The sequence below is a fragment of the Astatotilapia calliptera genome, chromosome 7, assembly GCF_964374335.1.
Source record: "Astatotilapia calliptera chromosome 7, fAstCal68.1, whole genome shotgun sequence".
Lineage (NCBI taxonomy): Eukaryota > Metazoa > Chordata > Actinopteri > Cichliformes > Cichlidae > Astatotilapia > Astatotilapia calliptera.
In genome coordinates this window covers 5,503,619-5,791,976 of record NC_137428.1, presented here as the reverse complement: position 1 = coordinate 5,791,976, position 288,358 = coordinate 5,503,619, and the positions used below count along the sequence as shown (strand labels likewise).

The window sequence follows — 288,358 nt, the reverse complement described above, 5'->3', positions numbered from 1 at the left end:
GCAGAAAAGCCACCACAGGAAGTGAGTCTGGATTCTGGGGGAGTGGCTGTTTTGATTGACAGGTGTCCTAGTGAAGGTTGCTGTAGCCAATCGGTGTCTGTGAGGTCTCAGTTGGAGTCACTAAACTAGACCTATCCTGCACTTCAGAGTGCGGTTCATTGTGTTGCACGCTTACAGCTGATGGGAAACAAGATAACTGTTTGGCAGCCAGATCTCACATTAAAGCCTCAAATTGCAGTGTCCATCACTTATATACAGTCTATTATTTCACCTGGTATTTCATTGAAAAACTGTATTATTTTAACGTCAGTTCACTCCACATTTAAACTTGCTTCAATGGCTACCAGTTCAGCTGCTTTCATTGGTTAACATCTTCAGCACCACTCCCACTCCTCTCTTCATTCACTGTGTGTTTTTACTGATTTCTGATCTAATCTTTTAATTTGTATACTTTCAATGACATTCTTTCTTTCAGGACTTCAACTTTAATGATGCTTCTGTTAATCAAAATCACTCTTTTATGCCCATTGACTTCAGCTGAATGGTTCTACTGAAAGCTTCACTCAAGGCTAAATTCCTATAAAATTGAAACTTAGTGTTATCACCCAGCTTTAGCCTCAGCTTCTTTCAGTGCCTTCAGATCAAATGATCAGTAGAAGTAAGCACAAATTTGTAGTTCCTGGTTCTTTCCACATCTCCCTGGGGAACAATTGTCCACATTTTCCATCTCACACACTTTTCTGGAATTCCCACAAAGATGCTAATACTCTGTGCCTGTTTGGTAAACACGTTTTCTCTCTACACTTAAGACCATTTCCCCCGTTGCAGGTTAGGTTGTAGAAACAAGGCTTATTCTGTAGACACAGGCTCTGCAGATAATACTAATCATGCCAACGGCAGGGAGGGGAAAACTGATCAGAGTGACACATCACCAAACAAGGAAAACTTGTACCAAATTACAACCTATGTTCGAGGAAATATCTCGAATTCTTTTGGTTAAGCTGACAGGAGCACTGACTTGTCCGCGAGGCCTGAAGAAAGGAGCGCGAGCTAGTGCATTAAGGAAAAGTACACACTATATGATATTGAGACTACAGCTAGTCTACCCTTAGATATGAATCATTTTCTCTACTCGGTTCTGAAAACTCATTCTTGACTTTGGAAACAGGAGTTGGAAAAATAGTTTTTGGAGCTTTTGACTTAATTAAGTTTGCCTTGTTCTTGGATTTGTAGAACCAGCACAGCAGACGTGAATGGAGCACTCCTGTTTCATCTAAGAAAACTCTTCTATCCAAAACTATCCACACTAAGGTCTGTGGATGATCCAGACACACAGGACAGAGTTTCTAAAATAGCATTGTACTTATGAATATTTTAAAAAAGCAATTTATCATCAGTGTGAGCGCCACAAAAAGTGAGATGATACGGAGTAAGATGATAGGACTAAGTGAGAATGTACACTTTTAATAAAGTGGTTAATTGACCCTTTAAGACACCCCCTGAGGACCATGTGAAGGGAAGTGTTACTAACCAGTAACCTGAGCTGTACAGCTGTGCTCTGTATGTTCAGATCTCCGTTTCATCCTGTCATAATTAATGTAGGAGTTCATGCAAGAGTGATCAAGAGGCAGCGATTAAACACAACTATGCATGACGAGTACGAAAGGATAACAGGAGAGGTAGTCCACAATCTACCAACACACACACACATGCACACACACATGCACACACACACACATCTTCCACTGTCAAGCTCTGTGGCCTAGAGGTATGCAAAGTATCTTCCTATCCCTAACCCCTGCATGCAGGCTAAACCCAAACTTGTGCGTGGAAAAGATGTTTAGCAGCGGGAGGAAGTCATCTTTTAATCGAGGTGTGAAAACAATGACGTGCTTGAGATCAAAATACATTCAGCCCTGTCAGTCATACCGAATAAAGCCACACACTGATCCAGGTTTTTTTTCCCCCATTTATTTCAACACTAACAGTCATGTGTAATATTGTGCTGACTGGCGTCATGTGACTTCTGTTGCTGTAGCCTCACAGTTGCTAATCTAGAGCCGTCTATCTAGAAAAAGCAGGCTGAATGTCCCAAACTAAGAAACCCAAACTGTTCCTGATCAAGCGACATAAATGAGCTACACGCTGGTCATTTTGGTGTGAGGAGACACATCACAGCTAACTCCACAGACACAGTATTATCAGCTATCTGTCATAAACATGTTACTTTTCACCATTTACAGGTAGACAGAGTCAAGATCTGAAATCACACAGTGCTGACATAACACAGGGTAAATGATTTATTTGAAGGACGATCTTAAAATAATAATGATATATATATATATATTAGCTTCTGTTTCTGACCCCTCCCCTTGCAGCAGGGGCGCCACCAAGGGGGCCTCCGCAGTGGCACCCCTGGCAAGACTGTCCTATTTTGGTAATAATTCTAATAAATGTGAGCACAAGTGAGAGGAAGACAACCCCAAAACAACTTTAAACATTAAATTGTTATTTATTCCAGCTTTAAACAGATTATTATGGATGTCAAAATCTGATGTGGTTTTCATGTATCTATTTTCAGTGATGTCAACTTTAATAGCAGGAAATTATCTAGGCATATCATTGTTTTCTGTCTCTCTTTTTTGGAAATATTTTTGAAGTAACATGTATTTAACAACAGCATAATGAAACTGGAAATTCAGTTTTTGGTGTGCCACCCCAATATTTTTAGTGGCCCCCATTTGGCCACCCCTATGCAAAAATTCTGGAGGCACCCCTGCCTTGCAGATGTTAGAGTAGCATACCAGGCAGCACAGCTAACACTGCTTTGGAGCAAATATTTCCAGAAAAAAGATGAAGAGAGTCTTAAAATAGTCCAGTGGTCGGCTACGGAGGGACTGCTAAATTTTGGGGTGCTGAATCTCCCAAAAAGCATCTTAAAGCCTCACAGGTGTTATTCAAAGAGGTCCGCCAGCATGTAAAGGTTTAGATTAGACAGTTTTCTAATCTGTTTCTGTAAATAAGTGGGATGTTGTCATGCCTATTTAAACTGGAAATAAAAACAAGTTCAAGATTAAATCTCATTTATGGAAATGTGTGGAATGTGGCCTACGTTTCTCTTGTGGGGTTTTTTTTGTTTTGTTTTGGTTTTTTTTGGGGGGGGGGGGGGTATTTTGCTGATTGGGCAAAAAACATATCCACCATAATGTAAATAACTAACGTGCAGGTTCACACATGTAAACCTGCTGTTTCAGTTTGTTACACAAATGCATGTGGCGTCTGATAGGGGAAGTAATTCCTCGACTTAAACTTTGATATAAACATCTGGCTTTTCTTGTCTGTTCACATTGATTATGCTTGAGTAAGAAGCTTTTCATGTTAACAACACTGCTCAGAGCAGCAAACCGATGTTCCATTACAATAATCCAGACCCAGATTTAAAGGAGCACTCTGTCAGTTTCGCTAACCAAATTCAAAGTACTCATCAGGAGGCGCAATCCCCAGCTGATGTAAATAAATTGCTGATGTTTTCTGTTTCTGTCACTCCTCATGACAACACCTAGCTTATCTCATGTTTATCTAACATATGGTCTGGTCTAAGATTTAAAAGCTGTGGGCATCGAGGGGGCAGGAGGGTCTAATTAGAGATCATATCCAGTTGTATTTTAGGAAATCCTGAAGATTCAGAGGTTTGGGATCTGTTTGAGAAACAGGAGCCTCTGCTGTTTCTGTTTGTTTTTCAGTCCGTTTCCTGTGATTCCCCTAATCTGTTACTACATTGCTGGAGTTCCCCCTTTTTCCATAGCTGTTTCGTTAGAAAGATGGCACTTTTTTTCTTGCTGTTAACTCAACCTAATAATCAAATAGATAAATCAACTTAAAAAAAAAAATGTTTGGAAACCTGGTGCTTGTTCAGGGCTATTCATGACATAACACTTGGCCTTCTCTGGCTTTGCTTACTTGAAACGCTAAGAGCTCATGGAAATATATAATGCATGATGTTGACTTTGCATCGGTTTAAAGGGTCACAAGCTCACAGCAATCAAAAACCACAAGAATCAAATAGTTCATTTTTTTCTTTTTAAGTCTAGAATGTGAGAGTTCAGCAGTATGGTTAAATACGTATGACTTCTTGTGCTTAAGAGACACGCTATACTGTATGACAGGACAATATCGAGCAATCTATCAGCTCTGCTTAGCCGACTAGATCAGGGATCAGTATACGTTCATAAACTTTACGGTATAATTGCTCCAAACCCTGATATCATTCAGAATATTAGGCAGTTCTGGGTAATAATAGTCAGCGCTTATAGTTTCCAGTCTTATTTTGAAAAGGAAGCAATGAACTGATTCCACATTTACTTTTTTGGAGACTGAAAGAGCTGTAACATGTTCTTAGCTGACTCATCTATCTGTATAGTAGTGGATAGCTGACTAGTCTTTACTGTGCATTAAGATACATTTCATGTTGGCCTTTTAAAGGAAACTTTGCATGGCCATTAGACCTACTTTCAGCATAACAACACTTAGCCGTGTCTTTCAGTCGCTTCAGCGAGTTGTTGGACTCCCTGACAAAAGCGAGCTGTTACCTCTGAGCCATCCTTCCATCAATGACGCCTTAAAGTTAATTTGAGGACTACAGATTTTAAGAGGCTTGTTATAATACTCTTCTAGGTTATTTCGCCTAACAAGTGGTGCTTTGTTGACCTTCCTCTTACAGGTCAAAGGTCAGCTATAGAGCAGCATGGCATCTCTCTCTATAAGCATGCTGTCCTTTCTAGCTTATTGTGCATGACTACATGTCAGAATTATTGCTATAGAACTACATCATCCATACAGAGGTGCATTTTGGGTAGGGGAGAACATCTCCCAGTATTGCCAACACTGATTTCTCTGCCCCTGAGTTTATGGCATTGCATAAAAGTCCAACATGCTTCCAAGCAAAGTGAGTCTATACGAGTGACTCGCACACAGGTGTGTTGTCAGAGTCCTGGCTGTGCATGGAGCTCAGCCCCGTGTCCGAGTCCTCATCGTTTGTGTTGCAGGCTTTGGAAAGACCTCGGGCCTGTTCCACCCAACCGCCGCTCTTCTCCCCTGATGCTGGTTCTGCATCAGCGCTCACTGCACCCAGCTCCCCCTTTCCATCATCGGTCAGTGTGTTGTTTGCTTGCTCTATCTCCATGGTTTCCACTTTGGCCAGCAGGTCCAGTAGTTCACTCTCCTTGGTTTCCCAGAGTGCCAGACTTAGGTCCAAGTCCCCCCTGATGGCGTCCAGATCTGTCTTCAGTCTCAGGCCGATGTAAAGGCTGGTGTCCAGCTGCGTTTTGATCCTTTCCTCTTCCAGTACGAGCTCATTTTCAGACAAACTCTCAACATCTGGTTCCACAGCTGGAGGGGCGGACACAGTGAGACACATCTCCTCCGAAACACTGTCCGTGTCCTGTGCTGCTTCTGCGCCTCTCTCCTCCCGCCGACGCTTCATCCACCGCCGATTCAGCTCCTCCTGGATCTCCCCGGTGATGCTCTCCACGAGCGCCTCGCGTTCCGTCAGCTCCTCCTGCAGCCTCACCACCTCCTCGCACCGGCGCGCGTATTCCTCAAACTGCGCAAGCGTCTCCGACGTGCACCGCGCGTCCTGACGCTCCGCTTTGCGCTTACAATCCGAAAGGGCAGGAGCCCCTGAAGTGGAATCTACGAGGTAAGTGTCCTGCACGTAGTTCACCCCGTGTCTCTTAATGCGGTCGAAGTGCACTTTGGCCTCGTAGCGCTCGATCTCCCGGTCCAGGTCCTTGATCCTCTGGATCTGCTGGCGGATGGTGTGGTCCTGAGAAATCACCAAGTGGACCAACGTCTCCATCTTTTCCACCGAGCTTTTATCTTTAGAAACAGTCTGCTCCTTCTTTTTGTTCATTTTGTCCAACTTTCTGAAGGCCTTCCTGACGATGCGCCGCTGTTTCTCCTGGGACAGGTTGGCCGCGGCGGCCGCTGCGGTCCAGCAGGTCCGGGCGGTACCCTTGAGCAAGCCGCCCGGACCACCACTCTCCCGGCTCTGGACGACTCGGGCCTCGGCGCTGCGGGGCCCGTTGTTGGGCAGCGAAGCCTCGTTTTTCACCAGGACAAAGCGAACATTCTCTTGCTCGTCTCCCCAGGCGCTCCACAGCCGAAGGATTTTGGTCTTGTTGGGTAAAATCCTCTCGAAGCCTCTCCATTTCTCCACCACGCAGTAGGACTGAGGAGAGCCAGACAGCATCGCTGCCGAGGCGCCCTGCTGCAGGTTCTGATCTTCAAGCAGGACTTTGACCACGTCGGCGCAGGTGGTTCGCTTAGTCAGCCCCGAGACCAGCTTCTCCTCCCGGCAGACCCATACCGAGATCTTTCCCTCCTCCGGCTCCATCTCCGGCTGAACTCCAAGAAAGAAAGAAAGAAAAGTTCCCTCACTGAATCCTCTCTGCTGCCTTCGTCTGCTGCAACTAAAAAAAATAAAGGAGACAAAAATATTTTTATTAATGATGCAAAACATTCATCAGGAATTCTCTGCGCAGTCGTCTGTGTCAGCTCTCACTTTAAATGCGCTCAGAAGTCCGGACATGTAACCTCATTACGCTTAAAAATATCTGCCTTATTTCTAAAAAGAAAAAAATCACATATATTTATTTACCTCCGTGGTCTGTTTTGGGGCAGTCTGCTGGGACCTCATGGCTCTCTCCCCGGCATATCGATCTGAGCCCTGCGCACTGCTCCGGAGAGGAGATGAGGAGTGCGTCCTTGCGTCAGGGCAAGCTGCTCTGGTGTGTAGGACAAAACAGGAGGGTGCTGTAACGCTGGGACACGCCTCCTGCCTCCTCTCTCGCTCTCTCGCCCCCTCTCTCTCACTTACACACACACACACACACACACACACACACACACACACACACACACACACACTTTCTCACTCTTGATAACAAAGGTAATCTGGACTGATATGCCAGCCTTTGTTAAGTAGAAAGTCGGTACTGAGGGTTAAGACAAAGTTGCCTTCAGATAACTGTCTGAAACACACTTATCAAACTAATTCCGTGCGTGACTTAATAATCTATGGGCCGGTGTGTTTACACGGTTAAAAGTCAGCGCTGTTATCCACGTTTGCTTAGAGCTCTGTAGTATTTTTATTAATGTCACAGGTTTTATTCTTGAGATCAGTCTGGTCTACATGAGAACTGCAGTGAAGTCAAACTTGATATCTGGGATGTCAAATAATCAACAGTTATTAAGTTCGGTTGGAAATAGAACCGTCATCTCTCAGGTCAGCAAAAAGGGGTGAAAAAAGTGCGGTTGCCAAAATGCGCTATAATATTTCAAAGTCTTAACTACAGCTGACGAGAAACACGTCAGATTAGTTCCTGATCATCTCCATCTTTAACGCGACTTTCTGGCCTTTCATGATTTCTGCAGTCTTCTTCACTTTTCACTGTGAATCTGTTCACAGACTCTGAAGTGTTTGGAAGGGGATGTCAGGTCAGGCACATGCAAAATATTTTAACATAATTCCATATTGTCCAGTTTCTTCACAATGTAAATAGACGGATGTGTTCACAGATGTCTCACAGGAGTGGGAGGGCGACACAGAGTGGGCCTCTTGTCTTCTCTTTCTTCGTGGTGGGTGGGTGGAGCTGACCTGCTCAGCCATGCAGCACACCTGTGCAGGTTGAGCTCAGGAGATTATCCAGCAGCCCCACCAGCTCCTCTCACTTTCTCTTCCTCTGGCTGACTGAGCGAGATACCAGTTTGCAGTTTGTGCATTTGCTCAGAAATGCAAACTGGCTCGTGACCGTCCACACGTTTAATGTTTGGTTTATTTATTTTAACTCAAATACTTCTCATCTAAAGACTATGAGGGTAACTGCAAGACTTGTCATTATAATTTCTGACGAGGTGGAATTTCATGTTTTTACTTTTTTTCTTTTTTGCTTGCAACTATGAGATTTTTTTGTGTGTGTTTTTGTCTGCCTCATTAGGTTAGTACAATCTCAAGGTAAGCACAGAGCAGAACCTTCAGTCTTTTGGCTTTGCTTACTGTGTCCCGCACAAGACAGAGAGAGCTAGAGTTGGAGCAGAGAGGCACTCGGACTGAGCTAAACCGCTGATGAAGCTCTTACTCAGCAGTGTTAAGACTGCAGTATGTATTGTTACTCAGTTTCATCTTCATAATCTCCACAGAGCCGAATGTTTTAGAGCTCAGCTGGATTGGGTAAAAAGCGGAAGGAAATCCATCTATTACACCCCGCAGGGTCCTCATATAGCGTCTGATCCCATAATCGGCTCTTTCAACTATTTCAGGACAGAATATGGTCGACCAAACTCGTAAAAGGATTTATGTGCATTAAGAGTGTTTTGGTGTGTGTGGTAGTGAACATATTGCATTGATGGCAAGCGTTGATCCCCAGCAGGCACCATTAGTCTGTTTGAGTACTGTCAGGAGTGATACATCAGGCCGGGTTTGTTGGTAAAATAACTGCTTAGGAAACCATCTGGGAATATGAACACACGCACACGCGTTAAGGCATGTGAGTGTGCGCACTTACTGGATACAGAACCATGTTCACATACGTTCTGGGCATGCGTTGCAAACAGTAGATTTGGATTAAGAGGACTGTGGGCTCTGCGTCTGGGATGCACGATAACGCGGAATGTTTTTCTTATCTTGGATCTTGTTTCCTGTGAGGTCACTGTGTCTGTCTGTGTGTGACCTGCAGACTTGTTATTGGCTGTCAGACGTTTGGAGTTTCCAGTCTCACCACAACAAATATGCCCACAAAGCCAGCTGTAGCATGAAAAACATTTTACTTCACAAAACGTCACGTTCACTGTTGATGAAAAATAAAATGTTGTAGTTGAGCTCAGTTATGGATAAAGCCTCAGTTAAATACAAACTTTTTAGTTTTAAAACAAATGAATCATTGTCTTAATAACGTGAACAATCAAAGATTTTTATGCATTTTTTTCTAACAAATTCTTAAAAGTGAAGTGACAGAGCAAATGCAGTTTCAATGACGCTTTGGATGCATTTCTTTGAGTAGAGCTCCCTCTGGTGTTTTTAAGGGAAACTGCTTGGCTGACGTTCACTCTGTCTCAGCTACATCTGGAATTGTGGGTCCAGATGTTGTTTTATGTTTTGTTATGCGATTCTGATTGGCTGCGTCATTGACTGTTAATCATATACAGCTAGAGAAAATGTACTGACCATTAGCAAGGGGCACAGAAATTAAGAGGTCATCCTGATAGATCTCTAAGATGTAGCATCTTATAACCTCAACACTATGTGAATAAAAATTGTCAGTGCCAAAGACTTCCATTGTTTCCTGTAAGATCCTAAAGTCTTAAACATTGTTGGAGGTAATGCGTTGCTACAATCATATCACACTTGCTACCATGTGCGGTCACTTAATCCATATGTTCTCCATTGATCTGTACAACAGGAACAAAAACCCAATAAAATCTTTTCAGCAACAATCATTTGAAGCACATTACTTGAAATTCATTGTGTGTATCTGTTCTTTTAATGAGCGCAGGGATTAGTGCTGATATTTGAATATAAGGAAGTTCTAACTTTAATGTGAAGTAAAATTCATGTAAAGAACAACAAAAAGGTTTCAGCATATATTAGTTGTTCTTCAGTTTTGTTTTGAGCTGACTTGGCAGCTAAAAAATAATGGCAATAATTAAACAGGGTACAAGTACTTGAAAACACTGCTCCAGTATAATAAGCATACTATATGGTTACTTTCTTAGCCTATTTAAACTCCAGATGGTTCAGGTTTGATTTGCATGTTTTGTGCATTTGCGTGTGAGCTATGCATCGATACAGTTTGAGCTTCATAAGACATATGTGTGAACAATTCTTGAGTTCATAGTTCATTCAGTCGGTGTGGCAAACACAAAACTGGAATAAAAATCTTCCTGAATGGATTCTTGATGCAATTAACCAAAAAGGCTCTACATGGTCAAGATGTCTAGTTCATTGGCTCGAACTGCTAAAGTTTGTTATTGAGAACAGTTTTCTGCACCGGGCTGTAAACATACAGCATATTTTACAGTAGAGTTTCACATTTTTATATGGAAGTCTTGTATGGGAGGGTGTAGTTGGTTTCTTTTAATATATCAAAGCTTCTTTGAAAGCAAATTCCTAAAAAAACAGTGTGTGTCTCTTAATGCTGTGGGAGGTCTCATGACAGAGTCAACTTATAACAACGACTTGATTAACCTCAATCCTGAATTTTATCAAAAGGTTACAAAAAGGGGTTAAGCTTTAAATATTGCTGTCACCACTGAGCTGTAGCTCAGGAGGTAGCGCAGGGCACCTACTGATCGGAAGGTCGGTGGTTCGATCCCTGGCTCCTCCAGTCTGCATTTCAAGTATCCTTGGGCAAGATACTAACCCCAGCTTGTTCTCCATCGGAGTATGAATGTGTATGAATGTCGTTAGAAAGCACTAAGTGTAGATTAAGTGCTTGTGAGAATGGGTGTGATTGGGTGAATGAGGCATGTTGTATAGAGCGCTTTGAGTACTCCATGAGAGTAGAAAAGCGCTATATAAGAATCAGTCCATTTACCATTACCATAAATACTTGAAATGTAATGACAATAAAACTAATTGGAAAATACGAATCTATAACAGCTCTGCTGAAACCTCCCGTTGCTATTCTGTATGCAAAGAAGAATTCTGCATGTATCATGTGAATGCATTCAAGCTAAATTAATTAATGACAACAATAACAGCAAGTTCAGAGATGAGACTAATGAGAAAAGACAAAACCCACGAGCACAGTTTAGAACTGACCATTTATTTAAACTGAATAGCATATGCGTACAAAGTCTCTACAAAGCTAGAAAATATCTAACATACCTTTAGCCATGAGGGGGGAGAAAGTTACAAAGCAAAGATCAGACCCTGTGCAGTACCAATAGACACACATCACTAGCTTTTGGATTTCTCCTAAATGTACTCTCTTCACAAAATAGGATAAACATTAGAATATCAAAGATATACACAACATCTGTAATAAACGTTATTGTCACTTTTATACAAAGCACCTTATCAAAAACCCCTCGGTGCACGACACACGCGTGCTGCACCGGAGCGAAAAAGATTCAAGGCCATTTTGGAATTGATTACAGACAGGATTTCTGCGCCTCACGTGATCCGTAATAGAAGATAATATCCAACTTGCACATACAAGACGACATTAACAACACAGACGACGATGACTGAAAAACTCAGTGCTTCACTGGACTTTGTGACCTTTTGAACGACCTTTTAGACTTCACTGCTTTAGTGTTATTTCATTGTCACCACATATTCTCCAGCTGATTACAGCAAATGGACAGTTAACAGTTAAGCTGTGCAGCTGAGTCCTTGTAATGTTTAACGGACAGTTAGAGCATTTTAATGAGTCACAGTTTAAAGAAGCCTTTTCCTGACAGCCAAGATGGTAAGGGGCGTCCATTTTTGATTTTGTTTTTTTTATGTTCATTAAGCGAGCTTTAATAAATCACTTTCCTCTTTACTTTGTGTCACATGACTGTCTTTGGTAAGCAGGTGCTAGATACTGTTTGGACAGAGGGTCATAGCTGCAGCTTTTGTTGGGCTATCACTTGCACGTTACGTGTCCATCCTCCTGCAGAAGGCCTAGTGTTCGGTCTACAAACAACAAATACTGGAGTGTGAGCCACAAGTCTGGGAAAGTCAAGAGCAGGGGAATTTCCTAGCGGGATGATTCACGAGTGTGAGGGGGGAAAGCGTGGTTTGTAATCCCGACAGACACCCACAGGGGTCTTTAGTTTAACAGAGTCAAAACCTAGTGGTTTTGGATAAACACTAATCCATTTCAGCACAAAGGCAGGAGACGTGAATCACGTGTGAGTCATAACTTGTTGAGGCTAAATTTTGAACAGCTGGCCATTTCTGAGCAAAGATGTGTCATTTGAGGTTTGAAGTTCCTACAAGTTACTGGATCTTCTGTACCGCAAAGCATTTTCGGCCAACATCATTGTATCAAGGTTTTCTTATTAAAACATAAAAATCTCTGGGCCTCATTTATTCACATTGCTTCATTTTTCCGACCTTCTAGTGTTTAAACAGATTCCCACATGTAAACAAAAAAAAAAAAAAAGAAATCTTTAAGAGCTGCAATGAGTTACAAATCATGGATTTTAATTCCAAGAGAAAGAAGCTTATCCAGATAAATCGGTAAACCTAGTCAGTGTAGCTTATTATAGCTGCCTTTTCAGTCTAACTTGAAAGAATCAGTTTGGCACTCTAACAAATACATTTCTTGTTCGGTTTGTTGTGTGAAAGCTGCTAATGCCATGAGTTTATCACACCATGAAAACATGTGGAAACAGCAAAGCTAAAAGTGAAACTGCCTACTTCTCAAAAGTATGCTTGGACTGCTGGAACAAGTCTGAGAGCAGGCAGTCTGACTCAGTTTTAATTCATTAATCTATTACTTTTTAAAACTAGCCTTCCAAACACCGGTGGTTGGGAATACGGGCCAAACTTGCAGAAAATCTGCAAAAGCTAATTATGAGTACGCTAAGCTAAGCTAACCAGCTATAGGTATGCGAATATATAACAAGACAAGATGATTTGAGAGCTGGTTGACTTTTAGCATTTCTTCTTATTTTTTAAACTGCCTAACTTGACTATATGCTTTTTTTTTTAAAACATACCAAACAAACACAATATAATATGTGAATTTGCTAGCTTTAGAAGGGATTATGAGCACTGTTTCCACTTGCTTTCATTGCTATGCTAAGCTAAGCTAACCTGCTAGCTGTAGCTGTATCAGACAGAGATATTAAAGTTGTAAAAAGTTAATTGATGGCATCCACTACTTTTAACAGCGTCTATATAAAACAGATAATCAAAATGATTCTACAGCAGGTTTGTAAGAGCAGGTCGTTCAAACAGTGACAAGTCCAAACAATTGCATTTTATGAACGAGGCGCCAGGTAATATCTAGTGCACAAGCTCTGTCTACATGAATCCGTCATACATGTAATAAACAAATGCAAATACATGGAATAAATACTGCCAATAGATACCACATGAACAAGAATTTATCCCAAAGACATCAGAAAAAATTGAAAAATTAATCAGGACTGTCCACAAATTAAATTAAAGAACCACTTTTACATGGAATTTGGATAAACTGATCCCAGGACACAGAAAACAGGGGCATGTGGGACCAAAATGTTCCTGTACAATAAAATGTTTTTGTTTTTTTGTACCCATGCACCACCTACAACATCAAATTATCAGGACTTTTGGGAAACACAATAGAAATGTCTAATGCTGTTTCCAGCCAAAGGCACTTCATGCTGCTGGGCATGACACAGACAAACCACCAGACGACACCTGCTACAGTACACTCCATCGAGAGTTTTTGGTTTTTTAAAATTCATAAATTACTTTTTAAATATTATATAACCAGAAAAACCTGTGTTGTAGTGGTTGAGGGGAACTGTGTCATCTAGAGTTAAAATAACCCTGACACTGAGGTGAGAATGCTTCTGGTCAGGGCTGTCCCATCTAAATATGGATGTAATATTCAGGCTTGCTTGTATGGGCATGGTCATCACACTTACCTAAGATAACATTAAAGGGGACATATTATACTTTTCCTTGTTTTCCATCATATATAAAGTTAAAATGGTGGACACTTGGAATAAACTAGGCCAACATTTTAAATAATATGTCCGGGTATGTATAAGTAATCCCTGTGAACCAAAAGCTCAGGTTTCTGCTTCAGATAGCAAAAAAACAAAACAAAACAAAAAAAAAACAAACCTCTGTGTACAAAAGCCCCGCCCACCTGCTGAGCCTTCTGTTTGCAGGAAGTGGCCAATTAGAAGAAGTTGGGTTTAATAATGGGAGGCTGACTCAGACATTGAATGAACTGGAGGGCTACATCAAGGACCAAAATAAGATAAAGGAGGATTATTTTGAACTGTGACGCATGCAAAGCTACTCTAGGAGACTAAAAGAATGAAAATTTGGAAATGAACACAATAGGTCCCCTTTAAGTTGCAAAAGTAATTTACACAATAAAAACAGCAGTAAAACTTTTTTCCCTACGTGTACACCATGAATGGCAATGTATAAGGTTTAAAATTCACAGTGCTTTTCAGTAGACCAGAGTATGCTTCAGATTATAATCCTTAAGATCTGCAAACTCATATTAATAGTTGATCATAGTTTGTAATCACATTTCTATCTGTTAATCACCCCTCTGGTTGACAGCTGTCACGGTTTGGGATGAAGCCTGCAATTCCACGTTGAATCCATTTATGGAATCCAGTTTTAGCATTTCTAATGACGTCTCAGTGACGTCAGTTTCACCGTTTGCCGTTCTCCCACAGAGCTGGCATTTCCTACAGCTGCTGCTTCACAATAAAAGCCCACAAAACAGGATTCTGAAATCTTGAGGATTATAATTTCGTTAGTCTTTTAAGCAAAATAAAGAGTCACCTGTTGCACAAAAAAAGCTACCTGAATTGTTCAATTTCACTTATAGTTTCTTATTATTAACATAAGGTTTAGATAGTGATTGTGGAATTAAAATAGAATCTCTATGCTATTATCAATAAACAACTCCCCAAAGTTTAGAAGATTTTTTTCTTTTCTTTTTTTTGTAAAGAAAACATACAAAAAGGTAAAAATTTGATTTCTTTTTCTTTGGGACAAACCTCTTGTATAAGAATTCAGCTCACACAATTTGCAGTGTCCATCTGTACAAATCCACCTCTATATTCTACTATATGATAATGCAGTAGTGTTATTTCCTCCAGCTTTCTCTGCTTATTGATGATACACAGGGTCTGACCTTCAGCGCCTGTCAGTTTCCTGACAGATAACACACGGGGGGGGGGAAATTATGAGATCTCACTCTCTCTGTTTTTTGTTGTTTTTTTGTTTTGTTTTTCTCCCCCTCTCTTTCTTTCTTCTCCCTGGGTCGACTTTCACCAAAACTCATGACAGAAACACCACTTTCATTTCCATCATCAAGATAGGAAAGAGAAAAAAAAGACAGAAAAGAGAAAAAACTGGGAGAAAGAGAAGAAGGAACCAATTAGTGGAGACGTGACATCCCCTGGTGATATCAGAGTCAGGATGTTCTTGGGGAAATGCACCAGGTCGATTCTGATGTGTTTTTATGGCTGCACTGCCACTGTGCTTTTTTTATTATCATTATAGCTAATGAGCTACCGATCACCAGGTTTGGAGTTAGTGTGGATATGCTCCTGTTGAGGAGGTTTCTGCGGTGTCACATCTGGTGTTAATTAAAAAAAATATTTTTACCCCCGTTATTTTCAGTGAAAATGCAGCCTTTTTCTTTTTTTCACGAATTTGTTTGGCTGAAACTAATTTTTAGAGACATTTTTAGCTCTGATGTCACAAAAAAGGAAAAAAAAAAACACCAAGCAAAGGCCATACATGTGTTTCAACGTGAGTGTGTATATGTGTGTGTGTTATTCCTTGATGAGTCGATAGATGTGGTGCTGTGCTCCGTGCTCGTTGTTGGACACCTCGAACACACACGCCATACACAGCAACGTTTCCTGAGTGTCTCTGTTGCTCACCACCTGGAAACACACACACGGGAATGAAGAACACACAAGAGGTCAAGGTTAAGCACACTCGTATACATATATCATTCGAGATCAAGAACTGCACAAGTATACTTCTAAACTCTTATCCTCCTTAAGGCAACAACTAATATTTCAACATGTATTCACAGCTGTAGGATATAGAAGACAATATGCTTATACAAAGCACATGAAACAATTACAGCACCTGAACAAAAGCACTTTAAAAGGTCTACCAATGCAGAAAGGTGCCACTGAGAAATTCACATGCACAGTTTTAGTAGCACACTGAAGGTGCTGGTTTATGGAGAAAACCAGAGTTTGGTTAATCCCATTTGTTTTGGGGTTGTGTGATTTTTGCAAAAAAAGTGGATAAAGTAGCAGCGAGAGCTCTGCACAGACGCTGAAGAAGATTCTCATTATCTATTCCCAGTGAATGTAGTGTCACAGAGACCTGGCACCGGCTGGTGTTAAAGGGGACCTACGCTGCTCATTTCCAGTTTCATGTTTTTATTCTTGGACTCCACTAAGGTGGCTTTGCATTAGTTTAAAATCACTCTTGTTTATTTTGTACTGGATCTTGGTGCTGCCCCCAAGTTCATTCCATAGACTGTATATAAAAGTAGGTCAACACAGATGCTGACTAGTGAAATCCTGTTGTGAAGTCTTGAGCTAAGCTTTTTCACTGCTGTCATCTTCCCATTTTAAAGCCAGACATGATGAGGGAGGGGTTGGTCTGCCTGGGAAACTGAGACACACTGAAGCTCATGTTGTAAGAACTGCTCCATCACCTTCCCTGCCTTATCTTCCCGTGTGTTTGATGGGAAGTAGGATCTTAATATACTCCTCTTTGCAACCAGCTTGATGAATCAACCACTTTGATGTTCCATTCCTTTTCCAGACCTAGAATCTGTGTGTGGCGGGGCGTGGTCTGTGGTGCCGTTGCAGGGGAGATGGATGCACGTGCACGACATCGGCAGTCACGCGTCGTCGGCTGGAAGATCTGCACTGGGTCCTGGGTTATTGTTGTTGGTGATGCGTGCGGCTGGCAGCGGGAGAGCTGAGGCCATTCGTGTGTGTTTAACAGCAACCGAGTTAATAAAGAGATGCTGAAAAGCACAAGCCTGTGGTCGGGTCCGTCATTAATGCCACACTGTACATCTTTGATATACAGTCTTTACCTTATCCACTCTCTAAAGCAAGCGGTTTTAGCTCTTCTCCCTTTAAAATCTCCCTCTCTGTAATCCAGCTTTCTACTGATTGGCTGTCAGTGTGAGATGATCATATTAAGGATATTAATAATTAGCTTCTATGACTCTGACATCACAGAGGTCTAAGAGTTTAAAAACTCAGTTTTTAGACAGGATGAAACTGGAGCTTTTATCTCATGGGGATTACCTGTACATATGTTGACCTCATTATTTGAAGCTTCATGTTTAATATAAGCAATCGCCATGATAACAGTAACGATATAACAGAGAATGAGGAAAAGCGGAAGAGACGTCCCAGACTTGGATTAACTGCATTAGTGTAACATTTTCACCCATCGAGAGAAGGAAGGTGGTAAATATATATTTGCATAACATAAACAGTACAGCACACAGAGAGACGCACCAGCAAAATAGTGAAGTTCTCCAGCACGCTGTTCATCATGTATTTCTCCGGCAGGTGTTTGAGCTTGTGGACGAAGTTGATCATGTATTCGCACATCGGCGAACGACTGATTCTGTAGACAAAACGCCCGTTTTCAAACCTCGCGTACTCCGTCTGTGAGAGAGGGGGAAGCAAAGGAAGATGCTTTAGCCAAATAATATTACACAACGCACCAATGAAAGGCACCTCCATCAGTTTTACACATCAAAAGCAGCTTTCTAGCGAAAAGCTCAGCCTTTGAAAATGGTTGTGTAACATTATGTGCAGCTGTGGAAAACTGTCAGGCCTGACATAATCATTTTTGCTAGTGTCATAAGGGATTATTTGATGCCATCGAGGGCTTAAGGTGAAGAAAATGAAGGATGTGGTGGTTTTAAAGCCCACATAGGGAGTTACAGGACATTTTGCAAGTATCAATATTTTTTCAGTCTGAATGCAGAAATCACCTGCTGTGTGAATAAACCCCACATGTTTCTATTTAGCAGTTATCCTCAGTCCTCACCTCAACCTTCTCAACCACCTGCTTGCCAAAGGAGCAGACCTTGGTGGAGCAGGTGATTGTCATGTTCTCCGAGCTCTCGTACTGGCTGGTCACACCGTAGAAGGCTGCGGGGTCGTCCTGCACGTTATAATTCAGGTCCGCCTGGAAACCACAGAGCAAAGACGACAACGCAAACATCAGGTCACAGAAAACAAGCACGTTTAGTCCTGTTGCTTTTCTGAAGCTAAAGTTTTCCGACAGTGCCCTCTGCTGGTACTGCACCATAAAAGGTCTCCAGAGGACGAGCAGATCCATGATTATGATGCTGAAACTGACATGAAAATGCAATGTGCAACCTTATTTTTCAGTACATGAAGTAAAAGAATCATCTCCGAGACTCTTCCTCCATCCATCAGTGCAGAGTGCTGTTTTAATTGGGCACTAAAATGTTCTGAAACCTTGCATATGCATGTTTATCTCCTTAATCACCTCATGAAACAGTTAAAATGCAATTTGTTGTGTAATCTTTAGAAGAAGAAAAAATGTATTGTTGTAAAATGTGGGGATTGACCTTTATAACATCCACATTTGTTTGTTTGTTTTTTTTATTTGAACCAAACCTTTATGCAGGTGTTTTATGAGACAGGAAAGAGGCAGGTACAGGGGGGAAACAGAAGAAAGAAACATTTTCTTATACAACTTTGTGCGACTGAAGTTGAAGCAGAAAAATGTTTAATCAGAGCAGAGAGAACACGCTGCACCTGGACTGCAGGCAGGGAGGAGCGAGGAAGGGTTTGTACTGTTTGTAATGAGTCCTCTGAGGAGCACCGTGCGTCTCGGGGCTCAGAGAACACACAAACACAAACACCATATGCTTACTCACTTACATTTACATCCATTCACGTGCACACAAACATCAAACCGTGCTCTATTAAAGCTGCAGATTATCAGAAACACACTCCATTGTGGTAGATCTGAGAGCTTTTTAATTAAATTCTAGGGAAGGCTCTCTACATGACACACACACTCTCTCTTTATTTGTTCGCATGCTGCAAGCACACCTCACCACTTCACAAGCCTGCAGGCTCCTGTCCTCTCCTGGATTATTTCTACTGTCCAACAACCTCCTCACCTCACAGTGATTTTGTCGGTTGACCAGCCCCACCCCAGAACAGGAGTTCTCCAGTCATGGAGCTTAGCAGCTGCAACTAACAGGAAGCCTTGGATTTCTGCTCATGTTGAAGCAGTGCAAGTGTAACACATGCAAAGAGGATGGTGTCGTTTTAGAATTACATTTATGACAATGACGGAAAGAGGAAAAGATCGTCTGCTGTAACATGAGCTCATCTAGCTAGCAAATCAGTGTGACTCCTACTAAGCTAACTTGCTTACGAATTAGGGCTGTGACAACATCTGATATCCAACTCGAAATGCTTGTGGTTAAAAAGAATTACACAATATCCACTTTATTTTACTTCTCCAGGCAAGGATTTTAGCTACTCTGATTAGCGACTAACAATACAATGTAGCCACACGGTCACAGAACATCAACTCAAAGGCCACCACAATGCTACAGCATAATAACTATGACATAGCATCATCAGACTGAAGTACTGTCTGAAAACATGAAGATAAAAGCCAGTATGTTTTTCCACCGTGAGCACTGAAAGCATCCAACAGCTCAGTTTGTCAATCACCAAATCCAATTACTTTAATTGACCCATTCATCTGAGATGATTCTAAGAAAAACTACTTACTACACCTTTACACACATTTAATTCATATTGCAAATGACAATGACGTTTTTATCTATAGATCACATTTCATTACATGTAAACTCAATCCACCTGACGCAGAAGATAGAGACATAAAAACCTGTGTATGTTTGCAATGCCTTAAGGCAGTCAAAGCTGCACAACAAAACAACGCCAACGCCTATTAAGCGAAGATCTGTGTAAATAAAAAGGTTTGGGGTCTGTTGTTGAATGTATGCACACATGTAACTGAGAAGAGAGTAGCTTGTTCCAAAAAACAGCAACACAATAGCTGAAAGCGTCCGCCTATGGCGTTATTTTTGTGCCACTATTCTGAGCGCACGTAAAAAAAGTTTGCAGGTGTAAGTGTTGCATTTTGAGGAGAAATTTATTTTGAGCGAAGAAAAGCTGAATTTGAGTGAACAAAATTCATTCCTGCAACGCCTGTTACCCACCAGCTGACCGGGTGGTCACTCAGGTTAAACATAATATATGAGGCTGAACTGACAAAAAATCACCGACTACACCACCAGGTATTATAGGAAAAACAATAAAGCCTTTGAACTAAAACAAACGCTGTTGTGACAGTGACGTACACTGTCTTGTTGGTATATATGTATGATTTATTTCACCTTCATGTTTCCAAACCGATATGATGAGCAGCAGCTTTTACAGCTGTGGCTCCAGCAAACATCAGCTGATACTAGAAATTAATTTTAAATAAATTCTAACAACAGCTGATCAAGCTTGAACGTGCTGCTGTTGTTGTTTAGCGCAACATCTGCTGGTTTCCTGTTTCTGGCACAAAGTGGGAGATAAATAAACAAGAGAGACGATCAGCTGATCATTGATCAGTTTCATGATTGAAGTAGCAACAGGAGAGGGAGGGGAGAAGATGAGAGAAGAAGAGGCAGCTCACAGCGTAAAGACAGAATAACTCCAGCTTTGTGTCTTTTTCATTGTAGCTGAAGTCCGGGACTAATCGCGTTCCTTTTCCCCTCAATACGGATGTATTGTAATTGGTCCAGCCCAGAGTTGATCATGACGAATTGGCTAATCCACCACCTTTCATTGTTTATACAGTTACAAAAACAAACAAACATAAAAATGAAAAATCATCATCGGCTCACCGGGGCCGGTTCCAGTCCAGCTATGCGGTCAGCTGGTGGGTAACAGGCATCTCCGAAAACGTTAGAGCACTTATGCAAAAATGTGATGTCTTGATGAATCGAGCAGATATTTGAAGTTTACACAGCTACATTCTCGCATGAAAATATCTTAAAAGTTTATTTTCAGACCCAGAAAGAGCAATATTTCAAACTCCGCCACTCTGTGTTCCTCCGCCACTGCCTCGATTGAGTTTTGGACGAAATGGATTCTGGGATATTGCATTTTGTCATTTCGAGCTGATTGGAGACCAAAACAGCCAATCAGATTTTTTTGCATCCAAGTCTGTGATTGGCTGGTTTTGTGGCACAACTATAACGGTGTAGAGAAAGAGTTGAGCGCGCACGGGCAGAAATGTTTAGAGTGCGAGCAACACATTGCGAGCGAGTGCAAATGCAAAAACTGACCAAACTGAGGGGCTGCTATTGTGCGTTTGTATGGATAATAGCAAACACTGAAATACATTTTTTGCACGCAGCAATGAATTTTGTTCACTCAAATTCAGCTTTTCTTCACTCAAAATAAATTTCTCCTCAAAATACAACACTTGAACCTGCAAACTTTTTTTTACGTGCACTCAGAATAGTGGCACAAAAATAACGCCACAGGCGCCCACTTAGATCCAATTATTGTCATCTTACTGGGTTTTTTGTTACTGACTTTTTTTCGTAGAGGCTATAAATTATTAGTTTGAGAGTCGGATTTTTGGAAGTCCTATGGTACAGAGGAGTTCTGAGAAAGGACAGTAAAGTCAGCACACACACACACACACACACACAGGTGAAAACAGCTACCTGTGAGTCTGGAGGTGAGCAGGTGTTCAAACAAAGCATCTGCGCTTTCATCAACCCACCACCTCCATATTCCAGGTGGACAGATGGAACTCACACAAGCACACACACACAGATGGAACTCACACAAGCACACACACACACACACAGTGCTGCGTAGAAAAATAAGGGAACTTTCCCTGGGTGGGGGCAGAGGTGCATGGAATGCGGTTCTTGCTGACCCTACTTGGTGACGTCCAAAGCATTTTCAGGAGGAAAAAACATTAACCTTAGTCCAGAAATATTTTTAAGATATTTGACAGGTACTGGAAAAAAAAACTCAAGTAAACAGGAAACTGATTAAAAGTTTGTCTGCTTACCCAGAATTTGATCAGGTAGAAGGCGTTTTGTGGGCCCTTATCAAACAGCTCCTTCAGACCTCCCTTCTTCTCGGGGAACTTGTCGTAGATTTGCCGGATGTCCACACACTCCAGCAGCGGATCGCTGTAGCTCAGGCTGCTCTGGCTGATGTGCACAAAAAGGTGCTTGTTGTACTGAGAAGAGAGAAACATTTGAATCAGACGGACGCCAGAAATGTGGAGATAAACACACTGGGTACACCTAAAGTTACTTCAAGGATCCTGCTATAACTTTTCACTGTAATTTTGAACCTAACAGAGAAACAGAAAAATATAAAGTTAGATCAGCAATCTGGTGGATTGTTAAAAGAAAGACTGCACGTCATCACAGCACAACCAAAAGCCAACAAGACCACAGAAGTCATTGAAAGTGCAACGAGTTATCTCCATGGTTTAGAAAAACAACTTATCGACATGAAACACAGTCAAGAACACTCTAAGCATGAATTGAGACGCTACCGTTCATCGAGGTTGTCAAGTTCTGCAACCAAGAGACAAGCTACTCTCTCCCCCCGAGGACCCAAAAAACCCTCAGAAATGTTTCTATCACTAGCTGTGATCTCAACCCAGCAGATCATGTTGTTCATTACTGAACTAATGGCAGAGAAAACACCCAAACAAGCCGCCACTGAAGGAAGCTGCAGTAAAGGTCTAGCAGAGCATCTCAAGGGAGGAAACACTCGATGGTGTCCATGGGTTCTCCACTTCAGGCAGACTGCAAATGGCTTTCATCCAAGCAGTGAAAAAATCCTCATAATACCTTTGAGCCTCTGAAAACAGGATTGTGTATAAATGGCTGTAATTCCTCAACAGTTAATGCAAATTTAGTGTTAATTCCCCTGAATTAAAGCTGAAAGCACTTCAGTCAGATCTTCGTTGTTTGATTTAAAGTCAAACGCTGCAGTCGCTGCACAGGCAAAGCTGCAAAAACTGTCTTTGTCCAAAAGATTAGGAACCTAAATGTGTGGTTATCATTTAATCGTTAAATTTAAGTCAGGTTTTATCAATTATAACAAACTGAATGCAAGCATAGCTGCTAGAAGTTATGGCTAAAACTACAAAATTAAACCGAGGGATAAACTGCTAATAATTCAACTGTAATCTCAGTATCCATGTAAGCTGCTGATTAATACGCTTATGTTGAAAGCAAACTTCAAATTTCTATTTCTGAGCTCAAATAGAGGCTTTACTGACTTACTCCCACTGACCAGTTTCAGAACAGGACCACGGCAACTTTACTGGGCTGTTCTCTGACCTGCTTTTCTTAGACAGGGTGTGAGTTTGTTTGGCTTTGCAGCACAATAAATCATACAGTTTAATGCAATATTGGCCAGCTATACAGATCACAGAGGGCAAAAAACTTAATAGAAAGATCTGCTAGTCTGGTTGGTTAAAAAAAATACATAATTTTCTGCATTTTTACCCAACTTTGTCTTTGCCTACTGATAAATCTGCATGTTAAATGTGACTTCAGTGGGATGGATCTACATTTAAGGACTCCATTTATTCCCACTAATGTAAATGATGCCGTTTGACAACAGAATCTATTTCACTGTACAACAAAGTCACTGTACAACAGTTTTTTTCCCACTAAGCAAACAAAAAGCAACAAGATGAATGCCAGCTGTCTATGAGCCCAAGGTAGAAAAATGGCAGTGAGTACGCAGCGTGGCAGGATGACAGATAGACTGAGCAGACAGAGAGATAGAGCTTTACAAAGGTTATTCATACTAGGCGACACACAAAGGGCTTTAACGCTGTTCTCTGCTGTGGGGTTATCTGTCATCTCTGTTTATGGGACAATAGGGAGTGCTTATTGTAGTCTGGTGCTGGATATGTGTGCATGTGTGCAGAGTAACTCACTGCCTCCTGGTCCCTCTGTGTCTCCAGGAAAGATGAAAACTCCACCAGTCGTAGTTTGGTGGTGCCGATGGAGCGACCCTGCCATGCCGGCTCTCGGTGCGTTTGGGCTGCACTGGGAGGTTCATAGCCTTGAACACACACACACACACACACACACACACACACACACACACACACACACACACACACACACACACACCATTTAATCCCACTTCACCACTGCAACATGTTCAATCGTGCTTTTTAACGGGCTTAGCAGTAATGTAAACGTGTAAAACTTTAAGCCATTACTGGAGGCCTGAGGACAAAAGCCGGCTGAGGTAAAGGCGAGGCACTAAAAAGCGGTTAACAACAGTATATGTAAAGGGGTAACAATGCAGGGGCCACAGCGAGACCCCCGGTTGCTGCCTCAAAACTCACTCGCTCCATTTTCAAAAACCTCGCCACTCTCGTCACTTAGTTTCATGCTATTGTAACTAGCACACCCCATCATCCAATCTGAAGAGAGGAAGCTCAACAGTGCCGGGTGAGCCAAGTGACGCGGCGCCTTCTTAAATTCATGAAACGTAACTTTTGTTGACCTCATCTGTGGTCAGTCATGTGGCTGGCTCAGTTCTGGCTCAGTCTTTTTCTGATTTGTCATGAGTGGATAAAAGATTAGAGATGTTTTGGGGCATTTCCAGTGGCCGTGGTTACCTAATTTTCTGACAAACTGTCAAATTTTAACTTTTTCAAGTCAAGCACGCACTAAGGAACTCGTTAGTTTGGGTGCCCTGTTCCACATTTGAGAGGACAGGCCACGCAGCTGAGGTTGTTTTCCACTCTGAAACAGCAAAGCTAACAAGGTGTGTGCAATCAACAGGTCAGCCAATAAAACTAACTTTTGTCATTTCATTAGTTTTTCATTGTTTGACAGGATCGTAATATAAAAATTAGTTAATATATTTAATAAAAATATTAAAAATGAGACCACCTCCAACTTTCTCAGTTGGTACCATCATGTAGCGATGGTGAACAGAGGCCACGCTAAACCTAAACTTGCTGAAGAAACTGGCTGTGCGCTGCTTGTCTGTCATCTTAACCTCAGTGACGTTCCTCGCCACATACAGTGGGGCAAAAAAGTATTTAGTCAGCCACCGATTGTGCAAGTTCCCCCACTTAAAATGATGACAGAGGTCAGTAATTTGCACCAGAGGTACACTTCAACTGTGAGAGACAGAATGTGAAAAAAAAATCCATGAATTCACATGGTAGGATTTGTAAAGAATTTATTCGTAAATCAGGGTGGAAAATAAGTATTTGGTCACCTCAAACAAGGAAGATCTCTGGCTCTCACAGACCTGTAACGTCTTCTGTAAGAAGCTTTTCTGTCCCCCACTCGTTACCTGTATGAATGGCACCTGTTTGAACTCATCATCTGTATAAAAGACACCTGTCCACAGCATCAAACAGTCAGACTCCAAACTCCGCCATGGCCAAGACCAAAGAGCTTTCGAAGGACACCAGGAAAAGTATTGTAGACCTGCACCAGACTGGGAAGAGTGAATCTACAATAGGCAAGCAGCTTGGTGTGAAAAAATCAACTGTGGGAGCAATCATCAGAAAATGGAAGACATACAAGACCACTGATAATCTCCCTCGATCTGGGGCTCCACGCAAGATCTCATCCCGTGGGGTCAAATTGATCATGAGAACGGTGAGCAAAGATCCCAGAACCACACGGGGGGACCTGGTGAATGACCTGCAGAGAGCTGGGACCAAAGTAACAAAGGTCACCATCAGTAACACACTACAACGGCAGGGAATCACATCCCGCAGTGCCAGACGTGTTGCGCTGCTGAAGCCAGTGCATGTCCAGGCCCGTCTGAAGTTTGCCAGAGAGCACATGGATGATACAGCAGAGGATTGGGAGAATGTCATGTGGTCAGATGAAACCAAAGTAGAACTTTTTGGTATAAACTCAACTCGTCGTGTTTGGAGGAAGAAGAATACTGAGTTGCATCCCAAGAACACCATACCTACTGTGAAGCATGGGGGTGGAAACATCATGCTATGGGGCTGTTTTTCTGCCAAGGGGACAGGACGACTGATCCGTGTTAAGGACAGAATGAATGGGGCCATGTATCGTGAGATTTTGAGCCAAAACCTCCTTCCATCAGTGAGAACTTTGAAGATGAAACGAGGCTGGGTCTCCCAACATGACAATGATCCAAAACACACCGCCCGGGCAACAAAGGAGTGGCTCCGTAAGAAGCATTTGAAAGTCCTGGAGTGGCCTAGCCAGTCTCCAGACCTCAACCCCATAGAAAATCTGTGGCGGGAGTTGAAAGTCCGTGTTGCTCGGCGACAGCCCCAAAACATCACTGCTCTCGAGAAGATCTGCATGGAGGAATGGGCCAAAATACCAGCTACTGTGTGTGCAAACCTGGTAAAGACCTATAGTAGACGTTTGACCTCTGTTATTGCCAACAAAGGTTATGTTACAAAGTATTGAGTTGTATTTTTGTTATTGACCAAATACTTATTTTCCACCCTGATTTATGAATAAATTCTTTACAAATCCTACCATGTGGATTCATGGATTTTTTTTTCACATTCTGTCTCTCACAGTTGAAGTGTACCTCTGGTGCAAATTATTGACCTCTGTCATCATTTTAGGTGGGGGAACTTGCACAATCGGTGGCTGACTAAATACTTTTTTGCCCCACTGTATCTCTTGTGGTCGCGTGTGGCCTCCAGCTTCACCCTTACGTGGACTCTCACTCTCCTCTGGGAGTTCACTTCTTCCCTGTCACCTTAAAGTGTTTCTTCTTTATACTAAGCAGTTTTTGTGGATGGCTGCGGCTCAGGAGGTAGAGTGGTTTGTCTACTAATTGGAAAAGTGGTTCGATCCCTGGCTCCTCTGACACCTGTATGTCAAGTATCCTCGGGCGAGATACTGAACCCCGAGTTCTCCTGATGCATCATTTTTTTCAGTTAGGCAAAGAAAAAGCACTTTTGTGAATGTGTGTGTGAATGAGGCTTGGAGTAGAAAAACACCAAGAGCTTAAATTGAATAGAAAACAAGTACAGTCCATTTACCATTTCTTTTAGGTCACTAGGTATCCCAGGCTTGGTCTCAAAGTAGCATACAGGCCTGGCTCGTATCATCACAAAATTGGATCTATTCTTTGATGCAGCCAGTCGAACTAATAATGTCGTCTGATGTAGATTCCAGACTGTAGACTCAAAGCAGCTCCTCTGGATAAAGGTTGTAACAAGAGGAACCAACTTCGGTGTGAGCAGCACTACATTATGGACACGTCACTGGGTATAGTTGTCTTTCTTGCTAACATTATCGGCAGCAAAATCATATCCGAGGGATATTTCTATCTGGATAGCTTGCCAGCTGTTTAATGGCAGATGTATAAGTTGACTTTTTGCAGTAATAGTCAATGTGTGAGCACGAGCTGCACACTAATGTCCTCAACACTGGAGTTCACTCAGCGGCAATGGAGGTCATTATTGATAATGGTTTTCTGAGGTTACACAGAGTTTTTAAGTTGACAGGACCAAATGAACGCTGCTTGCTATCCTGCTACTCCTTGTATTAAAGGGTATATGGCTCCAAGATTAAAATTACTAGCATTTTCAGGCAGTAAACAGACAGGCTCAGCAGCTGCACGCAAGCTGCAAAAGCTATGCCAAGCAATCAAAGTGCAATTTTCCCAGAAATTGCACTTTCCACCTGATATTTTCAAAGCTGCTTCTAGAAAAAGCAACACAAACTTTTAGTACAGATGACGTAAGAAAAGTCAGATCGACACCTTTTCCCTCTCACGACCTCTTCACGATACAAAAGCGGGAGTGCTGGAGACCCAGGTGTTCAGACAGATTCAAAAACCATCCTGTAGTGAGGCAGCGGTCTAAATGGCAGGAGACAGGACTGCGAGTCCGCTTTAAAAAAAAGAAGATAATTGCGCTGTGGTCCGTCTCACCTGAGATCGTGGTGGTCCCTGCTGTCTGCACAGAGTAGGCTTGCTGAGAGAAAGGCTTGATGCTGAGAGAAACAGAGACAGAAGCAGAAAGGAAGCATTGTCACTGTACTTACATTATACAGCGAGGAAGTCTGCTGTGCGTCTTGTATGAACAGTAGTAGAAGCACAGAGATCAAGAGCAGCTCCAAGTTCAGTAAAAGCTATACCAGCCCTATTTCCAACCATTATCATCATCTCACGGGCACGTAAGAGCAGCAGGTGATGAAATGAAAAAGGGGTTTGAACTTGGTGCAGCTAGCCATGTGAACAGAAACTAGGCCAAGAAACCAGCTTAACCATGTTGGAAATCAAATGTACCGTTATTTTCTAAGGAATTGGAAGATTCCACGTGTCACTCCTGCAAACTAATCAGATTTATGACTTCTGAATTGCCACCTTGTTTAAACATCCATTCATTTATTCTGATTGCATGCATCTGGATGTGTCTGCGAGACTCTTGTTATGATTCTGTGTGCTGCAAAAAATGCATCAATAACTTTAAGCCAAATCCAGACTGACAACACTGAGAAATCTTTGTGTGTTTGAGTTCTGGCTTGTCATATTTCAAAAAGCACTTAGTAGTAAATGGGATGAACCCTCTCTGACATTTCAAAAACATAGCGAGTACTCAGTAATAATGTCTACAGCCAGAGGAGTGAAAAACTCCTGATGTGAGGGTTTACAAGTTCACTTAAATGAAACAAAGTGCATGTTTCACTGTGTTTAGTACAGTTAGTGGTTAGTATGGCCACTGTCGGTGAAAATGGAAATTACAGAGCAGTTTAAGATTTAAAAACTTACAAATTTAGAAGACATCTCATAGATTTTGGGGGGGAAAAATAGGTATTTTTTTCTCTTGGTCAACGAACTATATTGTGTTACTTTGCAAAGGTGTAACAACCTCTTCACACCAGTGCTGCTGCCGGTGCTTGACATGTGTTATGCCTCCAGTGGATGAACTAATCAAATTTTAGCCTTCTTGGCAATCGGATTAAGCCATAAAAAATTACCCGTGATTTTAGAATGACCTGTAACCACATTGAGCATACTATCAGAAGCATCCCGGCTTCACGGTGCTGTAAATTGGGCCTATTTAGAAGAAAACAATACACTGATTTGGGAGAACTGACAGCTTATCAAGTTCCTTGACTTAAAAACGAAAATCTCCCAAGTGTTTGCTTGTGAATTCTTAACTTTATCGACAGATTTTACTTTCAAATCATCGCAATCTTTCCATAAAGTCGTGAATTGATCTCAAGTTATTTCTCAAATCCTATCCCACACCTGCAGACCAGTCGCTGTTATTTCATTTTACTACAAAAGGGCATAATATGCATGATAGTTTGCAGTTGTGCAAGCATGGACAAAAGAGAAAACATGTAAAGTTGGATGAGAACGTGTAAGGTGACTGCGACTCACTCTTCTGCGGTGGAGCTGGACTGTCCTCCAGGAATCATCCCCTGCCACAGCTGGAAAGACACACATGCACATTAATACACTGGACTGAGAATGCAAACCATGCATGCAATGCAATCTCTGCATGTTTTTTGTGCACTGCCACTTCAGATTGCTTTATTTCTATTCATCCCCTACTCCCTGTATTTATTCACAGAGAATAAATACAGCACATCTGTGTATGTATGCATGTATGTATGCACGTGTGTGCGCAAGTATTACCTGTGCATTAGCAGGGAAGCTGGCACGGACTATCCCAGGCAGCAGCTTGCTGTGTATGGCCGTGGCTGAGACGATCTGAGCAGAGGACATGGAGGAGATGCTCTGCAGAGCTTTCTCCTTGGCATTCTGGTCCTGCATGTAAACAAACACCACACACTCATTAACATCGTCATTCCTCTGAACATTGTCATTACCGTGCAGCTTGTGCAGATCAGCAGTGAGTCATAAAAAGCCGGAAAATTCATGAAATTGAGAAGAAGAATCTGAATTGTCTTGAATAATGGAATCTTAAATATTAAAGCTTGAGGGGAAAACACTGTCCCTGTGTGACTGGATGTGATCAGGCTGCCACTTTCCTGCTACTTTTTGATTGCACAAATTAACGTACAGCAATTTAAGTAAACTGCCCAACATGGAGCAGCTCATTTGCCAACAAAACACCGTGTAGCTCCAAGCGAACAATTACAGGAGCTTCTTTTACACCCTTATCAGGGTCAGACTACATTCTTTCGTATCTAAATCTCTTGCTTTGTAAAAAACTGTCCCTGTGACGTTTCAGAGCGATTCAGGGGACAGGGCTTTGTCTTTTTGTGCGTGTCATTTGGGTGTGGTGATGTTGCTTGTGGCCTCGAGGGAAAATCATGGCGACATGAGTGGTGAGCGGCGAGGACAAAGTGTACAGCAGAGCTGAATGTGCTTCAGACGGCGCGGTGAACATTGCTGATCAGAGCTGCTGCCTCGGGGCAAACGATAACATATAGCAGATTTATAAGCTTGATGGTGTGGGCTTATTTATAACGTGAACAAAAAGGCAGCATGAAACTCATGAAACAGCTGAAAGAAATGGAATTAGAGCCACTGCCATAGCTGGAGAATCACTAATTGGCTGCTTCACTCAAGTTAATTGGCACTGAGAGAAATCTCTCCTCCTAGGGGAGGTAATAACATTATAGGAGGCACTGAAATGGGAATCATGCTGGATTTTCATATTAAATACCAGGAGCCATATGGGTATGATAACCACCTTGACCTCAACTCATTCCTTCAAAATCACCAATGATCCTGTTCCTGTTGAATGAGGAAGTATTGTGAAATCCACACAAAGAGTCGCATACGTAGTTTGATTTTTAATAGATGATCAGAAAATGTATTAAATCTGCGAAGCAGCAAATGTTACTCGGACAGCAGACACACTATCTGATGATCTTGTATCTTGAATGGTCTCATGGTCTGGGATGTGATCTACACTGAGCTCACACTTTCCCCATTCTTCCCACTTTTCTACAATATTTCGGTTTTCTAAATGGTCAAGTGTTACGCACAGAGGGTGGCAAAGAGGACAAACTCCACCGAAACTCACCGGAGCATTGGTTTTGGCAGAACAAAAGATCAAGCTCAGCCAGCAGTACCGGTAGCTCAGTCGATCTCAATCCCTGCCCACGTACGCTGACGCCTAAGCTGATAACCATCTTCACAACCAATTGGGAAATCTTGCATGTGTAATGATACCTGCATACAGTTGCTGCCTGCCCTACAAACTACTTTGCAACCCATTTCCTGCCATTTCTGTCCTAATCAATCTCACAGGTGGCTTCTAGGTGCTGTTAAAACCTTCAGGGGCTACAGGTCAATTCATTTTAATGGATTAGTGACGGGCTCTGTGACCTAATCATCTGATCAAGCCTTCATTTTACTCCAAAGACTGTCATACAACCTTTTGGCCATAAGAGCCATCCATATACACAGTTAATCACGTCACACGTTACAGTCACGTAAGAGATGCGTGCAGCTCTTCAAGAAAGCCACGTGGTGACGAAATTAGCACTCACACATACACGTTTGTCTGTTATAAAACGTGTACGGCCCAAGAACTCGCGAGCATCATCAGTGGCGTGATCTCATGTAAGATTGTCTACGGTTAAAGAGGTCTTTCCACCTCCTTTGTTGACAATTACCAACTTATTTGTGGGTTAAAAGGTATAATATTCAAGAACTGAAATGAATGTATAGACACATAAAGAAGTACTTGCTCTCAATCGTCACTTATACCCCACTAGAAGCTTTTTGTCATTAGATGTGTAACCAATTAGAAAATTGTTAAGGGGGGTAAAAAATAAATAAATAAATCAGAAAGCAACACTAGAGACATGCACAATTTTTCCTAAACATATAGTGTATCATCAACAAAAGGATCTATATGAATTTGAATAACCTTTATTATAAACTTCAATTAACCATCTGTTGTTTCTTTTATGAAAGCAAACAATTGTTCTCATTCCGACTGCTCTTCTCGGAAAACAAGCGCTCCCTTGTTGCTTTACATAAAGTTAATTACAACCAACTGTGAGGAAGAAAAGGAAAGAGGGGTGAAGAAGGACAAGATACTAAGGACACGAGATTAGCAGACTCAAAGAGAGAGAGAGTAAGAGGACAAGGACAAAATAATGTATGGATACAAGAGAATGACAGGAAGAGGAGGAAACATGAGAGAGTGAAAAACCTAAACAGACCTAATTATACACCTAGGAAACTGGTGTCAACGTGACAGGCGTCCTCCCAGCTATAGCGTCACATTAACAAGCAAAGAGCAAAGCAGCCAGCTACAGATTCCCACTGCTTCTTCAGGACAGCTTCAGAGACTCCAAATTTTAAAAAGTGATTTTTCTTTCATTCCATTTCTTAATGTTAACGTAGAAAAATCTGTGTGGATGATGCTGTTTTCACTCTGTTCATCCACTGTAGTCATCACAGCAAATCCTCACTAATCATCTGTGTTTATAGCAAACAAACTGGAAAAGAAAAAACAGCAACACTTCCTGAGCAGCAGAGGATTTTTCTGGAAACGTTTCTGTGCGGTCTCTTACCTTTAGCTTGGACTGAAATTCCCTGGATTTTCTTCGGGCCAATACTTGGATGTGACTGGATACCTGGGGGAGAGGAGACGAGAGGAGAGGACGAAGTGAAGGAGGGGTTGAAGGGTAGGAAGGAGAGGAGGAAGAACCAAACAGTGAGTTGCCATGGTTATGAAAGGACTGTTGCTACACTGGAAGGGTGCACACACACACACGCACACACAGACACACACCTACCTCCCCTGACAACAGTGAATAGACCCATCTATGCACATCTTTTGAGCAAGCAAAATGACACCTGGGAACACGGGCCAAGAGCTCAGATACTAAGATTACACTTCACTGACATGCAATAATTAAAAAATAAATAAAAATCCAGACACCCAGTTAGTGTTTCTCAACAGACGGGTGGTATAATCTATCATTCTCCTGTATTTATATCATTGCTCAACTTGTAACAGTAGCGCAGCTGCTAGGCAGTTAGTCGGACAATACGTTCCTGGTTTCCTTTCTAGTAGCACAGAGAAGATGTCACATTTGGTTGTTGTGACAACAAACACAACACTTTCCAACACAGTTTATTTGACTGGACGACCGTTATGTTAAAATGAAATGAAACTGCAGAATAAACACATTATATATGGCACACAATATGACATAATACACATATACTCCAATTAAAATCCATCAATGGAACATAACCATAGTCAACAATATGAGGTCCAAAATGCACGTGTATATAATAAAAAAGGATGGTTGGTCGTCAGTAAAACTACAGTTATACTGTAGTTACATCAGAGGTTAGCTTGCGCATGTTGGCTTACAGCTCCAGCTGCACTATCACACTTACTAAGCACACGCATCTTTACCTCGAGGTAACAATGATACAAGTAAAATCAGGATCAGTAATCAGCGTGGCCAGTGTTGGGAAGGTTACTTTTAAAATGTATTCCACTACAGATTACAGAGCACATGCCCCAAAATGTATTTTATAACGTATTCCGTTACGTTACCCAATGAGATTAACGTATTCTGAATACTTTGGATTACTTAATATATTATCATGCTTCTTACAACTACATGAATGTGATTTATTACTATTACTGAAGGTTATTCGCCATACCAACACCAACTAGATGTTTAAATCTTAATATAAATGAGTAACAGTAGGTGGACATTAGGTAAGGCTGCACTTTTTGCAGCGATCTCGTATAGAAAACTATTCCTCCCCAACACTGAGTATAGCTGACTGTAGCTGCACCTGAATGGGCTTTTTTTGCACTGCTGAATCAACAGCTAATCGGGGAAACAATATTCTTTAAATCTCTGTGCTTTTTTCCGACAGTTGGAGATCTTTTTTTTTTTCCAAGCTACTCTTTGTATAATGGGATACGTGGCGATCCATACTGTAGGCGGCATGACTAGATTTAAAGCGCACTCCCATTATTACCTGTTTCCTTGTTCGCGTCTTCCCCGTTCGGAGTTTGATGTATCTGGCTATCAGCTCGTTTCGACCTGGAGGCACAAGACACAGAACATAGTAATGAAACATTATGCATGCCCACATGCATGTTAAACCCCATTTGACCGGTCTTTCGTTTACGCGGACAATCGCACGCAGAAATCATATGACCCTGACAAACAACTTAGTGGCTGATTTAGAGCTGTTGACCCAGCGGCCTGGTTGACGTGCAGTTTCACATAGAAACGCTGTAATCACCGATACCCCTGTTGAGCCGTCCACACATACACACATGCACATAAAATCACACACGCCACGGCCCTGAATACACATGACCCAACAATACAGGCATTCATGCGGACCGGCCGTCCCCTGATTAAAGGAGCCAGCAGGCCAGCTGTACCCGTGTTTACGCGTGCACACATACACGCACACATAAAGACACACACGCACGCACGCACGCTTACGATGCTGAATAATTCAACCCATTCAATGGGGAGCACAGCAGACTCAGCATGACCTGGCTAGTATAGATTAGCCAGGGAGAGGGAGGCAGTGAGAAACAAAGCAGAAAAACACAACTTTTACATCCAGAGAAACTGCGAAGGGGAGGGGAGGGGTCGTTTGCACATATTAACTTAGGCCTGCTCCGCCTGGCTATATTACAGCTTTACAGTCCTTAGGAATTAAGGACGACAGACCATTTTACAGATTTCAGGAAATTATGTAATTTGACTGTAATTTTATTTGCTAACAAGCAAATGCGGTTCAGTTTGGTTTGGTTTGGTTTGGCTCCCGATCTGTTCTCTGTTGCAACCAAGTGGAAAACCAAAGTCGGGCCAGCTGGCCAACTGATGGTCAAGATCAGCACAAAGCCAAACCTCTACACACTACCCAAATGGCTTGCAACAATAGCCCTAACTAACTAGCAGATGGTGTGTGTGCATGCGTGTGTGTGTCTGTGTGTGTGTGTACCTTCTGAGCAGTCCCACTCTCACTGAGATATGGAGCTTAGACTGATAAAATCTACAGCTCACCATGCAGGTGTTTTCCTTCGAGCAGTCAAAAGCTGTGACTGACGACAGCACGCAGACGCACACACACACACAGTACACATAGATGTATACGCAAACATGAGTGCGTGCTGTGAACGCGTGCACAGAAACACACACACACTGAGTAGTCCTGGCTGTGGAGGCTGACATCTGACTCCAGAGGGGCCAGCTGGTCTTTCTAGGAGGCTTAACGGTGAATTATCATCCTTCACTAACCCTGCGGCACACATCCCTCACTCTCACCCTCCCTCTCTTTCAAAAACTCTCCAGCACACACACACGCACGCACACACAAACACACTTTCTTCCCTCCCTTCATTCGGCCATCCATCCATCCTGTGTTCTGGCTGTTCCTTTTCCCCCCTCCTCTGTCCCTCTTGTAGTGAATGGGCTTCCCGTCTGCTCCCTCCCTCCCTCTTCCACTCTCTGTCTCCATCTCTCTCTACTCGCCCAGTGAAAGACTTCAAGGCCAAAGTCAGATGGTCATTAACCGTGACGAACAGAAGCAACCCCCGTGCTCCCCCCAGCTCCCTATCTCTAGGCTGAGGCCACTGCGTGCAAGCCGATATTAATGGAGACGACAAACTGGGAAGAAAGAAAAGTAATGAAATTACATGTTTGTTATGTGATTCTGAACCATTTAGAGCTGATTTGAGAACACGAAAAAAGTTCCAGAAAACACAGGAAACAAGAGCCGGGTTGGTGACGTAATGCTACGACGACACAGGGTTACAATACAAAAGTGAATACGAGGTGGTACGAGGCAGAACGAGTGAGAAGGAGAAGCTAAATCAGACGCTTCCTGCAGTTTGTGTGGTTAGAAATGCGCCTTTTCTTTCCTGTCCGCTAGCCGCAGTACATTACTGTTACGCCGTCGCTCTCTTAGTGGGGTGATTAAGAGCTTCAGCTGCTTCATAGAATAGCTCAAAACCCCTTTCAGAATAAGGTCAAGGCCTCGCTGACCGCGCTCGCTAACAAGGCTGGAGTTGAGTGGTGTGTATTGTTGTGTACCCTGGACAGACCTCAGAGACCACAGGGGCCAAACACTGGCCTAGAGCCTGGATTCGCAGCAGCTTTGTGGGAGTTTCTGTTCGTTACATCCAAAAAGCAGTTTTTAAAGTGCTAAACCTTTAGGATTTGCATTTGCACTCATTTGAGGCTCTTCCCTTTGTCCTCCAAGGCACAATCCCTGAAATCCTGGTTGGTGCAGACTGAAGTTAATCTTTCATTTATTACAAACAAGCTGCCAGTTCTTTTAAAGAGTAACCAAATCCTGTTAATCTTTTACTGCCAGGTGATGCCACCTGCAGAGATTTGGTAACATCGACTTACTCTAATGTTGGACGACCGTAATATGTAGCGCATCACGGTATCCGACTTGTTTCAAAGGAACCAAGAAGTGTTGACTGAGTGTTCCCAGCACCGTGTAAATATTGTTTTTCAAAGTGCTGATAATAGTATGATATTTGTTGCCGGTGTCAGGGAACGGAATAATGTGATGATTAAAACATGCAACAAGAAGAAGCTGTGAGGATAGAACCAGTAAAAGACTTAAACCCTCAACTCTGACAACAAATAAAGCCTTTAATATTCATTTTCTCCTTTCATTCTGAAACCACTCCAAAATTTCAGTATTAATACCAGTTTATTCCAATTTAGTTACAGTGCACACTGAAATTAAACGTGGACTAAAAATGTTTTTTCCGTATTACAGTGGTCTAAGATGACTCGTTATTTGTGGGGGAATGATCGCAGGACTCGGCGGTTCCTCTTTGCTTTGTTTTTGCGTCTCTTTCTTTTCCTTCGGTCTCATAAATCCTGTTACTCGCAGCAGCACACGTCAGCTTTGACGGCTGAAGTCACGGACTAGCTGGAGAGCATTTAGCAGCTTAAAAAAACAGATATTTCCTTTTAAAAGTGTTTGTGGAGACAGCTAAAAGGAGAGCGAAGGCTACCAGATTTCCATTTGCCAAACAGGGCTTAAATAAATGCTAATGCAGACGCGTGCTCACGCACATGTTCACCATAAGGTGATAAGATCTGGGTGTTGTGCTTAAAGCTTGTCAGCACTGCTGATCACATAGTGAAAACCACACTAATCTGACCAGACACTGGCTTAAGAGTAAATTTGTTTTCTACTGAATTATCCTTTAAAAAGAAATTTCTTTACTTTTATGTGATTTATTAGAAATAAAGACAAATGTAGCTGAAAAAAGCGGCGATTTGAGGAACTTTTCTCTTAATAACGTCACATAAAGTAGGCGGCAGTGAGCCTGAAATTTAGTGAGTCTTATGATTAGTATTTTATTATTACTGGAAAACAAACTTGGGTAGGTTACAGCCCCTAAGAAGGTAAAAAACAATATAGATACATCGGCGGGGTACAGTAACGCACACACAGGAAGAAACATTTAAAAAATACAGTCACGCATCGGGCACGTGAGGAGTCAATTCCTCGCCATCTAAAGGATTTCGAAATGAACAGACAAAGGCAGAAGGGTAGCTAGCCCTTTGTCTTAGGGGAAGATGAAGAGTATCTTCAAAATGAGTCATATAAGTCGAGTAACTGGTTTCGCTGAAGTTGATTTTGCAACGTTGTTGGTATGTCGACTGGAAAGAACCAAAACCATTCAGCCCCAATGAAGGATGCAACCTCCAGTTTAAGACGATTACATTTTTACAATGAAGAAAATGTAGGTGTGTATGACACCATGTGACTGGAAAACTTTTGCCAACATGTGTCACAGTCTATACTTCTTCCACTGTTATTCTCGATAAGTAAAGCCCCCTGTGACATAGCTGGTTTGAGCATGCTCGCCGCTGAAGAGACAGATGCCGTTCTGTGTATTAGTCAGTAGATCTATAGGATATGTAGGAGACAAAGACACTGGTCATTATATTGTACTTTTGATGCATCTTTCCCAAGGATAATAGAGCCATTATTCGCCTTTTCATTCCCTGTTATATGCACCCACATTATGATGTTTCTAAACTTCTCATCCACTAAGTTTATCCCGGCACTTTTTGTACCCGTTTCTTCTTCTTTTACGTTTCACTCCATTTTCCTCCACCCTGTGGGGGGTGTTTCTAGAACCGCAGTAGTCCCCTGCCTATCAGGTATTACTCGTTTCTCCTCTGTACTGTAAGACAACTTACCAGCCACTCAGTGTGCCTTAATGTAATGTCAAAGAAAGCGAATCTACCCTTAAAGATGTTTAAGTTTGCCTTTAATAACTAAGCTTGTATTTTGCTTCTGTGCAAGCAGGAAAAAAAGCAGAAAAATCATTAAAAAACAAAACAAACTCAACAAAGCCTCAAGAGCCCGATTACACACCAGGCATGAAATAAAATAAGAGCCTATTCAATCCTGCAAGCTCCATTAGCTAAAAATTACAATAAACGAGATACTGTTTTATAATTCCGCTTTGCACAGATGTTGTAGGCAATGATTAAAACCCCTGGTCTCTGTGGCCAAATGCTGCTCATCCCTTCTTGCCATTTCGCCTTTCCTGCTCTGCCTCTGAAAACAGACACCATCTAACTCGATTAGGTCACCATGATAAACGTGTCAACAACCTGCACACAGAGTCAACAAGGTAAACAACCGAACATGCCACCAAGGCAGAGAACAGAATGAGTCTGATTGATCGGCAACTGATCGGGAACACAAAGGAGGTCGATCGCGAGGTTTAGCATCAACGCGACAGGAGAGCGCTGCTGCTTCCAATCTGTGCATGTCCGTAGCGTTTAGGGTTTTTTGGGTACACCTCTCTCTGTTTCTGCTCTATTCAGAGAACAGCAGCAGTGCATCCATGAATGACCAGGGGATGTGAAAGAACATTTAGCTCATTTCTGTTGAAAGCTGGCTGGCTTTTTTTGCATCACAACTCAGCCAAATAATGCAGCGAGATTATTTTTGTTCCATAGCCCTCCATAACAACACACGTGGCCGGATCTACACATCAGAAAATGTATTAATTTTATTTTCACCTTTATTTTGGACAGCACAGTAGAACAGCAGAGAGAGAGCAAGGGGAACAACACACAGGAAATGGCCCAGGGCGGACTCGAACCCAGAAGCCTTTTAGCAAATAAGTCACCTGCTCAACCACTGAGTTATACCAGCACACAGAACATTAGTACTGTTGGTTTAAGACATCTAATTATAGTAGATCATGTTCCTCATAGATTATCATAGCATTAATGTTACATAAGTTTGCTTTACAGGCTTAGAAACTCTTCTTATTGTGTGTCTGGGGTTCAAAGAAAAGGACAGCTGAAGCAAAACAACAACATGAAGCTAAAAAAAGAAGACGATTCGCTAAAATTGCAAAAATTCCGAAGGAAACTGTGACGTTGGGACAATTCACAAGTTTTTAAAAGTATAACTTTAAGGTGCTTTAAAGAGTCCTGACCTTAACCTAACCAAACACCCTAGAGACGCACTGGTACACAGACTGTAAGCCAGATCACCCATGAACAGGACCTGACCTCACTAATGGGACAAACAAATATGGCCGCCCTCTTTCAGGGCTCATATTTAGCGTTCTAGTCTGTGTGGGACCTTTAACCTAGATGATAGAGGAAATAACTATCTCATATTTAGGATACTGATTTTGATTTTCTCTCGATTCCCAAAACTCAAGAAGTATTCACTAGAGAGCGATACGACGAAAGAGAGGAAAAAAGAAAAACAACAAAGGTGAAAGGGAGGGGGGACGCAGCTGGTGGCAGCCAGAGAACCATCTGTTCCTCACTCTATTAGTTCACACACACACACACACACACACACATATAAGTACTCTCTCTTAGTCCCACGCTCACACACACTGCGCACCTATAGCCTGCTTCTATTTCCTCTCTTTTACGGCTCTTTCCTCCCCCTGCATCTCTGACACTTTGCCCTGCGCGACAAGCCTCCGCCACAGCCGTCTATGTCGTTATTCGCACCGTCTGACACAACAGCGAACATTTCAACAGCTCGGCCAGTCGCTCGGTGCGTTTATATCACATTCTACCACATATACCGTGTGAATTAGTGACGAACTATCAAATTTATTCACACTTATTACATATGGCCCACGGTTGTAGAACAACACAAAGAAGTGACCTCTGCTTGTTTGCGCCTTCGTGAAGAAACCAAAACAAAGCACACGGGGTGCATCGCACTTTCACAACAGCTCCTGTAATTCGCAGTCCAAAGCAATAGGAACATTTATTAAGCGAGGAGTAAAACTGTTTTTCATTGTTTATCTACACTGATATGAGAAAAAGACCTTTTTCAGTTTTTCAAGTGTCAGTAACTTGTACTGATTTATACCCAGCCCTGATTTCCCATCACTCACCGTACATCTTCCCTTCATCCGACAGTATAATCTTCCTCCTTCCACAGGGCGGATAGATGGCCAGGGCCTCCTGGAAGCTCTGCTCGATGTCCGGGCTCCAAACTCCCTCGGGATCCCCATCCATGGTCTTGTCCCCTCCAGAATCACTCAGTCTGTCCATGTCCTCCCCTGGACTCTCACTGCCACTCCAGCTACTGCGCTCCATACTGGCAGCTAACGGTAACTAGCTGATGTGTACTCAGTGCAAATGCCTTGATGCCAAGTTGATAAAGTAATTAAAAGTCTAGTGATAAACTGAAGCTAAAATGAACTATAATGGTAATAATTAACTCCCAGTAACAACGGCCAGCTGTGGCCAACTAGAAACTGACGGTAGCTCCAAATGGTAACTACCAGTAATAAAAATTTAAGGACTAGTGAACTGTAGAAAAGTGAGTGAGCCGCTCCAAAATCCAACCTCAGAGCTCTACAAGAAAAGAGGAATAACAAAGAAAAGTATCGTATTAGTCATTAATATTCAAACTTGATTCTTCCCATATATGCAAATTAAATTTTACTGCAGCAACACAAGCTCACGTATAAGACAAGACAAAGTGGCACGCTATTGAAAAACCTTTTAATATTGAAACTGCGAATAATTTTACTGTTTGGTACAGTAGGGGTCTGCTTATAACCACTGACTGTAAACGACGGATGCAGCTTTAGGGTCTGGAAACTGAAGCCAACACTGACCAGCAGGGGCCGATTCCTCTGGTTCCAAAAAGACTCCCGATTGTATAGAAGTCTCTGGAAAAACGTCCCTCTGATCCCTTATTCTGTGAAAGCGATCAGGAGAGTGTTCACTGCGATCAAACTCTTGAATAAAACATTGAGTTCTGTTCCACAGACAGATGCGCCTCTCGCTTGTCATGTCCGATTCCAAAGCACCAAGACGGCGACAGCAAAAACAAAATCAGCTCGAGGCTTCATAAGGGTGCCTCGCTTTTCCAGCGAGCAGTCTTACTGTGGCTGTGCCTATGTTTTATCAAAAAACTAACACAAAAAAGAGCAAGAAAAGGACAAAAGAAACTAGAGTCAAAGTTTTGATACAATTACACCCCCAAGCCCAGAGGAAAGGATCAACTGATCACCCAGCGACTTGCATCCAATGAGCTTCTCGGTCATGTTCAGGAGACAAATACGGATTTCACTGCTAAATTTTGCTTTTCAGCTTGCATTGTGCAGGTGTGATCACCACATCCCAGAATTTCATTTCAGAAAATGGGACAAACATAATGGAGGGGTGCCATTCTTCTCTCTCTGCAGCCTGCTTTGTGATTCACACTGATATTAAGTCAGATTTTTTTTTTTTAAACCAGGAAAATATTTTTTAATGTAGCTTTAAGTTCCGATCAACATGTAGCAAGCCTGTATTCCAGCTGCAAGAGGTAAAGTATTGCTTCCTTTCATGAAGGAAATTGCCTATTTTGTTAAAACCGTTGTGGTACATCAAATCCATGCACGTAAGGAGTGCAAGCGTGTGAGGGGCAGGCTACTACTACACACAGCGACAGACTCAGGGAGGGGAAAAAAGACAAACTGAAGGGGCTTGCCAGCTGCCTACAATTCTTCTAAAATCCCCCATGGTAAACAGCAGGGTTGGCGCAGTACACACCACACTCAAACACCACCACCATATGCACACACACACACACACACACGCACACACACGCACACACACACAATTACTGTGCCAGCCCCTTGGGCGAACACATGTCATTTTGTCTGGTCTTCTACTGTTCACACTTCCCATGCACTGTCCCCTTGCCACAGCCCGAACAAGCCTGCAGTGTGAAGTAGATATGTGTGTGTGTGTGTGTGTGTCTATACTTAACACAATTATATTTGACAATAAGCACACATGCAACTGAAGCATGTAAAGCAGCAGGCAACATTTTGGACACATTTTAACCCCGTCTGCACACCAGCGTTCAGCTTGAGGCTTTTTAACACCTGGAGGAAAACGCTGCGAATCCACAAGAAAACATCCGCTGGCAGAGAATTACAGACATGTGTAATGAAAGGGATCTGCTGGGTTTTACTAGAGTTTGTCCCCAGGTTCTCTCTTCATGCTCATTCTGTTCACCCTCGTTTCCGTTTCCTCTCCAACTTCCCATCGTGGCTTTCTTCCCCGCCTCTTCCCGCCCATCCCTCTCCAGCAGTTTTCCCCATTCAAACAAAGATTCATTCATCCAGCAGCCCGCACCAATGAGCAGCAGCAGCTGGATTTCTTACAAGTTTCGGTGTCTCTGTGAGACTTTTCGTGCTGAAGTCAGAATACAGACGCTGTGATCGTCTAGTTTCACGTTACAGTCATTTCACTGATACGTCAATGGCAACATTCTTTAAATAAGTCAGTTCTTGTTAATTTGTTGTCAACCTTCAACCTTTACGCTTAAATATGTTGCTTCTATATGGTAGCTAACAGAAGGTGATAGCACAATATTACACTAGACTCATTTTTGTTTGTAAAGTGCTTTTTAAAGCCCATCAGAGTCAGTCACTGACATTGGCAGCCTATTAAAATCAAGGTCTAAAGCATCACTGAGCAATATTTTATAATAAATAGAAGATAAAATGACTAGTTTTGATTTCTACTACTGATTAAGGTCAATTCCAGCTGCATCTCACAGCTGTTTAGAGACAATGAACCCACAGCACAGCACAAAACCAGCATGAACTTTGTTGACTTTTCTTACTTTTCGTCATAATTTTCATCAGTGACTCTTTGTTTCCTCACAAAAACAACATAATAGCCAAGTTAAAAAACGATGATGACTTTTTGTCGATAAATAAAAACGAGATGGAAATATTCTGGAGAGACGAGATCCAATCAGAACTGATTACGCTACAAAATGTCAACGATTTGAAGGAAGAGAAGAGAGTAAACATGTGGACACATTCTGCATTTAAAGTCAAGGGAAGTAAGACATTTTATAAACTCTCACCATTAAAAACATTTTGTATTTTAATCAATTGAAAGACTTCAAATTTTTAAACTTCATAAGTTTAGACAACTTAAATTTGACTGAAACTAAAGAGCATTTTAGTCAAAAGACTACAAAAACGCAAATCAAAATGTACTGTCAAAATGAACACAGCGGAAATATACAGTCCGAAAAATACTTCTTAGAAGAGTAACCAGTGGACGTGCATTTTAAATTTTAATGCTACATTTTCAGCTAAAATTACTTTATCTTTAAAACTAAAGAACTAATAAAAACATGTATAAATCAACTGACCTTTGAGGAGCTGTTAGCATTTTCCATCCATCTTGCTCATCTTACCCAATTCAGGACAAGACGAGAGGATTTTCTTAACAAGAATTCTGTTCTGTGCAGGATTTAAGTAATGAAGCACATTTGGCTGAGTCTCTTATATGGATTCATTTAGTAGATTTTATAAGTTTAAAAAGCGTTATTTGTGCCATTGCAAAGAAAAAGGAAACACAAAATTAAAGACAAAAGACAAAATTAACTTTCTTATTTAAGATGAAACCTGGATTCTCTTATTTGTGTTCTTTTATAGTTCTTACAAGAAAGGACCGTAAAGGGGCTTAGAAAAAGGAAGAGACAAGCAGCAACGTGGTGACCAGAGATTGTGGAATCTCAGTGAAGTTTAGCACAGTCGAAATAACCATTAGCGATGCAAAATGAGTATCAGGTGAAATTTACAAACACCAACAGGAGGTGAAGACAACAGCTGATGTATGACACGGCGCCTTAGTGGGTCGCCTAAGCACTCATACACTCAACAAAAATATAATAATAATAATAATAATAATAAACGCAACACCTTTGTTACTGCTCCCATTCCCCATGGGATGGACGTAGAGACCTAAAATTCATTCCAGATACACAATATAACCATCCCTCCCAAACAGTGGTCACAAAGCAGTCCAAATGTGTGGTAGTGGGCACATCTGCTATATTGAGATAATCCATCCCACCTCACAGGTGTGCCACATCAGGATGCTGATCTGACATCATGAGTAGTGCACAGGTGTACCTCAGACTGCCCACAACAAAAGGCCACCCTGGAATGTGCAGTTTTTTGCGCTATTGGGGGTCTGGGGACCCAGAACCGGTCAGTATCTGGTGTGACCACCATTTGCCTCATGCAGTGCAACACATCGTCGCATGGAGTCTATCAGATTGTCAATTGTGGCCTGTGGAATGTTGGTCCACTCCACTTCAATGGCTGTGCGAGGTTGTTGGATATTCGTGGGAACTGGTACACGCTGTCATATACGCCGGTCAAGCACATCCCGAACATGCTCAATGGGTGACGTGTCCGGTGAGTATGCTGGCCATGCAAGAACTGGGACATTCTCAGCTGCCATCTGCCCTGAACAATGTGAACAATGATTCATCCGTGAAGCGCACACCTCTCCAACGTGCCAGATGCCATCGAATGTGAGCATTTGCCCACACAAGTCTGTTACGGCGACGAGCTGGAGTCAGGTCAAGACCCCGATGAGGACGACGGGCATGCAGTTGAGCGTCCCTGAGACGGTTTCTGACAGTTTGTGCAGAAATTGTTTGGTTGTGCAAACCAATTGTTCCAGCAGCTGTCTGGGTGGCTGGTCTCAGACGATCTTGGAGGTGAACCTGCTGGATGTGGAGGTCCTGGGCTGGTGTGGTTACACGAGGTCTGCGGTTGTGAGGCCGGTTGGATGTGCTGCCATATTCTCTGAAACGCCTGTGGAGACGGCTTATGGTTGAGAAATGAACATTCAATGCACGGGCGACAGATCTGGTTGACATTCCTGCTGTCAGCATGCCAATTGCACGCTCCCTCATTGCTTGTGGCATCTGTGGCATTTTGCTGTGAGACAAAACTGCACATTCCAGGGTGGCCTTTTGTTGTGGGCAGTCTGAGGTACACCTGTGCACTACTCATGATGTCAGATCAGCATCCTGATGTGGCACACCTGTGAGGTGGGATGGATTATCTCAATATAGCAGATGTGCCCACTACCACACATTTGGACTGATTTGTGACCACTGTTTGGGAGTGATGGTTATATTGTGTATCTGGAATGAATTTTAGGTCTCTACGTCCATCCCATGGGGAATGGGAGCAGTAACAAAGGTGTTGCGTTTATATTTTTGTTGAGTGTACGTCCACTAGTGAACCGACCGTGAGCTATGGGGTGTTCACGTGTCTGCCTTTAGTCACACACATAGAAAACTGAACTTTCTGAGATTTGCGGCATGAACAGAGACCTGAAGGACTCCACAGGTGAACTGTTAGCAGAGGATTAACTTCCAATGGTCAAACTGAAATATCTTCTTTACAAAAATAAATAATCAGAAGACCGACCCATTGCTTAGGACAGGAGATCAAAAATAAAATAAAATAAAGGTGCTTCAGAGCTGTCAGTAATCAAATATCATTACAATCTCTAAGCAGCGTATTCAAACTGTTTCGCCCCATTCTGACACCCTAATAAAATGTATCAGCGTCTGCTACCTCCGTGTAGTCACTGAGCTCTTTGTTCCCCATAACCTTGGTTAAAAAGGAAAGTTTAAATAATATTTCAGCATAAAAGCATTCCTGCATTCAAAGATTCACCCAGGAAAAAAAAGACTGGAGATGAAGCTCTCAAACCAGTAGGTTTAAGACGTGTTACAGAAATGTGGAATTTCTTCTTCATCTGAAAATATTTCTGCATTTTTCTGGAGAGCTCTTCAGAAAACATTTGACCTCTTTAAAGACCCTATGCTGAAGTGATGACAATAGACCACCTACGCTTAAATTCAAAGGCGTTTTAATTCTCACAGCTACATTTATAACCTCTATTGCATCTAAACACTCAACACTACCACTTTTATCACTGTGCAACAGGCTTTAAATACCAAGCTCAGCCTGAATAAATACTTGCTATATTTCACTTCTCTGCACATGAGGTCTGTGAACCTCATTCTTGGGGTTCATAGTGTAAATACCCATTCAAGTAAAAATGTACTTAAATTATTGCTAAAAGCTTGTACTCGTCAGCATTACAGGAAGACAGACTGTGGTTCCGATCTCACACGAATTACTCCATTACGGTACACTCATCAGCATAAAGAAACCATGCAAATGTTCTAATGAGAGGAATTTTTGCATAAGGCAAAAAAACCCAAACTGACAAGATCACGTTTGCATAAACTGGAGCTTCATCCACCAGCTGTTAACTGGTTAAAATGGCATAAAGGCTGAAACGATATGAGATTCTCCAAATTTTTCCATCTTCGCGAGTCCTCGCAAGCCGTTTTTGTACACGGGGCTCAACTGTAGTTTAACAAACCACAATCATAAACAAATGCTTCAGATCATGAGCCACTCCAAGCCTTTTCTAGACTTGTGTCCTCCTGCCATCTTGGTTTCACTGAATCTAATCTGGCCTTCCAGTTCAGGAGACACGTTTGCACTTTGTGATGAATCCTCAGTTTGTGAAGTTTCCTCTTTTTGGTAAACCTGGGTGATGATATGATGTCCTGGATGGATGCATGTTTTACTTTGGTTGATGTTGGGGGGGGGAAAAAACACTAGTGTGCACTTCAACCACATCATGAGATTGCATCATCTACTGTGGTGGAATACATGAGAAAATTATGCAAAGTATATCCCGGTGTGTAGGGATTACGTGGTATTAAACACGAATACGTAATAGCCGCCAGGTAGAACAACAAAGCTAACATTATACTGCCAACATGCCCAACAGATGCAGCACTGTTCATATCATTTGCAGAATGAAGCAACTGTGTCAAAGTCAGTAAAAATAACTTTATATTTATTTACCGAGATGTGAGATTTACATGATTTTGCACCAGAGAGATCTGCAAATCAGAAAGTCTATTTTCAAAGTTCGTTGTGGGCTTTATGGGTAAGAAGGAGAAGAATGTGCTGTAGGTCAGTAAGTAGACCAAGAATAGCCTCTAAATAAGAATATAAGAAATGTGAGTCTACAGAAGGACAAAGCCAGCCATTAAAAGCCAAACATAGACCGTGCAGTGGTGAATAAGGCCTGTGAGATTTGTAAGTTCCATGTAAGACGGCACAGTGTGTAAGTAACAATGGCACACCCCAACTTTAAGTCTTTTAAAAGTAAAATTCTAAGTATTTGTATTTAGAGGATAATTTAATCTCTACATGAAAGGTTCTCTGGGTTTGGTTCTCGGCTGCAAACTGACCTCGAACTTGGTGTAAAGCTCCGTGAAGAACTTCTGGTTTCATCACTGTGCATCCATTATCTCGGACTAAAATATAAACTTGCTCAGAAATTGCAGAAAGGGAAAAAAATCTTTTTCACTGTAAAAACTTTGTTATATTTGTCACAATAAATAACCCATTTGAGATTCTTAATCTTCCTAAATACAGCCACTGTATCTCAGGGAATCCAGTAGTTTGATATTAACATTGATGTTTGTGTGGACGAAGGTTTTGATGAAGAGGAGAGGTTAAAGAATAAGAACTACAGTTAGGCTCATGTGAGCCATGAAAGGGGCCCAGTAGCAGATGGACGCTGGAGAGAGACATTAGTCACACAACAATCAACTCTGACTACTGGGCGACTCTTCTGCACCCCGGGCACCCCCCCCTCCCTGCGTGTCTCTCTGTCACCAGGCAGGCCCGGGCCACTCGAGCCAGGACAGCAGGCTTCATAGTGTCAGTGCCAGCCCTCAGGAGAACACACACGGGGCATACAGCCACAATCCTGCAGCTGCCTCGGACTCTCATGTTTTCCCCGTGTGTCGCCTTTCTTCCACTTTCACTTGATTCTCACAGCTCTTCCACAGGCCTGCTACATGCGTGTGTTTGCAAATATGCAACGTTTATGGAGGTTATAATGAAGATGGAAGCTTTTACTGGCGTGCGATTGTCTGCATTATCAGACGAAACCTGTTTGTGTGTGTAATTGTGCTTGTATGTGTGCATCAGCAGGAGGTCTAGTTGCTATACAAGTTGAATGTTTTATCCCAGCCTAGGCAGTTCCTTTCACTCATTCTTCTGTTGGACCACTCAACGGCATCTGTTTCAACTGCTTCCAACATTTGCACACACACACACACACACACACACACACACACACACATACACACACACACACACACACACACACACACACACCGGTTTTTATAAAAGGAGGATTTTCCCATAATCCTCAAAGCAAACATTGTTCCACTTTATAATGTTTAGCCATGTTTTAATGTTGTAGCCCATATGGCCCAAAGAGAATTATTCACCATCAGGGATGACATTTCTTGTACTCTGCTTATTTTAATATTGCTATTTTACTTCAAGGACCATATGGCACAATATTCATTCTTTACAAGTATGCAAGTGTGACTAAAGCATTCAATATCTAAGCAGACTCGGGGGTGCTTCATTCATCTTCCTATGTTAATAGCCTCCACTACAGAGGTCCCAAGGTAAAAATCATTCAAGTACACCTCATGTTATTCAAGCAGTCAGAATGTATTTAAATGTGTGATTCTGGGCCGAGCTGATGTGCCGTCCGTCCCTGACTTCCACCCTGGTCATCACTATAGGAACAATTCTGAAAAAGAGAAAAATGTAGTTCTATTTTCTCTTACTAATGCATGCACATATCTACTACTCTAGTAAATTAAACCTTTGAATATAAGGACTTTGCAACATCTGAGGTGGGATTTGCTACAACATGGATGTTACAAAGACCGGGGGCTGCAGTACTGAACTTTCCTAGCACTTATCCAACAGATGTGCAAATGCCAATGAATATTTCACAATCTGTTCAGACTTTAGGCATTCCTTTACCTGCCTGTCCTCTAATCTGTGTGATGGGGAATTATTGTCCTTGTGTAAAAATCCAGAGCATTGCCTGCTAAAGTAGGCTTCATAGACTGTATATAAAGGATGGATGTTACCATTGATACACCCTTTTATTAGTGGACGCTAACGGTTATATATTGGCTGCTACCATGTGATCAGAAGTGACCATAGTTGAGGGTGCATTAGCATTTTGGTGAACGCACATATCCCAAACAACAGGCTAATGGAGGGGTTGTCCCACATGCCAAGCACTTCTGGTCAACAAAAACAAATAACTCCAGTTCAGTGACGTCAGGTCAGGTCGCAGTGGCTACTACTGTTACACGTGAGGAAAATATTTGGAAATGATTCTTCTAAAACTGTTTGTGCGTCAAAGAGGATTTACACAAAGTTTTGTAACTGTTTGTGGTCATGTATGTGCTTAGGTCCATTTAAAACATACCCCATGCTCTGTAAAAATAAACATAAATACTATGTAAAGCACTGCTACAAATAGTTAAATATGTAAATGAGTCCAAAGAATGTTTGGGGGGGGGGGGTCTGCTTGATTGTTTGTTTTTGTTTGTCTCAGAATCAAGTATTTGAAAAATGTAAGTCATTTGGAGATTTCTTATAAATAAAAGTTAACAGATAGGAACATTGCACCACAGCGCTATAAGTCTTCTTTTTCTAATTATTAAAAAAGAATACTACAATTAAAAATAATCTCAAAATTTAAGTGTTTACTGTGAAAAAAAAAACATCTACATTGTGTGTGCTGCACTACTTTCAAAGCTTGAACTTTAATTTACAGACTCAGTCCCCTAGGAGCAAGCACTGGGTGACAGAGTGGGAAGGAAAAACTATATTTTAACAGGAAGTTCGGGTAGAACCAGGATCAGGGAGGGTCGGCCATCTGCCACAACTGGCTGGGGTGGGGGCGGGTGGGGGCAAGAGGCAAGAGAACAGAAAAAAACAAAGATTTTTTTTTTTTTTTTTAAAGGACAAAACACAGAGAGACAAGCATAAAACCATAACTATAGAAGAGAGGGAAGACAGTCACATATTCAAAGGTTTGGTCCAGAACCTTCCAGAATAACAGACTGTGACTGTGTTACAACCGTTAATATATGGCATCTCAAATGTACTGGGAATAGTTCACTATGAGTTTTTTGGTTCCCCCTTCTTTCCTTAACACTGAGCACATGCCATTCATGCAATGAGCACAGAACATTGTGCATTTTATACTTCTAATCAACCAGATTTACTTTGCTTTTCACACATTAGAGTGAAGGTCATCCTAATCTCTACAAGCAGATATCTGCTGCGAACATGCAGACATATGGACATCCAAGGAACGAAAGCAGGCAATGAATAGGAGGCATTGTTTCCACGCAGATAAACAGCCCATGTTAAGAGTTAAAGAACTGAAACCAAGGGTTGAAACCTTTAAAATGTTAAAAAAGAATCGACATTCAAACACAAATACACAGAACAGAAAGTCTTAACTCATACATCTATTATCCAGGGCATCGAAGGTTTAGAGACTGGATGTCTTTAAGGGTCAAAAAGGATAAACTACACATAAAACCTTTCAAGGATGCAAGCCTTTGTCTACTTCTGGCTTGAGCAGCACCTGCTTAAGCAGGTACATTCCTACCTTAATGTACTGATGGCATAAAATAATATTAAATGTTACTGCGATATATTGTACACTAGTGCCAAACACTAACAAATCGAGTGAAATAACGTGATCAGCAGTCAACTAACTAAACAGCATGTCTTCGTCTCATCTTCCACCACTCATTCCCAACTAGTTGCATGAGATGGCCATCCCCACTTGAGCCTGGTTCTGCTGGAGGTTTCTTCCTGTTGAATGGGAGTTTTTCCTTCCCACTGTCACCAAAGCGCTTGCTCATAGGGAGTGATCTGATTGTTGTGTCAGCCAACAATTCTCTGTTTTCTCTGTATTATTGCGGCGTCTTTACCTTACAATACAAAGCCCTTAAGCAACTGGGCAACTGTAGTTGTAATTTGGAGCTATATGAATAAAACTGAATTCAACTGAAAAACTTACAGGGAGAAAGGATTTTTTCCAGCACTGATGGACGTCACCGGAACTCCAATCCAAGAACTTGATAATTAAACTGAGTGGATTTGAACTGAATACACATACTGACCACATGAATACAAAACTCTGCTTTTTTCCCTTTTTACACCAACTCTCTTGCAGTTTAGAAAGTATGACCAGCCCACTCTCATTCCAGAGGTTACAATTAACACTGCTGGTGTGCCTTTGTCTACAAAGGCATCCTTTTAGGAGGGGGTTATCCTACCCAAACTAGGATCATTCCATTACTTTGACTAACCCCAACCACGGAGTGTTAGTCAAAGTAAAAAGTGATAAAAAAAAATAAACTGAAAAAATAATCAGCGAGTGGGGGAAAAAAAGTGCAAAAACACAAGAGTCAGATAAGGACACAAACCGCAAACTCATGGTTGATGAACTCCCATCTGCACAGCCTCTTAGTACAGCCTCTGTAGGTCACAAAAGCAGCACCTTTATACATCTATAGAAATACATACACACACAGCTGTAGCTGGTGCATCAAGGAACCGACACCAAAAGAGAGGTGTAATGACATTACTTGCCAGAACTGTATTTTGTAGCACCCAAGGGTGAGAATGCGTTGGTATGACAATATCACAGTATGACTGCTTTGATAGGGATCTTGTCCTTTGTGCTCGTCCACTCCCATAAGACACAAATAAGAAAGTTGTAGTGAACGAAACCCTAATATCAAACGGCTGAAATGACCACGGCGCAGAAGACAGGATATAAAATTTCATCTAAGATATTTGTAAGAACGGCAGCATTAGATACCCTGCATTGAACAGCAATCAACAGAAATCAGTATCGTACTAATTAAATTCATTATACTAACAATATTCAGCAGCGTTTCTCACGTGATCTGAAGCTGGAAAGGTGTTTTGTTTGGTTTCACTAGTGGCTACCTACTTTTATGGATAATCCATATGAGACCCTACAAATGCCTTCCATTCAGACCAAGCCGATTATTCTTGGTTCCATTTCTAATGTAGACTTTAATCAGTTTTCTACTCCGTCACATGTGATTTTTGACTTGGCATTGATGCACGTGTCCGAGTTCAGACTTTTTGATAAAATTTGGTCACGATTTCAATTAATCCATTACTGATAAGTTCATTCTGCTGAAGACAGACTGAAAAAAAAAACCTTTATCCACGTCTCCAGTTCTTCTGATTAGTTCTGACCCGATTTCATTTTGTAAAAAAAACAAAACAAAGACATATTCATCAGGCTGAATAATAAAGCTGCATCAGTGAAAAGAAACCTGCAAAGCATCTTTTATTCTTTCTCGGCACTAATACGCACTTGAGTAAGACAGAGAAAGTTGCTTTATGAGTGGTGAAGAGGCTGTGATTCACAGCATGCGCTCCTCATTATTTCACCATCTCTTCTCACGGAGGCATTACCATTTATGCACACACGCAGTAATTGGTCACAGATTGCACACTGATACAGTGAAGTGCTTATTTCCTCCTGAAATATGACGGTAAAAGGTTCAGCTAGCAGCTCTCCTCTCTGCTCGCCGTCCTTACCGTTATTCCTCATCCACCAGCTTTAGGTTGGTTTTTTTGCTGAGTCAGACAGAGTCATTATCCAGTCTCTTCCTTGGGAGGGTGGAGGGAAATTGGAGGATGAGGGGGGTGGGGTCACACGTCACACAGACACACACGCAGGAGACAATATCCTCCACCAGAGGAAAGGGAGGCCTGGGGAGGTTACAGCAATACAACACCGTTTAATAAGTGTGAACACAGGAGCGTTGTGCCGAGGCAGACACCACGTGTGCTGCATGTGCGTGCATCTGTGAGTCTTAACCCACACCTAGTAAAGGAACAGCGTACGGCTGCATGGATGCGAAAAAGAGTACAGTGACCTCCATCTACCCATCTCGTTGCCACGATTACATCCTCTAAAGCCAACACGAGCTCCGCTCTCCTCAAAACACACGTACAAAACGAATTAGCCCCTGAACTGTGTTTTCCATCTGTGGTCCATTAAAACTTGGGTACTGCTTTATTTAGACAGTAGCAGGTAAAGAGGCAGAGATTGTGGCGGCTGCGCACCCCTTATTTAAATATAGTGCTTTGTCAGCACTGTTTCATTTGTTTGTTTGTTTTGGATTCCTCTCTCCTAAGCTGAAACTCCAGCTGGACTTTATCACAGACCACAAAGGATCAGAACAAATGGTCTTTAAGGTGATCCGGGGGACAAATCAACAGCGGAATAATTACATTTTTAAAAAATGCTGCTTTATGTTGAATCAGCTCAATTGTTTACTCACTGAAAATCTACTATAATGTGCCATTAACTCATATCTCTGAAAGTAAGTATAATCATCAATCATTTTTTAGGGTAACTTTTATTTGAATGATTTTTGTCATTTTATTGTGCTCTCAGAGGGTCGTCTGTCCCTCCCAGAGTTTAACTTTGTAAACAAAAAAACTAGTTAAGGACAACTTGAACGATCTAAAAAATAATTTGTAAAATTTGAGATTCTAGCATTTCAATAGTCTCTGTTGCTCGAACTGAGTTTTAAACTAGTTTTGGTTTTGTGTCGTCTCCCTACGCTTTCCTTTTTCCACCCCACACCAGTCATGGCAGGTGTTTGCCCTTCACTGAGGTTGGGTGTGCCAGAAGTTTCTTTTCTCTTGCCAAGTTCTGCTTACAGGAAATCATCTGATTGTCGTTTCCCCTCTAATACTCCAAGTGTCTTTACTATACAGTATAATGCGCCTTGAGGCAACTGTTATTATGACTTGCTGCTACACTTAATTTCACTATATACAAATATGGGAACATAGCAGCAGCTAAATCTCTAATGTTGAGGCTTCAAAATACAGCCTGGAGAGCTGACATTGTGCGATCAACATTAAGTAAGGCAGAACAAAGCACTGGTTTGAAAGTCTTCATTTGTGACATTTCTGAGCTACTGTAACAAGCTCAGAGCCCATGGTAGGTAAGCTAGCCTTGCGCTGGTAGCTTTATTTATGGATGTTTGTTGTATGTCATTCCCTATCTCTCCTTCCACTTCTATGTAATGCTATACTGAAACTTACATAATAACATAAACTGCACAAAAAGATTAAATTTACATGTAGTCATACTATGACTTCTAAGTGTCCCTTGGAAGTCAGAACTGGGAAATTACTTTATTCCCGAGTTAGCGCGTTCCAGCAGAAATGTCATAAAAGTAAAAAATGGAGTTCGCACCACTCAGGTCTCGCTAACAATACACCGTGAAACTTGTTGTTTTGCACAGAAAAACACAGCTACAGCACGTCAGATAAAGCCTGCGTCACGGAGTATTTAGCGAGTCACAATACATGACAGTGGCTGTACAAACTAAAAGTTTTATAGCTTTACTGAAGTCTAATTCAATGCCGCCATCTTGGACTCTTAACTTGGAGATTCTCCAACTTTCCAAGTAAGGAATTCAAGTCGATGATCATTCCAAATTCAATTTATGATTTGAACGTTAGCATTATCTAGCTTGAGGTTGCGAGCATTAGCTAGGCTAATTGGCTAGGTGCTACATGTCAAGGCTAAAAATAAAAAAAATATTGAGACAGTAAAATTAAAAGCCAGGTTTTAATTATAAATTGCTTAGCTTTAAATGTGCAAGAGGAGAAAATATAATTTCATCTTTTAAAAATGAAAAGGCCACAGGATTCTTTTTTGTGCTATTTTCTGCTGCTGTTCACTAATGCTAATAGCAAATCTAAAACACAAACCAGTGTTAGCTGAATTACCATAAAAAGGATATAAGTTCAAAGAAAAAGAGAAATAGACTTCGTACTCTGTGAAAACTTACTTGTTTCCAATTAGGTAATTATATATCATTTTTTAATAATTTATCACACTCTGCACAGAGTGAAAAGAAATTATCAGAACAAACAACAGTGAGTAATCACCATCAGGCCTGCTGAACACAAAAACCGAGGTCGTGAGCACAACAGCAGGGAAACATTTTTCCACTGTGGGAGTTTTCAGAGAGCAGAGCGAGCAGTTGGCCCACTCTGTGGAGTGTTTATCGTGTCAATTCTTCCAGCCGGGAAAATACATAAGTAGTAGTTGAAATCTAGACTTCCTTTTCACTTCCTGCTGAGGTCAGGAAATGTGAGGGTTGATTCAGACTTCCCACAGTGGGATGGTTGGACTCATCCATTCCTCTGCTTGGTGCTCAAAACCCCCGAAAGGCTGAGATCCTGCTTACAGTATTTATTTCTGTTCTTACTTTCGAAATAAAATATGTGAACTTACTGTTCTCGGTGGTATTTTCAGTATAGGTTAAATGTAGCTTTAAAAGTAATGTGCAAAAATTCTATTTTTATCTAGTTATTTATTTCCGTTTTTGCAGAAGAAAAACAAAAACATAAAAGCTTTACAAATAAAATAAGATCACGTGACTCAAAGGGAATATCAAAGACATCAGCGTCTTTATACACGAGCTCCATTCTGCAGTTTATTCACACAATGGCTCAGCTCCCGCGACAAGGATTAAGCCAAGTCACTTTTTTCAGTGGAGATCTTCATTGAGTTTTTTAAGTTAGGGATTAGGGTTAATCCATGCCTGCCTTTGTATGTTCAGTAAAAAAAAATGTACATGGATTATGATCAGTGTACACTGATCAGCCACAGCAATTATGCCCATGACCGGTGAAGTGATTGCACTGCAGAAAATTGCAATGCCAGCAAATCTTGATGTTTTGCTGATGACCACCTAAACAATGTTAGAGAGAAAACACAGGACCCCATAGCAACAACCCTCCCCGGTGACTCTTCCCTCCTCTGGAAGGACAGTGTGCCTCATATCGCTTAAAAAACTGCTCAGCTACAAACTCAAGGAAAACAGCACAGAGCCCAAAGGTGTTAATTGACCTCCATGTTTTCAGGATCCACTCAAGCATACACCAGAATGCACAGGACCCAAAATCACGTATCTGTGTCCCGATGTATCACACGATATCGTTGACTAATATCAGCTAATGACATACCATTTACTGATATTGCTGGGAAATATTTAGCTGTTGTGGCACATCAGGTTTGGGATGTGAAATGTTTAGGAATCAAAACAGTGAAATAGTTTTTTTGTTTCATTTAAATGGGGCTATATTAGTTTAGATAGAAAAAATTGATAATTACAAATAATAAAAACTAAATTTAAGTAAAAAGAAAAAAACTGTTATTAGCATCAGAATGTCACAATGAGTGCATCACTAGCTTATTATACTGCAAAAAGTAAAGCCATGTAAAGCTGGTTTCACGTCTTGTGGGTATGAATGTGCTTTTATGGGCTATTTTGTTTTATTTTTGCTTGTTTGCTTCTAATAGAGACATGTTGCCGTATCTTACAACATGTTGCAGAATCACACGTTCGGTAACAGCATTCTTATCATCTTCAAAGTGCAACAACAGTGTTGTTGTGTGACTCAAGTGATTATTGGCACAGATACAAACAACGAAAGAGACACATTTTCAGATACAGTCACATCTGTGTGGATGTGAGAGACACACTGAAAGACGAGGAGCTCGGGCAGTCAGGCAAGCCAGCACAGGCTCCGCCAGCCTCCTGCAGCCACAATCCAGCCACCACCACCACCCCCCATCCGGCTCCCTTGCACACCAGCATCCCCTATTCCACCCTACTCCCCCACCCCACCCAGGAGGATGCCTATTGTTCCCCCATCTCCTAAACAAAGCCTGCACCCTCACAACCTCACCCCCAAAACCACCCTCTCTTTCCCCATCTAACCCCTTTGCCCTCCCTCAGCACACACACTCACACACACACACAGCTTTGCTGCTCTAATAAACCGGCTCAGCTCCCTAAATTTCATTACATACAAGCCCGGACCCCCACCCACCCAGCCACCCCCCCCTTCCCTTCTTTCTTTTACAGTTTTTCCCCTCTTGGCAGAGTTTATCTTTGCGTATCGTGCTGCATGCTAAATATTGGGACATCAGAACAGAATGCACTACAACAACAACAGAAACTGCTCGATGAAAAACCAGGAAGCTGAAAAACTGGACTGCAGTGACACTGGAGGAATTAATTTATCGTGAGAATTAAAAGGAAGATTGTGTCTTTTTTTTTTTTTAAAAAAAGAGAAATTTAAAAAAAAAAGAAAAAAGAGCAGAGCAAACATCTTGCAAGCCAGCAGCATCCGTTCATTTGCAGGATTTACTGTATCACCTGTTGATTCAGCCAAAATGACAACTTGCACTGGCAAAAAAAAAAAGAACTACAACTACATTTGAAATTATAAACGAAACAAGTGGGACGTCACAAGACATCATTTCATTTGCCACGAAGATTACTCCTCCTAATCCCAGTTCCACAAAAATCTGTGTGCCGGATTTTGTCCTCCTGTTTAGAAATGAGTCGACAGATGAAACAACAAGGAGGACGGCAGCGAGCAGCGCCACTCCAAACTCCACCATATTGCAGCAGCATTGGTGAAGTAGATGAAAACACACACACACACACACACACACACACACACAAACATGCACACATACACAGCGGTTGTGACTAAAGCACACAGAGGCCATATGGTGCGTCCTCATCCACCAACGCCTGTTGCTGCTTCAACAATGGGGCTGCCTGGCCTGGACAGCAAGAGGCAAACACACACATCCACAAATGCGTGTGTACACACACACACACACACACACACCAAATGGTCGTTAGTCAGTCAGTCTGCGTTGCTTAGGCCCCGAACAAACGCCTGGATTTGCATTCTGCACCTCCCTTTATTCTCCTCCTCCCCTCCCTCTCCCCCTCACTCACACACACACACACACACACACCCCTGGTCTCTACAGGTGCACGGAGCACTCAAAACAGATGTCAACGGACTGGAGAAGGAGAGGCACGGGTGAGTGAGGGGGAGAGGGGAGGAAAGTGGAGGCTGTTTGCCCAGAGCGACTGACAAAGCTTTGTACACTTGCGGGCCTAGACACGGCAAAGACAATGACACACACACACACACACACCTTACTCTGTTACACATTCAGGCCGGCCTGATTTGTCACTGTTGGAAACTTTAAAGGGGGGATGAGCGTGAATAGAAAACGCAATTTGCATCCACATTCAGATTCGCCCTCTTAAAGACAGGTTTTAAAAGTAACCTGCTCCACTTGGAGAAATCCACATTTCATTAATGATTCCAATGTTATAATTTGCACATCTGCCAAAACAGAGCCTGAACAAAGTAATTGTTCACACACTTTTAAAAAGGTGGAATGAAATATTTGGAATACCTCTGCAGAAAAACTCTTTTGTTTTCCGGATCATTTTAAAAAACACTTAAATGCATCCCACACTTTTTTTGGCACTGGCTGTTCTGAAACTGGGGCAGTGATGAAATTCACCGCTTGATCGACAATGTCAGGTGTTACTTCATCATTTGGACCATTTTAAAAGGCAGAATATGCAGAATAGTCTTTCCCTCCTTGTTTTTTATATATTTCATGAACAAAACGATACATTCAGTGACGTGGGGAAATAGAGCACCAGACATCTTTAAAAAAAACAAAAACAAAAGAGACAAGAATTAGAAAATTACACTGATAATGGAAACAGCTACAAGTTACATTCCTCACTGATTCCATTGCAATTACTGGACTTGTTGCACAACTTCACATTAACAAAACATTCATCTCCAATATCCCCAATTTCATTTAGCCGCATCAACTCTATTCAAAAAGAAGCCCAAACTAATATTCTCTGAAATATAATCCTTTTATCCAACATCGCCCTCCCGACATCTAACAGAAGGATTACTGTAACAGAATTAATGCATCTACTATGTTTCATCCTACAGGCTGTAATTTTCTCCAATAATTACATTGTGGTTTGGCCCTGCTTTGCCACACATCTCCAGCCATAGAGGACAGGAGCAGTCCTTTGATCAATATTAAAAAGGAAGTACAGAACACAACTACATAGGCTCATGTGAGGAGCTGCTGGAGAACAAGGACACTTGTGATTTGTGATGTGTTTAATTTTTGCAGGCAGCTTTTACTCCAAACTGACAGACGCATGGAGTGGAAGGAGTGTCAGCATCACAGATCTCCATTTAGACATACATATATATATATATATATATATATATATATATATATATATATATATATATATATATATATATATATATATATATATATAAAGAAGAGCTTTAAAGCTCTTCATAAAAGTCATTTTCTATAAAGGTGGAATAAGAAGTAAATGCGTTAACAGATCTCCCAAACGGGCTGTGTGATGGTGCTGAGAGTGAGCGTGTAATGTGTTCTGTCCACTGGGTAAACACTGGCTGTGTGCATGTTATCAGCCTATGGCCTGTTTCTGTGACTGGGGCCTGCCTGCCTGCCTGCCTGCCTGCCTGTGTAGGAAAAGAGAAAACCCCGCCGATGCAACAAGTCCCCCATTCACTCCCAGCTTTGTTAAGCTGCCTCCCAGCGCTGCTGCGAAAAGCTTTTCATCCACAATCTCTCAATCTCCCGTGGACACATTCCCGTTTTTAAAAACAGAAAACACGTGATTTTTAGCTTACGACAGAAAGAAGTGTTAGGAAACAAGGTTTGTTTTCTGGTGTCGGAAGGAAGGGGAATAAAACTGTAGTGAAAGCGACATCCCTCGCTTTGAAGCTCAACACGGCGCAGTATTAATAAGCTTGTTAGACTTGTTCAGCGTGTAGAATAGGTGTATTTGTGGCGATTTGTATTCCAGTGTCGCCGAAACTGTTTTAATTTGAGCTTCAGTGACCACTTCAGGATTTTAGAAACAAGCGAAACGTCCGGGGGCTTTCAGGCTACAGGCTGAAGAGAGCGAAGGGAGGGAGGGGGGGACTCCTCCTAGGGAACTTACCTCGATTCATACGCCTCTTTATGGATTAATTCCCACACTTTTCACCGGATCGGAGTCGCTACAGCAGCGGGAAGCCCTCCGCCAACTCCAGAGTCTCCTCTCGGTTTTGGTTTGAGGAAGGATCGGGCGCGCTGAGTGCGTAAAATACGCAGCGTCTCTCCAAGGATGCGAAATATGCGCGGAATGGGAGCAGGAATGAAATGAACGCAGCGGACTGAGTTGAACGGGGCGGGGTGAGAGGGACTGGCGTCACCCTGGATGGATGAAATAGAGTGAGTGAGAGATGGGAGGATGGGTGGAGAGAGAGAAAAAAAAAGAAAGAGAAAGAGAGCGAGGGGGAAGGGGAAGGGGCCGGACTGTACAGGCTGCGTTCAACAACAAAAGAGTGGAGCGCCCAAACTCTATTCAGGAAGAGGAGGAGGAGGGTCGAGATAAAACACAGTCTGCTGTGCGGGGCTGACAACTAATCAGATAAGGTGACGCTAAAAGAAAGAGAAAAACACTTTGGATGGGAGCTTTGTGGCAGGAATTCAGAGACTCAAAAAGTTAGTCAACCACAACCTAGAAATATTTTTTAAATCTGATTTATAATCAATAAAAACGTGACGTGTGTAACTTTCGTCTGCTGTTATGCAAGCCTAGGTTTGAGTATTCGTGTTTAATGGTCTGCAGTTAAGTTTAAACGCAATATTTCACCTAACAGACTGAGTACTCACACAACTACAAAAGTCTGCGTCCACAGTAAATAAAAGATGGATGTAGCCATCACGCAAGTAGTGTTTTTGGACATGTTTGAACCAAAGAATTTTGAAAAGTTATAACTTAGGGCCATCCTTAAAATCCACGTACAGCTATAATGCACAAATACCCATAATTGCTAATCAATGCTAAGTAAAATTCTAATAAAAACACTATAAATCAAGACGCACAGCTCTTGCACCACAGAGCAGAGACTGACACATATATTTGTAAGATGATTAACAACCTTTTCCCACTTAGTCATTTACAAATGAGGTGTCCACATATAATAAAACATAATATGTAGTTGCACGGGTTGTGTTTTTTAAAAACCCCAAAAGAACAACCTGTTACACATTTTTAGTAATGCTACGTCTGTGCCATTAATGCTAGCGAACTGAAGGGGAAATGCTTGACAGATTGATGGACTCCATGCAGGAACAGCAACAGCTGGGGCAAACCACTAAAAAGACAAGCAAGCACAGGCTTGACATTAAGGCTAATTTAACATTATCAGAGGCTTGAAGTTAATGCTGCTTTGTGTTGGTTTAACGTTACAGACCGAATGGAGCAGGATTTATGAAGGCTAGTCACTCTAAATCTTCATAACTTTAAAAGAACAAGTATTGGGATTAAACTTCTTTGGCTTTCTATTATGCACAAAGCCCCAGAGGGCTTATCCTGACCTCACTTTTAGGAGCCACTGCCCTAACCAGAAAAAAAAAATCTTTGTGTCTCTATGAGATCTTCGAATGCGGCAGACAGCCGCCTCTGCCTCATAAAGGAGTTGTTGTTTACTACTAAGCTCTGCCTATCTCAGGTTTCATCCCCTCGGGCTCTGCTGGACTGTCATCTCCCTAGAGGGAGGGGCTGTGACATAAAACAAACACAGATATGCCAGGGTCGCAGCCTCCGGAACACCTACTGCAACCCGACACCACGGCCAAGCCAGGCAAGCCAGCAGACAAGCATTCCACATGGCAGCATGTCTGTGTTTGTGTGCACAGGAACAAATTCTCCCATACACACCCAGCCACACAGCTGATTCACATGTGGACCGTACACAGTGTGTTTCTGAGACATCTTAGAGGAGGCGTGCGTGGCTCGTTCCCAGACTCAGAACAATGCAAACACAGGAGCAGCTAGTAAAACCATTCAGCTCGGTGACCTAAAGGTCAACCGTCTGACCTCTGATCTGACCTCACCTGGTTTCCTGATGTTTTATTAACGCTCTGTGTGCCCGGAGTCCTGCATCTTCTTCACGCCTGCGTACAGAAGTGACGGTCTGCTGCACATTTGTTATTTAAAGAACACATAATAATATGCACGGAGCTGCTTCTTCTCTCATCAAAAGATTAAAATCACAGCTCAGATCTTGTCAACCAGAAAATCCGAATAGATCATGGTGCCACTCCCTAGAAACTTGCTTTGAGGTGCTAAAAATAATTTTGTGGAGAGGCAAATTGGTCCCGCTCGCTGTACTTTGAGCAGCACAGATCGAACTGGAGCTCTCTCTGTGCTTGTCCTTTAGGCTTCGGTGCAACACTGGATACTCTTCATCATAACATTTACCTTTTTTTTTATTAAAGTAAATGCTCTGTAATGGTTTGAATCTGTACACAGAAAAGTTAGACACAGAGTTCCACAGGGTTCTGTGCTTGGACCAACACGATATACATTATACCAGCTTCCCTTAGGCAGTATTATTAGAAAATAATACCCAGTTATATATATCTATAAAGCCAAATGACAGAATGGCACGTCTGAAAGACATAAAGGCCTGGATAGCCCACAATTTGCTTCTAAATTCACGACATTGTTATACTTGGGCCTAAAAATCTTAGAAACATTGTGTCTAACCAGATATGTGCTCTGGATGGCTTTACTGTAGCTTCCAGCAACACTGTGAAGAACCTGGGAGTCATTTTAAAATATGTCCTCCAACGCACACATGAAACTAACATGTCGGACTGCTTTTTTTTTACATTCTCACAGTATCAATAAATCTGGAAACATTGTGTCTCAGAGTGATGCTAAAAACTAGTTCATGTATTAATTGCTTGTAATCTTGACTACTGTAATTCATTTTTTATCAGCTTGTTCTAAAAGCTCCCTCAAAAGCCTCGAGTTAATCCAGAATCCTGCTGTGAGAGCGCTAACAGTGACAAGAAAGACAGAGCGTGTCTTTCTTTCTCCATGTTAGATTCTCTTCACTGGCTCACTGTTGAATCCAGAATTGAAACTCAAATCCTTCGTCTCACATAAAAATTCTTGAATAAGTCCCATCATATTTTAGAGACCTCATCAGTACCATGTTATGCTAACAGAGCACCAGACTCTCAGACTGCAGGCTTACAGGTGATGACCCTGAACCATCCCTTAGTTACGCAGCTATAGGCTCAGACTGCTGCCAGGCTTCACGTTGTGTACTAAACACTTCTCCACTCGGCTTTTTTCAGTCCACGCAGGTTTATTCACCACAGCAACATGTCATTACATTCTTGTCTTCTCTCTCCCTTAGTCTGCCTTCATATGCTCTGTGTTTTTACCTCTTAACCTCTCCAACCAGTCGCAGCAGATGGCTGCGCCTCCCTGAGCCTGGTCCTGCCAGAGGTTTCTTCCTGTTAAAAGAGTTTTTTCTTCCCACAATTGCAAAGTGATTGCTTATAGGGAGTTACTTGATTGTAGTTTTTTCCCCCTGAATACTGCAGGGTTTTTACCTCACACTTTAAAGCATCTCGAGGTGTCTGTTAATCCTGAACTGAGCATCCATGTGAATAAACCTGTCTCTATTTTTGGTTTTCTCTCCACTCGAAATGACAGCAAGAAAATAAAGACTGATTGCAGCCACAGCTCTAAAAGATGCAAGAGCCCCATTTGTGGTCTGTGGGTAGCAGCGTAAACAATAAAGGTGTGGAGTCTCAGGTATATGTAAGGTGGGTTCCACCTCATCTACATCCATGAAACTTCCACTAATCCATTTTTAACGGCTTTCATGACCCCTGTCTCTGCCTCACAGTTTATTCTTGACCTTATTTTGAAGGTTAGATCCACGTGTAGCTTCCTGTTTTTTCCCTTTACAATTATTGTGTCGATTGAGTTTATTATCTATTTGGTGTGTATTTAATCTTCTCTCTCAGTCTTTGTTAGTTGTTTCTACGCCTTGTTCCTGAGTCTCCTCTGCTGTTTCCTAACGCAGCAGCTTGTTCCAGAAAGCAGGTTAAAGAAATTCAAGGTGTAACCTTAAACTCTGAGGTTGGCAATTCCTTTTTAATCAAGTTGACTGGAATCCAGTTCACATTTAAAAGAGAAAAGAGAAGAAAAAGCTTATCAAAAGGTATAGGCTTGCACAAAATTTAGTGTTTTGTATTTAAATCAAATCTTAAGCTGGCAGGGACAAAACTTATGCGATGATAAAAATGTGGATCAGACAGATAAGCGACTGTTTACCTGGGCGATTTTAGGCCTAGTGAGACTTATTTGGGGGATTTGCAGTGTGACAGATGCTGAGGTTAAAACAGGGTAATTGTTTCAATGCAGGGGAGCTGGCAGACAACCTGGCAGGTGCCTTCATGTCTACAGAGTCGCGCTGTCCAGTGATTCCTGTCTCTCTATGAGTATAAAAACTAATGAACTGACATGTAAATGGTATTTCATTGTTTTAAAAGACGTAAACTTTTGCAAATGCATGCGCCTCGATATTTACTACGCTATTAACTATATGAATGAGGAAATGAAACAGAGTATCAGACAGCTGGTTCAGGTGTTCAAGAGGGGAGGAGTCAGAGTTTATTGAAGAAGCTTGAAGACCTGCCAGGATAGCAAGTTAGGTTCAGAGTCTGTTATCACGGTAACCGGCTCTGGGTTCAAGTTAACCTTCCTATTGGAACAGAAAAGCCAAAGTCTCTTTCATCTGAGAAACATAACAATACATTTTCTGCTCTGGGAAAAAGAAAACAATCCTTACAATTTGTTCATATTATACCCACCAAAAGTACAGTAGATTGAAAAAACCAAAACTTGTCCTAAAAGAGATACGATAAGCTTTGTATGCTTTGATCACAAAATAAGTTATTTAACAGAACAAATCGAATCTTTTTAAAAAAAGGCAGATTGAACTTTTATTAATCTTTAAACCGATGCATTGTATCCACCAGTGTGTGAATGCCAGAGTGAATGAATAGTGGCATTGTAAAGCGCTTTGGGTGCCTTGAAAAGCGCTATATAAATCCAATCCATTATTATTATTATTTTTATTATTATTAATGGTTCTATTTTTCACTCAAATCCTTAAATCTGCACAAAAATATAGAAAATCTAAAGAGTAAAGATAAAAACATCCATCTGTAAATTCAATGGAGCCCAACATAATTCCATCATTCTGTAAAAGCCTTCAAATCACTCGCTGCTTTGAAACACCTTTGGACACTTATTTGTGCAGCTGTTTTCGTGGAGTACCTAAATTAACTGATTTCAATGGTCACCAGGACATAACACCAAACACCGAAATACAAAATCAGCACCACCAGCGGTTTAACCAGCAAAAGATTAAATCTTATTTTCTTTCCTTGTTTTTATGGAAATTCATATATGACTCTTTTAGAAGGAAATCGGGCTACTGTCTGAAGCAAATTTACATTTCCACTGGTCAGCACTAACAGCCGCATAAAACTGTGTGATTTTTACGGTCATTGGTCACAGCTAAGACCTTTGGACTTTATCTGTTGAAAAATGCTATATATATATATATATATATATATATATATATATATATATACACACACACACACACAGTGGGGCAAAAAAGTATTTAGTCAGCCACCGATTGTGCAAGTTCCCCCACTTAAAATGATGACAGAGGTCAGTAATTTGCACCAGAGGTACACTTCAACTGTGAGAGACAGAATGTGAAAAAAAAATCCATGAATCCACATGGTAGGATTTGTAAAGAATTTATTCGTAAATCAGGGTGGAAAATAAGTATTTGGTCACCTCAAACAAGGGAAATCTCTGGCTCTCACAGACCTGTAACGTCTTCTGTAAGAAGCTTTTCTGTCCCCCACTCGTTACCTGTATGAATGGCACCTGTTTGAACTCATCATCTGTATAAAAGACACCTGTCCACAGCCTCAAACAGTCAGGCTCCAAACTCCGCCATGGCCAAGACCAAAGAGCTTTCGAAGGACACCAGGAAAAGTATTGTAGACCTGCACCAGACTGGGAAGAGTGAATCTACAATAGGCAAGCAGCTTGGTGTGAAAAAATCAACTGTGGGAGCAATCATCAGAAAATGGAAGACATACAAGACCACTGATAATCTCCCTCGATCTGGGGCTCCACGCAAGATCTCATCCCGTGGGGTCAAAATGATCATGAGAACGGTGAGCAAAGATCCCAGAACCACACGGGGGGACCTGGTGAATGACCTGCAGAGAGCTGGGACCAAAGTAACAAAGGTCACCATCAGTAACACACTACAACGGCAGGGAATCAAATCCCGCAGTGCCAGACGTGTTCCGCTGCTGAAGCCAGTGCATGTCCAGGCCCGTCTGAAGTTTGCCAGAGAGCACATGGATGATACAGCAGAGGATTGGGAGAATGTCATGTGGTCAGATGAAACCAAAGTAGAACTTTTTGGTATAAACTCAACTCGTCGTGTTTGGAGGAAGAAGAATACTGAGTTGCATCCCAAGAACACCATACCTACTGTGAAGCATGGGGGTGGAAACATCATGCTATGGGGCTGTTTTTCTGCCGAGGGGACAGGACGACTGATCCGTGTTAAGGACAGAATGAATGGGGCCATGTATCGTGAGATTTTGAGCCAAAACCTCCTTCCATCAGTGAGAACTTTGAAGATGAAACGAGGCTGGGTCTTCCAACATGACAATGATCCAAAACACACCGCCCGGGCAACAAAGGAGTGGCTCCGTAAGAAGCATTTGAAAGTCCTGGAGTGGCCTAGCCAGTCTCCAGACCTCAACCCCATAGAAAATCTGTGGCGGGAGTTGAAAGTCCGTGTTGCTCGGCGACAGCCCCAAAACATCACTGCTCTCGAGAAGATCTGCATGGAGGAATGGGCCAAAATACCAGCTACTGTGTGTGCAAACCTGGTAAAGACCTATAGTAAACGTTTGACCTCTGTTATTGCCAACAAAGGTTATGTTACAAAGTATTGAGTTGTATTTTTGTTATTGACCAAATACTTATTTTCCACCCTGATTTATGAATAAATTCTTTACAAATCCTACCATGTGGATTCATGGATTTTTTTTTTCACATTCTGTCTCTCACAGTTGAAGTGTACCTCTGGTGCAAATTACTGACCTCTGTCATCATTTTAGGTGGGGGAACTTGCACAATCGGTGGCTGACTAAATACTTTTTTGCCCCACTGTATACACAGTGTTTTTACATATAAACAAATAAGATGTTCTTATGTAAAGAAGAAAAGTGTGGCACACCACTGGTCAGTGTCTACAGTCAGTGTTACATTTTATTATGATGTTTTTGCAGATGTGTTAGAATATCCAGAATCACAGTGCAATTTTTTCTATAGAGAGCCTCAGATGCAAAGCAGAATATGCATGTATCTGTGCAGGTATAAGAGCACAAGCATGTATATGATCAAAGGGAGAAGGAAGTTGATAATCCTCTTTGCATGTTTTGTGCAGATCTGGAACCGAACCATAAAAACATGTTCACCGATCCTGGTGCACGAGTTGTTGGCTTATTGAATACTAAACCCTATAGCCGTGTTTTCACATCAAAAGCTGTGCTTGCCTGACATTGCACTTATTAGAAGAGGACTTAATCAAGGAGTTTTCTGCTGTTTGTGTTTCCATATGAATCAGGTTGCAAATATTTTTGGAACTTAAATGTGATTAAAGCCCTAACTTTGGCCTTGACATGTTCCCATTATTGAAGCATGCCAATCTGAATGGAGAAGAAATAAAAGTAACACTTGAGTGCAAAAATTAATCAAATGTTCAACTGATGGAATTTATTCTATTGCACTAGATGAGCCTCAAACATAAAAAGAAGCATAAAGTGCAGTAGCATTCATTACTATACAGCGACTTTTTCCTGCACTGAACTGCAGCCTTGAGCCTTCAGACTGTCACTCACCTGCACATTAGCAGCTATGATCCAAGGGGAGGGGTGTAGGTTTGGATTCAACCTTCACTAAAGTGTGTGTGCGTGCACTTTACAAGCCTTCTCAGACAAAGACCACGGTGAATACATCCACAGGCTCCAAGGCTTTATAGGATGAGAATTTCTATATGGAATGTCACTACTTTTTACATTTCTTCTGGCAGCATAAAAATTCCACAAATGTCTGAAAAGCAGTTCATTTAAGCTTTTCTTTTGCTTTTTTATGTATGTATTGCTTTTTAAAACGAGTTATTTCATCAGTAACAGCCTTGAAGCAGTCTGACAAGCTAAGACCACAAAGTTATCGCCAATAAATAATAGCGTTTTAAAGCTGCCTCACCGCACATTGGCTATCAGAGCTGTTCTCAGTCCACGTATAGATCTGAAGCATATAGATAATGCAATCCTATAAGCCTGCTGTCTACACTTTGAATTTTTAAAAAGTTTTTGTTTAATATGTATAAAAGTCGCTACTAGTCCGTGTAGTGAGTGTGTTGTGTTGATCACACATTTTTCATTTGGTTTACATTAAAATTGTAAACTGCACCTTTCAATCATTTTATATTAATAGCTGTATAACAATGTATAATATGAAAACAGGTGCTCACGTTGTTCTGTCATTTATGAAACTTCAGAAATATTAAACTTCTTAAACATCTTAAACCAACGCAAATAAAGCACATTTTTGTGTTTTTAGCACAACTAATCAGTCCAAATGACTCACAGAAAAACTGTAATGACATGCACTGCATGCCACCCACAACATGCTGATATCCTTCATTTTCCTTTCATTTCCTTCATCCGCCCCTCCCTGAGCCTGGTTCTGCTGGAGGTGTCTTCCTGTTAAAAGGGAGTTTTTCCTTCCCACTGTCGCCACAGTGGTTGCTCATAGGGGGTCATATGATTGTTGGGTTTTTCTCTGTATGTATTATTGTAGGGTCTACCTTACAATATAAAGCACCTTGAGGCGACTGTTGTTGGGATTTGGCGCTGTATAAATAAAATTGAATTGAATCTCAATCTAAATGCTTCTTTTAGTCTGCAGACGGAGACTCTTGTGGTTTAACAATAAAAGTTGAACTGTACAAAACGACCCTACATCTTACTTTGTTCTGTGACCTCAATAAACACTTTTCTAATGATTTTATGGGCTAAATCACTAGTTTAGTGATTATTGATTGATTACTGATTTGATTATTGATTTCAACATGATGGTCATTTAATAAATTATGGTCCACATTAGCTTCACAAAGGAGAATAAACGGGTTTACTCATTAAGTCCTGCTGCAAAATGCAAAAAGCACAGCTTAGGTTCCATCTGAACAAAACAAAAGACTTCTAGAACAATGTCCTTTGTACAGGAAGTCTGTATGACATGAGGTGAAGCTTTCTGTTTTCTCCGCAGGGCTCAGTTTTAATCGGATCTACTTTCTGAGGGCCAAGGTGACTCTTCCTTATGGGAAGCTGGCCAGGCTCCACTTTTTTTTTTTACTTGAACACAATAAATTCACAATGAACCCTCAACAGAGTATCCTGCAGTAAAAAAAGAGAAAATGGCAGATGGATTGTGCCAGTGGAACATTGGGATTCAGGTAGACCGAGCCTCCTCTCCTTTTGTGTTTTTAAACGCTCCTTTTTATACAAAGGGGGTGCAGAGCAGCCTCCTTTTGAATTTTTGACATTTATTTGATGCGTGGATAGTGAGAGCCATGCAGACATGAAAGATAGCAGTTACAGGATCGAGGTTTATGGGGCTCAATTTCCATGATCGGCATTGATCAGGCTGCTCGGAGAGGGACAGAGGATGAATGAACGAGTCAGAGGAGGTCCCAAGCGCCTTTGCTCTTCTGCTGATCTAATCAGTTTACCTTTTGTGTCATTATGTGCATGATAAGTGGTCAGGGACAACATTTCAAATAGAAACCAGCCTGTACTTTCCTGTCCTGGTGGGTTACAGCTGCAGGAGAGATGTTCCAGGGATGAACAACTGATTATTCACGAGATACTAGAAGGTTAACTATGATACAGCATATCTTACTTAGGATTTAATCTTTTAAGATAACAGACTGTCCAGCACGCTCATATCATGGTTATTGCTATCCCAGTCATACAGTGTATATATAGCTTGTTTAAACATCACAATATTGCATTGTTGCTGAAACCTGGACAACCTTATCTTTGCACTGAGGGAGCGAAATATGCTAGTAGGAGTACTTTGTTAGAAACATGGGTACTGTGGCATGTTAATAACGTATCTAGGCTTTTTTTAATTTGCTATTAGTGCGGCTCCATGGCAACACTAGCCTCTCGGCCCACTGTTTCAGAGCAAACTGAAATAGCTCAACAACTACTGGAAGCGTTGCCTTTAAATTTTATAGAGACATTCCTGGTCCTGAGAGGATGAATCCAGCTAGTGCTAGTTTTCAATATGAAGTCTCAACAGTGGGTCCAGAAAGCAGCAGTCAGTCGAGGGGCTTCTTCAGGAAAAATCAACTATGCTGACCAGTCAAGCCAAGAGAAGCTTGCAGTAACGTGTATCAAGAAGGCCATAATACAGATATTATACACTTTATGATGTCATCCATTGGTTTGAGGACCTCTTCTGAAGACATGAGTTTGACAGTTTGGTTGTTTGATCTGTTTTGTTTGGTGCTGGATGTGAATGTATTTGAGTAAAAAGCTTGAGAGGGGAAGTTATCAGTGATATTAAATAGGATGATAATTCTAGTTAGCAAACAACACTTTCCAATACAACCAAATGCTGAACGTGACAAAATTGCCCTGACCTAATGGTGATTTTCTAAAAGCCATAGATCATTGACTGGGGCATTGTTTGATTCTCCTTAACATCAACTATACCAGTCCACACAGTCCACACACACCAAAAACTAAAGAAGCTTTTTTGATGGGAGGTGAGACGCTCTGAAGAACCTAAAAAAAAGTTCAGTTGCTATCAACTCGAGTGTATAAGATTAATGACCTGGTTCTCTTGGCAGCCATTAATTCTCTTCTGGTTTTCTTTTTTAGATGTTTTCTGACAAAGTCTAAATTGGAACTTCCTGCTTTTAATTGTAATCACTGGTTTGGTCATTTTTATTGTCGAGGTCCTTTTAGACCTCGACAATAAAAAGCCGACCTCGCCAAGAGTGTTCTTGTCTTGGTTAGATATTGTGTTGTTTTTCAAGGAAATAACTCTTCGATCATCCACTCATAATGTGGATCATAATAATCCACTTTATTCAGTTTACTTGTCTTCTTTTTAAAAATGTATCAGATTCTTGATTTGGCCATTTCTTAATTTGTTGTTATCTTTATAATAAGCTGATGTTGGGTGTTGATTTACTTGCTTAACATCTCCTTGGAGCTCATTATGAGATTTTCACTGAACAGGTTTTAAATCAAGTACAAATCTTTAAGTGGCTTCGTTTGATATGAAATAATGAGGGAATGCCTAGTCAGGTTACTGTCCAGTTACTTTTGACCCTCTGAAAAGGAGAGATTGTGTATAAAAATGGCTTTAATGCATAAATAGTTAATGCAGTTATTTTGTTAAAGTCCCTAAATAAAAGCTGCAAGTCTGCACTTTAATCACATCTTGATTGCATGATTTAAAATCCAGATTTAAAAATTTACAGAGGCAAAATTACCCCCCAAAAAAGTATAATTATTCAAATACTTATGGACCTAGTTGTACAATCCCACCTCTCCAGTGCTGCAGTGCTTCATAGGTACTCTGTGTTTTATAACTCTTTGGAAATATAGATAATTTAGAGTGACCTACTTGCATTACATGTTAGTTCCCCATGTATAATAAGCAGCCTTTGTCTGCTGGCCTTTATCATGATATCCAAGAGCTCTTTCTGCGAGAGTACTTCACACTAGTACCAGGGACTGCATATACACACAAACACATAATGGGATATACTGTACTATAGGAGTGTCATCTGATAATCTCTGATCATCTCCTGTTTCTCTGCCTCTTCACTGTGATATTGTCAGACAGCTGCAGCCGACATTCGTCCAGAGGACTGGACGTGAGCCTCGAGGAAATAAGAAGGGAAGCCAAGTCAGGGCATGAACATATAACATCAATACATTTATTACTGATGAGGCAATCCTGCTCTGCTTTGTAACATTACCTAAGCGGTAATGTTTAGTGCCAGCAAAACATCATTGGACTATATGGCTGACCCTTTCATCTAATGTCACATAATATAATAATGTGATACTTTATTGATCCTCGCTAGCAAAATAGGCTCATGTCTTGACCCAGTTCATAAAAAGGTCAGACGTCAATGGCAGCTGCAGAGGATTGTGGTGCCTCACTTGATGACAAAAATATGTCATGGAAAATGTCAAAAACTGATAAGAAAACTGTTTTAAAAGATTTATGACAAGCTTCAATATGAATCATGCCGCTGTGCAGCACCTTGCATTGTGCATTATCAACATTACATGTTATACTCCAGCCAATGCAGAAGAAAAACACTTAACTGATGATATGAAAACGTAACTATGACAGATGTTCACGTATTACTAAAATATGACAACTTAACACCTGAAAAACGAATAAATTGTGACTGAAAGGTGTGGGGTGACTGACAAAGTACAAAAGAACTACAGGACTACAGCAATTCATGTTTGCAGCATTCAAACGTTTGTCAGAGAAACATTTTAAAACATTTGGATCCTTTTCATGGTCACTGTATCCAGACTCCAACATGTCTCAGAGAGAAGATCAAAAAAGGCAAGAAATTGACCTCAGCTCGCTTCCCTGGGATGAACCACAAGACCCTTTCCTCAGGTCTCTTCCTTGGGATGGACAAGTAGAACTAGAGGAGAAACGCTTGAAAGAAATGCAGAATGAGAGCAGAGAGAAGATTATGTTCTTGATGCAAGAAAATGAGAGAAAGAGCGCTGAATTTAAAAAAAATTGTCTGACCAGGTTCAAGAAAAGGAAGGTATTATTGAGGAGAAACAAAGGAATCTCCAAGGCATGGACAAAAAGAACCAGGAGCTCCAAGGAAAGCTTGATGAAGCTCTGGAAAAATCAAGAAATCCAAGAGAAGAAACAACAGGACATAAAACTGAGAGATTCAGGTGTGTCAGTACAAGGATGCATCTAAAAGCTGCAGGACAGTCGCTCACCTTGCTCCAGATCTTACTGTGTGACAGCAAAAAAAAAAAAAAAACAGGTCAAAAAATTAATTCAGGATCACAGAGCAGAATAGTTTAGAAATGTAAAATAAATGAATTAACAAGTTATACAAAGTTAAACTAAAAATGAGCATGTGCCTTTTTTTCCTTCACTTGTCTCTTTGGATATTAAAAATCGAAAATAATTCAGGGTAAATTCATCCAACCTCAAAAAGCAAAGTGAAAACTACACACACACAAAGAAAAAGAATAAAACACAAGTCGGTGTAGCCATAGCCTGATATTAAATAAGCTTGCTAGCGAGCAGCCTCCTGATCAAACTGTGTAATAACACAGTTTAATTACATTCATGCTCCAACTCTCGTAACAAATTAAACTTTTTAAACCAACATTCTCATTTCAAGGACTCCCCTATTTCTCCATTACTGCGGTGCCTTCAATCAAAGGAATGCGTCCGTTGTCCCCATGTGACCCCCGCACAGAGCGACAATGTAACGATAATACAATAACAATAATGTAACTAGGTAATAACTAGAGCAGCTGAATTGTTCCCTGGGCGAGGCAGCGGGGAGGAAATGATTCTAACATGCTTTCAGATCCCTCAGGATCTGTTGCAGACAACATGAGAGCATCTGAGAGGGAAAGCATCACCGGATAATGTTACTTGTACCGAACGTCACGTCATGCTCGACGCACAATTACTTTATATGAGTCTGTAGCTTATTTTTCACGTCAATTACCAAAATGCAGAGGTTTTAAAAGCTTTTTGAAGGTGAAATACTATGCGCCATATAAAACAACAAAAACAACACACACATACAAAAAACAACAACATGCTGCTCAGGCTCTGTGTCAGAAGCCTTTTCTTACAAACTCTCAGCTGAGGATTAAATTAGAGCCAGCACAGGGCTCCCTCTAACAGTGTGCAAAAGGATTACTTGCGCAATGTTTTAGGGACTACACACAATCACACAGGAGCTCACAAAATACAGTTTGTGGTCCAAAGTCTACGTACAGTATTCATAATAGACACGAATGTCATGGTAATTTTGGGCTTCGAATGATTTCTTTAAGAACAAGATTGGGATGTAGAGTTTGAACTTTCTCTAACCCACTCATACACACAAGCTCAAATATATAAATACACCTCTTAAATCTTTTAATAAGTATGCTGAAGGTTCTACGCTGTCTTTTAACTTGACAAGGCCAAGGCCTATTAACTTCCCGTTAGTGATCATGACTGACTATAACTGTTGCCACCATAAAAAGGATTTGTTATACAGTACACACTGGACAGACCAATACTTACAATGGGATAGTCCAGGGAACTCAGCGAAGGTCTAAAAAGAATTATAGAAGTTGTATATAGAAGTAGCAGTTGTGTAGAATTGGCTCCTGGAGCCATTTCTAAACAACTGCAGATCCCAAGATCATCAGTTCAAGCAGTTGTGCGTGAGTACACATTATTCAGGTGTGTCAACACTTTGCTAAAGTCTGGAAGAAGACCTTGGTAAAAAACTTTCCCCCCTCGGAGGAGAGGAAATTGGTCAGGATGTTCGGGAACAATAAACGAAACACCAAGGCTCAAGCTTGCCATGAACTGGAAATGTCACTGTCGAAATTGAAGCAACATCACCATGAGTCGCAACCAGTGTTCCAGCACTGACACCTTTAAATTCGGCTGAAATTTGCAGCTGAAAAGTTTTATGGTCAGACGAGAAAAGGATTGAGCTTTTTCGCCACAAAGACACGAGCTATGTTTGGTGCAATAAAGGTGAGGCTTTAAAACCTAAGAACTCTGTACCAAGTTTCAAGCATGGTAGTGGTAGCATCATTGCTATAGGGCTGTTTTGCTACCAGTGGTACTGATATGCTGCACAAAGTTAATGTAATAGTAAAAAAGGGTTAGATTAATTACAATTGGGTGTTCCCAGTGATCCCAAGTACATTAGAGGGTGTTGGAATGGATAAAACAGGCTAACTTTAAGCATTAACGAATGAACTGCCCACAGACCCAACCTCGTCTATGCTGCAGCGTCTGTGCCCAGAAACCAACCAGTTTCAATTTGCTCTAGCAATCCTGCCAAGAACAGCGGTTAAATATTCACCCAGAAACTTGCTGACGGCTATCAAGCAGTATTAGTAGGGCTGTGCGTATGTATACTTTTGATCCTGTGTGGATTAGACAAATCCAAACTTGTGCACACAATTCCTCTTTTCTAAAGTCATTAAATATGTAAGCTGTAAATAATTCCACCCTGTAAAAGGAACAGTTCAAAGAAATCAGTAAAAGCCCCAAAATACTGTGACGTTTGTGACCAAAATGAGTGTATTTGGACTTCTGATCACAACATAAACACAGAATAGTGAACCGAGATCGCCAGCAACACGTCTGCATCTACAGGATGAATACTGCAGTGCCTCAGTATTATCAATAATAACGTCAACACATACGCGGCATACACACACCCATCCCCACCCCCTGCCTTTCTTTTTAAAGGCTATTGTGGAATGTGTGAGGGAAAATGAACCTTTTCATCCATTCAGTAACTGTCCTATCTGTTTCAGTCTATGTTGGGGTCAGCCGCAATTCAGAAAGCTTTTACACAGCTTTTCTAACAGTCCATCTCAATTTAGAGGAAAGAAAATTGTTGTGGAGGTTCACTTGTCTTTCTGTGCGGACAAAATTGGAACCAATCTGACCCCAATTTTTGTTTTGTTGGAAAAGCTTTCCTTTTGCTTCCTTTGAGGGACATAAAAAAACGCCATTGCATTTAGGGATTGAAGTATTTATTGAATTTAATGCACTAAAAACATAAACAGATGCATTATAGAGAGCGTGTCTGCACAGATGTGACATTGGCTTGAAAGTAGAATACAACATACATTTAATATATTCAGTCAAATTTAACTGGTCTTATAGAAAGATGTGAAAACTTATAAAAAGTGTGATTAATGCATATGCAATTTATACTAAGATAAATTTAACAATATAAAATACAGTAAAGCGAGCAGCTGCTGAGCAAAACAGAGCTTTGGTCAAAATGTTTTGAAAGGAAATCTGGAGCATTAAGACCACTGCGTAGCTGGTTAGCACAGTATCAACGTATTAAGAGCTGACAGTGTTCGCATGTTTAAATAAAGGCACTTTCCACATTTCATAAAAAGCAATATGAATGAAATAACAAAAGAAAAAACTGGAAAACCAAGTAGTGTATCAAAATGTACAATAAATACAATTAAACATTTTATTTTCTGAATTAAAAACGTACAAATCCGCCTCACAGGATTACCTCTGTGTCGTAGTCAAACACCAACAACGGCTGTTATTTAGTTCAATGTTCAATTCATATTGTAGAGTCAGAAATTTCAAAAATAAACAAGACAGACTTGTGTTTGATTTATTATCCAACAAGCAAAATGTGAAGCATGCACTGAGTTAAAAATAGTTTTTCATAGCAATACAAGGAAAAAGGTATTAAGCTTCAGAACGTGGTCCATGTTATATAGTGTTCCCTGCTGATGCACGTCACGCTCAGTCTACGTTTCTGTACCTGGAGAAGAGGTTATAGAGGACGCGCAGTGTTGATTTGAGGTCACAGTTCACAATATCTGAAGGACAAAGGAAGGAGAGTTACACATGGGTACATATATTCAACAAGGGTTCAACCTTTTAAAAGCAGTCAGCAGTAGTGTGGCTAGATTTCAGTCGAGGTGTATGACTGTCCCTTTTTCTGCACAGCAGCAGCGTAATTAGAAGGAAAAGCAGCACTACGGATGATGGTTTAAGTGAGCTTAAGCCACTGGCACAGTTGGAGATGTTGTGGCACCACAAACTTATAAGTCACTACTTTGCACATGGGCAGCTACAGATACCTGGATGACATGATGATGATTTTCATCATTCTGGTCTGAAAGTATGGTTCAGTTATTGTGATTCATATGCGATTATAGACGAGGCACATACAATCCTTTATGAGGGATGCTCGAACTAACTTGGCTGTGTTTTAGCGACTCCCCTGCCAAACAACCACATCTCAAACAAGTATCATACGTGCACGTTGGGTTTAAGCTCAGTGACAAAAAGATCAAGTTAAGCTCGAGACATTTAATCTCAAAAAAGTCTCAACATTATTACCTTCTTGCCATCACCATCTTTTTCTGCTTTTATGATTTTTTTGGGTACTTTACTTTGTATTCTCATTATGATAATTCTGTGTTTTTGTTGTACTAAACAAATGATAGGACCTAAAAATGAATGACAACTGTTTATACTTTTTTTATAAACCGTTGTCATCCAAAATAAAAAAGCATAACAAATGTCAAGTGGAGGAAAAAATATCGATTAGCATGTTTGGAGCTACTTAGAGCTGTAAATGATATTTTGAGTCATGGGTTTGTGCAAACGAATGAAAAGTGGCCTACTTGAAAAATAAATTTAAAAATAGCAGTTTAGTAGCTTTACAAATGATAAAATATTGTAGAAAATATTTTAAAAATTTAGCAGCGGGTTTAGGATATGATGTACTTGTTTACACATTGTACACTCAGTAATGTAAAGAATTATAAAGACATAATAAATACAATTTAAATAATTAAAATTAAAATAAGACTTGTTCATATTTATTTATTTATTTTGGTCAAAGCCAAAGGAACATGGCAAAGGTTTGTAACCCCAACTCTAAGCTGGAGGGATCTTTATCTGCTTGTATGTCATTATAAGCAATCTGATCCTTGGCTAATAAAAGATGATTGATTACTGCAGCTAAAAAGTGAACAAAAACTAGTGGACCCTGGTGTGTCACCACATACAGCAGTGTATAAAGAAGCAAAGGTTCAAAAGCACAAATATGTTGAATGAACATCCTACCCTCAGGTCGGGGCTTTGGTCTCTCCAAACCTCCATCCTGCATCAGCTCAAAGGAGAAGGACACATTGTGAACCTGCAGACAGAGTGAGGAGGCTGCTGAAGGAAACACGTCGCATACACGCAGAAACACAAATCGTACAAACTGCACACAGGTCCTCGTTGATAAGGGAACATCCTCTGTGGGCCGACGCGGCAAACACAGCACGGCTCTGTTCTGTAAGATCATGAGCCTTCAGCAGCTGCACAAACAATCTGCTCCCTCATTTATCAGTGGATACATTACACCAGTGTCACTCAAAAAAACCCTCCTAATGCTGGGAAAGCGATACAGTCACATTCTTCATGCTATCAAAGGTGAATGAGTAACAAAGTATAACGATATATTTCAAATAGCTGCTTGGATTTCTTTCCTGTTTGTTTACTATGATTTTGTTCTTATTAACTCTTCTAGGTGCCCCAAAGGAAACAAAAGAATCTTTAATGGCGGCTTTAAAGTCCTTCAGCTCATCTTTACGCTGCCTTTGTACATTTACCGAGCAATGTATGCCAGTGCAAAGTGGAGACATGGGATTTCTCCAGAAAACTGATAATTATGACGCCGGGAAGCTGAGCTGATATTAATGTGGGTAGGACCGGACTTGTGTCCAGGTAAACTGCTTAAAGGCGGTTAAGATTTTTCACATATAGTGCATTTAGACGAGCAGATGTGCTCTCCTGTTGAGGAAAGACTTCTCAGCCAGTCTGACTCAAAAAATGGGAATCCAATCACAGGGAAGAGGTTGAAAGATGTTTTCCATTCCCCGCACATTGTGTCTGTCGGTGTATGCTCTCCCTGCTGTGAAGTACTAAAAGCTTTGCCCAACAAGGGCTTATTGTGTGAAAAGCGTGACCTTAGCCCATCTAATAGAAAAAAGAAAGGAAGAGCCTGGAGTAGAGATCCACTGAGCAGAAGCAGGAGTGCTTTCTTGATGCCTCGTGCTACTTTGCACAGCCCACCCCTGGTGTATCGCCCACAGGCCTCTGGGGCCTACACACACACACACACACACACACACACACACACACACACACACACACACACACACACACACACACACACACACACACACACACACACACACACACACACACACACACACACACACACACACACACACACACACACACACACACACACACACACACACACACACACACACACACACACACACAGAGTAAGAGCTGAGCCCCTAAGCCACTCCAGTGTTTCCCTGTGCAATAGGAGATTACAGATGCTGTGGGGCTGGTGCCTGTTCTTCCGGGCCAGGAATGTCTGTGTGTGTGTGTGTGTGCGCGAACGAGCAGTTGTGTACATTGAAGCACCCGATGCCCATTTTGCTTCGCAGCTTGGCAAGGGCAGCTGGCCAAAACCCAAACAAAAGGCTACTGTGGTGTCTCCGCAGATTGCCTGCTCAGAATACCGTAGTACTACAGAGGCCAATGGAGAGGAGAGATGGCTCTGCAGTGAATGGGCTCCGGGGAAAACGGATGGCATTTATCAAGCTATTGAGAGGAGAGAGTCTTGGCTCCAAGTATGTGAGGCTCCTCAGAAATGGAGTATCGATTTAGGCGTGTTCCCTAAACTATAGGTCAGGACTAAAGATTGGTGTCGGCCATGTTTCTCACAGATCTCTGAAAGAAAAATATTAGACGGCGGAGCTCACAACAACAAGTTTACTATCCTGCTTCAAAAACAAGCTAACAGTGCTGCATTTGTGTATTCTGTGACGTCTGTGCTGTTTTATGGGTGAACGACTCATCAAATGTCACGACAGCCTTTTTATTCAGCAACAAATACAAAATAAGTGTGAACTGACCCCATACAGATATGCACGCACATCTCTAGACACTGCACTACAGGGGGCATCAACCATGCATACCTCTTCTAGTCTGACGCTTAAGCCCCGTACCTCTCTGCCTTATAGCTACAAAGGTAAAGTCCTTGGAAAATAGTGATCATATTGAGGTACTGTGTTTTTGGTGAGACATTTCTTTAACCTCTGTTTACCTTTTGGTCAAAATTCTCTGGTGTGAGAAAAAAGTTGTAGAGCGGCACAAAGTATCCTTCCAGCAGCCCCATCAGCAGCACCAGATAAACACCATCTGCAAACTGAAACAGCAGCACAATAGCGGGGGCGTGTAAGAGAATTGTTCAAACGAGTCGAACTGGTTTATAGACATGTGACATTGAGCACGGTGTTTACAGACTTAACAAAAGAGATGTGACCTCATCAAATGGCTATTAAAACCTACAAATATCATTAAACAGTGAGCCTGCGTGTGTGTCAGCGTGACAGCTTTTAATCATCCAAACGGGGTAACAGTTGTCGTTGAAAATATCATCTGTCAACCTGAAAACCGATCACATCGTTTCTGTGTGTATTTAGGTGTGTGACGTACCTGCGTGTCCAGTTCAGACACCTCCAGGTTGAGCTTGTTCAGGTGTTTGTTCACAAATGTGATCAGTGTCTGAGAAGAGACAAAGGAAGGTGTCAGACACACAAAAAAAGTGCTTCAAAGATGAAGAGGAAATAGTCCAAAGAAACAACAAGACCCTGCAGGGTGTTCCAGACGGACCGGCAACAATACGCAAGGTTTTCACAACTGACACTAAAATATCCTCAAGCTTCCTAATTTTACAGCGTCTGAGCAAAAGATAGCTTTAGATATTACTATAGAATTTGTTGTCAAAGGAGCAAAAGCGTCTGGACTTCTTGAAGTTGCTAGAAGACGTTTCACCTCTCATCCGAGAAGCTTCTTCAGTTCTAAGGTCAAATGGCGGAGAGTCCATTTCACAATGAGCTCACCCGAAACCCTGGCTGATTGGGACCCACACCCGTTTTCACACCTTGGCTCATGTGATTAGAGGACTATCAGGGGGTCCTTTTGTCCCTCTTTGGGGGGATACTCCCACTGGGTTTAAATCTGGGACTCTCCGCCATTTGACCTTAGAGCTGAAGAAGCTTCTCGGATGAGAGGTGAAACGTCTTCTAGCAACTTAAAGAAGTCCAGACGCCTTTCTTTCCAAGCTCCTTTGACCACGATGACCTGGATGGTTGTGTCACGGTTTGCAGCTGCATTTCAACCAGCGGTGTTCACATCTGATCAGATTTGAACACAGAAAAGTACCGTCAGATTCTTAACCACCATGCAATACCATCTGGAAAGCATCTGATTGGCAACATCTTCATCGTTCAGCATGACAATGGTCAGAAACACACTGCCAATGCAGTTAAAACAAACAAAACTACCTGGATAGAAAAGCACATAATCATGGATTGGCCTGCCCAGAGGCAGTGTGGGATCACCTTAACATAGAATGTAACAAAAGGACACCGACATCCAAAGAGGAGCTTCGAATGTCCTTCATGAAGCCTTGAGAACTATGAAGACTACCTCAAGAAATTTCTAGAAAGCTTCCTGAGAGAGTTAAGACTGTGTTGAAGAATAAAGGCAGTCACTTTCAAGCTCGTATCTCCCCAGACTCAGTTTTTGCCTCATCTACCGTGTTTCTATCTATGTTTTGCATGTTTAAATAAATGACTGCCCTTTTCACCATTTTGCCAGGAAAACAGAAAAAGTAAAGGGGTGGCTCGAGACTTGCACAGTACTGTATTTAGATTTTTTTGTAAAAATTCAGTCTTCCATAGTCCCACATAGTACAATGCTACTGCAGAGTCTCAGTACCTTCTTCACAACACTCAGCTTATCAGGAGCGTGGTCAAACAGGGTGTCGAAAGCATCACGCTCTGTGGAGAATAAAAATAGATCACCGTGAATAAATCTGGGGAAAAAAGTGTTACATAAGTCACTTCTTTCAAGAAAACCTACCATGTCTGCCAGAGAAGGCCCTGAGAAAGAAAAAAGGGAAACAAAATGTGTCAGGTAAACTGATTTTTACATCATCAATTTTGCAATATTTACACCACACAAGAGGGAAAAAACAAAACGAAACACAAACGCTTCCAGTTCAATCGCAGAGGAATGCAAAAGGATTATGTCACAGACATAACAATACAATAATGTAGCTGCGGTCTCATAATTTGATTAACAATAGGCACATGTATACTTTGGGTATTCAAATAACCTGGGTATCATCAGTGGCATGGTCACACTGAGCACATACTGCAGCACAATACAATAATCTCAATAGGACAACAATGCAGGGAATTAATACAACGAATGAAGATGTTCAGGTTTTCTATGGGAATGGAGGGCCTCTTGTCTGTTATTACAATGTTAGCACTTTGGAGGACGTTGCTGTTGTTGGAAAGGGTCAGGTGGTTTTGGAGGGTAGGGAGCAAGTGCAGCACGAGTGTCCCGGAGGAAGAGATATCGCAGCGGGCAGACCAGCAAGAAATGGCAGACACACACACACACACACACACACACACACACACACACACACACACACACACACACACACACACACACACACACACACACACACACACACACACACACACACACACACACACACACACACACACACACGTTTATGGTGTAATCTGTGATGGCAAAGGCAAGCAGGTCTGGGCAATGGTCCTGGTGGTGTGGTAATAACTGTATATCCACTGTGACCATGTGAGTGTGTGTAAGCCTCAGTGCATGTGTGAGTGCGTGTGTTTTATTAGCAGCCTCCATCTACCATGACAAAATGTGTGTGTTGGCCTGCCGTTATCACCCTCGTTGCTGCTGTCAGGCTGCAGGACAGCCTCACAGGGAGACAAACAGTGTGTGTGTGACAGAGTGTATGTGTGCGATTTAAATCGTCTAATTCTTCGGCTAAGGGTGCCATCACATCTCTTGTTCAGATACAATGGTTGCCTGCTCACCAGTGCACAATATTTCTTCTGAAAGCCCTCATAAAACACAGGAGGCTACTCAGATTCTGGTTTTTGGGTCTACAGTGCTGTTATCATTGGGACCGGTGTGACAAAGATACACAAATTCATCCATTCGCAGTCTTGTTTACTTCTTTGTAATTATATTCGGACATCCAGTATATCCATGGTTACTAACCTGGCTAGACTATGACAATCGACCAAAAATAGACACGGGAAAGGATTTCTGTCGAGGTCTTTAGTCGGGCAGTGTGCTCCTTTTTATTAATGTGGATAATGTTTTAATGCAAAGAATCATATCGAGCTGGTTCCTTTTTATCACCAGCACTAACATGTGTCAGGCTGAGTGCAGCACATGTGTTGTGAGGTGTAAAAACTGAGTCACACAGTGGAGCGTACTTACTCTGTGTTGCCTGTGATTTCCTCTTGAATTTGCCTTGATTGAAGGATGCCCTCTCTTTTCTGGAAAAGATAAAGGGAGGATAGTAAGTTCACGTGCAATACATTGTTTAGCTTGATACAAGTAGAACCTATTTTGAGCCGTTCACAAAGTGACACCACAGCAGGTAGCCCTACATGTTTGACTGATATGGGATCGAACCAGGAATCATTCACTTGTCAGCCTAATGTAAAAACCACAAGGATTACAATATACATCTTATGATGTACCTTTTTTTATTGTTTCTTAATCCAATTAATCTATTTTTATTTTTAATTGTTCTCAAATTTCAGTGGATGTGCCTCAGGGTTAATTTTATTTTAATTACTTTCCTTTGTTTTGTCTTTTTAATTGATTCGAAATTGGTTATTTGTTACTTTTTCTTTTATTACTTTGTGCTCCGTCTTATAATCTGCTTGTCAGTCATCTGTGTACATGAAAGGCGCTATGCAAGCTAGTTTCACTGACTGACTGATTGACAGATATTATGCTAACTAATGCTACCTCAATGCTGGGGATAATTTAAACTAAATAATCTATAAAAACCACTGTAGAGTCACGTATGTAAATGTCTCCATCGTGCAGGCTGTCTGATGCAGCAGGTTTTTAATATACGAGAAAATGCTGACAGCAACTGTTACCTCAGGAAGTCAGTCAATGTTTGTGGAGTTTATATAGTTCGATATAACGATATATATCGGATGACGATATAAAAACGTCTATCGTTTCATTTTACGCTACCGTTTGTTTCGTGGTGTCGCAAAATAAACTATTTACGGCGATATTTTTTCATTGTTTTGATGGTCACTGTAGTGGCTATGTTAATTTCTTAAAGTTCTCTTATATTTAATATAACCACACTACGGACAGACAAGCGCCTGTGTTTATGTGTTGTCGTTAGCAACAACGACAGTAAAACCATCGCGTGCCCGCTTGTTTATTTTCCACATAAACCTTTCACAATAAAGCTCAAGATCCTGTTGAGACTTTTCAAAATAAACTGAATCACGTGAAAAAGTGTGCAGAGTATTTACAAATGAGAAGCAAAAAAGAGCCGCCAGGTGCTAAAAAAAACAAACAAACCTTAGACTCAAACAGAACAGGCTTTTCCCCGCAGCGCGCTGTGTAATAAATACTCACAAAGAAAACGGCGGCCGTTACAACCCATGTCTAAAAATGTGTAGTTTCATGCATCAGTTAAAACACTCGACTCCAGATACACGACACGCAGCTGGAAACACTTCAGCTACCCAAGAGTCACAGAATTTACAGGAAATGTTAAATGTGATTTATATCGTTATCGGGACGATATATGTTTTATATCAGGATATGAGATTTTGGTCATATCGCACAGCCCTATAAGATGCCATCTCTCCTTCTTTCTAATGATTTATTCCAAGTGTTGATTGGTTGTGGAAAGGATTAGTCCAGGAATATAAACCCAAAGGAGGCGGGGCATGTGATCGGGTCTTCGTCCTTCTCTCCTCCTACCTGATCTCCATAAGCACCAGCTTTATTCATTTATTGCTGCTATAGCTTTGTATATTAAGTACAGGCTGAGTGGGAGTTACTGGCAGTGTTGCTTATTTTTATTTTAGTTTTTCTGGACTAGGTTGAGGGAGAAGCTGGAATGTGACGGCCCATTATGTGGCTGGTTCATGGTCTTCTTCCTCTTTTGTTTGTTCTAGCGCCCGTGTTCTTTTGTTTCTTTCTGTCCTTTTGTGAGTAACTATGTTCCTGTTATTAAAAGCTTGATGAATGGCAGCAGCATCTCACATGTTGGGTTCCTTTGAGCCATAGATTTAGGGAGCGTAACATCAACAACCTAATTTCTACATCAATCTATCCTGTCACTGACTCCATCTTCATTGTGGTAAAGCCTTTATTGAAAAATTGTCTTCTACAGACATTTCAATCTTTACTAGATGTCAGATTTTACAGCTAAACTCAGTAAACATTAACGGTGCTGAGACTTTTGTGTGTCCCTGACAATTAATGGTGGAGAAAAAAAAATTGATGTTCAGACCTCGTCTGAACATCATCGAGGTCTGAACCTCGTTGATGTGTGTGCAGAACAAAGCCCAGAAAACACAATCACGTATTTTAAAGTGCTAACTCGCTCGTAAACATGCAGGAGAGACACAATACGCTGTGTCTTGTTAATGTGGCCGTATGCTGCATGCATTCAGACTTATCCAGTGTTTAAAATAATACACAAATACTGCTCAGTAAAACCTGGTGCTCGTGCCGAATTAAGGAGAACATGCCTGATTTTTTTATAAGCAGCAGATTAAAAAAAAAGAAAGAACGTTCACCAACCTGGACGACGACTACTTGAATCGAGACGTGATCCGGCAATCTGATCGGTGCTCTGAAGTGTTGCGACAGCGCCACCAGCAGGTGCAAGATGGCAACTATGCTCTTAGCATGAACCGCTAATGTAAGAAAACAGAAATAATAGTTAGAAACAATAACTAGCAGATCTGTGAGATCAGGATTTTGCTTCACACGGGGGTTTCTGATAACGGTGAGGTAAGTCTGTAAGCTGTAGCATAAAATGAGAACAATTAGTGTTTTATTTACATCATTATAGGTACATTATTATTATTTAAATGTTAAATATATCAAAAATCATCCCACAGATCATACTGTGGTGGCCCTGGAAGCAAGCACTCACGTAAAAAAATGTGAACCAGAATTAGCACCTTTATATTTCTATTACAAACTTTCTCTGTCATATCTTCTATTTTTGTGGCATTTGATAGAGTTAAGTATTAGTATTTACAGTACAAAAGAGTTTTGTATTTGTGTTGTGCGCTACCGATTTAGTCAACAATTTCAAATGTCACATAATGTCGTCATTCTTCAACTAATGTCACCGACACACAGCTCTTTCTACACCATTTCTTTCCCCAATCTTTAGCCTTTGTATTTTTTAAATGTGAATACCTCACCCAAAGCATTGGGATGCCAAATAACAAGGCACATATTTTCAATGGTTTTTTTTTTAATATCGTTCAAGGAATTTAGAATGAAAAGTTTTACGTGGCAAGGTCGTGTACATACAAACACAAGATGCCAAAAGTTGCCTTGAAGCGATATTATAAAAGCTACAAAATACGAGCTTCAGTGAGGAGGGAGAAAGCACAGAAAAACAGAGTGATAATGGCTGCAGTGATCAGTCAGAAACACTCAAGAGATGTGCAGTTAGCCATCCAAACAAAGATTTACCTTTGGATACATCAATCAATCAGGATCAATTAACTGTCTAAAGCAAGCCTTTGGTTGTTCCAAATGGTATTGGCAAATAAGAGAGGAAGCTAAAAGCATTCATAAAACCTTAGATCCCTGCTGCATGAGGACCTAAATAGGCAGCATCAGGAAGGGTTTTCTACGGCCTCTGGATGTGAGATGAAAGCAGGCACAAACAAAATTGATTAAAAGAAAGCTCCTCAAATAAAAGGACAGCCAAATCAATTACATTCTGTGCTATTAACTGTGCTCTTTAGCATATTTGAAGACATCTCGTACTTAATATCTTTTCAAGGACACAGTTTCTACAAGAGGCGCATTTAGGAAAGCCTGATTTTTCAGTTTTAAAAGAACATAACAAAATCAGTTGTGTTCGTTATCCTAAAGATTTTCTCTGTGTGTTATTACATCATTTTTTAATCTTTCTTTTGTATTTTATACCACATAACTGCTTTCGGAGGTTTCTGGGTACTTAAGTACTCACTGGGTAACCCAAGAGCCTGAAACATTTTTACTGCTGCAGTCTCACATTTTTCTTTTAGTCTTGTTACAATTTGTTATAGTTCCTTTGTAGCATACTGGAAAGCCTGGACTCTGTGCGTCCTGTGGTGGACCAATCAATGTACACAGTTCATCTAAAGACTAGAAAGTACTCCCTTGGCGACTCCATTGGTTGCAAAAGACACAGCTCTCAGTAATCCTATTCCTGATCATTTTATGGGCTCAATCTCTCGTTTCAGAACATACGAAATGAACCTCATTCAGTAAATTATTGTCATTATTAGGATCAGAAAGAAGTTTTACTCAGGGTATGCTCATGTTCGAACAACTAGCTGTTAGCCAATGAGCCTGCGGTGTCCTCAGCTTCACAGTCAGATCCACATCTAGTTTCAAAACACCAAGTCTGATCTCAGTACTAGGGAGCCTCACCGTGCAAGTTCTCCTTGCTGCTTGGGGAAAACACAATCTGCCAAGTACCTTAAAAATCTGTAAGTATTCTTTGTTGCACTCGTGTGTGAAGTTAGCTGATGAACAGACTGTTGATGGCATTATTTCTGGGCTCATTCACACTTCATTGTCAACGTCCAACTTCCAGTACTATATGCTGCAGCTAATGACGAAAGTAAAAAGGCAGTGTGCAGGGAGCTCAACAGTAATTATTGTTACTCACTCTGTCAGATCAAAGAGTGCCATCAAAGGACAGATGGAGAGCTCTCTTAACATGCGCGGCTACACGGTTACATCTCAGCAGGAAGCATATTAATCCAATGGACAGATGAGTACATTCAGACACAAATCCTTCAAATACCGTTTTCCACACAGGAAGGAAACAATGAGGGTCATGACAAGCGCCAGATTTATACAGTTTTTCTGTATAAATAAATAATAATTCACAGAATAACAAAACCACCACTCCACCTTGTCAGTGGAGACAATGCGTGGTAGTGGCTGATCGATGGGTCAGTATTAGTTATCTGCTTATCTATCAACCCCAGCATTTATACTTGATGATGAAAATTTAAAAGTAAAGAAGAGACAGGAGAAACACCTTTCTCCTGCTATACGTGCTGATTTGACATAGTTTATCCAACACAGAGGACTCTGCAACTCGTGTTTGGAAAGTCACAAACACAACAACCAGAGGGGTGTACTACAAAGCCAGATTAACGATTTGTGTCGATGTTAAAGCCCAAACTTATCCTGAACACATGACCTGGTTGATAGCCGGTTATGTTACAGTTTCAGTTCAAAGCTAGAAGATGGAAGCGGCGTGTTTTCGCTGGTTCTTTTATTTGCAGCTTGTTCTAAACTGCAAATAAAACCCCTGGATCGAGTGCAAACTGTCGATGCACTGTAACTGTATTGTGCATGCATTTGTTTGGTGATGCAGAAAATAACAATATACTGTGAAATAACACAGTATATAGTACATTACAGTGCAGTATAGCATAGTAAAAAAATCTGTGTAAACCAGTGTGGTTGTTCTTTAAAAAAAAAAAAAAAAATTGCGTAATATTAGATTCTAGTAGAGTAACTTTGTATGTCACAGTTCAATATAAGCCTTATTTATCTGATATTGGCTCGTGTTGCAGCCCGTCAATTCAGCCTCTAATTGAAACAAGCTGCTTTAGCCGACCTCCCTTTAATTCGACTTTCTTCTGAAGAAACACGTCATTTTGGATTTGTTGGCAGTAACACGTCTTTTCCTCTTCTTTTAACAACAGTCTGTAAATGTCCATGAACTGAGGAGGACACAAGTCCTGGGACTTTTGGGAGAGAAATGCTGTCCCATTGTTGTCTGATATAAAATTCTATCACTCGACAATCCTGGGAATCTTTCGTCATATTTTACGTTTCATATGTTTTGCAGCCAGACTCTTCTACTGCAAACTCATGCTATTGGAATAGACGCAGTATGCCGTTTATCATTGTCTGCTGAAACTTGCAACACTTTTCCTGAAAAGACGGCCTCGGGACACTGATGCGGAACTAAATTAGCGCTGATACCAAGCACGGCAGTCGATTTCCTGTTTAGTCTGTTTAGTTTAGTTGTTTTTTTAGACATGTTGCTGCAATCGAAAACAAAAAAGTACTGGCAGCGACCAGTGCTACCCCTCAGCCTCCTAGCAATTGCAGCTATGCTATCAATTTAAAACTGTCGAGTCGCCTCATTCTCAAGTTATCACATTCACAAACTCCGGTGTCCACTTCACCTCATTAAAACTTTGTTTGATATGAGCATTCACTATTATAATGGTATATACATGACAGAAGATAAGAAAAAGCAGAAAAGAGCCACAATCTATTTTTGTTAGTGTTGGGTCACTAGATGATGAATATGAGTGAAAGATTTCTACTATGCTGTATCTGCTGTGTGTGAAAATATTTAGTTTTTTTAATTTTATTTATTTTTTGCCATCTATCCTTCGACTGTTTTCCTCTTGTAGATGCAAACATCATTTTCCCCACAGGGATTCATTAGGTCCTGTCATATCATCGCAAGTGTTACATAACAGCATATTGTGTTTCACAACAGTCGTTCAAATGACTGGAGGACAGATGGCTCACCGTCTTAAAAGAAATTTCAATTTCATCAAATTAAACTAATACATGGAGATAGCGGTGCAAGGACTTCACACAGCACAAATACAAAATGCAGCGCATCTCACTGTAGTGTTTGCACTGCATTCTCAAGGCTAAATAACTGAAAGTGCACGACAACAAGACCAAAACCAAAAGCTGCCTTTGGCGAGACGACATTACTGTAGGAATTAATAAAGAAATAATGAAACTTTCTTACAGTCAACATTCCAGCGGATGTTTCTGGTGGAGAGTTTGAGAGACTCGTTGATCCGCTCTAAAACCGTCTGCAGCTTCTGTTTCTGGGCGATCTCTGATTGGGTCACCTCTGCCACGTTCAGTTTCTCGCCTTCAAGCTTTTCTAAAAGAAGAATTTACAGTAAATTTTAAACTCAGAATTTCAGCTATCAACTACTAATCTACTACTTATCAGATCGACCATCTGCCACCATCTTACTCTATCCCTAGCATGTTATCTTCATTATATCCAAGAATCTTTTATTTTCTCCTGACTGGCAGCATCGTCTACAACATCCTTTGTCCAGTATATCCCATCCCCTCCTCTGCGCATGTCACCCTTGACTGCTGTCTTCAAACCGCTCAACCTGAGCTGCCCCTCTGATGTACTAATCTTGTCCATTCTGGTCATTCCCAGTGGAAATCTAAGGATCTTCATCTCTGCCACCTCCAGTTTGGCCTCCTGTCCTTTTCTTAGAGGCACCATCTCCAAACCACACATCACAGGAGGAGTCACAACTAGGGCTGGGCCATATCATACCGTTCACAGTAACACCGGTATAATGTCAGGCAATGATAATGAAATATCGCAATAGAATATGGCATCCGCAGTGCCTTTGTTTTCATACGCACATGGCTGAAAAAACATGGCGGCGACGGAGAATGAGTAGGGCGAAAACGGATCGTTGAATGAAACAGATGAACCAGGATTGGTTTGTAAAAATGCTGCAACTTGAGTGGTGTGGAACTGGTTTAGCTTTCGTCCATCAGATACACACCAAAGCACATGCTAGCGGTAGAGCATGCTAGTGGGCCGTCGTTATTACCGTGTTTTTCAGAAAATACGGCACACTTAAAATCAGCCTTTGATTTTCTGAAAATCGACAGTGCCCCTTATTCCCGTGTGCCTTATGTATGAATTCTGGTTGTGTTTACTGACCTCGAAACGATTTTATGTACACGGCGCTCGAAAATCTGTCAAATGTTTCAGTGCGACTTTCGTAAGCTACGAAGCCGCACCGCTTGATGGATTATCGGAGGAGCATTACGGCTATCGTAGGCAGGAGCCTGGCGGAGTGATACGTGCTGTGCTTCAACATAATATTACCGTATTGTGTGTATAACCTCTTTTTAAGTTTTGTGGATATTATACATGGTTATGCTGAGGATATGTCGGCCAGTTTCCACTGGAAATGCCTTTTGGTTAAACTGCCAGCAAGGAATTTGCATTTGCACTTTTATATTTCTATATAACTTTAATGCACATAAAAAAAACAGCTGCTTGTTTAACCTCCTAAGACCCGAACTCTTTCATGACATGCATTTTTAATTTTTCTTTGTTATTTGGGTTGATTGGGACCTAAAGAATGTAAAAACCAGATTTTTTTTCTATCTAATTTTTGTTTTTGAGAAAAATGAGATCCACATAAGAGGACATTTGTTTCAAACAGTGGCAGAATAATGTCCTCGTAAGTGGATATTTGGTGGAGGATTTTTGCACTAATAAAGCTGTGGAGTTGTACAGTATTTTGTCTCGTGTCAGTTATATCGTTATCGCAAATTTTCAAATGTATATCGTGATAAATATTTTTGAGCATATTGCCCTGCCCTAGTCACAACCATCATGTAAACCTTCCCCTTCAATCTCGTCACCATCCTTCTGTCACAAATCTCCACCAGCTCCACCCTCCCTGCACTCTCTTCTTCACCTCTCTTGAGCACCGTCCTCTGTTTTGAATGGTTGAGTGACCTACACTACCTTTACTCCCTGCATGTTCACCTTTCACCTGTCTCCCTGTTATTCACACACATGTATTCTTTCTTGTTTCTAATGACTTTCATTCTTCAGCTCTCTAGTTCATACCTCCACCTCTCAAGGTTCTTTTCCCACCTGCTTCCTGCTCTCATCTGCAAACTCCCATCTGCAAACTCTTTGTCAAACCACAACAATGTGCGAAGGTTAAGTTACCAAACAGCTTCTGCAGAACTTGACCATCATACAGATCCTCAGCCAGATCTTTAACAATGATCCTCTCGCCCACCAGAACGTCATTTATCCAGTCGATCAACACCTACGCAGGCAGAAGAAGAAACAGGTGCTTCATTGGGGGCTTACAATGTTATATTTTTTTATGATACAGCTCAGCTACCTTTAAATATACCTCAATATATCCTTTAAAGAAACACAAAAAACAAATAAAACGTAGAAATTATTTTCAAAGCTTTACTCGGGCCCTTAGTCTAAGTTGTTAGGAGATGTAGCAATATAGAAATTCTTAAATGGCAGGTCAAAAAGAAAAACCTTCATGAGCTCCTGCAGTTTGCGGTCATTCTTGGAGTTTGGGTCCACCATGGTGCGCACCTCGTTCTCCTCTGTTGGATGAGAAAAAGTTGGCAAAATAAACCAAACAACAGTACAAAGCAATGGAGCATTAAAGTATCTCAAACTGTAGATCCCAAAATGCTTTGGGTTAGCTAAAAATACGAATATATCCTTCATTTATCCAGGTACGAGTTGGAAAAATCTCTTTTCCAGGAGGCCCAGCCGAGAGGGCAGCAGAAATTACAACAAATATAACACGATTAAAGAAACAAATACAAGTGACATTCAGCACATTGAGTGATTTAAGCTGATTACCGAGCATGGTGTCCTCAGGGTCCAGCTCATAGTGTGAAGGGCTGAGAGGAAGGTTGATGGCATTTATCCCCTCCTCCTGAAGCTCAGACACTAGAACAAATAAGTTACAATCACACCATCAGAGTAAAACAATCACATAAACAATCAAGATATAAGACATGCTGAATTTTTGTTAGCCTGTTCTTTAAAAAACATGTATTTACATCTCATGTGTCAATAAACATCTAAACTATGAGAAGAGTGAAATTTTGTGGGTTTTTAAATGTTAGCCAATTGTAGAAGAATAACCAATAATTCAGAAGTGCTTCAGACTTTCACAAGCAGCTGAGCACTCTCATTTTAACAAATAATTATTTAGTAATAGAAAAATCATTTCCATTAACCATTTCTGCCATGAACAGACATACACGGACACAGATAGGCAGACACATACACACTGGTCTACAAAAAAGTTTTTGTTTCTAATCACTGACATTTTGACACTTTTGAATATCAATGTATCAACAAAATGTCTGGAATTTCAACTCTTGCCCACCAAAAGTGTTTTAATGTCATTCTAAAAACAGGCCAGAAGGCAATATCAGAGACATGCAAAAGATGTGTAGTTCTGTCAATTTAGCTCAAAATAAAGCAAGCCCAGTATGCTCAAAAATCTTTGACGCACCTGATTTTGTGCTTGTTCTGAACCAAAAACATTTACTCATCGTGCTCGGATTCAATTTTCTTTGATATCAGTTTTTCACTTTTATACCTTGATGAAATCTTGCCCTATGCTCATTGCTGTCATCCAGATTTAGTGGGAATACAATACATGAGGATACAAAAACTGCATCTTCAGTAACACTCTGATACACTTTCAGAAAGTTATCCCAACCCAAAAAACCCCCAAAACAAAACTGTTGACAACCTGCACGAATGCTGCTGATGTAGTTGGCTTCAGTTTTCCTTTGAACCCATCGTCAAGCATCAACGCCTTCCTTAATTTTAGCTCCACTTTTTTCTTAAATGCTGAAACGTGACCTCTTTTCTGTCCAGTCACACTAGCTGTCCAATACTTGGAACACCATAACTAAAAAAACCAGGACGTGCTAGACGAAAATAGTCACCAAGTGAAATTTATTAGAGGTGAAAGAATCCCAGCAGCACTGGCTTGTTGGCCAGTGTTATCAAAAGCACCAGGAGAAGAAATGAAACCAGCTTTACTTCAAAAAATAAACAGTAAAAAGCTGTGTGACACATCTTTGAAATGCCAATCAATCTGATAACTCTACATGCAAGGCACACCAGCTAAGACAAAGACCAGAATTATAATCATTTGAGGTGTTCAGCAGTAGTTCGGACGTCCCCCCGATTCCACGAATAAGTGTTGGGAGCCACTTGACGTCAACCAAACACAGAGCAGTGCTGCTTCCTGCTTCTCAGTGGGCTTTAAAGCAGCCCAGCATGCCCTCCTTCACAGCATGTCAGATACCTGAGGAGGTTTGATCGCTGCTGATCTGTATGTGTGTGTGTGTGTGCACGCAGTGGAGTGAACATCCCGTGCATTACTCTGCCTTCACTGGAAAAACATCCTCTTAATCAACACCATCCACAAGTGCCTGGATGTACACTGTGTCTCCATGAGCAGACATCACATCACACAGAGGTGTATGAGAATATTCCTACAGAGCAACACACACCTCACCCTTTTCAATCCGTAAATTACCACCAATTTACCCACTTTTGTTTCCCCTGGGACAACGTGTTGTGGAAAAACGTCAAGCTTCAATGAGAAGGTACAGTCAGTGATGCAAGTGGTAATACCCTCCACCTAATTCCCCTCAAGAAAGTATTCAAGATTGACAAGTCGTTTGCCAGCGAGCATATCTTGAATCTTATAATGACCAGAAGTCAAAATGACCCCAATTTTCTTTTCAGTATGACCCCAAACAAACGACTGATCCCATAAACACATCAATGTTACCCACAGACTCTTTTTGCAACCTTTGCAACTGTATTTTGTAGATAAAAGTGGTTGGAAATCAGGTGACAACGAGCTAGTCACCAAGGCTGGTGAACTTTTTTCCAGTCCTAGAGACTCGGGATGGGATAACCGATAAGTAAGCTTGAAGTTACTTAATTTGAATGCAGTCCAGCTAATATCTGCTGCTTGATTTACAAGGTAACACAAAAGAAAATACCCCCAAACTGAAAAATGTTCTCAGTTTGCTCATCTACAATGATTTAACATGAAGTTATAGCAGGCATACACCGGCCTGTTTTAATAGATAACAAATAGCTGCATTGCTGAGGGGGGCATGCTGTTGCATGTATACACAAGATCTATCAGACAACCCCGTATGTATGCAGTGGTAAGACTACGAGAGAGGCTTTTTAGCCCTTTATCTCAGCCAGAATCATTTAAAATCATTTAAACCTTTGTAACCTGAAGTACACAGCAAGAGTACACTCACAAGGTATGCGTGCTTTCTTGTATTTTTCTGCCCACTGCAGATCTGCTGACAAAGACGCAGAAAGTCGAATGGTCATCAGGCCAATTAGGTCTGATTGTAATCTGGAAAACCCATCAGCTACTCTGCTCGCTAAGTCTCTGTGGAGAAAGGCCAATATTTCCGGGCTCTTGGTATAGCCGGCGGATATCCGGGCAAGTACTTCCTGTACCATGTCCTAATCATTGTTTACAAATATGGCCTTAATTTTAAAAAAGCTAACAAAGAGGAACGTCATTCCCAGATGTACAGCTACACCAGGGAACAGCTAAAGCACCCACCCATTATTGGCCTGAGTAAGTTGATTGTTTAGTGTTTTGTTTGCGTGATTTTTATTTCTTTTTTATGATGGCAGTTATTCTTATTTATATTTTCAATCCTCCAGGAAGAACAATGTTTCACTGTAAACCTATACAAAGAGACACTCATTCAAATTTATTTTAAGTTATCATAAAAGTGCGATATTACAATTTTTGGTCATACTGCCCAGTAGGTCTGCACAATAAATCGAAAATTTATTGTCATCACGATATCAGCCTGCGCGATGGGCCCATCGCAAAAGACGACGTAAACTGCGATAATTGGGTACCTTAAAATGTTTACACACGTGCTTTAAAGAATTTACCAATCAAAGAAACCCCTTTACACATTTGACCAGTCGAATAGAGCCCTTCACGGCATTAACCAATCAAATGGATTAGAGGCCCGCTTCCTACGCAGGTGGGGAGCGAACAACGCTGCAGCAACGAGTCACAGTTGTAAAGGCTGAGAGCGAGACGCATGACGAGAACGCTACTGACTATGAACTCGTGCCTAAAAATAAATAAATAAATAAATAAATAAATAAATAGTACCTCGCTTGTTTGGAGGTACTTTGGATTTGATAAAGACGACGTTCTCCAAACACAGGTACTCTGCAAAACTTGCCGAACACTCGTGGCAACCACCAGAGGAAACACGACTAATCTCCACCATCATCTTCAATACAACCACAGAGAACTGTTTGAAGAGTTTCAGAAAGATAGGGCTAGCCAAACAAAGGTTGCTAATGTTAAGACAAAGAGCACAGCAGTCCAATAGCTGTCTCTGTATCAGAGTTTTTCAAGTGGAACAACTTATGAGAAAACGTCGAAGCGCTACAAAGAAATAACAGAGGCCATTACACATTTTTTGACAAAGACATGATGCCTATAAATGCAGTTAGCAGAGAGGGCTTCACCAGTCTGATACATAAAGTGGACCGGAGATCCCCTCATGAAACTACTTTTCCCATGTCGCCATTCCACAAATGTACGAAACATGCCGCAAGACCGTCACGTTTGAACTGAGCCAAGCTGAAAACTACGCAAGCACTACAGTAAAGTTTCCTCTCCAGTTTTGACTTGCATCATAAGTACTTGGTGAGTGGTAAAATGATGAACAACTGCATTGAGATAATTTGCAGTATAATTATGTTTATTTAAAACTAATTCTAGAGACCGGGAAGGATGTCTTTCAGAATTCAAGCCTCAGAAATCTTTTTATGGGGGCAATGTTTCAATGTTAAAGTGCACTTTGTTGTTACACTGCTAATACAGCAGCTTTCATTAAATAAAACTGTTGCAGTAAAACGGAAATTATGTATTCATTTTTGGGGGTTGTTTTGCTATTTATTTTATCGCAAGTCATATCGTTATCGCAGTATTGATCACAGTTTTCGCACATCGCAGGTTTTCCTAATATCGTGCAGCCCTACTGCCCAGTCCTACGACAAGCAATGCCTTTGGGACTCACAAATGCAAGATCTCTTTTGCTCTTTACATGGGCTCCTTACCTTTATACATTGAAAGCCTGCTCAAACGCTATTGGTCAGTATTGCTAAGAATACCAACAGATACCAGTACCAAAAAACTTGTCTCATGCCTTTGGGTTCTACATATTTATTAGAATTAGATAATTAGATAATTAGAAGAGATGACCACGTTTTGAATCAGGTTATCAAACCCACCTTCAAACCAGGTTTCTCTCACATTATTATTATTTTTTTTTTTTGCAAAACAAAAGTGTATACTGGGTTAGTAACATGTGCCACTAGGCTACTAATCATCGCTGTCATCACTGGTTGGTACCAAATTTACTAGTCGTTTAATCTAATCATTTAACATTTTAACTAACGCTCAATGCCAGTAAATGATTGTGTCCTAAACATTACGCAGCCTTCTGCCACCAGGTGGCGCATTGTTGTTGAGAAACATTAAAAATCTGTTAATCTAGGCCTCGTCTTTTTGCTAACACTATTAGAATGAGATCGCGGATACAAGCAACAGAAATTAGCTTTCTCCAAAAGGCAGATGGGCTCTCGCTTAGCAATAGTGTGAGGAGTTCGGTCTGCCTTCTGAATAAGGCGTTCCAACGACCTCCTACCAGGAGTAGGCCCAGTTTATTCGTTTTTCATATGTTATTATTTCTTTTTGTAATATTTTAGTAATACGTGAACATCTTTTGTAGTAACAGGTCTTCATATAATATTTAACATCAGGTTGTTTTAAGTGTTTTTCTTCTTTGTTGCCTGTTTGGAGTATAACGTGTAAGGTGGATAACGCAGGATACGAGGCGCTGCACATTTAAGTGGCATGATTCATTATTGAAGAATGTGATTAATGGTTTCAATTATCTTTATTACTTGTTTTTGACATTTCCTATTAAACAGCTCTTAAATTTAACTTAACACCTGAGTGATTCTTAGTTTTAGATTAGTCGGTTAGTCTAGTTTTATTTTCCTTATTTAGTCGACTGAGAAACTAGTCGCCAGGAACATCCCTAATGGGGCTAGTTCCTCTATTCTTCTATTTCAATCACAGTTCAACAAAGACACATATGGAAAAAGGGAATAATTTTTGCTTTCTGTGGTCTACTCTACATTTTGTAACTTACAAATAACCTGAAGACCTGTGAAAGCCACCCTCAGCGGCTGAAACTTCAGTGTCTCATGTGGGGGTACAGCTGCGGTACAATAACACCATACTAATTAGCACAATGTGATATTACTGTTAACCACCACTTGTGCTATTTAAGGTAGAGCGACTTTGTTTAACCCTGGCTAGGTGCTGAGGAAGTATGGCGGGTAGATTCATCTGAATATGGCATTAATTCACTCCCCTGTTGGGATTCTGCATCGAGCAAGATTTTGCTCACCCCTTTTTGCACAACAGATTTCATTTAGTGACATTACGAGCGCACTGAAAGGGATTAAAAGGCATCCCGAGTCTTCTCACCACACATCACTCCACTCCACCCCCTCCTCAGTCCACTGTCATAAAATGAGGATGCGTATCCATCCGCTTGGTTAAATAAGGGTAACACAATAAATAGCTGCATGCCTCCTGTCCAGTGCTACATATGGGGGAAAGATTGCATGCTGATGTCCTACCTGGAGGGCATAACGCTCCACAGCCCATGTCTGTCTGTCTCCGTCCCCCAGTCACAAGCATCCTCTCCTGGCTAGCAGGACCAGCTCTGTCCCCTGCGTCTCATTCTCCACAGGCTGAGCTCTCTAATAGCTTTAATACACCGACTGACCCCAAGATAAATATTAAAATTGTTTGATTTTTCACAGAGGATATAAAATTACCTCCCCTGATTCATGTATTGTATTTGCTCCATACTCAGTGTACACAGTTCTGCAGAGCCCTCGCTAATGCTCTGAAACCTCCTGACCTTCTCCTCTCTTTTCATACCACCTCGTCCACATCACATAGCTCTCCTTCCCTTCCTTCACATCCCCTCCAACCTGTTCCCTTTCTTCCTCTCATCCAGTCATTACTCCCGTTCCAGTCGGCGGCCCCTCTCTCTCCCCGGCACATGCAGAGACAGCCATAAATGTCACATGGACCTAAATTTATTCACTGATCAGTACGAGAGCGATCAGCCCACGTTTTCCATCAAATCATAGAACACACTGCAGACGTCCTACACACTGCTCTGTGCATATATACTCTGTGTGTGTGTCTGTGTGTGTGTAGGGGACATGAGCCCGTATTGATATAATGAGATTGCATGCATGTCCTATGGGCAAAGCAAACATAAAATGGGGCTCAGCTGTGCAACAGTATCCTGACTGACAGAAAGTAATCATCCGACTGAAGGGGACCTTTCTCATTCCATGATAAAACCTGGCCTTCAACAATGAATGTCATCTGTGGAGCCTGTTGTATTTCCAGTGCAAGCCGGCATGGTAATAAACTGAATTGAGCATTTAAAAGAAGCCTTTTGGAAGACATTTATTTAAAGCACGTTCCTGGTAGTTAAAATAGAGCGGGGTTAAAGAACTATTACAGAGGAAGATGAAGCGGGCAGAGGTGTCCATGAGAAGTCGAGTGAATCGCTATGAGCTCCACAGCTGCTATTCTGTACCTGATCCTGACCTCTGACCATGTGGAGCAAAGCGAGTAAGACCGAGTGCATTACAGATAACTGCTGGTCAACCAAATAATCAGTGTCTTCACCAGCTTTTATGACAAATGTTTCCAGAGATATGCTGATGGTACCGAGACATCATTCATCGCTCACAAGCTGACTGATCTTAGTGTTTTGAAACCAGACGTGCTCTGCTATCTATTAAACCATTGTAGGATTCTACTAGAGCATCTTTAAAGGATTCACAGTTCGAAACAAGCTGTTTTACCTCTCCTTCCTTCAAGCCAACTTTCATCTGTAGCCCCTCACAAACAAAACTTTGGCCAGCAGGAGGGTGGTGCTTCTGTGTAATAACAAGAGCTGAGTTCCTGGACCTTACCATATAAATAAGCTTGAATTCCTTGTACATACTCAATATTTGGAACTTTGCCCATGTTTAATATGATCATCCACAGCTGAAATAGTGCATATATGACAAAAAGGTTCACTTTAAATAAATACAGACTGAGGCAAATTAAAACAAGCAAATGACGCACACTCTGTTAGACTTTTGCAAAGTGTCCTGACATCATAAGGGCTTGCATGGCTCTCCAGTTTTTAGAAGAAGCGGTTTTTGGCAGCACCACTCGCACCACCCCTATAGATCTGGATTCCTTGGCCCAGTATATCAAGCCAACTATCACAAAGCTAGGGGTCAAAGTGGACGCTGACCTCTAGCTTGACGTCAGGGCAGCTGGCTAAAATAAAAGCCAATTCTTTCTAGGCAACACTTTGACACAGTAATCCACACCGTTGTCACCACTCGGCTGGAGTAATGTAATGCACTTTATATGGGCGTTAGTGGTTCCTCCATCGCTCGTCTCCAGATGGTACAAAATGCTACTGCCGGTCTTTTAATTGGCACATGTGAATATGAGCACGTCTCCCTCCATTGGCTGCCCATTCCTTTTAGAATGAATTTATTTGCTAATAAAGCCCTCAGTGGTCTTGCCTCACCCTCCTTCTCTGAGCTACTATGTCCTTATGTCTCTTATCTAGTCTTCTGTACAGCACTTTGGTTCCTTGTGGGTCGTTTTTAAAGTGGTTTACAAATAAAGCTAATATTGTATGGTAGTAAGGCATTACTCAGTCCTCCCTGGAAATAATTCTCCATGTTTTTGGAAATATACTGAAAGGAGAGTGGAGAGCTTGGCCTAATATATCAGACCAGAATGAATGAATGAATGAATGAATGAACTAGGTTGCCAAAGGGTCCACTGGACATGCAGAATATAATTTTTAAAACGGAGGACAAAACTGACATTTTTGGACTTTCAGCACCAGGAAGCTTTAAGCTGCAAGTCATTGATAATGAGCCCATGAGAGTGGTAACACAACAGTTAATAATTTCATCCAAGCCAGAGGTCTGAACTACAGATGTTTCCAAAGTAAGCTGGTTATGCCAAGCAGCTCTGCTGGTCTGTTTCTTTGTAATGACAGTCGACTAACTGAATGTGGAAAAACTAAGATGAAGTGTTGAAACTGACCGTATTTTATATTAACACATCTCAGCCTGTTTATCGTCTATTTAGTAAACAAATGATTCATCAAATGTGAACGTTTTTGGGACATATTAATATTTCCCTTCAGTAAAAGAAAGGGATATATTATTTTAAGTGTTTTCAGGATTCTACCTCTTTGTGACGAACTCAGCTGCCGCGTCCTTTCCACGGGCTATGTGTCTGTTTTCTTTATGAGTAATGCATGCCAACACATCTGTGTTTGTTACATAACAATCATCCTTTCCTCTGCATACCCAAAGACCAGGCGGACACAGACGTGAGGCTGTAAATTCCAATTTACACCAGACAGGTGGCCAATGACCTGCTGGATGTTAAGAGGTTAACACATCTCAATAGTTCAAATCAAAAGTTTTGTAAGTGGACGTTTGATTACATATAACAATAATCCAATAGTTTGGAAAAAAAATTTTTTGTTACTATTTAACTGTTTTTACTGTTCTTGCCCACCTGAGATCAAATTTAGTGTATGTCACCCACAAACTACAATGAGTTTGAACAAGTGGCCCCAATTTGTTACCGATCTGCATCTGTATGTAGCTTGTAATTATGCTGAAATAACTGCAGCCTGTATGTCTGATCCAAAGTAAATTTCTCTGTTGTTAAAGTGAAATGTTTCTTAGCTGCAACACAAAATGTTAAGCTGCTAAAAGCATGATCCATAAAACCAACCTCACATGAACTCTTTATTACCTAAATGAAATTAGTTGACCCGGTGGGAGCACTCTGGAAGGGGAAAAAAAGAGACTAATCCACATATAAATTGTCTCTGTATATGTATACCTCCTTTAACAACTAGTTTAACGCCCAATGTGTCTCCTTATTGCCTTCCAACTAAGTCAAACTAAAAAAATAAAAGCTGTTGTGAAAGCACGATGGGTGCTGCCTCTACAGTGGTTAGCGGGCCTGTGTTCCCTCTTGCCTCATTCCTCACTTATTACAGTAGTAGCGGATTCAATACCTTACATGGGTACAGACCACACAGCCTGCGGCCATGAAAGCACACACAGGACACCACACGTTGTAGTTAAAGAACTTCTTCTAAGCTTAAACATAACCAAGTGCTAAATATGTCGGCTCTCTGAAACTTCAGTGCGTAGTAGTAGTGACTTTTACTTTTTTGGAGGCTGTTCATAGAGTACAACGCTGTGTGCACATACTATAAAATGTGTCTGTAAGAGGGTTTAGTTCAGAAAACAGTGCATTCAGAGGAGCAGAAGAGTTGCTAGACTGTTAACTTTGTTAGCTGTTTACCTTCTTTGGCTTTTTTCCTTCTTACCAAAGTTCCACCAAGTTTCCCAAGGAAAGAGTCATCTTTCTTTCTGGAAGACGGAGATTTGGGCGTCGGAGACTTAGGAGACGAAGGGGACTTCTGAGGCGAAGAAGCCATGGCCGAAACGACAACTAAATCCGGGACAGTTAACTCAAAACTGTCCGAGTTGACGTGGAAATCAAAGTTTGTTAGAAAGTCAAAGTAAAAAAAAAAACTAAGGGAAAATCGCTGTCCACTCCCTAAAGCGGAAACGGAATTCCAGACATTTTCTCCCGAGGTTGGCTGGAGTGCGTGGCCCCTCCTCTGCGGAGGAGGGCTGGGAGCAGGCGGGAGGCTTCTGACCGCGGGAACAGGATCCAACTCGGTCTAGAGCTGTCCTGGGAGCAGCAGGAGGTGAAAATAGGAGGCAACAGAAATAGATGCAAAGGACCCTAAAAGTGACCTCGTTATAATTAAAGCCCTTTAATTTTTACTTGGGTTTTTTCTAGCTTCTCAAAGTTACCCAATAATAAACAAACAGGGCCATACCTAGAGGGGTGGACATGGGGTGTTACCAGCCCCTCCTGAAATATGACCCCCTCCCCCACCCCCCATAAGGACCTTTTTCTAAACTCTTGTCTGATTAATTATTTTTTAAAAATCTTTTTATTCCACTCACTTTATTCTTTTGTTCAAGCCTCCAATTAAAGTTTCTTAGCGATGTCAAGTCCACTTTCTTTAAGAGTTGTCCGCTATACTGGATGGGGTACAACCACTGGTTCCTGTGTAGTCTCTTACTGGCTGACAGTGGTTCCTGGAGGTTGCTGCACCAAAAACCACCGTTGCTCATAGTTTTTACTAAATGCTAACAAGAAAACTTCAATTGAGGGGACGTGGTTGACCTTGAAAATAAAAGTTGGGTCTCAGCAGTGCAACCAGTGTGTTCCAAGACTGTTTGTGTTGCACTTTTTTATAGTTTCACTACAGCTTGGAGAGTAGCCGGCCAGTGTTTGTAGAACATTTCCATTTAAAGCACAACCACAGCAATATGCTAGCACCCACACCAATCACAAGTATGTTTTGTTAATAATATCAAGTGGCTGCCAGAGGGTCTGTAAGCCTCTGTGACTGGGGCTTTAGCAATTATTTTCCCAGCAACTGCCATCAAGCTCCAGCAACCACTCACAACAGGTAGGGGAATACTAATTTTTCCCTCATGACCGGTTGGGGACCAGTCTCTAAGCCTGTGTGGCTGGGGCCTTAATCACTTGATCCTACATCGTCACATGTTCAAAATGGCAGACAAGTTAACATCATGTGGTTAGTGGTCATGTGTCTGTAAAACCACAACAGCATTCCAGAAAGTTGTAACATCAATGCCAAAGAAAACTGAGGCCCAACAGCTTTTTAAGACTGTTTATATGTCTTTATGTTGTTAAGCAGTAAGAAATAGGTTGCTTTTATAATCAACAGAGGAAGACAGAATAAAACAGTACCAAAAATCCAAAAATTCATTTTTATTTAAGATAATTTCATTTAAAAACACTCAAAGCAGCATTAAAATAAAACATGAAAGTTTTTTGCTAAAGAAAACCAAACTTACAGATATTTAATTTGCATTCATTTGTATTATAAACAAAATAACATTTAACGCCCGAGGACCGAGAGAATAGTATGGCAGTTTGCATCAGCATTAAAACTCATGTAAACACATTCATCTTTTCATGAGATGACAATTTGATGGCATTTTGACTCACAGCCCTTTACAGTGAATTGCAGACAGATTCACAGTAGTTAACAAAATGATGAATCCACTTTGGGCACGCTGCTTTCAGGATGTCACAGCTAGTGGTATGCCTTACTGGAGCAAGGCCAGAGATATCTGCAAGTTTCAACAAAAGTACATGAGAACTCCCACTCTGTGGACTTCCAGTTTTCCTACACGGCGGTTCAAAGATAGTCCAGAATGAGTGAAACTTTAGACCAAAAATTAAATTTTGTGGAGTGAAGATTTTTCCTCTTGACATTTTCTTTATGCTTGTGATAAAGGGGATCAAGAAGTGAGTAAATTTTTAGAATAGTCCTGCTTTCAAATTGTAATAAATTACCTCTGTGTAACACTTGGGGACAACAAACAACATTCCAGCACTGACATTTGAATTTCACAGATGAAGCGAGCAACAGCAGCCGTTTCTAGCAGCAGTTTTCTGATACCAGTCGTCTTCCTCAACCACGATAACCATTTGATTCTTAAACACACAGAAAGTGAATCCCATGTTAAAATGTACATTTTTACAGCAATAAAAAAACTAAACAAAAATATCCGGTTACAGCCTCCTGTTTTGGTCTTCATAGAAGTTTCTTTAATTTAATACTAGAGAAGGTTGCAGCTGCTTGCATTGCCAGGTGTCCCAACACAGGAAGCTGCCGCCCATCTGTGTTTGCTGGGCTTTACCTTCTTTAGTTTAAGTCTCGGAACTGGACCTCCACAGTGTTTGTGCTGTCGGTGCCTTGCTTACAGGGTGGTGTAGTCTGTCCAAGAAGTTGGTGCTTTAGTTTTGGTGAGTGAAATTCAACCGTTGTATTTGTCTGTTACTTAGCACTAATTAGCTTCAAGTCTGACAATATTAGGCTAATGAATTCCCACTCCAAACAAGATCACGATCATTTTGGTTCCAAAAATTTACACAGTGGTACCAAAATGCTGATTTTGAGAATTCAACACGAGGAGTAAGCGGCCCATCCATTTTTATATACAGTCTATGCTTTTACCATTCACTGTGGACTGTCTTGCTACTGCTGTTTGCTGCTTTTTTAGCTGAGCTCCAGCCAACTGTACAATGAGACAAATAGGAATGGAACGGCTCCCCTAGATATCTGTGGTTTCAGTCTGTGCAGCAGCTCCATGGCAGATTCCATTTCTCTGGTGTTAATTAGTGCCTGAGCATACATAAATATATTTTATTTGATCCAAAGAAAAGTGAATAAATTTAAAATATGCACAAGAGTTTACAGTCACAAACAAGGCTGCACATAAAGTGACTCATAGTGAAATACTTAAAGCATTTTTCTGGTTTTATAACAACTCACGCTGTGCAAGAGTCTCCAGAAAAACTTTTGACTCCTTCCACGTGCTATCCAGTGAAGATACAGTGTTACAGTAATAACCAATCTGTCGCAACAAGTCCACTCTTATGGCTAGCAGCCACAAATAAGGCAGTTTGGTTTGTGATGAGTGCAGGCATTCAAGGCAGTGGCTCACATTATCAGAGGTGGTTAAGCATATCATACATCAAGTTTCAGGTCAGTATCAGCATGGGACATTGCAGTTACACTTCTGAGTGTTGAGAAAAGTTGGCAGAAAAGTTATTAACCCTCGTGGCTATACGGGAAGCCATTATCTAAGGGTCAATTTCTTTCTAACACGATCAAGTCTTACAATCTTCGTCAGTGTTTCAAGATTCCTTCAACATTTTTCAGACTTGTAGCTTTGCAAAAAAAAGCCAAAAGCAAACTATTGTGGGAACCTGTTTTCCTTCTAATCTGTCCTCTTCAGAGTGAGATCCTCGGTTTTCAGCCATCACTCCTGCTTCTCTTGGCCCCAGCTATCATCCATGCGGGCCCAGTGGAACTCATAGCCCTTGGAGAGCACAAGGCTCTCGAGGTCCCTGTCCTCAGCCCTCTCCTTGAGCCTCTGCTCCTCCAGAATAGAGACCAACATGTCTCGTTTCTCCACTGTTCTCATGATCTCTGCGAGGATCACCTGTTCCTCCTGCAGCTCTGAGGCACTCTTCTTTGTATCTAAAAAGAGTAGGAGGAAGACAGAAATAAGAGCAAGCTATATTATATCAGACTGCAGCGCTGTGTGCTCAAGGCCGTACCCTCTACTGCCATTTTGCATCGCAGATCCTGCTGCAGCCGACTCTGTGTGTCCTCCAGCTCCAGCTCCTGAGCGCTGAACACAGGAGAAAATAGTGAGACCTCTACATGTGAGAAAAGGGAATTGCTTTCATAATGCATTCGCTTACAAGATCATGAGTTCAGACTCATAGCGTGCCAATCTGTTCTTCTCTAGGACGAGCTTAAACCAGGACTGATAGAGCTGGGCCTCGTCACTGTCGTCCGTCTGAGGAGATTCTGTAAAAGGGAAAGAGGGAACGATGTAGGGAGGAAAAAAGAGGTTTGATAGGGATCAAAAAAGAAGAAAGACATTTCAGAATTTATATCAATTATTTAAAAACCACTGCAAGAACTTCAATGACATACACATCATGTCACAGGGTCATATACTATTCACAGGAACACAAACAGAAGCTTGTATTGTAGAAAGATGAAGCAACAATAAAGTCCCTAGTGTCTATTGTGAGCACAGCCATTAACCGTATGTAGAGGCTTTTAACCAGACCAGGATTACAAGGCAGTGCTTTTCTCTAAATGGTCTGAGAAGTATGGGCAGTGCAATTAAACAGAACGAGAAGGAAAAAAAAGAATGAAGCTTTCACTGTGGAATTCCATTGAGCTGTAGAGTAGAGTGAATCAAGGTGTTATGGTACAGACTTCTGTCAAATAAAAGCAGCTACGCAATGCTGAGACTCACAGGTTTGTAAGGCACTGGTCTGAATGTACCTGTTTCTCCTCTTATGATCTTTTCTATGGCCACTCCTCTCTCCTCCAGGTCCCTCTGCTTTTCTCCGACTTCCTCCAACTGTCTCTGGATCACCTGTGCAACGCAACAACGTCGCCGTATGACACATGTAGTTAGATGTGATCAAAGGAGATTAATCAACGGAGAAATCGTTCTTTGAAATTTCTGCTTTCCCCTCCATACAAAGGATCTAAATTGATTTGTGGTGTTCACAAATAAAATGAGCCCTTCTTTCTCTGAAGTGTCCTTGTTATTCTGGGTAATTCTGAGAACTTGTAATGAACAAGTTTAAAGGCCCCATTTCTTTTATAGAAAACACTGCCGTTCTTCTTTTTTTTTTTTTTTCTGTGAGCACTACAAACAATGTTCCATTTGCCATCCTTGTAATGGGGTTTTCGAAGAAATCTCAGAGACTGATATCAGCAGGGACCGTCTGCAGGGAAAGGAATATTGTGACATTCTTTGGGAAATAAACAAGGATAACAAACTGAAGGAAAAACCTGAAGCACCGACTCTTACAGTGAGGAGTGCTTCTGTTTGTGAAAGGTCACTGCAAATAAACATTAAGCTGGTCATTTTTATCCTTTGATGAAACATTTCCGTCACGGTGGGAGTAGCCTTTTCCCGGGTGATGATGCCCTCATCCATAGGGCAAACAGACTCCCTGAAAGGTTTGATGGAGAATGGAAATGATGTTTGGGGGGACGTGTTAGACAGCAGTCTTCCCCACTATAATAATAATAATAATAATAATAATAATAATAATAATGGATTGCATTTATGTAGCGCTTTTCTAGAAAAGCGCATCCGTGTGGTAGAGCTCAGGAGACGTGAAGAATCACTGCCAGCAAACATTGACGTCTGGTGTCACATGGTGGCCCACTACCTTATTAACATATGTTATATTGATTTTTTTCCCCCAATTTGTTCATGCCTGAGTCCTTTTATATAATCAGATGCATATATATATAAATACTCAAATAGCATCATTATTAAATTCCTTTAGAGCGGCTCCATTTGTTACTAGTCAAAGCATTTTTCCATAGCCTGCCCTGTTTTATTCCTTTTCATTCTTTATGGCCAAGAACCAGCTGGTGTCATATGTGAAATGAGAAAATCCTAATAAATACCACACCCAACCACCTGAAAACTGGTTGAATGCGAGCTCTAATTATTTCTTCTCATGGTTGGATTGATGGGGATTTTGTCACAACTGATTGGATTATGAATGCAGAAAAGTGCCATCAAATTTTGATCCACCGTGCAATGCCATCTGAAAACATCTGATTAGCAACAGCTTTGGGTTTCAGCATGACAATGGTCCCAAACACACTGGCAAAGCAGTCAAAGCATGTTGGGACAGAAGAACATACAACAGAACACCACGAGTCATGGATGGGCCTCCCCACAGCCCGGATCTCAACACTATCAGAACCTAACATATTACTTATGTTAGGGGGAAACTGGCACGGGGTATTGCCGTCCTGGGGAAAACAAAGCAAATCTTGGATCAGAAAGCACTGCACATATTATACTGTGCTTTACTACTACCATATATGAGCTATTGTGTAGAGGTCTGGGGAAAACACATACAAAAGTAATACACAACCAATAACCATAACGCAGAAAAGAGTCATTAGATTAATAAATAATGCAGGGTACAGGGACCATACAAATGCACTCTTTATCAAAATGCAAGCCATAGAATTTCAGGACTTGGTGAAGTTTAAAACAGCACAAATAATATATAAAGCAAGAAACAAAATGCTTCCAAAAGAAATGCGTAAATTGTTTATAGAAAGACGAGGGGGGAGGAAATGGAATTTAAAAATACAAAGTGCTAGAACAACTTTAAAAAGTATGTCTATCTCAATAGTGAAGAAAGTAACAACATAAACCAGTTTAAAATAAAATATAAAAAAAAAACTCATTTTAAACAAATATAAGAATGAAGAAAACGGGGTTGACCCAGGACAGTAACTGAAGTGATGTTTTGGTTTATTGTGAATCTGCTAATTTACATATTCTGTCTTTTATTATATGAAAGAAACTATATTGTGATGATTTGTGTTTTGTTTTTCTTTTGTTTCATTGTTTGTTTGATTTAAGACTAAAAGAAAACTAAATGAATGAGATGAAAAATTTGTGGGGGTAGGGACTAATAAGTGTATACTTCTGTTTACTCCTTTTCAAACAAAAGAATGGAATGATATCACGAAATGATGGTGAATGTACACGTTTGAAATAAAAATGAACTGAACTATTCAAGCAGTTCTAACGGTGAGGTCTGAATCCTCTGGACAGAAATTGGGACTGGGACTATACAATGAAGACTATAGAAAAAGCTGCCAAAGAGATTTAAGACTGTGTTGATGATACAGGCAGTCATACCAAATATTGATTATCAAGCTCAAAAGAACTGCACAGAATCCGTTTTAGACTTTATATTTCTTTGTATGTTTTCACATGTTTAAATAAAATCAATGCACCTACTTATTATAAAATTAATAAGAAACGAGGGGTGGCTCAACATTTTTGCACAGCACTAAAGATATAAATGTGCTCATAGACATAAATTAACTTTTGACTACAGCAGAAAGTTGAAACATAATAACACCTCTCTGTTAAAGTCATAACTGCTAGATATTCAGTGTCATCAGTGTGGGCATACTCTCAGATAAAAACATCGTGGATCTTTTTGAGCGAGCAGCAAACCTTTGTACTGTAAAAGCATCAGGTAAATGTAAAATGTATAACTATGACTGGTAGCAAAAAGCTCTTCAGTCAGGGGTTTTTACATTTTTGTCAGGTCAGACCAATGCACAGCTTTCCAGCACAAATCTCTCTATTAACCACAGACTGAATTTAAAAGGAAATTACGATACCTGAGCTCTGTGAAGCCTCTTTAGCTGTTCTCGTTTAGCCTGTTGGGCCACTGTCTTTTCCTGCTTCCTCCTCAGTTTCTCTGAATGCAGCTGGGACAGGAAGCGTGGAACATTTCACAAAATGTACACATGGAAAAAACCAAAAAACAAACCCAGTACACGCGGGAATAACTGGAATGTGCCGTGTCTCACTCAACAGGAATGTACAAACCTTCTGACTGGATACCAGGTTTTCATTTTCATCATCACTTGAGGAGGGCTCCTCCAAATTCTGCTGACTGGATGCTGGATATGTAAGAGTGAAAAGTTAAAAAGTGAGGATAATTAGAAACTCTTAGCATTTTAGATTTGCAAGAGGAAAAAAAAGAGCCTTTTTGGATTATACAGATAAACTTTAAAAGTCAGCATGAAATTTTACTATGATAATCCCATGGATGAAAAATTCTTCTAGGTGTTCAGAAGCCTGCACTCCAAAACACAAAAAATTGGCTCCAAAAAGTATGGAAACCACACAAGCATGAAGCAAATAAGCAATAAAGGGGGCCAAAAACCTCTTCCTTCTTTTCAGCAGTGGATACTGAAATTAAACATGGCAAGACTTTTAAATAAGGAGGCTTGAGATTGCTCTAAACCCTCAATTTCAGATGGCTTTCTCTATTGCTGGAGCTGTACAACACAGAGCAGAGGAGCTTAACGTGGTCATCTCAGGCACACAGCTCTGAGTGTGGGCAGTAAACCCCACCCGCCCGCTGTTTGAGCCTTCTGTCTATGAGGGGCAGCCAATTACAAGAAAGCTAGCCTAAATGGAGGGTGGTATTAAAGGAAAAGGTGCTAAAGGCTTGTTTCACACAGTGGATGACCAGATGGGCTACACTAAGGGCTAGGGTGTGCAAATCATGCAAAACTACTTTTATTACACCCAGTAGAGAAATCAGAGACCTAAAAATGAGGAGAATAGATCCCCTTTAAACCTCAAAAACACACGTTTAGTAAAACAAGGTCCTTTGATTCTGTCTGGAGGGTTTTGCTTAGTTCACTTCTCTGATCATCAGACATTATTGCAGTTGCAGCTGCCCACTGACCTGAGTTAAAGTGCGGAACTTGTAAATTGGATCAAGCTAAAGGCAAAAAATCCAGAGGATTTAAAGCACTGTTACAAACAAGCTTCGGAGTCCCTACACTAACCTTTGTTTCTGAGGTTAGAGAGGATGTTTGTGATTTCCTTTTGAACCTCCTGGTCTTTCCCTTCACTCCCAGACAATTCCCTCTTCCTCAGCCTCAAGGAAGAGAACAAGTTGACCCTTTTGCGTGCAAATGGGCCAATGTCATCAGCGAACACCTCTCCAGAGTCTTTACGGCCCTTTAAGGACACCTGCTGCAACAGGGAAGGCAGGTCCTGCCCCGCCCCCCATGGATCTGCCCAATGAGCTTCACGCATGCTGGCCTGGTCCTCTCGGGATGACTCTGGCGCTATGGCACTGAAGCGTGAGCTAAAGCTAAACGCTCCCTCGGACATGGGTCGCCGTTTGCGGGGACCGTCGTGTTTAGGTCTCCTGTTAAAGCAGAGGAAAAGTATCAGAATTTAATCTGATTTGAAGCCCATAGAGAGCAGTAGAGAAGACAGCTTGGTTTATATAACAGCAAACTATGAGCCAAGTATTTTATACATTATGACTGCAGTGTTGGAGCTGCTGAGTTGATTGGTCCCGCTAAATGTCCTCCTGAAGGCGTTGGCTATAGCCTGGAAGGCTGAGGGGGATGAAGCTGAAGTTTGGCTCGGGGAAGCCTCCCCGCTCTGGATCGAGTTTCTCCGAGGCTCATCTAGTTGTGCCTCTGCCTGTACCTGATAAAACATGAGAGGAGGATAAATGTATTCAATATAATGTAGGATTAATTCCTCTTATATCTCTCACATCACTGTCCGTGAGCCATTCTACATAGCATAGAAGGAAAAGATGAGAAAACTATCTTTCATATCCAGGCTCATCTTCTCTCAGGTTAATAAACAGATCAAATCTCCACCTGGTCCTTATGTTGTGGTGCGTTTTCGGTGGTTGTGCTCACGGGAGTTCCCTCTGGGTTGACCTCCACGTCCCAGTTCAGAAGCTTCTCTTTGGCAGAAAAGGACAAGGCCAAGCGTTTCCTTGGCGTAGATGTTCTGCAGACGGCCGAGCGCTCCTCACTCGTCTCATTTACCTCTGGAGGATTCAGGGTATCCACTGAGGTTTTGGAACTGCTGTCCGAGTGCTGAAAGAAGAGCAGAAAATAGTCTTTTTTGTTCACACTGTGCAACGTCAATGAATTACACAGACACCCTTGCTCTTAGTTATATTCCTTAAAAACAAGACCGTTCTGTATCCAGTGAATGTAAATTAGTCATAACATACAGGTTGTTTTTCTGCTGAAGTGATCTCCTCATAGTCAGAGTCGGCTTCAGGGACGGTATCAGGTCCGTCTTTGTCCAGCTGTGAGCTTTTGGGATAGCGCTTGATGAAAAGCAGAGGGAAGGCTACATAAAGAGACACAACAGGGAACATTTTACAACAAAAAAATATGCAAATACTGCAACCATTTTTCTGTTACCCAGCAACTATTAATTTACCTGAATATAATACAGGCACGAAACACTGTCTTTTTTCTTTTAGGTTCAGCATGCAAATGCAAATGTGAAACACATCAGACATCAAAACTTCAGCTTCACATTACTTCTTACATCTTTAAAATGTGAATGATGCCACTGAAGTGACTGACACAATTCAACAGGGTTCTTACAGCTTAATGCAAGTTGTATGAATTTTAACACCAACTTTACAATATCCAGAATTAAAGGGAAGAAGTGCACCAGGTGGCAGCTCTGAAATAAAGCCACTGTTAGCATCCACAATAAGCAGATCCGAGGTAGTGTGCTAATCCAAAATGGCTGATGTTTTGGCTTTCTTATCTGAAATGTATGCAAACGTATGTGCATCCTATGGGATTCCACTGCAAAGATTTCCACTGTGTACTTAATACAGCACACCTCTTAAAGAGTGGCTGGTACCACTTCAGTCATGCAGCAAAAACTTGGTTCAAAGCGCAATTTTCTTTCAATCTGTGCAGTCAGTACAATATGATAAATTGACCTGCATTTACACAACGCTTTAATCCTAGTCGCTCACACACTGAAGGGCACACGAGGGGCAGTTTGGGGTTCAGTATCTTTTCTAATGACAATCCTTGGAAAAGATCTTGAATAATCAGACCCCAACTTATCTTAAAGACCTCATATCACCCCAATAGAGCACTTTGCTCTCAGACTGCTCTATTGGGGTGATAAGACTGTTGGCTTACTTGCGGTTCCTAAATTTTTTAAAAGTAGAATGGGAGGCAGAACCTTCAGCTTTCAGGCCCCTCTTCTGTGAAACCAGCTCCCAGTTTGGATTGGGGAGACAAACACCCTCTCTACTTGTAAGATTAGCCTTTAATCTTTCTTTTTTGATAAAGCATATAGTTAGAGCTGGACCAGGTGACTCTGAATCCTCCCTTAGTTATGGGCTGCTGGGGGACTTCCATGATGCACTGAGTGTTTCTTCTTCACTCCCTATGTGTTTACATGCCACTCTACATTTAATCATTAGTTATTATTAATCTCTGGCTCTCTTCCACAGTGTCTTTTATCTTGCCTCCCTCGCTCAGCCACAACCGGTTGTGCCAGATGGCCGTCCCTCCCTGAGCCTGGTTCTGCCAGAGGTTTCTTCCTGTTAAAAGAGAGGTTTTTTTTCCCCCACTGTCGCCAAGGGCTTGCTCATAGGGGGTCATCTGATTGTTGTGGTCTTTACCTTACAATATAAAGCACCTTAGATGACTGCTGTTGTGATTTGGTGCTATATATTATTAAAATTGAATTGAATGGAATAGAGTAATATTTAGCTTTGTCCAACTCACAGCCAGTCAGTAAATCATTTCAAACCAGTTAGTTTTAAATTTTAAAAGTCCAGTGTCTGACAAAAGTATGCTAAGATATCACAATTCAATTGAAAGATTGATTTAAGAGATTTAACACAAAGTAAGCCCCTTGTTTCTGTTAAGACCTTTTCGTAAATGTGACAAATGAAAATACCTGCTGCAAGTTATTTTTAGAAACCTGTATCTTAGGGTTCGCTAACTAACGACAGATTAATGAGTACAAGTGTAGGTGTGTAGTCTTCAAAAGCAGTGTGAGCCAAACCACCTTGAAACAGGTGGCAGATTGAATAATGCTAAAAATATATGGAAAGAAGGAAAACTTTTTGTTTTCTGAGGATTTGTCAGTCATGGCTGCAGTTAGGAGGAGGAATACTGTCTGTCCATCACGTCACAGGAATCAAATCACTCTGCAGAAAACAACAAACAGCCCAGAACACTACAAAGTTGGGAAACAGTGACCTCTAGTGTTGAATACATTGGATGACAGTTTATCAACTACATAAAAACCACAAGCCTACAGTAACTGTAATTGGGCACTTTCCCCACTGACATCTGGTTTGTCACATCACGTTATTTGTGCACAGATATTGTAGAGTGAAATGTTTTATCAGTAACAGCCTGCACTGTAAAAACAACTAAGTAAAGTCTCACAACCAAACTATTAATAGCTGTCAGACAAGAAACAAGTTTTCGGTTCTCATTGAAACGATGACGACAACAACAGGAAGATTGATGATGATGGCAGAGGCAAGACCGGAGTGAAAATCTGAGCTACTCACTTGCTCGAATCTTCCGCTTCCATCTGTTGTGTTTGTGTTTGGGGTTACAGTGATCTGCAAAACAAGGGAAGAATTTCTATAAGTTGCAAAGGTTAACATTAAGCAGAAATGAATTAAATGAAATGAAGGCTGATTAAGTGAATGTGGGGAATGCTGTCAGGTAAGAATTTGGTGTGGAACAGATCAGGTGTGGGTCACATGAAAAAGCTCATCTCACCAGGTAAGAAAAAGAACATTTTTATAATAATGTGCGACATTTTTGAAAAAGTTGGAATATGGTGTGAAATGTAAATCCAAACAGAATGCAATAATGTGAAACTAATTTAAAGGCGTATTTCACAGAAAATAGCACAAAGGTAATATATGACATACCATTTGTAAAATATGTGATATTTTAAATTTGAAGCTAGCAACGTGCTTCTAAAAAGCTGGGAAGAGCTTTTTCATGCATTCCTGCAAGCCTTTGGTTTGCTGTAAAGGAAACACATTTTGCTTCCTTTCTTTATTTTAACAAAGAGCTTCTTAAACAGGTGGAAAAATATCCATTAGAAGTGGTAATAAATGGATTTGAGTGATATCTCAAGCACATCTCATGTTGCAGGTGTTACTTGTCCTATTTAAATAGGGAAGAATAGCGAAATTGAGATGTTCTGTATTCTGCTTTAGAATCTCTTACTGGATAAGAGGAGATACTCTGCGAATACTAAGAACCTCAGCTTTAAGAGTTTGCAATGTTCATGTGGAGAAATCTATGTAGACCAGAGAAGAGAGGTTATATTTCAAAAGGTACAGATTGCTCAGTGACACTTGATGAGCTGCACATTTAAAGATTGCACACAATGTCATCCTTTTTAATCACGTGTTGGATCTGTATAGATAAATTATGTTTTTTCATATTGTGAAATGTCCTGCGAAACAAACTAAGCACACCAACGTTATGTTATTCAAACGTCGCATGAAAGTTCTGGGAAGTTTTGTGCAGGTAAACAGCTTAGTTTGCAGGACTGTGGTTAGTTCGCAGTAAAGCCCTGTGTTAGACTGGTAAGGTCAGAGTGTTGGGTTACATCAAGTGTAGCACAGATTCATTTACATTTAAGTTGATGATGCTTGGATTCATTCACTGAACTCAGTCGTTATAACAACTTAACGTCTGGTGTAAAGACAATAAAATGGAACAGAACTGAAACATCTGCTTACATCTGGTTGAATTCAGTTGTGTAAATCCACAAAGAGTGTCTGCACTCACGTAATAATATTATATTGTATTATATTAAAAAAGCAGAAAGTCCAGTTCCTGTGTCCTTTTTCACTTTTACTTGAGCAACAAAGTTGAACCAGTGCTTTAACTTTTACTGGAGTATTTTTCAACACACTTCTACTCACAGTATGTCTGTACTTTTCCACCCCTGATGTGGACAGACTGTTACAGTGGTGTGGGACAAAAACTATAAAATCAGTCACACCCCTGTCTCCCACACATAACCGGAGGAGGGTCTCCAACACAAACAAAGTAAAGTCACGAGTTAGAGTTCAGCCAGTTTGAGATTCTCCCTCAGGGAATATCATGCTATGAATGAAACAACAAACATAAACTTTGGGGATTTAAAAAGCCATCCGAGCAACTGGAAATCGTTGTTTTTCCTCCAGCCTACCATCCTCATTTCTTCAAAAAAAAGAAAATCGCACTGACCTTTGGAAGAGTCCTGGCTTTGACCTTTTGCTGCGGCGGTATCTTGCGTTTTGGATTTTACTAAACAGGAAGCATCGTGAGCTTCCACTGCCACATCCACATCGTCGGGAACTTTTTTATCAAGCGGTTCAGAGAGTGAACTGGAGGCCTCGTCTGCAAGTAACAACAGTATGCAGCCATTACATTCAAGTTCGTGTTAAACTAATCAGCGGTGCAATGTTATTAAACAGCGCGTTTCATGCCTGTGATCTTAAGAACAGACTTAAGAACTTCAGCACAAAAAAGTTGACAGTTACAAGAACTGAACTACTAGTCCTGCATCTCAAAGTAAAGATGCTAGGCGCTAATTAAGCATTGCAAAATTAAACAGAACTATTCTTAAATTCAAGAATTTAATCTGAAGCATATTTTGGCTTCTTAGGGACACAGAAGCTGTTTAAACACACAGAGTGAGACGAGTTCAGTCAGACAACCAGAAATGTGCTGCTTCACGCGCACACGACTGGTTTGTTTAAGCTGCATTTTCCCATCTCTCCCCAATTTCTACATGCAAAATATCTACATGGACTGTTGAGCTCGAAGCTTGAACGACTAACTACACAGTGCTGCTGTAAGAAGTAAAAGGTAAAGGTGAGTGGTCTGACTGAACTGCAACTTCACAGAAAATCTTCATTTCCATACAGGCATAGATAAAATACACAGTCACATATTCATGAGTACTCACAGAGTAACGAAGTCAACATTGTACAGAAGGGGATTCCACTTGGTAACAGCAAAGAAATGAAAAGATGTCGGTATAACCACAGGTATAAATGGGCCCCTAGGTATTTTTCTTATTTTTAACACTGATGGCACCAGTTATCCATTTTTGGTTTGGCTCAAAAAATTTACTTGAAAGGTTTGGGATCAAGTGAAAGTGAAACAATAATAATAATAATTTAAAAAACAAAAAACAAAAAAAACCTTTAAAGCTAGGATTCAGAGATGTCAAATTTGAAGGAAAGGACAGAGAAGACCCGCTAGCAGAACCCATGAGAAAGCTAACAGAAGATTCACTTCAATTCTGTTTAGGTCTTGAGCTTTTTCCAATTATATGCAAGCTTTTGCATGAACCTTGTTCTTCCTTGTTTGCCTTTACAGTTATTATTGTTATTAATAGCCAGCATTTTTTGTCACCTTCTCAAAAAGCTCAAGTTAATGGTTAACAAAAGCTGTGATCGTGAACATGATTTGTGTGGGTGATGTTAGCATAAAAGAAAAAAAGATTTCCTATAAAAGAAGTTGTTTGTTTTTAATTTAACTGCTCAATTATGAGACAACCCCTGTTCAACTGTAACAACAAATGATGACGCGAGTAATTTATGCAATCAAACTGATTTATTTTGAAATATATTTACAGCTTATAAATATCATAAATTAGCATTTTTACAGGAATTCTCAATGTGGAAAAAATAAGGCTGGAAGGCTGCGTTGAGATAACATAACTGCGTAACACAGACAGTAGCCACAAGAAGGTCTGTGGCAGTGTGCAAAAAAACCAAAAAGCTGCTACTGGGCTGCTTCACTCCTGAGCAAAGACTAGGAGGTACATGAGAGGGACCTGGAGAGGGGCTCTGAGGGGGGGAGGCTTCCTTCTGAAACAGAGGGAACCACAGACAGACCACAGACATGTGGACACGTGTTACCGTCGAACGGGCCTAAGAAGAAGGGAGGCTGCTGCTGTGTTAGAGAACAAATCAATCCAGGGGCATTCACGTCGGTGCTTGGTGTTAGAGGAGTGAGGGACAAGCAGAGCACAACGTGAGCATTACGAGGGTTAGCCTGCGCAAACTGGCTAAAAAAAGGTGCTACATATGCATCCGTTAACCATAAGATTATGAAGTTTAATCCAAGGTTTTTAAAAATAGTGGACCTGCAACATTAACCTTTATATGTCCCTTCCCTTAGGTGAACAAATCCAATTAAACCACTAAAAAATAAAAAGGTTAAATTAGATATTTCTATGTATCCAAAGTTTAAATACTTCAAAGAGCAGGTAGGAGCCTGTGTCAAACTGATACAGTTGGCCAATATCAGCCATTAATCCTGAAGCTCCACCAGTACTGGTGTCTGTTGTGTTGCATTATCATATGAGCTTTGGTATCATCACACAGTGATCTGCTCTCTCTGCACCGTTTGAAATTTCTCTCAACACTTTGTGCAGCACATGTAGCACCACGGCTGAGCAGAGAGTCAATCGCCATGTTTCAGTTCAATTTCTGCCTCATTTGTGAAGTACAGTGGTAGAAAGTTGAACAATGGCCCAGCACATTTAATGGGGACCAAACATCGGACACAAAAATCCACCACTGGTTTAACTCTTATATTTATATTGGTCAATAGAAGGCTACATTAAGTTAGCTTATTTCATCTGTAGGCTCTGTGAAGAGAATCCCTACAAATGTTGTTGGTCAGCTGACGTCAAACCAATAGCGCCATCCCTAGATCCATAGACTGTATATAAATGATGAAAGCATTTTGTAAAGCCTCAAACTGAACATTTTTAGCACCTTTTTAAAACCAGAGTTCACAAGCAGAGGGTGGCACTGCACAGCCTGCTAGTTCTGGACACTAAAATATGCAAGATGATCAAACGTCTTTAGTGAGACTTGAAACTGGTGACAATGACCAAAAAAAAGAAATGTATCAGGAAAGTAATTACGAAGGAATCGATCAACGGAGGACTATTTTCCATATTTCTATACAGCTGGACATGTTTTTGCAACTAGAAGATTGACCCCCTGCTGGTCATTCGAATTAATACTGGTTTATTACCATTTCACATTTGTTTCACTTTGCAAGCTCCATCTTTTATATACAGTCTATGCACGGGCCAAACCGCTAGCATGGCTAAAAAGAAAAGCTAATTTCAGTTTGATGCACAGTTTAGATACCAAAGAACTGAAGATAATGGCAGCTTCATCCTTTCATGTAAGTATTCTTGGCGAGTTGTTTGCATGATACTGTTCATTGCATAATATTTAATATAGTATTTAACATACCACAAAGCTGCACATAACACCTTTATCAACTATAGCATGCGATACGTGTGGTTCATGCTGGTTACTCTGGGTTACACAGAGACAGTACAGAGCTACGAAAGCAGACAAGCTCTTATGGCCAAAGCCAGCCAATCGTCACCTTCACAGGACTCAGCCAATCAGAGGGTGCAGCATTGGAAACTTGAACGGACTGAACAAAATGAAGTGAATGAGACAGAGGAAGTGAATTTGGGAGGGGGAGAAAAAAGGAGACAGATAAGATAAAGGAGAATGAATGGAAAGATGGAAAAAATGCACAATATAGTGAGAATTACAGGAAATGGTACAATCAGCACTGAAATTCTCACGTTACGATATTAAGCACTGAATACACCTTAGGTATCATTAACAAAACAGAATATAACAAATAAGGCTCACATTTCACAAAATAAAAGCGCTACATTGTTGCAAAGCTAAAAACAAAGTGAACATTTTCACTGAGTCAAGAACTTCAGTAGGTTTGGATTCAATGACTTTGGCCAACAGGGAGGCCGAAAGAAAAAAAAAAAAAAAACAGTCTGAAATGATCATTATATAAAGAGTCTTTTTTTGTTCTTGTTTTATTTTTTAAGAAAAAGCAATAATGTGCTTTTGAGTTAATTTTATAACCCAATGCAAGAAAATACTGCAAAAAACCCCAACACAGAGTGGGTGCTCTCGTGACAATTAGAAAACAGAAGTAGTAGAAGTTTTTTTAAATAATTTGAATTCCATCCATATTTTTAAAATGATTTTTAACAGAAAACAATACAATAAATAATGAATCCTGAATAAATAAAGGGACATCGGTGAATTACCTTTAAGAAAATACACAAAGTGAAATACTTTGAGATTAAAAAAAAAAAAAGATATACAAAAATGAAAAGCACTTCCTGAAAAATGTATTTATTATAAAAAAAATAAAAAATAAAAAAAAAAGAAAGAAGAAAAGTTTGGTATTACTATTGCACACTCTGGTGTTGCAGCGTTACGGGGCAGCAGGCAGAGTGCAGACACCACAATTACTGGTTTAGTCCACTGAGAAAAACCAACACTCAGTCCCGATGGCTTAAAAAGATTGAAGCAGAGAGCGTGTTCCAGGTCACTCTAGTGCAATTACTATAATACTGACGATATATTAACTAATCAGATTCTTGTTTAGAGTGTCTTGCGGTCTGGGTTGGACATTTCTGTGACAGCCCAGTGGGTAAAAATCTGCCTGGAACAAACCCATGGGAGTCAGAGAAGGTTACAACACCAGGAGAGCCTGATGGTCAACAAGCATGTACCAAAAGAACCCGGGTAGAGCGCTCAACATGGCGTCCTGCTTCATAAATTACTGATGGCTTCAAAAACACAAGACTAAAATGAAATGAAATGATGGAAAGCATTGCACATTTGACGCTTTTTTGGGAAATGCAAAAGAAAAAGAAATCCATCTGGGCTCCTATCTGGCCACCTGGCTCCATGACCCCCCCGTTAGTCTCCCTCCTAAGTGAGCTGGTGGCCGACGAGATGCTGCTGGGCCATCTGGGGCTCCTGGTAGATCTGTCCCAACACCTCATGCATCATGTAGAGCAGAGGACAGCCCAGGCTCAGCAGCTCAAACAGCAACACATAGTCATGCGAGTAGCTCCTTACGTGCGACCCCACAGCTGAGAAAGACTCACACACACTTCCCAACAGCTGTTGAGGCAACACACACACAGCCCGGCTAGCACGCCTCGGCAGGCTCAAGCCTCGCCTAAGCAAGGAAACCAGGGTACCTGGGGGTTGCAGCTGGGTGCTGCCCGTGGTGGCGGTGGTGTAGCTCCCGCCGTCCATGGACGAGGGTGCGACACGACTTTGGGGTTCCTGTACAAAAACAACACACAGAGAAAGAACTCAGAAACGCAACACACTCTTCTAAAACAACAACAACAGGGAACTTTTCAACAAGAAGATTTAGACAACCACACAAGTTTACTCCACTAAAACTACCGTTTCACACCGATGCTCTAACACTGCTATTCTTTTCATGCTGAATATAGGGTAATCCAGAATTAGAGTATGGAGGACAGATACCCACACTGAAGGTTTGATTGTATCCTTTAAGCAGGGTGGAATGCCATCCCATAATAATAGGTACTCGTTCATATGAATAACAGTGAAGAAAACCGTCTGAAGGTTCTCAGTCATCCAGGTCATCGTACTCTAAAAAGCGTCTGGACTTTTTCCTTGTTTCCTTGAAGAAGCTTCTTCAGTTCTAAGAGTAATTGGTGGAGAGTCTCAAGCCCTATGGGAGTGTCCCCAGGAGGGTCATGAACCCCCTATTGATCCTCTACCTAAAATATCCAAATGTCCAAAATGTGAACATTAGCATCCTCTTTAGAGGAAAGTGTGAAAGAAGCCATCTATGTCCACCGTGAATGACCATCTTTGAACAGAGGCGGTGGCTTACGACACCAAGTGTCTGTCATCTATAATCCAGGTTTGAGATCCTTCCCAGACACCTTAACGCCAACTCACATCCTGGACCATTTGACCACAGGAAATCACATCATAGGGCGGGGCTAGGCTTCACAATGGGTTCACCTGAAACCTTGGCCGATTGTGACCCACACATGTTTTCACACCTTGGCTCGTGTGATTAGGTAGAGGATCAATAGGGGGTCCATGTCCCTCTTGGGGACACTCCCGTAGAGTTTAAAATGTGGGACTCTCCATTGCTCTTAGAACTTCTCGGATGAGAGGTGAAACTTCTTCAAGGAAACTTGGAAGTCCAGACGCTTTTCTTTCCAAGCTCCTGATAAAAGAGGTTAACATGAAACATTTCCTTTGTGCTATAAAAGAAGATCTTTTCTAAAAGCTAGCTAATAGAACTGAACAGTGATATTACATATGGAGATTACATTGTGTAATAAACATTTACTTTGTAATAAGTAAATGTTGGGTGTTGGGTTCCTTACCATTCTCCTCCTAACTCTTCCTGGGTTATTGCTGTACAGGCGCTGTGCATAATGCAGCTTGCAGTAGAATTTAGCTGTACAGAAAGCAGAAAAAAAAATATATTTTGAAGTGACGTCTCCTACAGGTTTTAAAGGCAAGTCCAGCAAATGCAACGTACCCTCCTGTGAGTCAAATGTGTGTCCTCCCAGGCGGAGAGTGCAGTTGCAAGCGTCGCAGCGGAAACACTCTCGGTGGAAGAAGTAGCCCTCGGCGCTGAGTCTCTCCATCACGTACACCCGCTTGGAGCAGAAGTGGCAGATGTCGCTGCCGCCCAACCCGGGAGGGAAGTCCTTACGCACCACACACTGAGAGGAAGAAGGCCAGCATAGGGTTAGATTTTTGAAAGATTCTTTCAAGCAAGCTTTTAGGATCGTTTTCTTCCAAGAGACACCTGAGGAGGGGAAGAAAAAGAACCCCCAAACAAAAACACACATATCAGGAGCAAACAGCCAGATTGCAGCATAAAGAAACTGTCAAAGCTGCAAAGCTGGTCACAATCACAGAAAGTGTTGCTCTTGATAGCTGTCAAGTTGCTGAAGCAGTATATGAAAGTTTTTAGGGACACACAGTATAATTTTGTGCAAGAGTCAATAACAAGAATAAAAAATAAAACAACCACTTCCAGTTCACAGGAACAGTCTGGATACTTATTCTCAGGCGATATTACAGGACTGTAAAAAGAGCAGAAGATTCATGGACGTTTAGACCTGCTCCAGGCCTGTGTATGTGTCAAAGCAGGGAAGCAAGTACAGTCATTTTTTGTTAGTTATGAAAGATGCTGTTAAAGAGAACTTCACCAATTTAACATTTTATTATTTGTTTAGTTGTCATAAAGGTTCTAAGTCCTGTACCAGAACCAGAGAGGACATCCTGCCTACATCACCCAAAATGCATCTTACACCCGTGATTATGGCGTACACATTTCCCATCAGTTCATGAATATTAGTATCTGGAGTTGTGTTTGCTGTGATGAAATAGTATTAAATTGAATACAAGCTGCAGTTTTAAATGAACCCCGGCAACACAGACAAAAAAAGACTCGGGGCTAAAGCCACATGCATCTTACCGGTGGAGCACTGGGCCTGTGGTCTGTCTCATAGAGGATGGCCAGTATCTGAGCTTTAGCATCTATGGCTGATGATACCTTTCCAACTGTACGCTAACATTAATGACAGGTGAAGAGGACGGGAGGACAAAAAGACGAGAAGGGGAAAAAAGGAAAAAGGGTGAAAGTTTGGGAATCAGACAGGAATTATCAAGAGGGCAGAAGGAAAAGGCTGAAAATGGATGATTTGTATTAAACGGTATCACACTGTATTCAGACTGAGGCACTGCTTGGTACCTCTTTGCTGTAACGAGGAGCCCCAGTCGGACAACTTATGGAGCGAGCGAGCGACTTTGGAACGATTCTCCTGAGGTCCTCAGGACCAGACCTCTCCGAGTGCTAAATGAGCAGCAGAATGAGCAACAGCTTGATGCATTTCATAAAGAATAAATGTGTTATTGAACACATGCGAATGTGAATACAAGAGGAAAAACAACGAGCAGGACCCCCATGCTATAAACTATAAACCTAATGCCCCCATGGGGTTTATAGTTCCTGGTCATGAAGTCAGTTTATAAAACAAGCTTTTTTAAAATAAATTAATTGGAAGGCAACATTTTTACTTAATAAGCAGGTTTAAGGTTAATAGCCTTAACACTTTAATTTTAACAGAATATTTTTTACATTCTCGTGAAATGTTTCCATTTTATCCATTGGGGAGATAGCTAGTAAATTAGTTTGTTATGAATTAGACTTCCAAAAATAATATTTGTAGGTTCACAATAAACCAGAAAAAAAAAGAATTTTTGCAAAAGAATACTGTGAATTTGAATTTTCATTAACATAATGCGATTTCTTGCTGTATACTGAATGTTGAAGTATGTTAGAGCTGTTAGTTTTCTTCCGTGACATTCACAAGTTAACACAACAATGGAAACTCATGCAGGCACAGAAATGGGTTACTTTGCAGAAGGTTTAAAGCTCATGCAGCTCAGGCAGCGTTACATTTATATTTTGTTAGATAAGCAGTACCGACTACCAAGTGGTCTTCATGCAGGCCATCGACGTGCACAATGACTCTGTTACCTCCGTGTGATTATTTTCAGATGCGTTACTATCATCAACTGTCACAGTTTTGTGAACCTTCTCCTGCTCATTTTCCACATCGTTCTGTGAACTCTCACACATATTCTCATAATTCTGCTCGAGGCCTGACGAGCCGCTCTGTTCATGTTCACAGCCAGCGTCCGAGAGCGGAGAGGAGCTCTTTTGGGTCCCAAAGCAAGGCAAGGAAAGAGCAGCAAATGTTTCGCTGTTGGGTGCAGAGGAATTAGGATGAAGTGAACAGATTTCCTGTGTTTTTTCAGAGTCAGTGGAAGAGGGAGTGTGTGTCTTGTCCTTGTGTCCAGGAGTGCAAAGTGGGACAGAGGAGAAACCAGCCTGGGCTGTGGGGTCAGGGACAGGGTGGACCACAGGGTAGACGGTGGAGCTCTTAGGTATAGACAGAACAAGAGGAGGTGTTGACAAGGAAAGAGGAGAGGAAATGGATGATTCCACCTAAAGAAGAGGAGTCAGAAACATTAGGCTGAGTAGAATAAAATGATGAAAGCGCAGAAACAAGATCATTAAAAGGTTATCAAACTCTAAAGTGAAGAGGAGCGGTGTAACATTTACCATCTTAGAATCACTGCTGGGAATTAAACTGAAAGTTGTTGTTTTGCAGGACTTCTAAGTGTCAAAAACAAAAACTGCAAACTGTCTAAACCTCCCAGATGATGTCATTTTGTCAGACAACCAATTAAAGAGCAGAAAAGCAGCCAGCTGTACATCTCAAACGAGCATTAGTCCCAATTTAGCCATCATGAACATGCAGCAGTAAAATGATTAAAGGATGAACATTTTCATGCCAATAGTGTGTATAATACACAACCTGTGGTAGACAAAGAGGAGCTGCTGAGGGTGATCTGCTTGAGCCTGGAAACATGGAGGAGAGGAGGCTAGCTCTCTCTTTTATACTCCTCCTGGAAAAGTCCCTAGCAGACAGTCTCTGGTCTTTACTCTAAAGGAACAGCAGGTGGCGGTCAAAGTTGGAACGGATTCAAAATAAATAAATACTGTAAAGAACTGCTATGACATTCACCTGCCGCATAACCCCCCCTGATCTCTCAGAGGACTGCCCAACACCCAGAGCAGACTGAGGAGAGGGAGAAAGACGAATAGGTGAGAGGTCTGGAGAGGTGCGTTCTGGGTAGTAATGTTCAGGAGTGTCAGGGCTCAGTGAGCGAGGAGGACTCAACGGGCTCTTTGAGCGTGGGGGCGATGGAGACCGACTGCAGGCGCTCCGAGTGTGAGAGAATTTGGGGGAGGAGAGGAAAGTAGCGGGATTCTCAAGCAACTGAAGGTAGATGGAAGGCTGGGTCAAAGGCAAGAGGAAATGGATTATGCACAGATGCGCACAGATGCTACATGACATAATGGAAGAAGTTCAGAGGCGCTCAGAGGCAAGCATACCTGCCACTTGGGGCGAGTGGGAAGCAGACTAGGAGGAGGAGGAGGAGGAGTGTCATCTTTGGGCTTTGCAAAACGGGGATTTTCTCTCTCCACTTCCCCATCTTCCTCATCCTCCTCATCTGATGAAGGAAGTGGGGAAGTTGGAGGAGACTGAGCAGGAGAGTAGGATGGATCTGATGGGTCCTGATCCGACGGAGGCGTGGATAGGAAAATAAAAAGGAAAGTAAAGGGTGAGAAAAGGGTGTGCAGAGCATGAAAGGGTTACTTCGCAAAGAAGCCAGTTTGTGATATGAGGACAGCAAGCAAAAACAAATGCATGCATGAGGAAGATACAGGCATTAAATCAATTCTCCAAAGTAAAAGCAAAAAATAGATTTTTGTCAGACTGACCAAGATTTGGATGTAAATGCTCCATCATGAGAAAGGAAGTCTCATAATATCAACATACCACGTTTACCATAAGATAGTATTATTGAATTTAAGTGAAATACACTCACAGAAAATACTTCAAAGATGAAGTATTGAGTCAGACACTTTTTCCTTCTGGTGTACCATCAAATAAACCTGCAAACAGCATTCTTTAACCAGCTTAAAACTGCATCATGTTCTCCGTTAAAGCTAAAAGATTACAGACGGATACAATGACAGCCAACTGTTCTGCAACACATCCGATGCAGGCAGGCAAATCCCAAGTAAATTAACAACCTTTAAGACCCTTTACATAGTCAGAAGGCAGAAACCCCACAGGCGACACAGACTGCTCAGACAGCAGAGGGAGGATGAGGAAATAAATACCAAACTCACCTTTGTTCGAGCCTTTACTGTTGCGGAGTTCTCCTCAAATTTGGCCAGCAGCTGAGTTGCCATGGAGCGGACTTTGTTCTCCCGTTGTTCCCCATCCTCACCAGCAGGGGGAGCACTGTGACAGGACAACTGGCATCACACAAAGGAGAAAGAGAAAGTGAGATCAATTTGAAAAGCAAAAAGTGGCATTACCCACATTGCTTGGAAGAATGAAGCTATTTCAAAGAAGAACCTACCTCTGTGAGGTAGTGGTTGCCCTTTCGCCGTTTCTTGTTATCAGAATCTTCCTCCAGTTTCTTGTCATCCTGCAGCATCAGACAACACAAACATATACAAAGTGCATCTCACTTTCATCCGTTAAAAAAATAAAATAAAAAAAAGACTTTAAAAGAGGCAAACCTGTGGGAAATTTCAAAATAAAAGGCTGTTGTACTCTCAATAAGCCAAAACTTGCAAACCTGCAGGAGTATTAACCACAAAGCAAACCTATTTATCACAACAGATGCTCTACACTAATACGCCTTTTTCCTCCGGCACTCATAAATCCTATGCACACTAACAGCTAAGATTCATGGTTAGATAACACACGCATTACAAACACTACTTTGACCTTTAATGCTACCTGATCTCTAATCTAATTTATATGACTACTGTTGAGCAGCAGAAATGTTCAGATCAAATCAATATCACACAAAAAGCAGCAAAATGCAAGAATCAGCATTTCTCCTTACCCTGGGAATCCTCTTTCTGGGCTGAGGCAGGTTTAGCGCCTTGTGGTTGGTTTTAGATTGATAATCTTCACCATTTTCATCTCCTTCTCTGGAAACTGGAAAATAAGCACAATACAGTTTACATACAAGTTATCCAATCTTTTCAGGAAATTCTGCTAAAACAGTTCAAGAAAATGTAAAATTACTATTAAGATCAAATGTCATTACAAGGCTTGCTGGAAACAGTAAAATTCCTATTTTAGAGGTGGATTTGTTTGCAAGTGCGACACTTGTTGATTTGAGTAATGGAAAAAAACAAAAAAAACCCTGTATGCGTCACATACAAGGCAGTGGGAGAGAAGGACACAAAAGCTCCCTTTACATGAACAACCACCACTGACAGGTGGAGTAAAAATCGCTGATCACTTGTTTTCAGAGCAGCTTTAATGGGACTTTCTGGGTCCTGACAACCTAGAGGAAAATTAAATTGATGCAGACACTACCCTGCTGAAACAGCAGTCCCCAGCAACAGCGGTCCTCCCATAATTAGACAACGCACTGGACAACACTGTCAAAAATGGTTTAGGAAAATAGCAACACAGAGGACTCAAAACTACCAATGCCCAAATCGCAAATTCCAAAAAACTAAATCTCAGAAACTACAGGTCAAGTTCATGAAAATAGAGTTTCATTAAAGAAGCATGACTTGTTTGGACAGGTTGCCAGGAGCAAGTTTTTCTTAACATGGCAGCGCAGCCAAGTGTGCACAGTCGCATCTGAACAAACCACAAGGCTTCTGGAACAGTGTCCTTTGGTCAGACGAGACCAAAGTGGAGATGTTTGGCTATTAATGCACAGAGCCACGTCTGGCAAAACCAAACAGCATGTCAGCAAAAACACCTCACTCTAACTGTCAAGCACGGCGGTGGAGGGATGATGATTTAAGCTCGTTTTAAAGACACGGCACCTGAACATCTTCAACCACAGACTCCTGTGTATGCCAGGACGGCACTGAACACAGAACTGTGCACAGAACTCTGCCCTCCTGCATGATCCAGTCAGCTTGAAAAAAAAAAAAAAAAAAAAAAGCAAAAAAACCATTAAAACCCCAGGAAGTCACACTTTAAGCACCATCTTTGCTATTGTGGAATTGTTTGAGTGCCGTGTAACATTAGCATAGGGGAGGTGGGCGGAGATCCGTATTCAGCAACTTATCAACTCCCTGAAGGCCTTTTCCACAAAGCTGATGCCCAAAGCGCTTGCTTCACATTTAGAGTCTAACACTGCTCTACATGTTTATCTCCCTCACTATTTTTTTCTACTTTTGGTTCTGTTTGATGTCACTAAGTGCAATATTCTTTATAAGGCCATCTCAGGCTTGCTGTGTTGGCTATGAATACAGAAATCCTGCCCACCTACTGCTCAAATCTGCCGTTTGCAGAGCCCACTTAAAAGTCAAAAAATGGGAACAACTTTTTTTTTTTTTTTTTAAAGCTAAGGGGCAGCAGCATGGCCTAATTTCAGAAAAATGTGAATTATTTTGATATAAGCTATTTTATTTGAGTCCAAGAATAAAAACATGGGACTGGAAACAAGTCCTGTTTAAACTTAGATAAGTCTAAACTTAGATAAGGCCAAGTCTGAGCAGTGGACTTAATTAGACCAGGGTTCATCCTTAGACTCCAAATAAAAAAAGGAACTGGAGTAAAAACCACTAATGCATCTTTCCAAAATAACCCGAGGCTATTCAGCAGCACAAAGGGGCCCAGTGTAAAGACTAAATATAACTCAAGTCATGCACTTAAAGATCCTAAATTCCCACCAAATAAACTGAAAGTCAGTCATTTTTCCATCCTTTGAGTTCAGCAGACAGCAGAAGTCTGCAAACACCAACATTAAAGTGCGTTAGGTAAAACGTGGCTGAGGCTGCAGTGGTGCTGGACCTGAAGGCGTCCAGAGTTACGCCAAGCGACTGGATATGTCTTCCACAGACATAGCTCGCATACCACTCAGGTCTCTGGCAGGGACCAACTCAACCACAGTTGTGTAACATGTAACTTTAGCTCATGTAGAAGACTCAGCTGGGACTATAATTTAGCAGAGGGACTTCTCCACAATTTAAAAAGACAATGAAAATGTGTCCACAGCAGCAGTAAGCAGCATCATTGTCTACCAACCAAAACACTAGAAGGATCTTGATGTGATCCACGTGAGGATATTTTCTCAAGTATCGTTTTGCCCTTTAAGAGAAATAAAGTGGATGGAGAGCCTTGTTTTCACAGCTTTTTTGGGTTACATACAGCATTTCACATTTTTTGGCAAATGGATAACTGCCTCGACCGCTTCCCCGTCTGTGTGTTCAGGGTTAGATCAATACACACGGTTAAATGTTAAATGATCATTTCCTGTTCCTAAACTGGGGTCAGGAGGTCAGGTTTTAGGGCTACCGTTTCCAGTCCAAGAAATTTACATTTAAAGACACGATGAAGACTAACTTTAAAAAACAAAAAAAACAAAAAACCCAACAACATTGGGTTGTTCATGATTGAATTAAAAAAAAATTCATGTAAGAATCTTTGTGGTTCTGTGAGGAAGAAGCTGACCTTTGTTTGCTGGCGAGTTCCTGAAGGCCTCGTAGAACTTGGAAAGGTACAGGACCATCAGCAGCTTATCAGGTTGAGAATCTGCAGCCATCTCCTTTCCTGTCGTCACCGGTTGGATGCCAAACTCTCGCTCAGCCACATCAAACGCCAGCTGATTGTTCCCCGCCACGTCCTCCTCGTTCAGAGAGTCATAATCACTGAAATGGAAAAGGAGATGAAGGTGAGGTTAGGAGATGTGTGTATACGCTCAGGAGGTTTCTTCATATATATATTCCATATACTGAAAACAATCTAGAGATAGAGCCGTTTGTGGAGGATAACTCAAGCCATTTATTTAGCTTCTAGATTTTACAGATGTCCCGTAAATGCTTCACACATTAGAGCAAAGCTGAATAAAAACAAGGAAAATATGACAAAAATATAAGTCATTAACCAAAATACAGATCTGCACTGTGTTCAGAACAATTTCAATAAGCCAAGATGGTGACAGCTTGAGGCTTCATGACAGCATACATAAAGCAGTCTATGCTTGCTGACTATTTGAGGGCATTCCAGTTACTGCTGACGGCTCCACTACAGCAGGAAATCAAGCAATTATCAAGCAAGCAATTTAAAAATTGAGCATTGCACAAGAAGAGTCAATTAAACTGAGGAGAGAGCCAAAGAGACATGGCTCTGAAAGGTTTCTTTTGTTTGTTTTTAATTTGCACAATCATATGACTCAATTACTAAGCTATTCTAAACCAAACATTGCTCTTGAAGCTGTTGACGGAGCATGAGTATGAGAAGCAAAAATCGTCGCCTGAATTATCACGAGCATTAGTGCAAGTGTTTCCTGTTAGCAAGCTTTGGCTCTCCTTACATGAGCTCAGGCTTCTGCCGATGGATGAGAGCACAGAGGGCCAGGCCATTCCTCCAGGAAGATGCGAGGTTGGTGACATCGACTCCCTGGTACCCATGAGTCTGCCTCTGACACCAGTTCAGCAGGCGGCCAGGATGGACCTCAGATTCTACAGAGAGAAACAGTCTGTCAGCATGCAGCATCACAGGAAAGGGCATCTTCATCGTCACCATTATTTCCTCAAGGCTGGAAATGTTCCTCAGACAGTGCTGACACTATGGCACGTTAATAAAGTACGGGTTGGTTTGAACTTGCAAAACCTGAACGACCTCCCAGGCCTGAAGCAACACTGGCAGCAGAGCACATGCAAGGACATGCTTTAAATCATGACCGTAAACTCAAGCAACACAAACAAGAGAAGGAATTAGAGTGTCCAATGGGTCCCAGTACTCTTTCTGCAAAAACACTATAGGTAGCGGGACTGGGAGCAGTGGGGTATCAATGCAATCCCCTGCTTCTGAGAAAACACCAGTATCCTCTTCAGTGCATGATTTTAAACAAACTTATGAAATAGCACAGGCTTAGTGAGAATTATTAATGATTTTACATGATAAAAAGCATGTGATACTAATATGTCATGTCATACGTCATGCATCTTCCTTCCTAGCACAAATAACAAGACAGGCCCATGCAGCGACAGCTGCTTGTCAGCCTCGGACAACAACTTAAAAGAAAACAAAAATGCAAGAAAACGGACCGGATTCAACAAACACCGAGTACAATCAGATCACGAATCCTTCATATGATGTTAAGCTAACAACAGCCAGTTCTCCATTCTTGATGCACTAGTTAGTTAAACTCCACACAACAGGAAGAGCAACCTGTGGGAAACCTTTATTGTGCAGCTCCTGAAGAGCTGAACTTGACTTAGCTGTTGTTAAACTAAAGTTTTAAGCACTTTTTCTGGGAAAAACGCTACCTTGGCTACGTTTGGGCTTGACTTATGCTGTGTCACTACTATTGCTATATAATATGTTGCTGGTACTCTGTGGCCACAGATTTACAGAAGCTCACTGCTCTTCATTTTGGTGCGGCCTGCAGCACAGCTTTTATTTATTACAGATTCGATCCATTTTTTCCTACATTCTCAAAAGTATTACAAATTTCCTTTGAAATAATACAATATAATTTTGAGGCTCTATTGCAAAACCCTAGTCCTAATTAGTATAATATTCCCAGGATAATCGCAGCTCTTTACCAACTCCATTTTTTTTTTAGCTCTCCAGTTAATCCTGTGCTCCAATACTGCCATCATATTATTACAGGGAGGCCGTCTCAGGGCGCATCGTTTATGGGGGCAGGAGACATGAACACTGTTAAAATTGTTAATATTTACCTTTTTTTTTTTTTTTTTATTTACAAATGCAATGTTTGATTACCCCTGCATCCCAGGTTTTAGAACAGATACTTCCATAGTGCCTCTGAAAAGTACGACTTCATGCAACATAACCAAAAGTACTAATATTACTAAATTGAGCAAATTTAAATGCAAAGCCCTACACTGTGTGCATCTGCTCTTCCAGATCATATCAGGTCAGCTCATGCATGAAAGAGGCCTCATGTTGGACCCTCGTGCAGGTGTAATGTTATCCACCTGTATTGTCTGCAATGAGGCGTGTCGAGCCTGTGACTGAGATGGAGCTAAAGTTTCCCCTCAGGAGGGCTGAGCAAGCATTCAGTATGATGTCAGCGGCCTTCCTTCTGTGAACCAATCTGAGGAATTTATTCAGACTCTTTTTTTGGGGTATTAGATGACATTGCCAACCGGTGCTAAGATGTTTTTGGAAACCTCGTATGAGCTTCTCAATTTGATGTTTCAAAGAAAGCTTTCATGCAGTGTTAATGAGGATGCAGATGCATCCAGGTCTTACTGATGAGTCAGAATGATCAGATTACTATTAAAAGAAGACTGGGAGCTTTTACAGACTAATTAAGTCCCACCTGAGCAGTTGGCAGCAATCCTTTATGCCGCTACATATTAGGCACATCTACAATCTGCTCTTTGTTATAGCTCCGTGAACAAAGTAGATTGGCTGGGACTGTAATCTCCAATTTGTGACTATTAAAGACTCACACAGCAGAAAATGAAGCTGTTCGACATGCTGGGTCTGTCCAGATGCATCAAATGCTCTCAAAGTGCAAAGGTCCAAGAACACGACGAGGAGAGCTCGATTATCATCAACTGTCTTTTTCTGTAATGCACTATAACGTTGAGGTTCTTTGATGTTACCATTGGTTACAACTTGACACGATTATAATTAAATCCATTATTCATGTTTGATGGTTGGAGTGCACTTTGTAGCTTGGAGGAACATCTACCTTTCCTGGACAGGTTGACTGATCGACGTGCTGGTCCTCCTCTTTCTATCTGACCTGGTCCCTGATGACCATCAATGAACAGGTGACGCACCTGGAAGTACAAAAATCAGGAGGCCTAATGACATATAGGTTCTAGGGATGTGCAGATAGAAACTGTAGGCTGTCGACTAAAATTTGTATATTTTTTTTCTTTAAATGTTACATTGGTACATGGCATTTGAACTGCAATATATATGATACTGACCACAAAGGTTTCTGTTGGAAGAAAATGTACTTGGCACTCTTTCATTTCCACATTCAGTGGAAAGATTACATGATTGTGTTGACTGCACAAAAAAAACATTTGAGTTTTCAGAGTCTGCAGGCTTCCAGTGTCACGAGAACCAATACTTTGAGAGATGTTTTCTCATTTCCTGTTTTGATCTTTTGAAACTGATTGGCTGTTATTGTCCAATGGCTATGAAGACGAAAAACAAAAGACAAAATTTGGGGGTGGCTGTAGCTCAGGCGGTAGGAGCAGGTCATCTACCGATCGGAAGGTTGGTGGTTCGATTCGCTTCCCCCAGTCTGCATGTCAAATATCCTTGGGCAAGATACTAACCACAAATTGCTCTCCGATGCATCCATCGGAGTATGAATGCGTGTGTGAATGTTAGAAAGCACTTAGAAAAATGTGCTTGTGTGAATGGGTGAATGCACAAGTTGTATAAAGTGCTTTGAGTGCTCAGAAGAGTAGAAAAGCGCTGTATAAGAACCAGTCCATTTACCAAATCCAGGAATATTTGTGTGACATCGGGTTTGAAGATGTTTGGTGTTGATGACTACTTATTTTTTTGTTAATGCAATGAAACAGCCACATAAGTTTGTTTATATCAATGTAGGGATGTCAGATTCCACCCTTCTTGATTTCACCAGACAGTCCCCATATTTTTATATTCAGAATCATAGCAATTACTCCTTGATGACCCCTCTCAGCTGCACCATAGTGCTGAATCATCAGAATTTGTGATGGCAAATGTGATATATTTGCATAGTTCAAGTGAGCATACTGAGTTTCCCCAGTGCCCTTATTTGCAGAGCTGAATATTATCGATGTAAATCTAGAAACGCAGCTCTCACTGAGGGTGTAGTTGGTTGGTGCCAAAACACCAGCAGCAGTAGAGATTTGATCTCACACTGCAGAATTTGTAGAGAATTTGCTCAGAAAAAGTTTGAGCTCGTTGTCGATGCCTTATGGAGAATAACTGAAACATCTAAATCTCTTCAAACGCGGGTTTATTTATGTGACATCTACCATATTAATGTGGAAACGATCCCCTAACATTCTAGTTTATAATGAGGTAGACAAGTAGAGATTTCAATCCAGTATTTCTGTTAAGTGTAGAAGGCAACTTCTTGACTACTTCCTTCACAGGTACCCTGTTGAGCACAGGACTCACCTGATGTGGGCGCACACAGCTGGCGTTGAGGTTGGGGTAGCGGGTAGCAGGGTCAATGGAGTACTGTTCAAAGTTTTTACTGATGTTCTCTGGGGTGGTCTGGGGTAGAAGACGGTAAATGCTCTCCCTGGAGTAGAAAGAAAGATTTAACTATCAGACTTAAGAAAGAACAGCTTTTAAAAGGAACCCAGAGTTCTATGACTTAAAAGTGCATTCATGTGGAAACAAACCAGCTCAGGCATTATTAGAAGACATAATCCGTTTGAATCCATGAACATGCTCACACACCTCTCAGCCAGGATCTCCAGTGGGCTCTTTCCTTTTGCCCAGCCCTTCACCATCCATGCAGTGTCAAAGGCAGCCAAAAAACCCCGAGCGCAACCCGTACCCATCGGCCAGAACGGCTGTAAACAGAAAGCATGACACACACAAGCTGAGCCTGGCACACAATAAGAGCAGTGTCGGACAACTTTCACGACACTGATAAATAAATACACAAGTACATTTTATTCTAGGCACCTGTCAAAAACACTCAAGATCACATTAGAAGACTTAAAAATATACATCTCATTAAGTCAATAAAAGATTCAATAAAACAGTTAATAAAACAAGTTTACAATACATAAAGTCATTATGACCAGAGTAGCAGGTGGGAAACGATCAGACTGTGTGTGGATTTTAACGATGGTGTTTGGAGATGGGATCTGAAAGCAGAGAGTCGGTGTTATGGATGTCTGGTGGGAGGGAGTTCCACAGGTGATGGACGGACAAGGTGAAGCCTGTCGAGCCCATAGCAGTCAAACGGGTGGATGCCACAATGAAATGGAGAAACGCACCCAGAAGTTCAGGGAGGCACTTAAGGTTAGTGACTGCCTTGAAAGCTGGGAGCAGAATTTTGAACTCAATACAATATTGAACCAGAAGCCAGTGAAGCTGCTGAAGGACAAGCATGATGTGGTTAATGGACGAGCTGGTGATGGTGCGAGCAGCAGAGCTCAGGAACAGCTAAAATTTATGGTTGAACTTGAACACGCGGGCACGGCAGTACTGTTGGGTGAGACGGATGGAAGCGATTAATGTTACGAAGATCAAAGTACGATGTGAGGGTGGAAGGACAGTGCGCCGTCAAGGATGACACGCAGACTCTTAACCTGAGCGGAGGGAGAAACCGAGCGACTGTCAATGAAAAGGGAACGCTACAACTTCTCATACCTCAAGCAAACTATCTCCCACCAGTGCAACCAGCAGCTGGTGTCCATGTTTCTCCCTGATCAAGGCGGCGTTTTCTGAGGCGTACATGCAGGTGAAGTCAAACATGGCTACATCTGGCTGTCCGTAGTGGTTGATGGCGTAGTCCAGGGATGGCAGCTGGTAGTTTGTGCCAAAATCAGCCGCTTCACGAGCATATGAGAGCAACGCTTCCTGATTGACGTTGTCAGGACTCAGAAGCCGTTCAGTTTCCATGTAATCCTGCATTAAGAAGAAGGAGACAGTTAGTTTTAGGCACATTGTATTGACAGTTGCTTTTCCACCATATTTAAAAAGTTAGTGTTATCCCATCATTTTTAATCAAAGCAGCAAGGCTGATGGTCAACGAAGAAATATTAACCGGGATAATTCAGAAATACGTTTTATATTTCTGCTAAAACTTGATGTAAAAAAAATTAATTTATTAAAAGGCTCAACACAAAGACACCGTCTTTCACTGAACACATGCGTCTTTACCTATATTACTCCCACTGTGGGGGAAAACATCTGCCTTCTTTTACACTGTGGGGACCTCATCGTCACAAATTATCTTAAAAGAAATAATTACATTTTTTAAAAGAAATAGTTGTAACAGGTTTAGGGAGAGTTTCCAGGATCTTAAGAGAAATCCATGTAATGGTCTTGAACTGGTAATAAAGGTATGTGAGAGGGGAGAGAAAGAAAATTAATAAATAGCCCTCATACGTATGCCAATCCATCCCCAATACTCTAATACTCTCGTGTGTGTGTGTGTGTGTGTGTGTGTGTGTGTGTGTGTGTGTGTGTGTGTGTGTGTGTGTGTGTGTGTGTGTATTTTCAGATAATTGGTTTGGCAGACATTACTGGGTGGTTAGACTGAGGGTCACATGGAGCCTTTCCAATATGATCCAGTTGATGTCCTAATGCAACTGTAATAACCGCATTTATAATGTCTAATCTCTTTAATGGTGTGTGTGTGTGTGTGTGTGTGTGTGTGTGTGTGTGTGTGTGTGTGTGTGTGTGTGTGTGTGTGTGTGTGTGTGTGTGTGTGTGTAGGTGTGTGTGTGTGTGTAGGTGTGTGTGTGTGTGTAGCGCATGAGCGTTTAATTAGAACCCCATTCATCAACCTCCTCTATGCCGACCCGTCACTCACTGGTCTGGCGAGCACGCACGCATTCCTGTTTGGGAACGGCCTTTGAATCCTGGAACCAGGGTTAACCACAGAGGGAGGGTGTGAACTGTGACCCATTGGAGTCTGGAAGAGTCGAATCTATGTTTGTGTGTCTGATTAAATCAAAGTCAGCTGAGTAAACTTACATTAATGATGACCCCTTTGTCCAGCAGGCTCTGCTTTTTTGCAGTCATGACAAAGTAGTGGGTGTTGTCTTTGTAGTAAACTATGTTCTCCAAGTCGATTCCTGCAAACATGAACATATTTACTTAACAGAGGACGTTTAGCGCAGGAAGGAGCAGCATTTAGAGCGGGAGAAGCTGTCATTTTCCCACTGCAACATTCTTTCCTGACTCACCCGTGTCCTCTTTGAGTTCCAGAAAGAACTTTTGGTTAAAGATGAAGGCCACGCCACTTATTTCTTCTACTTTGGCCTCTGCTGTTGTGTTCCTATTGACAAAGTTAGCCGTTATAGCGATGGCCAGCTTCCCACGAAACTCCTTGCGCCTGAAACCTGCAGAGGTGGGGGAGGAAAAACAAAAAAACAAAAAAAAGGGTTCAAACATTTCAAATCATTTATTATTTCCTGAAGTTGGTAAATCAATACAAAAGTATTGAAAATACAATCCACAAAGCTTCACTTTGTTTGTTCCAATAGTGGGAAAACAGTAAGCTTGCTCCTGATGACCTCAGCGATCTGGATGTTTTGTAAGGCAAAGGCTGAATTAAAAATGTAACTCAGTAAGAGTCCATTTAGTGCTTTACACATGAGAATGATTTTAAAAGTTATTCAAAGGGAATGCAGTGATTTATTTTTTACTGAGTAATGCGCTCCACCTTTTTGATGTTTGTTAGATTTCTGCAGAATTATGAATGAGCTGTAGTTTTACTATGACCTGTAAAGACACAGTTACAATAATCCGCTGAAGATGTGATCATTTGAATACTGTGCAAGCAAGATTTTCTGCATCTGCTTCAGACTGAAATCCTTTAATTTTTCCAATATTTTTCCTATGGTACTAGCACGGTAGGGAAATGCACTGTTGCCTCACAGAAATAAGGTCCTGGGTTTGAATCCAGGCTGGATTTACAAGAGATGCCTTTTGTGGAGTCTCCAGGTACTCTGGCTTCCTCCCCAAATACATGCATGGGGTTAAAATAACTGGTGTCTCAAGTGGTTATAGGTCTTTCTGTGAGTGCGTCTCTGTGCCAGCCCTGTGATAGACTGAAGATCTGTCCAGGGTATACCCTGCGTCTTGGCCTATGACAGCTGGGATAGGCTCCAGCACCTCTGATGTAAGGCTGAATTTGTGCATCATGTTTTCTAGATAGGCTGTTTTCTTTGGGGGTGAAAACAACCACCGATTTGCTTAATGCACTTTTTGTTTAAGTGTAGGGGAACTGCAATCATGTGGTGACACTGATGTGTAGAGTTGTGTGTCATCTGCATACTTTTGACAATAAATGTTATAATACTCTGAATGAGAGGGAGCATGTAGATATTATTCCCTCAATACCGCTAATGTACTCTCCAAAATCCAAAAGTACTTATCAAACAGGCTCCAAGTGTACATCACATCCTTTATCCCGGGACAAGACTCAGCGGTCCATCTGCAAGGACAGAGGTCACTCTTTCGAAGATGCCAATGTTCCCATTTTGGACAGAGAAGACCGACGGTTTGAAAGAGGAGTGAAAGAAGCCATCTATGTCCACTGTGAACGGCCATCTTTGAACAGAGGCGGTGGTTTACGACACCAGCTGTCTGCCATCCAGTGTTGAGATCCCTTCCCAGATGCCTTAACATCACATCCTGGGCCTTTTGACCTCAGGAAATCACATGATAGGGTGGGGCTAGGTTTCACAATGAGCTCACCCGAAACCTTGGCTGATGGTGACCTACACCCGTTTTCACAACTTGGCTCGTGTGATTAGGTAGAGGATCATTAGGGGGTCCCTCTCACTCCCACAGGGCTTAAATCTGGGACTCCCCACCATTTGACCCTAGAACTGCAGAAACTTCTTGGATGAGAGATGAAACGTCTTCAAGCAACTTAAAGAAGTCCAGACGCTTTTCTTTCCAAGCTTCTTAGACTCTTTGCCATCCTCATCATGGATATGTAGAATTACTCCAAGTCTGAAGAAAATCCCTGCAGGGCCTAACCATTGGGGAATTTAGTATTTTTAATACAGATGCTGCAATTCTCAAGTTATCTAGTGTAGATGACAGTCAGGAGTTAGTCATAATGTTGTTCTTTCCCTAACAAATAATTTGCACAAACACCCCCCTCCTACTAGTCGACCATTATAATCCTATTTAGAATATTCCTTGGAGGAAAGTCCCGGAGCAACATGCAGTTGAAAGAGTTTCTCTGCAGTCATGGAGACACCAAACCTTCAGGAGGATGATGCTTCCCATCAGTCGTCCTTATGGGAAAGTAAACATGTTCATAACACACATATGCCACACACACTCACACACGAGCAGAAAATAAACACTGCAACTTGTACGCTTTGACAAAGCCAACAAAGCTCTCCAACAGTTCATGAACCAGAACACCCCTCTGACCCCATACGCACCATTAAGCCTCCAGCTGAAACTATGTCAGCAGGAAATGCTTTACCAAGTGGCCGAAAGCAGCTTTGCGCCACCTCACCTCATTTCCACAAAAAAAACAAACAAACGGAGCTTTGACTCCTGAAATGTAGGTCCATAACAAAGTATGACCCACAGTACCACTCGCATCTGTAACCTATAATCTTTTCTCACCATCTAATGTGCTTCTGCGTCCGTCAGCTCCAATCACCACGTCAAATTCAAAGTCCGAGACAGGATGGCCAGAGGGTCGGATCTCTGCCCGCCAACCATGACCTGAGGAAGAACACAAGGAACCATATATGATATTCAAGGACAGTGCAAGAAAACACAAGCAGGAAGGCAGGAAGGCACGCTCAAGTGCTGATTTTAAAGAAAAACACGAAACAGAGCAGATGAGGTTGGATCTCAACTACCCTCTCAGTGTCACATAGTTGTGTCATGTTCCTTGGAGTGTTAGAGTGAGAAAGTTTCTGGACATGCTGTGTGGGACATGCTATTTTAAGACATTCAGAAAACACAGCACAGAGTTCAACTAAAATTTAACAGCACACTCAGTTTCTTTATTCTCCACACAGTTTATTAGAAATACTCTATATACACTTCAAATGTGCGATCATTTTAACATGCACTGTGTGTAGGGAACTTTCCTTATATAGCCAAGATATGCAGGCGGGTCCCAGCATGTCACTGCCACTCGTGACACTTTAACATACAGATAATACCACAAATACACACCCACAGACACACTTGTCTTTCTGTATTTGTGAGGATACTTACTGACTTTGGAACTGAAAACGGCTTCATAGTAGAGCAATGCACTGACTCACACACTGGTGTAATGAATTTGTTCATGAGGACATACTCACCGACATCTGTCTGCTCCTCTGGTGGCTCCAGCAGTTTGATGAACTCAACATTGACGTGAATCTCGACACCAAGGATCAAGCTCACTTTTACCAGCATCAGTTGAAGCTGGCGGATACCTGGAGCAGGGGCAAAGAGACAAGTATGTTCACAGAGCAAACCAAGAAAAGAACCATCTCTACTGGCAAAAAACAGCAATTCTTCATACTTAGTAGTTATTGACACACATCAATTAAATCTCCAGAATAAAACTGGGAAATTTAAAAAAAGCCAACGTCCTCCAAGATCCATGATTATAAAAAAAGGCATTCTTCTAACCAAGCAGCAACTTACAGGGATAAAAAGAAATTATGCCAACAGAGAAGTGCCAAAAATGACCCGAGCCCATTCCAGGGTGGATTTTAAAGTTAGAATGAACTTTACAGGCTGTAAGCTGTGCTCTAAAGCCTCCATAACAACGCTATGGTGGGTGGATTTTCAACAACTAACCCTTAAACTTTAGGAAGGCTTAAAAACAGGTGGCTTTTCATTTATTGTCATTTAGCACTAATTAACTAATGACCAAAAACTGTTTAAAACCCCCAAAATCTGGGTGTTGATGAGCAGGGGAACAAATATAACTAAGTTTAATATATACAACCTTTGGTATGGAATGTGGTTTACTGATGCTTTCGTGCTGATGTTTATTTTGCTGAAATTGGACTCAGATGAGTTTTTAATGTTATTTATTCATGAAATAAATAGTTTGGGGGTTTGAACCTTTTTATGCTTCTTAAGTAGGCCATGTCACATAACTCGAAGAACCGCTGACACAAAAAGGTAATCACAAGGATTATAAAAATAGAGCTTTGCTGCTGCTGCGACTGAATGAATCCAAAGCAACAAAGACAAGGACACCGTACTTGTGTGGATCTGTCACATACAAATCTGGTACAACAGAGTACTGCAACCAAACAGACCATAAAACAGACTGACAAGAGTAGATACTTGCAGAGACATGGCAACAGACTCTCAATGAGTCAAAATTTAAAATCAACATAAGCATGATTTTTTTAGTTTTTAGAATAATATAATGCGAGTTGTTTGTACATGTTTCCACTTGTGCTCCAGAATGAATTAAAGTTAGGAGAAGGACATGCAGTGGGTGGGTGTGGCGGAGGAGGATGCTAGGGATAGGATGAGATGGAGGCAGATGATCTGCTGTAGCAGCTGGAAGAAGATTCCCCCTACACTACTGTAAGAATCTGATATGCCGAAGCATTTACACTGTACTCACATGCATTAGCAAAGAATGCCCGTACAGTACAGATGTGACGAGAAGTGAAGAGAGTCAGCAGACATCTTTGAAATGAGATACATGACAGTTACTAAAGCTGGAGAGCAACAAGTGCGAATGGAAATGTGAATGGTAAATGGCCTGTATTTGAATAGCACTTTACTTAGTCCCTATGGACCCCAAAGCGCTTTACACTACATACAGTCATTCACCCATTCACACACTGGTGATGGCAAGCTACATTATAGCCACAGCCACCCTGGGGCGCACTGACAGAGGCGAGGTTGACCACCACCAGTAGGCAACGGGTGAAGTGTCTTGCCCAAGGACACAACGACTGAGACTGTGGGAGCCGGGGCTCGAACCGGCAGCCTTCCGATTACAAGACGAACTGCCAACTCTTGAGCCACGATCGCCCTGCTACTTGCAAGCTGCAGCAAGTCAGGCTGCAGGAAAAACAATCCTCCTCTCACATGACACAGAGTCACACATCCACTTCTGTGACGTTGGCTTTGGTTTTGTGGCCAGACAACATCGCATTTACTGCACAGTAGTGATTTCTCACACACACAGTGCACTTACTCAGAGGCAGGAACCATTTACATGTTATGGCTTCACAGTACTTTGCATGTTTTCTCTGTTAAAGCACTACTGCGGTGCCACTCTGAGGACTTTACAGCCCATTTTATTTTTACAAATGTGCTTCAAACGCATCACATGCAAGAAATCATAAAGATACCGCTCCAAACAAAAATAACATTAGAAATGAAATTAGATTAGAATTTGAAAAATCTGATTAGAATGAATACATTAAAAAAAAAAAAAAATCAAACCAATATTAGAAAATTTTCAGAGCGATTAAATGTTCTATAACGTAGAACTTTTGCCAGACTTGTTTTATAATCTGACACCTCTTCAGCTGGCATAGGAAATTCACGTTTAGTTAAGACTAAGGGGTAAGAACCCTGGGCATCCACTAATGTCTGTGCCCCACCCCTTACACACAGAGTGGAGAAAGTAGCAACTTCCTCTGGGCTAAAGGATGGTACCAACTTTCAGCCAAAGTACAAGCCCGACATCAAAGCTGGCACTGCACTTCCTCAGATCTCCAGAAATACACTCACAAAAACCACATTAAGAGATAAAAGATGGAAAATTTCCCAAAATATTATTATAGCTTAATAAAATTTCAGACAGGCAGAGCAACTGAATTTTAATTCATTTTTCTTATGTCTCAAATGAGATTGTTTCATGACTATATTATCAAGATACCATGGGACTCGTGTTTTGTTTCCTATTACAACCATTTAGAACCTGGTCAGTAAATAACTTTAAAAGCAGATGAATTATTCAATCATAAATTGGAGCCATTTGAAAAGAATTAGGATGAGTCTTCCTTCCTAGAGCTAAAAATCAAAGAATGTGTGTCACAGTTTAACTTTCAGTCAACTTCAACAAGTCTGCTGCGCTGTTTGTTTGGAAGATTATCATCAAAGCTTAAAAAAAAAGGAGACAAATGATGTGTGCACGCTCACTGATGTGGTCGATGGAGCCAGCACAGAATTTTCCGTAGAACTTCTTGGCCCCGAGTCCCCTGAGGTCGTGAATGGTGTAGGGCCAGAGGTGGAGCACATTGTTCCTGGAGAAGGTGTCTCTTTTTTCAATCACCACCACCTTGCAGCCCAGCAGAGTCAGCTCGATGGCCGTCCGAAGGCCACATGGACCGCCGCCAATGATCAAACACTGAATGGGAGAAGATTTCAGTTTTAAGAATCTGTACTGCAACACAGGAACAACTCCAGCATGTCGTCTGCCTGTCTGACTCTCACTGTCATTGTACTAGCTTGTTTAACACTAGCTTATAAAACAAGGGAGCTCACAGAGAGGTCTGAAGGCAAACGGCAACAGACAGTAACTGAAATGTTCTCTTGCATGTTATTCAACCCAATCAGGTTGTGAATCACTCAACATACCTAAAATATCAGCATGTAAGCTTAAACATATACTTTACAGATTACTGAATTTCAACCCCTAATGCAAATATGCCATGCATGCAGCTGGAGTGGGAAAGCATCATTCAAATGTCTTGCAGCAGCTAGCGCCCCTCTTTTTAAATCACAGTCAGCGCCTCATTTCCAGATTGGCACGCAGCTATTTTACAGCTACACAGGAAATTACGTAGCCAAACAGTTAGCACAGCAATTTGGATAATTTTTGTTAGGGTACATTTCTAACGGCTACCTTATTAAAAAGAACAACGAAAAACCGATAGATTCACAGAACTCTACAAAGTCCCAAACTGCTAAATCCTCTGCCCTCATTTTGAGAACAGATACAGTTTTAAAAGAGAGATCGCCCACCCAGCCTTAGGCCCACCATTTTTCTCCTGGAAAAAAAAAAAAGCCTGAAATAATAGTTTGTTATTTTTGGCCAACTCCCAACCCAGCCCTTTTGTGTCAATCTCCCCTCTGTGAGTCTCTGGCCTCATTTCCCTCCAGACTTCTTATCTTCTCCTTCAGAAATGAGCTTTCCAGTGCTGCGTTAAACACAGTGCTCAGAATATCCATTCGTTTATGGCGAGACAAAACTCACGTGACAGAAAATACCAAAGAGGAGATCCTTATTGTATCACATGAAATGCATATGTGAACTTTCATAATGTTTTTGAGCAAATAATACTAAACTCCCAGAGAGCAGCCATTTGGTAAAAGCCTGGGGATGCATGTGTTAAAAACACAGGTTACACTAAGTAAATGTTTCTGCATGCATCTCAGTCATCGATTTATATTAATTCTACTCCTCAGAGTTTGGATCATGTGTTTACTGCTGTTCAACAGCCTTCAACACTATCAGAACAACATCACACAACCACTTCAGAACCTTCAGAGGTCAGTCGTGCTTGGTCTTTCTTACCCTCGTGCCTTGGCAGGCCTTATTCTGGCTGTAGACCTTTTGCTGAGCTCTCTTGTCCAGTTTGGTCCAAAGGGCTTTGACTTTCCAGGTGCTGACTGCCGCCTTCAGTGAGTTATAGAAGTTGCTGTGGTCCAGTGGATCCAGCTCCAACTGCCTGCAGAGGATGCTGAAAGCCTGCAGAGTCCCTTTACAGGTAGATGCCTGGACAAAGTTCTCAAATAGCTGGCTGGCCTGAGCCGTACGCTCATCCTCTTTCTCACCCATCTGCCCAGTTGATGACCGGTGTGTCCACTCTCCTTTAATCATTTTCTTCCACCTTTGCTCTCTCGCTTTTTTTATCCTCTCCTTCCACACAGTCAGCACGGGACTCCCAGCATTTGTGCAGTGTTCAGCTGAATAAAAGAAAACAGATTTTTAGAAACAGACACAGGGGAAGAAGACCAAGAACTTGTTACAGAGTTCACAGAAGTAAATCTGTCAGCGAGGGAAAGGTGAGATTATCATTTGGTGCAAAGTCAGCAAACTAAAGTTTTGTTTTGTTCCCCAGGTTTAGCTGGATATTCTATATAGAGAGTTTTAATGTCCTGGTGATTTCTGAAATTAAAGTCAATTTAGATACAACTTTAAAATAAATGCACAAATAACCGCCAGGAAAGACTTCAATATTTGTCAAAGGTGACGAGATTACTTTGTTATAATAATTACAAAAAGATGAGGTGCTTATGCCCTGCTCCGTTCTGGTCATGTTTGCGACTGCAGTGACATCTTTCAAGTATTCATTTTGCATCGCTGTCTGGAAACACCCTTGTAGTTCCTGCAAGGTCACGTTTCAAACGTAAATTGCAGAGGTCAGCATGTTGTCTCATATAGCCAGAGTGTCATGTCCTGCATTCTGTGTGAGGTATCCGGGGACTAGCACTGCTTTACCAATACATCCCTGTACAGGCCTACACATCCACCTCCAGCCAACGACAAGCCTGTGGAGTTCAAACAGTCTTAATAAGCTGAACATAGTTTTTGTCCACTGTGCAACAAAGATATTTGCCCCGACTACCTGATAGGATTATGACCCCATGTGCATTTGGAGGGTTCAGCTGAGCAGTCATGGGAGCAGCTCAAACCCTGTAGCTGCAGAAATACAGAGAAAACACTTTCACAGTTATAATTATGTGCCAGCAGCAACTCAGGGAGGCTCAAAATGTGGAAAAAGCAAAAGCTAAGGAAGAATACATCACTTCTTCTAAACCGTGCAAACTGATTTATGTTCATAACTAAGAGCTCATGAAGATGATGACCAAATATCAAGATAGCAGCACTTCTCTGCTGAGTATTTATCCTGAGACAGTTCGTTCCATAAGAGATGTTATAAGTATAGTCTGCACATGTCAAGTCTGGACATCCTGTCCCAAATCCATGAGTCTCTATTGTTGAAGTCAACAGTCGCATCATAAAAGCATTGATAGCTGCACTATTCAATTCTTTAAGGATGGATTATGTGAATATTAACAACTTAATCCCAAAGTTTGAAGAACATTCATCCACCCTGTAAAAGCTTATAAACGGCTTTCTGGGAAATGCTTCTCAACTCATTTCTCACAACCTGACCAATTAATCACCACAAAATGTTCCTATTCAGGAAAGTAAACACCCACCTTGTCACTGTCGATGTAAATGCAACGCTGAAAGAAAGCAGCCTCTAAATTTGTCATGTACATGTACTGTTCAGCTGGTGGATGTTCATGTTAAACATGGAGAGTTTCAGATTACTAGGTCAGCGAATGCAAAACTAGTTCCTGTGATCCAAAGGCTCAGGTTTTAAAGAGAGCGCTCTGACAGTTTCCCAGTAGTTTCGTTTTTTTAATTTCAGGAGTTCAAGAATTAAAATACGAAGCTTGAAAATAAGATTAATGATATTTTCACTTTAATATCTCAGTCATTAATACTGGACCTTTGTTTTTGATGTCACACTTTTCTTTTTTTTAAATAAATGATTAATAAGTCTAATGTTCAGTGAGACATAGGCTCATACTGCCTTTAGTTAACATGTACTTGCCTTCACTTTTGGCGATTCCAGTGCTTTGAGGGCCAAAAGTCGTCAAATGTCACAACATTTGACAGTTAAATTCTACGCTTCAGCTGATTTCTCTGCATACATAACACTTCCAAGCATGCACACCACATTCACTTCAACTGTTTGACATTTCAAATGACAAGACATCTGGCTGAGAATCCCTACTGCTGACTAGTGCATTCAGCAAAGCACCACGGGAACATCAGCATGAGTATAAATCCTCAAAACAGTACTAGTCACTTGCTTAAGATATGTCATTGACCCTAAATTAAGCTTCCCTCATCTCCACAACTACATCCCTACTATTAGGCAAGTGGCCAGCACCAGTGGATGAAAGCATGAGCAGGACCGACTCACAGGATCCAACAGTACATGCACTCAAGTACTTACAGGTAATGTTTTAATGTACTTGTATTTCTACGTCTACTGAATCATATTTTGCCATGCAAATGTTGTGCTTCGTACTATTTAGATGCCTGGTAACTCTTTATTTTCTTTATTTAACTGTTAAGTAAAGATTCTAAATACTCATTTAACAACTATTCAGTGTTTAACTCTTGTATTACTTGCTGTGTAATTCCATCTGTATGAGGGCACAGGGTTGAAATCAGCTTTTCAGACTTCCTGTGGGCCCCATCGCTTTTCTGTTAGTCCTCCATTGGCCACGCCATGACACCCCCGACTCTGTTATGTTTGTTGGAACGTGCTTTGGAGCTGCTCGGCTGAATAGACCATCTTAAATTACCCCAAACATCTTTTTTTGCACTACTTCCTCCACAACAAACTGTAATACGCAATTATCTCTAGCTTCAATCTCTACTCTTTAAATAAAAGTTTAAACGTTTCAGAATTTTACTTTGCTTAATACCTCCTTGTATATGCTTCGACTCAGTAACTTCCTTAATATTAAAAAGTATTTTTTATTCTATACGTCTCAAACTATCCCCAAAAACAGGCTTGCGTGTTATTTGAAGCCAAAGCCAAACCATTTCCTGGATAACATCTCTGTCAAAGTATCACATCCCAATCGCTGGAAGCCTCTCAGCATCACCGTTACAGTCATGGAATCTGCTTTCCTGGAGGAGCTGCGAGAGGGATCGCATTTCTTTCATCTACAGACGGGAGCCGACGTGCGCGCTTACGCACGCAGCACACGGCATCCAAAAGACCTGAAACAGAATCGCATGAAAATCTGTGTTTGTACAGGAGAGTGTGCGTCACGGCAAGGGATGTGCATGCAGCAGAACACCTGGTGGGGCCTTCACTTTGTGCCAGTCACATTCCCCACACTCCGCAAGAAAGACAGACCTTCCCTTTAAATCCTAGAGTGGCCCAAAGGGGGGCTCAGGTCTCTGCTACCGAACAGTTTGGCAGCAGACAGCAGCGTCTCAATTACTATTCCTCCCCCGAAACACTCACACATGCTTACTTTAGACCCTTCGTGCCATTTTAATGGAGAAAGTTTTCTAAAGCTTTGTTGCCGGTTTTCCCATCTAATTGAAATAATACATGAATGCATTTAGCAGTTTGCCTAGCAAAACACCCATACTAGTTTCACATTTAAGCTCCCTTCCATATCAATTCTAAAGGAAACTTGAGACACGGCTCAGAGCAAATAAAATTAAAAAAATAAAAAATATCGAGGAATGTGTTTGGAAACTGCGTCCTGAAAACAGCACGGAAGCCAACTGTTCTACTTGCAGCTCCCACTGACCAGCTGGGTCAGGAGAAAAATATAGTAATGTGTGTGTTGAGATTCACAGAGCTGGAGGGTTATGGGAAAAGTCCTAACCTTGGAAGCTGTACTACTACTGTATATAACCACATCTGGCAGGGTGCATTCTGGGAAGCATGATAGAGGAAGTGGTTTACTTTGTATCGCCTTCCAAGCTCACTTCTGTCTCACAGTATATCCATATCAGCCTGCATTTCAAGGCCTGTTTCAGTCACAAACTAACGCAACAGATGAATGTCTGCAGCTTTTTTAATGCCTTTTCCTCCTACAGCAAGAGGAATAAAGTTTACGGTGCAAGGTCATACTGAAGTATCGTGTTCCTATTTTATGCAGTATGCACTTAAAGTTTACAAATGAATACAATTTGGGCCCCCAAGTCTCACCGCCCTGTAAGTGGAACCTACACCTGACAGCCCCTCCACACACACGTCCAAGTCTATTGACACCAAGCATTCATACACTGTATATTTCTATTCCCGAGTACTTGAATGAGTGACCTTTTAATTAGGTTAGTCATTTTAGTTGTGTCGGGTGTCCACAGTGATGATGTGATATGAAATACAAGAACACTTCAGAAGTAACACAAGGCTAGATCACTTATGGATAGTTATTTATGCACCGTATGCATACATTGTGTGTTTGTGATACCATCCTGATACATGTTAAAGGCATGTGTATGTGCACTTGTGCAAACTACAGAAAGGAAATGTGCGTTTAAAGAGTTTCTTTGAGACAAAAGAACCGGCTGCATCTAAAGGCTCCATGTCAGGTTTTGTTTTTTTTAATCCTTATCTCTAGATGATGTCAATGACAGTGGTATTCCTATCATAACTATCTAAGGAACACAGCACTGGCTGTGCATAGTACCCCACCCAGCAGGCTCTGTTTACAGGCAGCAGCCAGTTAGAAGACAGGTGGCTTAAAGGGAGCTTAAAACAGCTCGTTTCAGACTCAGGGTGAACTGAGAGACTGCACCAATGACCAAAGTAAGAGAAAGATTATTTTTAAGTTAATTTAGTACAAACTAAGCATACATAGAAAGAAAACACAAATCTAAAATGAATTTAAAAGCCATTTTCTACTTTTCAAACTGGTTTTGTAGGTCAGGGTTGACTCAGCGTGTGAACGTGTGTGTTGGGGGAATCTGTTTAATGTAATACTATCCCTCTTTGAGCCTCTGCTTAGTTAGCAGTTGATATCGGAGAGACGTCACAGTTTATTTTTTTCCACACCATGTGGACAGAACCTAAATAATTTGAGCTGCACTTGTCAAAGTGGGTTAAATGTCTTGATGCATGCTCAATCATCCAGGTAAGGAAACCCCAAAGCGTTGATTCTGTTCATGTGAATGGCAAAGCACAATCAAAGCTAAACAACAATTTGTTTCATTCACAAATAAAAAGACTATTTTGCATGATTACCTTGTTCCAGGCTTTACTATATACTTCAGATAAAAAACTATATGCTTTTACTATAACCATTGTTTCTTAAAGTAATGGAAAAACACTAAATGCATCCTATAAACACTTCATCGTGGCTCTTTGCACTGATTGTTCTGTATGTTAATGAATGCACAAAGTCAATACCTGTGGAGACTATTTCAGGCATAAAATAAATATATATCCAGAGGTTGTCCATTACATTAAATGGGCTGAGATGGCTCTGTAACGACATTTAAAGTGAGCACAGAGAAGGCCTGAGGGAATCTGTGTGGTTAAAAATCAAGGGCTTTCCTTCACTTAGTACTTATCTGAATCTTGTCTTTCAAGAAAAGCTGTTGCAGCATTATAAATCTTGACAGCAAGCTATATCAGCTGCTTTCAAAGTGACACACCCAGACAACACCCAGGGTTTGGGATTCCCAAATCCTTCACATCTCCAGGAAGTCAAAGGAGGTCAGAAATCAGAGCAAGTTTAGAGCTACGTCTGTTTACCTAATTGCAAACTGCACAAGATAACAAGTCCCTTAGTTACAAAGAACTGGAGCGTACAGGTGACAAGCAGAGCAGGAGAAATGTGTCCCTGGACTTCAAACAAAGCAACACTTCAGTCACAATGACAACACATCATTACCCATTATAACTGCACTTGCTGACTCTCAGTTTTCCTTTGTATCCTTTGGAAAACGTGTGATCTGTAACACTTCTCAGTTCATTTAAAACAATACAGAGTACACATTGCTCTTTCCCATGTGACTGATACCACGATCTCTGGTACAAATGAGCATCTTCCATACGTCACATACTTCGAAGAACTGGCTAGTTTCTGGATTTATAAGATGAAACGCTCCCAAACGTTACAACACTGGTGGTCATTTGTAAATGTAATGCAAAGCTGTATACTACTTTATGTTTCATTACACAGAATCCTACATTCATGTGGAGGAATAACTATAAGGAGCACTGACAGTAGATTAAAGCTTTTAACTTATAGAAATGATTTTTTTTTTTTTGATTGATCAATCAATGGTCAACTTTCAGTTTGAAGGATTTGTGGACACTGTCACATTTTTTATAAATCTGAAATAATGTTAGAGTTTGAGGACTTGCTCAGTCAAGCAGCTGGCATGGGCACAGTCAATAACTGTATTATAAAAGGGACTGAGCTTTTGCAGCCTAAATAGCCAAGTTTTAGGATACTGACCTCAGCTGCAAGTCATGCTCCTTATAATCATCCTCCAGTCTCTAAATTCAGAGAGCATGATTTTTCTAGTTAATATCAAATTACTGGAACAAGACAAATGTCGAGCAAAGGTGGAAAACTGTGGAAAGAAACGTTTGAGTCAAAAACGGTCACTTGGTGAGTCAGTGAGTTAGCTCAGCAACTGCAGCAGCTCAAACTAGTCCTGCGAGTATAGTTACTAAATTAAAAAGCATCTAGATGCAAATATAAGATCCAGAGAAAGTAAAGCTACCCGTACCTGTGTTTAGAGCAGATTAGCCAACACATCTGATAGTTGAATAAAGTCATCTACCATGAAAACTCACCGACTGTGGTCAGGTATTCTGAATGTAACGACTGTCTGCTTTCATTTGTTTTACATTATAAGTTTTGTGCTGCACGCTCAATCTGAAAGGATCATCTACTGAAATTTTGTCGGACACAGACTAAAGGACTAATTAACATCTGTACTTCTGGCGTTACCCATTACAGTTTAGTGGTGTAGTAGTAATGCTGGTGTATGCAACAGATTTTACCTGGGCAGGCAACCCAAGTGGCATATTTGGCAGCTAATCGATTGTGTGGTTTTGTTGTTGTACTCTTTAAAAAAAATCTGTCAGAGAATGAAACTATTTGTGGTCAGTTTACAAAGAGACAGCGCTTTTACTTTTATTTTGAAAGTTTTATTGTCTAGCAGTCCTAAGTATAATTCAAGAGCAGATCTTGTCTTATGTTAAGACTTGAACTAGAACCCAGAACCTGCATCAGGGGGAGAACCGATCCCTGCACCTTATCAAAACTATGGAGCAGAACATGACCGCTGTGGCCGGCTGCAGTCGGGGTTCGTTCTCGTTTCACTGGAGAGGCAGCTAAATATATCGCGCCATTTATTCATCACAAAGTAATTTGCAAATAAAATATTTCCAGGAAGCTTTATTCCCTCCCACCCTTGGGAACAAAGAGTTTGTGTTTTTGTGGAATTGGATATTCACAGAAACCAAAATTAGACGCTTACATTTTATGCTTTTTGAAACTGACCTCTGAATGACAACAAAAGACTAATTGGAAACTCACTGACAGAATGACAAAGATGTATATTGAAACCAGTCTCCAACCCTCAATGACAGATGAGGTGTTCGAGCCTATTTTAATAATCTGCCACAAACAGTGTAAAAGCTTTTCAGTTGTAGGTCACAAGACTTTGTTTGAAAAAAATTAATTACTTGCCACGTAACAGAACTGTAGTTGTGTGAAGTTAATGGCCTGTCCAAGAGTGCTCTGAGAGAGGGATCAAAGCCGAGTCAACACGTTTCTACCCAGACAGACTGGATGCCAAAACAGAGCGAGAAATGACAGGGAAAAATACAAACTGGGGGTGTAGAGTTCAGAGAACTGAAATTTAAGGAATTTGAATCTGATTGGAGTGCAGGACTTGGCCAGGAGACAGCAGCAGGGATTGGTTATGAAAAACAGGAAATATGAACAGCTGGAACGTGTGGAGCTGCTGTCTTCAGAGACGCATCACACAAAAAGTGACTGCATCAGACCCTACACTAGCACAAAATGATCACAAATGAGTGAAAATTAAATAATGAAAGGACAAACACCTCTTAAAAATCTTACAGTTCGAGAGACACACACAAGCTAAAGCCATTAAAATGACCACACTAAACAGTGTCAATAAAACCTCCAGATGAAGATTTGATTTATTGCAGGGTTCCTGGATCCAACTGCATTAGGCTTACATTAGTATCATTTAGTATTAGTATCATTTCTAGCCATTCATTTAGTAAGAACTGAGCCAGTGAACTGAGCTCAACCTTCTGACTACGTAAGACTTGAAGGACAATTTCACAAGGAAAACAATTTCCCTTCTTCCTCCCATAAATCACTCACAGCCTTCTGTATTTCTAGTCCATTGTTAGCCTAAATCGCTGCTGTAAGATCAACAGATTGAATCCATCCGAGTTGGCAGTTCGTCTTGTAATCGGAAGGTTGCCGGTTCGAGCCACGGCTCGGACAGTCTTGGTCATTGTGTCCTTGGGCAAGACACTTCACCTACTGCCTACTGGTGTTGGCCAGAGGGGCCGATGGCGCGATATGGCAGCCTCGCCTCCGTAAGTCTGTTCCAGGGCAGCTGTAGCTACAACTGTAGCTGCCTCCACCAGTGTGTGAATGCGAGAGTGAATGAATAGTGTATTGTAAAAGCGCTTTGAGGGTCTCGAAAAGCGCTATATAAATGCAATCCATTATCATCATCATCATCATCTTGCATAATATAATAAGGAAAACAAAATGACAGTGAGTATAATTTACACATTCATCTGCGTAGCACCCAGTCCCCAACACCTACTTCCTAACTACCTGGTGCGTCATGAAAAGACTGTAAATAAAAGCTGGACATAGCCACTGCAAAAATCACTCATTGTGTTTGGAATCTGCAGTTAGACGTCTCAACATCAGCATTTTCACCATTTTGGAGCCAGAAGGGTCCATATTTAGTTATCAGCTAACGCTAGCAAGATGCATCCATAAATTGTGTAGCTGCAACACAGAGCAGTGCACCAGCTAGTAGAAGGTGAGCTACTATAGCAAAGAGGACGCTAAGATCAAAGGGTTACCATCTTTTGTTGAGTTCTTTTTATTATGTGGCCTCCTATTTCACATAAGCCTAGTTTGTTAGTATAAGAGGAAAAGAGACCGAGAAAGCAGCCTTGGTCCTGCTTTTTCCCCCCTCACATTATTGCCATTAGGACAAAAACAGACAAATTTGCACAAGAGACATGAGACAGCTAACAAGGAGACACAATAATGTGTGTGTGCAGTTCAGACTTGTCCCATAGTAAGAAGTTGTTTTAGATTTTCATTTTATTCTTTACTCTCACTCAGCAGACGCTTTCTGAAGAACTAAAGAAACATACAAAGTCATTGCTGCTCACGCTGCTAAATGCCTTTCACAGGGACAATATCTTATAGGCACATCAGTTAAGCCCACATCTGAAAACGACACACCCATACTTAACCTACAGATAAGGAGCTCAAAGGGGGGCCAAACTCTTCGTCAGCTACATATTTGGTATCCCCTGGGTGGCAGACACAGTGAAGTGGGTCATTATGTAAAAGTACAGGATACAGGCAAAAAGGTATTTGTGCATTTGTGCAAGTAGACCTGCAAGTGTAAAATGAGTTAAATTAAGCAAAAAGGTTTATATTGTTAAGCTCCTTAACAAAGACACATGGAGATACTGGAGATTCTGCTGCAACTTGGATCATGTGATCTGCCATTGGGTAAGTCACACATGTCATTTTAAATGTACACCAAGCAACAACTCTGAGGCCTATAAAATTAAGCCAGAAGTGCCAAAAACATTCGATCCTAGAATGGCCACTTGAGGCTTTTCAAGTGCCCACCTCCAAATCTGAAAAATAAAGCAAAAGCTATGATTCTTCTTCACTTTTTTAATTAGACAAAAGCCTAACACTACAACTATTATGCTAGCGTATGTATTTTATTAGACAACTCTTCCTGTTAACCATTTTATCATAGAAAATGGGGGGAAAACTAAAGATAAGATAAGATAACCTTTATTAGTCCCACACGTGGGAAATTTGTTTTGTCACAGCAGGAAGTGGACAGTGCAAAAGCAATTAAACAAAGGAATAAAGAACCAAGCAAATGTTATGATGATGTAACAGATTTACTGATATTCGTGCACACTAATTAAAGGGTTAAAAGGGTTCAATTTAAATCTGTGCTCTCAACAAGCGCTGTCCTACTGTATGCAGAGCTATCAACACACACTTAAAAATTAGTAGCAGTCCATTTACCCTGTGCAACATTAAGTTGTACTGAATCATTTCCCACTGTTTGAGTTTCTGGCAGAAACCCTGTACATCCATCTTTTATGTACAGTCTGTGATTTCTATCTGCAATTTCACAACCTTCCAAGGACAACCACAGGAAGAACAATGAGGTTGACACGTATCCTAGCACACAGTCGACAGCTCTCAGGTTCCAATTGTGATCTTGAGCATGTGCGTTCTGTCAGTCAGACCTATAACTGTACAGGACAACACCTGACCCCTCACTGCCACGTTTGCATTCCTCACCTACATGAAGCCCACAGACGTCAGGGGATACATGATTACACAATCCTGTGTTGCAGCGAGTTTGATTGACAATGAGTAAATTAACAAGAATGTATTCTAAAAGAATATATCAAAACAATTATTGAGCTTGTTCCAACACAGAATAGTTTTACCAGATTTACTAAAAGAGACTCACCTGTAAGAAAAGTGTGTTACATTTTCAGGTTTATAACGGCACATCTGAAACTACTGCTTCCTGTTGCATCTCAGAACTTCTTACGTTCCCCAGTGTCCTCCTTAAGTATTGTATTTTAATACTGTCCAGGCCACACGAGTCAGAGATACCAAGAACTGTGTTTCTTGAGATATCATACACACGCTTATCACAGCTTAAGAATTTCACTTCTATAAGTTACCACAATGAAACCAATAGTGAGCATAAAGCAGAGGGGCCACATGAGGAACTGGGACTACTGTGGAGCGCCATACAAAGAAGCTGAACTCAGTTCTGCTCAATAATAATTGCATCTCTACACATTTATTCATGCATTTTTGGCCCATTTGACAAATTCTGTTGCCCTTCCAGCTCCAAGGATACAGCTGAACCTTTACAGCATAACTTCCATGATGGTAAAGTTCAGTCATATAGCATTTCAAACTGCTGCCGACTGAAACAAATACAGAGTTACAAACTGAAAGCAGGATAACAAAGTGCCACGAAAAAAGTAAAGAATCATATAGGAGTCCAGCAGACTGTTAGGCTCAGAGGATTGTGTCACCATATTGATTGATTTTTCAGGAAGTCTCAGTGAATTTTAAAAGAAAACAAAAAACCCCAGATATACTGACCAAAAGCATTCAGGAAAAAAACATGAATACAATCGGACCCATCATTGTTCCCTCTTCTCCTTACAGATGAAAAAAGGAACTACGTAAGGAAGAAAAAGAAAGTAAGATTTGCATCCAGTCTGGCTCATCACATGTAAATAAGGCAGCTGAAAGCTCCAAATATCCACAATTCAAATGCATGCAAATCCCTCCAGATTCATATGTACAGAAAAAGCAAAGTCACAAACCAAAATCAGATAACACCTGCTCTCAAACTCAGGCCGATGGGTTAGTGCCATCGTCGCACTTTGCAAACTACTAACAGAACAAAACACAGAAAATGTTTTTGCAAAAAACTGTAAAGATTTAGACTTTAAGTCACGAGCGAAAAATCTCTGAAAAACGCAAATAACTATTTTCTAATCTCTTTAAAAAGATGCACAGAGATATTTTATAGGAAATTTTTTTCAAGCCACCTAAAATCTTACAAAGGTAGACTGGGTCTGCATGTGAATGAAGCACTAAGATAATACCCAGCAGCAGTAACCAACTACTACATAATCCACATGATTTACTTGTTTACTTTTACTTCAGTGTTTCAGTACAAAAGAGCCGATTCTTTAGAGCTGATTAAAACTCAAAAGCTGTTATTCAGTGTTAACATGTTACATTTTGTACATACCATGAAGTGAAGAATGACACATGGTCCGAGAACTCTGAATGAGTTCTGCTCTTCAGAATTAACAGGGATATATATCAAGACCAAGATAAAGTCTGTATTCAACAGCCAGTCAATTTTCAGAGTTTAATTTGAAGAGCTGAAATTTCCTTTTAGGGATTTACTATACCACAATGGGTTTGTTTCTGTACATACAATCTACTAATAAAGGCATCGTGTTGTTAGTCCTCTTTGGTACAAAGGTTGCACCGAACAACAGGGGAGTGTTCGAACACTCAGTAAACAGCAATAAAACTAATCTGACTGTAAAAGGAAAGTCTTAGCGACATAAATTGCCTAAATTGGTATTGCTGAGACCAGAAGCATCGCAACATGTTCTGTGACATCAGGTGCTTTATTGACAAGGAACACCACAAAGGTGGCCGAAGGTAGTAGCAGGAAACGGCCCTTTGTTATGGAGTGTTTTCCAGTCTTATGGGACGACTGAAAGCCTTTTTCACCATGCAAACAATTCAGCTTCAGCTAATCTGACTTTTATTTACCTTCTTCTTCCTCCTCCTATCTTCTAAAAGAATGACTGTAAATGAGATCAGCAGCAATTATTCCTCGGTGTGGAATCTTACACAGATACTTGATCAATTTACATGATGGAACATGTCAGAAATATGCCCAGCAGCAGAAGCGCCAACAATAGCAGGGAGTTTACAGTGTGTAAACTGTAGTATTTATACAGCACTTGTCTCAAAAGGGGAAACCCTGTGATGTGATGAGCTAAGTGAGTTCAGCTGGTAAACCTGCATTCACGTGGATGTTGATGATTGCACAAGCTTTGTGTCAGACCAGGTGGCAGTGTAATTCAGCGTGCATCACAACAGCAAAACTTGCTCAAGAACTGCGTGAAAACCAAAAAGATCTCAATCTGATCAACACTGTGAGATGTGCTGGAAAAACAACTCTATGCAAGTCCCACCTCGCAACTGAAGCTGCGCTCAACACTCAACTGCTATCTGAAGAAGACACGACACATCTAATGAATGTTTTCACTGACTGCAGCAGATTGTGCTCTTTGATAGTCACAAGAGCACTAACGACTGATATAGACCACTACAGAAGCACAGAAGGCCTGAAGTGTGAAGCTTACATGGAAGTGCCTCCAAACCTGCAGTCTTTTTAGTGGCCAGCAGGGGGCGACTCCAAAAAAGACTTCAGAAGAAGTCTGAGAAACGGCCGTTTCTCTGGCTCACTTAGTTAATACTTTCCTGATAAGTTTGAGGGCTAAATCAACGGTTTTAAGTAATTAAAGAATCATGAATGCGTGCCATTTTGTAAATTGTGGACACAGAAAGGAAGATTAACCAGCTAACAATGTGTCAGACATATTAGCCAATGTGGGCTGTACTTTGTTTCTCAGGAACCGCCTCAGGCTTGTGCCGTCTTGTTCAAAACACCAAAAACCAACAGCTTAAATCAAGTGGGTGGCTTCAAGTTGGTCATGTCCATCACAACACAACACAAGACAACATAACACTGGAAATTCTGCCGGTGGACAATCCCACAAATAAAAAGCAAATACGTAATGTCACAACATGAATTTACCATGTTGTGAAAAGGTTTCAAAATAATGAGTTTCTTTGCATTGGTCGGGGGAGCATCAAGTAAAGAATTACATAAAGTAATCGCACATGGAGAATTAAAAATCCATTTCCCAACACAAGCCTGCTTCAAGTAAAACTTCAGCTGCTAAAAAAATAAACAGAAGCGCTTTCAAGTAAATTAGTACACACAAGTCAAACGTTTTAGTGTCAAAAGTTGGGAACCAAAGAACACATTTATACATTTACCATAATATTACTTTTGTTATTTGTACACCAAATAATAGTACATTTGTGGAATTTCGTGCCTTCTTATTGGGTTGGAACCATCAGTTGTGTTGTGGAGAAGTCGGGTTGGTACACAGCCAACAGCCCTATTTGACAACTGTTAGAATTCATATTATGGCGAGAACCAATCAGCTAAGTAAAGAGAAACAACAGTCCATCATTACTTTAAGAACTGAAGGTCAGTCAGTCAGAAAATTACTCAAACCTTGTCCCCAAGTGCAGTTGCAAAAACCATCAAGCACTAGGACGAAACTGGCTCACATGAGGACCGATCCAGGAAAGGAAGACCCAGAGTACCCTCTGCTGCTGAGGATAAATTCAGAGTCACCAGCCTCAGAAATCACAAGCTAACAGCACCTCAGATTAGAGCCCAGATAAATGCCACACAGAGCTCCAGTAGCAGACACATCTCTACATCAGCTGTTTAGAGGAGACTTTATGGTCAAATAGCTGCTAAGAAACCAAGACTAAGGAAAAGCACCAAGCAGAGGAGATTTGTTTGGGCCAAGAAACACAAGGAATCGACATTAGACCAATGGAAATCTGTGCTTTGGTCTGATGAGTCCAAATTTGAGATCTTTTGTTCCACCTGCTGTGTCTTTGTGTGACACAGAAAAGGTGACCGGATGGTCTCTACATGCATCGTTCCCATCGTTCCCATCGTGAAGCATGGAGGAGGTGTGATGGCGTAGAGGTGCTTTGCTGGTGACGCTGTTGGGGATTTATTCAAATTTGAAGGCTACCACCACAGCATCCTGCAGTGACATGCAAACCACCCCATCTGGTTTGCGTTTAGTTGGACCATCATTTAACTTTGAGGAGGACAATGACCCGAAACACACCTCCAGGCTGTGTGCGGGCTATTTGACCAAGAAGGAGACTGATGAGGTGCTGAACCAGATAGCCTGGCCTTCACAGTCACCTGACCCAAACCCAGATTATTTGGGATGAGATGGACCACAGAGTGAAGGCGAAAGGGCCAACAAGTGCTCAGCATCTCTGGAAACTCCTTCAAGACTGTTGGAAAACCATTTCAGGTTTTTTAGGACCTCATGAAGCTCATCAAGAGAATGCCAAGAGGGTGCAAAGCAGTAATCAAAGCAAAGGGTGGCAATTTTCAAGAATATAAAGCATGTTTTGAGTTATTTCACACTTTTTTGTTTACTGCATAATTCCATGTGCGTTCATTCATAGTTTTGATGCCTTCAGTGAGAATCTACAGTGTAAATAGTTGTGAAAATAAATAAATAAACCATCAAATGAGAAGGTGTGCCCAAACTTCGGACTGGTAGTGTACATGTTTAGCCTGATCAAAATGTGCAAACACAGAGATTCTGTTCAGTTTACTTCTTACAAACATTTAGCAAAATGTCTCTTCCTGTGTTTGTTCATCTTCTCCTGGGCAACACCAACTGCACTGACTCTCAGTTGTAAAGATGTTTTTCAGAAGTCTTAAGAAGAGATGACTTGCTTTGATTGTTCTTAAGAATTAAGACTGGAAGCGCTACACACAGTGCATGACTTTATTTCCCAACTGTTAACACAGACTGGGCTTGATCAGTCGTCACATCCAAATCGCATTCGCAATCGGCCCGACAGTCGTTAAATGTGCGCCCAGCTTTAGAGGACTTAAAGGATCTACTGCTAATGTCTCGGTGCCTGATACCACAGGAGACCATCAGAGAGTTTGCTGAAAGCTGTTATTGCACGAAGGGGACCCACGCAACTTTAAGGAGGTGGTAATATTAAAAGAGTGCTGTACATCACAAATGAATGACAAATGTCATAAACTGAAATGTTGCCTATCCATGCCACTTATCCTTCCAACTATTATTGCACAATTAGCTCACAAGTAGAGCATCACAGATGAGTCGCATCTTAGTGGTGAGTCGAGCCTGATTCAGTCCCAAAGGCTACTGCAAATTGGCTTCAATGCCATATGTTTGTTTGTACTGAGCAAAGCTTTAATTGGTTCGTGTGAGCCCTGAAATCAAACCCTTAATCCTCACGGGATTAACACCGCACACTGTTGAGGTTTAAGGCTTGATTATGTCCACAACTTGCAGGCAGTTGTGACATTAAATGCCAGACAGTATGTCCACACTTAAAAGGAAGTGAATGACAAGCTTTCAGTAAATTATTTGCAAGGGTCCAACATCAAAGCATCTGTAGACATGATAACGCTGCAGTAAATACTCATTTCTACATATTTTAAATGGGTCTAGAGTAAATTTAAGACCACAACTTATGGAAGGATTTAGACCCATATGTCCTGCAGAGGTATAGGATTTTGCAGGCTAAGAATTAGACCTGTGGACTGCTGCTGTACAGTAGCCCTGCCAAACTTAGCTCTGTGTTATAAGGCAACTCAAACCTCAAGAACCACACAGCTCTGAACTTTGACTGGAAATAAGATAAGATGCTTTGGAGCTACAAAAAAATAAATAAATAAAGGCATGAAGGTGAAAAAAGTGAAGCAGTTACCACCAATATCACTCCAAACCTACAAGCTGCAGGCTATATTCTTTAGTAATCTTAAATATCATGCGCTTAACCAATTTAAGTTCTCAGCATAACCTTAGAAAAACCCTCTGACACACTCAAACTAAACTTGGCCTCTCTCATTTGATAGCAGCACCTCTGGTCAGCCAGTGACAGTGACGCCTGGCTCCCTGGTGTATTTTTGTCTCGCTGCCCCCCGTAGCTGATATGTGCAGTGGCACCCCCTTATAAGTCAAATGTTCATTCCAGGAAGTGAACGCTTGTGCAACAGCTTTTTTCCTTTCCCCACTGGCATCAGGGGAAAAAGGAAACACCAGTTTAAAAAGGGCTGAGATTAACATCTGAAGGGTTGGCATCAGGATGTGAAGATGAAAGTCTATGGAAAAAAAACTTCCACAGACTGTTACTGTCACATTTAGGTCAGTTAGGATTTACTGAAAGAAAAGGAATCTCTGCCAAGGCCATAAAAAGGGAATCTAAACAACAAATGACAAATTTCAGTGCCACCAATTAAAGGACAAAAGGTTAAAGGTTTTATTTTTTTAAATCTCCCAGTAGGCCAAGGGCAAAACCAGCATTCATGTATAATAGTGCTTCACACTATGAAGCCTAATACAGTGGAATTGGACTCCCAGTGTAAGACAAGAGACAGCTGACAACCATAACAGCAACCTGTCCAGCAAACCAACCAGAGGGGCAACACGAGAGGGAAAGGGTGGGGAAAAGAAGCAAGTGGATTGTCCACTAATAATTTAAAAAGGATAAAATGTTAAACCTGGAAACGTGGAGCGTGCTCGTTGGAGCAAAAGGATACACAGAGAATGCATGAGTAACATTAAACGTTCATTTAGTTTGTTGGTAACAGATTTGAGTCAGCTGCTGTGGGTAGTACAGAGTGTGGAAATGCTGAATTTAAAATTTGGTTTCCTTGTTCAGCAGACAAAAACACCAACAACAAATAAAATCTGGAAGATTGAGAACAAAGCAAAATGTGAGATTCAGAACAAATACCAAATAATAATTTGCCTCGTCTATACACAGGTTTGTTTGTTTTGTTTTTTTAACGTTTACCCACCACTTGTGACAGACCCAGCCAACGATATTGGTAAATGCTATCTTATCTGCCGCCAAGCCAATATCAGTCAGCAAAGCCAACAACATGAAAGCACTTCGAGTGTTCAACCGAGTACAAAGACACTATATTAAGTACCAGTCTACCTCACCATCAGCTAATTTATCAGTGCATTTTCCACTTAGTGTTGCCACTGGGATGTCTCTACAACTTTGTGTGGTTGCAGACGGGTCCGTGCTTCCTACTGATGTGACAATCTCAACTCCTGCTGTGGAGTTTGTTTCATTTCACCTGAAATCAACTCTTTTCTGAAGTTCTGCACAGGAGCACAGCCAACAACAAATATTTTCCTCCCTGCAATTACTCGTGTTCAGAACAGTCATTTAGGACTTATCTAATTCCTGCATCTCTGACTTTTTAGGCCTCCATGGTGACCAAGCTGCTTCTGACCAACACTCACATTAAAAGCTGTAAGCTACTTGCAATAGGTGCTACTAACAGCGTACGAAAAGTTGGCTCCCAGCTTTGTTTTTCTCCTCAAGTCCAACAACCGAGAACAGTCTCTTCACACCATGGCGTGGTTATGTAAAAATGGAGCGCGTAAATCTTTATTGTAATGATACTAATCCAGTTTTTTGTTGTTTTTTTTAGAAGAAGAATAAACTGAGTGTAATTCTGTCCAACTACTGAAACATTAATCCACAACAACTGGGCGGTTCTCAAATGAAACTAGTCATCGGTGCCTGATTGAATTTCACATCTCAGAGGACAGAAGGAAAAACACCTCACTACAAAAGTTTTAATGCACCTACACTTGTTGGAAACTTCAGTAAATTAGTAAACCTCTTTCCTGTATGTCTGATGGGAGAAGGGTCCATATGTTAGTCTCCACTATAGAAACTTCTCTGCTTTCAACAATATAAAGCCTTGCAAAGGCTCTTGCTCAAACTCAGTTGTAAAACCTCAAATTTAATGTCTTTCTGGCTATAAATAATTGCAAGAACAGAGAGAAAAAAGATAAAGATAATAAACGACATAAATATGGCATTTAATTGATGTATGGAAATTGTGTTGATTCATATAAATGCATTCAAATGTTAAAGAGCAGTTCTATAACAGGCCACGCACATTATTTATTTTCTCGACAGATTTCAAAATAAAAGTTTAACTTCTTCCTTTTTTCAGATTCTCGGTGATTTGAGCTTGTTCTTGTCATGCCACCTGTTGCGCGCTTGCGACGTGTTAAGTTGCAGCAAATGCTAAATAATTTACCAACAGCAGCAACAGCAAAGCCTCATAAATGAGGGGGCTCAAGATCCGACTTGTCAGCAAAGTCACCAAAATATAAACCCGTGTTAACCTGCCATCCCCGTATGTGTGTCTGTGGGTGTGTGGTAATAGTGTGGGACTGTTGCTAAATAAATAAATTACCTGCAGTTTCTTACCAGCACCTTTAAGGTATTAAACAGAGTAAGGAAGACTGTTGCGGTGAAAGTTAAACATACGAGGCGTTTAAAACCAGCATTCGTGATTAGCGCTCAGTGGTGCGTTCGCTGTCAGATACTCACACCGGAGACTCCATGAAGCCCAGCGGCCGGTGAAATGTCAGAGGTCCCGCCGCAGTCCTCCACGGCTAACAACGCTCAGCTTTCGGCCGTGGAGACGCGGCTTTATGTACTCCGTTGGCGGTTAACAGTGCAGCGCGTCCGTGTCTGCAACCTGCTCCTCACAGCACAGTCACCGTATCAGCACCGATCCCCGCGACGAGCGTCTAGTTAAGAGCGAGACTACAGAGCGAGGTTAGCACTTCCGGTTACTGCCCCCCCCCCGCCCCGAGGCACACAAAAACCTCAACTAGGCAACTTGGAAAGAGATTCATTACACAGAAGTGTGAAGTTCACTGTTACACTCCGAATTTAAAAGGTTTAAAAATAAACATTCAATACCTTCAACAACTTGTGACGATGTGAGCTCCACTTTATTATAACATAATATGAAAATACTGCAGGGTCCTCCTAATGAAGAAAATACTTTTGTCTTTTTATGCAAATGTACTGTTTATAAGATTGGGGAAACCTGCAGTCAGCTGAGACTGAAGAAGTCACTTGGATGAGTGATAAAAAGTTTCTCCCACTGAAAATGCTACGTCCGGATGAACAGAAATAAACTTTTGGAGACTTTTTTCTTTTGTGTGCAATATCTTCTGCCACAGTTTGTCTGAGCTGGGTTTAAAAACATATATGAAATTACATTCTTGTTTCAATTTGCATCACATATGGAAATAAATGGTTGAATGGGCTGCTATTGGCACGTTTCTACTCAGTTTGACCAAATCAAATACAAATTCAAGTCTCATTTACCCAATAATACACACATTCATACAGGGCTTTTATCTAACATTTCCTCACACTCTGATGGATACACTCTGAGTTGAGTATCTTTGATACATGAACTGGAAAGGCTGAGATCAATCAGCTGTCCTTGTTATTGATGGATGATCCGCTTTACCACCTTACCAACAGCTGGGTCAAATAAAGGCTGGGTTATGGGAGAGATTGGAAATGCTCCACCGAAATGATTTATTGCATTGAATCGTATGACTATGTCTGCAAATGTTCTGAAAAACTCAAAACAATCTCAATTTAAAAATATTAAAAATATATATTTTTTCCATCTTGACTGATATCTTAGAGGAATAGGCTGACTATAATTTAAAATAGTAATTTCTGTTTTTTTTTTCTGCAAAAACAATGCATATTTTGTTAATGTTAACAAATCACAACCTTAAATATTTAGCCAATCAAATATCTATTATACAAGTCTATAAACTCAGCTACATAGTTAATATTTTTCATTAATTAAAAAGACAGCTCTACTTGCTGCAGTTTTAGAGTTCTTACATGGAAGCCCCATTTTTGACAAGTAAAAATAATCACCAATGTCAGAAGTTTGGGCAAGAACACTTTATCCAAGGTAATTTAAAGACATTGCTGTCCTTACAGAGTTTATTTACACCAAAAAGTTTTTCCATAAAGCTTTCCTAGATAATGTAAATATTATATGCCAGCAATGTTAACACTTAAATGTAAATTGGGCACATGGCATTAAATCTACAGGTTCAGACTTTTATTTTGAAATTGAATTTGCTTTGTACAGTTTCCTGTATCTCGGCTACCTTGACACAGAAAAAGGCGGGTCTTCCAGCGTCTCCAATCATATCTAATGGGGAACTGAGTGTTAAATTCAAATGTATTTTTCTCACCTTGCATTTAAATCACAGAGGAAACCAAAAGTAACGCAAGTACAACAAAGACTTCTGTAGTACTCGCTATACTTATAGCGCAATACTAAAATAATGTAATCAGCTATTGATTTTAAATAGCAGAAGGAAAATGTAATAATAATAATAATAATAATAATAATAATAGCAAAAACAACAATGGTCTTTCTTGGCTAACCTACTTTCCTGTGGAAGGGAAACTGAACTTACCAAATAAAGCTCTCCTACACTTGTTCATATTGTGTCATGCAATACATATATCACATATTTTAGCATTGAAGATATCTTACAGGTTGTGTCATCTTACCGAGATGACAACTCACACACTAGAAGCTACCGAACACATTCCTCTTGACATTGTCACCTTTATATTTCCAGCTTTCAGCGGTCAGACTCTCTCCCTGCGATGCTTGGTCCTGCTCTGCCATCAGGTGGTGGAAAACTGCTATATCATCCTGATAGAGCGCAGTGTGTGTGTTATCCTAACAGAGCAAATATTAAATCAAGCGACAGGGACTTCTGGATTGCACAAAATGACCTCTGTGAAGTTTGGGTGGATGTGTATTAATAAAATAGTCGATTCACTATCACAATTCCATAACAGGTATCTCCTCAGAGACTTTGTATCCAGTTATGCAAACAGGTGAGAGGAACCTTTTGATGCCATTAGATTATCCTCACAATGTCAACACGTGTTCTTTGAAAGAACACAATCATATTGTCAGTTGCTGGATCTCCAAAATCCATTAAACTGAGCGCCTCATCAGCTCAGCACCTTGAGTTTTTACAAATGTCAGTGATGATGCCAGTGTGGAGGTTTTTAAACCTTATTGAAATCTCACTCCTCAACTTTAAGCCAGATTTTCTTAACTGACCACCTGATCAGGCTAATGGTGTTTTTACAAGGGCTGCTCTTCTTTAATGATGTTATAGCCAAACAAAACTACACTTTGTACACGTGTGCTCATAAACATATTGGATATTTCTTCCTTTTCTCCTCCATCCTGCCCACGTTTCCAATCAGATGTGTCAGCAGCCTGTGCACAATTTGCAGGAGGCCCATTAACCACTTCAGGCTCCACAGAGTCTGACGTTAGTTCATCTTCCAGTGGAGGCGGTGCTGTGATTTGATCATCGTCCTGACAGTGGGTATGAGTTTGTGTCTGCTGTACCAGTGGATTGGATATTTTATGGACTAAAGACTTTTGCTAAAGTTAAAGTTACAGAGTTTACCTCTTTATTGGCTTCTTTTAAATAGTCTGTGATTGCTTTGTTTTTCCAACAGTTATACTGCAGGATCTCATTTTCCTTCTTCAGTGTCTCCAACACTGACTGTGAAATAAACATATGATTGGTTTTCTCAGTTTTCCTTATATTATTATAGTGTCTTTGCCTTACAATATAAAGCACCTTGAAGCAACTGTTGTTATGATTTAGTGCTATAGCTTTTGATACGTCTAATAGCTTCTTAAACATGTCATCTTTCTTAAACAAGTTATAAAATATCACTTTGGTAACTGATAGATTATGACCAGTTGTATTCACAGAGCAATAAAACAGTAATGGATAATAAGGGGGAGCTCAACATACCTGCAGTGGCTTATTACAGCAACTTGTCATTAATTAATTGTAGACACCAGGAATTTTGAAATAATCTCTTGATATACTCACTACCTGAGCCATCAATAGTGAAAGCATGAGGAACTGTTTCTCTACTGAGATTAAAAATCCATTGCTGCACGATCATTTCTGCTGTTGCTTTGGAAATCCCATGCACAGTCCTCTTTGTTTTGGAGAAAGAAGACATGGCTGATTTTAGGTGGTTTAACCTCAGCTGTCTGTGAAGGTTCTCAGTCATCCAGGTCATCGTAGTCTAAGGAGCTTGCAAATAAAAGCGTCTGGACTTCTTTAAGTTGCTTGAAGACGTTTCACCTCTCATTCGAGAAGCTTCTTCAGTTCTAAGGGTCAAATGGTGGAGAATCCCAGATTTAAACCCAGTGGGAGTTTCCCCCTCAAAGAGGGACAAAGGACCCCTGATGATCCTCTACCTAATCACATGAGCCAAGGTTTCGGGTGAGCTCATTGTGAACTTTATAAACGCCTGGATTCTGGATTCCAGATATTGAAAGCATGTAGAATATCTATGCTGTTACTGTGTGTGTGTGTGTGTGTGTGTGTGTGTGTGTGTGTGTGTGTGTGTGTGTGTGTGTGTGTGTGTGTGTGTGTGTGTGTGTGTAAATCACAATAACAGGCTCTCGTGTAGATGCAGTGCTGTGTGTACTACTGGTTTCTGATTTGTGTTTGCTACAAAGAAAACAACAACAGCTGTAACACGTTGTTTTTGTAGAATTTATCACATCAATGGCGATATTTATTTAAAAAAGTAAATATTAATAAAGAATGCAATCAGTGATTTTCTTGCACTGATAATGTACACTCAAGTATAATTATGACTTTACATCACTAGATGGCAGTGTTTGATTATAGAAAAAATAATAATAAAGCGAAGCTAAACATAAAATGGACATTTTTCCCCCCACGTTGTTTGGTTGTTTTTAGCTGTTTGCAATTTCGGATGTTACTGTCTCAACCTCTTAAAGATAAATTAATTGTTATTATTATTATTATTATTATTATTATTATTATTATTATTATTATTATTATTATTATTCAATAATATTATTATTTTATTTCAAATTTCCGATTTTTAATTTAAATTTACTTATTGTTTATAATATTTTGCACAGTCAAGGAGCAGTTCAGGAAGCATTTCCCTGTGTGTTGTTCTTGTATGACTCTATGAATCTTGAAATCTCGTATTATTACTATTACTATTATTACTATTATTCTCATTATTATTGCTATTATTAGTAGTAGTGGTATCACTCCCCCTCTTTTCCCTTAAATGCAGAGCACATATTTCAGGTTCAGGCAATGTGAAGAACCTTTTGGACAAACGTTTGAGTTTGGAGTCTTAAAACCAAATCGTTATCCGGATTACCACAGATCGATGCCTCGCTGCGTTCATGAATATCGGAGACATCACTTGTAGGATAATGAGGCTAATTTAAGACGTTAAAATCTTTGGCTTATCATTTGAATAAAACACAACAGCAACTTTGACTAGTACTGCACAGTATTACAATCATCATTGGTATTTGTTGGATCCAAGAAGAAAAGATACAAGTACTACAATTAGATGGTTCCTTTTCATTCTCAACTATGAGCGCACTGCGAAACATATCATAATGTTCAATGTAGATCTAAAAGAGAGAGAAATAGTTTCAGGAGTTCCGAGGAGCTCGTAAAGGCATCGTGCGTATCACATGGCAGGTGATAGAGCTGAGGGAGCTGGCGCTACAGTGCAGCGCACAGTACACACAGACAGACAGTTAACACAGGTCAGGGCACCTTGCGCGCACGACTGCTGTATGTACGCGTAATGGCGCGTTTGTGCCCTCTCACTTTATCTTCAAGCGTCTCCCAGAAACGCAGTTAAAGGATTTGTTTGGACTGCGCGTCAGAGGGTCGCACAACGTGAGTAACATGACTTTAATGTAGTAGTTTCCCCGCATCTCTAATACATTTAAACTCCAACTTATTTTTGTGTGAAAATAGCTTTTTCATTTCGGTAATTACATTTTACAAGTTGTTGTTTTGCTGCAACAAAAAAAGCACCAAATATTTGACAAGTTGTCTAATTCCTGAGTAATTAGCGTTCAATATGTGCGAGTTAAAGTGCGGCTAATGTTTTTGTCTTCTTTTACTTAAAAGTGAATTTGTGGTCCGAGGTTCGCAGATAGTGCTTATGGTGGCACTCAGTTATGTCAGGAGAGACTTCAGCACAGCCTGTATTTCAAATATTGTATTAAGTCTTAAAAAATGCTTCAGTGATAATCCTGCTGGGGTTGTGCTGCGAGCATATCAGCCTTTCTATTAAGAGTAATTGGGACATAAGGTTGAATGGGACAGTATAAGTATACATGGTTTGTTTTCTTCCTTGTACATGCAAAATGACAACTTCTTTTGTTAAGGCGGAGCTCTGAAACCAAATAATGAAAAATAAATGTGCAAGCTGTTGTGGCATACACGGGTGGGCGGGGCTAGCTTCAAACAGAAAAGCATAGGCTGAGGAACTTAGCATACGCATAAAGGTAATATGCTGCTGTTGCTGCTGCCGTAAAAAGGTATTACATAGGTATTTTTGATTGGTCCTTTCACCTTACTAACTTCGCAGTAGAGACGAACTTTGCATTTTGCAGATCAGTGACCTCCGACACCCAGTCACTCAGATCTTCTACAGAATGTAGTGATGAAGTCTGTATTCTGAGTCACTACATGGCACAAATGCATGACACACCTAACAGACGTGGGTACTTTAAAAACCCTCACCTCGCCCACTGAGGGCCGTAACAGTACCATGACAGTACCCTATTTCCACTAGTAAGTGATTTCCTGTGAAAGTGAGGCAGTTTTATACCGTAATGACTGTGGACAGAAATATGATAGAAAAAAAAGCAAAATTATGTCAAAGTAAAGGACAAGTATGACACAAACTGTGCAACATGCTGTAAGTTTCTAGCAAAGCTGAAATAAGTAGTCAAATGTTCGGTCCCAACAGGGAGATGTTACGAAAATAGCGCTTTGGGTCTTTTTACACAAAAAGGGTTTGGTGTGCTTTCTTGGAGTATGATCTGCTCTTAATTCCAGCTCAAATAGATGCTAAACCTCTTCATCTTTACAGAATATCACATAGTGGGCTGAAGCTTTTCTTAGAATTTACAACAAGAAAGTTTACACAAGCCAGAAATTCCAAAATCGTCCCCGTCACCCTTAATTTTGCCTACATTGTATATCCCATTATATATATTTTTCTACATAACAACAAAATGCAACATGGTCTGTTGGAGACAACATGGTAGTTTCACTGTGACACGGGTGTTTCTCCGCTTGCTTGCTCAGTCATGTACTGTCAGCTCGGAGCTATTAAATGATGTTTAGTTGCACCGACACATGCTGTGTAATTGCAGATCATCAATTTCTGACAGCGTGAGTAAAATGGAAAGGGGGCGGGTGAAAGAGGGGGGACGCTGATATGCTAACAGCAGAATATCAAGGTTGATGTGTGGCCCCCCTTCGCTGAAGCATCTGTTCCATCTAAGGCTGGAGACAGAGTACACACACACACACACACACACACACACACACACACACACATGCACGCATAAACATCAGAGACATGAGAGAGCTGAAGGAGCCTCCTGCCAGTGAATACATCAGGCCGGTGCCTCCTTTCTGTTGCAAATCTCATTTTAAAAAGAGACGGAGTTGAAAGGCATCATTGCCGCTGACGACAGTGAACTGATTAACGCTGCTGAGGTTGGCACTTGGGTGGCATTAGCACACGGAAACAGAAGAAATGTACACAGGAGCTCGGCTGAAGTGGCAGTTGATAAAAGCCCTAAATTGGTAACATTTATTGTTGCAACAGTTTATTTTTGACAATAGCGCTCATCGGCTTGTCGTGATAGGTTTACGCAGGGTGCACACACACTGGGTCAAGCAGATGATGGCACTCATTTCTGTGATCAAAGCTGCTCGTCTAAGTCCCAGAGCGGCCATGTTCAGATGATTGCTCTGTCATCTTTACAGCCGCTGCCGTCCACGGCTATGGTGTAGTTCCACTGCTGCTTAGAGGGAGAGACAAAGGAGAAGAGGAGAGATATGGGTGAGAGGAATGAAAGCGAAATAGCAAAAAGAGGAAAAGCGTAGAAACCTGAAAAGACAAAGTCAGGCTGTTAATCTTGCTGAAGTGAAGGAGTGAAAGAAAAGTGTCAGAGAGAGAAAGAGGAGAAACTCTGGCTTGTCCGAGGCGATCTTTGGCTTTCTTTGTCGAGGAATGTGAAGAGGTGTTAGAGAACAGCAGAGGCTAGATGCTGCTCATGCTGTGTTGTCCCATTTAAGAGAAAATAAAGTAGTAAGAAATTTGCGGATTCCAGGAGGAATAAGCAGAGCAGAAAGAAGGTAAACGAAAGGATTAGGTTTTTCTTTGGTTTTTCAGCCGTTATTTTGCTCCTTCTCAAATCCTCGCTGCAGCAACGCAGTGTGCAAGGGATGAGTTAAAGGTTTAACATTTGATAAAAGGGAGTACTGTGTTGGTGGAAGTGCTCGGTAATGTGTAAAAATATGCAAATGTATCATGTCAAAGTGTTATGGAACTTCAGCACATCTTTAATCCACCTACTCGAGTGCAATAAGTGTGCAGCCTGCGGTGTGTGGATACTGGAGGCTGCTCTAGAAAGGAGGTAAAACTAATGACTCACTGAGGGTGTTTGACATTGTTTCAAAAACCAAGCATGGCTATGTTTTTTGAGGATTTCTGACCTGCCAAAAAGAACCTCCGCCTCTCAGGTGTGATACCAGGTGATGCTTATGACTATAATTCCAATGTCTGCGTCCACCAACAATCAACAGTTTACTATATGTCCACGAATTGTGCCTGAGCCTTCCAGTCATTGTGACTTACACTCACACTTGACACTTTATTAGGCACACCTTGCTAATAACAACCCTCACCCCTCTTTTTCCTTGAGAACTGGCTTAATTGATCAAGGTGCAAGATTTGGGTCCATACTGGCATGATAGCATCACGCCGTTACAAAAAATGGAGACACTGTGGTCATGGCCACTGAGAATAATGAAATAGGCTGGGTGTTTAAACAATGCTCGGCTGACAGCAGGATGTATCGAAGCTTTCATGTTGTTCATGCCAAATTCTGACCCTTCCATCTGAATGTTGCGGCACAAACTCATTGGACCAGGCAACATATTTCCAGTCTTCTGTTGTTTTCATGATCCTGTGGGAACTGCAGTCTCAGGTTTTTGATCCTAGCTGACAGGAGGGGCACCTGGTGTGGTCTTCTGCTCCTTCTTTGCCCATCTGCTTCAAGGTTCAAGCTTTTGTGCATTGAGAGATGCTCTTCTGCATAACTTTGTTTTCAAGACAAGAGTGGTTATTTGAGTCCTGCTTTGTTACTGTAAAACTCCCCCATTAGCTTTTGTATGACAGCCTGAAATATCATTTTTATGCTCATTATGCAACTTGATCTGATTAAGAAAAAAAGGTGGGGGGTTGTTTGAGGGGGTTAAAGCAGCTAACGTTTGCATCGGGGGTTTATCATTTACCCTTTGAAGAAGGGTAGATGATAAACGGGGCACAATAAGATTTAAAAGCAAGTAAAAAAGTCAAACATGTTTAAAAATAATAGCCCCATATGAGGGGGCAAACCATACCCGCTCTGGTGGCTCTTTGTGCTGTCTCACCTGCCTTCCTAGAGGCAGGGAAAGAAAAGACAGAAGGCTAATAGGCAAGTGCAAATGTAGAAAAATAAAAGCTGTTTGTTAAATGAACATTACAGTAAACTTATATTCATACGTATTGATTTACAGTGTTATTTAAGTGGATATCAAGAAAAGCCATTGAAGATAAAAGCTTATATGATTTGATTTTGGTAGGTAAATCTTGTTGAGTTGTTCTGAGACTGTTAGATGGCACTGCACTTGAGCAATTTTGTCCACTTTTCTGGATTAATGGGAGTAAACATTTGTTTTTTAAGGGGTAATACGTTCAAGTGTTTTGTACTGAAGCTGCTCGGTTTTTTATGGCATTGAAACACTCATGCACATGCATGGGTCTGGGCATGTGAGCGAGTCAGTGATCAAATCTCACAGTTAGACTTGTCAGAAATGATATCAAACAAAGCAGCTGATGAAGAGAGCAGAGAGGAGGTGAAGAAGAGCTTTACAGGGCAATAAATCGGGAAGTAAGGAGAGGGGAGGTGCACATTTAAGGTAAAGAGTGGTGAGTTTAAGGACACTTTGACAGCAGGAGTTACGTAATAAAGTGATTCATTTAATGAGATGCCAACTCCTAGGTAGATTGTGACATAGTGTTCACGCGCACTTTAATGCTGCAGACCAGCGAGCTGCCAGAAATCCTGCTTTTATAGATAATCAGTTAATCAGATGCTTGATTGGCAGCACCTGACTGCTATTTACCTACTAAATTCCAATGAAGCACTAGTGGTGTGTTCACTGCATAGAGTCCTATAGTCTTGATTATTAATATATATTAGTATAAAGAAAAGGTATTCAGAGCAACATTTGCACTATTGGTGCATGGATATTTTTATATTTTATATTAAATAAGTCTTCTTTTCTTTTCTGTTTACATCTTTGAGTAGAAGAAAGTAGAGCTGTGTTGATATCAGATTTTCACAGACCTCTCTAAGAAACTTATAGTGGCTCAAGATTTTAATAGAAATAATAATTTAATAGCAATAATGCTGTGATTCAAACTAATTTATCTAGAACTTGGTTTATTGTTCTTTTTTTTAATGTTTTGGATAAAACATTTAAAAAAATGCAAAAACTGTTTGGTCTTTGAATCTTGCAGCACGTTATTGCTTCATCTCCTCATGAACAGTGAAAATGGTCAGAATACAGCGTATACCTAAACCTACAGTGATTCCTTTGAGTGACTGACATTTGCTGGGAGTGTCCACAGCAGTATGTGGCTTTATGTCCTCCGCTATGTACACAGATGGACTGCTATACAGTTCATCTGTGTACATATGTATACATCAGTACATCTCTCCGTAGTACATCTGTATATTTGCTCTTTGTATAGCAATATAAACATCTATATACTTCACTTATTTGTACATAATCTGTACATAACTATTCCCACCTTTTATACTACCCCTTTCTGTATATAATCTGCTCTTATTGCACTTATTGCTCTTTGCACTTCTAATTAGATGCAAACTGTATTTCATTAGCCTGTATTTATACATGTGTAATGACAATAATGTGGGATCCTTGTACTTGTACCACATAGACAGTTATTTTTATGTATTTTCTTCTGATCCTTCAGAATTTGGTCTATAAAAAACAAGTGTGTGATGTGTAGAAAATGCAGAGATATGTGTTGTGTATCAGCCTTATAATGTCGAGACAATGTTTGTGCCCTTATTACCCAGCCCAATGTCTGCCAGCAGTGACTCTGTAAGGACAGTAAAATGTTAAAATGTCTATAAATAAAAATGTTGCCCTCTTTATCCCGATTTTTAAATAATTATTAATAATAAAAGCAATGATATCAAATATTTTACCATATTATGACATTTTAGCCTTTTAGCTGCGCTGCTATGCTGTGTTTCAGTTACTCTGTGAATTTGGCTTTTGTTTTCATTTCTGCTTCTGTGCTGTGAGGATATAATCCTCATCCTAGTTTAACTAAGTCCAGTACCAATATTCACTCCTGAATACTTGGCCAATGTCAATATTTGTATTGGATTACATTTCAGTGTAGTATTTGCCTCTGCTCTATCCTCTGATGCAAGAATCGGAGACGCCCGCTGTGTTCACTGCAGCGGCTGAGCTCTGTGCTCAGTTGTTTTATTCCAGGAATTTGACCACTAGTGTTGTTTAAGCGTCACTTTTTTTGTTTCACTTGGGACTTCAACAAGTAATAAAATAATAAAGACAAATTTATAAACACACAAGAATGGGTTGCAAATATTTGGCCCAATTACTTGCTCTTTTGATGTAACTGAAGCTTGAGTGTGAAGGAAGATAATCCTGTAATTTTCCTCTTCAAATCAAAATGGAAAACTGGACGTGTTGCGCTGTGTCTGCCCAGGAAGCAGTCATGTTGAGTGTCCATAAAGCTTTACATTAAGGTTGAGTAAGCTGAAATTAAATGAGTTTGTGTGTCAGACTGTCTGCGTGTCTCCTTCAGGATGACATTTACCTGAACCACACAGAGCTTCTCATGCGGCTGTAACATTATCAGGTAACGTGATCCGTCTCTGATCATGTCCAGATAGCTTGTTAGGAGGTTGTGACTCGGACTCTGTGTAACCATAGTCTGCTGCAGCCGAGGTGCTGGCCTCTCGCACTTCACTGCTTCTTCCTGCTCGATGTGCTCGACTTTAGAAGCTTAGAAGTTTTTACTATCCTGCTAACTTGTGTTTGGTGTTTTATTTACTCCGTGGAAAATCGTTCTTTTCAGCCTGAATTTGTATGGAGGGTAATAAGGATGCCAGTTGACTGCACTCGACCAGGCTGGCGGCCAGAATCCTTGAGCTCCATCTGAATCAGCTGCAAAGCACCAGTTGGCTTGCTCTACTGGGACACACATAAAAAACCGAATTGATGCATAATCAATTCTTCATGTCATAGTTTGAGGGTCGTGCAAATTTGTGGACTATCTGTGAAACAGGGAACTAGGAGGTGGTCTTCAACTGTGGGAAAACTGGGAAACTATGAGAGTAATGGACAGCATAGAGGTGGTTAGCCAGTTAGCCTTAACTTTGTAGCAACGTTGTGATACTGTATGTAATATTATATACAATGTATATTAAAAAAAATTTAAAGTTACATATAGCTCCAAACTGTAACTGTAACTGGAAAAAGAAGATGGGGAATTTTGAAGAGGAATCATGAGAAAAATGCTGTTTCTGCTTCTTTGACCTCCTTCAATTTTGCACTTGAAGGTCAGCGTACTGGTCATGACACGCTGCTTGTTACTCTGAAAATAGAAAGTGTTGTCCTCGGCTAAAGGAGGAGGAGGATGATCACAGTTACATCATTGAAACTGGATCACAAGGTTGGACAGATCATTTACCAGGTAGTTAACGATCACACAAAATGATGCTAAGAGTTCTGGGAAATGTTTTTAATTCAGTGTTTTGGATTGTTAATCCAAAATTATCTCTCTTTTCACCTTTTTATGCCTTGCAGACGGTGGCAGGTCTCTGTGGTTGGCGCTGTGGGTCTGTTGAACGATCACTATATTGATCGCCATTGAATTTGGTCCTGATCTTTAAATACACTTCACTGACACTGGTAATCCTCCAGCTTGAAATGTAGACACATACCTTTTGGGTGACAGCTTTAGAATAAATTGGCATCAAATATGTTATTGCTGTAGTGTCCAGGTCGACTGATCAATTGATTTGTAAACAAATTGTGATTGGTTCCCTAAACCTTTACAGCGCAGTGGTTCAGTATTCAGCACCGCCGCCTCGGGTTCTCGGGTCTAACCTCCTGGTTGACTGGGTCCTCTCAGTGTGCATTTTGTACATTCTGCCTCTGTATGCTTTAGTTTCCTCTCAAAGTTTAAAGATGTGCTTGTTATGGTTAACTGTTTAATCAAAACTGGCTGTAGGTGTGGAGAGTTGGTGGTTGCTTCTCTGTGTGCTGCTAAGCCTGTCCAGGCTGAACCTTCTCTTTACTCTGAGCTGGGATAGGCTTCAGGATAAAATGAAAACTGGCATCTTCAGAATTTGTTTCATTAAAAAACTGTATAAATGAATTGTTTTTAAGTCATTCAGCTTTTTAAGGCTAACTGGTAGCTTGCACTCTGAGCCTGTGCTGGTCCCCCTGAGCCCCTGTGTCCTCCTTTGATGACGTTACATTTTGGCTTTTCTGCACCTTTGTTCATTATATTGCTCAATAAAGTGGTTTATACTTTGCTAAACAATGGTAACTTTATTATTCTGCAAAATAAACCTATTTTCCCATCAGTGCTTATCCTTTATCTGGACTAATTCTGTATAACTACACGAAATTGAAAAGTATACCAAACAAACAAAGAGCTTTGGTCACAGGGGGCCATGAGAAGCACATTCTTGTGTTTTGAGTAAATATCACAACTTTTGTGTACTTAAGTAAACTTACTTGTGATTTGTAACTCTTATGGTAGGTGGAGTAGATATGAGAAGTGGCAAAGATGCACTATTTTCATATACCGCAGACAGATTTAAGTGGTTATTTGGAAACAGATGTATTATTAAACAGGGAATTATTGTCTGTCTTCAGTATCCTACCAAACATTTTGTTAAGTAGCTAATTACACCTGCAGGATTCCTTACTCCCGTTGAAAATATAACATTTTTGCTTTGCTTTGCCTTAAGCAGGTTACTGTTGGAGTAAGTAGAGCTCGCATATAACAAACAATCACCATTTTCAGGGCACGATGCCTGTGTGCCAGTTCGTCCTGTCATGTTTTCTCTGTCATGTCATCAGCTTCATCACATGGCAGAATGAGTGCACGATCTTATTGTGGCCTCACAGGGACTCTGATTGGCTCGTTTTTATTCCCTCCTAAGTGCTGATTGGTTAGTCACGCCTGTCACATGAAGTTGTGGCCATCTTTAACGTGTATGTATTAACTGCTGTTGACATGTTGTTTTTACAGCACTGGCTTGCTGACACTGGTGTTTGAGCTCCCTGCTGGTTTCTGCACCCGGGGCCACATCAGGGCTTCAGAATGAGCCGGAAAATCAAATCCGAGTTTGCTTTGGAAAGACAAAACTTCGTCCAGCTGGACTTCCTAGTCCAGGTGTTGCTTCAAAATAACCCTGTAATTTTTTTTAACTGGGTTAACAGCTGGATGAGAGATTTTTTTTAAGTTTACTATTATGAGGATGACTTTATTTTTATTTTAGTTTCATATATTTACTTGAGGCAATTAAATGATGTAACCAGGCGAAACAACAACATAAATATGCTGAATCCATCATCTATAGTCTGAACACTTTCCCCCATAAAGACGACATTTGAGGACCTCCCTGTGCAGTTAAAGGCGAGTTTAAATAACTCTTTCTGGGCTTTTGCAAGGGTACTCGTAGTTGTACAAGCAGAGATAACCCTCACTAATTTCTAATGCACACCCAGTCGGTTTGTCCTGGAAGCAGACATGAAATATGACAGAAACTGCTCAGTTCAGAAAGTGGAAACAAAGGTTACGTCTAATAGGCAGCCTATGGGAGAAGAGTTAAGGAAATCACTTGAAATTCTTGCATGAGTAAACCTACATTAGCTTAAAATGCTTTGTCTTGAGCATAATGATCTGCTTTATTGCTGCTAAGTTGTGTTCTTTCGTGGTGTGTTTTGGATGCTGTTTCTGGAACAGAGCAAAGCAAACCAACTCCTTTCCATGTTGCAATGTTTTTATTGTATTTAAATTAATGCCAGAAATGAGGAGTGCACAGGGTGGTAGTAGTAGGAGTGTTATTTTTTTTTCTTTAACCTCATGCTAAGAATGAGGTTAGCCCATAAACTTCTACCATATGTTTTCTCCTTTGTGCGGGCAGGTTTATAGCCTCTTAAATGAAAATTATAACAACAGTGAATCTACTGTAAGTTGCACAAAGCTTAACTTAGCTGATTACATGCCTACGCTGAGAAAAATATAAAGGCAGTGTTGTGTGAGCAGTAAGGGTGTCACAGTTTTACCAAACCAGAGTTTATGCAGTCACTGTAAAAAAACAACAGCAATAACGCCCTCTGTCATTTCTGAGGTTTTACATATCAGGATGAACATCCATTCTTCCTTCAGCTTCCACTTACGTAATTTGGGGCCGTGGGGAGGCTGGAGCTTTTCCCAGTTGGCATAGGGCGAAAGGTGGGCTACATCCAGGACACGTCACCAATCTGTCGCAGGGCTAAACAGAGAGACAGACCGCCAACCAATTTAAAATCACCAATTAACCTAACCCCACTAACTGCATGTCTTTAGATTGTAGGAGGAAGCTGGAGTACCTGGAGAGAACACAGACACAGGGAGAACATCCACATAGAATTACCTAATACTTATCAAGTCAGAAAATTAATTACAAAAACCTCAGATGAACTAAAATATGTAAAATATTACACATCGTGTTTTATTTTATTAAAACTAAACCTATAATAAAGAAGCAGAGTTTGAATAGCTAAGTGCAGCCCATGATTCAGGAGCCTGGAGAGCTGGTTTTTGCAGCAATAATATGAAAAAATAGTTTTCTGTATTTATTGGCCTTTCATATTGTTGTGGAGGAATTTTGGCTTGCTATTCTTTATATTCTATATCTTAGTTCATTCAGGTTTTCGGGTATTTGTTTGCGCACAGCCAATCAGGTTGAGGTCTGGACTTTGACTGGGCCATTGCAACAGCCTGATTCCGTTCTTTTTCAGCCATTCTGTTGGAGATGTGCAGCTGGGCTTGGGATCATTGTCCTGCATGACCCAGTTTGGGGACAGATTTTATCTGTCAGAAAGATACTCTCACATTTGACTGTAGAAGACTTTGATATACAGACGAATTCACGGTCAGCTCAGTGGCTGAAAAGTGCCCAGGTTCTGTGACTCCAAATCATCACCCTTTCATCCCCATGCTGAGCTTGTATGAGGCGCTTGTGCTGATATGCCATGTTTGCTTTTTGATAAATGTGATGCTGTGTGATATCGCCAAACATTTCCATTTCCACTGGTCTTGTCTGTCCAAAGGATGTTGTTTCAGAAATTCTTCTGGTTTGTTCAGATGAAACTGTGCTGAACAGAGAGTTTCTCCTGGTAACCCTTTCAAACAAGCCATACCTGTAGAGTCTTTCTCTACTTTTACTGTCATGAACTTTAACAGTTAACATGCTAACTGAGGCCTGTAGATTCTGAGAAGTAGCCCTCGGCGGGATTTTTTGGGAATGTCCCCTCCTGGTCAAATTGGCGGCTGTCTTGAATGTTTTCCACTTGTGCATAAAGTTTTTTGTTGCAGAATCATGAACTTCAAATTGTTTGCAAACAGCCTTACATGTCTTAGGTGTTGTGTGGCTGACAAAGGTAGGACCCAAACGCAGGACTCAGAACACAGACAATAAACTAACAGGTGTTTTTTTTAATTAAACTAAAGTACAAAATAACAACAATAGGAAACTAAAACCTTTGCCACAACAAGGAAAACATACTAAGGCTACGTTCACACTGCAGGTCTTAATGCTCAATTCCGATTTTTTGATCAAATCCGATTTTTTTGTCTGCTCGTTCCCACTAAAAATAAAATGCGACAGAAAACGCGCTCTAGTGTGAACGCTCAAAGCGGCCCGCATGCGCAAAAGGAGACATCACACACAACGCGCTCTGTTTAGACCCAGAGCAAACAATATTGTTTGACTGATGGCCCTTGATATAAAGACTTCCGACTTTACGTTTCCCAATTTTTGCTTTAAGTTATTTTGTTATTTACATAATAATGTAAATAACCTAATAATTATCCTTATTGCTGTTTTAGAGGAGCAGTGCTTCAAAGGATAGTTGCAGATTTCTGTCAGAATCTACAGATTATACAGAACAAATAAAATGTTCACGTTTCTCCAACGTTGTCTTCCCAACAGTTTCACTGACATCTACACTGGATGGCCAGGAAGCGTTCGCGATGTCTTCTCCGGCGCTGATAATTGGCGTCTGTCTTGTGTCAGTGACGTAGAAGACGGATTTAATGCGACATGACCATTCACACAGCAGTCGCTTTCTAAAACATCGGATATGTATCGGATTCAGTACCACATACGAAAGTGACCCAGATCGGATTTGAAAATATCGGATTTGTGCCGTTCACACTGTCAGACCATGATCGGATATGGGTCGCAAAAAATCGGATTTGATGCGCTTTCGCCTGCAGTGTGAACATAGCCTTAGAGGGAAAACAAAACAGCAAACAGAGAGAAATGCAGACAATATATACACAAGGAGGATAACGAGGGAAGAGGCCACAGGTGGGAACACAGCTTACACTAATCTGACTGACGGGAATACACATGAAACAGAAGACTATCAAAATAAAACAAGAAGTACAAACACTGACACCGAGACTAAGGTGCATGGGCCTGACACAGGGACCGGAGAGAAACATACACGAAGACAAGACAGACTGAGGAGGCAAAGGAACGAAACACAGAGCCTAATTTTGAGAGTGATAGGTACCAGATGATTTTTAACATATAACTTAAAGAGGATGTGCTTATTATTATCGTAATTAATATTATTCTTTCTGTCTTCCATTAAACTTCAGTTTAATTGTTTGTTTCCGCTCGTCCGCTTATCACCTGAATTATTATGATAGCTTTCACCAAACCAGTATATTTTAAATACAGTATGTCAGGAATTCCCAAACTTGAGAATGCCGTGGTTCGCTTTGGAATCTTCTGCTCACCCAAACCTTTAATTACATCTGTAATTAACACACGAGATACTGAAATTCAACAAGCGCGATTCCTGATAACCACTGCTCCATTTCTCTACCACTAACGACCCACTAACTCTCCGCCAACAATCAAGACAAAGAAAATGCTTTTGAGCAATAAATTGACCCAATAAAAGAAGAATAAAACAAAATTTAATATCACATGGATTTTTGAACGTTTTGGATAAAAAATCATTTTCATGGTAATTTAAATAACCTCACGTGACCCAATCTCCAACCACCCACAGGTCTGCTGCCCAAACTTATGTTTGTTGCTCATGTTAACAACCTGAAAAAGGAGGCATGCAGATGAGTTTCCATGATAGAAAACATTTCTGCTGAATACACTATATAAGCTAACAAACTTAGAGAACTGATCACTCAGAGTCCTAGGCTAGCAATGACACCCAGTTTGTGGTTAGGCTGCTGGCCATGGTGCTTTGCCAGCCTCAACACTAGTTATTGTATAACCAAGTCCCAAAAGCAGTCTTTGAATGTTGCTTTGCCACTTTGTCTTGTGACTTATTAATATAAAACCAGTCGGCTCTGATTCCCAGGTCATCCAGCAAAATTACTCGCCAGCAGTGGAATAAATGAGCAGTGGAAAAAACCCCAGACAAAGTAAGCCTTCATTATAAAATTATTTTGTCCATACACATAAATGCATAGCTTGTTTCTTAAGCCCAAAACAATTTAGGTGTCTTTGCTAAGTCCTGCTTTCTTCTGTAAAGATAACCTCACATGTTGCGTTTATGATTTTCTTTTCATATGCTCTAATGTAGAGGAAAAGGTTGAGACATCCTTAAGAGTTTGGGGCCAACGAACCAAAAGAACAACATCTGTCCCATTTTCCTTCGGCAAAAGCTGCTGGAGTTGCAGATTAAAATCATAGATTATAAAAAGCAAACTCCCAAACAGAGGCTTTGTCCATTGGAAGTAATGCTGACTGAAATTTTGCATCGAGTTACACGACTAGAGGAACAGGCTAGACAGGAACTATATGAAGTAACTGAGCAATCAGCTGGCCCACCTGGAATTTAGCTGTTGTTTCCTTACAGCTTTATCAGTGTGATGATCAAGTGATACTTTTTAAAGTCTAAACAAAAAGTCTGATTCTGGAGAAGTGCCTTGCCATTTTTTGAGGGGGTGGGGGTGTTATTTTCTATATTCTTTCTATTTAAACTGTGGCCGCTTTGTAGAAAATCTTCGGCAATCAAACCTTTTGACAATTAAATTGTGACTTTTGCTTTTCTGCTGCAAAGCTGAGCATTTTAACATGGGAGTCTACAGGGATTTACTTGCTTTTGGAAACAACCTTCAGTGGCCAGTAGAGGAACTGCAGCTTTTTTGCACTTGTGGATTTGTTCAATCTTTCAGTCCCAGAAGCTGATACTTAGGATTTTCATGCAAAATTTCTGTAACCGTTGCAGCAGAAAGAAACGCTAATGTTTGAATACAAATAGCAGAGTTGGAAGAAAGACACGGAGACATAGAGAGAGAAAGAAGGGAGAACTAAAGGACAGAACAGGGAGCGTCCTGGTCTTAAATGTCAGTGGTGCTGTCGCGTTGATGTTAATTGGTAAAGAATCTGGTGTTTCTTGTTGGCTCTGCTCCACGCGCACACACACAGTTGTATTTACCCTCTGTGACAGCAGGGGCCTGGGGGGGTTAGGTCTGGCCTCTAGCTGGTGACACTAATCTAAACAGGCTAAGTCAAATGAGGAGGAACGGTAACCCCCTCCCACCACCACCTCTGCGTGTGTGTGTGTGTCTCTTTTGTCTAAGTGTTAATGTTTAACTGTGCAGGTTCACAGGCATTCTGGCTTTTCCTGTTTGCACAAGCCCATCGCAGTAATTGTGTCTTGTGAAGGTTTTGGTGACGCTGGAATTTCTGACTTAGTCGTTCCCATTTTGCAGCAGCTTTGATGGCTTTCTAAAAAATGTTTGACAGGAAGCTGAGATTGGGACCTCTGCTGTCTTCTTGTTTGGAGAAGAAGTGCATTTCTCCAATGTTTTTAATCTCTGAGTAGAAGGCTAGCGTTAGGTCAGTGAAGGTAGAATAACCTGACGCACTTATGTAACTGTAAACATGTTTTTAAGGAAATTTCATCATTTGCATTTGTGATGTATGCACATCCAAATGTCTCGCCCAGAGGCTGTGCATATGTGAACATGTTGGAATAATGTTCCCGACCTTCTGTTCTTGTAAGGCAAATTAGAAAGCAAACTATCCAAGCAGCGTTTTTCTCAGCTCTTCACGCTCCTCTGTAAAATATCCCTTTGTATTAGAATCAAAAGTGTAGTGATGGGTGAACCCAGCTTTGTACTGATATAAAAACAAATACTGAGATGGTTTGGACATGTGCAGAGGAGGGATAGTGGATATATTGGATGAAAGATGTTGAAGATGGAGGTGCCAGGCTGGAGGAAAAGAGGAAAACCCCAGAGAAGATTCTTGGATGCTGTGAAGGAGGTCTTTCAGAGGGCTGGTGTTGGTGTAGAGGATGCTAGGCTGTGGCAACCCCCAAAGGGACAAGGGACTGCAAATGTAAAAATATGGTGCTAAATGAGTTTCTCATTTATCGTCAATGTCAGTAAATGAAGCAGTAACCCAGTGATGGATGAAACTGTTGGAAAACGACCACTGGAGTAAAGGGTTAACGGGAGCGCTGTACAGCGAGGGTCAAGCTTCCTCCCACATCCCTTCCGACCTCCTGGTGGGAAACAGGAGGTCGGAAGGGATGTGGGCCCCACAGCAGGCAGAGGTTTTGTAGTTTCTCCAGCAGAGAGTGTGTGAAAGACTTTGATGGTGAAGCAGTGAATGCCGGTCACTACAATATTCATGTGCCCTACAAATTAAGAAAGCTTAGTATCCAGAGTGATTGCATGCCACTGTGACACCACATAGTCCACTGTAGTGTTCTGCATATTACACCTTTGAGACCTTTGGTGCAATATTCAAAAACACAAATTCTTTGTGTCACGTTCCGCACAGGAACATCATATTTCCACTGTTAAATTCTTAATTGCTGTAGTGGAATATTAGATTCTTGTCACTGTGGCAGTTTTCCAGAGCAGTAAAACATATCTTGGGTGAACAGCAGGCATGTCAAAGGGCCTGGCTGCTAAAACTTTTGCTTAATAAGCTTAGATTACTCCTCTTTATTTTACTGATTTTATGAAAACGACATAACAGGCTAAGATCCTGTAAGAAAAGAAAACACTCTAGTTTTAGTTACATTTTTTCACATTTGAATTTGAAAATGAAATGGAGTGCCCACGTTGAGTCAGGGCTGAGTTCCTGCCCCAAGTGGAGGAGTTTAAATATCTCGGGGTCTTGTTCTGCAGTTCTGCTGCAGTGATGCGGACGCTGTACCGATCCGTCGTAGTGAAGAGAGAGCTGAGTATAAAAGTGAAGCTCTCAATTTACCGGTTGATCTACGTCCCTTACACTCACCTATGGTCACGAGCTGTGGGTAGTGACTGAAGGAACGAGATCACGGATACAAGCGGCAGAAATGAGCTTCCTCCGAAGGGTGGCTGGCCTCTCCTTTAGAGATACGGTGAGAAGTTCAGTCATCTGTTTAGCTGCTGCTCCACATCGAAAGGAGCCAGTTGAGGTGGTTCAGGCATCTGACAAGGATACCTCCTGGGCACCTCCTGGGTGGGGTGTTCTGGGCATGTCCCACTGGGAGGAGGCCCTGGGACAGACCAAGGACACGTTGGAGAGATTATATTTTTCGGTTGGCCTGGGTGCGCCTTGGTGTTCCCCCGGACAAGCTGGAGGAGGTGGCTGGGGAGAGAGAGGTCTGGGCTTCTCTGCTTAGGCTGCTGCCCCCGCGACCCGGCCCCGGATAAGCGGAAGAAGATGGATGGAATTTAAATGTATTTATTTAAAACAGATAGTGCCTAATAATGACCATATTGTTTGTAGTTCCGGATATAAAAACAATAAATAAGAAAATTAACAAACTGTCAGACAATGAATAACAATCCAGACAAGAAAGACATAAAATTATAACATCAAAGTCCGCAGTACAATAAGAAAATACACTGTATTTCATTGCGATACTTTTTCAGTCTATGTTTTCAGACCGTTGAATTCTCTGGACATGTAAAAAGAAGTTAGTCTTCCTCTAAGGTAATGCCCTCCTGACTGTATTTATCATCTGCTGCTGCTACTTACAGTATGTAGCATTTGAAGTGCATTAAAGCCAGTAAGTATAAATCCTCCCATATTGTTTTCGTTAATATGCTGTTTTGCTTCTGCCTTCAGTGCCGCTCTGTCTCTGAGAATCATTTGTAAAGCAAAGGCTGCAATCTGCACTGAATTACATGTCAAAACAATTTCTTTAGCAGAGACTCTCCGGAGCTCCTCTGGAGATGATTGAATGACTAGCGGGCTGAGAAATTACTGTGACAATGAATGTGTTTCACTTATATGTAACCCATTTGTGTGTGTGTGTGTCTGTACTTCTATCATCCTCTTCTGATGATTAGTAATAAGCTGTGCTTATGATGACAGTCCAGAGGCTAAGTGTCAGCTCCTATCAGCTCTGCTGTTTGCATTTGTTGAGGAAGCTCTGCCTTGTGGGTAAAATCTCTCTTCTACTGTCTCTTTGTACTTTGTCTTGTCTTCATGTGCATTTGGTTAAATTATAGTACGAGTGATAATCTGGCCTCGTTACTTCATGGTGTGTTGATTGTTATGATCCGAGTTGCATGTTATCAAAGCTAGCCGAAAGTTTGTGCGCTAAATGGCAGTTGGTGGAATTGAGGGTTTGCTAAGTGAGAAGATTATTTTATGTTTTTTTTTAATGGTATACTTCATGTAATTATGACAGAAATGCATAAGTTTCAGGTAAAAGAGCCCAGATCCATTAGCTATGAGCCAGTCAGAGGCATGAACTTCAACATTTGGGCTTTTTAGATGCTTCTTCTGATTGTTTTCAGTTCGTGAAGTCATAGTTCCTGAATTCTGTCAAAACGGAGAATTATTTGTTTGCTCAGCTGCAGCATTTTTGGAGCTTGTCTTTGTTAGTGGCTCAGATGACAGAATCTTATCTTGTTTTGGATGTTTCTTGGGAGTCATATTTTTTACTTTATCTAACTCATAGTTCAAAAATAGCCTTTCTTTATCTTAGTTTAGCTCTCAGTTTATTCCCTGAAACAACAAAGCATTTTAACTCGTCTCAATTTCAGCCAACTTTGTTCTGCCCCAAAAGCTTGATTCTGCTCATCTGGATCTTTCAGTGGGAGAAACATTTTGTCACTCATCCAAATGACTATTTCAGTCTCAGCTGAAGAAGGGCATTTGCACAATGACTGACACTAGCATGCATCAAGCATGCATCAAGACAACTTTGTTCTGATTGTCTGCCCCTCATCAAGAAAACCCTTCAACAGGTGGATGAAGCTTTTGTGGTCAAAGCTGGAGCTGAATGCCCAGGATGACAAAATCGGTGATGTCACCTCTATATAGGTTGACATCATACAAAGGGAAGAGAAGACAAAGTTTGAAACTGTGCATTTAGGATAGACTGAAGTCTGAGCCTTTGGCTTGCTCAGTACAAGAAAAGCCATGATAGGCTCTTTAGCTTTGAACACTGCTGCAGAAGTGCTTTAAATATGTATTACACAACGACCAATAGAGAAAAATAAATGACTAGATTTTTAGCCAGGAATGCCTTAGATGCCGCATCTCGTCCTAATTTCCACCTGTGCACTGATGGTTAAATCAAAGATCATTCTTTGCACTGTGCTTCTAAACTGTCAGCACAAAAAAGGCACACAGTTCTTTCACAGCTTTAATCTTTTGATCTTAGCCGTTGGTCCCCTCGGGCAAGTTGTTACACTGACAATTACTACAGTCAGGCAGCTCTGCAGCTGACATTACAAGAATGTGGAAGTACTCGACACCTTCCTGGTATGTGTATACTGACACAAGAGGGGCCTGTAACCTCTCCTTGAGGCTGCTGCTACAAGTTTAACTATGTACAGTCAAAGTCGATAGGCTTATTCATCTTGGAAGAAATTATTTTTTATGGTATTCCAAGAATGTCAAATGACTGATCAGGATTTTTGAAATTAGCAATCTAAATAAACGATTTTATTGTAAAGGTTTACTGTTATCTATCAGCATTAACATTAACTGCATTATATACTCTGACCGTTTTATTATAACACAGTTGTCAGAACTTGGAGTCAACATGCACTCATCATAGACATGAATGTCATGGTAGTTTTGGTCTTGAAATTATTTCTTTGAACTGTTACACATGAATACATCTTTAATGACTTTAAAAAACTAGAGTTGGGTGAACAAGTTTGAATTTATTTTAGATTTTCTCTAAGGCTCAAAAGTATAATATATATATTATATATACTTAATTGTGCTAACTGTTCTACAGTGTCTTTGAACTTGACAAGATGAACGCCTATAAGCTCCTCTTTAAGAATGATGGTTGACAACAGCTGGTAATTTCTCTTTGCTGACATAAAAAGCCACCAAAGTGAGTGTTGTCAAAAAGCACTCATTGCATTGACCAATACTCAGAAAATGGGGAAAGTCCAAGGAACTCCGTGAAGATAGGTAGGAGAGTTGTAGATTTACAAAAGCTAGGAAGGTCTCAACTGAGATTTCCAGGAATTTCTATTCATCTGCTATTCATCTTACTTTTCCAAAGTCTCAAAGAAAACCCAAACTGCCCCCCAACATGAGAGAAAATTGGTTAGGATGTCGAGGAACAACCCAGGAACCAACAGGAATCAAGCCTGCCATGACCTGGAAACTGCTGGCACACCAGCGTCACTGTCGACAGTGAAGCAAGTTTTATATCGCCATGAGCGTCCATGCTTAGGCTGCTGCACCCGCGATCCGGGTCTGGATAAGCGGAAGAAGATTTTTATAGTGAAAGAAAACAAAGACTGGGCAGTTTGGCCATAATGACAACAGGTGTGTTTGGTGGAGTAAAGGTGAGGCTTTCAAACCAAAGAACATTGTACCGGCTCTCAGTCCTATTGACAATTTGTGGACTATTATTAAAAGCTGGGTTGGTGCCAGGAAACCAACCCATTTAAATGAACTCTACTAATTCTGCCAAGACGAGTGATCAAATCCAGCCAGCCAGAATTATGCCAGAAGCTTGTTGATGGACAACGAAAGCTCTTGGTTCTCAGTGAGTTTTTCATTTTCACTCTGCCATGTTGAACTGCAGCTGCAATGGTAGTTCATCCTCTGCTCGGAAGATCCGCTTGGACCTGGGCCGCTCTAACCAGACCCAGCAGCATTTTGAAAGCTGGATTGTTTGCACTATACACAGACTACATATTGAAACAAGGACAATTGGTGCTAACTGCTCTCTAATACCACTTAGCAAATTTAATGTTTGCAGCAGAGAAACATAACAATTAATTTAGGAAAGCCCGTGTGCAATACAAGGAGAAGCACTCAAGTAGTGTCAAAAACAGTGCCACGGATAGAATTCATATCTCTGGAAAACATTTGATATGATATGACTCCTCTGACTCATTTACTCTTCCTGTGACTCTTGTCAGTGGCAGCTCAGGCATGGAGTTATTATTCACGCACCGGATTGGGAAAGATTTGGACCCGTTTAAAAAAGAAATGTAGGAAAATCCATGTTGTTGATGTGTTTTTTCTAAATGGAAAATACACATGTATATCCTACTGTGAGTAGTAGTGCCTACTTAAAGGGAAAAATCAGCTCTGCAGTTATAAAACATCCTCTCATGGATCTAGGCGATGTCCTCTAAAGAGAAAAAGGACACATTTCATTAGAGGACACCAGGTCAGTCTGCCTGTACACAGTAATAACAGCATGATGGTCACAATGAATGCGTTGTGACAGTGTAAAAGAAGCCTAGTTAACAAATAAGTACTAATTTGTTACAGCTCCAGTTTACCTGCCCTTTTATTTACCTTTTATGACTTGCATAGATTGTCCTCACTTCATGTAAATAACACGAAGCTTATGAAAAACAGACTGGAAATAGATTTGAAGTGATGTTTGGATATTCCCATTGCTGTTTGCTGCCCTCATGATTATCATTGACTGGAAGTCATGTGTTGTTTTGTGTTATGGTTCATTACCCTCACTCTGAGGACAAATAGATTACAGTAGAAATGAGAGCAGAAGTCAACTGGACTGATGGAGTATAACACAGTTGCAGGAAAAAAGAATCAGATGATCCGCAGAGAGCTGAAAACAGAGCCACGTTTCACTGAGAGACCTGAACGAAGCAGAACCAACTTGAATCAAAAGCACTTCAGCAGAACTAAATAGGACAAAAAAGAGCTGAGCAGTTCAACACGGAGCAGTGCGGCGCTGCGAGTCACATTAAACTATATATTCTTGGCCACCCAGCAGCAACGCATCAGCCACGGTTCACGGATCACACCCACAGTCACACACTAGAAAAGATAATCTAACCCGTGTTCAAGCCCACAGACTTAGCTTTGAGAAGATGCTTTTTATAGCTTTTCTCTCTGTATGTGTCTGTGTGTGACGCTGGTGGTGAGCCTGAGGAGACAATAGCCCACTTACAGAGACATAATCTTCCTTAAAAAAAGAAAGAAAGTTAGACTTCTTGCTGTTTTGACAAAGCAGAAACTCAACCATAGGGCCATGGAGGCTGAGGTGCTGGAGAGCAAAGCTATCTCAGAAGGCACAGTGTCACTGTAGGAGTTCAGTTTTGTCCAAGAGCACTTTCCTCTACATCAAGTATATGTGAATCTTGACTACGATGCAAATCAGTACAGTTAGTGGAAGTGTTCATGTCTTGCTCCAAAGCTAGCGCTTTACCCCATGTCCCGCCAGGACCTGAATGTGTCAGATATTTGCATTTGTAATTTTACCAGTAAATTTCCACAAACGTATGTGTGTCTGTGTCTTAGTAGATATTATCAGTGGACTTTAAACTTATGTTAATTTGTCTTTTTTGTGCTTACAATGGATCAAATGAGTAAGTAAGGTAAATATAAAGCGAGAATGGTCACTTATATTCACTCTAAATCAAAGAATGTTTGTAAAATTTGCTTACGAATAGAAAAAAAAGCACTTGAATGAATGTGTGTGATTAATTGAATGAGGCAGGTAGTAAAAGGTAGTCACTTTGAGTTTTCAATTGGATTGAGAAAGTATCAATCATTTGTGTAAGTTGGAAATGAAGGTTTTTAATTCATGCTGCGGATGGGTCGATCGATGATGGTCAGAGTGAGTCGCGCTAGCTTATAAACAAAACCATTTTTTTTAAAGTTTGTTATCTAATGAATGCATTAAGTCTGCCTTGACTGTGTCCTCCCCACACAGAGACATATTTTAGAGATATAAAATTTTAATGAGTAAGCAGCACTAGAGCCCTAAAGTAGAATGAAAGAAGAAGCAAGCAGATGTTAAGAATTCCTACTGTGAGCTAATACCCATTGCATTGCTGTTCACTAACTACAGTAGGCTGTATGTGAAGTAGGCTCTGCACTTTCTTTCTCATCATGCTGGAAGTGGAAAATAAACTTCCTCCTGTTGTGTTTTTGTGTTTGAATCATACAGTCTGCATTATGGAGGGTGGATTTCATCATGAACACTGTGCCCCCTCTTTCCCAGCAGTGGTGGTATTGGCCTTTGACAGTTGGCAGAGTGATGGGGGATGACAGGAGCCCAGGGTTGGATCATGTAGTCTAGCATGTAATGACTATATAGGGAACTACTGAGTCAGATGCTGAGACCAAAAAAATGCTGCAAACACTTATTATTATATTAGGTAACTGTTGGTTACAGCTGGTTCTGCTGCCCCCTTGTGGCAGAAAATCAAGTACTGCAGCTTTAAGTGTCAGAAACTGCAGTTCCTCTAATAGCCACTTGAGTCTGGCTCCAAAAGGGAGTCATTCCCCATAGATTTTGTTTCGATGCCTGACTTTATATATGGAATTAACACGTCTGCTGCCTAAAAAACTGTGATTTCCATATATTTAATTTCCTCAGGCGAGTCAGAGACTGTGGTGGGACACGCATGTTGGGAACAAACCTGCATGATCTAAATTTTGCTTGTGCATTTTTTCTGTTCTCAAACATTTCAGCACACACATAGTTACTGAGGCCTTTTGAGATTTGCTGTAGTGGGGAAAAAGAAAGGTCGTGCCATTTAAATGGCCGTTTCCATTGTCAGGTAAAGTTTTCAGTGCCAGTTTAGAGGCACTAAAAACTAAAATACTCCCATGACAGTTTGGACCAGGTCTGATAAGATTTCATTTTCTGTTAACCTCATGTTTGAGTAACGGCTAGTCTGAGTTTTCTCTGCTGACTTTGCTTTTTTTGATTTCTCGCCAAAGACTGAAACATTCGGCCAACCAACACAGAGTTACACCATTAGATGTTTTTATTCTTTTGCTTCTTTGTTTGATGCTGGACTTCATCCTATTTTCCTCATAATTACTTTGTTTCGACATTTTCCTCTGTGCACTTTCTCTGTTTGCTTTTACTTTATTCTTGTAAGCAACACTTGATTTATTTGCTTGCTGTACTCTGGATATGTGGTTGAACACATGAACACACATAGACGTACTAATCTAGCTACCCTTTCTGTTTATCTTCACAGTCTTTACCTCCTGACTTTCATATGCAGTGTCTCTTTCATACAAGCTTTGGCAGTGTTGTTCAGTTGCACAGAGCATGAAGGTGACGAGGGGGGAGCGGGTGCGATGGCATATAACAGTAGACAAACTCCCTGGTTTTCAATGAAGTGAACGGAACAGATCTCTTGATATGAGTTCACACAGGCAGATGTTTGATCACATGACACACTCGTGGATCAAATGCATGCTTTGTTTTGAAGCCCTCGTTGGCCGAGTCAACAATTTCAACACCTGAATCTCGTCCGGCGCCAGAAGATTCTGTTTTATTTCTTTGAAGGGTTTTTAAATCAAAGCACTTTGGATTTTTTTTTCAGTCTGAAATGGGAAGTGTTTGGTTCTCAAACCTGCAGCAAGCATATAGAGTCGCTTTGTGAGACAAATGTGCTTGGATTGCAGCGTGCTGGATTTGAGGATATTTAGATAGCAGTTTATCCCCACTTGCAGCAGGCTGCAGGGCAGTAGGTATTTCTAAATGGTGTGAATGCAAGAGGTGGCTATGCAGAGAGGTGCTGACCAGTCGTGCATTGTTGTTCGGAAGCTGTTCTGTCAACATGGAAACCTGGTGAAACTGGAGCAGTGGCTACAAAGCAAGTTTACCCACTTTTCCTTATCTTTCCCTGACATCAGAAATCAGGCTAGGCGGTCACAAGAAGGTGGTTATCAACTCTTCAGTATAACCCAGGATTTCCAAATCTAACTGTGAGCACATTCACAAAAGAGGCAGTATTGGCATCACATGACCAGCTGAGAGCACAGACAGGTCTACTTACAGCAGTATAGACACAGTGTTCATCTTTCCATAAAGTTTTGTAAACTGAATAAAAGTGACATGCTTTCTTATGCCAAAAGAAAATGACCACTGACCGGATGTGTAAGAACCATAAACCTTCTCTCTGTCTGCACACAAAGGTCCAAAGCAGCTTCCAGGAATGTCAGCTCTGCTTTCTGTTTAGGCTTTGATTTTGTACATGTTCATCTCTTATCTTGAGCATAACTTAAGTGGAGCCTGTTAGTTCTGCACTATAAGTTAACATAACGAGATACCTCAGTAGGATGTGAGTCGCTGAAAACCCAGCGTTAACCCTCACTAAGTCCCAAATCCTGCATCATAGCACAGGCCCCTACTTGCTTAGAGGACAGGTTGTAATGGTCTGAGTAATGAGATGTGTTGGGCTCATCTTACTCATGAAACTGGTACTTGAATTAAGCTGTAAAAGTAGTTTTAAAAAAAATGTGTATTTTTAGCTGTAGACGTGAAGTTTCGGATATGTCCCGTCAGCACATGAGGTTAGAGACCGGATTAAATTTGGCCGAGTATCCGCTTTCCTTTTGACTCAGGTGAGAGAGCTGTCAACACTGAGGAGGGTGTAGCTGTAAGAAACAGGTCACATTTATCTCCACGTTTGACAAACATGTTTTTCTGGAGTGCATCTGCGATCGTGGGAAAAGGCGTGTCTGTTTTCTCACATCCATGAATGAGCAAGCCTGTCATGTTCACACACACTACCTAATTGCTCTTTGATTGTTTGACTGTAACAGGCGACTGATGGGATATCAAACACCTTAAATAAGCTCTCCAGTATGTACTTTCTCTTTTTTAATAGCTTCTTTCTGCAAAGTAAGTTTGAAAATTGTCATCTTAGTTAAGGTGCTTTAAGAAGGCAGTGAAAAGATGATAAAAGTGAAAATATATTAATTTTCAGTTAGTGTGAAGCAGTTTCAGTGTGACACATCTCTTTAGCAAGAGCAATCTATCCACTCACACGCAAACTCAGAGGCTCTCACACACACACACACACACACACACACACACACACACACACACACCCTGACCACTCAACCCTCTCACATAGAAACTTCTCTCCACAGTGGATCTTGTTCTTTACACTTTGTATAGTCAGCTCTGTGGAGATCAGTAATCTCTGTGTATCAGCACCTTTATATGCAGTCTCACTGTAAAACTGTGATTACCTTAGTTTCACACACTGTGGCCCTTTCAAGCTCACACACACACACACACACACACACATACAGTGGACACAAAGGCGATGTTGTTCTGTCGAGGTCAACAATGCAGCTGGACAGAGACAGTGTGTCACAGTATCTGAATGGTGCTGTCACCCTCGGCCTGCGCATGCTAATATGGAGTCATTTATAATGAACATAACACTGGGCATTATTTAAACACATGCTTCTTCATCTGTGCACACAAATGCACACTGTAGCTCTGTCCAGTTACCAAAAAGTAATGTTGGGGTAGTCATTTGTAAAAAAGCACGCAGGTTTAAACCATTTAAAAGTCAGTTTGTTCCCACAGAATGGCAAAATTATGGAAGCCCTTTTCTGCCGCTAAAAAAAAGTATCCATAACTTGAAATTTTGAGTTATTTTCTCAAATTTTGACTTATTATCTCAAAATTTTGAGAAAAGTAACTCGAAATTTCAAGTTAGCATTGCCAGTCAGTATCAATCTGCGGGAATTACGTCATTTCCGTGTTACCCGGAAGCCCTCAGCTACAAATGCTACAGCTAAGCTACCAGTATTACAGCCAGTCACGAATACACAAATTGCTGACTATTTTCAGCGTGGCTTCACAAATTATGAAATCCTTGTGTTATTAGCTGAATCGCATGGCGTTATTATCAGCAAACGTACTCTCGATTTTTGAATGCGCATTCCTCTGCGCCGTATCCTTCTGGATAACAAGAAAATGACGTCATTCATGTAGATTACCGATTGGCAGAGCTAACCCGAAATTTCGAGTTACTTTTCTCAAAATTTTGAGTAAATAAGTCAAAATTTCAAGGACGATAACTTGAAATTTCAAGTTATGGATACTTTTTTTGTGGCAGAAACGGGCTTCCATATAAAATACTACAAGCACAGTTATATTTACTAATATGACTGTAATAAGTAATAAACACAAGGACCTTTGGATGTTCAGTCATCCTATTATGTTCTCTTAATTACAGTAGGTAAAGTCATTCATTAGTCTTTGTCTCTGCACCTACTCTACCCTGCTGTGTTATTATTATTGTTATATTTTAAATGCTTTCAAAGGCTCCATTAACCCCCGGAGTAGTAGCCGCCTGCAGCGTACTGCAAAGCTCCAGAGGCAGACAGCGGCCAGCTTTGCTGTTTCTTTCTTTCTTTCTTTTTTAACAATCGAAGACTGATTTTGTTCGTGTATTTCATATTTTATTTGACAGTCCTGACAGACAAACTCACACACACAGACACACACACACACACACACACCCATCACATTACATCATGGGGAATCTTTGGGGAATTCTGATGCTGTCTTACAGAGTAATGACAGCATGTTACTGTAATTCCATTCAGTGTGTTTCATGTTGATTTTCATTGTCACTTGTCATGATGATGTGCCAGTTGGTGCTAATGCAGATGAGCATTAGTGTGCTGTGCAGGGGGGTTTATTCTCCCACGCGTCAGTAGATTACATCACCGTCCTTCCTCTTCGATTTGAACATGATGATGTCTGTTTGTTTGTAAGCTGGCATGACAGCGTGACAGCAGTGTGAGAGCCTTGAAGGAGAGATGACAGAAAAAGGATGAGTGCCAGGCAAAGAAGGGAGGACTGGGAGGGCTGAAAAGCAGGAAACAAGGATGTCAGGAGTCGGAGGGCAGCCGGAGGCGGTGATGATGGATGGAAAGCCATGGCTGTTCTTGTACGGTTGTTCCTAGTTACATGTATGCTGCCTCTGTGCACGTGAGGATTTTTTAAAGAGAGTTTGTGGGTTATATCTGTGTCTGTAAAATAAAACAAAACACAAAACAATGACGTACGCTGTGTCAATGCAAAGACCTCAAAACTCAGCAAAAAGCCTGAGAGAGATTTTTAATCAAATTAAAAGAACATTTAAACATTTATCGGCATTTTTTGGACCCTGGTGGTGACTGATGGTTAATGCAGCTTATTATTTTTATTAGTGCTTTATTTATCCAGGTAAAAAAATCTCATTGAGATTAAAAATCTTACTTCCAAGAGAGACCTGGCATCATGGCAACAAAAGTCACATACCACATAGGTATATAACTTTAGTCCAAAGTAACTCTTTGTTGTCCTGTGAGTCACTGTTAGGGACAAAAATTGTTAACCTCAAAAAACCCATTGATGCAATTAAGCTTTTACTAGCGGTGCACCAATATATCGGCCTATTGTTGTTGTTGTTATTGGCCCTGTTGACCGATACTGGCAGAATTTATGGTTATTATTAGTAATATTAGAATCAGAATCCACCATCAATAATCTTCTTCTGCTTATCCGGGGCGGGGTTGTGGGGGCAGCAGCCTAAGCAGAGAAGCCCAGTTTATCCGGGGAAACACCAAGGCGTTCCCAAGCCATCCGAGAGATTATCAGAATACTTAATCCGTAAGGAAATTATGTGGTTACAGTTGCTCCAAGACAATAAGAACAGTTACAGACTGAACTAAATTAAGGAATTCAATATATTACAACATTATAAAATATAAGGAATAGCTCTAATATATACAACAGCTCAATTTTAAATATCCAGAATATTATATAGATTAAATATATATGATAGATCTTTTACTCTAAACTGTAAAACTTTGTTATTTTCATATTAGTTGCCAAATACTAAAATCCATCCATTTTCAACTGGTGAAATGTAAGAAAAATCATGGGAACAGCTATAACTACTTTCAAACAGACCAGTTTTTAAAAAAAATAAAGATTTGTTTTCTTAGCACAAAAAGAATCAGATTTAGTCTTCTTTTGTATCTCCATATGAATATGCATAACCTTTGGGTAAGTAAAACCCTCCCTGTCTCTAGGAGTGGTGCAGCACTGGTCTCTATGTTTTGGTTTGGGGAACCACTCGCTACTCCAGAAATCCACAAATATATATTTTTTTCTGTCAAAGTCTTGAGTACGTTGTACAGCAAGTTGCTACTTAACTTATTTTTTTTATTTCTTCTGTAGAACATCAGAACACCTGAGATCTGATGCTACCTGCCATCACCATGGAAACAGAGGCCAGTCACATGCTCGAGGCGGCACTGGAGCAGATGGACGACATCATTGCAGGTAAAGGCTAGAAAGCAACAGGTGTAAACTTTGAGTTAGTGTTTAGAGGTGAGTGGAAGTCTCAGCATGTCATGAACCAGTATCTGCACACAGGTTGGCTTCTCCAGCACCGTGTGCTACAAATAAGCATCATCTGGTCTGTATTAATGCTGTAACACTGCTCCGTACTGCTGTTGTAATTTGGGCAATTAGTGATTGTTACTGAGAACTAAAGTGGAAACTTTGTGCATCAGCCACAGCAACATAATAAAAAAAATGTGTTTGCCGGCACCAGAAGCGTCCAGAACGTAAGTGGTATATTTGTTGCTACTCATAGACTGTATTAGGGCTGAACGATATATCGCATTTGCGATAATATCGCGACATGATCAAGTGCAATTTTCTAACCGCAAAGGCTGCGATTATACTGCGATTATATTATACAATTCATGGGCTGCATCCTCCTGAGGCCGCATTTGTAGACCGATTACGTCACAGCGACGCGCCGAAGGCTGTCCAAATTACTACCATATCCCAGAATTCATAGCGCGGCCCAGCCAAACTCCAGTTTCCAGCAATGGCGGCCGCTACTAAGTTTTAAAATTACTCATACTAATCTTTCTGGGTCACAAAATAAACTTTTAACATATTTTCAGGCGAGAAAGTAGTTGTGTAAACATCAAATATCTGCTCGGTTTATCAAGATATCCCATATTTGCAAAAGTGCTTCGACGTTTTCAGAGGCGTCTGCTACCCACCAGCTCGACAGCTAGCCGGGAGCTCGAAGGTTACTGATGCGGCCGAGAACGGCACAACTCCCGGCACATCATTTTCAGATCACCGCGGAGTTTCGCTGCTCGGGTTAAACGTAATATATAAGTCACTTAGACAACCTAAAAATGTTATTGTTGGGCTTTTTTCAGTGTTTTGTTTGTTCGTGAGTAAATCGGTTTGGCTGAGATTAAAGTTATTAGATTAGATAAAATAAAACTTTATTAATCCCCCGGGTGGGTTCCTCCTTGGTTTTCACACAGCTGACTAAACGTCAAACAGAAAACTTATTAAACAGAAGTATGAGACAGTCGAGAATTTACACCAGTGTCTGGTTATATTTTAGATAGCAAGAAGCAGACGGCCGAGTTTATTAAACTCCACCGAGACAGCGGTGACGCTAATCAGAACTAGACCGTCCAATTTCACGCCTTTAAACTTTAAAGGCGTGTTTGTGTGTGTGTTTATACAATTGCTATTATGTTTGCACTTTATGTGTAATGTTACTGACTGCAGAGATCAGTAAGATGTGTGTATTTTTTATTTATTAGTTTTATTTATTTAATATTATTTTTTAATTGAATGACTGTCTAGTAGTTCACAGATGTCGAAAAACTGAGTGTGGTAAAGCCACTGATTTTTTTAATGTATATTTCTGCAATCTGCACATTGTACTGACTTTCATTTTAATGTTTACACCAGGGTTCCTTGTCAGCACTTTATGCTCAGATGTTTGTAAGCTAAAAATAAACTATTGTGTATGTTCAAATATACTGTTGTGATTGAAGAAGTTAAATAAAAATGTCAGTCATCAATTCATGCATCACCTCATGTCATCATAACAGAGGTCTGTCTTCCAGGAAAGAACAGTTTAAAATTAATGTAATATAGTATTGGCCATACTATATGATGTATTGCTTGTCTTTGTTTAATAATACAGAAGACAAAGACCTTAAAAAAATAATCGCATATCGCATCGCAATCGCAATATTGGGGCAAAAAATCGCAATTAGATTATTTTCCATAATCGTTCAGCCCTAGACTGTATGTTAAAGATGGACTGAACCACTATGATGTCACGCACTCTGGTTCATTTTTACCATTCCGACGTAAAAGGCTGATGAGGTATTGCTGGGTGGGTGAGGTGGGCACCCAAGTTTGTGAAAGTGATAACTTGGGAATGAAGCAACGCAGGAGTTTTAAAATGATACCGTAGGCGTATCTGCTAAACATCTTGGATGAGTCTCAGTGACCTCGACCACAAGGTCAGAGGTCAAATTTTCTGAAAATCTCTGAAAATCTTAGAAATGCTATAACTTAAGAACAATGCGATAAAGACTTTTTAAATTGATACGATAGGCGTGTCTACTAGGAGGCTGACAGGTAGCACTGTCCGTGGCCTGTATTTTAAAGCCTTGGCCTGAGCTTCTTGTTCATTGCTATCTGAAACCAAGAGTCAGCATGCTCATGCATTAGTGGCTTGTCAGGCAGAAAATAGGCCTGCTCTGAAGCATGCAATGCTTTATCCTCGTTCTGAACATTGATGGGGAACATAATTTACAAAGTGAAAAGTATTTTTGGAGTAGTTACTGAAGTCACATATCAAGGAAACCTGAGGGTGGTTTCCCCTTATCCGTCTATACAGCTGGAAGTCTGTGTTTTTGCAGCCAGAGTCGCTGCCCTTGTCTAATCCATCTGATTCATATACCTTCAGGCTTGTCGATTCATTTGTCAGTACTGGGTTTTCCCTGCACCCAAAATTGATCAGAACCCAGTAAGGAAGCAGACATGAGAGCTGAGTCGTTTGTGGCAACTGTATCAATAAAATCTTGTCAATATCCATCCCCAGTCATAGGTGTATGTGTGACAATGCATTTGTATTTATTTTTTTACAGTAGAGCTGCAGGAAATGATTATGTACAATATTGATAAAGCTTCAACTTATGACAAGCAAACACATTGTCAAGCACATTATTTGACCTATAAGGTCAAAGGTCAAAAGGGCTACATGAGTGCAGATTGTTTACCATTCTTCATCCGTAAAATATAACTTACTAGAGCTAAAAATGATATAGTTCAGTGTTTGGGTTTGCTTTGAGTTCAGCTCATACCTTTTTTTTGTGATCCATAAGTTAAAATTTTGGCCTATTATCTTAAACTTTTGACTTGCTAACCCCAAATTTCAAGCTAATTTCTCAATTTTGAGTTATTTTCTCAAAAGGTTGAGTTAATAAGATAACATTTTGAGATATTAACCCCATGTAACAGTGTAAAATTTCTGAACACAGCAGGTTAATAAATGGCAGGCTTGCAATGGTGAGACTGCCTCGTTTTCTGTGTTTGTACAGTATAACAAAGTTTGTTGCAGGCAGCTCAGCCTTGGACAGAAAAGATTAGACTGACAGTGGGGTAAATGTTTAATGTGATCGAGCAGCATGATGTGGGAAAACACATCAGTTCAGTCACAAGGATAGGGAGAGAAGGACCGACGCGGAGGATTTCCTGTGAATCCGTCAGAATCAGAAATGTTTTGGTCACTAATGAAAGTAAAATTTTGGTAAATGGTAAACTATTAGTAGTTACTTTACTATCACTTGTGGTGACTGATGAAACTGTTTTGATAGTGAGTTAATCATTTTTTGTAATTTTCTCATTTGCTGGATATCTGTGGAAACTTCAATCAATCAAGTAATTTTTAAAAATAACACTGTCAGTTATTCCCAGTTTTGTTAGTCGAGGCAGTTCATCAATTGAGAAAATAATCAGCAGATGAAATAAAATTGCAGTTGTATTCTCACAGTTGCCCTGCGACTTATTTTCACACAGACAAGTGGAGAAAAGAGGCTTTACTGCTATCATTGTTGTAATTGTTGTTACTATTTGCCATCAATGTGCTGATCTCACCCAGGCCTTTGAGCTTGCTGTTCCGGCTCTCACTGACCACAAATAGAAAGACATTAAAAATGCCATTAGCGATAGCATCAGCCAGTCGCTAACGAGGAAATTAGAGCCACTTATCAGGAATTTAGATATGTCGGTCATATTGCATTCCATGATCAAGACAGCTTTTTCTGTGCTTTTGGGGTCGAAAAGCTTCTTGCGGTAATACTTGTGAAAGCACTCTGCTGGTTAACGATTTTGGTGTTGGTGTTGTTTTTGATCTGTTTGCAGGCAGAGGAGCAGCTGCAAACCTTTATCACAGCTACCTTTTAATAAGTTGTCTATATGCTGCCAGTCCTGGGATGTAGATGTTATCAGACGCAGACGAGTCACAGAGTAAAGGCTGTTAATGGTGCAGAAATAAATTATTAGGACTACCTCTGAAATTAAAATGCTTTACAGTTGTAATCAGTTACATACACATTTACTAATACAAGGCCTTGACAGTGTACTAAGTAGCGGGCAACTTGAACTTGCCATTGCATCACAATTTGCATGCTTTGCTTACCTGACATTCAATTCAATTCAATTCAGTTTTATTTATATAGCGCCAAATCACAACAAAAGTCGCCTCAAGGCGCTTCATATATACAGAGAAAAACCCAACAATCATATGACCCCCTATGAGCAAGCACTTTGGCGACAGTGGGAAGGAAAAACTCCCTTTTAACAGGAAGAAACCTCCAACAGAACTCAATTTCGCGGCCCGCATAATGACGTGACGAAATATTTTTAAAAATTATTATTCAAAATAATTATTCAATATGAAGGCAATAGGTAGAGTGTAAGCATGTAAACATAATAATAACCACTGCAGCCTGAAGTGAAGAGTGCCTGACGAGCCCAGCTGTAAGTAAGCTATTAAGACTCGACTGTACGCTGTGTTCGTGTTTTCCTCCGAAACAACAAGTTCTGTTGGAGCAGCCTTTCAATGCCTCTCTCTGTCCCTCGCTAGCAAAGTCGACCCAGGCGACAAAGTAAAGCTAGTTTTGGGCGACGAGCCCGACACGAACCCGACGTATTAGCCAGAGGTCCCTTTACTACGGTTCGGAGCCGCGGACCTGTTTTATATACGAGATCGCTGCAAAAAGTGCAGCCTTACCTAATGTCCACCTACTGTTACTCATTTTATATTAAGATTTAAACATCTAGTTGGTATTGGTATGGTGACTATCCTTCAGTAATAGTAATAAATCACACAGCAAAAGCATGATAATATATTAAGTAATCCAAAGTATTCAGAATGCGTTACTCTCATTGAGTAACGTAACGGAATACGTTACAAAATACATTTTGGGGCATGTATTCTGTAATCTGTAGTGGGATACATTTTGTAAGTAACCTTCTCAACACTGATTATAACAGCCATATCTCCAGGGTATAGTTATAAATGACAAAACAGAACAAATTATAGCCCAGAAGCACAACTTTAACAAAATAAAAGCAACAGGAGACACATTAAAAACACTGTCTCCAAAATAAAACAGGAATCGGCTACAAGTGAGACATGAGACCGTGGACAGGGCAACACAGGAAGCACAGGGAACAGACACAATGAAGGATATCAGATTAACTCAACACAGGAAGCTAAACCTTTCAAACTCTCTATAAAATCCAAAGACCATGACAAATAATAAAAAAAAACAACAACTTTTGTTTGATAAAGCTTTTGTTTTTCTCGTTTTTTTCCTTATAGTGCAGATAAAATAATTCACTTTAAGAATTCTCAGCATTTCAGCTGAAATGTCAGCGTTGATCTTTCAGAAACATCGCACATTAGAAGCAGTTCTGACATAGATACCAGCTCAGTGGTGCTTGAGCATCCTAGATTTTCTCTCTGCTTATTTTATTTCAAATAAAGTAAGCCCACAGATGTGTAGCTTAAACTCAGCCTCTTCATGATAAATGGACGCAGCTTGTTTCTGTTGCGTGCTCTTTTGTTAATTTTGGGCTCTGTTTGCTGTTGTTTTAGAGCCACGATTGCTTAAGTGCATCCAGATGTTTGTTAGCTTGGGCCATACAGTGCAGGGAAATGATCCAGGTGACACATGGACGGTTTGGAGGCCATGTATTAGAAAGATGTATGGCTCTGATTAAAGTTTGACTTCCTTAGTAATATTAATGTCCTCTAATCCTCTCCTCCTCCATCACTCACACACCAGGTTCAAAAGCAGCAGCGATGGAGTTCTCTAACAGCATGTATGACCTGGGTTCCCCCGTCAGTGCTGGACCGCTGCAGGTCCTTCAGTTAGCTGAGGACCTCAAACTTTCCTTGGAGCTTCGACCCAGCCAGGAGGAGCGAAACAGCCTCCGAGCACAGCTGCCTGCAGAGACCGCACAGGCTCTTGTAGACTGGCTGCAGAGTGGAGCTGTGAGTACACCGTGTGATTCATTTTGATGTTATCCGTCATTTCAGTGTTGATCGTCTTCTACAAGCAGTGTTTATGCACAAAATTGTGACATCAAATGGAAATGTGACTTTTCCTTTGTCTGTATTTGAGTTTGTATCAGAGGATTTCAGTGTGATGGATCGGCTTTGACTCTTTATGCCATTGTTTGCCCCGTGTTTAGTCTCTGCAGCTGAAAATGAGCATCATTCCAGACTGGAGAGTCTGCACAGCTCATTTTGTTATTCTCGCCTTCTAAGCATGAGAATTCCTGTGTTCTTGTTCCTGTAAAGCATTTTTATATATTTGTTTCTTCTACTTGAATTTTCAGGCCCTTTATGTTTGTTAGTGCATGAACGAGGCTGAAAGGCATTTTACATGCACCAAGTCTCGATGCAGCCTTTCCACTTATTAGTGCGGTTATTTAACAGTCTTGGATGTGTATACAGATTCTTCCATGAAAAATCAACAACTGACTGTTTTTTTTAATAGACTGATAAAAATGTTCATGCCTTTATTAAATACTTGTTAAATATTTAATGTGCAAAGAAACCATATTCTGTGGGGGTTTCAGCGTTGACTCACATGTTTGTGGTGATTTCTTCTGATGTTTGCAGGGGAAACCTGAGCCTAACAAAGGCATGAACTTATTAGTACGTCTTTGTGTACATGTTCAATATCTCAGGTTTTCTGACATACTCGAATTACATCTCACACTTAGAAACTCAAGTCATTTTAGCAAGATGACAAGCAAGCAAACACTCCCTTGCTTTCGTGCTGAGGTAACAATTATTGTGTAGCACATACTCGATATTTAATTTACTTGCAATGATTTAAAGTGCTGGACATTTTCTCCCAAATTATTATCAGCTAGTTGAAAAGTCAGCTCGACAACTGGATTACAGTTCAGTCTGAAGTATGACCGGGTCAAATACCTGTGAGCTTAATGCATTTGATATTATTTTCTGTATGAAATTAAATTAGGCTGTGGCTATGTGATGGCAAAATGACTTCTGACTTGTTGTCGCTTAAAATCCCACAGCCAGGGCTGACAGAGCCACAGTCTTAAAGCTGACGTTAGTTCATAAATTGGACACGGTATTTGTTAAATTAATTTTTATTTGTGTACAGAAACTCCAGTTAAGCGCTGAACAGTGGTCTTAATGTTTCTGATATAACATTTTCATTATGTTATATTCTATTTTTCTTAAGCATATAGTGATGTGAGTTTTTTAACCTTTCCTGACAATCCTGGTGACTTATTTCCTCTTCAGGAGAATCAGGGGGAAAAAAATCAGACTAATAACTCATCAAAAACGCAGGAAAGAGTCAAAATTAAACGCAGGTCAATGGACAAGGTTCACAGATGTCTGTACAAATACTGCATGCAATGCTGCTTACATGGAATTTTGCATAATTCATTGCATTCACACATTGTCAGACTCGCAGTGCTAGCTCCAGCAGCCTTCTTTTCTTGCAGGTTAACTTTTTCACTCGTGCAGAATGCGGTTGCACACTTGATACAGACTACATACAGCAGGGAGGAATCACTCATGTTTGTACAGATGACTCTCCACCTGGAGTGCTACCATCTACCGGCTTTGGTTAGTGGCAGGTGGTTGTTTAACATCATAGATCCAACAGCTAACTGGTGCTGTTCATTAATAAATTAGGAGCTGTTGGTTACATTCACCCACGTTCTGAAAGGGGGACCCTGAATGTGTGTACTACAGCTGTTGTGATATTTCAGGCTGGATGTAGCGATGAACAGACAGACTGCCATCCGTAGAGCTGGAGCGCTATCAAAGCTGAAAACACACTATTACACGCTTTGTGAGATCTGTTTCGTCTCTCTCAGTAAACCGGGAGTTCATTGAGCTGTTCATTTTAAATTTGCAGTGAGACTCTCGCCATCCTAAGAGATTACACAGATGGGTTAGAAATTTGCACTGTATGCTGAGTGTACATGTCTCTGTGGAGACAAGTTATGTTTACTTGCACTCAGAGCAGGGTAGACTGGCTGGAGATGCAAAAGTAATAGCAGCCGATTTTTTGTTTGTTTTTTTTAGAGGAGGATAGCATCTGAAAAATGAAATCAGACATGCAAAATGTTAACAAAAAGAACCAGATGTTTTGTTTTTGTTGAAGCCTCTCTTACAGGGTGAATATTTATTTTTGTAGCAAGTAGATCGGAATGCATAAGTAAAGAAAAGCTGGATTCATCTGTTCGGTCAGCAGTGATTAGTGCAGGAGCGCTGGTTCAGGATCACAAACAGACTGCTTTCATTAGTGCTTTTTGAAAGTCATTCAGATTCAATCCAAATCCAACGCATGTTTCTTTAATCTGCATATTGTGCGGAGGGTGCTGTAGCATATGCTAGTAAAGACGAGGCTGCCTGCGTCTCAGAACTAACGGAAACAAGATGTTCAGCTTTGAAGTTGAGTATGATCATATTCAGTGATTTGACAGTGAGGGAACTCACATGCAAGTATTGCATTATCTAGTGTTTTCACAGCATGGGGACAGTTGCCTTGGGGTCAGAGGGGTCAGCCAAAAGGTCAGGAGAGGAGGAAGAGGAGAGGAATTTGGCTGCTGTGCTACAGAATAGTTATTCTCTGCTGCACAAGCTCAGCATGTCTCTGTGAGGATGAGCTCAGGGCTCATTTGGTCTCTGTCCCAGTCCGACACCACGTTTCATCTATTCCTGCTTTCTTTCTTGCTCGCTTCTTTTCCTTTTTTGGTTTCCTGCTTGTTGTCGTGCTTTTCCTACAAAGTCATACTTGAGCTAATTTGGCATTGACAGCTAGACATATACAGTGTGCCAAAGACAGGACGATACAGCTAAAGTTACCCTCCCGATGTCTGACTATAGCTTTGATACATCATCTGAAGTTTGGTTATATATCAGTGAAACATGTTATCAGGGTGTGTTTTGCTCCACATATATTAATGTTCCTTTTCTTTTTTACTGTTTACACTAAAATACGCTTCACATCATGGGTTACCTCTCAGCATGTTTCATCTTTATTAACCCTTTCATGGATTTCATCAAAAGGAGGAAATAAGCGGAGAGATTTAGGACAAGTTCCATTAGGTTCTCCTCAGAGACATCATTACATCTCCATTATTATCAACTTCCTGTGCAGCTTTCCCTCCCTCACACCCTGTCTCTGTCCTGTGTGGCCTCTCAGCCTGTCCAATATCTCTGTTTATTGTTTACTCTTTGCTATTTTACCCCCTCTCCCTCTTACTTTTCCTTCATCCATTCTTTTTCCCTGTAAAGCTACTGTTCTTGCTCACTGATACTTTGCATTTATGGACACATTCCATTTAGTTTTTAATGCAAGCTTGTTTGTAAATGAGGTAGTTTCTATTTAGGCACTCAAATGTCTGTCGAGAGGATTGGATTGCTCAGGGCTGCTGCTGTAAGGTAGGTCTAACTGCTCCAATACATTATAGCAAATGTGGTACGGTTTGATGTTTGAAACCTTGCAGCTCAGGCGGATCTTTTGGTATTTTGTGAAAAATGTAGTTTTTTGACTTTCCTGCTTTTGTCATTTGTGAGGTTTTTTTCTTCTTCTCTTGCCGAGTTTTGTCCTGCAGCAGTGCAAAGTTTTACCCACAGTTATTGAGATGGAAAGTAGATCTTGGAAAGCAGCGTTTTGAACTCCTACTTTGTTTCAACAGCAGATGTCTCACATGTTGCACTCAATCACTGGCCAAGCCTCCCTCCACCCCTCCCTTCCTCCCTTTTGCCTTCTTTGTTTCTTCCTCTCTTTGATTCACTGCTGCTTTCCTCCACAGTGCTGTCCCACTTTTCAGTCCAAGTTCAGTGTGATGTGCACAGTGTTGTACGTGACACTTTTGTCTTTATTAATATGTTATTTTAATTCATGCGGCTCAGCAGCACGAGGTGGGTGTTTTACAATAAGGTGCTGTTTTTGGTCACCATTTAAAATCTAACACTGTCTGGAGGCTGTTAATCATCTTCAGTGCCAAAGGCTTTTTCCCAATGCATTAATGCGGTATCACTCCAGTTCCCTGCTTCTTCTTTTTAAGCATTTTATTTAAAATGAATACTCAAAGAGGTCAAGGTAGAAGAATTACTTGTTCTTTCTGTTCCTCTCCCTTTGTGAGTTTAAAATTTTAAGCAAAAGCCAAAACTGTATTTGATCTAGACTACACCGTTCTCCCTTCCAAGTGTTTTCATCCCTTTGAGTCTCCGGACCACTGCTTTTAAAAAAAAAAAGGTCTGTGGAAATGTATTTCTCCTCATCCACATCATCCACTGGAGTCCCTTTGGTGGTTACTACACCCAGTTTCACAAGTTAAACTGCAGATGCTCATGAAGAAGTACACACAAGGTGACTTTAAGTTAAAAGCACTGTGTCAGCGCTGAAAGCTGTAGAGGAGACAGGAAAATGACTTTGAGGAAAGAAGCAAAAATAAACACAAACATGCTTTTCTTCAACTTGGAAAGTTCATGCATTAATACAGTGTTCAGTTCTTGCGATATCCTAATCTAGCACTTTTTCGAGTTGTGTATTTGTAGAAGGTTATTACTAACTAAACAAAACAAAAACCATTAAAAAAGTTTCTCGTAAGTTATTTGAGTCAGTAGATCAGGGATTAAGGAGTTAAGTGTGGCATTTCTTTACAGGAACAGTGTCTCACTCAGTCTGGATAATCCACAGTCAACAGTTTCCAGAGGGACTGTTCCTGTAGTGGAAAGCTGCTAACATTGCCTGAAAATTTCAATAGCAGATGAACAAAAGCCTGGCAGATAATCAAGGCAGCTAGAATGTAAGGCTGGCTGCTTCCTCTCAAGCTCATCCTGTCCACCTTCTCCCCCCTTCCGTCGGCTCTTTGTTACTTCGGGAACATGGCGCAAACAATTTCTCTTCAACGATGTAATCCGATAACAACTGATCTCTTTACCCGTCGGCTTCCCGTGGCTGTCATGCCACCGGCTATTGTAGTTAATAATACAACAGCTTCTTGCCATTTTTTGTGTTTCTTTTTATCGCGGTGTAACTGATTTCAATTGAAAGCCTGCGTGCGCTAGTACCTCTTGCCACGAGTTCCCAGAATCCTTTGCGGTTTTACCCCTGAATGACGTCACATTTTCAATCTCTATAGCCTGAGCAACAGGATCAAAGTCAGTTGTGCTCTGCAATTAGTCTGCACCCCACGGCCTTCTCTCCAGAGCATACTTCATGGTGAAGCACATGTAAACACAGGAAGCATCATAAGTGTATTTCTGGCAGGAAGTTGTGATAGCCGGTGACGGCTGCTCATTACTGCTGACCCAGAGATGGTTGTCTCCTGTGTTCGTGACGCAGATGAACATTTTCAGTTTCCCCAAACCTGCTGAAGAGAAAATATACAAAAAAAACCTGAACTCTTCGATTTTTTTATACATAGAAATACAACTATACAAGTTCTTTCAGCAGAAACTGTCAAGAGTTTATTAAAAATGAGATGGAATGAAAGAAAATAGGTCAGGATTTTGTTTTTACAGAGCAGGGTCCCCGATTTAATGTTTTCACTCAGTAGTTTATTATTTTGTTATATTTCTTTTTTTTGTTTTTGTATTTTACATTGAAAAATGGATTTGTCTATAATACAGCCATGTGTTGACAGAAGATGCCAGAATACTCTGTGTAGCTTAGGACCCTATTTAACGTTACACATAGTTGTGCGATTTATTACGAGTTTTCTGCCCGTCCTGCAGGCTGACAGTTGGTAGGAGTGGGTAGAACTATTAGGAATTAAAAAGGAAAAGAGAAATATCGGGGTGCTGTTTTACCCTCAGCTGATTTTGGTCCCCCTTTTGTTCTCAAAGCACAGTAGGTTAAAACCATTCACTGCATATAAACAAGGTTAACTGGTCTATAGACATTCTCTTCATGTCTGGAAGACAGACCTAAACATGGAGACCTTTGACAATCTCTGAGAGTGACTGCAGTCGTCAGGCTGTGACTGTGTGCAGGAATGTTTGCTCCTATCAGGTGACCTGAGCTTGTGATCAAAGTGGTCATGAGTGTTCAACAGCCTCAGGGTGTAGGGAACCAATTAGTCACCACAAGTTGTGATGAATTAGGAGCTGGCTTTGTCAAACTGAATGTGTCCAGTGTTCGATGGTTTTTCGTGTGAGCCGATTTAATGCAAGTTTGCTCGGCTAATGTCATCTCAGGATGGTGCTGCGTGATGGTGATTATCTCTCTTGTTCACAGTATTCACAAAGTATTTTCCTTTATTTGATAAAATACTGAGTATTGTCACCATGCAAAATATTGCAATACTATGTTGTAGCTATACATGCCACCCTGTAAAACGATTATATTCACTTATCTCATGGGGTTTAACAGTTTTCTGCTTCATTTGAAAAACCTATTATGTGTTTCCCTTTCATCATTTTTATATTTTTCACCATTCTTCATGCCCCTCCCCTTAACTGAGGACAGAACAGAATTTAGATAAAGGTATTTGGCAGTTAGGCTCTGATGGCCGTGTTGGTGTTAGAGATTAGAGCAGGACCTCCCGGAGGCTGCTGGTGGAGATGAAGCTGGAGACTTGAATGGAGCCTGAAAGATGAGAGGCAGCGATGGGGAGGAGGCAGATTGCATGAAGGCGACTGCAAAGGAGAAAGATGCGCAGTGAGATTTAAAGTACGCGGCGTGAATGCTGATTGGTCTGAACAAGGCTGGGAGAAAGATGATTGGACTAGACCACTGATGTCACAAACAGCTTGACAGCTTGTAAAAGTGGAAGAGATTTGAAGCTCAGATTTAGCCGGCAACACCTGGGAGCAGACAGATGTGAGACTGTAGATCTACCTTATTGAACTTGCGCATAAGCTTCGTTAAAATGATGCATGAGACAGACCTTCTGCTTGAGCATGCACAGGAGCGTGAAAGAGGCAGAAAGATTGTATTAAGAGACAAAGTTGGAGGAAGAAAGTGTGGCCATATCAAAATTTGCAGTATTTTGACATATTACAGCTCTTTTCAGTAATACAAAACATGACTCCATGAAATTACAGTTTACATCCAACTTTTTTTTACATTTTAGGACTTGAATCACTTGTAATCACCTGCACAGAAGCGCTATTTGTTACTGGGGTTTGTGTGGCTGTAAATAAACTTGCCGTTCAGACCAAATGGCTGAGATTGTTGTGGTGGACTCTGTAAAATACACAGGAAATGGAAACCTGAGCTAAAGGGCTTAAACATGTGGAGGATCACACACAGAGACAGACGAACAGGAGGCAAAGAAAGTGAGCCAGCGTCTCCCGGCACTGTGACTAAATTAAAAGAGCACACGAAAAAAAAGGAGGGAGACGGACCTCCTGGCATGATTTGTGTTTGTGCTGACAGTACAGCCTGTTGCTGCTTTGCCCACTTATCTGACATCAGACGCTGCTGCTTTAGAGGCTACATATGAGAGCGGGAGAGAGGAAACATAGGCCAACACTGAGACACAAACAGATGACAGAGAAAGAAGAAAAATGGCAAACCCTCCCACCGTCCCCCCTCCTTCTTTTTCGGTTTGACCATTTGGCTGTCAGATGGACCTCGGCAGAGAGCGAGAGAGAGAAAAGAGGGGGAACGATTCAAAAGTGAAGAAAGGAAGAAAAGAGAAGGAGAAGGGGAAAGGAAGGAGGGCAAAGGAGGGGGACCGACAACTCCAACCAAACGGGAATAAAAGAGGGCGTGGAGAAGGCAGAGAGCGTCCAGGGAAAAGGACAAATAAGTTGGAAAGTGAAGAAGGGGAGTAAGTAGGGAGAGGGAGAGAAAAAGAGGGAAAACACAGTGGGACTAAAGAAGGAAAGAGAGAAGTAGGAGGAGGGGGACCAAGCAGGGGGGAGTTTTCCCTCTGAGGAGGCAGAGATCATAAAAAGCCCTCCTCCACAGCTGTGAACATCGCAGTCACACGCACACTTGCATGACAGTACTCACATGCTGCAGCAGTTTGCTCAGTCCACTGTTAGTTTGTGAAACTTGCACATAAGACACACTCAGAGGCTGATAGTCCCATAAGAACACAAGAAAATAGGCAGGGCAGCAATGGGCTGGGAGCATGGAGACTCCCATTGACTTCTACAGACACTTCTCCTGGCTGAAAAAGGTGAGTTAGGGTTTGTTTATATGCTCCTTCTCCTGCGTCTTCTTCTTCCCCCCTTTTTAAATATATTCGTGTCTGTCCGTGTTGCACATTCCTTTCATTAGGTTGATGCCTCGGAGGAAACTTTTAGTTGGAAAACAGAGAGAGGGGAGAGATGTTTGAAGGAGAAGCTGCCGTCGCAAAGCAGTTGTTCCACTTTAGATGCCTGACATTGTCCTGCTGTTATTGTTTTATTTCCTGGCGACGGACTTTGTGATGTAATTTCCCTCAGCTCAAGAGCTGGACTGCATCTCCTGTTGTTGTTGTGTTATGAAGGCACGCATCCACGAGGACTGTGTTATCAGATTGGAAATATTCACTATCAGCTGATTGTTGTTGTCAAAGCAGTGTCTAATGCTCTGGGGGTTAAGCAGAGAGAGACTTAGCGCTGCAGGATCTGTGTTGTAAAGACCTGTGAGCAAGTCTTTAACTGATGAGATACCACATTTGTCTGATTTACTTAGGCTTATTTAATTTATCTTTAAAATCGTGAAGCTATGCTGCTTTTAAGCATGCTAGTGTTTTACATTATTGCAGTTTCTTTCTTCAAGATGTGACCTTTAAACTAACATTCACAGATCATTCACAGAGTTCCAGCAACTGCTAAGGTCAATGGCAAAGATCTCAAGGTGACAGTAAATCAGCTTATGCTGTTTTTATTGATGCCTCTCTCTGGGATTTATTCTGTGAATATATATGATAAGAAATTAATTGTGCAAAGTTTTCTTCACTGAAGGTGTCGCTCTGTCTCTTTTAAGGGGCTTCTTCACATGCTTAAAAGATTTTGCTGCATTTTGCCTCATTCACATTATTCTGCATTACTTCCTATCTGTTTCTCTAATATCTAACATTTAACGCTAAAACGTTATTCTACTCGGACTTCTCTGACACAGTGACTCATCAGAATAATAGAAAGTTTAAGCCTGTCAGTGAGTCCCCCTAGACTTCCATGAGCCTTGTGTCATTTTTATGGATTATTATTTTATATTTTGCCACAGTGGACGTATATTTTGAGAAATGACTCTTCACCAGGGCAGAGAATGTGTAAAAACAGGCTCTTTGTTTGACTTCTTGAAGTAGACCTGGACTGAAGACATGTTGGCCAGTCTGCACTTCATCACACTAATTCAAAAGGCTGTGAGAGGGTCAGGACTTGGTTATAAGGTTAGATAAGAGCATCTTACCACTTGGCCACCAGATGGTGAGTTACACTTCTAGGAACGTTATTAGGTCAGTTTTATCTTTTAGCTAAATGAGTGAGATGAATAACTTTCATTTCAAAGTTTGCTGGGATAAAAAATATCCATTCATCTTTTACTGCTTATCCAGGTCCGGTAGGAGGGTTCAGCACTCTAAGCAAAAAAGCACAGACTTCCCTCATTGCATTCATAAAGTCACCAGTCAAGAGGTTTGCTAAACTTACCCCAAACTAAGGTTTATTAATGGCTCAATCTGGAGCACTGATACAATCAGTTGTCTACCTCCAGTGCACTGAACAAATGTGATGCTACTTCATGTTATAGTTACAGTTGGAAAGAGGAACTTGGATGACAAAGTTAACCATAGACTGAACCAATAACTAGTAGGCACGGCTACAACGACCCAGCTGAAACTGTCCTGAACTCTGTTTTGCTCTGTCAGTGCATCGTTGTGATTTTCCTCTTAGTGTTTCAAATCGTCCAACAGATTACTGACAGGATTTGTTTTACTGCCACGTCTGCATCTTATAATGTATCTGAGGTAGAGTGAAGTTAGGGGTGGAGTGAAATAGCATTAAATAAATGAACCCTTACAAAGGTGCACAGATGCATCTGTGTGTGAGGATGTACATCTGAGTTCTTTTACTTGCTGTTGACCTGGCCAGCATGTGTGAAATAAACATTAGCATGTTAAAACGTATTTAAATTAAATTAACATTATTTATGCAATACAATCTCTTTTCTTATTTTTTAGTAAGATAGCTAAGTTACTCATTCAGTCTGTTTTGTTAAAAATGGAATAAAGCCTTTGTTAGCATTCAGCAGATTAGCTTGATCTCAATGCTAGCCCATGTGAGTTGATACTCCCCTGAGGCTACACATCTCATTCTGGCAGTTATAACTCTCATCACGCTGCTTCAGCCTTCACAGTTGCTTTGCGACTCACTTCTGCTCTACAACTGATCCACCTCAGTGTCCTGCATATGATCATTTATTCCTGATTTGTTCTGTGGGTGGGTGTGGGCTTTCCACATATGCTCAGAGAACATCACAGGGTCCCACAACAGCAAAGCTGCCATTTATAAATTGTTCCAGATACGACTACAGTGATAAACAAGTTTATTAGACCAGTGTAAGGTTTTTTATGTTTCTGTAATGATCAATGCACCAGTGTGCAGAAGTTCAGGCCTTTTGACTTTCTTCTGTTAATTATTTTTATTCAGTTTCACTCACTTCTCTATTGATATTAATTGTGTTTTATTGTTATACAGCACTTTGTGGCTTTTATGTCTTTGAAAAGCACCATATAAATAAAGTTCACTTCCTTACTTACTAATCAAAATTCTATTTTTAAAGCTAAAATACAATTATCGTTGCTATCTATGAATTTTCAAATGTAGTGCTTTACAAAAAAAACTCCAGAGAGCACAGTTATTTACTTGCATTTGAAAATTTTGTTTTAATGTTTGAATTGATTAACTTTTGATTTCTCAGAGAAGTCCAGTGCGCCAGCTCAAATTTGGGCATCAAAATCGGAACTCAGTTAATTCAGTGTTTTTATGACAGTTGGTCTGATACAATTGTTAAATAAGCACCGTACATATTTACTTCAGATAATGAGGACCAAATTAGCAAAGAGTTTTAAAGAGCAAATTAGGTGATCATTTTGTTTAATGCGTGTGTGATGGTTACTTCCAGACAGAGAAAAGGCCATTTATTTTAGTAGTATACTAAACCAGCTATCATTCCCTTCTCCCACACTGCCAGCTTGGTCCTGTTTCCTTTTTCTTTGTCTTTTTTTAAACAAACGTAACAGTAAACAGCTGTTTTCATCTTCGAATTGCTGAGGCTAACGTGATTATAGTGGTAAGATCAAGATGAAGGTTAATCAAACTTGGATATGGAGAAACAGAAATGACAATTCATCCTAAATGCCACTGACTCACCTTCAGATTCACTTTCCACACTCAGTGGGACTGTTTACTGTCAAGTTGAGCAGACAGCAAATTGAATTGGACTTTAAATTGCATTTAGAGACACTGTGGTGTGACTAGAGAGAATACCTAAGCTAATGTGCTGCACACGCTGCTGCAGCGCTAAATCGAATGAGCACTCACGACTCAGATTAGGGCCAACGAGGGACGAAAACCAAAAACTAAAAGCATTTGGTTTTGGATAGAAGGTCAGGCTTTGACTTTGAAAGTGAGCAGTAAAATTCTACATGAATTCTGTGGACGTACATGTTACCTGCTTACAGAGCGCTGACCTTTGGAGCACTTTTATGTGAATCACTTAAAGTAGGTGGGTAGTGTGCTGCATGCTGTCATGCATTCTTAGACACTGGGATCACGCCACTGTATGTCATTACAGTTCCACCCATTCCACTGGCCACAACATTTATTGTGAATACACCGAGAAAAGTACGACTAATAAAACATGTCTGTATTCATTCCAGTGTAATCATTTATATTGAGTGGATAGTGTTTCCTCTCCTCTTGTGCAAAGCCTTGTTAAATATTTGGTCTGCTGCAGTGAAGTGTACTCACTTTATATAAATTGTACTAGAACTATGATTCGAATTTCATTAGTGTTGAATAAAATATGAATTTTATGGTCCTGTTTTTTGAGAGAACATCCTGAAAAAACTCAAAAGGTAATTTCATATTTAGCTCTAAATGATTTAAATATTTTCCTAGCTGATTAGAGGAATTATTTCACTATTTCACTATTATCATAAATACCTGATTTAATATATTTGAATAAAAATGTGCTGTGTAAGCAAAAACCACTCAAGGTAATGGGTCAGTATTTATTTAACTGATGCTCCACCCTGTTTTTACTTGTACTGGAAGCACTTTTACTTCATGATACAAACTGAAACGCCTCTAAAAACGTAATATTTTCTAGGTTCACAGAGAGAACCTGTTTAATTAAATTTTTACTGCTACTAATATTCTAGTAGTTTTCAGCTAAATTTCCCAGATTTAGTCAGAAGTGCTAATGGAAAACTCAAGGAAACTGAAAAAACAACTGCAGAACTGTAATATATAATGATAGTGCAAAGACATTACACTGTGGCCCCAAATCGTCTTGCTCTGTCCATTCTCACTCAATCCACCAGGCGATAACAGATAAAAACAGACTGGCCTGGTTTCTTTTATCGGTCCATTCAAACGCTGTGTCATCACCACCCTGAAATGGCCTTGCTTCTCTTCGGTCTTCTGATGGGAAGATCTGTGATTACAGCAGATTTCCCACTGGAATGAGAAACTGTAAATGTAACATTATTACAGCCTTACATTTTATAACTTAAGAGACACTCTGAAAGAAACAGTTTGTCCCCCACCCCCTTTCTACCCCCGTCTCTGTTTAATTTCAAGTCTGATAATGGGTTTAATGCATCCATATGGTCCACGTCAGGTGACCTAGCTGGTGTACATCCTGTGACCTCAGCTTCAGACAGTTCATCCAGGATTACAGGCTGATTTTAGGGTTTTTCATCTGTGTGCTGAGACGGCCTTTGAGGGATGAAAGAGACTGATAAGGTTTTGGAAGCTCACTAATGTGCCTTGAAGCTAAAGTTTAGAGTAGTTGTTGTGGCATCAGATAAGAGTTTTAGCTAAAAGCACAAAAAAACCCCTCGATGTTTACGTTTTCTTTAAAACTGGGTCATCGTCATGATAGTAGGAAAGGTCGGCTTCTTGTAGCAAACAGTTACATTTACACTGCTGCATATTTTAGCCTAAAGGCGTTTTATATATTTATTTTTTCTGGACTTTGAAGCTAGTTAAGCTAATCGTAGTTTAGATGGGTGTGGAGTGGATTTTTGGCAGTAAGAGGCTTAAATGTTGATTGCTTAAATGACAGTAATGGTTGTGGGGATTGTTGGCAAATCTGGGCCCCCCTCAAATCTTTAGGGACAGATGCAGAAAGTTCCACCGACACACGATCATCATTGTACAAGAAAACACTGCAGATGCCATAATCAGCATAGTCTGTGGTTAAAAATGAAATATCATTTAATTCCACCAAAAACACGATGAGCTTTTCTTGAAGAAAAATGTTTAACAAATGAAATATATATTTTTCCTGTCCTCTCTGGACTGTCTCATGCCCTACAGAACATGGACGCATTCAGTGTTTAGTTCTTTGTAGTAATCCTGTAGTAGTCCTGAGCAACCTCAGCATTCATCTAAAATGCAATTTGAACTCCTACAGGACAAACGCGACCATCTCATGTTTGCAAATTGGTTGTTAACTTAAGCTTTAGTATCACCAGTGGGATGTTTGATGAATACAGCTACCTGCTGCTGATGGAAATCAGTGGTAACCAAGTTCAGTACTTCAGATATTAAAACAAACTAATTGTTTTAGCCAAAATGTGCTAACAGCTGAGGTGAACTGCAGTGCTGAGCGATGACAATGTGGTTTTACTACTACAAGTGATTTTAACATTATCCACAGTCATTTGATTGATTGTAATAATTGATAATAATAATTGTCATACTTAATTCAGGCCTAAATTTCACACACAGTCTTGATATATTACCAGAATGACCATCAGTTCCTTTACAGCTGCTACTGCTTTCTGTCATTTCAGGTGGAAACAGATCTATAATGGACTTTTGGGCTGGTGTCAATACTAGTGTTTCAAGTAGTCATATACAAGGTTCATACTTTTATAGCATATATCCACACTGGATGTTTGGTGGTGAGAGGGAAAAACACAATCAAACATGTAGAAGCAGGTGCAAGTGAAATTATCTTAAACACAAGTAAACACAGACATGGTTGAGACGAGCACCAGAATGGAGAAGAGAGGTGATTTAAGTGACTCTGGAAATGGCACGGTTGTTGATGCCAAACAAGGTGGTCGGAACATTTAAGAAACTGCTGATCTACTTTTCCCAAATAAAACAGAGTTTGCAGAGACTCACTCCTTACAACCAAGATTTGTTGAAGAGCACTTCTGAATGCGCAGCACTTCAAAACATGAAGCAGATGAGAACTAGGAGAAGACCACACCAAGTGCCTTCCTGATTGCTGATCACATACATCCCTTTAATGACCACAGTGTACCTTATCTCCTGACAGCTGTTTCCAGCAGGATGGCACGCCATGTCTGAAAGCTCAAATCATTTCAAACTGGTGTCTTGAACATGACGATGCGTTCACTGTGCTCAAATGGCCTCCAGAGTCACCAGATACCAATCCAGCAGAGCACCTTTGGGATCATAGATGTTTAACTGACAGCTGTCATGTCAGTATACACCAAAACCTCTGAGGAATGTTTCCAGCACCTTCTTGAATCTGGTTTAAAAGAAATAGCAAGATTTCTGTTAAGGGCAAACATAGTGTTGAAGCTCCAGTTTTAAGAGCTCATTCGGTTTGAGCTGTAATGTAATATTGCTGTTTCCCACACAGTCTTTGTTTGGCATTGATACAGTGTTACTGGCCAGTACACGTCACTCTGTTTCTTAACATTATGTAGGGTTAGCACAAAGCTAAATCTCAGCTGCAGTTTAACAGGCCTGCAAGTGCAAACTGATTTAGCCAAAGTGTTTCTAACAACAGGTGGTATTTCTAATCTTGCTGACAGAAGCAGAAAATATCATCTTATCATAAGAATGTTTTCCTCTCTTTCCAAATGTTTGCAGCAGCATGTTGGGGAGCGGAGGAGCCAGCAGCATTCAAACACATTCTGACTCTTAAAGCTGAGCAGAGAAATGGAAACAGGACAGACATCATCATTCAGGAATAAAGCCATTTAAAAATTGTTCGGCTTGACTTTCATTTTCACTTCCTGAGTTGTGGAGTGCATAATTCTGCCATAACCTTAATAGCAGGGTAATAAGGAACTGGCAAAAGAACTTCTGACCAAAGGGAAATGTCTCTTTCACTGTTTGCATGTTCTTAAGTTCACATTAGAAAGCATTTCTATTTCGACACAGAGCCTGACACGGCTTTTTCTCCTGACAGGCTGCTGCAAATACATTGATATCTGATATGTTTTGTTAGACTTACAGTAGTCAGAGATGAAAAAGGTGGAAATTATAGCACAAGCTTTAGCACAATGTCGATGATTTGGCTCCGCTATCCTGCTATTTCCAGATTAACAGAAGTCAGATGAGTCAGATGATGTTTCATAACTTCGTATCATGTGCTTTGTGAAAAATGTGTATTTATACAGCATCGGCTCTGTGAGTTCCTTGTGCAAGAGTCAGCAGTCTTGCCCAGACCAGCTCTGGACATTAAGCGAGAGGATTATGTGTACAGCTTGGTTCTTTGTCAAACTCTGAAGCATCAGCAGCGCAAAAATCAGCAATATTCTGACATTTATATGCATTTAACGTTAGCAGCTAAGCCATATTACTGGCTGTTTATAATCTTACTGTATAGATATTTCAGTCTGACTACCTGTAATCTAACAGTTTATACGTCTTTGTATTTTAAATTCAACATTGGCAATATGTATGTTTGCTGAATCATGCATTTTGCTTTTGTTCAAAGCATCCCAGACAAAGTAAATAAGTTATTTTCTGACTTCAACAGCACTTTTTATAATGTATTTGTGCAGTTTTGTGAATAATAGATACTCTTTTCTGCTTTAGAGAACCTAGTTGTATCTGGCTTATGAGTAGCTAGATGAAATTGCCCCTGTCTTGGGGAAGCGCATCCCCCCCGTTTGTTGGGTGGTTAAGGTGTAATTCAGCATCAGACCTGCCAAATTTAGCTTCCATGTGCCAAACTAAGATGTTTAGGATGAGCAGGCATCTATTCATCTGTGGTTTAGACAAATAAACACTCATTAGGAAGCTTTTGTTGCAGGCTAACAAGTTGTCATCTCCACCTCTCACATACACACCAAAAAAGCCACTGACTAAAATCCGCTAACAGAAGCTTGGAAACGGTCACCTTGGCTACCTTCATTTTTTCTATACAGTCTTTGGTGTAAACAAGACTGCAGTTTTGCTGATTTAGGGACAGAGGATGTGCCTCTCTGCTTCAGTGCTTGAAGATAAAAATAAGCCATCCCTTATCTTTCATCCTTAACCTCTTCATGAACTTTGTGTGTTTCTTCTGTGTGCATTTGTCCAGGTGAACCTCTGTTCTCCAGCCAACAATGAAACTTACCAAGAACGACTGCTTCGCCTAGAGGGAGACAAGGAGTCTCTGGTGCTACAGGTCAGATATTTCTTATCTATCTAAGTTATAGACGGTGTCAACTGAACATTTAATACAAAGACACATACAGTATGTACGCAACGTGCCTATGCTGCCTGTGTACTTTCATATCACATTTTCAGAGTGTACTTTTTCTTTGCTGTCCCAGTTTGCTTGTTCAGATGTGGTTGTAATTATTTTGGCATGCACAACTACATCTAACTTTTTGATCCCTGCCATAAATGAGCCAGGAGACTGTCTGGCAGGATTTGTTCCACGCTGGAAAAACATCTTGTCCTTTAATCTGTAATCCTGTGAGTTCAGATATTTCGTGTTATTTCATAACAAAACATGTCCGGACACCTTCGAAAGCATGTGAGGGTGTTTACATACGACTTGTGCAGTAACCGCCAGCGCCTAGTCGGCTGCAGTAAAGATGATTATATGTCATCTAACTATATGATGTCAGGAGGTGCTCTGTGCTGTCAAAACTCTTTAATAGCCAGTTCATGCAGCTGTGATTTCCACAGTCTGTCTTTACATCCCTCCTAGTTAATTTGTCGTTTTGGAACTGCCCCTTTATGCTCTCCGTGTCTCTGTGTATGTTTGTTTTATGCTCTGGGGAAGCCCACGCGAGCGGATGATTTTTTTTTGATGATAAGTGCACCACCCGTCTGGACAACCCCGGTTTGCAAAGTTTTCACAAAGTCCACATCTCGTTCGTTACCACCACCACCACCACCCGCACACCTACTTCTTACACATTCCTCAACTGACACTGCCCGTGATTGGTTGAGATCCAAGTGAACCGGGGCTTGTTTTTACTGACTGGTGATTTAATTGGCTGTGGACAGTTTGCCCCTCCGTAGTGCCTTCCTGCCTTTTCACCTGCCTCTACTTTAAGACTGCTTATGTGAAGCTTTGTCTTGCTTCAGCGTGTGCTAGTATAGACACACTCTGTGGTTAGTAACTAACTTCCTTCTAGCTTTGTCGAGAGCATTCACCTCTGTTTGTGTGTGTGTGGCTCAGAGGAAGGAGGTAAGGGGTATTTTTAACTTTTGTCTTTAGCATTTGGAGTTTATACAGTCATATCAAGATCACGCCGTGTTGTTTCTTTATTTTTACTTACTTTATCTTTGCGTCATGTTTGTCAAGCGTTAGTGGTATCCATGTTTTTGGTGCGAAACCTAACACAAGGCTCTTAGACGTGACTCATTCAGATACTTGTTCATTCATTTACTCACTTGTTCATGGTTCATCAGTGCCAGGGAGGGCAGGTTTAGCAGACCAGTCCCTCTGTAATAACACATGTTCATGTTCTGTTAGCGGTTACAAGTGTCAAGCCAAAAACTTGACAAAATATTCTTTTGTGCCAGAGCAATGTGCGACAGGACATGGCTGCAGGGGTAAAAATCAGAGAAACTGAAGTGACAGAGAGTCAGCTGCTGTCAGATGGATTTGGCATCGTTTAGGTGAACAGGAGGGATCTTTGAGTGTGTGTGTGGGTGCACGTTTGGCAGGAGGTGAATGGGTTGTCAGAGAGATTATAGTAAGTGTGCAATACATTCCTAGGTGACAGACTGCTGAGTAAATGTGTGTGTGTTGGTTTGGAGTTGAAGTATGTGATGATGTGTTCTTTTATGTGGATTGAAAGAAGAAAAAGACATAAAGACACAAACATAAACCAAAAGCTGTGGACTTTTGAATATGTAGGGTAGACTCAAACTGATAATATTTGTCTATCACAGGTATTAGTACTATTATACAGTATATATAGCATATTATATAGTACTATAGTAATAGTAATTCTATCTCCCATAAAAACTTGTATCAGTGACTAAAATCCAGTATCCAGTGTAGCAGAAACAATGTTTACCAACTAAAACTCCTGCATACAGTGGGGCAAAAAAGTATTTAGTCAGCCACCGATTGTGCAAGTTCCCCCACCTAAAATGATGACAGAGGTCAGTAATTTGCACCAGAGGTACACTTCAACTGTGAGAGACAGAATGTGAAAAAAAAAATCCATGAATCCACATGGTAGGATTTGTAAAGAATTTATTCGTAAATCAGGGTGGCAAATAAGTATTTGGTCAATAACAAAAATACAACTCAATACTTTGTAACATAACCTTTGTTGGCAATAACAGAGGTCAAACGTTTACTATAGGTCTTTACCAGGTTTGCACACACAGTAGCTGGTATTTTGGCCCATTCCTCCATGCAGATCTTCTCGAGAGCAGTGATGTTTTGGGGCTGTCACCGAGCAACACGGACTTTCAACTCCCGCCACAGATTTTCTATGGGGTTGAGGTCTGGAGACTGGCTAGGCCACTCCAGGACTTTCAAATGCTTCTTATGGAGCCACTCCTTTGTTGCCCGGGCGGTGTGTTTTGGATCATTGTCATGTTGGAAGACCCAGCCTCATTTCATCTTCAAAGTTCTCACTGATGGAAGGAGGTTTTGGCTCAAAATCTCACGATACATGGCCCCATTCATTCTGTCCTTAACACGGATCAGTCGTCCTGTCCCCTTGGCAGAAAAACAGCCCCATAGCATGATGTTTCCACCCCCATGCTTCACAGTAGGTATGGTGTTCTTGGGATGCAACTCAGTATTCTTCTTCCTCCAAACACGACGAGTTGAGTTTATACCAAAAAGTTCTACTTTGGTTTCATCTGACCACATGACATTCTCCCAATCCTCTGCTGTATCATCCATGTGCTCTCTGGCAAACTTCAGACGGGCGTGGACATGCACTGGCTTCAGCAGCGGAACACGTCTGGCACTGCGGGATTTGATTCCCTGCCGTTGTAGTGTGTTACTGATGGTGACCTTTGTTACTTTGGTCCCAGCTCTCTGCAGGTCATTCACCAGGTCCCCCCGTGTGGTTCTGGGATCTTTGCTCACCGTTCTCATGATCATTTTGACCCCACGGGATGAGATCTTGCGTGGAGCCCCAGATCGAGGGAGATTATCAGTGGTCTTGTATGTCTTCCATTTTCTGATGATTGCTCCCACAGTTGATTTTTTCACACCAAGCTGCTTGCCTATTGTAGATTCACTCTTCCCAGTCTGGTGCAGGTCTACAATACTTTTCCTGGTGTCCTTCGAAAGCTCTTTGGTCTTGGCCATGGCGGAGTTTGGAGTCTGACTGTTTGAGGCTGTGGACAGGTGTCTTTTATACAGATGATGAGTTCAAACAGGTGCCATTCATACAGGTAACGAGTGGGGGACAGAAAAGCTTCTTACAGAAGACGTTACAGGTCTGTGAGAGCCAGAGATTTTCCTTGTTTGAGGTGACCAAATACTTATTTTCCACCCTAATTTACGAATAAATTCTTTACAAATCCTACCATGTGAATTCATGGATTTTTTTTTTCACATTCTGTCTCTCACAGTTGAAGTGTACCTCTGGTGCAAATTACTGACCTCTGTCATCATTTTAGGTGGGGGAACTTGCACAATCGGTGGCTGACTAAATACTTTTTTGCCCCACTGTATTTCTATCTATTTTTTCCTTATCTTAAGCATGTGATCAGCCAGCGCTCTCTGAGGACGGTGTAATACAGTATGACTGTGTCACCCACCAGGTGAGCGTTCTGACCGACCAGGTGGAGGCCCAGGGAGAGAAGATCAGAGACCTAGAAAGTTCTTTGGAGGAACACCGCCAGAAACTGGCCTCCACTGAAGAAATGCTCCAACAGGTAAAGCACGTGTAAAACACCATTTATAAACCTGTCACAGAAAAATGTTGAACAGATGAAATATTATTGTTTGCATGTTGCTTGATCCACCCTGGAGGGATTCTGATGCTACAGTACAGACAATATGGCAAGAAAATGGCATTTGTAGTAATAGACTGCATAAAAGGTGGACATGGCCTTTGTGGTTTCTGGATGTCATTGTTAGCATTTTGGCTAACTACTACTAAAGGCAGCAAGCTAGGCTAGCAGAGAGTGAAATCATCTGTAAAATTTAGATTTCACCACTAACTTTGGGACTTTTAACAAAGGAGCCAGTGGTAATGGTGACTCACTTTGTGGAACTAGCCTCAAGTTGATTTTAGATGAACTGCAGTTTGTTTGGTTCTCTGTACTAGTTTAATTTCAATCAATTAAGAAAGCTGTTTTAACCCCCGTATATAAAATATATTGCTATAACAGTATTAACACAGGGTCTCTACAGAGGGCCGTAGCTGTTTGTTCTCAGTGCAAACTGCATCAGCCTAAAGAGGAGAGTGTATTATATTTAAAACACTAAATGTGGTCTCAAATGGTGCCCAGACAGATGGTAACTGAAAATGAAACTATGACAGAGGTCATACTTATTGAGTTGACCTTGTTGTCACTTGGCGTGTCTTTTTTCTGTTTTACGTTAGAGCAAATACCAAGTCGCTGACTTCAGGTGATAGCAGGGAGTTATCCAACAGGATGTTCAGAGTGACTAAAGTGCAGGAGTGAGTTGTTACTGTAAATGAATAAATAAAGGAGTGGCGCAGTGTTTTATTGAGGGTTCCAGTTTGATTTTATGCTCGCTGGCCTCCTTTGACTCTGTCCCTGTTTAGCTGTGTGGTGGGTATAACAGAGACATCAAAACAACTAGATTTTAAAGGGTCAAAGCTCGAAGTTACTCAGTGTTCAGTGAGATGTAATGAGATTAGACAGAGTTTACTCTTACAGTACAGTGAGTTTGAAGGTGACCTTTTTAGATAAAGGATGTAAAATGTTCTGCTACCAGCTATGTCCCATTCATCGGATGTAATCCACTAATGTTGACTTTACATTAATGCAACTGCTGTCGGTCCTGGAGGGATGAGAATCAGTCAAAACATAGAAATAAAGCCCAGATTTCAGCAGCAGATACACGAAACCGAAAAAAGGTTTCCATAAACGTGGTTTTTAAAACATGAGCAGCGGTGAAATCCTGTGTGTTTCAAAAGCATTACTGAAAGATGTTGACAGAAAATGGGCCAGTCTGATTATTAAATATTCATTTCATTACAACATCTGGTAAACTGTGAGTACATTTATAACATAGGTTAATAACAAAGGGATATATTTGGAAACCGACAGAGCACTGAAGGTCTATTTAAACTGGACTAAGAGCAAGCGAATAAAAAGAAGAATACACTTTGAATTGATCAAAGCCTTTGTGTCGGTACAATGTGGCCTATGAGTTATCAAAGATTTATTTTTAACATCAAAGCAATTTTCATATAACTTCTATATAATCTATCTCTCTATATGTACATACTTTGTCCTTAACTGAAAAGAATTGTCAAAGCATCAAGCCTTTGGGGTTTTTTGAATATGAAAATTAATGTCAAATACAGACTATATTAATCCTGCGTGAAGATCTCAGTCACATGTTGCAAAATGTGTGCAAGGCGAACAGAGGCAACAGTTGAATCTGTATTGTTTTATAGTTTTGTTGTCTTCAGTATCAGGAAACAAGTAAATACTATCTCATGTGCATCAACGTCTGTCCTTACTGAAAATCCCATTAGTATGCGCTCCTAAGCACTTAGCACTTTAAGGCACTGCTGGACAATAATTGTAGAGCAAAGTGCAGTAAATGGAAAGTTTATTCAGCCGGCCAGTCTCTGGATTTCTCTACTGCTGCCCACAGTAGGTCATAATTCTGAAGCAGTCTTCTAGTCGTTTCAGTTGTTTTGGTTGCCGTCACCAGTGAGGCAAGCTCGTGAGCTCTGCCAAGCTGGACACAACAAGCCTGCAGCTCTGTGCATCACAGAATCAGGCTTCTGTTTAGACTCGTCAACAGGCTCTTTGTCCTCCTCGCTGTCGGCACAGAGGATAAAAAGGCCACAGCCCCCAAATAAATACCCCACCGCGGCCGTGACGTTTTTCTCCCTCATCCAGCCACCCTTTGTTATCTATTAGTTATTGCTGTTGATGTTTTTTCAAGTGATCTAAACCAGTTTTAGGTAAAAACACAGGAGGAATAAAACATCTCTCTCTCTTTTTTTTAAAAAAAATCTCTGCTGCTACTGATCTTCTTTTTGGTTTGTGACTTGACGTTTGTGGTGTTTCCTGGTTTTAGCTGCACTGATCTGCAGCTGTCGTCCTGGTTTGTGGTTGTTTGTTAGTAGCTGCGAGTGGTTCCCTTTTACAGTTTACGACCGCTGCTCAAATAGTTAATCTGATATGAGATGTTTGGTTTGCAGAGATGAGGGCTGAGTGAGGAGAAAGATAACTGTGGACCGGTGTTTTCAGTTTCTATCTCGTCTGTTGTGTCTGTTGTATTTTATTATCAGTTATGTACCTCTTAAATCTTCTCCGTGCATAATTACAGGGCATGTTTGAAGGATTTAAAAGGTGGCAAACACGTCTGCTTCTGCAGTGTCTAATACACAAGTATGAGTACACTGGTTTGGATCATACCGAGGTTGTGACACACGATAAATTCATCTTCTGATTTCTGCGGGTTTATGTTTTCACATAAAATCACATTTATATTTTAATGCTTTCATTAGCAAAAGTGGGGAAAAAAAACAAAATGAAGATTTTGAAAAACAAAATATCAGCAAAGCTCCGGATTGTTGGATGCTAAGTTAGTTGACTTTACCTCCTAGGACATTTTGGGTTATTTAGACCAAAATACTCAATTTTGCTCTACAAGGGCCTGATATCCACTTACGAGGACATTATACTGCTACTGTTCTTTCAAAATTTTAAACGAATATCCTAATACGTGGCTCTTATTTTTCTTAAAAACAAAAGTAAGGTAAAAAAAATCTGGTAATTCTTTGTTTTTACATTCATCGGGCCCCAATATGCCCAAATATCAAAGAGAAATTAAAAATGCATGCTGTGGAAGAGTTCAGGTCTTAGGAGGCTAAGGCAGGGGTGTCCAACTCCGTGCCCGGTGTCCTGCAGGTTTTAGATGTGTCCTTGATCCAGTACAGCTCATCTAAATGGTTAAATGACCTCCTCAACATGTCTTGAAGTGACTGGTAATGAACTAATCATTCGATTCAGGTGTGTTGACCCAGGATGATACCTAAAACCTGTAGGACACTGGCCCTTGAGGCCTGGAGTTGGACACCCCTGACTTAAGAACTCTCCACAGATGTTTGAAGCTTAGATTATTCCCAGAAAATGGGAAAAAGTGAAGTGCAGCACCTTCAAGTGGACAGTCAGCATGAAACCGAAAAACAAAAAGTTGTACAGGGGTAGAAGGACACCTGAAAACGCCTGAAATTAAGGGACTTCATACGGCAGCACATTGCCAACATGAGCGCCTCCGTTAACAGACGTCAGCTGGGCGTGGAGATGGATGCTGTACGTCTGATTCTGTGTAGTGTATTCACAGGATAGTATTCACATGAGCAAACACAAACAAGTTGTGTGTCTGTGTGTGAGCGAGAGAGACAAGCGACAGGCGAACAAGAGTTTATCCAGCCATGCAGCATTATGTTTCAGCGCTGCAGGGCTGCTGTTTGCTGTGGGAACCACAACTAATCTAATAAGAAATAGCCCTCAGGGCACACACACACACCACAGGGTGCAGAGTTCTCATGCTGGAGGATATCCACCCACACATGTAGTCATACTGTGACTACATGTCCTACAGTGCCTTTATTTAGACATAAAAATTACTGTACTGAGACATTTCTGTCTACACGGCTTACACTGTTGTAGTTACACAGTATCCTAAACAACATACAAGACAAGTATAACGCGCATAAACATTCATGGGCCATTATGTTTTAATATTTTGCCATGTTCATTAAAAATGTAATTGACTCAACAGCAGACGTCATTCACTGTCTTCATTATTATCCAAAAAATATCAACAGCCCAGCAATTTCCCAGTATTTTTGGTTTCCATGCACTCTCTGGCTAATGTTTCTTTATTTTCTGCGTTTTTGGCCAAAACAAAAAGGCGGAGGTCTCTAAAACAGTCCGTGATTTGGCAACCAGAGATTGAGAAATATCAATAATATAATAATAAAATAATAAAATGTTGCAACTTGCAAATGATGATGATTGCCACATCCTACCTACAGTTATGGGAATGGCTTGAATCAAATGAGAACCACTGAGGCTGAGGATCCTGAAAGTGCCAAAATTGCTGTTGGCACTTGAGGTTGGCTCTAAAGGTCACGCTTGAGTTTTCTTTCTGTGGTGAATCTAAGCAGAGCCTTGAACCTACTCAAAGCTGAAGCCATGCCAGCATTTATGCCAGTGCAGGCTGCGTCAACGTCCAGTTGCATGTCTGAGGACATTAGCTGCTTCCATATTTCCCAAGGGGTTGCTGTAGTGGCTGTGTCCAGATTTTTAAACCAGAGCAGATTTTACACAGGACACTCCTCTTGACGCAACCATCCCATTTATCTGGGCTTTGGATCGGGACCAGGAGTGCATTAGATTGTCACCCCCTTTGAGGTTTAGTTAGTGTCTCCTCTGGGTGTTGAGCCGGGGATCTTTCATGTGAAAGATGAATGTGTTAACATTTGGGTAGATTTAAGGTTAGCCTAAACAGCCGACTGCTTGGATTAACAACTATGCCAGCATGAAGAGTCATAGCTGATTTTGGTCAGGCCTCATTTCAGCTAACTGTAGTCACTGAACTGAGCCTTTCCACTGTGTTGGCAATCTTTTTCTGTCATTTGGGACCATGTCACACAGAATGCCCAGTGAATCTGTGCTTTGCCTTTTGGTGAGTGAAATGAGGATATTTTTATGTATCTTGATTTTGCACCTCTACATTTTATAGATGCAACATGAAAACCAGAGCTTGCAAGCCTTAGCTTATAACTTAGATCTCAACATTCTCGTCCAAATATGGTCACGTCTGAGTCAAAAAAGCTCACCTGCCTGAAGTGAAGAACTCATATCTCCATAACCTTTTGGCATGTCAACACATAGCGGAAAAACATAAAAAATGAACTGTTGCTAGGTTTAAAGTGCCTGATGTAACTTTTTACAGGGGAGCAAGCAAAGGTGCTCAAACAGACCTAAAACTGACGTGTTAAAATCAGAAGCAGTGCATATTTGAAAGGGGCTGAGAGTAGATGACTACTTATGACATGACATAAAATGACGGGGTAAATATATAAGAAGATTACCTATGCACCAGAGCCTACTGTAACATATAATAGGGCAGCATGCTAGTTACACCGAGAGAATAGAACAGCATGGGATTTGTTTTCAGAACATAGTGAGCGATGTAAAGGTAAGTTCACAGGCAAAAACAGTACCAAACTTCTACTTCTGCGATTTTATTGAGTGTTTAATTTTTAAACAAATAGATAGTAAATCTCCAAAAAGTTGATTCTGTTCATCTGGACGTAGCGTTTTGTGGGAGAAATGTTTCGTCACTCATCCAAGTGACTTCTTCAGTCTCAGCTGACTGCAGGTTTCTCCAAATCTTATAAACAGGACATTTGCATAATGACTGAAACCAGCCCACTGAAGGAACAATGGGCTGGGAGGTCAGTTCCTTAATCTTAATTATGCAAATTCTCATAACCATTGATCAACAACCACTGACCAAAACCCACTGATCAATGGCCATGAGTACCATTCACAGAGAGTTGGGGAATGGCTGCAATCACAGCATGTAAGATGGTGAAAGATGTATCCTTAGGCCCCCTCCTCGATTCAGAGATGGTCTTTCCCTTTTCACGTAAATGGCCTCCTTGACTCCGCCCTCAAACCAGCGTTCCTCCCTGTCCAGGATGTGTACATCCTCATCCTTGAAAGAGTGTCCACTGGCCTGTAGGTGTAAACAGACTGCAGAGTCCTGGCCTGACGAGGTGGCTCTTCTGTGTTGTGCCATCCGCTTCGCCAGAGGTTGTTTGGTTTCCCCGATGTATAAATCCCGGGAATCCTCCTGGCACTTAACAGCGTACACTATGTTACTCTGTTTGTGTCGGGGGAGCCGATCCTTGGGGTGGACCAGTTTTTGGCGCAGCGTGTTTTGGGGTTTAAAAGCCACAGAGACCCGGCGTTTAGAAAAAATGCGTCTCAACTGCTCCGATACTCCTGACACATATGGGATCACTACAGGTTTTCACTTGGGCAGCGGTTGTCCTTCTCTCCTGGATCGGCTGGAGCTTTCTTTAGGTGCCTTTCCCACTTTGACAAAAGTCCAGCTGGGATAACCACATTTACTCAAGGCCTTCTTGATGTGCAGTTCTTCTGCTTCTTCTTCCATGTACAAATTGGCCACGATGGGTGAAACTGGGGAGCCCATGGCACACCCATGTTTCTGCCTGTAGAACTGACCCTTGTATGTGAAGTAGGTGGAATGAAGACACAGTTCAAACACACTTGGTCGATGCTGAGAGTGGTCCTGTTGCTGAGGTTGGGGTCATCCTAATCTCTTACGGACTACCTCCAACGCTTTCGTGACTGGGATGCAAGTGAAGAGAGATGTAATGTTGTACGAGACCATGGTTTCATCTGCCTCCATAATGACATCTCTCACCTTCTCAACAAAATCCAGGGTGTTCTGGATGTGGTGTTCAGAGCTGCCCACCAGCGGGTTGAGGATCGAAGCCAGAAACTTGGAGATGTTATAGGTGACAGAGTTGATCATGCAGACAATCGGTCTTAAAGGTGCACCCTGTTTATGTATTTTCGGTAAACCATACAGGCTTGGTGTAGACTCCCCTGGGTATAGCCTGTGGTATGAGGTTAAGATTAAGGAACTGACCTCCCAGCCCATTCTACCTTCAGTGGGCTGGTTTCAGTCATTATGCAAATGTCCTGTTTATAAGATTTGGGGAAACCTGCAGTCAGCTGAGACTGAAGAAGTCACTTGGATGAGTGACGAAACATTTCTCCCACAAAACGCTACGTCCAGATGAACAGAATCAACTTTTTGGAGATTTACTTTCCTGGATGATTGAGAATGCATCAAGACGTTAGATAGTATATACTTCAAGTTCTCCTGTCTAGTCGTGCCATATTTAACTCTGGAGATGAGCACAGCCTCTTTAAAGGGATCTATAAATTCTGTGGTGCATATGATAATTAGTCACATGCACGGCACGGCCTCATTATTAAAGGAAAGCAAATGTCAGGCAGCTGAGCCGTGGGCCATGACCACAGCGTGTGGATGAATTACCTCTAAATATTGCGGCTTATCCCTCTGTAAGTGACACTGGTGTTAGATTGCAAACTGACAGTCAGCTGCCATAACGAAAGAGATTTTCTAAATGTGTGTGTGTGTGTGTGTGTGTGTGTGTGTGTGTGTGTGTGTGTGTGTGTGTGTGTGTGTGTGTGTGTGTGTGTGTGTGTGCGTGTGTGTGTGTGGCTGCTGAGCTGGAGTGATTATGGGGTTTAGTTGTTCATTTGTGTGGCTGTGGTGTTGACACAGTTTGTTTACTGTGTGATGTTTCCGTTTAGAAAGAAATTCCTTGTCTGACATTTAATGGACAGTAATCTACTTTATTTGACCGCTCACAAGTCATTGAATTTCTGTCTTAAATATATGTTATTTAAAATAGGCTCATGTGAGAAGTGTGTGGCTATAATTCTAAAAAAATCCCAGCATCTTTTTTATTGAATTTGATTCATTTGGCATTTTGAAAATGTGCACGCACAAATGAAAAAATAGAGAAGCAAAAAATGATTCTGATTGTTGTTCTGCTCCAAAACCATCTCAAAAAAGTTTTGCATTAATAATACGTTTATATAGCTCAACTATAAGGCTACAAGATGCTTCACAAGACAAGATAGTCACGGTAAAACAAATCGTAATAAAACGTTTGAGAAACATTTAAAGGTTACAGAAAACTGGGAGGGAGAGCACAAGACAGTTAAAAGCAGAACAAAGAAAATGAAGAATTACAAACAAGTACAGTAAAAGCACACAAAAATAATCAAAGGCTCATGAAACACAAGTGACAACATAAAAGTAGCTCGATTTGGAGGCATTGAGAAAGTCTGCCTATCCGATGTCTCTACGAGAGATTTAAAACAAGAGTGTGATATATTAAAAACTATTAAACAGCAGAAAATGTATGTTTACAGCCTCAGTTTGCACTTCATCACAGCTCTCTGCTTTCTCAGTAAAAGACTTTCAGTACCTACTGCTGACTGTGACTAAAGAAAATATGACTACCTCTTACAGCAAAAACATTTCTGTCAAAGCGGCAACTTCTACGGGAAAATCACTTCCCATAACAAAGCGGTTACGTTACACTGACTCACTCACTTGGCTTTTGTTGCTTTTCTGACTGAAGAACTGGACTAGAAAGAGGTGAACTTTTGCGAGCCTTCATTCAGTTAGTTCATTTTCAGATTTGTTTGTGCTCTTTCTAAAGCTCCCACTCCTCTTTGCCTTCACAGCGCTCTGAGCTAACGCTAACTGCTCGGTTAAATACCCAACTGTGTGTTTTGACTCGCACATGTGTGACTACAGGGCGTAGCTGGTCTAATCGAGTGCTCTGCTTTAACTGGACAAGCTGAGTCCTGCATATATCAACGACATTTGTCCTGTTTAGCAAAGTTAAAAGTAACAGGGATATGGCAGCTTTAGCCACCGCCATTCGACACCATTGCCCCAGAACCAAACCTCCTGGAATCATATAAAGTTGTAATTTTTTTTCCACAGTTATTGTTATATTATCATGAGTGGGGGTCACACTTGAGTTGGCAGTCCTAGTTTTTACACGTGTCCCAATTTTGTTTTTCCTTATTAAGCTTTTTAAATTGGTGCACAAAAAGCTGGTAAGTTCATATTTGGTCTGTTTGGGGGTGTTTTTTCTTCCCATTTCTTTCTAAATGTTTCATACTAAACAAGTATGGAGCAAGAAGATGGACGTTAAAGGCTTAATCAGCAATCCAGGTCAACTGTAGTTTGAGTTTAGAAAGGAGGAAGTGCAATTTAAAGGAGTTTAGATGAGGAATTGAAAGCAACAGAGTTTTGTATGAGTCAGAAAAACGTTCCTTCATGTCCAGTAGAGTGCTTTTTTTCGTTCTCTCTCTTTTTTAGATGCTCTTTCTTTTACTCTCTCTCATACCAAAGAAGGCATATATTAATAGAGTCTCTAGCACGCTTGTGTGTGTGTATATATTTAGCTTTGTGGGGTCTGGGCCCCAACCGCTCTGCTCTGTTAGTGTGGGAACAATAATACGCTGAGTGGAGTAGCCTGCTTAGTCTCACAACACCGATCTCCAAAAGCTGCGTTGCTCTAGCTTGAGTAAGTTGCGTGTTTGCTTCCCATGCATCTGACTTAGATGGTGCACATGTGATTCTCCCAGGAGCTGATGAGCAGGACCTCGCTAGAAACTCAGAAGCTGGATCTGATGGATGAGGTGTCCTTTCTCAAACTGAAGCTGGTCAGCATGGAGGAGACGCAAACCAACTCACACCCGCAGGATTCGACAGACACAAAGCAGAACAAAGCTGAGGTACGGAAAGTCAACAAACATGTTTTCAAACACATTCAAGTCTTTGATCTAGAAATGGAAAACTTGTATGATGTCTGTGTTTAATGGGCTATAAGCCAAGATCCCTGCCACACTTGCCTGAGTGGAAGTTTTCCCTTCTGTGTACATATTGATGTATTGTAGAGTTAAATAACAGGAGGATGAACATTTTACTTTGCACAGTTAATCCTGTTTATGGTTGGGAAATAAACCATTATCTAATTTTAGGGCACAGATTAAGAGTATTATTTTAACTTACTTGTTGGTATTAAACAGTTATTGGTACTTTGATTATACACATTGATTTTCAGGTACTTCATTAGGTGGAAAGGCCAGATACCAACTGTCTCATACTTTTCATCTTGCCCAACTCTAAAACTCTGTAATGCAACATCAGAATATGTGATATTAGCGTCTTGAATAATCACAACTGTCATTAACTGTTCAGCTGTGTTTGCCTGGGTGATCCTTCACTACATTTCTGCTAGTTTGGGCTATTTATCAGCTGCAAAGAGCAACCAGTGGAACAAAAACATCATCGCTGGTATGATCAGGTCTGCAGCCACCGCTTGGTTTGAATGAAATCACCTTCAAAATGCACATCAATAGACAACACAATTGTTTTTACCACTGTTTTTCAAATAAAGCTTAATAATCTTTATTCCGTATGTTCCATGAGGGGTTATTTAGGGACACGCATCCTGTGGTACGAGCAGTACCACAGGATTGGGGAGTTCAGACATGCTGTCTAAGGATGTATGGAAGCTGTTTGTCTGGTTTTATTGTGTTTTTTGTCTCAAAGCCAGGAGGGAACATGCACATTCACCAGGGGCTACTGCTGTCACAGTAGAAAGGCACAGATTGGGGGGAGGGGGGATTATTATGTTATTGTATAATATGTATTTGCAATATTTTGGCTTACAGATATAACAGTAACTACATGTCTGCTTTTTAACTCTTTCTGCAACTTTGGTTTCTGCGTCTGTGCTTGTTCTCACAAGTTATACTCTCTCATCCAAGCTTTTTATAAAGAAGGAAAACAAATGTTAATGTGTGGATTAAACTATGAGGCGCTGATTCCTCCCGTCTCCTGTCTGTGAGACCTCACCTGTCGGCTGGTGGCAGACGATCCCGCTAAAGAGGAGTGTGATTGGTGGAATGTGTGTTTGATGCTAACCGGGTCTATTCACAGGGCTCTTATCAGCCTCAGAGTTGTAAGTACATTATTGTATAGGCAACGGCTATTTCACACAAGGCACAGTCTGTACATGAAACCTTGTACACTTGTCTGTTGGAAATTTATGCAAATTAGTACAGATTTCATAATTTTCTTATTCAAAGATTTACTTACAGACCTCTTGCTATCTTTCTAAAAAAAATCCTTTCAGTTGCTGAAGTTTCATGGTAACGGTTAAACTTTTTACGCTTGTATAGCGGTTTGTCTTTAAGCCATGTGTAACCAAAAGGAAAAACCGTTACAGCTTTCTCTAGAAACTCTCATGTTGACTCTCGTTTCCACAGCAGCAGCCTGCTGTTACTTTTGTTGTTTTTCAGGTTTGGTTTACCCACTAAACCAGTGAAAAAGTCACACGAGCAGGATTTTCCCACAGTTTTTGTCCCACATTTAAATGGAAATCGTAGAGGCCAAATGAAGAATCTGTCCTGCGATCCTGAAATATCTGTCACCCAGATAATAACCAGGCAGATGGTGAAAACATGCCCACCCTCTGGCCAATTTGACTGGCAAAGGTAATGATGAAATGTGTCTGGATGGGGTACAAACTTCACTGGTGAGGCTCTGAAACAAGCCAGAACACATCAAACAGTAGTTTAAGCACCACCCTGCTCACATCCTGCAAAGAGTCAGCGGAACAGTTTTTGTTTTTGATCGGAGACTTTAGAAATAATTAACTGAAACTGTGAAAAAACACCTGAAACTCACGAGCCTCACTAATACCTGGTGCACCTAAAGCCCTTCCACCTTGTGAAGTCAAGAAATCAATAATTCTAGTATGGCCGTCATGACTTTTACAGAAAAGTGAACACCCTCCATTTAAGTATTGTGAGCTCATTGTCATGTTCAAGAAACCATTTTAATACAATCTGTGTCATGGCACATTATCCCGCTGGAAGCAGCCATTAGAATATGAGTACACTGTGGTTATATAGGGATGGACTTGGTCACCAACAGTACTCAGGTAGGCGATGGCATTTAAGTGAGTGTGTCATAGTGCGTCATTAAAATATCCCCCAACACTTTTACACCACCAACAGCCTGAACTGTTGATGCAAGCCAGGCTGGAGCTTTAATGCCGTTCACACCACATTCTGATCTAACCAGGAATGCTGCGGCAGAAAACTCATCAGACCAGGCAGCATTTTTCCAATCCTCTCCAATTTCGGTGAGCCCATTTAAACTGTAGCCTCGGTTTTCTTTTTCTAGCTGACAGGTGTGAAACCTGGTGTAGTCCTCTGCTGCTGTAGTTCCTCTGCTTCAAGCTTTGACATGTTGAGAGGTGATCTTAAACCTTGGTTGTGAGGAATGGTCATTCAAGTTACTGTTGCCTTCTCATAATCTAAAAGCAGCTGCTCATGTCTGACCTCTTGCATCAACAAGTTTTTTTTCTCACAGATAACTGTCACTCACTGGGTATCTTCAGTTTTTTGGACCAGCGGTCCCCAACCCCCGGGCCTCGGACCGGTACCGGTCCGTGAGTCGTTTGGTACCGGGCCGCGAGAGTTGAGGCTCAGGTGTGAAATGTATGGTTTTCAGGGTTTTTATCGGTTTTCAGCGTCATTTTGTTATCGTTTTTATCGTTAACTCTGTTTTCCTGGGTCTTTTCACGTGTTATGAATAAATCTTCTTTTCTTAAAACTTCTTTTATTTTGTTGTATTTATCCGCGACACCTTAAAGGCCGGTCCGTAAAAATATTGTCGGGCATAAACCGGTCCGTGGAGCAAAAAAAGGTTGGGGACCGCTGTTTTGGACCATTCTCTGTAAACCGTAGAGATGGTTATGCAGAAAAATCCCAGTAGATCAGCACCCACTGAAATACACCAACAACCATGTAGGTCCTCAGTTTTAACTTCAGCAGGTCATCTTGACTATGCATGCATGCCTAAATCCATTGAGTTGGTGCCATTTGATTTACTGATTAGCTATTTTGATTAGCAAGCACTTGAACAGGTGTACCCAATGAAGTGGCCAATGATTGTAGGTGAAAACGACTGCTCAGCTCAGCAACAGGTTTGGGCCTCGGTGAAGGTGAGAGTTACATTAGGACGCTGTTTCCCTCACTGACAGAACGCACAATAACGATGCACACATACACGCATTCCAACCAAGTCCGGCTGAGCAGCCTTTGCTTGTCTTCACTAGTTTCTTTGTGTGGACTTTGTTCATTGTGACACCCAGCTGCTTCCCACTGGCACAAACGGATACTAAGGCTGCTCATGTGGTTTCGCTGTGTGTGTGTCTGTGTGTAAAGCTATCACAAGCCATCCAGGGCCGTGCTCTGATAGAATAAACACGATACAGCATTTTTGACACGCAGGGGCCCATACTCTGCAACCGCACATGGATGGAGTGTGATAAGCATCAGCGGAAGCAGACAGAGGGGAGGAGATAGTGAAGGGAACAGATGAAAAGAGAGAGGACAGAGAAAAAAGAAGGAACAGACGGCTGATGTACAAAAAGTGACAGGATGTAGTTTGAAATATTGTTTTCTGACCTGTAAGGTGCACATTAACTGAACGTGCATGATAGCCACACTGCAAATCCTGCAGGACGTGACTGCCAGCGATGTCGGATTCTATGAGAAAACCAAGTGTGAGCTGACTTTGCTTCTTGTGCAAAGCTCACATTCACTCAATAACAAGAAGAACATTTGTCTTAGCAGAAAACTTTTTTATTCAGTCAGGAAGCCACATTCTGTCAATAAATCCTGGGAGCTGTCCAGTATTTCAGATACCATTTCAGGTACAGTGAACCTGAGTTTAGTGTACCTGACATGATCCTTATTTCATAAGAAAACTGCCTGCAAACCCTTGGTTTGAGTAGAAAGTGCCAACATCTTGGCACTTTCTACTCACGTCATGCTAGCTGCACCACTTTGTCTCACACTACTGTTAAATTGATGTTTAAAATGTTGGTTTAAAATAGTGATTTACAAAAGTTGCACTGTTTGCTTAGCACGGGTGGTCAGTTCATTTTAATATCCAGCACAAAAAATGCAATACCTGTTTTCAGCATTAAATACTGGTGCAATTAGCAGTAACCTGCATATCGCAGATGTTAGTAAATCCGTTTGTGTGCTCCTAGAAATATATTTGCAGCATGTTCCCATCTTTTACATGCAATCTTGTCACTTTCTAGCATGTGGCTACTGTTAATCCAAGGCATCATGCCTGTACCTAACACAGTAGTTTTGGTGCTGAAATGTATCCAAAAAATCCATTTAGGTTACATGCATGAGTTCATGTAGCCAATGAGCTGGAACAATCCGGAACAGCATTTCGGCACCTTCAGTTAATGAGTCATTAAATCTAACAGGCAGATTAAACAAAATAGTGCAGGATATTATCAAGCAGTCCTTTTTTAATAGGTTATATTGCAAAAAATGTAAAAAAGCAGCACAAACTTCAACAGGAATTGGGCGGCACTTATTCACTTTATCTAGTCTGTTTTTCAGGCTGCTTCAGGGATCATGAGGCCTATTCTCTCAGCTTGAGGCTCCACCACATAAATCTAACATCAGTCCTGTCAATGAGCCGTTTTTATAAGTTGGTGCTGTCTTGGTTTAGTATTGATTCAGTATTGAGATGCACATACGTACTCACCAGAATCCAACATGTCCGGTGTGCAGCTGAGGTGCTTTGCTTTGTTTACGTTATGATGGGGCTGCATTTTTGTCAGTAAAGTCAGGATGTGTGTGTCTGTGCGTGTGTCTGTGTGTGTGGTTAGTAACAGCTGCGAGGCTCCGGTAGGCTGTCAGGAGGAATGGCAAGCATCCACTCTGAGCATTCCTCGGGGCCAAACACTTTCACCTCAGGAAACCACACCAACACCACACACAGGCTCGCTGCCGTCTCACGAACACCTTTAAGTACTAAAGCAACCACTTTTCAGGAACAAGATTCCCCTGAGCTGTGACATTTTCTTAGACCAACAGTTTGCTCAACATTTAATGTGTGTAAACAAAAAGAACAGTTAGAGACTTTGCTCTGTGCACCTTCATGTCTCTTCTTTATTGTACGCTCTGTTTTTTTCCTGTCTTTACATCCTGTCTTGTTCTGTTTTATTGGTCTAAATTCTGGGTTACGGCTCTGTTTCCCATGCGACTAGACTTGGATGGAGCTCAGGCATGATATAATAACCCTGGTGCGCCAGATGGGGTTATTACTTATACAAAATTATGCTTTAGATGCCTGAAATGTGGATTTTATGTAGTTTAAAACAGCCCTGCCTGCTGAGCTGCTTTTCATGTAAAATGTAAAATAGGCCACGAAGCACAATGACAGAGACTGAAATCTTGGCAGCTTGTTCCTATTGCCATTTTTTATATTTACAATATGGTATCATACTTATATTGTGCAACATCAGAAGTTGCCATGGAAACTATTCTAATGTCAGCAGAAGACAGATGTTAGCCCTGATCTGTCCTCAGTGGATACGCTCGACATTAGCTTAACAGCCAGTACAATGCAAAATCACTAAGTGCATCAGCATGACAGACTTGTTGGTTGAGGGCTTTTGGAACGCCTAAAGTGTCGTGGTCGTATCACAACGGGGCGTGTTGTGTTTGACCTTTCGATCTTTAATTCCTGTACAAAAGCTGGTTCGACTGGGAAAACCCTCTGAGACAAATTAGTGATTTGTGACCACTGTCTTGATTTAATTGGACACAATGATTCATCCACTCAGTTGGAGCACAGTTCGCCCAAACAATACAACCCATTCTTAACCACCCCACTCTAATTCTGGCTGTCAGGAGGTGTTTGTCTGCTCACCGCTGCTCTCCAAACTCCACTAGACTTCCTGCTTTTTCCTCTGACCCCAGACTAACCTTAAGAATAACGTGGTCGCTCCTTTCCTGTCAGTGGTCACATTGAGCCAGCAGGGAGGTGGCGCAGAAACACTCGCGCTGTAGATGAGCACAGATCTGTTTTTCACACTATTTCAACAATGTAAGACGGTGAGGCATGATGCCTTGCCTGCATCTGTCTCCCACAATCTCACCGTTACAGCACTAATACAAGAGGAGGGCATTGCATAATGCAAAAGTTTTTAAAGGAGTAAAAGTTACTCTTGTGTTTTCAGTTGTTTGTCAATGTGCTGAGGTGTAATGCTCCTTCTTTTCTAGGATTCTAACATTTTCTCCAGTTGAATTTAAGCATTTCTTTCTTCCGCTTCAAGTGTTTGTGTAAATCTTTGTGCTTTGTGTGTTTCACAAGATTTTTATGTGTTTTCTGAGTTTCTACTACAAATGGCCAACAGTGATCCAGATGTGGCATCAACCATTTTCCCTGTACTGACTGATTAACAAATAAGTTCATGTTTTATTCTCCTCTCCTCCTCTCAACTGACTTTCATTTATTCCTCTTTTCTTCTCCTCATCTCACCATTTCACCTCTTCTGCCACCCTTCATTTGTCTTCCAACCCTCCCAGTGTGTGGTAAATCTCATCAGTGAGCTCCAGGAGCAGATGTGCAGGTTTCAGGAGGAGATCAGCACTCGCATTCAGGAGAAACGGGCCCTGGAGGAGAAGGAGGCCCAGCAGGGGGAGCCAAGAGACGGCCAAGCCCAGGGCTACAGCCCTCAAGTTGGGTTGGTCGGCTTGGACCTGAGTCTGTCTGGCTCTGATGCCCGGCAGCACAATGGAGGAAAGACTGTTCACGTAGGGAGACTTGATGGATGAACTCATCTTACCCTCCTTCCCCATCATTTCTTCTCTTCTCTTCTTCCCTTTTAACCAGTCCACACACCACCCGGTATTTGGAATATTCCACAGAATCAAGCTAACAACCTCTCTTGTAGTGTCTGTATGTGTACTGCAGGATGTTGGGGTCACACTCTGCTCTGGTTCTTGCAGTGATTGAGGCTTTCGATTGGGTTTTCTAAATGCTTCCATACATTTGAGGAGTTATTTACCTAAAAAGTCTTCCAGCAGTATGACGTAGAGTGAACTCCTCAAGTATTTGAAACATTTGGAATGTATTTCAGCACCGATCAGGATGTTGTCTCTATAAATCCTTTCAAGCTTGCCTTTAGGACCAGAATTGTGTTTTGTATTAGATTCGATGTGGTTTCCTTGCATGACAGTGATTCCTCCACTAACAAAGTTTACATCTGTCAGCTTCCTAATACACTGACCAGGTGGATGGGTCATGTTACGGTCCCTATAACCCTGCTGTCCAAAGTTTCCCCCAGATGGTGGCAGTGCGCAGCTGGCAGATGTGCGACCCGGAAGGCTTTCAGTAGTGTTCTGGGTTTCCTGGTTGTTAACTGCACGTTGTGGTGTCTGTTTCAGGAGGATCTTGTTCCCTTTATTAACCACTGTCTGGCCCCGGGGACCTTTATAACTGCACTGAATGTGAACCTGGTGTTTGAATACCCTCCCATTTATATGCTGGCATGCGTGCCCACTCATGTAGATGAACCTCGTGCCGATTGTGACATGTAGATGAAATGTATAACTTTTTTTGAGAATTGCTTGAAACATCAGAAAAGTTTCGTAATTGTGCACATGTATGTAAAGTGGTCTGGCTAACTGAAGAATGCTATGGTTTGGCTTTTCTGCAGGATTTGCAACAAGAAGTTAAGCAGCTGAAGAGCAAAGTGGATGAGTTGGAGGGAGAGAAGAGCCAGTATGAGAGGAAATTAAGAGCCACCAAGGTACTCGCTAAAGCACACAGAGCAGTGTAAAATGCATTTTACATGCACTTAAAATCTGTTTGTAGAAGCTGGGATGCTGTGTAACATATACAAAAAGCATATCAAATGTTGAAACTGAGAAATCTTATTATATTTTTGAATATGAAGACTTAAAAATGTGTTTCACTACTGCTGGAAAACATGTAAATTGTGGTTTGGCATTGTCTTCTGTGCGAAAGAAGTTCTTTCAATGTTACTCCAAAATCTGTAAACATCATTTAGTATTAGTGGTGTCTTCACAGATGTCCATTTCACTTGTCGTAGGGCCCCAAAATTGCAGCGTTTCATTGGTTTTTAGCCTTGGTACTTGGTCTAGAGGTGTCTCCAGAATCTCTGGATCTTTAAATGTTATGATGCAATGCCCCAATACTTTGAACTTCTCTAATCTTTTGTTATTTTATGAAGCTTTTACCCTTAAATTGTTGAACTCTTTGCCCACATAGTTTTTCACGGAGCAGTTAGTCCCTTCCGAGTTTTTCTTCTGAACAGCTCGGCCTCTTTAAGATGTTTTTTTTAATATCCAACAACATCACTAATTGAGCTCATTAGTCTCTGAGATCTTCCATCTGGTATTTTCTTGGCGTTTCTTAAATTTAAGTTAAATTGCATTATTGATGTGAAATTGTAAGGAGCGCATATATAGTTTTGAGATTTGTTGTGTTTTTCCACTATTTTTAATAAAATGCAGCTCTTGCTTTTTTTTCGAGAGTTATTTTGTGTAGAATACAATAGAATAAATAAAAAATGAATAAAAAAATGGGACTTAATGAGCTCTGAAGTTTTCATTAGGGTGGGTTTCCTTTGGACAAAGCCAGGCGGCTTGTTCCCCTTTTCTTCCAGACTTACATTAAACGAATCCAAACATTGCTCTAAACTAATCTGACTAACTTCATATCATAGATGTGAGTGTGGTGTATACTTCTCATCAAACTCACTGGAAGAAGACTTTTCAAAATGTGGAAACTGGCCTGTGAAGTCACTCCAGCAAACCTGTGTAAAGGACGGACTTCCTAATCTGATAATTGCACATATGAAAAAGGAAATAGAGCAGATGTAGACAAGAATGGATGCTGGATACTGTAACAGAAGATAAAATTAACAGCTGGTGTTACTGTGATGTTATACGTAAACGTTCGATAATTTGATCAGACTGTCACCAGGTGAATTTCTTTAACCTTCATTCATCAGGATGAAATAATCAGAGCTTCACTCATTTGTGTTTCTCAGCAGCAGAGACGTGCAGCTTCATTTCCTTTGTTATGACAGAGTCTCTCTCTAACATATTGTTGGATATTGTCTGAAGGAGGTCAAACTGCCATTGGTTTCTCTGTGCTTACAGTGCTTCCTTCCTCCTCTCTCCCTCCTTCACTATCCGCCTCCTCTCCTCTTCTCTACTTACCCCTCTCTGCGGCTTGCTCTCTTCACTTTTTTCCGCTCCTCCTTTCTCTTCACATCCCTAAATCTCTCCCCGTCATTACTCTCTTCCTGTCCTCTCTCCCTCTCTAGCTCTCTATCTCTTACTCTCTCCATGTGTGTTACCAGTCGCTCATGACCCAGCTGTCCAGCCTCAAGCTGACTGTCGAGCACACACAGCTGGAGAAGCAGCATTGGGAGGAGCGCTGGCGCAGCGCACAGGTGCCTCCTCTTCCTCCTCTCCTGCTCTTGCCGCTTGTCATCTCCCCGTGTTGATTTCTTTCCTATGATTAGTGTTATGTTTGGCCTCTTCTTTTCTACTTTTCTCGTCTTGCTCCTCCCCTTCTCGTGTTTTTTTCTCATTTCTTTTCTTTTCTTAGTTTCCTTAGTTGCATTTGTTTTTGTTGGTCTTGCGATAGCTGTGAAGCTCTGTCCTGTCCCTTTGAGCAGGAAGGGACCGGACAGAGAAACCTACACAATAAATAAATAAATCAAAACCTACACTGGTTTTGATAAGGACAAGGTTTGTATTTTTTAAAAGCAGAAACCAGTAGATTCCATCCTTTTACTTGTGGCTTTTTCTTTCCCGTCGTTGTGATTTTTAGTGTGCGTTTGCATGGATTTTGTGAATTTATTTGATTCTATCAGTTTTGTGTGTTTGTGCGACCCTACTGTGTTCATATTGTGCACTAAGGATATAACACGGTAATGATGGCTTCCACATAGTCTCACTTCAGCAGATTTCCTGGCTGGTGCCTTTCATTTTATTTTATATGCTCTGTAATATTTGGAGCCTTCGAGACAAACACAGATCTGATGGTAGTAACAAAACCCTGCACATCTCTGAGTTATTCTCTGGCTTCCCCTGCTTCTTACCCTATTGTAGGTTTTTGCTTCTGGGTTTTATTGCAGAGCAGCTGCAGGCATTGTTAAGTTTGCACTTATAGCATGCCACCATACAGTCTGTGCACACACCTGTTGTCTTCAGCTGTTGCCTCCACTGTATTTGTTAGCATAATGTGTGATTACTTTTTTTTACTATTCTTTTCATCTTAACTCAGATTAGGTTGTCATAACATGTCAAGGCCTCAGAGCAGACACAAGCAAATAGCTTAAATAACAGGGTCCACTTTATGATTTTTTGGAGATAAATGTTTTCCTGTTTAATTCTTATTTTGGCACTTTAGTCATTTAATCTGATGTCTGAGAATAGGAAAGTTGTAATGGATAAAGAAAACGTGGATTGCATGTGACTGAAGGCAGACTGAAGTACAGCAGTTTTTATTATATTAGAGGGTCAATACTGAAAAATAAGACAGAGGCTTAACGCTTGCATATGTATAAAATATCAGTATTATTGTTTCTTTTAAAAAATGATACTGCAGAAGATGTTTCTTCCTTTGATGCTAACATTCCCTTTTGCTGTTGTATTTGAATTTTCCCTACACGGAAGCATCGGTACCCTAATTTGTCCGTTTGTGTTGGCTTCAATTAAAGTGATGAGAGGTCTGACTGAGCTCTTAGCTCTTAGTCACTAGGCTGTAGACTGTATATAAAAGATGGACGTGATTGATAATCTTGAAATGGTTATTCTTGAAAGTTGTCACTACTGGCCGGAGAACAAAAGTTCACCTGGACAAATGCACATAAAACAAACGCACATATGTGGGGGTGTTCTGTGTTGTGTGGGGCTTTAAATATGTCCTCTGCCCCAAATCTACAAAAACAATGTAGTTTTTACACCATCTGTATATAAAAGATGGACATTATGAAAGTGATGCCACCTATTGTTTCCTGGACCTCAAATTTTGTTTGTTTGACCATTGCCATGTTGTTTTTGGAGCCAAAAAGAACTATATTAGCATGAGAAGGTGGCATGCTATGCTATCAGATAATGCTAGTAAGCTAAAGTTACGTAAACTGTATGAATGCAGTGCACAGAAACACACATATTTGCTTAGTGATAGATCAAATAAATATCAGAATGTCATTCAACAAAACTGAACCAATTATTCAGAGGAAACAATCTGTCAAAACCTTTTTGTACTATGCTATAAATTTGTTAAGAAGTCTTCCCACAGCCAAGTGCAGTTTATGGCACATCGTCCTGGCCTCATTTTCAGCTGTTTGGGCACAATGCAGTAGGGATGGGTATTGATAAGATTTTCACGATTCCGATTCAATTTTCGATTCTGTTTAACGATTTGATTCTTTATAGATTCTCTTATCGATTCTTTAAAAAAAAAAAAGGAGTACACAGAGGTCGATTAGCTTAGAACTTTGTTTTATATCTTCTCTTTGAACAAGATAGAAATTTAGGAGTAACATGGCCTTACAAACCCAACAGTGAGATCTTACGAGATCCAGCCTACGGCTCTTCATTGGGGTCACAGAGTCCCCAGGAAAAAAAAATTGTAAATACAAAATAATAAAATAAATAATCTTCTGTAACAATAACAAAGTATAACATAAATTATTCTGTAGCAATTACACAAGAATATCCAGTAATGTCCCTGCCTACAATTAAACACATTCACTTACCAAAAATCGGGGCATCTGCTGTGGCAAATGGGTGCAAGCCTTTGACCACAAACTCAGACACTGCTCGGTGACATTCGTCTATCCCGGCCTGAAAGGAGACGCTACTGGACACACACACCGCTGCAGCGACAACTGCCAGCATCTGAGCCAGACTCTGTCTGTCTCTCTCATCATGATCACCTAAATGCACAGTAATGGCAGGTTTGTAATAAGGCAGATCGCGCTAACATAATATGCACTGTTAGTTGATTATTTACCTGCCGCATTAACGGGAGAGGACGTGCAAACGTTACCGCTGCTGCTGGGTTGAGATTCACGAGTCGAGCGGGATTAAAAACATGACATTCATTTAAGGTTATCGTGTGTTTTGTGAGCAAATGCTTTTGCATATTCGTAGTGTTTCCTCCCTTAAATGAAATATCTACTTTGCAAGTATTGCAAGTTGCCCTGTTGTCATCTGTTCTCGTAAAGTATAACCAAACTTTTGAGCGTTTGAGCCGCCGTGTTTCCTGCCAGGTAAATGATGCTCCGGAACATGGTGACGTCATTTGGGGCGACTGGAATCGATAAGGGAATCGTTTGCAAAAATGGCAAACAATTCCAAGGAATTGAAACAGTGGGAACCGGTTCTCAACAAGAACCGGTTTTCGATACCCATCCCTACAATGCAGTAATGTCAGTCATGTTACAGTTAACAGCTGAGGGTGGAGACTGTAGTACGTGTCAGAAATTGTGTTTTTTTGCCAGAAATACTTCCATTGGATAGATGCTTGAGTGGTGATGCAGGTTCCTTAGATCGTGTGGAGAAAGCTGTGGTAGAGTTTGTTTTAACAAAGTATTGTAAAAAAGTGAAATAGTGGGGTTGATTTAAAGCAGAAAACCAAAATAACTTGTGGCTACATGTGGCTTTCAGTGCTTGTTTTATATTTCCATTGTGTAGTTTTTATTTGAAAGAAGGTGCTCAGTGCCAAATAATAATAATAATAATGATGATAATATAGAATAATCTCAGAATTCACAACTCATTTTATGTGTTACTCTGATGGCTCATCAGTTGGCTGGTTGGTTTTTAGAAATGATTCCTTTTTAAGAAAAATGATTTGCTTAGTTGCTTCACACTTACAGCTCACAGACATCCACTGACCTGGAAGATCGACCCAGTTCACAGACATCTACTCTGACTTCCTCCACAGGCAGAAATCTCAGAGCTGCAGCAGCTCCTGGCCTCCAAAGATGCTGAGATCGTGTGCCTACAGACCCAGCTGCTGGCCAGAGGCGGCAGCGCCAATGACAACGCAGAGAGAGGTACACTCAGCTGACAGTCTGACCAATCAAATCTGTCAGTGCAGATATGTGTGAGAGGCAGCGATGTGCACGTCTGTCAACTCTGATTACTGTAACATCTAATCAACAGTTCCTCTCTTCTCTGTTCTCCACTTGGCTTGTGTTTTTTTCCACTCTTTGCTGCCCTCTGCTGTAGAGGAGGTGTATATCAAGCATCTGATTAACAAATGTAAGGCATTTATGTTGCTAATGGGGCTAATTTCTAAGCAACCTCCTGGACAGCTGGATTTTTCTGTTTTGGTCATTTATGACTCAAATGTGAAACTTAAAACCAAACAGGGAAACACTTTAAATGTCGAGGCTAAGTAGTCTCTTCATCGGGAATGTGGACCACAGCTAAGCTTCAGTGTGTGTCTGTGATGTGAGCCTGTACATCCTTTCAAATCAAAAAGACTCAGAAGAGTGTCAGGCTATGCAGCGTCCACTGTCCTGTGCAAACTTCTTATACCACATCGAATCATCTTTATTTAACAGGAGTTCACCCAAAGTGCCTTCCGGTTTGGGAAGAACACATAGAATATAAAGTACAGTATAAAAGTACCACACAAACACGCTGATAAATGCACACAGTGAGGCATGTAAAAAAATAGATTCAAATCTGAGTAAATAGAACATAACAAGCACATTGAGAGGACTATAATATAAACATGTCATCTAAAGAAAATCTCAGAAGAGAGTGGGACAAGTAGTAGATAAAACTATGCAACTAGTTTATTGATTCCTGCAGGAGGAGTCACCAGAGAGCGTTGCAGTATCCTGACATTTTGTGCTTTGTTTTTCCTCCTGGCATTGTCATATTGCAGTTCATTGCTTTCTTGTTGCCTTATAAATGCTGCTCTAAAGCCACCGATGACATGCATATCATTTCAAAGCTGAGTCGTTTGAATAAACAAAAAAAATCCCATTTAGATAAGTTTCTGCATTTGAAAGGATGTTAAATGAAATCTGGTGCCGGCTCGTGTTTGTGTGGCTGATACTGATGCAAGCCTCATTAGTTCTTCTCTCGGTAATGGTGCTGTTGACAATGCTCAGTTTCCACGTGTGTCCCAGGTGATGCTGCATGGGCAGTTGTGCTGTCAGCATGTATTTGTTTTGCTTGATTAGTCCTATTTGCACGGCTCTCGTGTCTGTCACCAGCACCGCTTCGTGCACCCATCAGCTGCCCTGATCTAACTAGCTAGCGTGAGGGTACAATAGGATCCTTTTTAACTTCTTTGTCTTCTTTGTTAGACCAGGAATACCAGAGGTTAAAGGTCGGGATGGAGTCTTTGTTGGCTTCAAATGACGAGAAGGTAATGAAATAATTTTTGCCACTGCTACAATATATATCATTTACAACAAGATTAAATAAAAAGAGAATGACCATTTCTGCCTTGGTGATAACAGGATCGGCGTATAGAGGAGCTTACCATTCTGCTCAGCCAATACAGAAAGATGAGGGAGGTCATGGCACTCACACAGGGTGAGCTTCCTTTTTCTGTATTGTGAGTTTCTGCTTGGAAACCTGTCTTTTCTCTCTAACGTCACTATGCCGCCAATTGTTTTGGTTTCTATCTACCAGGAAGCAGTGAAGAGGAGCTGAGCGGCAGTTTAAAGCTCAAAGCCATCACTCACAAAGCACACTCTGACATCCTCAGATCAGAGGTAGGATTCACAAGAAATTTTAAATAAAAGTCAAAGAATTATTGGGTTAATAATCTCACTTCCACAAATGCTTTGAAAAAATGTTTTTTCCTTCATAGCTATCATCAAGAGGATCGTCACCGCTTATGTTGTCCTCATCGCCGTATCAGAGGGATTTGGATTTCAGGTATGAACGTGCAGTGCACGTACTGTACGCGATGAATGAACGCCAGACTCTGAGTTAACTCTGTGCGGTGTCTGTTGCAGTTTCCAGAACTCTGTGGAGACATCGCTGGTGTCCGCTGCTGACCCAAGTTTGTTTAATGGGTCTTGGTAAGCCCTGCTACAGTACAAGCACATTCAAAGTGTACGTCTGCTTAACCAGATGTCAGTGATACAATATTTTTTCTGCAGGCATCGACGCCGGTTGATGTCCAGCAGTCTTGAAGAGTTGCAGAGTGGATCTTTACAAAAGGTCTGTTAGTGTTTGCCTCCACGATTCGCTTGTTTAATATAAACATACTAATCTCTATCTAATCCAGCCTATCACATCTGCTTACTAAAAAGTACTTTAAATCAGTCCTTTCTAGCTAATCTTTAACGTCCTGTTAATCTGACTGTGTGATTGCTAACCTTCTAATTCTGGGTTTGTGTGTGTGTGTTCTCTGGTCTCTCCCGTCTCTCTGTTGGCTGTAGGCTGTAGAGATCCAGCCACTTGAAAGTGAATCAGATGTAGGGGCCGAGGTACTGATCTGCAACATGATGTCACACATTTAGCTACACAAATCCCATGTATTCATTATACATCTTTAGATTGCAGGATTAGTATATATTTTTTGTAAAGAAGATGAAATAAATCAAAATATAAACAAGACTTGGGCTGTGGCCAAATAGTCAAAAAAAATGACTCCTAATCAGTTTTTCCATGACCTGTATGGAAAACACCATGAAGTCAGGGGAAGATGTAATTTCATAAGGAAAAGAGAATCCGACTGCTCATTAAAATGTTGGCGTGGCACAAAAAGAGCTTCAAACACATATTGGATACTTTGCCTTGTCTGTTTTTACCTTGTTGTTTTATGCAGGCTGTATAAAAATGAACAACACGGTGAATCTTACTGAGGTAACCCTTTAATGTAGTCGCCACCACCTGCTCATATCACATTGGCTATCTTACTTGGCGAAACTACAGGTTCATACGTTCTGTGGTCTCTCGTCTCTACTACATCACTAATCTTCTCCTGTGTAGACTCCCCGCAGGAAATCTCACCCTGCTGTCCACTCGTATTTTCTCTTTCGACTAAAGAGATGATCCTTTGTAGTCGTTGCCTTGATTAAAGCAAGAATTTTAACAGAGTGGTTCATAGTCCAGCTTTGGGCTAAAACATATCCACATATTTGCATGTTATGTAATAAGAAAGCAGGATTTATTTATGTGATAATCTGCACCAAACGTCAGTTACTTTGATCGTTTATTGTTGTGAATGGTCTGACGTGCGATGCTTTGAATTGTCAAGATGATCACCTTTCCTTTCAGAAAGGGTGGATTAGGGTTTCCTCTGTTAAATGAGGCAATAAATGAAGCACTGAAGCACCTTTTCTTCAGTATTAAGAGAATTCAGACAGTTCTTATTACAGCGGCCACAGGGATATATTAGGGCCACTTTCCTTCTCTCCTTCCTTAACTAATCTTCATGACCAACTCCCCCCCCCCCGATTGATAAGAAACTGTATCTAAAGATATATTCACATATATCCCTCTAAAATTTGGATCATGACCACATTCTTGCTTTTGCTGTTTTTTTTAATGCCAAACATAATTTTCACCTATCATGTCATTCACCTGATGATTTTTGACTTCTTTTTGGCCACCAGCTTACATTTTTCAAGCAGAAAATCTATTTATTTATGAAAGGGTAAAATATTTGTTGGCTATAAAATGTGATTGTGACTGTTTTTGTCCAGGTAATGGGCAACTTTCCTCTAAGAGTTCCTAAATTTTCTGTTATTTTGTAGTTATTATAAGTAAACAAATAGTCTAAAATGTCTAGAATGATGCGCTCCTTTTTCTATCCTATTCAGTGATTTCTAACAGGTTCGCATTATTTTGTTTGTGCCAGCAAGTCATCCATCCTCATTATACGTGTTTCACAAATAACAGGAAACACTTTAATACTAAGTTTTAACTTTAAAAAAAGTAACTTTAATAAATAAAGGTTAAGTAGAGATTGGACCCCAGCTCTCTAGCAGGAGGGTGAAATGATCTTTTAATAAGCAGTAAAGAACGTTCTACTGTGGAACCAATCAGGTGCAGGGGAAGGAGGCAGCAGCAGGACAGGCAAGTGGAGGAGCCAATCAAGGGCAAGGGGACATACTAATTAGTATCAAGCCATATGAATTAAGACTTGAACATACTAATTATCATACATTGAAAGTACACAGAGTGTTCGTCATACAGAAAGAGGCAGAGTACTGAGAGATGTAACAGAAAAGCAAAAAGTAATGGAGTAGTTTCTGTGTGAGTAGTTATATGGCTGCATAAAAAGATCCACACAAGGCAAAGCATCTCTTAAATATACCCGATGCACTTACATCAACAAGTAATGACTGATGACCTAGTGATATGTTCGAGGGATATAATAGACAAAAACAAGCTCACAGCGTTGTCGTCTTTTCTGTGAGGCCACTTATAAACTGCTAGAATGTGTAGTAATGTTGTGCTTTATAGCAAACAGTGATGTAACTGTCCTGGTGCCCTCTGACCTCTTGTTCTCAGCATGACAAGTTCACAGTGCATTATAGTCAATATATAATCGTATAATCATACTGCGTCTACACTAACAAACACACACACAAACGCGCACACACACACACTCACACAAAAGGGCCAAGACCCACCTGAAGTGGCTGTCGCTAGTACTTGACATCACAGCTGCCTCCCAGCTGTTTCTTTCTGCTGGCCTTTCTCCAGTTATTCTCTCAGACCCCGATGACTTTAATGTGCGGTTATATTCCAGCATCATCAGACATTCACTGTCTAAAGGACAGACGGTTATGCAACAGAGGAAAAACACAAATCACCTCACGGCCCCGCTGTGATCTTATGAAAGCCATCGGGTAAAGCCACTAACTTTCAGTGTAGTTAAAGAAGAATGTAAAAAAAGAGAATCGGAGCCACATAGCAACACTACAGAGATTAAGGTGTCCACTTTGTTAGAGTCAGAGGTGTCTGAAAATCATTTTAGATTCAAAGCTGCAGTGAATTTATTGAATTGTATACATTTTAAGATTATATCTGGAATGTGATGCCAGACTTGGCTGAAAGAGTAACACACTGTTTGCTTTTTATATTGTACAGAATCCCCACATGGAGCTGAACAAGTACCAAACTCTGCCGGGGAAACTGAGTAAAAAGAACGAGCCGCGGGCCGAGCTGAACGGCGACGGAGACGGAGAGTATTTATCTCCCGTCCAGCTCTCGCCTGTCCACAGCCACAGCCAGGACTACAGTCTGAGTTAGTGTTGTATCTGTTAAGCACCATGTTTTAATCTGTGAAATCTCAAATGCAGGTCTCTCGCTCTTTGTAATTTAAACCTAAAAAATCTGCATGACCTTGCACTCAAGGGAAAAATTTAAATGTTTGTATATTTTGGGGAATACATTTATTCGGCTGAGCTAATCAAGCAGCCTTCTGGCTGTAGCTTCATAGTGACCGTACACATCTTATTTAGCTTTGCAAGAAAGCCAACATGCATATTTCCCCTCTTGTGTAACTTTTCCTTGGAATAAAAAGCAAGTGATTTTAGTGAACAGATCATTTGGCACTGCAAAGCAAAACAAAACAAAAATATTTTTTGTCTTTGTCAACTAACTCTTCGCCCACTGCTTCCTTTCTGTGCCTTTTCTTTCTCCTCCTCCTCATGCCTGCTCTGCTGTCGGATTGCTCTTGTCTCCTGTTTGTGCTCTGACTGCAGTTCGCTGCAGGAGTGCCAGTGCTCCGGTTTTAGGTACTGTATGCCCTCACAGAAACGCAAATGTCAAAACTGAAAATACACTTTCAGAAGAACTGAAACGCAGTGTTTCTGTGACTGTGAAGTTACTGAGAGAAAGCCTCTTTGAGCAAACAAAAGCATCACCTATCTTGTGAGCAAAACAAGATTTTCTGAGAGGTGAGCGGAGTCAGGGTGAGCAGCCGTTTTCGCTGAGGATGAAGCAGCTTTAAAGCCCAGGATTATTAGGACTCCCTCACGACTCAGAGAGCTGTCGAAGATAATGCCCGCCTCTCTCGCATCAGCATTTGCTGAATTAAACATACGCTTTAAAGCTAATAGGCATAAAAGCACACGGCCACCCGTATATATCTGCGTACACAGAGCCAGAGCTTAAGAAGGCAGGAGGGTAATCAGAGGACTGCGAGAGGGCGAGGAGTGCAAGCTTAAGTATGTATGAAGTTCAACTAGCTAAAACACCCCAAAGTAAACAAAGAAGGATGCAATCTGACATCCGCTCCCACTCGCTCTCGTGGCCTCACTGGGGTTGCACTCGCTCACAGTCCACAGTTGATGCTCCCTGTTGAAGGAGCAAGTGTTCAAAATCAAAAGGTAGCTGCTTCAAATAGGTTTCACAATCTGAAGACTGTTGTGGGGAGAACATTCATTTTGATCCTTCACAACAAGGCTGCACTAACCAGTCTGTGGTACTGTGTTGGCTGTGTCCATCCTTTCTATACAGTCTATGAGAGCACTATTTAAAATACATTACTGTTCTTATTCAAGGACTTTTAAGAAACCCTGTATATTTTGCACTTATCTTAGAAAATCGTTTTCTGGTTCTAGAGTTTTTGGGCAGATATTCTTGATCCTACTGCTGAGTGGCAGATAGGATGGATAGATGTAGCATGGACTAGCATGCATATTCAGAGGTCAGCGCATATTAACTGAGACAGATATTTAGAGTAATGGGCTTGAAGCAGTAATTTAGAGTACTTCTAAAGACTTAACCGTCAACAGCTCTGCTTTACAATCAAACATGTATTCAGCATTTATTTCGGAGATAAAGACGCTTTGACTAATAATGCCTTCTGCTTTTTTTCTGCTTGCATCCTTCTCACTTAACTAACCTCTTCTGCATCAGGATCTCCTGGAAAACATGACCTCTATGATATTGGTGGGTATATCATTTCACCCCTAAGTGTAGGAGTCTTACAAACCTGTTGAGAAGAATTTGCCAGCTTGTCTGTTTCTGGGGCTAAATAGGTTATCTGCATCATTTTATGTAGCACTGTCAAATATTGGACAGTTTAACAGCCACATTTGAATTCTGACACAGTAAGCACTCCAACATAGGAGAAAGACACACAAACTGTAGTTTTGAGTCTTTTTCTAACAATTATGTCTTTGTTCCACTTAGTAGCTGTTTTCCTTTGGTGTCTTTTTTCCAGCTGCTCTGTGCATCTTCCTGTTTCTTTGTGTTGTTGGTTGTACCAAGTCACTTGGTATATTTTTTTATGTTTTTTGCAGACGTTTCAGATTTGTTTCTAGCCTTGTCTAAGGCCTTTCTTGCAGCAATTTAGCATCTCTGTGGTCACTGTGGGATGCAAATCTTTGGAGCTTTGTTTCTTTTGTTATTTTGTTTTGTCTTTTGCATATCTTTATGGTTATTTGTGTTCTCTAAGGTAGTCCTGTCTCTCTCTCAGACACAAATTCGTGTCTCTTTTGTAGTGAAATTCTGTTTTTGTGTATAGAGCCTTCTTTTTGCAATTGTTCTCTTGTGTCTTTGTGGTCACTTGGTTACTTTTGTGTTGTCTTTGGATGTGTAGTGTTTGTGCTGTGTTTTGGGATTTCTTTAGAGTAATCCTAAATCTCTTTTTGAGTTGTCCTTTGACTATTTGTAGTAGGTTTTAGTATTGAATATTTGCTTAAACACAAAGCCTATGACCTAGAAGTAGCCAGGAAAGTAATTCCAGAACAGTGACTATAGGTATGAGTAGGAGCTTTAATATTGTGATCAGAAATAGAGGACCTTACTGGGAATTTCAAACTGTTGGTTTGGTGCACATAAAAGGTGTAGTGCTGTACAAAAAGTGGTTTATTATTGCATGTATGAAAAATCTCAATGTGAGACGGTCAATTTTCCAAACAGAACAATCTCCCGTACGTGTGATTTAATTTGTAGCAGCAGATGTTCATGTTGTTCTTGTCCATAGCAGGAAACACAGATACTCTGGATCCCAGAGCTCCCCTCAGGTTCCTGCAGTGATTCCCCTCCTCATTGTTTTTTTCCCTGTGGCAGAGCATTCAGAGAAGCTGGAGGAGTGCTTTCCATCAGACCAGTCCCCGCTGTCCTCTGGAGTGGATTCTGGACAGCAGTCTCCTGTCTCACCAGAGAACAGGAAGGGTCACAGAGGAATTAGGAAACTCTGGGGGAAGTATGTTTTAAGGATATACAGAGCACACACTTAACAGCATGTTTGGTGTCCTAAACTTTTTATATTTATACTCATGTTCTCATTTCTGTCTGCAAGGATCCGTCGCAGTCAGTCGGGTAGTCCTGTCCAAGTTCATGACCCAGAGCTAGGAGACTTCAAGAGGGGAGGATTCAGAGCTACAGCTGGACCTCGATTGGCCCGTCCAGGGAAAACACAGTATATTAATTAATAAAATATCTATATTAATAAAGTGAATAGTAGTGATTAGGTGCACGGTTCACTTTTTGGTGTTTTGTTCCTATGCAGAGATCTGAAGACGCCATTTTCTAAGTGGAACACAGAGCAGGTGTGTGACTGGATTGAAGACATTGGACTAGGTCAGTACAGCATCCTCGCTCGCCAGTGGGTCACCAGCGGTCAGACTCTGCTATCAGCCACGCCACAAGACCTAGAGAAGGTATACACACTCAAACGCACACATCACTGCTTTATAGAGTGTGGTTCCTAAAGTGATGCTTCTAAGACAACCGGCACACACAATCACACTGTGTTGGTTTTCCATACAGCGTGTCACATATTTTCCATTTCTACCTGTCTGATCATTGTTGCCGTCTGTCTGTTTGTTTGGTCTTTAGTAACGCCTGCCTCTGCCTTTCAACCAGCTCTTTAGTTTCGCCTTCAACACTGTCACATCATACACCTCATCTCCACCTCCAACCTTTCTCTGCATCTCATCCAGATCATTTTGATCAGTTCTGTTTCTTTCTTCGGGTTAATCTATATTAATACTGTGATCCATGGAAACTGTCAAACCTTGGATCGCCGTATCAGGAGTTTCTGTTTTTCTTTTTAAATACCTCACCTTATATATCCTTCTGCTAGGAGTACACAACTGTTTGTTTATTTATGTACTGTGTTTACCTTGGTTTTTGACCATTTTGTTATTTTTCTTTAAGTTGTTCTTCATTAAATTCTTCATCTTTTTAAAAGAAAGTGGGTCTTTGAATATACTTTTCAGATTTGTCCTTTATGGTATGCAGCTTGCAGTATTTCTTTAAATTTAGGTGCAACCAGAACTTGAATGGCTTTTATTACTAAAAGGTTAGTTTAATCATTTAAATTCAATGAAATTACCATCAGATAGTCAGATTGAAAGATAGGGTGAGAAGTTCAGCCATCCGGGAGGGGCTCAGAGTAGAGCTGCTGCTCCTCCACATCCAAAGGAGCCAGTTGAGGTGGTTCAGGCATCTGACAAGTATGCCTCCTGGGCACCTTCTGGGTGTACTGGGAATGCCTTGATGTTCCCCCAGGCAAGCTAGAGGAGATGGCTGGGGAGAGGAAGGTCTGGGCTTCTCTGCTTAGGCTCCTGCCCCCGCGATCCGGCCACGGATAAGCGGAAGGAGATGGATGGATGGTCAGATTGTCAGTCATTTTATCAATGATTGAATTAATATTTTGCAGGTTTACTAATTTATGGGTGCTCCACATTATCTGCCAATTTAACCACTTTTGCAGTAGAAGAGGCTACTTCAACCTGTTGCTTTATTCACAAAGGGTTGCTGCAGCACGGGCAGCACGGTGGCACGTCATTGGCACTGTTGCCTCACAGCAAGAAGGTCCTGAGTTCAATTCCACCCTCTTTCTGTGTGGAGTTTGCATGTTCTCCCCATGCGTGGTTTCCTCCCACAGTCCAAAACACAGGAGTAAATGTGAGAGCAAATGGTGTCCCTGTGTGCTAGCCCCGAGACAGACTGGCAACCAGGGTATATCTCGCCCTATGACAGCTGGGATAGGCTCCAGCACCCCCCCACCACCCTGAAAAGGATGAGCGAATGGATGGTTGCTGCTGTTGCAGCAGCTCTGCAAGTTATATTTGGCAGATTTGTTTTATGTTGGATGCTTTTCCTGACGCGAACCTAAAGGGATTTGCGTCTCCTCCCATGATCTGACCAGGGATTTTTCACTTGTTCGATGAATGTATAAAGCACTAAAATATTTTTAAACAATAATTTCACAGATAGGAGACTTTGGAGAATTTGGAAAACTCTTTCATGTTTTGCCTGTTATTGGAGTTATTTCAGCATCATTCCACATTCGACTATGAGGGTCAATTTTTAAAAAAAAAAGGTCCGCCGTTCATTACAGCACTTCACTATGCAGACGATGCACCTTTGCTGATCGTACACGCTAAAAATGGATGTCATTAGACTTTACGAAGAGATAGCAGAGGTTCTGTTGTTCAGACCTTCTCCCCACTCTTAATGGCATGGGAGTTGTAGCATTTTGACATACTACTTGGCGACTACTGCAATAGTTGAGTGTAAGCAAGTCTTTGATTTCACATCTGCAGCTGCTCCAGAACATCGCTGCCTAGCCACATAAAATCATGAAGAACCTTTACGACAGGACCCTTGCTGTCGCTTTTAAACTGTGGTTTACCTGTTCACATCAGAACCTAATCAACAATGGAAATGTTTTAAAATCCATTCAAAACACTGGCTTTTAAACTAAGCCTCAACATTTGCTTTTATTTATTTGTAAGATTTTATTAATTTTGATATTCTAAAGAGTTCTTTTTTGGTAGTACAGCACTTTGACCAATGTTGCTTTTATATCTGGTTGACTTGACTAAACTGTAACAGGAGGAAAAAGCCAATCGTTTCTCTTTGTCCACAGGAGATGGCCATGAAGAATCCACTCCACAGGAAGAAGCTTCAGTTGTCCATCAAAGCGATCAGTAGCAAACAGCCTGAAAAATCTGCAGAGCTCGATTACCTCTGGGTTACCCGTATGTAAAGGATTCTTTCTCTCACATACGCACAGACACACATATGGGAAAATCTCCGAGAAAACAGTTATGTTCTTTGTTCCAGGTTGGCTTGATGATATTGGCCTTCCTCAGTACAAAGACCAGTTTAATGAAGGAAGAGTGGATGGGCAGATGCTGCAGTATCTCACTGTGGTGAGTTTGTAACTAATTAATTCATGTAAAGTTAAATCAGCGTTACCATATGGGGGGAATGAGCTTACAGTTGCCCAAAAATAAAAGGGATGTATGACATGTTTCCCTTCTTGTATCTGTCTCTGCTCTCCATGTTAGAACGACTTATTATTCCTTAAAGTGACCAGCCAGCTGCACCACCTCAGCATCAAGTGTGCCATTCATGTTCTCCATGTCAACAAATTCAATCCCAACTGCCTCAAACGCAGGCCCGGCAATGAGGTATTGTTAACTCATTTATACGGCAAAGTACAAAGATGGCAAAAGAGCCATTAGTGAGTGAACTCTTAAATTAAAACTTCAAATCAGATCCACTGTCTTCTTCTTTGTAAGTTCTTTTTGTACATTGTATTTGTATCTCACGCATTTTTCATAAAGACTCCATCCATGAAAGTCAAAAACTTGATCACCCGTTCAAGGTCATCACTTGTGGAAGTCCTTGTTCTGACTACCTGTATGTGTGTGTGGCATCACATGGTGTCACATCAGAGTTAGCTAAGTTCATAGATTCCTGCTCACAGATGCACATGTTGGTGGTCAGAATGGGACATCCACTTGTGCCACATTTGCACATGCAGACTGAGTACAGTTTATATAACTATGTTGGTTTGTATTTTTTTAATCAGTTCGTGCAAACAAAATTTGCCAGAAAACATCACTTTGTAAGGCTGGGAAACTGTTAAAAAGTCAAACTAGAACAAAAAATACATTCATTTGTGTGTGTTACAGAGCCAGTTCACTCCCAGTGAGGTTGTCCAGTGGTCTAACCACCGAGTCATGGAGTGGTTGAGATCTGTGGACCTTGCAGAGTATGCCCCAAACCTGAGGGGCAGCGGCGTGCATGGAGGGCTGATAGTGAGTACATAAAAGCAGCCGGCATCTGGAGCAAAATGGAAAACAAGAATTTAAAAAGCATCTGACATCATTTCTCCTCAAATAGATGCTGGAGCCTCGGTTTAACTCTGATAGCATGGCCATGCTGCTGAACATCCCTCCTCAGAAAACTCTGCTGAGGCGCCACTTAACCACCAACTTCAACAACCTAGTAGGAGCACAGGCTCAGCAGGAGAAGAGGGAGTACACTGAGGCGACAGGATACTCCCCACTCAGCATCACCGCTAAAGTCAAGGTAAGAAAATACAAGAAAAGACTCAATTATAAAGCTCAGAGTAGCACAGGCAGTAGGTAAAATAAGGCATCATAAGAGACCAGTTAACACCTTCCCTCTCCCTGCAAGTGTGAGAAAAGCGCCTTAATCCACGGTGAGACCTCAGTGTGTCAGCTCGGTTTCTCCGAGCTCTTCCAAAAGTTTAAGCCAGTGAGAACTGCTCTGCTGCTCCTCACATCTTTAAGACTCAGCCATCAGCCACAGCGTCAGCTCAAAGTGCCTCTTGAAGAAAATAATTAAGTAATAATAGAAGAATAATTCATCATAAGAGAATTCACGCTTGCATTTGATCCACTTATGATCTTGGACACTTAGACATCTAATGCAGGAAGTATGTATGTGGATGTTTTTGTGGAGGTATATAATACTGTGGATGGGAAAAAAATCCCAAAACGAAATTGTTATTGTTAAGTTAGATTTTCCCCTCAAGATGAGCCAGCTATGAAGTAAAATCCAGCAGTGCTTTGTGACGATATCACAGATGTTAGAGGACACATTTGATGAATGTTGTTGTGTGTCGCTGCCCGGTGTCCCTCATTCACATCTACTAAACACAAAAAAGAGCAGATATTAGGGAAATCCATACAGATGTGATTACAGGAAATGGAACAAAACTGAGCACAGCATTGTTTTGATCTCAGTGTCAGCCTGCATTTCAGAAATAGCGTTTTAGCTGCAAGCTCCTTTGCAGCCCACTGCAATGCCAGCTTCCCTTTCATGCTGCTCTGGTCTTTTCACTTGGCAGTAATACCAGTGCAGTGTATCAGTTGAATTACAAGTATTCAAGATATTCAGTGCATCTCAAGTTTCCAAGGTGTGATCAAAAGAACCAGGGAACCAAAAACCCCATTACCTGATTTAAATCTGATCAAGGAAGCTCTCAGAGTTGTTTGTCCTTGCTGTAGTTTTTGTGCATAGGACTGGGAGTCCACCCCTTTGTAGTGTTGGTGTTAAGATCTCCAGTTTGCATCTGAATAACTTGTAACAATAACATTTAATCTACAACATCTAAGGAATCTCCTTTTAGCTCTGTTTTGGTCTCCATATAGTCCTCAACAGGCGGCTGCATCTTCCATAAAGTTCAGCTGCTAGTCACAACATCTGTTTGTGGTTTGATGCTTGACACGCGACGTGCAGTTTTATCAAAGATTTAGTTGCCTGCAGCTGTTAATGATGGCAAATCAGTAAAGAAAATCACATCAGTGAGTTGGGTAATCATTCTTATTGACATTGTTGATGTAGGAGTAGTGATTGGCACGCTTTAAACGTGTTGCTTCTTGTTGTAGAGCCTATCATTAGTCACATTGTTCTAACATTAAAAGTCTTCTCAGCAGTCACTGTTGCTTTGTTGAAGCGTGACAGCATGACGATGCTTTTGTTCCTGTTTCACTGCAGCCGAAGAAGTTGGGCTTCTCTAACTTGACTCACCTCAGGAGGAGACGGCCGGATGAATCTACAGACTATGTCTGCCCCATCGAGTCCTCCTCGCCTCAGTCGGGACAGTCTGCAGTGAACGGGGTGCAGATGCGGCCCTACACTGGCTTCAGAGGCCTGAGCCCCATCCTAGACCGAGAGCCTGACCGCTCCAGGGACCAGGTGGGGCTAGAAGATAGCAGAGCCGACCCATCTCCATGGCAACAACTGTAACGCCAACAACACGGATGACTGTTGTCATCCTGTCTATTAGCCATTCAGCTATCTCTGCTACTACTCTGCTTCCTTTGCTTGCAGCCCATAATACCTCAGTCCATCCCCTGATGTGCTTCTTTAAGCCCCGCCCATCAGCCCGACCCTGTGCCTTACATTTAGAGATTGTTTCTCAGTCAGCTGCTTGTCACGCTGCAGGGAGTCCTGAGACGAGCACAATTCAAGTATTTTGATTTCAGCTCCGGTCAGATGCCTAACTAACCCAACCTCAGCCTCAAACCTGTGCCATGACTCTTAACTCATCACGAGAGAACACAGCCTCTCTCTGGATTCCTGTGACATCACTTCCTGTAATCCATACAGCATATACAGACATGTCTTCTTGTACAGTATTAAGCCAACATGTGTGCACCACCAGTAGATTATTTTTTATGTGTGACCTTTGATTTTTCTAACCAGGTTGAATGCAGTTCTGTTACATGGTCGAGATGAACTTGTGCAATATTTACATAAAATAATGGAGGGATTTTATTTATATCATTGCAGAGAAAATCATAAAATAGCATGTTTTGTTTGAAACTTGAGGTGGTGATTTTTGTACCGTTATTTTTCATATTTGACTGTAATAGTATTTTTATAGCAAAGAAAGGAAGCTAACGTGTGGTTTATCAAATCATTTAATAAACAAAATCCGACATGAGCAAAGTTGATTCATTCTTTCTGATGATCAGAGTAGAAGCAGATGTGTAAAATGTTCAATGTCCTTTATTTATTTAGTTTTTAGTTGTACATCGGTATAGGGGCCTGTACTGGACATTTTCAGTGTTTCCCACAGAGGTAGATTGCACGTGCAAAAGGAGGAACATCCATGCTGTCTTAACTTATAAGAGCCATAAATTGTTGCCATTAAAGTCAATTTCTCATTCTATGTAAGGACTCAAAATTTACCGCATGTAGCGACTCCAGCTCTTGTTCTGCTCTGTAACATCATCAGTTCACAAAGTGATATTTGGCATTTCTGGCTTGCTGCATATAACCGCAGTAAGTTCAGGTTAGTAACCAGAACCAGCTGTCCCTCTGCTTCAACTTCCAGTTGACAGCAGTTTTCCAGTTTAGAACAGGGATTACCTTTACCAGCAGTCCGAGGTGGTAGAGTTGGAATCTGTTCACCGCGGGAACAAGAGACTGACTGGAGAATAGCTCAGTGACATCAAGACAGCAACAACAGTGACCCGGCTACCCTGCCAATGTCAAAGCATGCTGCCTGTTAATGTGGTTGAACTCACAAACTAAGAGTTAGGTGACTTCATGTGGAAAACACTGAATTCCTCAGGAAGCATATTCTGTATTTCTGTAAGATAACGTAACAGACTACGCTGCTGGGCGGAGCCACGAGCAGCAGCATGCCTTAATAACCTACAACCAGCACTAACCTGCTTCCATCATCATCATCATCTCCATTCTCACCATCACAGTGGCTGTCATTGCTGTTTATGACGCCACGTTTCCCCCCTTCGGCTGAGCGGTCTGAGCCAAGATGGCTGATGATCATCACCATGGTAACCCTGTTAAAGGTGACATGGGAAGTGCATGTTTGACTATGACTCAGCTGCAGGTACAATCCTCATTATCAGTGATCTGTTGCACGTTTTCATATCTTTCTACGGTAATTTTAAAAGGTTTAAGAAACATATTGTTTTGATGATAGTAAGCCTGTAATTGTGAGTTGTAATGAGTTTATAAGGAATCTGTGTGTGTGCGTGTGTGTTGCAGATGGAGACCACAGAGGGTACCATTTTGCAAATAGAAGCTCTTTCTGAAAGCATCAACAACCTCACAGTAAGCGCCAACACACACAAGCTGCTGCCTAATGACTTGTGCAGCTGATTCGCTCACTGGGAATCTGCTTGTAGTCTGCTGTAAGAGAAGTTTGAGTCACTCAGATGGAAAACTGCAGATACTCAGATGGAAATGCCATTAAAACACCACGTCTTGTGTCTGTGTACAAATTAAAGCAATGCTGCTAGTGTGAAACCTGCTCGCTGGTACTTGCTTCTTTATTACTTGCGGCTATCATCCAGATGCCAGGCTTGGTTCTTTAGCATTTGTTCTGTTCGTTCAAGTCAAGAAAATCATGACAGTAACTGAAGTCTGAGATGTTTGATAACACGTTTGCAGCGTCAGTACATCAGTGAAGATCTTGGTAAAAAAAGAAATTTGAGCATTATTCATATCTTTTTATTAGTTGAAGTTAAATTTTAAGTCCAAGAATCTGCAGGAGTTACATCAGAACAAGGAAGGGCGAATTTAAACCTCAGATTTATTATTTGAAATAATCACAGTAATTAGAATCAACAAGCTTCCATTGCACTAGAGAGCAGAGAGACGATAACCAAGGCATACTTTTTTTCAGAGCAGACCTTTTAAGATGTCATAGAATGAAAAGCACAGTCTTTTTACAAACATTAATAATGTTCATATTTGCTAAGGTGAGTTAGTGTCACACATTCAAGGTAGCCATGTCTGAGGATTTCCTACAGATTCATCTTCATGTTGGGCATCTTCATTTTATAAATTCCACCTATGCTTCTCCTTTGTGACATGTCATAAAACAATCTCACATCGGATCTGATGTTCTCATTTCAGTAAAGTATACTGACCCCAGCTCAGAAGCAAACACTAACTTCTAATCTCTCTAACCCATTGCCACTCCCATGATGCTCTGCCCCCAGTATCTGCTCAGCCGAGATGAGCTGCGGAAGGAGATGAGGCGTTCACAGACGGCGCTAGTTTGAAGGACGATGACCCTAAGCTGTAGGCTGTCAATCAACCACAAAGACCTGTAGCGACCTGTCTCACAGCTGAATTGTACCTCAGCCCTCAAGCTAACACTGCAGCGTGGAGCTCCTTGTATTTACGTCTACTAGCCCCTGATACCTCAAGTTAACTCAAGTACAGAGGACTGGGAAACACAAACGGACCTACACATTTTGACAACAATCAAAGGTCTTATTTTTATTTTCTAGAGTGCTGAATTGAACAGTTATTTATACACTTTTTTTGTTACTGCTTTCCTTAATTCCCTATGCAATGTAGCTTTTAATGAGCATACTGACCACTGCGTACTGTAAATACTGTGCTGGTATTTCATTGGGGAGGACTGTGCAAAGCAGTGAACATGCAGTTTAGAATGGACAAACTGGACATTCCATCAAAAATGGTGTTGAAGCCATTTTTAAGAGCAGAGCAGCCAAAGAAGAAGGAGCTGGTTCCTCGACATTGTCATTCTATTGTTCTGCAGAGAAAGATGCTACATATCACATGTTGAAATAAAGAAGTTACAAGAACTACCAATGCTTCCTAAATGACTGTATGGAACAAAAAATTGTTGAAACTCCTCTTTTGCCTCAAAGTAGTACTGGCCATGATAGAGCACTACCCCTCCCTGAGCTTGGTCCTGCTGGAGGTCTCTTCCTGTTAAAAGGAAGTTCTTTTTCCCCACCTTCACTCAGAGCTTGCTCTAAGTGAGTTGTGTGTTGTCTGATCGTGGGGTTAAGCTAAATACCTGAAGACCCATACTTTTGTGAACAGGAGCTATATAATTAAAATTTAATGAAAATGAACAAGCTGCATTATTTCAATCATGAAACATAACTTTTTTAATTTACTACAATATAAATTAGATGGACAAAATATTAAATTATTGTTGTTTGACTCCATTAATCCTGAACATTTGGATACTACATCCAGCTTTGCAGTTTGGCTAAAGAGGACACCCATCATGAATTTAATTTCATTCCCTAACTCAAGGGAATAAGTTTACAGGTAGAGATCAAAGATTGTGCACAGGAAAGAGAAGTCTGGTTGCTTGTAAAAGAATTTAATCCCACAGTGTTTTCAGCATACTAAAAGTGGCCAAAACCTGGACTTTGCTCTGAAACATCATATAAATTTATGTTTCTGTGGCTTTAATTTCTATGGCTATTCAGCTATTTTAACATGATCACAAAACTAACACCAGGATTTACTATGGTTCATTTAACCCTCTCCAGCTGTGATGTGAACACTTTACTAAATTTACTTTTACAAGTAACTTTTTAAAGCACATCCAAATATATGGTAGAAGTCTGGAACAGTAGGACAGTAGTTTGTGATATTCGGTTGACAAAAATCAAAGAAAAATGATAAGACTGGGTCCTCTAAACGGTTTTGTAGGATTACAGTTCACTGTAGTCCTACATTAACCTCTACTGGTCAAATCTGGGATTTCTCCACCTGTGAAACTTTTATCATTTCCTAAACTGACCTTGAGAGCCTCCACACTATAAGTTGCTGTCCCAGCCTACCTGTCCTCATTGCTGCTTCTTTCTAAAAGCAGACAGTTACACATTTTGTTTACCCGCCAACCCCTTCAGGCTCACCCCAGTCCTCAAGCTGCTGCACCAAGCTAACTGGTAAGATGAGTCTTTTGTTGACTTACCTAAAATTTGACAAGATGCAAACACCACACCCTTGCTGCCACTGTCAGCGAAAACTCTGCGTCAGCAGAAAATTCTCAGTATTCTGCTGGAAGTTCTCTACACATCAGGACACAAACAACCATAAAACACTCACACAGACTCTGTGTATCTCAGCAGGACGAGGGAGAAGAAGAAAGGAAATGTAGTGTATTTGGAACTGTGGAAGCTCCCAGACCAGTCCTGGTGAGTATCTGTACTGATTGACAATGCTCTTTCTGTTTATGTGCAACGCGCTGGTGGACCAGAAACTGATCAATATTTAATGTGGAAAGTAGTGTCAGAGTCAATTATGCTCTCAAATAAATGAACAGTGACACTAATTCCATGTGCTGGGACAAAAGCAGAACAGACAGTGGGTTCTTTTGCTCCTCAAAAATGCAACTGATTTAAATATAAAGCGATAGCAGTCACACAGCAGTGCTTAAACGGTTGTGAAGCCTTTAAATTTTCTTCATTTCTCTGTATATATGACCTCAGAATTAATAAAAGTAGATAAAGAAAACCCATTTAAGCAAATGGATCCAAAATATGGGTTGTCTGTTTACTGAGAAAACCATCCATTGTTACACATCTGTAAAAGGTTAACATTTGACCTCTGTTTAGAAAAAAATATGCAACTAAATCTAAGTTTAAACTTAGGAAGCCTGCACTTTCTCCAGGGCTGGTTTTTCACAAAACCAACGCTGTCCTAAAGGTAATGGATGGACGTAGCTGCTGTGATGTCATTCACTGGTTTGAGGACCATATTTGGAAGAGAGAAGAGTGCTAAGTTATTGGCTAACACTAGCAGTCTTTGTTATGAACTAGAAGGCACTGACAGACACAGTCGTGAGGTCGTTTTTAATGATTCTAATGAATAGAACCGAAGCCTAGCAGACTCCAATTGGATCCAGCTGCATGTGTCCGGACAGCTGTCAGAGTGACCATGCCACTAACTCAAGTATTCATGTGAAATATTTATTTTATTTAAAAAAAAAAATCTGAGGGAAACTATCCATAGAAGAGTCTCTGAGGGATGATTTGCTTTAGGAGTCAGCCTCAAATGGTCATTGGAGGAACTGCAGTTTTTGGAATTTTCCACATGTAATGTTGGCTCATTTTTTTTCTCAAACGACCAACTCTGATATTTCTAATTTTTTTAACTGGGTTTGTTTTCATCTATATTTAGAACTAATGTGAAAATCTGAGTATGTTTTAGCACCAGTATGTGCATTTCAGCTTAAATTTTACACCAAAATCTGACCATTATCTTTCCAGTGTATCAGGGAGACCAGCTTGTGATCTGCTGCCCATCATCCGTCAACCATGGGTGCAAAATTCAGCAAACCTACATCTAACCCACTGAGAAACGTGTTTTCCTGTTTCAAATGTGGCCAATCCAGGCAACCATCCTTTTATCATAATATATCCCCCCAACCGAGCATCTTTGCTACACTAAAGAGGCGCAATGTCCCCAGGCCCAACGAGTTCATACATCTTTTCAGCAACTGCATCTCTGCTGCTACAGCCAGAACCCAAGAGTACCTCACCTTCAAGGATCCAGAGGACAAGTTACGCCCGAGTCCTGATGTGCTCACTCAGGTAGCAACACTTATTGAACAAAATACGTCATCAATATCCAAGACATTTTGCTTTAGAGAAGTTACTGAAATATCTCACGCTTTAACAGGTCTTCCTGATGACCTACATCACTCGGAGTGTTGAGGTCAACCTGCAGGATACCCTTAACTGCACAGTCATGACTCCTGAGCAGCGCGTCCTCCTGGGTGCTGACTGGGTTTGGGCAGTGCTGGAGAGGCCGACCAAGAACCCCAAGTTCCAGATTGTCGTGCAGGTCCTGCACCTGTCTGAAAGGGAGGAGGCTGAGCAGAAGGTCTCTATGGACACCTGCAGTGAATCCATCCAGATGGCCCAGATGGAGTCCAGCAACAATAACATGTACGAGAGAATGGTGAACTTCTGCACCTCCATCGGCAAGGACTGCTACGCTCTCTTCTTGTTTTTTGGGAAAAAAACCGACAAGGTGAATATCTATGGCGTCCTCAGCAATAATTTTGAGGCGGCCAAAGGAAAATGCAGGATTGACAGACCTCTGATCGAGAACTTCTTTAAAGGTTTGAGGTATCTCCATACGCCTTTAGGAATGATGCAGGCGATTATGACCAAAAATAAAGGCGAACCCATCACTGTCATGATTAAATTCAGCTGAATCACAGTAAGACGAGCAAGCTGAGCTACGTAGTTATGTTGTATCGAAGAGGTCAAAGGTCACACAAAATCTGGTCCTCTCTGTCTGTCCTCTCCCCCTTCCTCTTCACCCTCTGCACCACAGACTTCAGCCACTGCACAGAGACCTGCCATCTTCAGAAGTTTTCTGATGACTCTGCGGTGGTTGGATGCATCAGCAGGGATGATGAGACAGAGTACCGGGCTGTGGTCGACTCCTTTGTCACGTGGTGTGAGCAGAATCATCTGCAGCTCAACGTGGCAAAGACCAAGGAACTGATCGTGGACTTCAGGAAGACCAGGAAACACTTGACCCCTGTTTCAATCCAGGGGGTCAGTGTTGACATTGTGGAGGACTATAAATACCTTGGAGTACACATTGACAATAAACTGGACTGGGCTAAAAACACCACAGCACTTTACAGGAAGGGCCAGAGTCGTCTCTATTTTTTGAGGCGACTGAGGTCCTTCAACATCTGCCAGAAAATGCTGAGGATTTTCTATGAGTCTGTGGTGGCCAGTGCGATCCTCTATGCTGTTGCATGCTGGGGGAGCAGGCTGAGGGTCGCAGATGCCAACAGACTTAATAAACTAATCCGTAAGGCCAGCAATGTTGTGGGGATGGAGCTGGACTCCCTCAAGGGGGTGTCGGAGAGGCGGATGCTGTCCAAGATAAAGACAATGTTGGATAACACCTCCCACCCACTCCATGACATGCTGGTCAGTCACAGGAGCTCGTTCAGTGAGAGACTGAGATTACCGAAAAGCACCACTGAACGACACAGGAAATCATTCCTGCCTGTGGCCATCTCCCTGTACAACGCATCCACTTAACACACTGTTTACTACTCAGCTACACATGTTTCTTTTCCAGCTATTTATTTATGAGTGACTTATGTATGTATGTATATATATGTATATATTGTACTATTCTTAGTTAGCGTATTGTCTGTCTTGTCTTAATGTTGGTTTATAATGGAGCACTGTAACAAAAAATAATTTCCCCCAGGGATCAATAAAGTATTCTGATTCTGATTCTGATATGCACACACTGATCCCCCCTCCCTTTCCATACGCCTTCGATGATTGTGCCCTACCGGGGAAGATGGCAGTCAACTGGACCAGCGCAGATATGCTGCAGGACCGGATGCGCTGTCTACACCGGCTCTCTCTTACCCTTTACCTGCCCCTGTTGCTTGTCTTGTGTTTCTATGGTGTATTGATAGTCATGTGCTTTTGTGCTGAGGTGTTTTTTCTGTTATCAAACTGTTCTCCCACTAGGAGCTCAGTCTGAGTGGAGTTTTTTTCCCTCCTCCTCTTACCTCATGTAGTGTATTTTCGTTGTTTTTTCCTATCAGCCTACCTTTCTTACATGTCTCCCCAATGTGATGTTTGTGTAAAGTTGGTCAGAAGGTTCCTTTGTAAGTGCGCATGTGCCATTGGCGTGCTGCCTGCTGTAACCCTAATTTCCCACGGGATTAATAAAGTATTCTGATTCTGATTAACAACTAAGGTCCAGTTATTTGTCTTAACAAACATTTCAGGCACATCCTCTAGTCTATTTGTAGGATTGTTGGCTGTCCACTCAAGATTCAGAGTTCAGAATACAAAAAGCAGAATAAGAGATTTTTGACTACCTGACTTCTGTCTGTATTAAGAGTGGCCTTTGGTGTCATATTTCAGCTGCTGCATTGGTTAATTGATTTAATAGACTTTAATATTTGAGACTGCTATTAAGCAGGTCAAAAATGAAGTTTCATGCTCATCTGAGGCTACATATATACAAACCCGATTTACTTCACACCAGATCATTTCTCATATGTAGGAAAAGGTAAGTTCATTAGATGAAACTTAAAGGATCTTTGGCTCACGACTTCATCTGGATGGTACAGCATAACCAGGTTAAGACATCTCTAAAAAATATATATTTTTGAGTGTTTTTGGGTGTTTTTAAATTATTTATTTAAATTTTATTTTCCATTGTTCACTGTGGCCTGTTAAGCATTTTATCAATATATATTTCGTTAAATATTTACAAGAAATCAGGCATTATACAGTGTAAACTTCAGTCCAGTGTGATTTGGATGCTCACCAGAAAATTTAGCCAGATATCAGCTGGGTTTAGATACAGTTCAGATAAGTTGGGAAATTCAAATTGTTACTGCAGCAGAGTACACAAGGCAGGAACAAATGAACACATGCAGCATACCTAACAGCAATAATGCTTTGCAAAAATAGAAGAAATATGGACTATGCAGGTACAATGAATAGATATGTACTTATATATGTAAATCACTCTGTCTATCTATCTACACACACACACAGACGTACACACACACAAATACACACACATACATATACAGACATACATATATACACATATATGATGCAATTATACAGATTACTAATAGAAGAAGAATGAAACATAGTGCAGTGTTTGGGTGTTAATAGTAGCAGGTATTTAGTATTGCACACTGATATATGTAAAGACCCCAGTGTGTTCATATGTGGTGTACATTCACTGCTGTTGTGCAGTGTACAGTCTGACAGCAGCAGCAGCCTGTCACTGAAGGGACTGCTCAGTGTTGTCAGGGTGACCTGTATGGGATGGATCGAAGATGGGGTATTTTAATCGAGTATATAGGGAAATGTGAACTCCTCTGACAATCTGAGTAATTGGATAACGCACTGTTATTGAAATTTCCAACTTCTGAGCCACAGAAAGAAATAACAGGCTTCATTAGGTTACCTTCCACTTGTTGACAGCAACTAAATAAAACCAACATATCCACATAATAACACCTTAAAGCAGGGGTGTCAATCTTAAATGAGCTGTGGGCCACTGCTGGTACTGTCATGTCATTGGAGGGCCACTTTAGTGTTCAAGTAGTACAAAAACAAACAAACAAGAAAACACCCACAAATCTTTCAGAAAATGTAGTGTTTTGTTTGTTTGTTTCAAATATTGTATAACAAAACTGCAAATGTGAATGCAAAAAACTTCTCACTAACTGAAACCTTTTTATTGAACTAACAAATAAAAAGGAAAGATACTCTCTTTCTGGCCAGACACGTGGAAGCATTTCTACAATAGTTTTGTCCATATTTAACAAAATAAAAATGCAGACATAAGTGAACACATTAGTTTTTGACTGCTAGTGAAAATTGTTTTCTTTACATATAACTCTCTCACTGAACTAATACAGCCAATCCCTCAATATGTTTTTACTCTGCTCATATTGCCCTCATTTTAAAACATTTTTGCTTTTAAAACAACTTATTTTCAAATTGCACTCAACAACAAAACCCCTCGTAACAAAAACGAACTTCAAGGGCCAAATTGTATTTCCTTTCTTCACGTCAACAGTAAGGGTGGCAAGTAGGGCTGACACGGGCCTCACGCAAGTTGGCCCCGAGCCGTGAGTTTGAGACCCCTGGTTTACCTACTGTCACTGCAGTGATATTAGTGTTTTTGTTTTGAAAGGTTACTAGTGGATGCTGGCAACAATCTTGGAAGAGAACAATACAATCTGTTATAAGGCCTTCACTGGAAAATTGTGTATTTGGAATATAATACCAACATGTCATTTGAAGATAACATATAGTATTCCAGTGACCAAATAGTATTTGGGTAAAAGTCACTGAATAGTGTTGGAATAAAGTGTGAAAATTGTGAAGGATTAAAATATCCAGGAGCTCAAATTGGATATTTTGTTTCAATCAAACTTTATCAACACAAATTGCACAGGTTTATTGAATATGAATAACTTCACCTCAGTTGTTTAAGCTCCTGCCAAAGCAAAACATCAGTGTGCAACCAGTGTCCACTATTGAATTAAGTAAACCCAACATGTTTTTTTTAGTGCATAATCACATTTAGTGAAATAAACTATTAAACCAGAATTACATATTAGGATTTAGCCAAGTGTTAGGATGTAATGCAGAGTAGTATTTCTAGTAGGCTTGTTTTGATATGCCTGTTTTCATTTTATTTTCTAATTTTTAAAGAAGGCTTTAGAAAGGTCAAAATAAATCTTCTGTAAGGGAGTATCAGCTATTCTAGTAGAATTTATTTTACCAATGCAAGGGTGCATTAGTACCTTGTAATACAACATATCTATTTCATAAAGGGTGAACACAAATGTCCAAAGAGACTTCCTGGCAGCTGCCATTTTGAGTATAACCTCTGGTACGGGTACGTTCAGTTTGCAGCAGCTATACAACAGTGGCCTCTAGAGGTGTTTACACACTACCACCAAATCAGACAATGCAACACAACACGCAGGTCGCCCCAATGAATAGATTAGGCTGGTAGCAGTGACTTGTTAACTTATCATTTATCAAACATGTCTCCCATGAATGATGTGAAATAAATTTGAGGCATAACATTTACGTCACAAGTTAGAAGTTGCAATCAGTTTTTAGGAAAGTGAGTTTAATAAGAGTAGGTAAAATAATGCAGTAATTTCTTAGATTTTATAATCATTTTATAAATCATGTTGGCTACAGCCTATTTAGCAGTGCAACAAGAGCATTAGACAAACAAACAAATAAATAAACAGTCAGCAAAAACAAAAAAGTTAGTACCCAGGGATAAAAATGTTGAGTATGAAAGGGAAACCTAATGGACAGATGTGATGCCTGAACAGTGGTGGCTTTAAGTGATGTATCAACTTAAACATGCATCCACAGTCTATGTTACATAAGTATGATGATCAGTGGTGACGGCTGGCGCCACTTTGGAAGCAGAAACTGTTGGTTTGAAAGCCTTTAGTGTCTCCTTGTGGCGGGACTCTTATACTGTACTGTGAGATCTCGAGCAGTGACCCCCCCCCTCCCCGTCACTCTGGCTCCTACCTCAAAGCACACTGTGCGCTGTCGATCTTACGTGCTGCACAATAATATTCAATAGTTAGTGTTTACTGTTATATTCACATAGATCATCGCGATGATGTTATTTATTAAATTGCTCTCTTTTTTGCTCGTTTTCTCTTTTTTTTCCTGACAGGTGATCCAGGTGATTGATATATGTATTTTTTTGTCTGTTTGTTTTTCTTTTTTGTCCTTTATCACGTTCATCTTCCCCGCTGTTTTTCTTTTCCTCTTTCTTTCTCGGTTTTCTTTCCCCCAGTCAAATCCGTCCCATGTTCAGCAAGTGAAAATAAAACAAAATAAACATTTGGTACTTAATGGATTGAAAAGAAAAATGATGGCACTCTTGTAGTTCACACAGGTGTTGATGATTCAGGGTTTTAATTTGTAAGGTTTGAATTTTGAGCCATCATAAATTTTAAACCAGGAAAGTATAATATTTAACATATGATAAGTTAAAGCTAATACAGCTGCTCATATATAGGTAATTTGAAGAACTACCTACACCAATGAGTAGACTTCCCAGAATGGAAACAGCACTCTTTGTGTGGTTGGAGAAAACAGTCAAGTTGTTAAGAACTATGACTGAGAAGAATCCGCCTGTGTACAGCAGCAGGCTGCCTTCCTAGAATTTGGATATCCCCCGTGCGCTCGTCTCTGTATTATGTGCATTACCTCTCTTGGAAAATTAAAACCACAGCAGCTTTTTATAGTTTTCTTCATTCACTATCATCTTACACCAAAAGTCTACGCTGAAGAAGATTATTCAAAACATGCAACACAGTCACCAATCCCAGCAAATCCACCCCTAAGTCAGACTGTACAATACAGAAAATAAAAGAGCTACATCTCAGACTCTACAGGCTTCAGTTAGCATGTTAAATGTGAAAGTTCAGTTAGAAAAAGACTGAACAAAAACGGCCTGAGTTTAGCAATTAACCAAAGTGACAAACATTGCTCTAAATAATTCTCCCCTAATCCAAGTAGTCACCCAAACCTGGACGTGGATTTAGAGGCCTGAGGGCCATCTCACACATTTATTCAGAAAAAAAAAAACAAGTTTCAATTAAAATTAAACAAATCAAAATCTTGTGGACGTGTGCCTTTTACATGTTGGTAAAATGTTTAGGATGAGATGGAGATATAACACTCATGCACCGTGAAAATTATGAAGGTCTAAACATGTATCAAAGGGACTCACTGAACATCAGTGGATTTCTATGGGGCAAACGTACTTAAACAAGCCACTGTGACCATTGAGGCAGAGCAGAATGAATGATACTGATGGGAACTATGAGGGTTTGTAGTTAAATTCCTGCTCTTACAGGATCAGGGAGTGTCTGTTTAAAGATTATTAACATACACTGTAAAATTTAATTAGTTCCCAGAACTCAAAAAAATTGAGGAAACTCATTGCCTCAAAAGAATTGAGTAAAGCTTAACTTAAAATGACTAAATTAGGACAACTTGTTTATTTTGAGTACTCTGTACAAGCTCATTTGTTCCCAGAACTCAAAAAAATTGGATCAAGTGAGATGACCAAGTTAGGGCAACTTACTCATTTTGAGTACACTGTACAGCCTTGTTAGTTCCCAGAACTCGTTGCCTCAAAAAAACGAAGTAAAGCTTACTTAAGATGACTAATATTGCAAGTCTGCAGTATTAAGAATAACTTGATATTTCTGACTGTACAGTACTAATTGTTTACTTACTGACAAACATTTCAAGTTCAACTAAATGAAAAACAATTTGTGGTAACCTGAATATGATTAAAAATAATTAACAACACTTTTTGTAATGATGTTAAAATCAGACCAACTTTTATTTTCAAACACAACAAAGTATAACAGCCAACATACTGGACACTGTTCTGCTGAACAACAAACAATTATATTGCCATCACGGTTATAATCTTACAATGAAACAAAGTCTCAGATTTAGTTATTCTAAAAATAAGTTTAGGCCTACCACAACTTTGTTTTGTACTTAAATTACTTATATAATCAAAATAAAATATTTGTTGTTCTGTCACAAGTGTAGTCTCTAATTTAAACAACACATTTGTTTTTCATTCCAACACATGAGCTGGAATGTTGTAATATTTTAAGGATGGCTTGTTTCCAGTCCAGGCATTACTGCCTGAATGACTATCACGGATCGAGGTGATCCAAATATAGGTGCAGAAGAAAGTCTTTAACTTCCCTTAAGTACAGTGGCAGTGGATGTGGGTTGGAGATGCAATGAGCTTGAACCTGCAGGCGACCATCTTCACTGACCACACCATCTGTGACGGAGGACTCATCTCTCCTGTTGTCCTGCAAGCAAACAATCATATTTTTTGGAACATGAACTTAATTGCTTTCTTAAAACATTTTTTTCTGCATTTCGTATGAAACAGACTCCAATTTAGACAATCTCAGGCTCCCTCCCCACTGGAGAGGTGACATTCAATGTCCAAATTGTCAGTCTGGATAGCCGTGACCCCCACCCGACACACAATAATGTCATGAAAGCATAATTTTAAAAAGGGCTATGCAAAGATGGCCAATAACTTTCATTCTAATGATGTGCAAAATGATTTGGGCACAAAACAAATTTTGCTGTTAAACTTGCAGACTTCACTATATTCAGTGTAGACCCTGTAAACTAAGTTTGGGGGATGTGATCTTTCAAGAAATGCAGACCAAACTGTTGTTGTTTGTTTACTTACACAGCATGTCTTGTAGAATTAACTGGAGTCACCAGCAACAGCCTAGTGCAGTCATATCTCAAGTCTAATAACAGAAGACAGGAAAAGATCAGTAAAGAAACAACTTCCCCAAACCAAAAAAGAAGTAAAACAATAAGTAAAACAGGCTGATCTAAAGTATGATTAAAGTTCAGCCTGATTAATATAAATGTCACTGACAGTTGCTAATATATTGGAAAACCAAAATACTTACCACTGAGTTGATGTCTTTCTGTCCAACAGCAGGAGTGCTGGTCCCGAGCCTCAAAGACAGTATGAAGCAAGCAGAGGGAGAAAAAACAGAACATTTTTCAGAAACCGATTTGATCCTTAATGGCTGTGCAATCATTGTAACATAGAGTTTGCTTATGTTGTTAAATAAAGGCTAGATTTGACATTAATAGATGCCACAGATGTTCAAGGTGCCACAAAGCATGAAAAAAAATGGACGTCTTGGAAAACGTCTGGGCATTTTTGCAAATATGTGACGTCTTGATAAATCGAGCAGATATTTGAACTTTCGACAGCTACATTCTCGCCTGAAAATATCTTAAAAGTTGATTTTGTGACCCAGAAAAAGTAATAGGTTTTTTAGCCGCGCTCCTCCACCATTGCTGCGCTTACAAGTACGCACAGGCTCCGACGAGAGCTCTGTTATAGCTGACCGGGAGGTCAAGGCTTGGTAAGAGTCCGCGAGCACAGCTAACTCCTGGCTTATTGTTTTCACCCCCCCCGAAGAATTTTGTCTGGGCTCTTATCTCACTTTTTTATTTCAAACAATCAACAGAAAATTTCACAGACACATTTTTATATAAGGTTTTTAAGGCTGTGGTGTTCATTTCTAAGTAACATGAGCCCAGCCGCAGCAGCAACGCTAGGCTAACACTAACTAGCTAGCACGGTGCTAAACTAAGAGAAGCCACAAAATCAGTTTGAATAAGAGTAAACATTTACTCACCAAGTCAGTGTATCAGGTAAAGATCCACAGCAATGACAACAATAATCTCTTGAGCTGACGCTTTCCTAGGTTTGCTCAACATATTCCATAAAAAATGCTGGCACCATGAACTTGCGGACTGATCCGTGCTAGGGAGGAGGACGGTAGTGAGTGGCATTTTCAAAACACATCTTTCATCCCTCCGCACTGAGAAGAAAAACTTCTGTCTTACTTAGTTTTTCTAAATTAAGACAACTCAAATAAATTGAGTTTATCAGCATTTCTGTAGCGGACAGAACCACCTGCTTTAATCTACCATGATGCTCTGTGTTATGTTGCCATGGCAATATGAAGTCAAATAAATACAAATATATAAACTGCACATTTGAAGGAGGACAAGAAGACAGGCAACTGGAAGAGCTTTTGAAGCAGGGAAACTTTTCTGGATTACTCTTAATTTAACTGGAAATTTTGCGAATACAAGTCAAGGAGGAAACAAGGAGGCAGGTTGGATTATATCTGAGGACAGGACGAATGAAGGAGAAGCATGAGGAGAGAGAAAACAGCAGAGCGATGGTGCAGAGCTAATCGTGGATCAAGTCGAAGAAGCAAGCATCAAAACTGTGAGTAAACATAACACATAAAGACTTAAAAATTACTGTGCTGATTAAGGAAACATTAAATTTGGTTAGTTTGGGGTCTGCAGCTTCAGGTTTGTGGGTTCAGTTGGTCTCAAAATTGAGGAAAGACAAAAAAAATTCTTTTGAAAGGTTGTTGGAGGATTCTTACTGTAAGAAATATCTGGGTTTATTAACTGCTTTTATTAAAAAAAAAGTTGCATTTTATTTAGTCACATTGGAAAGGGAAGATTGGAGGATCGGGACAATAATGTGGCCAGATTTACTGTTTCCTTAATCAGAACAATAATTTTGATCTGAACTAGAAACTTCACTATGATCACCGTGTTAAAGGTTGAGTTACTTGTCAGTCTACATTTATGTTAAAGGTACTTTTAAAAAATGCAGTTTATTCGTTATTTTTTAAAAAAAGGCTCCGCACCTGTGAAAAAAAGAAAATAGGTATCCACACCCCCAAAATTGCTGTGGATCAGAGTAGCTAAGCCCTGGTTAACTGCAATTATATAACAGGAGATGAAAAATATTGGAATGATTGAAAGAAACAAAGATTGCTTTAGGGTTTGAAGATTTGACTTTCTTATTGAAAGAGACGAAAACTAATCCATGTGTAACACTGAGAAAAAAATTGAAAGCTTAAAAGATCTGGAGGTCTGACTACTGTTATTCAAATGTGCAAACTTGTTTTAATGACATTAGAAAGAAAATGGGATGTTTAAAAAGGTAATATATAAAGATGATTTTTATATTACTTGAAAAAATGATGTTGGTTAGTGCTTCTGTACTTAGAAAAATGCTGGGTCACTAGTATGCTGAGATTTAATGTGATAAACTGAGGAAAGGTAATATAATCTACACACTCGCTATTATTATTGTAATCCATACACCAGGTAATATTTAATCAATCATCATTCATAATTGGTGATCTATGCAAGTTTTAAGGAATAATATTTATTTGCATTCCCAATTAATTTGCAAAATCTAAAAGCGGATCTTGGTTGTTTTTTTTGTTTTTGTTTTTTAAAAAGACGTTTCTAACTGACTTCAAACTTTTTTCAGCTGTAGAGTAAATTGAGGAGCACACAATAAAGTGAACATGCTAGGGAGAGATTGCCATGAACTCAATTTTGATGACAAAAACAGCTAAAAGAATGAGCGTTTTGTTGACACTGATGACAAAATCCTGGTCAGATACAGACAGACACATGCATACAACACACACTACTGCTCAAAAGTTTGTGGTCAGATTCAAACAGTTGTCTTTTAATTAATAATTTACATTTACTTTAACATAATATTACATGAAAATGATCAGAAATGTTTTCAATGATGTGTGTTTAATGAATCATTTATGTTAAATCACCCATGATGCATTAGGAAATGTCTACACATTTATACATGGGCCCATTTTTAGTAACAATCACTGCTGTGTGGACCAATCACATGGTTATAAACCAGGTGAAAATTGACTTCAAACTTTTGAGCTGTAGTGTAGATTGCAATGATAGTGTATAGTTATCTATTACAGAAGAATATATAGAAGTATGAGGACAGGGAGACACTGTAAAAAAGTTATGAGCTGTCTTGCTGCAGAGAAAGTGGAGTCTGTCATCCTTGAAAAGCTCCCAAGATAGGCAGCTGGCAGGTTGAATGATGCTCTGCCTCTGTGGTCAAGTACAGACATAGGCCTTAAGCAACCATGAGCCACTGATAAGTGTGAGAAATTAGTGCACTTAATGCAGCGGTCCTCATCCCCCGGGCCTCGGACCGGTACCGGTCCGTGAGTCGTTTGGTACCGGGCCGCGAGAGTTGAGGCTCAGGTGTGAAATGTATGGTTTTCAGGGTTTTTATCGGTTTTCAGCGTTATTTTGTTATCGTTTTTATCGTTAACTCGGTGTCCTTGGGTCTTTTCAAGTGTGTTATGAATAAATCTTCTTTTTTCGGTACCGGTACTAGTTTTATTTTGTTGTATTTATCCGCGACACCTTAAAGGCCGGTCCTTGAAAATATTGTCGGGCATAATCCGGTCCATGGCGCAAATAAGGTTGAGGACCGCTGACTTAATGCATGTTTCCTAATTATATACGTATGAGCCACTAATAGGAGAAAATGAGCACGCAATAAAGTGGACTTGTTAGGGAGAGATTGCCATCAGAGTTAAAACACTCCACCTCAATTTTGATGATGGACACAGCTAAAAAAATGAGCGTTTTGTTGACACTGATGACAAAATCCTGGTCAGATACAGACAGACACATGCATACAACACACACTACTGCTCAAAAGTTTGTGGTCAGTTTCAAACAGTTGTCTTTTAATTAATAATTTACATTTACTTTAACATAATATTACATGAAAATGATCAGAAATGTTTTCACAGATGTGTGTTTAATGAATCATTTATGTTAAATCACCCATGATGCATTAGGAAATGTCTACACACTTATACGTGCGCCAAATCTTAGAAACAATCACTGCTGTGTGGACCAATCACATGGTTATAAACCAGGTGAAAATTGACTTCAAACTTTTGAGCTGTAGTGTAGATTGCAATGATAGTGTATAGTTATCTATTACAGAAGAATATATAGAAGGATGAGGACAGGGAGACACTGTAAAAAAGTTATGAGCTGTCTTGCTGCAGAGAAAGTGGAGTCTGTCATCCTTGAAAAGCTCCCAAGATAGGCAGCTGGCAGGTTGAATGATGCTCTGCCTCTGTGGTCAAGTACAGACATAGGCCTTAAGCAACCATGAGCCACTGATAAGTGTGAGAAATTAGTGCACTTAATGCAGCGGTCCTCATCCCCCGGGCCTCGGACCGGTACCGGTCCGTGAGTCATTTGGTACCGGGCCGCGAGAGTTGAGGCTCAGGTGTGAAATGTATGGTTTTCAGGGTTTTTATCGGTTTTCAGCGTTATTTTGTTATCGTTTTTATCGTTAACTCGGTGTCCTTGGGTCTTTTCAAGTGTGTTATGAATAAATCTTCTTTTTTCGGTACCGGTACTAGTTTTATTTTGTTGTATTTATCTGCGAAACCTTAAAGGCCGGTCCTTTAAAATATTGTCGGGCATAAACCGGTCCGTGGCGCAAAAAAGGTTGAGGACCGCTGACTTAATGCATGTTTCCTAATTATATACATATGAGCCACTAATAGGAGAAAATGAGCACGCAATAAAGTGGACTTGTTAGGGAGAGATTGCCATCAGAGTTAAAACACTCCACCTCAATTTTGATGATGGACACAGCTAAAAGAATGAGCGTTTTGTTGACACTGATGACAAAATCCTGGTCAGATACAGACAGACACATGCATACAACACACACTACTGCTCAAAAGTTTGTGGTCAGTTTCAAACAGTTGTCTTTTAATTAATAATTTACATTTACTTTAACATAATATTACATGAAAATGATCAGAAATGTTTTCACAGATGTGTGTTTAATGAATCATTTATGTTGAATCACCCATGATGCATTAGGAAATGTCTACACACTTATACGTGCGCCAAATCTTAGAAACAATCACTGCTGTGTGGACCAATCACATGGTTATAAACCAGGTGAAAATTGACTTCAAACTTTTGAGCTGTAGTGTAGATTGCAATGATAGTGTATAGTTATCTATTACAGAAGAATATATAGAAGTATGAGGACAGGGAGACACTGTAAAAAAGTTATGAGCTGTCTTGCTGCAGAGAAAGTGGAGTCTGTCATCCTTGAAAAGCTCCCAAGATAGGCAGCTGGCAGGTTGAATGATGCTCTGCCTCTGTGGTCAAGTACAGACATAGGCCTTAAGCAACCATGAGCCACTGATAAGTGTGAGAAATTAGTGCACTTAATGCAGCGGTCCCCATCCCCCGGGCCTCGGACCGGTACCGGTCCGTGAGTCGTTTGGTACCGGGCCGCGAGAGTTGAGGCTCAGGTGTGAAATGTATGGTTTTCAGGGTTTTTATCGGTTTTCAGGGTTATTTTGTTATCGTTTTTATTGTTAACTCGGTGTCCCTGGGCCTTTTCAAGTGTGTTATGAATAAATCTTCTTTTTTCGGTACCGGTACTAGTTTTATTTTGTTGTATTTATCCGCGACACCTTAAAGGCCGGTCCTTGAAAATATTGTCGGGCATAATCCGGTCCATGGCGCAAATAAGGTTGAGGACCGCTGACTTAATGCATGTTTCCTAATTATATACGTATGAGCCACTAATAGGAGAAAATGAGCACGCAATAAAGTGGACTTGTTAGGGAGAGATTGCCATCAGAGTTAAAACACTCCACCTCAATTTTGATGATGGACACAGCTAAAAAAATGAGCGTTTTGTTGACACTGATGACAAAATCCTGGTCAGATACAGACAGACACATGCATACAACACACACTACTGCTCAAAAGTTTGTGGTCAGTTTCAAACAGTTGTCTTTTAATTAATAATTTACATTTACTTTAACATAATATTACATGAAAATTATCAGAAATGTTTTCACAGATGTGTGTTTAATGAATCATTTATGTTGAATCACCCATGATGCATTAGGAAATGTCTACACACTTATACGTGCGCCAAATCTTAGAAAAAATCACTGCTGTGTGGACCAATCACATGGTTATAAACCAGGTGAAAATTGACTTCAAACTTTTGAGCTGTAGTGTAGATTGCAATGATAGTGTATAGTTAACTATTACAGAAGAATATATAGAAGTATGAGGACAGGGAGACACTGTAAAAAAGTTATGAGCTGTCTTGCTGCAGAGAAAGTGGAGTCTGTCATCCTTGAAAAGCTCCCAAGATAGGCAGCTGGCAGGTTGAATGATGCTCTGCCTCTGTGGTCAAGTACAGACATAGGCCTTAAGCAACCATGAGCCACTGATAAGTGTGAGAAATTAGTGCACTTAATGCAGCGGTCCCCAACCCCCGGGCCTCGGACCGGTACCGGTCCGTGAGTCGTTTGGTACCGGGCCGCGAGAGTTGAGGCTCAGGTGTGAAATGTATGGTTTTCAGGGTTTTTATCGGTTTTCAGCCTTATTTTGTTATCGTTTTTATCGTTAACTCGGTGTCCCTGGGCCTTTTCAAGTGTGTTATGAATAAATCTTCTTTTTTTCGGTACCGGTACTAGTTTTATTATGTTGTATTTATCTGCGACACCTTAAAGGTCGGTCCTTGAAAATATTGTCGGGCATAAACCGGTCCGTGGCGCAAAAAAGGTTGAGGACCGCTGACTTAATGCATGTTTCCTAATTATATACGTATGAGCCACTAATAGGAGAAAATGAGCACGCAATAAAGTGGACTTGTTAGGGAGAGATTGCCATCAGAGTTAAAACACTCCACCTCAATTTTGATGATGGACACAGCTAAAAGAATGAGCGTTTTGTTGACACTGATGACAAAATCCTGGTCAGATACAGACAGACACATTCATACAACACACACTACTGCTCAAAAGTTTGTGGTCAGTTTCAAACAGTTGTCTTTTAATTAATAATTTACATTTACTTTAACATAATATTACATGAAAATGATCAGAAATGTTTTCACAGATGTGTGTTTAATGAATCATTTATGTTGAATCACCCATGATGCATTAGGAAATGTCTACACACTTATACGTGCGCCAAATCTTAGAAACAATCACTGCTGTATGGACCGATCACATGGTTATAAACCAGGTGAAAATTGACTTCAAACTTTTGAGCTGTAGTGTAGATTGCAATGATAGTGTATAGTTATCTATTACAGAAGAATATATAGAAGTATGAGGACAGGGAGACACTGTAAAAAAGTTATGAGCTGTCTTGCTGCAGAGAAAGTGGAGTCTGTCATCCTTGAAAAGCTCCCAAGATAGGCAGCTGGCAGGTTGAATGATGCTCTGCCTCTGTGGTCAAGTACAGACATAGGCCTTAAGCAACCATGAGCCACTGATAAGTGTGAGAAATTAGTGCACTTAATGCAGCGGTCCCCATCCCCCGGGCCTCGTACCGGTACCGGTCCGTGAGTTGTTTGGTACCGGGCCGCGAGAGTTGAGGCTCAGGTGTGAAATGTATGGTTTTCAGGGTTTTTATCGGTTTTCAGCGTTATTTTGTTATCGTTTTTATTGTTAACTCGGTGTCCCTGGGTCTTTTCAAGTGTGTTATGAATAAATCTTCTTTTTTCGGTACCGGTACTAGTTTTATTTTGTTGTATTTATCCGCGACACCTTAAAGGCCGGTCCTTGAAAATATTGTCGGGCATAAACCGGTCTGTGGCGCAAATAAGGTTGAGGACCGCTGACTTAATGCATGTTTCCTAATTATATACGTATGAGCCACTAATAGGAGAAAATGAGCACGCAATAAAGTGGACTTGTTAGGGAGAGATTGCCATCAGAGTTAAAACACTCCACCTCAATTTTGATGATGGACACAGCTAAAAAATGAGCGTTTTGTTGACACTGATGACAAAATCCTGGTCAGATACAGACAGACACATGCATACAACACACACTACTGCTCAAAAGTTTGTGGTCAGATTCAAACAGTTGTCTTTTAATTAATAATTTACATTTACTTTAACATAATATTACATGAAAATTATCAGAAATGTTTTCACAGATGTGTGTTTAATGAATCATTTATGTTGAATCACCCATGATGCATTAGGAAATGTCTACACACTTATACGTGCGCCAAATCTTAGAAACAATCACTGCTGTGTGGACCGATCACATGGTTATAAACCAGGTGAAAATTGACCTCAAACTTTTGAGCTGTAGTGTAGATTGCAATGATAGTGTATATTTATTTATTACAGAAGAATATATAGAAGTATGAGGACAGGGAGACACTGTAAAAAAGTTATGAGCTGTCTTGCTGCAGAGAAAGTGGAGTCTGTCATCCTTGAAAAGCTCCCAAGATAGGCAGCTGGCAGGTTGAATGATGCTCTGCCTCTGTGGTCAAGTACAGACATAGGCCTTAAGCAACCATGAGCCACTGATAAGTGTGAGAAATTAGTGCACTTAATGCAGCGGTCCCCAACCCCCGGGCCTCGGACCGGTCCGTGAGTCGTTTGGTACCGGGCCGCGAGAGTTGAGGCTCAGGTGTGAAATGTATGGTTTTCAGGGTTTTTATCGGTTTTCAGCCTTATTTTGTTATCGTTTTTATCGTTAACTCGGTGTCCCTGGGCCTTTTCAAGTGTGTTATGAATAAATCTTCTTTTTTTCGGTACCGGTACTAGTTTTATTTTGTTGTATTTATCTGCGACACCTTAAAGGTCGGTCCTTGAAAATATTGTCGGGCATAATCCGGTCCGTGGCGCAAAAAAGGTTGAGGACCGCTGACTTAATGCATGTTTCCTAATTATATACGTATGAGCCACTAATAGGAGAAAATGAGCACGCAATAAAGTGGACTTGTTAGGGAGAGATTGCCATCAGAGTTAAAACACTCCACCTCAATTTTGATGATAGACACAGCTAAAGAATGAGCGTTTTGTTGACACTGATGACAAAATCCTGGTCAGATACAGACAGACACATGCATACAACACACACTACTGCTCAAAAGTTTGTGGTCAGTTTCAAACAGTTGTCTTTTAATTAATAATTTACATTTACTTTAACATAATATTACATGAAAATGATCAGAAATGTTTTCACAGATGTGTGTTTAATGAATCATTTATGTTGAATCACCCATGATGCATTAGGAAATGTCTACACACTTATACGTGCGCCAAATCTTAGAAACAATCACTGCTGTGTGGACCAATCACATGGTTATAAACCAGGTGAAAATTGACTTCAAACTTTTGAGCTGTAGTGTAGATTGCAATGATAGTGTATAGTTAACTATTACAGAAGAATATATAGAAGTATGAGGACAGGGAGACACTGTAAAAAAGTTATGAGCTGTCTTGCTGCAGAGAAAGTGGAGTCTGTCATCCTTGAAAAGCTCCCAAGATAGGCAGCTGGCAGGTTGAATGATGCTCTGCCTCTGTGGTCAAGTACAGACATAGGCCTTAAGCAACCATGAGCCACTGATAAGTGTGAGAAATTAGTGCACTTAATGCAGCGGTCCCCATCCCCCGGGCCTCGGACCGGTCCGTGAGTCGTTTGGTACCGGGCCGCGAGAGTTGAGGCTCAGGTGTGAAATGTATGGTTTTCAGGGTTTTTATCGGTTTTCAGCGTTATTTTGTTATCGTTTTTATCGTTAACTCGGTGTCCCTGGGCCTTTTCAAGTGTGTTATGAATAAATCTTCTTTTTTCGGTACCGGTACTAGTTTTATTTTGTTGTATTTATCCGCGACACCTTAAAGGCCGGTCCTTTAAAATATTGTCGGGCATAAACCGGTCCGTGGCGCAAAAAAGGTTGAGGACCGCTGACTTAATGCATGTTTCCTAATTATATACGTATGAGCCACTAATAGGAGAAAATGAGCACGCAATAAAGTGGACTTGTTAGGGAGAGATTGCCATCAGAGTTAAAACACTCCACCTCAATTTTGATGATGGACACAGCTAAAAAAATGAGCGTTTTGTTGACACTGATGACAAAATCCTGGTCAGATACAGACAGACACATGCATACAACACACACTACTGCTCAAAAGTTTGTGGTCAGATTCAAACAGTTGTCTTTTAATTAATAATTTACATTTACTTTAACATAATATTACATGAAAATTATCAGAAATGTTTTCACAGATGTGTGTTTAATGAATCATTTATGTTGAATCACCCATGATGCATTAGGAAATGTCTACACATTTATACATGGGCCCATTTTTAGTAACAATCACTGCTGTATGGACCGATCACATGGTTATAAACCAGGTGAAAATTGACTTCAAACTTTTGAGCTGTAGTGTAGATTGCAATGATAGTGTATAGTTATCTATTACAGAAGAATATATAGAAGTATGAGGACAGGGAGACACTGTAAAAAAGTTATGAGCTGTCTTGCTGCAGAGAAAGTGGAGTCTGTCATCCTTGAAAAGCTCCCAAGATAGGCAGCTGGCAGGTTGAATGATGCTCTGCCTCTGTGGTCAAGTACAGACATAGGCCTTAAGCAACCATGAGCCACTGATAAGTGTGAGAAATTAGTGCACTTAATGCAGCGGTCCCCAACCCCCGGGCCTCGGTCCGGTACCGGTCCGTGAGTCGTTTGGTACCGGGCCGCGAGAGTTGAGGCTCAGTTGTGAAATGTATGGTTTTCAGGGTTTTTATCGGTTTTCAGCGTTATTTTGTTATCGTTTTTATCGTTAACTCGGTGTCCCTGGGCCTTTTCAAGTGTTATATGAATAAATCTTCTTTTTTCGGTACCGGTACTAGTTTTATTTTGTTGTATTTATCCGCGACACCTTAAAGGTCGGTCCTTGAAAATATTGTCGGGCATAAACCGGTCCGTGGCGCAAAAAAGGTTGAGGACCGCTGACTTAATGCATGTTTCCTAATTATATACGTATGAGCCACTAATAGGAGAAAATGAGCACGCAATAAAGTGGACTTGTTAGGGAGAGATTGCCATCAGAGTTAAAACACTCCACCTCAATTTTGATGATGGACACAGCTAAAAAAATGAGCGTTTTGTTGACACTGATGACAAAATCCTGGTCAGATACAGACAGACACATGCATACAACACACACTACTGCTCAAAAGTTTGTGGTCAGTTTCAAACAGTTGTCTTTTAATTAATAATTTACATTTACTTTAACATAATATTACATGAAAATGATCAGAAATGTTTTCACAGATGTGTGTTTAATGAATCATTTATGTTGAATCACCCATGATGCATTAGGAAATGTCTACACATTTATACATGGGCCCATTTTTAGTAACAATCACTGCTGTATGGACTGATCACATGGTTATAAACCAGGTGAAAATTGACTTCAAACTTTTGAGCTGTAGTGTAGATTGCAATGATAGTGTATAGTTATCTATTACAGAAGAATATATAGAAGTATGAGGACAGGGAGACACTGTAAAAAAGTTATGAGCTGTCTTGCTGCAGAGAAAGTGGAGTCTGTCATCCTTGAAAAGCTGAAAAGCTCCCAAGATAGGCAGCTGGCAGGTTGAATGATGCTCTGCCTCTGTGGTCAAGTACAGACATAGGCCTTAAGCAACCATGAGCCACTGATAAGTGTGAGAAATTAGTGCACTTAATGCAGCGGTCCCCATCCCCCGGGCCTCGGACCGGTACCGGTCCGTGAGTCGTTTGGTACCGGGCCGCGAGAGTTGAGGCTCAGGTGTGAAATGTATGGTTTTCAGGGTTTTTATCGGTTTTCAGGTTTATTTTGTTATCGTTTTTATCGTTAACTCGGTGTCCCTGGGCCTTTTCAAGTGTGTTATGAATAAATCTTCTTTTTTCAGTACCGGTACTAGTTTTATTTTGTTGTATTTATCCGCGACACCTTAAAGGCCGGTCCTTGAAAATATTGTCGGGCATAATCCGGTCCATGGCGCAAATAAGGTTGAGGACCGCTGACTTAATGCATGTTTCCTAATTATATACGTATGAGCCACTAATAGGAGAAAATGAGCACGCAATAAAGTGGACTTGTTAGGGAGAGATTGCCATCAGAGTTAAAACACTCCACCTCAATTTTGATGATGGACACAGCTAAAAAAATGAGCGTTTTGTTGACACTGATGACAAAATCCTGGTCAGATACAGACAGACACATGCATACAACACACACTACTGCTCAAAAGTTTGTGGTCAGATTCAAACAGTTGTCTTTTAATTAATAATTTACATTTACTTTAACATAATATTACATGAAAATGATCAGAAATGTTTTCACAGATGTGTGTTTAATGAATCATTTATGTTGAATCACCCATGATGCATTAGGAAATGTCTACACATTTATACATGGGCCCATTTTTAGTAACAATCACTGCTGTGTGGACCAATCACATGGTTATAAACCAGGTGAAAATTGACTTCAAACTTTTGAGCTGTAGTGTAGATTGCAATGATAGTGTATAGTTATCTATTACAGAAGAATATATAGAAGTATGAGGACAGGGAGACACTGTAAAAAAGTTATGAGCTGTCTTGCTGCAGAGAAAGTGGAGTCTGTCATCCTTGAAAAGCTCCCAAGATAGGCAGCTGGCAGGTTGAATGATGCTCTGCCTCTGTGGTCAAGTACAGACATAGGCCTTAAGCAACCATGAGCCACTGATAAGTGTGAGAAATTAGTGCACTTAATGCAGCGGTCCCCATCCCCCGGGCCTCGGACCGGTACCAGTCCGTGAGTCGTTTGGTACCGGGCCGCGAGAGTTGAGGCTCAGTTGTGAAATGTATGGTTTTCAGGGTTTTTATCGGTTTTCAGCGTTATTTTGTTATCGTTTTTATCGTTAACTCGGTGTCCCTGGGCCTTTTCAAGTGTTATATGAATAAATCTTCTTTTTTCGGTACCGGTACTAGTTTTATTTTGTTGTATTTATCCGCGACACCTTAAAGGTCGGTCCTTGAAAATATTGTCGGGCATAAACCGGTCCGTGGCGCAAAAAAGGTTGAGGACCGCTGACTTAATGCATGTTTCCTAATTATATACGTATGAGCCACTAATAGGAGAAAATGAGCACGCAATAAAGTGGACTTGTTAGGGAGAGATTGCCATCAGAGTTAAAACACTCCACCTCAATTTTGATGATGGACACAGCTAAAAAAATGAGCGTTTTGTTGACACTGATGACAAAATCCTGGTCAGATACAGACAGACACATGCATACAACACACACTACTGCTCAAAAGTTTGTGGTCAGATTCAAACAGTTGTCTTTTAATTAATAATTTACATTTACTTTAACATAATATTACATGAAAATTATCAGAAATGTTTTCACAGATGTGTGTTTAATGAATCATTTATGTTGAATCACCCATGATGCATTAGGAAATGTCTACACACTTATACGTGCGCCAAATCTTAGAAACAATCACTGCTGTGTGGACCAATCACATGGTTATAAACCAGGTGAAAATTGACTTCAAACTTTTGAGCTGTAGTGTAGATTGCAATGATAGTGTATAGTTAACTATTACAGAAGAATATATAGAAGTATGAGGACAGGGAGACACTGTAAAAAAGTTATGAGCTGTCTTGCTGCAGAGAAAGTGGAGTCTGTCATCCTTGAAAAGCTCCCAAGATAGGCAGCTGGCAGGTTGAATGATGCTCTGCCTCTGTGGTCAAGTACAGACATAGGCCTTAAGCAACCATGAGCCACTGATAAGTGTGAGAAATTAGTGCACTTAATGCAGCGGTCCCCATCCCCCGGGCCTCGGACCGGTCCGT

General features: G+C 40.8%; 5 protein-coding genes across 14 annotated transcripts; 1 reads left to right on the top strand and 4 right to left on the bottom strand.

Moving 5' to 3' along the window:
• Positions 1-4,066: 4,066 nt before the first annotated feature.
• On the bottom strand, positions 4,067-6,794 carry rassf10a (Ras association domain family member 10a). The gene is made up of 2 exons (XM_026172770.2): positions 6,659-6,794; positions 4,067-6,470 (listed from the first exon to the last, which is right to left on the bottom strand). Exon 2 carries the CDS (start codon positions 6,392-6,394, stop codon positions 4,952-4,954), a length of 1,443 nt encoding a protein of 480 aa, XP_026028555.2. The 5' UTR covers positions 6,395-6,470; positions 6,659-6,794; the 3' UTR covers positions 4,067-4,951.
• A 7,678-nt stretch (positions 6,795-14,472) lies between these two features.
• Positions 14,473-60,288, bottom strand: tead1a (TEA domain family member 1a). 2 transcript variants are annotated; one of them, XM_026172769.2, is made up of 12 exons: positions 59,944-60,288; positions 40,145-40,610; positions 33,733-33,797; positions 32,295-32,357; positions 29,431-29,562; positions 29,173-29,222; positions 27,715-27,776; positions 23,738-23,865; positions 21,836-22,009; positions 17,786-17,926; positions 17,245-17,397; positions 14,473-15,627 (listed from the first exon to the last, which is right to left on the bottom strand). In XM_026172769.2, the coding sequence occupies exons 2-12, from the start codon at positions 40,347-40,349 to the stop codon at positions 15,514-15,516; spliced, it is 1,287 nt and encodes a 428-aa protein (XP_026028554.1). In that variant the 5' UTR covers positions 40,350-40,610; positions 59,944-60,288; the 3' UTR covers positions 14,473-15,513. The 2 variants fall into 2 exon arrangements, with proteins under 2 accessions (XP_026028554.1, XP_080160215.1); XM_080304089.1 differs by lacking the exon at positions 40,145-40,610 and having other exon boundaries at positions 59,944-60,055.
• Positions 60,289-75,765: 15,477 nt separating this feature from the next.
• On the bottom strand, positions 75,766-102,440 carry parvaa (parvin, alpha a). The gene is made up of 13 exons (XM_026172765.2): positions 102,090-102,440; positions 92,393-92,482; positions 92,057-92,127; positions 91,724-91,826; positions 89,738-89,878; positions 85,504-85,619; positions 83,149-83,207; positions 81,733-81,752; positions 81,589-81,650; positions 80,302-80,370; positions 79,910-80,011; positions 77,863-77,935; positions 75,766-76,604 (listed from the first exon to the last, which is right to left on the bottom strand). Exons 1-13 carry the CDS (start codon positions 102,223-102,225, stop codon positions 76,528-76,530), a joined length of 1,119 nt encoding a protein of 372 aa, XP_026028550.1. The 5' UTR covers positions 102,226-102,440; the 3' UTR covers positions 75,766-76,527.
• A 1,149-nt stretch (positions 102,441-103,589) lies between these two features.
• Positions 103,590-163,748, bottom strand: mical2b (microtubule associated monooxygenase, calponin and LIM domain containing 2b). Of its 2 annotated transcripts, XM_026172761.2 has the most exons (37): positions 163,544-163,748; positions 144,459-144,850; positions 143,081-143,288; positions 140,272-140,388; positions 139,577-139,678; positions 137,167-137,322; positions 136,955-137,055; positions 135,623-135,880; positions 134,699-134,814; positions 134,411-134,537; positions 132,972-133,062; positions 130,614-130,761; positions 129,752-129,948; positions 127,170-127,264; positions 126,675-126,743; positions 126,439-126,567; positions 125,635-125,817; positions 125,264-125,536; positions 125,054-125,182; positions 124,210-124,680; positions 123,421-123,522; positions 123,145-123,237; positions 122,197-122,383; positions 122,039-122,112; positions 120,857-120,944; positions 116,032-116,184; positions 114,342-114,395; positions 112,005-112,126; positions 111,640-111,864; positions 111,285-111,460; positions 110,803-111,170; positions 109,829-109,902; positions 109,618-109,707; positions 106,714-106,807; positions 106,116-106,224; positions 105,969-106,042; positions 103,590-105,888 (listed from the first exon to the last, which is right to left on the bottom strand). In XM_026172761.2, exons 2-37 carry the CDS (start codon positions 144,762-144,764, stop codon positions 105,668-105,670), a joined length of 5,580 nt encoding a protein of 1,859 aa, XP_026028546.2. In that variant the 5' UTR covers positions 144,765-144,850; positions 163,544-163,748; the 3' UTR covers positions 103,590-105,667. The 2 variants fall into 2 exon arrangements, with proteins under 2 accessions (XP_026028546.2, XP_026028549.2); XM_026172764.2 differs by lacking the exons at positions 123,145-123,237; positions 123,421-123,522; positions 124,210-124,680; ... (1 more) ...; positions 125,264-125,536; positions 125,635-125,817 and having other exon boundaries at positions 163,544-163,746.
• Positions 163,749-168,623: 4,875 nt separating this feature from the next.
• On the top strand, positions 168,624-266,107 carry ppfibp2b (PPFIA binding protein 2b). 8 transcript variants are annotated; one of them, XM_080304085.1, is made up of 33 exons: positions 168,624-168,792; positions 196,939-197,043; positions 202,896-203,104; positions 219,585-219,671; positions 223,244-223,357; positions 232,892-233,041; positions 239,729-239,956; positions 240,862-240,954; positions 242,500-242,628; positions 246,141-246,252; positions 246,428-246,460; positions 247,522-247,583; positions 247,678-247,753; positions 247,853-247,935; positions 248,034-248,101; positions 248,182-248,247; positions 248,329-248,389; positions 248,611-248,658; positions 251,273-251,429; positions 251,890-251,922; positions 253,049-253,081; positions 254,207-254,342; positions 254,439-254,558; positions 254,649-254,799; positions 257,019-257,130; positions 257,216-257,304; positions 257,443-257,565; positions 258,073-258,198; positions 258,284-258,472; positions 259,907-260,107; positions 261,932-261,997; positions 264,793-264,861; positions 265,936-266,107. In XM_080304085.1, the coding sequence occupies exons 2-33, from the start codon at positions 196,962-196,964 to the stop codon at positions 265,957-265,959; spliced, it is 3,330 nt and encodes a 1,109-aa protein (XP_080160211.1). In that variant the 5' UTR covers positions 168,624-168,792; positions 196,939-196,961; the 3' UTR covers positions 265,960-266,107. The 8 variants fall into 8 exon arrangements, with proteins under 8 accessions (XP_080160211.1, XP_080160213.1, XP_026028535.2 ...); XM_080304087.1 differs by lacking the exons at positions 264,793-264,861; positions 265,936-266,107 and adding an exon at positions 262,891-263,508; XM_026172750.2 differs by lacking the exon at positions 242,500-242,628 and having other exon boundaries at positions 168,625-168,792.
• Positions 266,108-288,358: the final 22,251 nt, after the last annotated feature.

Bases quoted from the DNA above. Each gene is read 5' to 3' on its own strand.
- tead1a (XM_026172769.2), bottom strand. From the start codon at position 40,349: ATGGAGCGCAGTAGCTGGAGTGGCAGTGAGAGTCCAGGGGAGGACATG. The intron at 32,358-33,732 runs GTAATAATGGGA...CCTCTCCCCCAG, and splicing joins AGACGCGAACAAGGAAACAG to GTATCCAGTCACATCCAAGT. The intron at 27,777-29,172 runs GTGAGTCGCAGT...TGTTTCTCTCAG, and splicing joins TCCAGCTCCACCGCAGAAGA to CATCAAGCCTTTCTCTCAGC.
- mical2b (XM_026172761.2), bottom strand. From the start codon at position 144,764: ATGATTAAAGGAGAGTGGACACACCGGTCATCAACTGGGCAGATGGGT. The intron at 122,384-123,144 runs GTAAGATGCATG...TCTTCCTCTCAG, and splicing joins ACAGGCCCAGTGCTCCACCG to TGTGTGGTGCGTAAGGACTT. The intron at 106,043-106,115 runs GTAAGCGAATGC...TCCTGTGTTCAG, and splicing joins GAGTCTGAACTCATGATCTT to CGCTCAGGAGCTGGAGCTGG.
- ppfibp2b (XM_080304085.1), top strand. From the start codon at position 196,962: ATGCTACCTGCCATCACCATGGAAACAGAGGCCAGTCACATGCTCGAG. The intron at 247,584-247,677 runs GTAATGAAATAA...TGGTGATAACAG, and splicing joins TGGCTTCAAATGACGAGAAG to GATCGGCGTATAGAGGAGCT. The intron at 251,923-253,048 runs GTACTGTATGCC...CTTCTGCATCAG, and splicing joins TGCCAGTGCTCCGGTTTTAG to GATCTCCTGGAAAACATGAC.
- rassf10a (XM_026172770.2), bottom strand. From the start codon at position 6,394: ATGGAGCCGGAGGAGGGAAAGATCTCGGTATGGGTCTGCCGGGAGGAG.
- parvaa (XM_026172765.2), bottom strand. From the start codon at position 102,225: ATGGCTTCTTCGCCTCAGAAGTCCCCTTCGTCTCCTAAGTCTCCGACG. The intron at 92,128-92,392 runs GTAATCAGCTTA...CTCATCCAACAG, and splicing joins CCCTGAGGACACCATGCTCG to AGGAGAACGAGGTGCGCACC. The intron at 80,371-81,588 runs GTACTGAGACTC...GTCTCTTCTCAG, and splicing joins AGCTGAGTGTTGTGAAGAAG to ACACTGATCACATTTGTGAA.